A 288358-nucleotide genomic window follows, 5' to 3' on the forward strand; every position below is an offset into this window, starting at 1 on the left:
GAAGCTATAAAAGACAAGAAGTCTTCCTTAAAGCAGAAGTGTTATCCAACAGAGAATAAAAAGGAGCACAAACTCTGGAAAAGCAAGTTAAAGCCAATGATAAAATAAGTGAAAAAGAAGAATTTGAGGAGCAGGGGTGTACTGCTAAAAACATCAAGATCTGCAAAGATCTTTAATATATAACCATATTGTAAGTATATGGACAGTAAAATATCCTGGAAATAATGCAATGGTCACCTGGCAGCCCAGAAGCCCCCTCTCACCCCATCTTACTTTTCTGTGGCCCTCACATACAAGGAAGCTGGCCCTCTGGGATATAAGACTAAGCGCATATTGCCTTTCGTCCATCAAGTGCTGCTCTTGCGCTACCCTCCCAATGCCAAGGCTCAACTCCCAGTATCCCTGGGCAGAGCAAAGGGAGTTGGCTCAGGCTCCCACCCTGATACAATGAGGAGAAGCTGCAGAAGTCTCTGAAGCATCCTTCTATTTCACCCAGGGGGATATATCACAAGCCACAACACATGCAGCTAAGCACTCAAAGGCAATGTTTTTCACCTCACAAGGAAGAGATCGGGAGCCTCACATGATGCTCTATAGCCTGAGAGGAGCAGCTTCTCACTCTCCAGCCAGTTGCATTTGAAATATTCAAAAGTGTTCCCTGTGGCAGCCTCTCATTGTGTTGGGAAGGGGGTGGTAGGAGGGGAAATCCAAAGGAAATGGCAGAAGGAGGGTGCTAGGAAGGAAGGATGAGAGTGGTGCTGGCTAGTTATAAGAAATGCCACTCTTTCGCTTATCTCCCAGTTAGCTAGCACCACTCAGAGCTCTGAAGGGGTAGCCCAAGCGGCTTCAGTGATATATCCAAAACCCCTGGGCCAGTGCGGTGTGGTGGTTAGACCCTTGGAGATGAGATTTCAAATTCCACACTCAGCCACGAAGTTCACTGGTCACCATCTCTTAGCCTAACCTACCTCACAGGGCTGTTGTGAGAATAAAATAGGGAGGAGGAGAACCATGTATGCCATCTTGAGCCTCTTGATGAGAAGGTGGGATATAAATTTAGTATTTTTTTTAAAAAAATCCATTTAGTGTTGGCAAAGTTTATTATTTATTTATTAATTATTTTATTTATACCCCTCCCTTCCTTCCAGCAGGAGCCCAGGGCAGCAAACAGAAACATTAAAAACACTTTAAAACATCATAAAAAGACTTTAAAATACATTAAAACAAAACAACGTTAAAAACATTTTTAAAAACTTTAAAAACATTAAAAAAAATGGTTAAAGACATTAAAAGTTCTTCAGCTGTGGGGGACAGACTTTCGTAGTTACTGGAAGAGCAGTTATGTCAAAGCTGGGCAGTGTTCTGTTGCCAAGCAGTTTGACTGAGGAGATCTACCGTCTCCCTCACTGGCTCCTGTTCAGATGTCTCACCTACAGTGACTGGCCACACACTATTACAAAGCAACATCCCATTCCCAGTAGTGAACCTCCCCACCTCCCAATCACTGTAGAACTTTTTACTGACTTTGGATCCATTATGAAGTCAGTTTCCCCTGAACAAGAGAACTCACATTTTCAGTTATTAGATTGGGAGGGGAGGAGGAGGGATAGTTGCCAAAGGGATAACAATCTAAAATTCCCAGTCAATAAAATTCCTAGTTTATAAAAATGTTAAAAATGCCCAGACCATTTTAGTAAAAACTATTTTAGTTAAATATTTGCGAAGAAGTTTTATATAGAGCCTAATGGGTAATACACTGAAAGTCAGATAACACCATCTGGTGGATGAAAGGAGAACAGGAATATATATGCTTTAACATGGGACAGAGAGCCAGTGTGGTGTAGTGGTTAGAGTGTTGGACTATGACCTGGGAGACCAGGGTTTGAATCCCCACATAGCCATGAAGCTCACTGGGTGACCTTGGGCCAGTCACTGCCTCTCAGCCTCAGAGGGAGGCAAAGGTAAACCACCTCGGAATACCGCTTACCAACCCTATTCATAGGGTCACCGTAAGCCTGGATCGACTTGAAGGCAGTCCATTTCAACATGGGACACCTCTTTTTAAATTTCTTTCTAGATAGTAGTGTAGTGGCAAATTCAGAAGTGCGGGGTCCCTTCATGATTGTCACAGCCACATCCTGCTGCTCCCTTTTTTTTTGCTGCTGGGTTGAGAATGAGATCCTTGTTAATGCTTTCTCCCACAACAACAGGCGTTAAAAAGCACGAAAGCGTTTCAATGTTAGCTACTGAAAAAAGTCTTCTCAGTGGCTGACTCACCTCCTTTCACTTTGATTGGTTCCAATCAGCAGGGAAGGATAGGGAAGAATGTTAGAATACCCTTCTCATGGCTAACCCACTCCCTTTCATGCTGATTGGCTCATAGGATGCTGGAAACACAGGGACCCTGCTCCAAAAAAGTAAGGGGTCTAAGACCCGCTGAGACCCTGGACTACTACACCCGTTTAAAGAACTAGATCTACTCTCACAAATATAGTTGCAGCATGGAACGAGACCCTGGCCAATTACCTGCTCTATCTCTTTTTTCTTTCTCTCCCCCCCCCTTGCCCTCTTGAATTGCTTTCCTCCTCGGGACTCCGTCTCCAAATACTGCAGCCAATACTGCAGTCTTATTCTCAATAACGGCGAAGAAAGCCCTATTGAGCTCACTGGGCCTTGCTGTCAAGTGTACATATCACGGCAGCATTCTTCAAGCATACCCCACGTGAACCACCTATTGCATATGCATGAACAAAGTAAATAAAATTTAGTTTTTGATGTCCATTGGATTACAGCCTTAAAACGAACCAGCAATTTTCTACATAATAACCCTTATTCTGTCTGAAGATTACCCGCAAATTAAAAGATAAGGACTAGGTAAATACATGTTTGCGGCGCACGTGGGCTAAACGAACGCGCCTCAGGAGAGTAATTTGTATGGCCTTGATATTGTTCGTATGTGCAGGTCCTGAAGGAAAAGCTACCACCTTCGTAGCTGCGGACTCATTCAGCCCTGTTTCAGAACGTCTGCAAAGAGCTTTAGCTTGCCTTCCAAAATTAGCAAATTCAACATGGCTCCATGAAGCCAGGGCTTTCACTTCCGCCCTTAGTATATACCCTATTTCCGGTTCTGTTTTAGCGAACGTGTTGCCTGAGTAACTAAGAAGCGGAGAGTGTCCACGGCCGTCTGTTTACAGCGGTCTTTGCTTGCTGTGTCCCTTGTGGTGCTCTGCAGATATCCTGCTGGGGGTGAGTTAATGAAGGGCTAAGTTTATGAATTATAACCATTTTTTTACTTTGCGGGGAGAAAACACATTTCTAGCTAACTGGAAATTAGGTATAACGGTTGTTACCATTGAGTATATATTCAAGTCGTACGGGCAGCTCAGCAGGGTGAAAGCGGTATAAAATATTATACTCAAGTAACCCGATGCTGTGCATGTTTACTCAGAAGTAAGTCCCTGCTCTCAGGCTTACCATCTAAAATACATGCCGCCCTGGGCTCCTGCTGGGAGGAAGGGCGGGATATAAATCAAATAATAAGTAAATAAATAAAAGTAAGAAGGGAGGGAGGGAGGGGGAGGGGGATCTTTACAGTGTCCTTGCTCTTAGTGAGTTTTGTTGTTTTTTTTGGGTTCTCTTTGGTTTATTCCTCTAACCCTCATCTTATGTAATTAATAACAGCTAGGTTTTTTCCCGGAGGGAGGCAAGCAGGTGAGAGAAACAATGCCTTAAAAATAAGATGCCAGAAATGTTGAATCCTCAGTATAAATAGAACATATTCCTACAAATTCACTATTACACATATGAACCCATTCTTGATAATACTGGGAACATTCAGTTTCACTTTTAAACCTTTCTAGTCCTCAAAGATTGTGTGCAAGAGGGAGAAGATTTCCAAATTCTGCTCAATTTTAAAGGATGGAGGAGCTGGCTTTAAGGCAGAACTGACTAACCTTTGAGGGCTGTATGTCACAGTGGCTGTGGCCAAAGTATAAAAGTTGGTGTGACAGAAGCATCAACATTGGTGTAGTGAAGCCTGCTATCTAAAAGGGGACCCTTGGGAGTGGTCAATAGTTTTTATTTTTAATTTAAGAAATAGACAGGTTTTTTTGGGGGGAAGGTGTGACAATCTGGCCATCATGGCATCACATCAGTGGACCCCCAGGAGTGGTCAGTATATTTAACATGTTTTATTTTTTGCTAAAAATGACAAATTTAGGGGATGTCTTGGGTGGCCACAAATAGCCTTTGGGGGGCATATATGGCCTTCAGCCCACATGTTAGCTGCTCCAGTCTTAGGGAGATGTGAATGGCGGTTGGGACAGTGCTTTTTTGTTTGAAGGCATAAAGCATAAGTAGAATATTGGGATTGAATGCTGCAGACAGAGGTCAGGAAGACCTTTCCCTCCAAATGGTTTCATGAGAATTACTCAGTGTAAATAGGCTGGAGAAGGAGGATGGCATTATATTGAGGATGCATCCTCCTAACCCGCTTAGCACTAGCAGATATTTCTGTTGCAACAATAGTGTTTGTGGAGGCTTCCAGCGTGATTTTTGTGAGGCCACCTCTATTGTCTATTGTACATTATTTGGTTTGTTAAATTGTTTTATTGGATTTTAATATTGTGTGATTATGGTGGTAATCCACCCTGGGACCATGTAGTGAAAGATGAGTAAGAAGTCTCTTAAATAAATAGGGATGTCCATTGTAATGTCAGAATACAGCTATACACTTTTGAACCTACTGTTCTCAATAAGCCAGTGATGAGGAACCTTTTTCAGCCCCGAGGGATGCATTCCATTCTGGGCAACCTTCTGGGGGCCACATGAAAGTTGTGGGCTGGGCCAGAGGCAAAAGTGGACAAAGCAATGAATGTAAATACTACCTTTGTACAGTGGGCTGGCTTCTATTCCTCCATCCTCTATTCAGGCAAGCAAGAGGCATTATCACAGTTCAAGAACACATTATAGTCAAGCAAAAAAAATATTAAAGGAGAATGAAAAGCAGGGCCTGGAGATGGAGTGTGGCTGGGGAGAGTCCCAACGGCCAGATAGAGAGACACGGAGGGCCCCATTTGGCCCTGGGCCTAAAGCTCCCCAGTCCTTCTATAAGCCCTGCCTTTCTTTTTCTGCACTTTGCCGATTTTCACGACTGCTAGGGAGGGAGCATTACTTTCAAGGTCTTTTAAAAAAAATCAGGTAGCTCAGTACCACTGCTGCCTTCCCATCTCTACATTGTTTATATGGTAATTTTTAGCCCAAAGGGCCGCCAAAACAGTAAACAGCATATTAAAATACAGTAATAAAGTGCTCTTTGTGCAGTGTTCCTATGGTGCATAAAGTGTGTGCTAAGAGATGGTGCAGCAGACAGAACTGGTGGTCAGCTGAGAATCTGGGTTGAGAAGACCAGGATTATGCTATGGGCTGAAGTGGTCATATTATTGCTTTGCTATGAGCACTACTTACAGCTCAGTCTGCCTTTACCGTTCACAAATCTGAAACTGGGTTGAGTAACGAAATATAAAGAGGCTGAGTTATGAGTTTTATAAGGCAAGCACATAATTACTTTCTCCAGAACACAGCTTAAACCAGATTTGTTGAGTCTGCATCCTCACTGTGCTAATTTGTCTATGGGAACAGGCTGTTAACTAACATCCCATTGCTTCCATAAGGTTGTGTAAACTCTAGCCCTCCATTAGGGAAGTGGAATCAAGCACACTAGCTCTGCCTCATGGTTTTCATCGCCCTCTTTGCGTGTAAGGGGGAACTTGTAAAGTTGGGAGCCTCCTGCCCTGTGCTTTTTAGAACCCTTATTTACCAGAGATTTAAAATGTGCAGGGAGCCTCCAAGAGTGTAAAGTTCACTTCACAGGTTGATTCTGTAGGTCATGGAGCATGTTCATCCTTGCTGCCCTTCCTCTTATATTTACTTAAGTCGTATGAAGAACACCTGAAGTGGGCTGCTGCCTCCATGAAAATTATATTGTTGGGCAAATGCTGAAGACAAGAACAGATTGATGAATGCAGGTGATGAATATAGAATTGGATTAATATATGCCATATAATTGTGCTTATATCTGCTTATTTAAGTTTATAATGGATATTACAAGGGGAAGCCTGGATGACATTTCAAGGCCAGCATCTAGCTCAAGAATTAATCATGGGAACAAAGTTTTAAGCACATCCTTAGAGATTTTAACACCAGAGCCAGACCTGCCTAAGGTAACTCTTATGTCCGCTGTATTCTTTGCTGTATTTACTACGATGCCTTCAAGCTTTTGTGAGAGATGCTGTTAATGTTTATAATTATATTGGCATTAATGAGGCACAACCCTTGGAAAAAACTATTTGATGCTTATGTTTTTGTACTAAAGCATATTTTGGGTTGGATCCATCCATACATGAAGGTCTACTTCTGTTTGTGGAAGAGACCCTGAACCATTGGAGGCTGCTATTGGAGGAATGGGCGGGTGATTCTCGACAGTTCCTCTCCCCCTTGCCCTGTCCCTAGTGCAACATTCCACTCTGTTACAGAGGGTCCCCCAACCATCTGGAGTAGCTTTTCAGGGGAAAGAAGGAATCGACATGTCACCTTCTCTGCCTGTGGGAGTATTCCACATTAACATCAAAACAGACATCTGCACAAGTGATTAGGCTCACTCTGTGTTTTGAGAAAATCTCTTTGTTAAGGGAATCTTATATATATAAATTGTACTTTGTGGGGGGAGGGAAAGACTTGAGGTTTGCTTTTCTTCTAATTTTTCACTCTTGTTCACTGCCCATCCTCCCTCTTTCTCTCTTTTTCTTGCTGTGTAAAACAGCCTGGGAAATAAGGTCACAAGCATTTTACTAGATTGTTTGCCCATAGATACCTCTTGTTATTTGTGACATAAAATAAAATGAGACAGCCTTTGTAAAACTTCAAAATGTGTTTTTGTTTGGTCACCTGGAGATGATTCTTATCACAGATAAGTGCAATAAAATACAGTAGATCATAAAGTGTTGGATTGGATCCTTGGATTTTATCTGAAATTATGCTAAAATATAGATTATATGAATGGTTCCATCCAGATTATAATAAACAGCAATTTTGACCAATGTGCTTGTTGAAAATTCCTGTTTGTGCAATCATTTCTAGGTTGACTTTTATAATAATCACACAGAAGACAATTCGAAAGAAAATTATGGTGAAAACAGAGCAGAATATGGAACCAAAAAAATGAGAACCTCAGAAGAAATATCTGAAGAAAAAACTAATAGTAGTTTCCAGCTGGTGATACAGAGCACAAATCAGATTGAAGGTATGAAATTTACTATGTGTACAGTGCTTGTTTACACAGATGTTAAGTCCCACTGTGTTCAGTGGGACCAAGGGTGGTCCTAGATGAGGTGCCTCCAACTGGTGCCCTAGGTGAACCGTGCAGTTGGTGCCCCCAAACGCCAAGGGCAGATCTAGGCTGAGATTTTTTTGTGAACCCAGAGATATTTTGCCCCTATATTCTGTTTAATGTTCTTTAAGTGTATTTATTTATTTAAACAGAGGCATAATTGTTCGGTTTGTCCATCCATGTATCTGTCCAACCAATGTTTCTGAGATCAAGTAAAACAGAGACATGAAATTTTCAGAACAGATTTGTACACAACAGCTAGATGATATTTCAGTCCGATTACAAACAAAAATGCATTAAAATATTAATTATAATTTTTATTATTGCAAATCCAAAATCATCCATTATGCTATCCTACTGTAACTGCCATTACCACCACACTCAATATAGAAAGAACTAAGAAAACTCTTCAATGTACTTTAACCTGTAATTTACAAAATACTCAGAATAAAAAATGATCTGTGCTCTTACAACATGGCTTTTCTTGCTTTATGTTTTGAAAATTCAGTCACTAGTTCTTTTAGATCCAGTTTTCCAGCTATTTCATGTTCTATTGACATTGTGGCAAATCCAACTAGCCTCTCTTGCACTGTTGTTGAACAAGATATGTTTTTATCGATTTTAACTTTGAGAAGCTATGTTCCCCACTAGCTATGGAAACTGGCAATATTAAAGAATGCATAGATCTATAAAAATGTTTGGAAATATTTTCACAAACAAACTTCATTACTTGTTCAGTATAAACCAACCATATATCTTAAAGGTACACATTTACCGAGGGAGTGACTTACTCACAACGTGGGTGGGTCGTTGAATTTTATATATGTTTTTAAAACAGTAAAAGCAATAATTAAGTCAATAACTATGTATGGGGTCTCAATCTTTTTGGGCCCATGGGAACATTTGGAATTTTGAGGAAGTGCCACAGACCCTGCCACAAAAGAGCTGCCACTGGCAGGGCAGGACCAGTCACAAAATGGCTGCCATGCGGGTGTAAACAATCTCAGTATTTACTATTGCACACAAAACATTAATTTCACAGAAGGCCTAAAGACAGGTAACCTCCCCAAGAACCTTAGTAAAAGGCTGACATAGGGCATATGAGCCCCAAAACATAAAGCTATTCCTTTGTACCCACAGTCTTCTGCTCCAACATCATGACATCCATTTCACAGAAGGCAAGTTATTTTCCCAAATCCTCTCTAAATAAAATACACCACCACCCATATACACACCCTCTCCTTCCCACCCTCTCCTTCCCCTGGACCCACGTTTTTTCTTCTTCTCCCAACCCCTCGCCTAGACCCTCCGTGTTTTTCTTTTCCCACAGTAATCTTTCACTGAGACACAGGTACAGAGGCTCCCTAGCTATCTTCACTCCTCTCTTCTCGGAATCCATGTGCTCTCATGCTGCTGAGAGTGTCCAGTTCAAACTATTCTCTCTATTCTCTCTATTGGTTCTGTCCCATTAGAATTGTTCTCACAGTTCTAATTAGTGTTCTCGTTGGAGAAGAAAGGGAACAGTTTTAACTGATTCTGTGGCCAATCACAATGGTAGAAGGTCTAAGAAAACAGTCAGTGAGAGTTAAGAAAAGCTGGTGTCTATTATAATTTATAATTGTGCAATGAAGGGAGCAGAGACCCTGGAAGATACACTGGTAGGTCTCTGTGAGCACACTGGTGCCTTTAGGCTCTGTACTGAGGACCTTGGTCCCCTAGTGTATGTGAGATCAGTGTGGTGTAGCAGAATGTTGGACTGAGGAAATCCGGGTTTGAGTCCCTACTCGACCATGAAGCTCACTGGGTGACTTTGGGCCAATTACTGACTCTTAACTAACCTACCTCCCAGGTTGTTGTGAGGATTGTGTAAGCTGCCTTGGGTTCCTTGGAGGAAAAAAGGTGAGATATAAATATAACAATTTTTAAAAGGTCTGACTTAGGTTGCAACTATTAGTTCTGCCTGTAGCTGCAACCATCTTGCTCATGCTGTCACAGCAAAAGGACACTACCACCAGTAGAGTTTGTTTTGTGATTTTTTAAATGAGGTTTATGGTGCTCAAGTTAGTGGGATTCTGAATGAAAAGAGTTGGCAATAATGCAGCAGTGCCAACGTTCATGTGGCCCCCTCCATGTGTGAGGCCCCCCTCATATGCGAGACTCAGGGCAGTTGCCCTCTGTGCCCTGCCTTTAAAAAGCCCTGGTTAACGCCGTTACTTTTCTTTTATGAACTATCTTATTTATTGTTATAATTCATAATTCTAATATGTAATTCCGTATGCGCACGGGAATTGAAATAATGACCAATTCAACTAACTGTCCCACTTGCAGGAGTCATTGCAAGGATTCCCACTAGTGGAACATGGCTCCCCCCCCCCCGAATTGGCCCCACAGGGGAAGGAAAGGAAAGATTGCTCCATCAGGCAAAGAAATTATAGTTCTTTGCAACATCATTTTTAACAGCGATATCTGTATTAAAACTCAACTACTCAGATTTAGTAAAATTGATTTGTTACCCTTATACTTTTGTCATATAAGGTTTGTCACGGTGACAAGTTTTCACAGATTCATGCAATATAATTTCAACATTGTCCGCATATAAATTAATCTTAAAATGTCCACTACCTGCTTGAATGCCTTTTATTAAATTATTTGACCTTATAGCTTCAGCTTATGGTTCAATTGACAGGGCAAATAACAGAGGAGAAAGTGGGCATCCTTCCCTAGTGCCCCTTTTTAAATTTAGCACATCTGATTCTATAGCTATTTGAGCATTAGGGGTGTGTAAATCATTTTAATCCACTGCAAGAATTGGTTACCAAGTCCCATTTTCTCTAAAATTTGAACTAGAATATCCCACTCTAAACTATCAAAAGCTTTTTCAACATCTAGGAATATAAGGGCATATGGGAGTTTAGACTTGTTAATATTATGTATTATATTCAAAAGCTTCCTTATATTCATAGATAGTTGATGATTCTTAATAAAGCCTGTTTGGTCCTCTGCTATGTAGTTTGGTATTATTGTGTTTAGTCTATTAGCCAGAATAGGTGTCCATATCGTAAAGTCTTGATTTAATAAGGCTGTAGGTCTATAAGATTCTACTTTGGTTAAATCTTAGCCCTTTTTTGGAATGACAACTATTCTGGCCTCTTCCCTGGTCTTAGGGAAGGTATAAGATTGCATAATTTCATTAAATAATGCTAATAATGATTGTTCAATTTGATTTGAAAATGTCTTGTAATATTCTGCAGTAAAGCTATCTGGACCTAGTATTTTACTATTCTTTAATGTCTTGATTGTGTTATGCAATTCTATTAGTGTAACTGGAACTTGCAAGAAGTCAGAATCCAAAGTACTCATAAGAGGAAGGTTATCTTCCTAAAATAATCTTGTATCTGCTGCTTAACTGGTTGGTCAGACGTATACAGTTTTTATTAAAAATCTTTAAATTGATTAACTATATCTTTTGATCTGCTATATACTTTGTCAGCTTTATTAATTTGCATAATATTCTTACATTGTTTCTTTGCCAACATGAGACAATTTGTCAGTTTTATTACCTTTCTCAATTTTTTTAAAGAAATCTTAATTTCCTTTCTGTTTGGTCACAAATTAACAGATCTAATTGTTTCCTTGCACTTTCTAAATTTTTATATATATCCCTAGAACCAGTTTCTTTGTGTGTTTTTTCCAGTTGTATTTTTAACCTAAGTTCATTTTCATGTTGTCCTTTTTGTTTTCTTACATAAATTGATTTCTTTATCAGTTCCCCTCTATGGCCTTTGAAGCCTCCCATATAATAGTATTACTTAAATCAGAGAAATTATTTATTTGAAAATACTCCTGGTTTATTAATTATATCTTGTCTAATGTCCTAATTTGATAAAAGCAGATTATCAAGTCACCATTTCTTTCTCTTCTTAAGTACTGTTTTGTAAGTCAATCCCATTGACACAGGGGTGTCATCTTCAAAGATCTGTGATTTCATCTTGGTTTTCATTGTTTTGTTAATTGAGGAGAAGTGAGAAAAAAGTTGATCCTTGAGTATGAATTGTGTGGGATGGAAAAGAAAGTATAATCTTTTTCTTGGGGGTGCATATGCCCCGATACATCTATAAGTTGCTGTGAATGAATAAATTTTAAGAAGGACTTGGGCAGCTGTCCAGTACCTCCTGTTATACTTGATCTGTCAGTCTCAGCATTAATTGCCCAATTAAAATCTCCCCCATTTAATATTTCCTTATATAAATTAGAAAATTATATTTCTTGGATTTTTTTAAACAAGGTGTTTTGATTAGTATTGGAAGCATAGATAGAGCTGATTAAAAAATATTTGCTCCATATTTAAGTTGTACCAAACAAATATCTACCTTCTGCATCAACAATCCAATAAGTAAATTGTATCTTGTGTTTATCTGTAGTTACTATAGCCACCCCTCTCTTCTCCTAGTTTCATGTCTTTCAAAAAGCTGTTCATCCCCCTTTTAATATGAATCTCTTGAAGCAATGTAAGCTCAGGTCTTTCTTTTTCTTTTAACATATGTGCATATTTTTTCCTGTTAAAAAGAGGTCAATTGTTTTACATTCAATGAAGTGATGCTTAATTTTTTGCCATTATATAAATGATTTAGATCCTATAAGAAAATGAAAGAAACGGAAAAACAAAAAAGAAAACAATACAAAACTAACAAATCACTCAGCTTAGTTAAAACAAACACAAAACAACAAAAAGACAGAAAAAAAAGAAAGAAGAAATCATAGTAAGAAAAAGAGCAAGAAAAAACAAGGGAAAACGGAACAAATAATAGTAATAAAAATAGAAAGAGATTAATAATAATAAAAAGGTATCTGCAGTCTCTGCTCTAACCCTAAATCTATCCCTACACCTCTGCTAAGCTATCCCTTACTCTGGCCCTATCCACTGCCCCTTAACTCTCCCTAGCTCTTTCCCTAATCTTACTCTAGCTGTTGCCTTAAACTATCCCTAAATTAACTTACCCTATAAATAATAAGAAAAAGAAAAAAGGGGAGGAAAAGGAGAACTAAAAGTAAGAGGAAAAGAATTTAGAAAAAAAGAAGGAAAGAGAAGAAAAGGAAAAGAGAGAAGGAAAAAGTTGGAAAGCACTTTTACAAAAGAAAGTAGAAAAATATGTCTCAAAAAAAGATAAAGTTAATACTAATGATGGTTACAGATGGGGCTGAGTTTTCTGATCTTATTGGATTTACAGCTGTTGATATTCAATTCCTAATTAACTCTAAAAGTTGTTTTGCTCCTTCCACAGATTTAACAACTACCCATTCTCTTCCCATCCAGACATTTAACTTAAAAGGTATTCCCCAACAATATTTAATTCCTTTTTCTTGTAAATAAACTGTCAGAAATTTAAGGTCTTTTTTTCCTTAAAATATCTGGGTGCAAATCAGACAGAAGTTGGATCTCAATTTTAATCTCTTAAGAGCAATACCCATACAGATTTTTTTTGGTATTGCCACTTTAACCCTGAGGCTGATGAACTCATGGCAGCTTTTTACGTATGGCATATGTAGTTAATCCTGTAAACAGTTTCTATTCCCACAGAGCAGTCTTGTTCTAATTCCAAAAAGTTTCTCAAATGTTCCTCCAGAAAGCCCACTAGATCTTTCCCCTCAATTCCTTGTTTAAGCCCTCTTAATTTAGTATTGAATTCATTGTCTGATTGTTCTGTCGTTGCTTTTATTTTCAATACCTCATTCTTCTTGTTGTGTTGTTCAACCATACTTTTTTGTAATAACCCCTTTTGTTCAGAGGCCTGCACCTTTCAGGCTATCAATGTTTATTCTGGGTTTTATTGGTTTTTTCCCCACCTCATCAAAATGTTGTTCATGATTTTCAGCAGAGCTAGGCATATCATTAATCTTTGATAATAATTCTTGGTTTCTTTCCTTAATTAACCCAGTGAATATTTCTCCCCTTCCTTTTGTTAATCATCTGTTCTCTTGAGTAAAGTCTGCTCTGTTTCCTTAGCTTTATCCAACTATGTTCCTCAAATTCCTTAAATTGTTGAGAAATAAATGTTTTAATTTCATCCAATAAGCAACTGGAGGTGGATGCATCCTCATCCGCTCTGTCTTTCTGTGTCTTTTTCCCATTGTAAAATAATGAGTGATTTTTCCTCAAGTGGGAAGCATTTCCCATCAAATACAAGGGTATAAACAAGTTGTTTTGTCACCTTGTTTGCCCACCTGCAGGGGGGCAGAATGGCCTTATTAACCAAAATAAGCACTTCAATCAATGAATTATAAAATTAAATTATATATCACATTCTTATGTATAATCAGTTGAGTTCTTAATCAAATTAAATTTCAATTCCAAAAAAAGTGCAACCCCTCCCAAAAAAACTTCAGAATGAAGGTATTTTCTCAATTGATCAAGTTCAATGAATCAGTTATAAACAAGCAAACTGTTAAGTCATTGATCAAGTTGAATTTCAGTTCATTAAGTAGGTTATGTGTAATAAGTTGAGTTTGAATAAGTTATTAAGGGAGAGACAGGTGATGTACTTAGGTAGCAATAATAAAACTAGTATTAAAGAGTCACAATACTCTGGCTATAAGAGGAGTATCGCTGTTTGTTCCCGTTTGGCATGGAGTGCAATGCAGAGTGCGCACTCAGCAATACACTCCGCCATCGCTGAGGCGCTTGCAGAGGCACTGGCCTTAGCTGCTACTGCTACTTTTGAGGAGAACACCCAAGAGGCTAATTCTCCTCAACTGTATTTGCTGCTGCCGCCATCTCTCCAGATGTTATTGGCCCCTTCCTACTCCCAGAAGAGTCTAGGGGATGCCGAACCCTCGGGTGGTGATGGTCGAGGGGTCAGGTGATCTCCTTCTCACACTCACTCTTTCCTTCTCCCTCCTTGCAGATCTCTACGCTCCTCAGCCTAAAGTTCCTGTTAATTTCATGCATGTCTTCTGTTTTTCAGAATATACTTTAAGCTCAGCAGATTCTGAAGATGACTGTATTGAAAATATACCGTCTCATTGCAGCAGTGCTCCTCAGAATGAACTAGCTAAACTAGAAAAAGGTATTTCTAACATTTCCCCCCACAATTGGGCTGGGGTAAGACATGCTTGTCTATAGTGTTGTAATTGTTTATTCACGCCAGTGGTGGAAAAAGAGAACTTGGGGCAATTTTATTTCCATATCTAGCAAATACTCTATAGTAACAGTCGGGAGCCTGTGAGTGGACTACAGCTCCCACCATCCCTGTTTATTGGTCATGTTGGCTGGGGCTGATGGGCGTTGGGACTCCCACAACAACTGGAAGGTCAAAGGTTCTCCACCTCTGCCCTATAATAATAATTTATTTGTTGTAGAACAACATCAAGATTAATGTTGCCAACTTCAGTGGTTATACTTCTGTAAACCTGACACACAGGTATTTACAAGCTGAAGCTTTCTGAGATGGAGATATAGTGGTGGGGAAAGGTGTTAAATTTCATGTCAAACTGCTGTGAGAGGCAAAGGAGCAAAGCTAGTAAGAGTTTGCAACCCAACTCAGGAATAAAGTCTAGATTTTATCCCTATTCAGGTGTTTGTCTTGGTTAAACATGCAGGGGGTGGGGGGAGACAGTGGGCACAAGCGCATTGGCTGCACTCCACCTTCCCATTGCCTTCTGTTATATCAAGGGTGACTTTTTGTGGCAAGGGATCCTCTTGTATTCATGGACGCTTCCATACACAAAGTAGAACCCTGGAAAATCAGTTTAGTGAGATTGCCTCCCAGATATTATAGCCATATCTTTTGCAAAAGTTATTTTTTAACATAATTTGTATGCCACTTAATTGTAAAAACCTCTAAGTAATTTACATAAAATATAAACTATACATAAGAAGCACAGTTACTGTGTTTTTGCTCTGTTCTTAATAGGGATGGAAGAGGATTTCGTTTGCTCTATAATTTGGAAAGAACCTCCCTGGTCCACATCCAACAGACCATATTCTGATCAGAATATAGACATGTGTATTAGATCGATTTCATGTCTCTAAACCTTTCCAAGTGTGGCTTGTTCTTCTCACTTACGTGTTGTGGTGCATTCAGCCTCACTTTCTTGCCTTTAAATAGTTTTAGCTGCTTGAAGCAGCTAGAAAATGTGGTGCTTGCTGCACTTCATCAAAACGTGGTAGTACATTATGAAATACAACTGCATCCTGGGTAATTGTATGGTGAAAAAGTCCTGCTACCAGGGACACTGTGTGGGGAAAAAAGATGGCTACACCCATACATACATGGGGCAGCCATCTTTTTCTCTGTAAAATTGTCCTGCTAGCTTGTCTAGCAAGCAGCTAGAAATGGTTAAGAAATAAATGAAAAAAGATCTTCCTCAGTTTAAATGTCTGGAAAGTGTGCAGATTTTTAAGGATTTTTCCTGATGGAATTGGGACAGGATGGCCTTGTTGGTCTGCTCATCTGCAAGAGACGCGGACCAGATCAGACTGTTTTGTCTGTGCCTAGTTCTATATAGGACTGCAGCCCCAATCAAGACATTTTAAAATGCATTAATCATAAATTTTTGTGAGTTTTTAAATTTGCAAGTGGGTAATAGTTTTTCTGAAGCAAGAAACATTGTTTTTAGACAATGCATGCATGTGTTAGTGTGTCATAGCAGCTGCCATAAGAGGTATTATCTCAGAAAAGCCATTCATCTTGTGTATGAGCGAAGGAAATGGTGCTTGCCATCTGCAGCTTTCATTAAGTACACTAGGGCCCCGCTTCTTGGTGGCCTGCTTTTCAGCGTTCCGCTAATATGGCGGCTTTAAATTAGAGTAAGGCCCCACTCATACGACGCTTGTTCTGCTTTTATGGTGTTTTTCAGGCACCGGGCGCCATTCTATTGAATGAGTTCCACTTTTCAGCGGGTTTCACTTTTAGGCGGGGGTCTGGAACATAACCTGCTGTATGAGTGGGGCCCTACTGTACTTGTATTAAAATCCTCTGCATGATTAATCAGGGGCATGTTTTTAGTTTAATTGATTAAACATTGCGGCCCAGCCTTTGACACCTTGGTGGCCTCCAGATGTTTTGGACTACACTTGCTACAAACCCCAACTAGCTGTGCTTGCTGAGGCAGATGAGAGTTCTAGTCTAAAAAATCTGAAGGCCACTAGGCTGGGGAAGGCTGCTCCAAACAGTCTATATATTCATTTGTTTATTTACAGTATTGTACTTGCATACCGCCCCATAGCCGAAGCTCTCTGGGCGGTTTACAGTAACTAAAAACATTAAAACAAATATACAAATTTTAAAACACAGTTTAAAAATTTAAAACAATTTAAAACACATGCTAAAATGCCTGGGAGAAGAGGAAAGTCTTGACCTGGTGCCGAAAAGGTAACAGTGTTGGCGCCAGGCACACCTCATCACCTATTGCCAAACAGCCTTCCATTTCTCACTGGATGTCTGACGTAGCGAGACTTTAGCAACTTTATATAATTCAGTTTGAAGTGCTCTCTGAAATTCAATTTATAAGATTTTTTGACTGAATTTTTTTTTGTTTTTAATATGTTTTATTTTTAAGTGACAGTCAGCCCTCAGGAGAAAGATGTGGATCCTCTGATCCTGAAAGCTATAAAGAAGATGAAAAGGTTGGACCAGATATTGGCAAACAAACAATCTCAAGAAAGGGCAATTAAAAAACAAGGCAGAGAAATGAGAACTAAACTGTGGGAAGAGTTTCAGGTTAGAAATATAAGATTTAATTTCCAAATAGTTCTGTGAGAAAACATTTGTGTAAATTAACATGAACTAGAACTATGCTTTTCACTCAAATTTAAATTGCCCGTTGGCTGAAGAAAATCAGATCCTGACCTTATTTGGGAAAGCCATAGACATGGCCAGGTAAAACTCCAAATAGTTCTTGTAAATTATATACTGCTGCACTCTGCAAGTGAGGGCCTCCTGAAGATACCATCTTATCAGGAGGTCTGCTCTGCCCAACATAGGAAGCAGACCTTTCGTTTTGTGGCACTGACACTTTGGATTTCTTTCCTTTAAAATATTAGACAGGCGCCATCTCTGTTATCTTTTTGGCAACTACTGAAGACCTTCCTTTTTCAACAATCCTTTTAGGTAGAGGCCCTATTCTAGTCTGTGTCTGTGCTGAAATTGCTTTTTAAGAGTTGTATTTTAAATACGTTTTATTTTAATGTGTTTTGAAGTCTTTTGTTTTTAAGATGTTTTAAAGTGCTTTTAGTGTTTTTGTTTGCCACCCTGGGCTCCTTTTGAGAAGAAGGTTGGGATGTAAATTTAATAAATAAATAAATAAAATAATACAATTATGAATCTTACACCATAGATCTCTGTGGATACTGAATTTCAAATGTCCATGAGGAATTCAACATGCATTTGTGCTAAATCTATGTAAAGAACTCAAGTTTTTATAGGTCTTCTTACAAGCACTACATTGATGCAGTATTTATGAATGCATATGCTGCTCAGTACTCAGACATACCTTTAACACACTATTACTAACATACACATGGGAGATCTGTAGTGGTCGATGTGATGAGGTGGAGTGGTGGAGCCACCCTCCTAATACCAGTGTCACTGCAGCTTACCTGGATGGGACTGGGACAGGCTAGGTAAAAGGTTGGGGCTGTGCAGACAGTTTGTAAGGAGTGCTTAATTGGCTCAGCTGGTGTCAACCCATCCTCGCCCTTGTCCTGCCCCTGCCCCATCCAGGTAATCTTCAGGGATGTGGGTGTTTGGAGGGTGGCTCTGCCCCACTATACTGCCTGCCACTGTCAGAGGTAAGAGGCTCTGTTGTGTGTATTTACACTAGGCTTTCCTAGACAAGTCAAATAAAATTTGCTATAATATGAACTGAATTCTGTGCAAAAAAAAGGTGTCATACAGACATCTACTCTACTGTGTAAGAGGCTGAGAAATTCATGTGGAATTGCATGAGTCAGTCTTTTACAATTTTGCACACACCTCTGATCTTCTGCATAGACTTTTTTCTTATGTGTGCTATATAAATATATATATATATATATATGTATTTTTGTCCATGTACAGTCTATGACATCTCAATGTTCTTCAGTGATGACTGATGAGGCAGAAAACACGAGTAGATTTTTAGCTTTGACCTCGCCATTACCTGAAATGCCTGGTAAGTATCAAATCAGGGAATTATAAATATTTTTCTGCACTAAATATCATTATTGTTGGTGAGAAAACTGAATGTATGGTCTAATACTAGGCATGTTTAATCAGCCTCACTGTATTCTTCCAGGTTAGTGTTCATGTAGGATTGCAGCCTAAGCTTTTTTGTGGCTTTACAAAGTAAAGAGAATTATAGCGGGTTTGTGCCAATGCAAAAGTCAAAACAGCTAAGAAAGGAGAGTAAAATCTCTATTACGGCTAGCTATTATAAGGAAAGAATATAATCAAAATTGGCAGTAGCCCCGCCAGGCAAGGAGGTGGAGTAATGCACAAACATTACTTGAGTGTTTGGGGAGATCCAGATGATGATATCCTAGCGAATACACCTGGTACCTGGGATATGAGAGGGTCCAGATAGTATGAGCACACAACATGGGTCTTTTCTCACATACCCTGGCTTCTGGTTCATTTCTGCATCCAATTCAAAGTGCTGGTTTTGATCTACAAATCCTTATGCTATTTGGGATCCCACAACTTAAAGGGATTCCTTTCCCCAAATACACCTGTCTGTGTCCTGAGGTCATTGATAGAGGGTCTTCTCCATATACCTTCTCAAAATGAAATATAGAGCCTATCTATGAGAAAGGAGACAGCCTTTCCTGTAGCAGTCTCTCTGTGGCATGCTCTCAGATACTTGTGCTTTGTAATGACTTTAGACCTTTTATCTTTTTAACATCTTTTTTAACATGTTTTTTAACATCATTGCAATTTTATTTTCATCTCTGCAGAATCATGACAGTTTGGCTGGCTTTTTGCTTTTGTAGCTGGGCTGAGTATCCTTGGATTGATTTCTGTGGTTTTCAGTTGTCTGTCTATATTGGATTTTATGGCTAGATTTTATCTTTTCCTGGATGTATGGTTTTACGGAGTTGCATGGCTTGTTTTAATTTTGTCTATTTTACTGTGCATATATTAGATTAGGTGATTCGTAAATTGAATAAAATAATTAAATGGTTTTTTTAAATTTCCCATTAGACAACCATAAGGCTGAGTTACAAGCAAAATGCATATCTCCTTTCCAAGTGTAACTACCTTATGTGAATACCATGTGAAATGTGGTGGATGTGCTAGAGTAGGAGGCACCTATTGCTGTACCAGTGACATTACTTTGGAAGGCTTTTGAAGGGCTTCTGTTGTGTAGCTTTCTTAAGAAGGTTTGCTCCACCACCTTATGTACTTTTTTGTTTTTAATTTTTTATATATTTTTAATCTTTTACTTTATTTTTATTTTAATTTGTTATTAACTGCAAGTCGCTTTGAGTGTGTGTGTGTATAAAAAAAGCGACAAACAAATTTAATAAATAAATAAATTACTGTGAGGAGCACCACATGTCGTTGCCTGTCCATGTCATTTTGAAATCCTTGTTTAATTTTTATCTCTGTTTTCTTTTAGAGCAGGATTGGCTGACTTTTTAGGGGCCTAGGGCTCTTCTGGCTTCCTAACACCATGGGTCAGTGCCACAAACTGAGAGGGGGAGGGGCAAGATGTGGGGAGTTTGGTGCAGCACATGGCAGCACCAGTCCAGCGAACTCTTGCCACCATGAGTTGCGCTGCACCTAATTCCCTGTGCCTCAACCCTCCCCTTGTTGTTGTTGTTGATACATTTATATACTCCTTGCATGCCAAGATGGCTTCTAAGAGGTTTACAACATAAAATCTTGGTCAGTGGCAGCAACCAGGGCTGTGGAGTTGGTATGTCAAACCTTCAACTCCGACTCCTCTATGTTTCTACTGTCCGACTCCAACTCCTTCATAAATGACAAATTAATATTAATATTAAAATATGAATTTTGTTTTGAAGTCGGAGTCGGTACATTTCTTCCAACTCCACCTAAAATTGCTTCCGAATCCACAGCCCTGGCAGCAACCTGTGGTGTGAAGAAGCCAGGACAGCAAGTGTCATCTGAACCTGGACTTGTGGTTAAGCTGTCTCTTTGCTAACCACAAGCTGTAGCCAAGAACAAACCTTGGCTACACCTTGTGGTTAGTAGTATTATCTATAAGGCACCTAAAAATTGTTTAGGCAGTGTACATAGATAAAAATAAGACAGGTTCTTTCTGAAGGTTTCCAGTTTAACCAATCCACTTGCACTTAAAATAAAATTAACTTTTTGAATTACATTTAAGACTGAATGTCTGGTACTTTAAATTGGTGCAAAGCTAGTAAGTCACCATTAGATGTCAGTATTTGATAATGAAACATGTTTGTAGAATTAAAAAAGAGAGAGAGATGGTTTTGCCCAGGTGTTAAAACTAAAGAGCTCCACCCACACTACTTTTTACTTTACAAAGGTATATTTTGCTGTACAGATCATGTGCCTCATTGGTACTGGCCAACAGAACTATGCATAGTTAAAATAGTTTAAGGATCCTTGCCTGAGGCATTTATACTGCATACCGATAGTCAGACCTATACTGTCTGATTTTTAACAGGATAGCTTTACTTGAAATTGAAGGTTAGAATGTAGTTGACTAATTAGCTCCTGAAGAGGTTAGTATTTAATCTGTCTTGGTGCTGTGACAAGTGATCTTCTGGAACTGATTTTGCAGTGACAGTGTACTAACTGTCTACTGCATATTCATTAGCCATTAAACCTAATAAATTTCAGCAAAAACAACAAATTGTGCAGTCCTATGGTCCCTGGGAGAGCATTCAAGGTGCCATAGGAAGCATCAGTTCTCTGTCTCTGAGCTTCAACCTCGGAGAGGGAGATCCAATGTCAGATGCATCATCCCTGCCATTGTGGAAACTTCCATGGCTCTTCCTGTTGGAGCTGCAGTGCTGGTGGTACTGAAAGTGGGACACACTGGGGGTGACTAGGGGAATGCTAGAACTAGGGGAAGGCCAGTGCTTTCCCAGTTCCCCAAGCCATGGAGGAAACTTCACCAGCTTAAATTGGCATAGTTTATTTCCTTCCCATTGTTTCTGTTGGGAGAGAATTTGTTTAAGAAAAACAATAATGGCCTGGAAAAGGACTGAGTAGAGCTGTTGTTACTTCTGTCCCGGAGAGAGCCCAGCAGCGTATTGGATAAGGTGGATCATCATCCTTCAGTTCTCCCCCCCCAACTTTAATATTGTAGCCAAAGAGACTTGTTGCACCTTAAAGACTTAACACATTTATTAAGGGGAGAAGTTTTAGTTGACTATAGTCCACTTAATGAGATGCCGGAAGAGTTATAGATATATACACATGATATGGTGGGGGAGGCAATTATGAACAGTGAAGTCAGAAGGAAAGGAAATGGAGAAAATACAAAGACAGTGATAATTGTTGTTGTTGTTATTGTTATATGCCTTCAAGTCGATCTCGACTTATGGTGACCCTATGAATCGGCTACCTCCAACAGCATCTGTTATAAACCACCCTGTTCAGATCTTGTAAGTTCAGGTCTGTGACTTCTTTTATAGAATCAAGCCATCTCTTGTTTGGCCTTCCTCTTTTTTTACTCCCTTCTGTTTTTCCCAACATTATTGTCTTTTCTAGTGAATCATGTCTTCTCATGATGTGTCCAAAGTATGATAACGTCAGTTTCATCATTTTAGCTTCTAGTGACAGTTCTGGCTTAATTTGTTCTAACACCTAATTATTTGTCTTTTTCACAGTCCATGGTATGCACAAAGCTCTCCTCCAACACCACATTTTAAATGAGTTGATTTTCTTTTATCCGCTTTTTTCACTGTCCAACTTTCACACCCATACATAGAGATCGGGAATACCGTGGTCTGAATGATCCTGACTTTAGTGTTCAGTGATACATCTTTGCATTTGAGGACCTTTTCTAGTTGTCTCACAGCTGCCCTTCCCAGTCCTAGCCTTCTTCTGATTTCTTGACTATTGTCTCCATTTTGGTTAATGACTGTGCCGAGGTATTGATAATCCTTGACAAGTTCAATGTCCTCATTGTCAACTGTAAAGTTACATAAATCTTCTGTTGTCATTACTTTAGTCTTTTTGACGTTCAGCTGTAGTCCTGGTTTTGTGCTTTCCTCTTTAACTTTCATCAGCATTCGTTTCAAATCCTTACTGGTTTCTGCTAGTAGTATGGAATCATCTGCATATCTTAAGTTATTGATATTTCTCCCTCCAGTGTTCACACCTCCTTCATCTTGGTCCAATTCTGCTTTTCGTACGATATGTTCTGCGTATAGATTTAACAAGTAGGGTGATAAAATACACCCCTGTCTCACACCCTTTCTGATTGGGAACCAATCAGTTTCTCCATATTCTGTTCTTACAGTAGCCTCTTGTCCAGAGTATAGGTTGCGCATCAGGACAATCAGATGCTGTGGCACCCCCATTCTTTCACAGTTTTTCATGATCTGCACAGTCAAAGACTTTGCTGTAATCTATAAAGCACAGGGTGATTTTCTTCTGAAATTCCTTGGTCCGTTCCATTATCCAACATATGTTTGCAATATGATCTCTGGTGCCTCTTCCCTTTCTAAATCCAGCTTGGACATCTGGCATATCTTGCTCCATATATGGTAAGAGCTTTTGTTGTAGAATCTTGAGCATTACTTTACTTGCATGGGATATTAAGGCAATAGTTCGATAATTACTGCATTCCCTGGGATCCCCTTTCTTTGGAATTGGGATATATATCGAATGCTTCCAGTCTGTGGGCCATTGTTTATTTTTCCATATTTGTTGACAAATTTTTGTCAAACTTAGGACAGATTCACTCTCAGTAGCTTTTAGCAACTCTATTGGTATGCCATCTATTCTTGGTGATTTGTTTCTTCCAAGTATTTTAAGAGCAGCTTTCACCTCGCATTCTAAAATTTCTGGTTCTTCATCATACGGTTCCTCCATGAATGAATCTGTCATCCTGTCATCGCGCGCCATTCTATTCAATGAGTTCCACTTTACAGCTGTTTTTGCTTTACAGCGGGGGTCCAGAACGTAACTCGTCATATGAGTGGGGCCCTACTGTACTCTGTTCATAGGGTTTTCGTGGTAAGAGGTATTCAGAGGTGGTTTACCATTGCCTTCCTCTGAGTTCAGATGCATCTTAGTCTGGTGTCTCAGCTTTGACCATTCTGCCTTGGGTGCCCCTGCTAGGAGTTTAGCCTCTTGGTATAGACTCCTGATGGCATTGCTCTTAGCTTCTTCAACACTCTCAGTGACACTTAACAGTGGTAATTCACAAGACAATAATCTTTAAGGTACCACAAGCCTTTTTGTGTTTTTTTTACTGCGAGAGACTGACATGGAAATTAATATATTTCAGAAATGTCATGTGTATCTGTCGTGCTGAATTCCAATAGGAGTCTAGTTTATGCAGTCTAATGATTACATGTTATTATACTTGCTCAAGGAGGCTTGTATTATTTATGTCACTGTCTTGTGGTTCTTATTTGGCATATTCTATAGCTATGTCAGTGAAAGACTTTTTTCAGTACTTTTACATTATAGTTTCTGGCTGATTCTTGACTGAAGCATGAGACGTTTATGAGCGCTAGCTAGGTTTGGGCACTGAAAACATTTTTCTTTGCAGAACTATACTGAAAGACTTTCCTCTTTCAACAAGCCTTTTAAGTTGAGACCTATCCCAGTCTGCATCTGTCTCAGAATTGTTTAATATGTTTTTTCATAATGTTTTTAACCCTTTTTTAAGGTTTTTTAAAATGTTTTTAATGATGTTTTGTTTTAATGTATTTTAAGATGTGTTTTTATGAAGTTTTAAAGTGTTTCAGTGCTTTGTTTGCCACCCTGGGCTCCTGCTGGGAGGAAGGGCGGGATACAAATTAAATAAATAAATAATAGTATTTGTGGGTGAACAACCAAACCGGCTCTGTGCAAAGTATATCTTATAGTGAAATGGTCATGTTATTGTTGTTCCACCTGTTCAGCTAGTCCCTTTAATACACATTTATTATTCTACTGCTCTGCCTGTTTCTAGTACAATAAATGTAGGTCAGTTTATCCAGTGCATCATATGCCAGTTTGTGCATGGATCCATTCTTGACACACCAGCAGAGTTGTGCAGCTTCACCCTTTGCCTGTAATCCTCTGCCAACAGGATAGGTTTAAATAAAGGTGCTGGTGTCTGTGTCTCTTTATATTTGCAATTGATTTATTTTTTTTATCTGAATTTCTGCTGTCTTGTGACTTCCAACTGTAAACTAAAAATTTTCTTGCTGTGTCTCATTAATTGTTGCTCAGTTTTGTGAAAGATGGAATTTTATATTCCACAGGAATGGTTCCTTCCCACACTTCCACATTAGCACTGCAATATTTCAAAACTAGAGCAGGCATATAGCACTGGTATAGCCCTATGTGTCTGGACTGTTGAAATTGGAAGTGCAAAATTAAAGCCATCTGGATAATGTGGCCATTGTTTGACTATGCTGTTACTGTAAACATCTATAATCTGTATTACTCCCTTCTCTCCAGTGAGCAGATGTGATATTAGGACATTTCCAGCTATCCTAAACAACTACATCAAAGCATAGCTGAAGGAGTAGAATCTTCATAGTTGCAGAAAACAATGCAATATAATTTAAAAACGATCGGCAGATCTTGAAGTGTTTGGCTTGCCTCTGAGAATGAGGAGTACGGAAGAAGCCGTTTAATTATATTCCCAGGTTGTTCTGGGATTATCATTTTAGGCAGGGGGAGGGTGGCACAACGGCATTGCTTTCCACCAAAACTAATAGGTAATTTTTTCTTTTGGGAGAAAGAAATGCCCACTCTTAATATTGGTGCCTTCTTGTTCCCATACCAAATTGTCTGTGGTCTTGGTAACTGAAGCTGATTACAGTGCAAGTCATCTGTGAAACTCTATAGGTCTCCATTCTGACAAATAGGAAGCGTATACTTTTCACAGGTACTGATGAATGCATGACTGTTAATCTTATTTTAAAATGTAAATATTTAGCAGTTATTTAATACTACATTTCATTAACAGACTCTCCTGTTTCTGAAGATGATGAAATGTTTGTTAGTGTATTTCACACACAGCTTCATCCGGAAAATTATGAATCTAGTAGAAGACAAACCAAGCAAGGTACAAGTTGTATACCTTTGTTCCCTAGATCCAGTTTTAGAAGGATAATTCTAAAAAGCTAATCTCTATGTCAGAAAAAGATCCCCCCCTTTTTTTATATCAGTGGCTATGACATGGTCTCTTCTGCTATAGGTATACAGATTTGGACCTACCCATATATTCCAGTATCCCACTCTTTTTCCAAACAGGAAATTCAAGCAGTTTTCAGGCATGCTCATATGCTAACTAACTTGAACTATTTACAGATTACTGTGAATGATAAAAGTAGCCAGCTTTTTTGTAGCAGCTATTGATTGTCGAAAAGTAATGATTAAACAATTCTCCTTTTAATTTTAATATTTTAATTTTGTTGTTTTAATATGCAGTAAGAGGGTATCTCACAAGAGTGGTTATGTTTAATACTTCTTTTAAGTATTGTTATGCATTTGCGTATTTGTATATGTTCAGTTTGGTCTATGACCGTAAATAAAAATCAGTCAATCAATACTGTGAACATGCCTGGCACACACTAGAGATTACAACTTTGCTATTTGTTTATATTTTTGGTGAATAATTAGGTTTGTCAGAGGACCACTTTAGAAAGGCGTTGAAATCACACATCAAGCCCTTCTTCCCCTCTTCTTTTTTTCCTGTAGAAATATGGAGAAGAGAGGAAGAAACATAGATATGTTTGTTGGTTAGCAGAACTTCTGGATAAGCTGGAAGCAAGCAGCATGCAATTGGGGGAGTTGGGATTGGATCCCAAGATATATTCACTTGAGTTAATGGAAGGAAATTTTTTCATCCCTGCTTCCTCCGGCAGCCATCTGTCACTCCTGAAATGCCCATGTGGAAGGCCCTTCTGAACAATGTGTGATGGGGTGTTGAGAGTTGCTGGGTGAGAGAAGAAGACTGGAAGCTTTCCTTCCATGAACTTTCTCAAGTTCTTATTAGCCTGGATCCTAAGTTAACTTAAAAAGTGCTGAAAATGAAGCAACTTTTGTTTCAGACATAATGGGAAACCATGTTTTCCTCGCACCTTCATAGGTGTGAGGAGATCAGAAGTGTCACTTTTGCTTTTGAACAGAAGGCAGTTCCCTTTTATGATCAACTCTGGGATTTTGTTCTAACTGTGGTTGGCAAACAAATGTGGTAGCATATCATCCTAGCTGCAGGATTGTGTGGCAAAGCGGTCTACCCAGATGTGTAGATAAAAATCATTTTTTTATCACCTAAATTTTGAGGAAATTACTACATCATATTTGTAGTTCCTTTCGCTATTTTGTTACGAGAATGATAGCACAGTGTTAACAGGCTTAGTGCTTTGTTAGAAAGGCAATATGTAAAGAAGTAACTATAAGTTTATAGCACATTCAGAAGTAGCTTAGTTCAATTTTGCTGGGTTGAATGACTCAAGGGAACTATTGTCACTTAATGGCTGCAGAGCACCTTCTTGCTCAGGGAAGTATACAAAGGCAGTCATTGTAATATTTATTTATTTATTCTTTATTACATTTATACCCTGCCTTTCTTTTCAAGATAGAAACCCAAGGCTTATGGTTCCCAGGCGGTCTTCCATCCAGGCACTGACCAGACCTGACCCTGCTTAGCTTCAGCAGGGTGCTGGCCTCATGTGCCTTCAGACCATAGCCTGGGACTATAGTCCTAAGCGTATTATTTACATTAAAGAAAGGCCTATTCAGATCAATGACAGTTACTTCAGGCATAGTTAGGATTGGGCTGTCGGTCCCATTAGTTCCTTGTAAATTTTGTGCATGATTCTAACCAATGAGTTTGCACTGAAGTTAATTTAACCTTTTCAGACATTTTATTTAAAGGCTGCTGAAATCAATACAGTCCAAAATGAATAATGCTGAATTACTCTGTATATTCTAAATAGTGAAATGATAGGGTAAATTAAAACTGCTTTTATCTATTAATTTGCCCAATTCTACATTTAATTTTTTCCTGAATTGTATGTTGTTTAGGTGAAGATAGAATGAGAAGCTCAATAAAGAAAATGGAAAAAATGGTTAAAAGTGAAACGAGCTGCAAGAAACCTCCTGATTTTGTTAAAAAGAACATAGAGGTATGTAATGGTCTACATTTTCCATAGGAGGTGGGCCATCACTGCGGGTATTAGCTCCACCTATCGTGCGAAGGCAAGAATGTTTTTGAAGTCAAGACTAGGGGCGTCAGGCCCCTCCCACTCTCCAGTTCATTCTTGCCTTTGTACGAACAAGATTGATATTCTTTAGTGTAGCTTTAGCTAAGTCTCTGTGTCTAGTTTGTGTGTATTTGTACGACAGGGTGTGGAGGATTTGTTACTTGTGCGTTTACCAAGTTTTTTCCCCTTCTCTCTGTCTTGTTTCTAACGTTGTTGTTATTCCTGGGGAACTCCCTTGGGGGGGGATTCTTCCTGACCCGGGTCGCTAATTTTCCTGTTTTTTGTTTAACGGCCATCAGAGAGACCGCGGCTGCGGTTCTCTCTATTCCCAGCGGGAGCTTGCGGCTGCAGCTCCCGCCGTTACCCGCCGTTTGCCCAAGTTCTCCCCGGGAGCCTTTTGTGGCTTCTCCCTCCTGTATCTGGCCGTTTAGAGTCAATTCGTCTCAGACTCTGCCGAGGCTTCCCTCCTCACGGCAGTAACTTCTTGAGCCTCGCTGCGTTGCTTTCCTCGCCGCGACGATCTCTCTGGACGGCGGCTGCGACTGCTTCCACTCCCGCTGCAGCTTTTTTCTCTGTCCCAGCCGTTCCTTACACGGCGGCTGCGACTGTTTCCCATTGCTCCCGCTGCAGCTTTTTTCTCTGTCCCAGTCGTTCCCTTAGTGATTTCTACCCCGCGGCCTCTCTAATTGGCCCCGCGACTGCATCCCGAGCCGTTTTTTACCTCAGTCCCCCATTGCACCTTTGCCATTTTTGATTGCATTTCCCGCGCTGGCTCCGGGCGCCATTTTGTTTGACACTTTTCCCTCTCCTGTACTAACGAATAGAGGGCTGCAGGGCTACCTGTACGTGTAGGGCAGTTAGGACCCTGTGTATATACAAGGGTTTTTTTCCACGAGCCCATTGTCGCTGCTCTCGACTGTGCCTGGTCAGCGCTGGCTATACTCTGCTCCTGTGACTGTATTTTCAGACTGGGACTGTGATCTAACTGCCTGAACTATATACTGCTGTGGCTGTGTGCTGAGACCATTGAGACTGTGCATTACCAAGCCTGAATTATAGACTGTACATCCTGCCCCCTCTGTGGCCGTGTACCAAGCTTGAATTATAGACTGTACATTCTGCTCCCTCTGTGGCTGTGTACCAAGCCTGAAATCCTGCCTACAATACTAATGCTAATACCATAGTGCATCCTGCCCCCTCTGTGGCCGTGTACTCAACCATCTGCCAGTGTATCCTACACCCTCTGTGGTCGTACACTGTATCCAGCCTACTATTCTAACGCTGATACCATAGTGCATCCTGCCCCCTCTGTGGCCGTGCACTTAGCCATCTGCCAGTGTATCCTACCCCCTCTGTGGTCGTACACTGTGTCAATCCGGGTCTCTACATCCTGCCCCCTCTGTGGCCGTGTACTGCACCCAAGTGAATATAAGATGGCAGAACAGCCAGGCATGTCTCAAACAGTCAAGCCACAGCCTTCCAAGGCAACTACGAAGCATACTAAAGCACTGGCTAAGACCAAACATCTTTCCAGCCATAGCAAACCAAAGCGTCCACGCTATGCTTCGCTGCCAACCCACACCACAGCAGCTCAGGAACACCTAAGAGATATATTTCACTCACCTGCTGCTTCCTCTGACGAGGAAAATTTTGCTGGCTTCCCTACTCAGCCTTCGATTAACCAGCCTCCGGCTCAACCCACGGAGCCAGCTACTCAGGCACAAACAGCTGACCCAGCAGATACTCAGGCACAAACATCTGCTCCAATGGGGCTGCAACTGTCCCATGATTTCCTCTCTCAACTTCAGGGCATGCTGTCATTTTTCACTCAAATGCAGTCACCACAAGTCCCCGCCATACCTCAATGCGCTATGGACCAACGTGCGTGTCATGAAGCACACCCTTCCTGTTCCCCAAATCCCTTTGATGTTGCCAGAGGCAGATGTATTGATGAAGCTTCGTATGGGGAGGAGTCAACCTTCACTGACCACGCTGAAGGAGATGACTGGAGCGACTGTTCAGATCATGAGGAGGATACATCGTATCGTCTCTTTAACCCTTCAGACTATTGGCCCCTGGCGCACAGGGTAGTTAACGCCCTTGGTCTCCAAGCTGCGCCATCAACATCTACCACTCCAACTCTCAAAGGGGCCAAGGTCCTCAAATCCCCTGCACCTACTGAACACTACATTCCGGTGCCGGACCCAATCGCCAAACTGACTTCTGAAGAATGGTCTCATCCATTCCAAACTCGCCGTTTCAATAACATGGCTGACAAGCTTTACGCACTGGCTCCAGACTTTGCCACCAAGCTAGCCGTCCCTGGCATAGACGATCCGATCGTTAGCCTAGTTTCTTGATCTCTTTTGCCCAGGGAAGGAGAATCCCAACTAAAAGACGCCACCGAGCGACGACTAGACTTCGCCCTCCGCAAAAATCATGAGGCCACCGCCTTCGCCATGCGTGCCTCCGCATCTGCCTCAGTATTCTCCAGAGCAGCTATGATGTGGCTAGATGATCTTCTAGAGGACTCTAATCCGGACCCTGTCTCCCTCAGAAGGTCACTGATAAAGTTGCGTAAGACAGCGGCGTTTGTGGCTGATGCCACTTTGGATGCCACTCAACTGGGGGCACGAGCCATGACGGCTCAGATAGTTGCTCGACGAACCCTCTGGCTTCGCCACTGGCAAGCTGATTCCGCCGCCAGAATCAATCTGTCTAGGGCTCCTTACTCCGGATCCCTACTCTTCGGCAAGGAAGCGCTAAAGGCGGTACTGGTGGATCCCAAAGACGCCCACAAACCAGTTTTGGCCACTGTCAAGAATATCGACCACAGGCCCTTCAGGCGATTCCCTCCGTTCCGTAATAACCAGCCCTTTCGAGGACGAGGCCGCGACTTCAGATCATATGACCCCAATTCTTCCAGGGGATCCTGGAACTGGCGTTTCCAGGGCAGAGGTCAGTACCAAGGGCGCAGGGGTACCTCATCGTCCTCATATAGGGGAGGGCCTCGCCAACGCAAACACTATTAACGCACTTCCCGTTGGTGGCAGATTACTTCATTTCGGAGACCAGTGGTTGCGCCTCACTACGGTCTCCTGGATCAGGGAGCTTTTCACTTATGGCTATACCATAGAGTTCTGGGTGACTCCACCAGACAGATTTCATCCATCACCTTGTCCAAGGGCGCCGGCCAGACACAGCATCATGCAGACAGCTATACACCACCTCTTGGATATAGCGGCAATAGAGCCAGTTCCCACAACTGAGAGGTCGGAAGGGGTGTACTCCCTCCTATTTGCTGTGCCTAAACGAGATTTGTCATGGAGGGCGGTATTGGACCTCAAGTTCGTCAACCGGTTTGTAACATATCGCAGGTTCAAAATGGAATCTCTCCACTCCATTACTGAGAGCCTGCATGAAGAAGACTTCCTGACTTCTATTGACCTTAAGGAAGCATATCTCCATGTACCCATTTGCATAGCCCACAGAAAGTTTCTCCGGTTTGCTTTTGGCCACCAGCACTTTCAGTATAGAGCGATGCCATTCGGCCTTTCCTCCGCCCCAAGAGTATTTACCAAAGTGCTACTCATTCTAGTGGCTTATCTCCGGATTCAAGGGGTTCATATCTACCCATATCTGGATGATCTGTTAATACGGGCAAATTCTGAAGAGCTGGCTCATCATCATTTAATGATCACCCTCAATGTCTTGCAGGCCTACGGCTGGCTTGTCAACTTCGACAAAAGCCATCTTCAACCAACACAATGCCTACTACATCTAGGGGCGATGTTGGACACCCAGCAGGCAATGGTATTTCTGGCTCCAGATTGCATCACTGCCATCACAAGCATTGCAAGATCCCTGATGCAACAAACATCCGCAGACATCATGCTTCTAGCCAGGGCGCTCGGAATGCTCATCTCCACCATCCACATTGTGCCATGGGCTCGAGCCCACACTCGTCACCTTCAGTAGACTTTGTTGCCTTTTCAACAGGACATTGCCAGCTCTAACCATCGCAAAGTTCATTTGAGCCCCGCACTGCGCCTCTCCTTCCGCTGGTGGACCAAGGTTCAACACCTCTCCAAGGGCACGCCGTTCAGAGAACCCCGCAGAACCGTTGTAACCACAGATGCCAGTCTCATCGGTTGGGGAGCCCACTGCAACTCCCAGTACGTTGAGGGGGTTTGGTCCAACGCAGAGCAAACTCAAAGCATCAACTGGCTGGACCTAAAGGCTGTCCACTTAGCTCTACGTCATCTTCAGTCTCTGTTCCCTTTGGACCATGTCCTCATTCGAACAGAAAACACGTGTGTAAAATCACATTTGAACAGACAGGGGGGCACCAGGTCTCGTCCTCTGCAGGACTTAGCCTCCCTCATCTTTGTCTGGGCAGAACAACATCTACAATCCCTGAAAGCAGAACATCTCAGAGGGATTTGGAATGTGACAGCAGACTGGCTCAGCAGACAACAAGTCTTTCCGGGAGAATGGAAACTTCATCCAGACATTTTCCATCGTCTCCAGTGTCGCTTCGGCGCCTTCTCAGTCGACCTGTTTGCTTCCAGTCGCAATTGCCAGCTTCCCAGGTACTTTGTCCGATACCTGGACTCAGCAGCAGAAGCAGTGGATGCTCTGACAACACCGTGGCCAGACGGTCTCTTGTACGCCTTTCCTCCCATACCATTGTTAGCCAAAACCTTGAGGAAGGCGCGAACCGAGAGGGCACAGCTGGTTCTGATAGCACCATTTTGGCCACGCTGACCGTGGTTCTCAGATCTCCTGGCAATGTCAATGATGGATCCTTGGACACTTCCAGTCAGGCCAGACCTCCTATCCCAGGGTCCAGTACTGCACCAGGACCCTACTTGGCTCAATCTAACAGTGTGGCGTTTGAACGGGGACATTTGAGGTCAGCTGGACTGTCTGACGCTGTGATTGATATTATTTTGGCCTCGAGAAGACCATCTACCACTCGTATTTACCAACATACTTGGGTGGCTTTCTCCAAGTGGTGCCAGTCCCACCACCACGATCCATCCCAGGCCACCATGCAACAGGTGCTGCAATATCTACATAGCGGCTTCATGATGGGACTTAGACCCAACACCTTACGGTGACATGCTTCGACTTTGTCATCTATTCTCTCAGTGTCCTCTTCTGGTGCGACTATTGCCTCACATCCATTCATCAAACATTTTTTGAGGGGAGTCGCCCTACGCTCTCCGGCTGTTGTCCATCGGTTTCCCTCATGGAGTTTGCCGAAAGTTCTGCAGGCTTTGCAACGCCCTCCGTTTGAACCCATCAGGACTGTGCCCCTACGTATGCTGTCCTTCAAGGTCTTGTTCCTGATCGCAATCACATCTGCCAGACGCGTTTCGGAGTTGGGCGCATTGTCTTCTGCTCGACACCTCTGCGTCTTCCATAAGAACTCTGTTGTGCTGAAGACTGATCCTTCCTTTCGTCCCAAGGTCGATTCAGTTTTTCATTGCAACCAGGACATTGTTTTGCCTTCCTTTTGCCCAAATCCTACCCATCCTCTTGAGAAGGCTTGGCATTTGTTAGATGTCCAGAGGGCTCTCAAGACCTACCTGTCTAGGACCCAGGACATACGAAGAACTGAGGCTCTGTTTGTATCCTTTCATCCAAGGTCTTTGGGGCATAAAGTATCCAATTCTACCTTATCCCGTTGGTTAAGGGCATGTATTACTTTAGCATACGAGTCCCTGAGGCTGTCAGTTCCAGCTAGTATAACGGCTCATTCTACCAGGTCAGCTGCCACTTCGGCTGCTTTTGCCACTAATGCTCCTGTTGCCGATATTTGTAGGGCTGCAGTCTGGTCTACCCCTCACTCGTTTATAAGGCATTATAAAATTGATTGTTATGCCTCTGCCGATGCCTCCTTTGGCAGACGAGTGTTGCAACAGGTTCTTAATGAGGATTAACATGTGGGTGGTCCCTCCCTGTATGGGCTGCTTTGGTACATCCCGCAGTGATGGCCCACCTCCTATGGAAAATGTACCATTGGTCTCACCGGAAAGGTGATTTTCATAGGAGTGGGCCATCACGACCCTCCCAGTTGGAGGATGACTAGATATTTTCTAATGTGTTTTATATTACTGCTACGCTATTATATTTAAATTTAAGAGTGAAGTCAAGACTTCTAGTTCTGTTATATCGTTATGTTAGAGTCATGTTATTATGCATGTGACTATTGTGTTATTTTCCTGCTGGCAGGCCTGTTGGCCTTGTTCTTGTATTTTTAGATATTTCTTTTTAGACTCGCTACGAATGAACTGGAGAGTGGGAGGGGCCTGACGCCCCTAGTCTTGACTTCAAAAACATTCTTGCCTTCGCACGATAGGTGGAGCTAGTACCCGCAGTGATGGCCCACTCCTATGAAAATCACCTTTCAGGTGAGACCAATGGTACATTCAAAGCATAGGATTGGAACTCTTTGTCAAGTCTCATCACGTTAACCGTTCAGAAATTAATAGGGTGATTAACTTTGCCGCAAAGGGTATCCTGTTTTATAGCTTGTCTGAAGTTTATAGGAAAAGAATACTAGATTTCTGATAATCTCAGATAATAATGTTGGCAAAAAATATCAGAATTTATTGAATAAGCATTTATGGAGCAGATACAAAATATCCTCTCTGAATTCCATGCTCTTACTATTTTATACTATCAGGTTCCTTTAATGCTGTGCCAGTGGCTTTGTTCTGCTGTTAAGAAATAGAAAGAAGACTTATGATGATCCTTGTTCCTAAAGGTTGTGGCTAATGTAGTGGAAGACAACCCTACCACAAGACTTGTATGGAATTTGTGCAGATCCTGGCACATCAGTTACACATAAGTTACATTGTGGGCAGTATGCATGGTTTAGTTATGTCTTAAAAAGAATCTGCTGGAACAGACCAAAAGCCTGTCTAGTCTAGCTTCCTATTTCCCACAATGGCCAGCCATAGCAACGAGTAACCAAAAGAGATGCTATCCTGGTGGTATCATATGGCCACCATAACTAGAAGCTATTGATTGCCTTATCTTCCATGAATTTATCTAATATGATTTTTAAGGCCATCTAAGTTTAAGGCCATCGAAGAGGTTCTTCATCTTGTGCAAATAAACTATGGAATTCAACTACGAAGATGTACTTCTTTTTGTCTGTCTTAATCCTCCACCCTTCAGTTTCATTGGGTGACCTCAGCTTCTCATGTATTATGAGAGAGGGAGAAAACTTCTCTCTACACTTTCTCCATGCCATGTTATAGATCTGTGGTGCTATTAATTGCATGATGTGGTAGTAATTAACATATACCTGGAAGCTCCCACACCCATCCCTTTCCCCTCCCAATGTGTCCTAGGAGATCATTGTTCCTCATCTGCATTCCAGTACCAGAAACTATCCCAGAACAAAAGCAGCTCTGTGCACATGTTCAGGGGAGGGGATCAACAGCTGGGAATTGGTTTCAGTACTCTTCTACCAACATGTCCTTCTGTATGCCACTGCTCTGCTATAGTAATGTGTACTTTGGCTCTTAGCTGTTGCTTTGTGCTGTGAATGGCACATGTTGTTTGAGCATTGGGGTTAGTCATTATTTGTGCAAAGTTCTTCACCTTCTGATAAAACTCTTTGAAATTCTCTGTGGTGGATTTGTGGATCTAAATCCTAAATGCATCAAAACAGGGAAGATTTTTTTTAAAAAATTCTTAAACCAACACATTTGTTAATCATGTGTTACATCTCTTTTGTGTGCGGCTTGAATTCTTTAAAAAACAAAACCAAGCCCTGTATTAATTTCCATAAGAGTAATAATAAAAATGGAAATATAAAAAACTATAAGCATGAAATATTATAATATCATAATGGAGATTTAATGCTCATTATTCCATTATCAGTCTTCCAAGCCTTCCAGATTCCAAATTGCTTTCTTTATTCAGCTGGCCAAGGATCCAGTGAACCAAGTGGTTATGCCAGAGGAAGATAAGAAGAGGCTGTCAGAATTGCTGAAAGACACTGAAGATGAGAGCAGAGAACTTCAAATCACTGAGGTACAAAGGTACTCATCTAGGTTCATCCAAAATGGTAGTTGTCAATCTGTGCGTGTTCTCCGGCCTAGAGGTTTCGGTGCAGTTGTAAATTTCTCCTTAGCTTCCAGTGGTTGAATAAAAATTTATAGTGGTACATGGAGTGGAACCTTGGGTCTGTGTGGGTGCTTGTGTGTAATATGAGAGCAATACCTTCTTGCCCTTTTACACACTGACATTTTCTGAGTATTGGTAGTTAAAAGGTAAAAAGGGATTTCTTTATTTTTTTTACTGAAAAAAGGCCTCAATTAAAAAGTCATTTTCTTTATTTAAATTGTACATAACATCTTGGGATTTGTCTCCTCACTGCTATTTTGTATTGATAATTTAATATTTTAAAGTTTTGTATAGACCTTTGGTTTTGAACTTATAAGGAATTAAGGAATTTAAAATCCCTGTAAACTGTCCCTAAAAACTGACTATTTTTCCCCATCCTTAATTTTTTGTGGGGATTATATTGGAGAGACAATGTTTATATAGTAGAGGCTGTTTCACTGTAGTCTTAGCTATTGTTCTAAATAAAAATGACTACATTATTTATTTATTAAATTTATATCCTGCCCTTCCGAGGTAGCCCAGGGCGGTAAACACACGAATAATAAAACAAAATCTTTAAAAATCTAAAACTAATTCCAGTACAGATACAGTCAGGGAAAGATCTCTACTTAAAGCTTGTTAGAAGAGGAAGGCCTTCAGTAGGTGCCAAAAAGTCAACAGAGATGGTGCTTGTCTAATATTTGCCACCCTGGGCTCCTTCTGGGAGGAAGGGCGGGATATAAATATAATAAATAATGTTTAATGGGAAGGCATTCTAAAGGGTAGGTGCCACAACACTAAAAGCCCAATTCCTATACAGTATTGTGTGTAATTATATGAATTTATATTCTGCCCTTCCTCCTGAAGGAGTCCAGGGCAGTAAACACATCAACAAAACAATTTAACAACTAAACCAACAAATTTTAAAAACAGTTTTAAAAAGTCTAAAAGTAGTTTAAAGTTAAAAACGTTATTTCATTCAATGATCTCTGGGTTGCCAGGAACAGTCTCCTTTAGCCATCAAGTGCCTTGGTAAACAGGAATGTTTTTAAATTCTTCCTAAAAGACAGTAATGATGGAGACAGATGCACCTCACTGTGGAGGACATTGGAATGGATCTACTGATAAGATGAAACCTGCAGGAGGCCATTCTCTTGTATAGCTCAGTGATCTATTTGCAACTTCTTGGATCGATTTCAGTTGATGCAGCCTAATGATGGGGACAAGGTGCTTGTGACGATGCGGCCAGCAACGTGTTCTCTCGACCCTTGTCCTTCTTGGCTCATTAAAGCTTGCAGAGAGGGTTTGACCGAGTGGATCCAGGGTGTGGTCAATGGACATATATGTGTTACCAGCCAAAGTTGGTAAAAGGCACTCCTAATCACTGAGGTCACCTGGGCCTCTAGCGACAGATGGATCCAGGACCATTCCCAGACTACTAATCTGCTCTGTCAGGGCACTACGGCCCCATCCAAATCAGGCAATTGACTAGTTATCTGGACTTAGGAAATGCCCAGCCACTACACATCTGTCTTGTAAGATTCTGCGATTTATTGGCCCTTATCTAACCTACTATCAAATCCAGAGCTTGCACGGCCTTTTCTGATTGATGCTACAGAGCAATAGACCCTGGGTATCACCAGCTTACTGATAACACCTCACCCCAAATCTCCTAATGACTGCTCCTGATGGCTACATATAGATGTTGAACAACATTAGGGACAAGATGGTACCCTGTGGCACCCCACAACACAGCTGCAAGGAGGCCAAAAAACAAGCTAAAACAACACAGCTGCAAGGGGGCCAATGCTATTCTCTGAAACCAACTGTAAAGATAGAATTGAAACCACTGTGAAACAGTGCCTCCAGTACCCATCTCAATAACCTGACTCAGTGGTATCAAAAACTGCTGAGTATTAAGAAAGAATAACAGGGTCACACTTCCCCTGTCCTTCTCCTGATAATCCATCAGGGAGACCAAGATTGATACAGTTCCATAACTAGGCCTGAACCCCAGTTGAAACAGGTCAAGGTAACTGGTTTCCTCCAAGAGTGCTTGGAATTGTTGTGCCACAGCCCTCTTGATCATGTTCCCTAAAAAGGGGGCATTTGCAACCAGGCAATAGTTGCCACAACCAGCGGCTGGGATCACTCCCTCCGCACAAGGATGCATTGACACACCCTGGATCCACTTGGTCATACCCATTCGGCAAGCTTTAATAAACCAAGAGGGTCAAGGAGACATGTTGCTGGCCACATCATTGCAAGCACCTTGTCCATGTTATCAGGCTGCATCGACTGAAACTGGTCCCAAGATGTTGCAGCGGACGTTGCTCTGGACACCTCGCTGAAGATTGCAGTGGATGTGGCATCAAGATTGCTATGGAGGCAAGCAACTTTACCTTCAAAGTGCCTTGCAGACAATTCACAGTGGACTTCTGGGGGATTTAAAACTCTATTCCTTGGAGGAGATGTTAACAGACGATGGACAATACAAAAAAGCTCCACTGGATGGCTACTTGAGGATGCAAGGGAAGCCTTGAAGTTGGTGTCCTTTGCCACCCTTACTGCCACATAGTAGGCATGGTCATGTTTCCCTTGTGCTCAGTCAGCTTCACAGCACATCTTTCACCACTTATGCTATAGCTGTCTGGCCTGTTTCATTGCCCTTAGTTAACTGGTATAGCAGGTGCGGAACGGGTTTCACAATGATGGAGAGGGTGCTTGGGGCAATTGTGTCAAGAACCTGACACATCTCACTGTTCCATAGCATGACAAGGGCTTCAACAGGGTTGCTGCTCTGTCTCTTAGAAACCACGCCAGGGCGTTTAGGAATCCATTGGACTCCATTACTCTCCATTTACTTTATCAGAATTAGACTCTATTGTTTTATACGAAATTTTATCTTTGCAATTGCTTATAATCTAGTCCAGTAACACAAGTGTGTGTACATCTCTCCAGTGTGAATAAGGCCTTCCCCATTCACTTTTGTGCAGGAATCTCCTATTTTGAAATATATGGGGGACTGTCTGTTGAGGGCCAAGTTAAAAAAGACAAAACTGCTTTGTGGTGCTTACTTACCTGGTTCCAAAAATAAAATGCTTCACAGGTGCTTTCACAAATTTAATAGTAAGTATTTAGTATGCTGGTGGAAAAATAAATTCTGATTTACGAATTTGTGTAATGAAGCTAGGCTTTCAGTTTCTTGCTCCAGAAAATAAATTTCTACATTTCTCCCTTAGCGTTTATGTGAGTTGTGTGTAATCATTACTTTTATGAAAAGTTATTTGAAATGCAGCTTGCTAATTTTTTAAATACACATAGTTTTGGATTAGATTCTGTATTGATATGTCCCAAGAAGAATCTTTTTCTCTTAAAAATAACACATAATGACAGTTTTTGTCTTAGTTCTATCATTTGGACATATAAACTAATTCATTATCCCTTTTTATAGGAAGATGCAGTTGGATTGTTAGTACCAGGTGAAGGTTACGCACCTGAACCAATGGAATATCACCACCTCACAGAAATCAATGCTAAACTCAAAATAGTAATCTCTGATGCAAATCTCTCTGCAGTTCAGAACTCCTGTTCAAAGGACTCCAAACAGATTTATCAGGTACAGTACAACTTGTAGTATTTGCTTTTAGGAGCTACCATTTTATTTTTAACTTTTTTCACTCAAAAGTATAGAAGTTCATTGATAAATTTAGCTAGATGACTACATCTGTTCTACAAGGAAGGGAATTCCCTGTGAGGAAAGAGAGTGCCCATATGAAGGAAAGGTGGACAAAGACTAGGAAATCTGGGAGGTTTTTTAAATTACCTCTTCAGCTTGAACCCTCAGCTGGTGCTTATAAATACTGCAAGCCACTGAGTGAAAGGGAGGAGATTAAAATACAAGCGAAAGTAGTATTCAGGAGGTTGAAATGCTTAGTTCACCGTAGGGATGGGCAAGTATTTTGCTGAAACCGAACTTGGCACTGGACTTCCTGATAATCTGCATGTTTGCTATCTTTGCATACCAGTTCCTGGCATTTCCTGACACTGGATTTTTGTTTTTTTAAGAAAACAACATCAAACTTTGCCTTGCTAATGTGAAACTGACCAAACTCTGTCTGCATGGCTAAGGTGAAACTGACTAGGCAATTTCTTACTTTCTCAGATGATAACTGTCCAGGCGATCTCTTGGTTTCTCCCAGTGCTGGCAGGGGTGGTGGTGGAGGGTGGGAAGGATCCAATACAATATGAAAGGAGGTGAGGGGGGTCTGGGTGAATGGGCACAGGGCAGAGGGAAAGCCCCTTTCTTTTCCAAAAGGAAAACATTGTTAACAACATTGTTATTTTTTGGGAGGAAAATAATCAGAACAATAAAAAAGGAGAGCAGAAAAAATTAGCTAACATGAAGTGGATCCACCTGCCAGTTAGACAGAATGCAATCGAATGGGCACCAACAAGCGGATCCCATCCCTGCTTCACCATTGCTGAGGTTTGTGTTTTGATCCCAGTAATTATGAAGCTTGGTAATATTTCTCCTCAGTTGCTTATATCAAACCTAGAAGAAATAGTAGAGTGAGCACAACAGAACATTTAAGTGTAGGTAGGGAAAAAAGGTTTAAAGGTACAGTAAACAAAATAAGTTCATTAATTAAGAATTTGGAACGATTTGGCACTGAAATACGAAAGACAAGGATGCATTTGAGAAATCTAGCCAAAAAGCTAAGTTTCTTCATCCCAAGATAAATGGAAGTGACAAGGCACATACTGGCCTTCTTTTTGGATTCTAGAAGTTAAAAATCCATTCTCTAAGCTGCATCAAGACAAAAGAGGCACAGATTACATTGACCGCCTATGATCTAAGAACAAACTAGGAATAATAATTATTGCCCCATAGCTGCAGGCTTCCAATTTAGCAGTTGTAGTTCATTCTCGTTCACTTAAAGGTTTGCGTGAGGTTTGCTCGGGTTCGCTCTAGCTTGTGTATGTAGTAATACATCATGATTTAGTGTTTTGTGTGAACCAGACCTATGGTAGTACACCAGGGAATATTCAGAAACTAGTTCTCTATGCTTACCTCCCATGCCAATATCTCTCTCTGCATGATGCATGCTGTTTGAACTCTGGAGCATCCATGTAATACTTACGCTCTTTTTGTAATACATGAAAAACTGTTTGGTGGAACCAGGAAGGTCAGTAAGACTACTAAAGGTATAAAATTAACAAAAGGTTAACACAAACTTTTAGGCTGCTGGACTTTCACACACTATCATCATTTGGCAGAAAAACAGCGGAACACTAATCAAAGGAAGTTTCCTCATATTATTCTAATGTCTTGGAATATGCATGAAAGCAAGAGCCTAATTCTGCTGTCGACCTCAAAGCTGTCACTGGCCCAGGACTGATTATTATCCTTCCTGGGCGTACAGCCAGTTCAGTTTTATGGGGAAATGCTTTATTTTTGGAGAAAATAGAAGATATTCGTTTAGAAGTCTAATTAAAAGAAAGCAGTTCAGAGTAGGCTTGGAATGTCAGAATAAGATGTGGAGGTATTTGCAATAATGTGTGTGGGATTGTCAGAACTGTAGCTGTTCATAGCACATGGGTAGATAAATATATTCATATAATTATGTACAATCAAAATATATTTTAAAACATTGTCAGGATTGCACAATAAAATACAATGTGTCATTAGATAAATCAATGAAAGCTTTCTGTAAAACATGTAGACTGCATAGTAGTAGTAGTAGTAATAATAATAATAATAATAAAAATTTATTTTTAGGCCGCCTATCTGGCCGAATGAATGGCCACTCTAGGCGGTGTACATAGATTAAAATAAACACAACATATAAATACAATTATAACATCAGTCTTCAGATAACCAGCCCACCCACTTCTGTACGTTAAAAACTAAAATTATCTAGGAATCCTGTATGCCCGCTGAAAGCTGCTGCCAGTCAGTTTTGACAATACTGAGAAAGATGGACCAATAGTCTGACTCCATATAAGGCAGCTTCCTCGGTTCCTACACTATAAAACTGCTGAATTACAATTCATCAAGAAGTTTCTGTACTATGTCATCTGGGTCTGAAAAGAGACAATGGTTTCCTGTCCCACTACAGATGTTAATTAACTCTTCATTGCTAAGTTACCACCATTCACTGCTGTTGTGAAGGGCCACTGTGCGTACTGAATTGTCACTGTCTGTAGTTTTTGCATTCCATTTTCCTCTCTGCTTTACAATTCTACCCTCACCCCTCATATACACCTGCAGCTGAGGATGACACTTTGTACACCTGATAGAATGGTCTCTAGCCCACAAAAGCATATGCCATAACAAATTTGTTTAGTCTTTAAGGTGCCACAAGACTCGTAGTCTGTGTTGCAGCAAAAGCAACAAATATGGCTACATCTCAGAAACTCTAAAGGCCATTTCACACAAAACTTATTTTGCCATTGTGTGTGCGTACACAGGGCCTTCCCTCAATCCCACCGACAAAAACAGCTAGATTGGCGGGAACTAGAGAGAGGGCATTCTCAGTGACGGCCCCCACCCTCTGGAACTCCCTCCCACAAGATCTACGGCACGCCTCTTCCCTAAATGTATTTCGTAAAGCCTTAAAGACCTGGCTCTTTCAACAGGCCTTTGGGATTTCCGGGGAGGGTTAACTTCTATGACTGAAATGCCTCTTACCCTGCACTAGTATTGTTGTTGCTGCTGTATTGTTTATATATTGTATTAATGTATTTTATCCCATTGTGTTTTAACTGTTTACATGTACGTCGCCTAGAGTGGCCATCGGCCAGATAGGCGACACATAAATTAAATGTTATTATTATTATTATTATTTTAATCCTTGGCAAAAACCTACCAGGGAGGGGGCATGGCGAAGGTCATATGGGAGAGAGTTCCAGAGGGTGGGAGCCACAATCGAGAATGCCCTCTCTCTGGTCCGCACCAGCCTGGTTGTTTTCACTGGTGGGACCGAGAGAAGGTCTTGTGAGGCCGATCTCGTCAGGCGGCATATTTGGTGATGCAGGAGGCGCTCCTTTAGATAAACTGGACATTCACTGACATATCTGCTAACCACTTTTTGTAGCATAAACAACTGCAGATTGTGCCTGTTGTACACTTTCGCTGTTCAGAAGTAGAGATTGGAAATGAGTTCGCTATATGAGCACAAACATGTCTATTGTCAGAGGTCAAACCATGTTGGCTGGATACAGCCACACTTTTCTTTCAGCTGGTTTCACCGTTTATATTTTCTCTCTTTATTCCCATGTGTATGGGTATACCTGCCAACTGAGGATGGTATTTCATGCATAGATTGAAGTGGACTCAGAAGCTTAAGCTTATGCTGTAATAAATTTGTTGGTCTTTTAAGGTGCTACAAGACTATTTGTCTGTTTTTACTACAACAGAATTTACATAGCTTTGGAAGCTATGTAAATTGGAATGTGCCTCCAGAGGTTGGTGGTGCTATGTCAAAATCTCCATATCATAAACAGATGTAAAAGAGGATAGGGTCCCAGTCTTTTAAAAATAGTATAGAAAAGAGAATTTCAGCAGGTGTAGCTTACCATGAAAGGGTGGAGGGCCCCCCCACCCACAAAACATAATACCCACCCTTAATAGGAACTCCTGCTAGCAGGAATTATTCCACCCACCCCCATTATACACATAATTTTCTTCATTTCTGTAGAACTTGTAGAAATTCACTCCTAAATAAATTCATGGAGGATAAGGCTGTCAAGGGCTATTAGCCGTAATGACTATGCTCTGCCTCCATAGTCAGAGGTAGAGTACTTCTGAATGCCAGTTACTGGAAACTCTAAGTATAGGACTCCACAACCATGGAGAGAGGAACAGGAAGAAGATGAAAATGAAAAGTAGGCAGCCCAATCTTGAAATGTCGAGGTTCTACAGAACTGCTTTTACTGGACAACTTGTGAAATGGTGTGTTACTCCAGCTCTTTGCTTCCTGGCAAACATTTATCAAGCAACTGACAGAAATACTATCTTATGACTAAGAGCCAGTGCATACATTCCAAAGAAATGGAATGTAGAGCCACTTTGGACATTGTTTAAACAGGAAAGCGGCTAAGAAATATGTAAAAGAAATGGAGAAAGAATTGGTGGAAGTGACTTGCATGCCTTTCCTTGTTTCTTTGTAACATTAATCCAGATCTATGGTATCCTACTAGAGACAAGTTCTTGTGTATGTGCGTGGGAAACATGGCTCCTCCTTGAACAAACAGGGCTTTTATCACACCTTCTTACTTTTCTCATATATTGCTCTTGATTATTGTTATTTACTTTAAACTATTTCACTGGCTTGAAGAAATTCAAGGCAAGTTTAGACTACTAAATGCATTTTGGACCAATACCTTCATATACTATAGCACTACAAGTATCTATTCTTTCCTTTCCATCCCCTTGACTAACACTCTGGTCATGTCCTACCTTGTCTACTGAAACCACTTCTGTCTAGCCAGCCTATGTCATGTTTAAGTCCTCTAATTTCTGCAGCCCATATCACTTATCTCTCTTGTTACCTGTGTTCTCTGATGCACCATCGTAGATCCTACATTGTCTTCCTTTGCATCTGGCACAGACTAGTTGTGTTTACCTTCAAAGTTCTCCAGAGCCTTGCCCCAGCGTATCTTTCTTTTTTTGTTTCCCTTAACTACACTACCTTGCCCAATTTCCCTTGCCGTCCTTTATGGTCTGACACTCCCTCCCGAAACACCTAAATGATGCCACTTCTCACTCTTTCTTCAGACTCTCCCTCAAAACCAACCTTTACTCTGAAACCTATTCATCTGTAACTGCAATAAAACTTAAGTATGTGCTGAATTTGCTCACTTTCATTGTTTGTTACCTTTACCTCTCTTTAGCCTTCTAAACGAATCTCTCCTACTCTTTTCCATTGTCTTGCTTTCTGTCAACATTTAGACAATAAGCTCCTTGGCGGAAACTTGTCTGTTTGTGTGTCTCTGTAAAGCATTGTATCTAGTGATAGTGCTAAAAATAACAATTAAATGTAATTAATTTTTGTTTAATATATATGTGGTAATAATAGCGTGGAACAAGTAGAACTCACTACAAATATTACAATGTATCCTCATCCTCACTCCTGATAGAAGTGCTCCTATTCAGAATACTAGCCAGCCAGCCATACGTTCCTCTGTGATAACATAAACTTCTATTATTTATTTATAAAAGTATTAATATACCACCCTCTCACAAAACATTAGGATACTGTACAGCAACATAAAAACAATGCAAAATAATCAGTCAAGAAATCAGAAGAAGGCTAGGACTGGGGAGGGCAGCTGTGAGAGAACTAGAAAAGGTCCTCAAATGTAAAGATGTATCACTGAACACTAAAGTCAGGATCATTCAGATCATGGTATTCCCGATCTCTATGTATGGATGTGAAAGTTGGACAGTGAAAAAAGCGGACAGTGAAAAGAGAAAAATAAACATATTTGAAATGTGGTGTTGGAGGAGAGCTTTGTGGATACCATGGACTGCGAAAAAGACAAATAATTGGGTGTTAGAACAAATTAAACCAGAACTACCATTAGAAGCCAAAATGATGAAACTGAGATTATCATACTTCAGACACATAATGAGAAGCCATGATTCACTAGAAAAGACCATAATGCTGGGAAAAACAGAAGGGAGTAGAAAAAGAGGAAGGCCAAACAAGAGATGGATTGATTCCAAAGGATGCCACAGACCTGAACTTACAAGAACTGAACAGAGTGGTTCACAACAGATGCTGTTGGAGATCGCAGATTCATAGGGTTGCCATAAGTCGTAATTGACTTGAAGGCACATAACAACAATTATCACTGGCTATTCAAAAAACCTTTTAAACAGTGCATAGGCCTGCTGGCACAAAATAGTCTTCAAGAGGTGCCTGAAAGTCAAAAGTGAGGATGCCTGCTGAATCTGCTGGAAGAGTGTTCCACAGCATGGGACCAGAAACACAGGATTCAGCTTCTGGTTTGAGGCCAGGTGGGCAAACAGACCAATTCACTTCCACCCTGTGTTTTAGTTTTTTTCTTGAACTGACACTCAACATTTCATGACTCCTGGTGTTCTCACTGAGCATGCTCAGTCCTCATTGGACTGTGTTTTTTTGTGGGGGGGGGGAGATTTTGTTGAATGTGTGAAACCTTTTTTAACCTCTCACAACCTAACCCGCTGATCGCACCAGAGGAGGAGAAGATCAGATCTTATTTATTATTTATTGAATTTCTTAGTCGCCCATCTGGCTGGCTATCTAGCCACTCTGGGCGACGTACAAAATAGGCATACAAATATAATAGACATTAAAAATCCAAAAACAATAACGATAAAATCTTCCCCTCAGGTGCGATTGGCTTGAGAGGGAGTCTGATTGCACCAGAAGAGGAGAAGATCAGCTATAGCATGCTACTATGAAATATGATCCTCGAAGAAGTAGCAATGCCACCAATTTGGATGGCTTTAAAAGAGGATTAACACATTCATGGAGAAAAGGCTATCAATAGCTATTTAGCCATGATGTCCATGTACAGTAGGGCTCCATTTCTCGGTGCGATCAGCGATCAGCTGGAGTGCGACCGCCCCTGAGAAGGAGAAAATTAGCTGTAGCACACTACAGCTGATCTTCCCTTCCTCCGGCACGATCAGCTGGAGTGCAGGGAGCTCCTGTTCCCCCTCCAGCTGATCCCCTCCTCTGGCACCGTATTAGCGGGACGCTGAGCCCTACTGTACATGTTTAAGTATGTACTGTGTGAAGAAGAACTGAATTTTGCATCATTCAGTTTTGTTGAATGCCCATGAATTCTAGTGTTATGAGACGGAGAAAAACCTTTCTCTGGCCACTTTCTCCACACCATGCATAATATTATACACCTCTATCATGTCTTGTCCTTTCTCTGAAATAAAAAGGCCCAAATGTTAGAATGTCTTCTCATAGGGAAGTTGCTCCATCCCTTTGATAATTTTGAGTGCCCTTTTCTGAACCTTTTCCAGGTCCACTATCGTTTTTGAGTTGAGGTGAACAGAATTGTACATAATATTCCAAGTGAGGTCTCAACATAGATATGTATAATGGCATTTTGATATTGGCAGTTTTATTTTCCTAATGATCCCGAGCATGGACTTCATACTGCATATGAAATCTGTATCTATCTGCCAAGTAATATCAGTGCATGTTAAGATTGTACCTAGCATGTCTGAGATTGAGATGCAACACTTCTAAATGTATTATTGGGCCAGTGGCTGTCCCTCCTAGAAGGTGAGTAATCTGAAATAGGTGTAGACTTTACCATCTATTTTTATTTCCACTTGGCCAGAATGAACTTCAGTTACTTATTCTCATGTAGTATGCTCTAAATACTCAGTTTTGTTTGCCAAGGGCTATGTTTAATGATAATTTCAATGCAAATTCCCCAATAAAGTTTTATCATGTTGAAAAATGTAATTATCAACAGCTTCGATATTTGGTTCCTAAGAATATAGGAATTCTATATTTGTGTGTCTCTAATCCTTAACAAATGGTTTTAATAAGTGTATATGGAAGAACTTCATCTTGGCTGTTACAGGAAAGTTGGATCCAGAACTCTTTCCCATTATTATTTTTAATTTCAGAAATTGGTCTAATGAAAATATTTTTTCTCATGATAATTTTAATTAAGTCGTTATAGTTATGCCTGTCTCTTAATTGGTTTAATTATTTTATTTGGATTGTGCTCTAAACTATTAGCTCAACTGAGTACATTAATAAAAGGGGGGAGGCAAAAAGATTATGCACAACAGAATTGCAGATTCACGATTCTTGTTTCTATGCTAAGGAGTGGCTTATACTGAACTGTTGGCAGTGCAGGATGACATGAAGGGCTGGCACTACTGTAGAAAGTTGGATAATCTGTTGTGCAGAATCCGCTTTCATGAAGGGGGGTTCCATTCTTAACAGCAGGAGATGTTCAGGGCAGGTCCAGGGCAGAAGTTAATATAGCTCATTTCTTTAGTAACTTCCCTTGACTTTGATGCATGTACAATCTGTTCTGTGGCAGATTTCTCTCCCCCAAGGCCCTAAACAGGCTTCTCATTGCTATAGCAACAGAAGAAGCACAGCAGACAGGTCCTCCCATGATTGCCACATACAGTATATGCCATATCAACCGCTAAAGCAGTTACTGAGAAGCTTGGTTAAATTGAAAATCTGCACATGCCTGAAAATTGTGTGTTCATTTTGGTTTTCCTTTGAGCATGGTGCTATTACAAGGAATCGGAGAAAGCTATAGTAGGTCAAGCTACGTATGAGGTGTCCAGTGCAACGTCTGGTGCAACTTCTTGGGAATGGTTTCAGTTGATGCGGCCTGATGACGTGGACAAGGTGCTTGCAATGATGTGGCCAGGAACGTGTCCTCTCGATCCTTGCCCTTATTGGCTTATGAAAGCTTGACAAGGGGGTCTGACCGAGTGTATCCAGGGTGTGGTCAACTCATCATTGTGAGAGGGAGTGGTTTCAGCTCCCTTGAAAGAGGCGGTGATTAGACCACTCCTGAAAAAGCCCACCCTGGACCCATTGGTTTGTGACAACTACCGACTGGTTGCAAATACCCTCTTCAGGGAAGGTGATTGAGAGGGTTGTGGCGCAGCAACTGCAAGTACTCTTGGATGAAACAGATTATCTTGACCCATCCCAGTCTGGGTTCAGGCCTGGTTATGGGACTGAATCAGCCTTGGTCGCCCTGATAGATGACCTTTATCGGGAGAAGGACAGGGAGAGTGCGACCCTCAGTGGCTTTTGATACCATTGACCATGGTATCCTTCTGGGCTGACTTGGTGAGTTGGGTATTGGAGGCACTGTTTTACAGTGGTTCCAATCCTATCTCCAAGGTCGTTCTCAGAGAATAGCATTGGGTGACTGTCTTTCGGCCCCCTGGCAGCTGTGGAGTGCCGCAGGGTACCATCTTGTCCCCCATGCTGTTTAACATCTATATGAAGCCCTTGGGAGCAGTCATCAGGAGCTTTGGGGCAAGGTGTCAGCAGTATGCTGATGATACCCAGCTCTATTTCTCCGTAACATCTGAATCGGGAGAGGCCGTGCAAGCCCTGGACCGCTGCCTGGACTCGGTGGTGGGCTGGATGAGAGCCAATAAACTGACTCTGAATCCTAGCAAGACGGAGGCGCTGTGGGTTGGTTCCCGAGTTCAGATAATTGGTCAGTTGCCTGCTTTGGATGGGGTTGTACTCCCTCTGAAAGAGCAGGTTCGTAGCCTGGGGTACTCCTGGATCCATCTTTGTCGCTAGAAGCCCAGGTGACCTCAGTGGCCAGGAGTGCCTTTTACCAGCTTTTGCTGGTGAGACAGCTGTGGCCGTTTCTGGACCGGGATAGCCTGACCACTGTTGTCCATGTACTGGTAACCTCCAGGCTGGATTACTGTAATGCACTCTATGTGGGGCTGCCCTTGAGGTTGGTCCAGAAGCTGCAACTGGTGCAAAATGCGGCGGTGAGACTGCTCACTGGAACAGGGTATCACCAACAATTCACCCCACTGCTGAAAGAACTGCACTGGCTGCCCATTTGCTACCAGGCCAAGTTGAAGGTTCTAGTTTTGGCGTACAAAGCCCTATACAGCTTTGGACCAGGATACCTGAAAGACCGTCTTACCCCTTATATACCCAGCCAATCACTGAGCTCTGCAGATGAGGGTCTCCTGCAGATACTATCTTATCAGGAGGTTCATTCTGCACGATATAGGAAACGGACCATTAGTGTGGCGGCACCTACCCTGTGGAATTCCCTCCCTTTGAATATTAGGCAGGTGCCATCTCTGCTATCTTTTCACCGCCTTTTGAAGACTTTTTTCTTTCAACAAGCCTTTTAAGTTGAGTCCTATCCCAGTCTGCATCTGTGTCAGAATTGTTTAATATGGTTTTTAATAATGTTTTTAACCCTTTTTTATGGTTTTTTAAAATGTTTTTAACGTTTTAATGTATTTTAAGATCTGTTTTATTATGTTTTAGAGTGTTTTATTGCTTTGTCTGCAGCTCTGGGCTCCTGGGAGGAAGGGCGGGTTACAAATTAATTAATAAATTAATATATATATATATCATGGGACACTCTGTGAAAAGCTTTGCTGAAGTCAAAATTATTATGTCCACAGCATTCCCACAGTCTACCAGGGAGATTGCCCAATAAAAAATGAAATACAATTAGTGTGACAGGATTTGTTCTTGACAAATCCATGTTGGCTTCTAGTAATCCCTGCATTGTTTTCAAGGAGCTTATAAATCGACCACTTTATAATCTGCTCCAGAATTTTCCCAGGGATATCTCTGAGATTGTTGTGTCGCCATCAACTAATATCTTGATCTCCAAAATTTGTTGTTCCCCAAACTTTGAAATTATTGTGATTAATGTCTATGTTCCACCAGCGAGCGCTAAGTCTGGGTGCCCTGCGATCTGGTCAGAATTAGACCAGGTATTGACCTATATATATCAAACATTTAAGGATCCTGCAATTTTGTTGACCGGGGACTTCAATGCAAGATTAGGACCCAACAACTTTGTTTTGGGAAGCAAGTTAGGGCTAACTATGGAGGACCTGTCTGCTTTTTCCTGTAGGACATTGAAGGACGCAGTTATAAATTCTGCAGGTTGTTCGTTCTTTAATCTTTTTACAAATATCAGCTCTTTTTGTGTAATGGCTCTTCTTTATTCCCAGATTCAGATGCTTATACCAATTTTGGTCCGTGTGGCAGGAGTGTAATTGACTTTATGGTCCTCTCTCAACCCCTTATTTCCCAAATGAAATTTTTTGGGGTGATGTCTAGACCTGAGAGCGACCATATGCCTATATATTTACTCCTTACCACTCCTTTATGCCCCCCCTCTAATGTTTTTGTACCATCTATGAACTTAGTTTCTCAAGGTGGTAAAAGAATTCTTTGGAATGGTAAAACTGAGGCGGTTATAAACTCCTTCCTAAATCTCCCTACTTTATTAGATTTACGTGAATCTCTTCTGTCTTCATCCAATCCATCCACCCTTTATAACTCCATTGCCGAGATGTTAAAGCCTTTCTTGATCAATACACGTCCCTCTACCTTCAAGAACACGGGCTGGTTTGATCACCATTGTGTAAAAGCGAAACGTGATCTATCGCAGGCCATTAGGAGCCTCCGTCAGGATGACTCCTTCGAAAATTTCCATACTTTTTTGTCCCACCGCCGCTCCTATAAAAAACTTTTAAGCCAAAAAAAAGCTAATTATATTCAGAAACAGTGGAGGGAGCTGGGTCTTGCTTCTGCAGAGAAAAACACGTCTAAATTTTGGAAACTTGCCTCAAAAGGACTGAAGGGTTACTGTGCAATCATCGAGAATCAAATAACTTCAGACCAGAGCTTGGAAAAGTTACTTTTTTGAACTACAACTCCCATCAGCCCAATCCAGTGGCCATGCTCAAAAAAAGTTCAAAAAAGTAACTTTTCCAAGCTCTGCTTCAGACCAATGGTGTTTGCACTTTACTACACTTTATAGTAATGGTACTTTAAGCTCTCAGCCAGATCTTAATAAAATAATTCAGTCTTTATAATGTCCTGAGTGGGAACCGGTTTTACCCGAGGAAGTTATCCCACTGATTAACTCTCTGTCTAATAATAAGGCCCCAGGTGAGGACATGCTCCCCCCTGAAATATTTAAGTCTAATCCGGTATGGTGGGCACCGGTGCTAGCAAAACTATTCACCTCCATTAACAGTCATGGAGTTATTCCCAAAGGTTGGGGTATCAGTACTGTGGTGCCTCTCCATAAGGGTGGATCTAAGTCCAATCCTGACAATTTTAGGCCGATTAGCCTCCTGGATATTGCATCCAAGATTTATGCCAAGTACCTTTTAAACAAGTTGGAAAATTGGGCCAAAGCGAATGCTATTATTGCACAGGAGCAAGCAGGGTTTGTTAAAGGCAAGTCCACGTCAGATCAGTGTTACATTTTATCTCGCCTAATTCAGAAATATGCCTTCTATAATAGAAAAGAATTATTAGTCGCTTTTGTAGACTTTTCGTCTGCTTTTGACCGGATAGATAGAAGGCGTCTATGGCTAAAATTAGCTAATACAAATATAGATAGACGCCTTCTCTCCTTACTGCAGATCCTGCACTCAGATACCTCCCTTAGGGTGAGATTGGGGGCAAATGGGCTTCTCTCAGAGGAAATCCTTACTAAAAGAGGGGTCCGTCAGGCTGCCTCCTGGCCCCTTTTCTCTTTAATTTTTACATAAATAATATTGTCCAGGATCTTTCAGGTGCGCAGTATTTCCCGCCCTCAATTTTAACAGACAAACTATCCATGTTATTATACGCTGACGATTTGGCCTTGATTTCTACTAACCAAATTGGAATGAGAAGACTGCTTGCCAGTTTGGGCTCATTTTGCGCCAGGGAACATCTCAAGATTAATTATGCTAAGACCAAGGTGGTGGTGTTTGGAAGGAAAAGGGCTAGGCATGTGTGGAGATTAAATGGTAAGCCCATTCAACAGCAATGTAGTTACCGCTACCTGGGCCTTCACTTCAATTCCAATCTCTCTTGGAATTTACACCTGGAAACCGCCCGGCTAAAGGCCTCTCACGCCTCTCACCAGCTTTGTCGCTTTTTCAACGCCAAAGGTGGAAGCCTGGTCACCCCAGCGGTAGAAATCTTCCGTAGGAAGATAATCCCACAACTTCTATATGGGGCAGAGGTTTAGGGTTATGTCAACATCTCTCCCCTCAAGAAAGTCCAAAATCACTTTCTTAGATTTATCCTGGCCGCCCCCGCGGCACTCCTGTTTCTTTATTAAGGTTGGAGACCGGCTCACATTCGGTTGAATCACTGGCTCATGTTGTGCTGGCCTCTTATTTGCTGAGGTTGGCTGCCATGGATGATTCTTGCCTTCCAAAAAAATGCCTTCTTGAGCAGTTACGGTCACCCCTCTTTACTACGTGGCTAAGTCGGATAAAACCTATAATGGCAGTCTACGGGATCTCCATTGACCTTTTACCAACTCAATTATCATCTAGGGCCAAGAAATTGTTAAGGGATAGGATACTCTTATATACCCAAATATGGACTCTCCACTCAGCCAACCAATCTCCTTTTTCACCGGGGTACTCATGGTATAAAACATCATTTAACCTACATAGAGCCCTGTTTTGCCCTCTTAACAGTACCCTCTCTGAGAAGAGCATTCACCGCCTTACGACTCCAGATTATGCCTACAGCCCTGTTAGAAGGGTGCTATGCTAATACTCCCCTTCATCTCTGAGTTTGTATATGCCATTCGGGGGATGTGGAGGATATTATCCACTACCTCTTGAGATGCTCCCTCTATAAAGACCCTAGGCACAAATTCTTATACCCTATAATCCACTCTATGTCTGGAAGGCCGACCATGGAGCAAATAGCTATCCTATTAGTGGGCAACGACACCTATGTAACACAACAAGTGGCAAATTTCGCTCTGGCAGCTGGGAAAATTAGGGCTAAGTATGTTAAACACTTGGCAGCTCAGGATCAGCTTTTAAATATTTAATATTATATTCTTAACTATATATTTTGGGCATATATGTACACATACTTATCTACTCCTTTTTATTTTGTAATACTTGTAATATTTGTATATTCCTGTTTCTGCTCTTGTATTTTATAGTATTTTATTGTATTTTTTTGTGATGACAAATAGCTCTGAGCAATTAAAGTTCTCCTTCCCAGGGATTGATGTTAGGCTGATTTGTCTGTAGTTCTTAGGTTCCTCCTTTTTGGCCCTTTTGAAGATCAGGGCAACATTAGCCCTTCTCCAGTCATCCAGCAGTTCATCCATCCTCCATGATTTTGTAAAGATAATAGACAATGGTTCTGAGAGTTCTTCAGCCAGTTCCTTCAATATTCTAGGATGCAGTTCATCAGGCCTTGGAGATTTGAACTCGTTCAAAGTGATTAGTTATTCCTTGACCATTTGTCTATCAATCTTAGGCTGCAGGCCTGCCCCTTTAACTTATACTTCACTTTTGCCAGGGGGGTCATAGATCCTTTTTTGGAAGAAGACAGACCACATTTTCCAGTGCAAAACATTGTGCACCCAGTGCTTAGAAAATATGGCATCTTTGCAACAGAACAGCAATCTTAAAAATATTTGGATGAATCAATATATCATTTTTTCTTTAGACCTATTTTTTATTAGGCAGATATATACATATTTAATTGATAACTGGACAAATTACTAAAACATACAGTTGATCAACTGTTTTCTTTAATTGGGTGACACGTCATCTTTTTTTGCTTGTGGCATCCTCTGTCCAGTAACAAGCTGTTCAGCCCTGTGCATATTTTCATAGGAGTAAGCTCAACTGAATCCACTCAGACCTTTTACTTACTTAGACCTATTACTTACTTAGACCTGCATAGGATCAATGTGAGCTAAGTGTACTTTTGAAGACAGCTGCAGAATTTGGCTTGGATCTAAATATAACTAGGGTGAACAGAAAACACTTCTGCTCACTGAAGGGGGCCTGCCAGCCCCCTCCATCTGCATCCCCCATCCCATATTCTACAACATTTCAATGGATTCACTTTTGGGGGCATAGAGATGCTGTAGTGGTGCTAAATGGGAAGGCAACAAGAAAGCCCCATTCCATAATCTAAACACCACTTGAAGTTTGTAGTATGTAACACATTATATACATTTATTTTTAGCATGAGACATTCACAGGATTAACTGATTAATTAGATAAGCAAGTATTTGTTTTGAGGAAGGAATGGTGACTCCTTAGAGGTTTATTAAAAGCGGTGACTTCACTGGCATACCTGTTATAAATCCAGATTGCAGATTAAGGGTCAAACGTCAGTACCAAAGTCCAGGACTCCAGACCAAGTCAAGTAATTAAATCTTATTCGTTATTATTTGTTTATTTTTAAATTTTATATCTTGCTTTTTACCATCAGGGTCTTTGCTTATGCCACAAAAAAGAAAAGTCTACCAACGGTTTCTATTCTGTTCATTCAACCTAGAAACTTTTAATTCCAATTTATGTTTTGGCTTAAAATGCACAGTATTTGGGGGAAGAAATATGCTTTGTCATAAATATGAGGCTTTAATTAAAATCTGGTTGATTTTACGGTATTCGGGCAAATTTTGAGATGACATCCAGTTTCTTATTATGTGTAGCCAGATGTAACCTTTTGATCATTCGCATTTGCCAGAGATTAGCTTAGTTGCTTTAGGCTCAATATGTAAGTAATGTCATAGCAACAAGTGAGAAGGGTGGAAAAATAGAAGATGGACTTTGCTGAAACTTTCTTTCCAATTGTGAATAATACTACAGGAATACCCCGCTATAGGGACCTTCACTTTATGGACACTCGCGAGTATGGACATATTTACAGTAGCACCATTCCCCTGTTTACGTACGCTCGCTTCGCAAGAATGAACACTTAACGGCATGACGCCACCGCCCGATCAGTTTCCAACTACAAACTTGCATACAGTACGTACTGTTTTCGCTGCCGTCAGTTTGACTTCAAGCATTGCAGTGCAGTACATGCATCGATAAGTGAAAAAAGGTAGTGCTTCACTTTAAGTACATTTTCGGTTTACGTACTCGCTCTGGACCCATTGCGTACATTAATGCGGGGTATTCCTGTATTCTTTCTCTCTTGATCCTTTTTCTATTCCTGATCATCTAACAGATAAAAATAAGTTAATTTTCTCATGCAGTATATTAAATTTAAAAGATTTAAATTGAATGGGGAGTTTGTATGCGGAATGTGGTGCAGATGCTGTTAAATCCAGGAAGGTTAATAGAAGTTCAAAGGCTGTTGTTAAAAGTACACCTTTGTCTAGTGTATTGAACGCTATTTTACAAAAAATAACTAGAAGTTTATTAATATTTTCATTAGTAATTTTCTTATGATTCATCCAGATAACCATGCTGTGACATGTCTATAGACAGCTTTACTTGTCACAAAATTGCAATATGGAAGAAAATTCTATGTTGGAACTCAAGCTGTTAAACATATATAAATTGTAACATGCATTAATGCTGCGTCCATCTATATCATTATGTGGACTGATGCTGTAGAGAGCTTTGGTTACAGAACAATTCCCCCACTGAAATGTTTGTTAGAATAAGCAAACTTGCATGTTCCTTTATAAAAAGGGAGATGTTCCCTTTAAGGGATATTTTGGGAAATATCCCATGTACCTGTTTACTTCCTAAAGGGTGGGGTTGCCTGGCTTCTCTTCCTCCTCCTTTGTCTGGTAGTTTTTGCATATCCTCCATTAAGCCTGAGGAGAATGAAGCATGCACATGCTCCTCTCCAAGATGACCATTACCATGGACTGAGACTTCTACTTTTCTTTCACCTAAGTTAGAGCCTATGTTTCCTGAACATATGAAAGGTCGTGAGTAAACATTCTTTATCTTTTACTTAAGAAGATTGTGTCTGTAATTATTTGTGTCTGAGGGAAAGGGTGGACTGGTTGATTCTCATCCTGTTGCTTGCATTTATATCTCTGCTAAGAAATAGGACCACGAAACTATTCCTATTTCATACATATTTTTAAAATACCAAACAATGTTTTCAGTCAACGCATTTTATAACATGCGAAGTAGTTTTTACAGAGTGAAGTAGTGTGAAAAGATTGCTTTTGCTCTGGAAGAAATTCAGTTTCTGCATTTATATTCTGTAAGAGTAATTATGCTTTTCAGTATGTGACGCCTATGAACAGCCTAGTTGTAAGCACTCAAATAATATTTGTGGCATACATAGAAGCATAGAAAAAAACACAGAATGTACTGCTGAGATCAGAATTTATTTTTTCTGAGAGTTTTAGCATATTTTTTTAAAAATGCTTCTAATCCTTTGGTAATGAAAATAAGCTCAAAGGTATATGGACAGCAATTTATATTATTATATGCCGAGTGTTAGAGAACTGAACATACTGTTATTATAAGAGAATAGGAAAACAAAATTCATGATTTTGCTATGTCTGCTAAACTGAATATATAAGGTAAAGGAAAACAACTTTGTAAATCTTTGTTTGGAAAATTGAAACACTTTATTGTGTGTTGTTACGTGCCTTCAAGTCGGTTACGACTTACAGTGACGCTATGAATCAGCGACCTCCAGTAGCATCTGTTATAAACCACCCTGTTCAGATCTTGTAAGTTCAGGTCTGTGGCTTCCTTTATGGAATCAAGCCATCTCTTGTTTGGCCTTCCTCTTTTTCTACTCCCTTCTGTTTTTCCCACCATTATTGTCTTTTCCAGTGAATCATGTCTTCTCATGATGTGTCCAAAGTATGATAACCTCAGTTTCATCATTTTAGTTTCTAGTGATAGCTCTAGTTTAATTTGTTCTAACACCCAATTGTTATTTTTTTTGCAGTCCATGGTATGCGCAAAGGTCTCCAACACCACATTTCAAATGAGTTTATTTTTCTCTTACCTGCTTTTTTCACTGTCCAACTTTCACGTCCATACACAGAGATTGGGAATACCATGGTCTGAATGATCCTGACTTTAGTGTTCAGTGATACATCTTTGCATTTGAGGACCTTTTCTAGTTGTCTCACAGCTGCCCTCCCCATTCCTAGCCTTCTTCTGATTTCTTGACTATTGTCTCCATTTTGGTTAATGACTGTGTCAAGGTATTGATAAGTTCAATGTCCTCATTGTCAACTGTAAAGTTACATAAATCTTCTGTTGTCATTCCTTTAGTCTTCTTGATGTTCAGCTGTAGTTGAGCTTTCGTGCTTTAACTTTCGTGCTTTAACTTTCAACAGCATTCGTTTCAAATCTTTACTGGTTTCTGCTAGTAGTGTGGTATCGTCTGCATATCTTAAATTATTGATATTTCTCCCCTCAATTTTCACACCTCCTTCATCTTGGTCCAATCCCGCTTTCTGTACGACATGTTCTGCATATAGATTAAACAAATAGGGTGATAAAATACACCCCTGTCTCACACCCTTTCTGATTGGGAACCAATTGGTTTTTCCATATTCGGTCCTTAGAGTAGCCTCTTGTCCAGAGTATAGGTTGCGCATCAGGACAATCGGATGCTGTGGCACCCCCATTTCTTTTAAAGTATTCCATAGTTTTTCACAATCAAAGGCTTTGCTGTAATCTATAAAGCACGGGATTTCCTTCTGAAATTCCTTGGGCCGTTTTATTATCCAATGTACGTTTGCGATATGATTTCTGGTACCTCTTACTTTTCTAAATCCAGCTTGGACATCTGGCATTTCTCACTCCATATATGGTAAGAGCCTTTGTTGTGGAATCTTAAGCATTACTTTACTTGCATGGGATGTTAAAGCATGATTCTCTGGGCCTGTGACAACAGTCATGCTGACTTCAACCTGTGCTTCCAAGTGCTTATTAGCTTTGATGTAGCACTTAGCAGCATTCAAAAGGTTTCATGTACATTATAGTTCTGTCTTCCATATGACAAGCCTGCAAGTTAATTCAGTATTATAATATCTATATTGCAGATGGGGGTCTGCAGCCAAAAAGAGAGGCTCCTTAAGGTTACCCAGTGAATTGATGGCAGAGCAAGATTTGAACTGTAAATTTGCTATTTGTAGTTCAGTCACTGTACTTCACAGGTTGTTGTGAACTTATTCAGAATCTCTTCCTAAACTTGGCACTAATTTGCAACCAGGTGTAAAAAGCAACAATTTGAAAAAACAGCTCACAGTTGGTTTTCCAGAATGTATTTATGCTGTGTTCAGCATGTGGTATTGTCATATATACAACCAACTTAACCCAAGACCCTCTTTGGTACATGTTAACTGCATATGTCACAGCGCTGGATTAAGGGACCATGTGAATAGGTTCTCAGTTAGGAAAGAAGATTGTGTGGTCTGCCTCTATGCTTGCCAGATATAGCTGTCTACAAAGCAGATGGAATTTGTTGTTAGACACTATAACATGATAAACAGGCCAAGCAGCCCATTTTATGATTCACTAAGTTGATGGTGCAGACCATCAGCCATGTATGGCAACTTACCATGGATAAAATGAATTCCCTGTTTTTGCCACATGCCAGTTGGTTGCCACAAACGGGTTGGTGGTTCAAGCACCTGTTAGACCATAGTACATAGTATTGTTCTTGGTGGGTCACAAGTTGACAGATGTGAATAAATATGTGCAACAGAATTGAATAACATCTCATCTCCTGTAATATTACATCTGCTGTAATTCTGTTGTACCCATACTAAGAACTTCGGCCAGCCTTGCTGTATATAAAAACATTGTTCAAAAGAAGCAGAAAGGAAAGAATTTTTAGCAAGATATGTTTTTAATATTTTTTAATCCATACTCTTAAAATGCAACAAATGCTGACATACAAGCTGTTCCTCATGATCCACAGAAAATAAATTCTTGACCTTTCATGGGAAAGTAAATTAATTTGTTCATTTTACAAAAAACAACCTACAAAATTAATATGGAATAATAGTGTAGGAAGTTCAGTGGGAATTAAAATTTTGCACAGTATTTAGAAATTTGGCAGGGCCACTAACTATATGTTTTTGTGCATATGTCAGTTATGTTTCAAGTGGCAATGATAGCTATAACCTGTACTGGATAGATACCCATAGAACTAGGATTACTTCTTTAATTATATATCAACTGTTATCTTTTACCTGGCATTTAAGTATTATTTGAAATCAACTGAACCTATTCCAAATAAAACCATTTAGGGTCAAAGTAAGTATTCTGCTTCTCTGCCTTGATGATATGTGACTTGTATGGCACCCAGTTGGTTCCTTCAGTTAGTCACATGTTAGAAATAACTATTTTGTCCCATGTAGCAAAGATCCATAGGAACAAAAGTGCAGTGTACAGGTTCTGCATGTTACCCAGACAGAAGAAATATAATTCTGGATGTATCACTTCAGGCTGCAGATGCAGGGGTCATACTTTAAAGAAACTAACTCCTTGTGCATGTAGTAAACAAGTAGTTTTCAATCTTTTCAGACCTGGCAACCACATTTAGCCCAAACATGCATTTTGGAGCCCACTTCTTAATTTTTTTACCATATATGTTTATGGTGGTAGTACTCTTTGTGCAATCCACTTTAGGTCAGGCTGCTCCCTGGTAGTAGGTCCTGACCCACATGTTGAAGACCAGATCAAAGACAGGGCAACTAATCCCCCTCCTGATGTGCTAGTTTATTACATGGAAGGAGCCTTTCATTTGGGAGTCAGGGCTGTACCAAGACATTTTGCAACCAGAGGTGAAGGACAGATGGTGCCTCTCCCTATTCCATGTACAGAAGCTAACCAGACTGGCACTTGAATCTTACTTTGACCCTGGCAATGGCATGATTTCCTTCGTTGCACATGACAGCAGCAGCCTAGCTTGGGCAGTGTATGAGAGGTCATGTGGCAAACACAGCTCTCTCCACTCCCTGCTCCTCAGCATTTGTTGCCTGAGGCAGCTGCCTCATTCTGCCTCATGGTAGAACTAGTCCTGTTGGGAGAGCATTCACAATGTTAGTTTCCCACACCTGCCATCTAAAGTATTATAGTTCAGAATTCTGTCACTGAAGTCTGTCACTGTATTTTGTGTAATATGTACAACTAGCTCTAATGGGAAATTGATATAGTTACATTGTAGTAAGTGTGTCTGGAACTGCACCCTAAGGCTACAATCCTGGACACAGTTGGGAGTTAGAATTTTTTTTAAAAAATTGATATATATACTGCCAGTGTGGTGTAGTGGTTAAGGTGTTGGACTGCGACCTGGGAGACCAGGGTTCAAATCTCCACATAGCCATGAAGCTCACTGAGTGACCTTGGGCCAGTCACTGCCTCTCAGCCTCATGAAAACCCTATTCATAGGGTTGCCAGAAGTCAGAATCTACTTGAAGGCAGTACATCTACATTTATACACTGCTATTCAACAGGTTCCCAGAGTAGCGTATATAAAGAAAATTACGTTATTTAGATGCGTTTCTCTTTCCTAGTAACACATGGCACAATTTATTTGCTTGAATCTACTTTGTAATCATAATTCTTATCCCAATAAAAATAAGCCCATATTTCTTATCCCAATAGCCCAAATATGATTTTGAGGGGAGAGGGAATATAAGCATCTGCATTTTTGTGTGTGTTTTAGAAAATAACATCTGATGTATAAATATGGGAACTTTAATTGGTAGCTCAGGTTTAATTAAGAACTAGAGAAATTTTTTTTGCATTTTTATTTACAGTGCCTCATTCCAATTTATGCAATCTTTCTATATCAAATCACTTTGGTGATTTTCCCAAAGCTCCAGAATTAAATCTAAGCACCAGAGAGGTTGTAGAAGTGTTTTAGAGAAACTACATAATAGGGCTCTTCTAAAAATAAAAATGATAACTTCAGGTACATCCGTTTAGGAAAGGTATTGCTTGATAAATTTTAATTCCCTGTCGATGGTCCATTGGTGTATGGTAGAGCGTCCACTCCATCCCCTTCTTCAGATTTGTTAAATCCTCTTCATGAGAATCAGAACTACAGAAGGAATATCAGGTGAGGTATTATTCTCTGAGAGGATAGAGATGGGGTTCACATTCAACTATCTTTCTAAGGTCTTCTTGATTTGGAGTTTCTCTTTTCCAGAAATACATAGAACAACTAATTTGTTTGAACCCAGCTGGTGATGTTTTATTGAGCATATTTTTTACTCAGCAGTCACTAGTGCTATTTACTATTGATGGTATCCCATAATCTGTATGATACAGACTAATCTGTAAGGGACATTTGGTGTACTGGGGCCTGTGTTTCAGTAGATTAGTCTAGATGGTCTCCCTTTCTTTTTCTTCTCTACAGTTCAGTGATTCCATTTTCATTTGCTTTTGTTAGGATTCTTTGGCTTATGCAAATAGAAAGCTGGAAACAATTCCAGGTGAAAAGGTTTTAAGAGATAATAAAGAAGAACGAAATCAGCAAAATCGGCTTAGAGAGATTGACCAACAGCTGAAAAATCTGGAAAGGACTGTAAGTCTTCTAAAGTTCACTATTTTTGCTTAAGTCAATAATTGTATATACCAAGAATAAGAAATGTCTGCATACGCTAATGATAGTTGAAAAGGTTTGTTTTGTTTTGTATAATTACAGACATGAGAGTGGCTGTATACTATAGCCAGCATGGATTTTTCGCATTCTGCAGTGTTAAATTGAAAATACTACCCATGCCATTCTGCTGCTTCCCATAAGCTCATTTCAAAACAAAACCTTACAAAACCTGGAGTCCTGAACTCAGAAACACTTGCTTAACAACCCTGTACATTTTCATGGCAATATACAAAACGCTCAGAGAGAATCTAGAGTTCAAAGTGTAAAGCAAGAGGGGGGGGAATCCAGACCCCTGTTGGACTTTTTTCTGTCAGAGTTCTCATAATTTGTTGAAAATTAATTAAAAATCAGTCAGAGTGCATGTAATCCTGTTACTGACCTTGCTCCATACTCTGACCTTCATCTTCTGCAGTTTAAAAGTTAAAAAAATGCCTAACTGATTTTTAATTAATTTAAGAAATTTAACAGTGAAGTCAATGATAAACACAGGCATGCTCAGTAAGCACCAACTGTCAGTGTTCTAAAAGCCAAACTCACAGCTGCTGGGCTTGGCTGATCAGGTGGCCACACACATGCCAGACCTTTATTTCACTTTAGACAGTCATGGCTTCCCCCAGAGACTCCTGGGAAGTGTAGTTTGTGAAGGGTACTGAGAGTTGTTAGGAGACCCCTATTCCCCTTACAGAGCTCCAGTGGCCAGAGTGGTCTAACAGTCACCTGCTCTGGTTGAAGCTCTGTGAGGGGAACAGGGCATCTCAGCACCCTTCACTAACTACATTTCCCAGGATTCTTTGGGAGAAGCAATGTCTGTCTAAAGTGAAATAAAGGTCTAGTGTGGATGTGGCCAGGGGCAGCTTTGGTTTAAATTTGGATGGGAGACTACATGCATCTGCTGTAGAACAAAAAGGTGGGGAAAACGCTGAAAAGCAATTATACTGTTTTGGGGCTTTCCCTCTGCCCCAGTGCCCACCCACCCATTCTCTTCCTGCCCCTCCTTCTCCCCTACCCTTTCTCCTTACCCTTGTCCCTCCTCCCCTTCTCTCCTCCTTCGCTCTCCCTGCCCCTCCCCCAGGTCAGTTTCACTTTTCCTAAGCGTGATTGCACAGGAGTAAATCCCACTGAACTCGATAAGCATGCAAATGATCCAACCTACCCTTCCCTCCTCCCTCCTATCCCCTCTCTCCTGCCCCTCCCCTTCCCCTTCCTTGCCCCCCTCATCCCTCCCCTTCCAATCCCCTCCCCCTCCCTCCTCCTTCCCTATGGTCGGTTTTTAATTAAAAAGTCCCAAATACTGCAACCTTTCCCCATAGGGGAGTTGCTCCATTCTCTTGATCATTTTGGTTGCCCTTTTCTGAACATTTCCCAACTCTACAATATCCTCTTTGAGATGGGGCGACCAGAACTGTGTACTGTATTCCAAGTGTGAGCCTTTTAGGTTGAGACCTATCCCAGTCTGTGTCTGTGTTAGAATTGCTTAATATGTTTTTGAATAATGTTTTTAACCCTTTTTAAAAGTTTTTTTAAAAATGTTTTTAGCACTGTTTTGTTTTAATGTATTTTAAGATCTGTTTTAAAGTGTTTTTAGCGCTTTGTTTGCCGCCCTGGGCTTCTGCTGGGAGGAAGGGCGGAATACAAATTAAATAATTAATAAATAAATAAATCACACGTGGGTTGTATGCGGGATGGGGAAAATGGAGATAATGTTAGAGAGAGAGGCTGTGAGAAAGGAGGCAAGCCAGAGGACCACCAACCCTCCCCCCCCCCTGGAAATGCTCTCTCACTCCCGATCATCAGCTATTGGCCCTTTAAAAGTAGAGGAAAAAGAAACATTTCCCTTAGGGGAAATGGTATATGAAGTTTATAGCCTTAGAACTACATGAGGCAGATTGAGGTGGTAGCATTCTGGGACTTTGCCAATTCACAGGCAGACGGAGGAGGGTGTTTGTTTTTCCAGTTGCTCCCTCTACCCAGGGCAAAAATAACAAAAACAACCCATCTATCACAGTGTAGTAAGCTAGCACAGCAGAAAAAAAGGGTTGCCGTGCAGTTCTATATACATCAATTTAGAAGTAAGGCCCACTGAATTCAAAGGGATTTATTTCCAGATAGGGATGAACAGGAGTGCAGCCTTAGACTTCAAGCGCCTCTCTGCCTCCCTCCTCCATTGTGGGAGAAGCCAGAGGGTAGAAACACCTTTCTCTGCCCACAAAACAACACTTATTTATTTATTTTATTTATTTATTTTATTAAATTTCTATACCGCCCCATAGCCGAAGCTCTCTGGGCGGTTCACAACAGTAAAACATCAATATACAATATACAATAAGCCACAAAGAAAACAATTTAAACACACCAAACTACAAAAACACTAACATACTAAAATACTGAAGTGTGAAAATATTAAATGTTAAAAAGTTAAAGTATTAGCTGTTAAAATGTTAAAAATGTTAAAATGCCTGGGAGAAGAGGAAGGTTTTAACCTGGCGCTGAAAGGATAGTAATGTTGGCGCCAGGCATACCTCAACTTTGTTGCAAGACATCGCTAGTATGTTTTAAATCACTGTAATGTTATTTTCTTTCTCATCACAGTGCAGTGAACTGAGGCACTGAAAGAGGAGTTGTTCAAATGTATTCCAATCTCTGTTCCATAGTTTAACAATGGTGTAGCATATTTTCCATAGGAAGTGGGCCATCACTGTGGGTAACAGTTCCACCTATCGTGCGAAGGCAAGAATGTTTTTGAAGTCAAGACTAGGGACGTCATGCCCCTCCCACTCTCCAGTTCATTCTTGCCTTCGTACGAACAAGATTGGAATTTCACGTAGCATTTAGCTAAGTCTATCTCTCTTTAAAACCTTTTTTCCTTTTTTCCGTTTTTTGTGTCTAGCCTACTGAGGATCCCCTCAGAGACCGCGGCTGCGGCTCTCTTCCCCCTTTCCTCAAGGCTATTTAATTTCTTTTATTTCCTTGACTGGGGGCTCCCTCTGAGACCGCGGCTGCGGCTCTCTTTGTTTTGGCAGTTTCAAGCCCCCTCCCCCCCCCGGCTCTGTCGTATCCGTAGCCAGGGGGCTCCCTCAGTGACCGCGGCTGCGGTTCTCTTTTTGATCGCTTTTGATCGCTTGTGAGGGAAGGGGAATCCCCCTCCCTCCCCCCCCCGATCGTTACCACGGCTGCGGCTGATCCGATCTCTTGATCGCTTGTGAGGGAAGGGGAATCCACCCTCCTTCCCCCCCCCGATCGTTGCCGCGGCTGCGGCTGATCCGATCTCAGCGGGAGCTTGCAGCTGCGGCTCCCGCTCTTACTCCTTACCGCAGATCACCCTCGCTACGTGGCTTAAATCCCACTGCGAAGGGCTTTACAGACCGCTATTGCGGCTCTCTCTGCGGCGGCTGCCGTTTTTTGCCTCTACCTGCCCTTCCAGAGTTTTTCCAGAGCCGCTACTGCGGCTTTCGGCGAGTCCGTGCTGGGCAGCCCTTCTCCCAGTTCGCTTCCGACGGCCGCCATTGCTCCTTCTTCCTCAGCCCCCTTTTGATCGTTTTTTTCCCGCCCGTTTTTCTGGGCGCCATTTTTTGAAATTCAAAATTCCCGCCTTTTTCGTTACCATTTTTTAAGCATCGGATACCTCCCCTGCAGGCTATCTATCTGTATGTTTGTGTATATGTGCTACTGACAAATTTACACAAGGCTGATTTACACACATTTTTACTGTGGCTGTAATCATAGTGGCTGAATTGTATTATTAAGGCTGGAGCTCCAATCCTAGTGGGCTGGATTGTATTATCAAGGCTGGAGCTTTAATCCTAGTGGCTGGATTACATTATCAAGGCTGGAGTTTTAATCCTAGTGGCTGGATTACATTATCAAGGCTGGAGCTTTAATCCTAGTGGCTGGATTACATTATCAAGGCTGGAGCTTTAATATCAGTGGCTGACTTGTACTAAATCTGATTTACATTACATATCCTGCCCCCTATGGGGCCGTGAACAAGCCAAAAACCCAGCCTACAGCACTAATCTGAGTGTGCCAACTCTAAAACAGCCTATATTATATTAACGTTGATACCTCTGTGCATTCTGCCCCCTCTGTGGCAGTGCATTCGCCATCTGCCAGTGTATCCTACCCCCTCCGTGGTAGTACGCTGTGCCAGTTCGGGTCTTTACATCCTGCCCCCTCCGTGGCAGTGTACTGCACCCAGGTTCATATAAGATGGCAGAACAGCCAGGCATGTCACCATCAACACACATGGTGCCAGATCAGCCAGACATGCCACAATCAGCCAAGCCACAACATACTAACACGTCTAAGACCAGACATGCCAAAGCACTGGCTAAGACAAAACATCTTTCCAGCCATAGTAAACCAAAGCGCCCTCGTTATGTCTCTGTGCCAACAACCACCACAGCACAGACACACATAAGTGATATTTTCCATTCTCCTGCTCCTGCCTCTGACGAGGAAGAGTTTGTTGGCTTTCCCCCTCACGGTTCGCCTAACGAACCTACCTCTGGCTTACCGCCTCAGACATCTGTTCCAATAGCCCACCAGGCACATACATCTCACACATCTGGTCTGCAGCTGTCTCCTGATTTCCTCTCCCAACTCCAAGCCATGCTGGCTTATTTCACACAAATGCAGTCACTACCACAGGTTCCTGCCAGACCCCCACTCAACATGGACCAACGTGCGTTCCATGCTGCTCATCCTTCCTGCTCGCCAGATCCCTTCGATTTAGCCAGAGGCAGATGTACGGACGAAGCCTCGTATGCGGAGGAGTTAACGTTCACTGACCATGTTGAAGGAGACGACTGGAGCGACTATTCAGATCATGAGGAGGATACATCGTATCGCTTGTTCAATACCTCAGATTACCAACCGCTCGCACGTAGGGTACTTCATACCCTTGGTCTCCAGACTGCGCCCTCAACTTCGTCCGCTCCAACTCTCAAAGGGGCCAAGGTCCTCAAATCCCCTGCACCTACTGAACACTACATCCTGGTGCCGGACCCAATTGCCAAATTAGCTTCCGAAGAATGGGCCCACCCGCTCAAAGCTCGACGCTTCAAGAACATGGCTGACAGACTTTACGCCCTAGCCCCAGACTTCGCCACCAAGTTAGATGTCCCTGGCATAGATGAACCGATCGCTCGCCTCGTTTCACGATCTATCTTGCCCAGGGAAGGGGAATCCCACCTAAAAGATACTACTGAACGTCGAATAGACTTCGCCCTCCGCAAGAACCACGAGGCCACTGCCCTAGCCATGCGTGCCTCTGCCTCAGCCTCCATCTTCTCCAGAGCATCTATGATGTGGCTGGATGACCTTCTAGAGGACGATAACCCTGATCCTGTCGCCTTCAAAAGAGCACTATTGAAGTTACGTAAGACAGCAGCCTTTGTGGCCGATGCCACTTTGGATGCCACCCAATTAGGGGCACGAGCCATGACGACTCAAATAGTCGCTCGTCGCACCCTCTGGCTTCGCCACTGGCAAGCTGATTCAGCGGCTAGATTGAACCTGTCCAAGGCTCCTTACTCCGGATCTCTACTCTTCGGTGAGGAAGCTCTAAAGGCAGTTCTGGTTGATCCAAAAGACGCCCACAAACCGGTTCTAGCCACAATCAAGAACATCGACCACAGGCCCCTCAGGCGATTTCCCTCCTTTCGTTCTAACCAGCCCTTTCGAGGAACGCGACCAGGAGGACGAGGCCGCGATTTCAGACCCTATGATTCCAACGCATTCAGGGGCTCCTGGAACCGACGCCCCCAGGGCAGAGGTCAGTACCAAGGGCGCAGGGGCAACTCATCGTCCTCATATAGGGGAGGTCCTCGCCTACACAAGTAGTATTAACGCCATCCCCATAGGTGGCAGATTACTTAATTTTGGAGATCGATGGCTGCGCCTTACTACGGTCCCCTGGATCAGGGACCTCTTCACTTATGGCTATACCATAGAGTTCTGGGCAACCCCGTCAGACAGATTCCACCCGTCTCCTTGCCCAAGGGCACCAGCCAGGCACAACATCATGCAGACAGCTATACATCACCTCTTGCACATAGCGGCAATAGAGCCAGTTCCCACAACTGAGAGATCGGAAGGGGTGTACTCCCTCCTATTTGCTGTGCCAAAACGAGATTTATCTTGGAGGGCAGTATTGGACCTCAAGTTTGTCAACCGTTTTGTAACATACCGCAGGTTCAAAATGGAATCTCTCCATTCCATTACCGAGAGTCTGCATGAAGGAGACTTCCTGGCTTCCATCGACCTTAAGGAAGCGTATCTCCATGTACCCATTTGCATAGCCCACAGAAAGTTTCTTCGGTTTGCCTTTGGCCACCAACATTTTCAATACAGAGCGATGCCATTTGGCCTCTCCTCTGCTCCAAGAGTATTTTCCAAGGTGCTACTCATCCTAGTGGCTTACCTTCGGACCCAAGGGGTTCATATCTACCCATATTTGGACGATCTGCTTATACGGGCCAAATCTGAAGAGCTGGCTCATCATCATTTAATGATCACCCTCAATGTTTTGCAGACCTACGGCTGGCTGGTCAACTTCGACAAAAGCCATCTCCAACCAACCCAACGCCTACTACATCTTGGGGCAATGTTGGACACCCTGCAGGCAATGGTCTTCCTGTCTCCAGATCGCATCACTGCCATCACAAGCATCGCAAGGTCCCTGATGCAACAAACATCCGCAGACGTCATGCTTCTCGCCAGAGCGCTCGGGATGTTTATCTCCACAATCCACATTGTACCCTGGGCTCGAGCTCACACTCGGCCCCTTCAGTGGACTCTGTTGCCTTTTCAAAAAGACATTGCCAGCTCCAACCATCGCAAAGTTCGTTTGAGCCCCGCTCTGCGCCTCTCCTTCCGCTGGTGGACCAAGGTTCAACACCTCTCCAAGGTCACGTCGTTCAGAGAACCCCGCAGAACCGTCGTGACCACAGACGCCAGCCTCATAGGTTGGGGAGCCCACTGCAACTCCCAGTATGTTCAGGGGGTTTGGCCCAACGCAGAGCGAGCTCGAAGCATCAACTGGCTGGAACTAAAGGCTGTCCACTTGGCTCTATGTCATTTTCAGTCTCTGTTCCCTTTGCATCATGTGCTCATTCGAACAGACAACACGTGTGTAAAATCACATTTGAACAGACAAGGGGGCACCAGGTCTTGTCCTCTGCAGGACTTAGCCTCCCTCATCTTTGTCTGGGCAGGACAACATCTACAATCCCTGAAAGCAGAGCACCTCAAAGGGATTTTGAATGTGACAGCAGACTGGCTCAGCAGACAACAGGTCTTCCCGGGAGAATGGAAACTTCATCCAGCCATTTTCCATCGTCTCCAGTGTCGGTTCGGCGCCCTCTCAGTCGACCTGTTTGCTTCCAGTCACAATTGCCAGCTTCCCAGGTACTTTGCCCGATACCTGGACTCAGCAGCAGAAGCAGTGGATGCTCTGACAACACCGTGGCCAGACGGTCTCTTGTACGCCTTTCCTCCCATACCATTGTTAGCCAAAACCTTGAGGAAGGCGCGAACCGAGAGGGCACAGCTGGTTCTGATAGCACCATTTTGGCCACGCCGTCCGTGGTTCTCAGATCTTCTGGCAATGTCAATGATGGACCCTTGGACACTTCCAGTAACGCCAGACCTCTTATCCCAGGGTCCAGTACTGCACCAGGACCCTACTTGGCTCAATCTAACAGCGTGGCGTTTGAACGGAGACACTTGAGGTCAGCTGGACTGTCTGACGCTGTGATTGATATTATTTTGGCCTCGAGAAGACCATCTACCACTCGCATTTATCAACATACCTGGGTGGCTTTCTCCAAGTGGTGTCAGTCCCACCACCACGATCCATCCCAGGCCAATGTGCACCAGGTGCTCCAATTTCTCCATAGTGGCTTTATGATGGGACTTCGACCCAACACTCTACGTCGACATGCGTCTACTCTGTCATCCATTCTCTCAGTGTCCTCTCCTGGAGATCATATTTCCTCACATCCGTTCATCAAACGTTTTTTGAGGGGAGTCGCCCTACGCTCTCCGGCTGTTGTCCATCGGTTCCCCTCATGGAGTTTGCCGAAAGTTCTGCAGGCTTTGCAACGCCCTCCGTTTGAACCCATCAGATCTGTGCCCCTACGTATTCTGTCCTTCAAGGTCCTGTTTCTGATTGCAATCACATCTGCCAGACGCGTTTCGGAGTTGGGCGCATTGTCTTCCGCTAGACACCTCTGCGTCTTCCATAAGGACTCTGTTGTGCTGAAGACTGACCCTTCCTTTCGTCCCAAGGTCGATTCAGTTTTTCATTGCAACCAGGACATTGTTTTGCCTTCCTTTTGCCCGAATCCTACCCATCCTCTCGAGAAGGCTTGGCATTCGTTGGATGTCCGGAGGGCTCTCAAGACCTACCTGTCTAGGACCCAAGAGATTCGACGAACGGAGTCTCTGTTTGTATCCTTTCATCCAGGGTCTATGGGGCATAAAGTATCCAATCCTACCTTATCCCGTTGGTTAAGGGCATGCATTACCTTAGCATATGAGTCCCTGAAGCTGCCAGTTCCTGCTAGTATAACAGCTCATTCTACTAGGTCAGCTGCCACTTCGGCTGCTTTTGCTACTAATGCTCCTGTTGCCGATATTTGTAGGGCCGCTGTCTGGTCTTCCCCACACTCGTTTATAAGACATTATAAAATTGATCGTTATGCCTCTGCTGATGCTTCTTTTGGCAGACGAGTGTTGCAACAGGTTCTTAATGAGGATTAACATGTGGGTGGTCCCTCCCTATATGGGTTGCTTTGGTACATCCCACAGTGATGGCCCACTTCCTATGGAAAATGTACCATTGGTCTCACCTGAAAGGTGATTTTCATAGGAAGGGGCCATCACGACCCTCCCAGTTGGAGGATGACTAGTGATTTTATCAATGGGTTATATGTTATTGTTTCCATATTATATTTAAATGTAAGAGTGAAGTCAAGACTTTTAGTTCTGTTATGTTATGTAGTTAGGTTAGAGTCATGTTGTTATGCATGTGACTATTATGTTATTTTCCTGGCGGGCCTGTTGGCCTTGTTCTTGTATTTTTAGATATATCTTTTAGACTCGCTACGAATGAACTGGAGAGTGGGAGGGGCATGACGTCCCTAGTCTTGACTTCAAAAACATTCTTGCCTTCGCACGATAGGTGGAACTGTTACCCACAGTGATGGCCCCTTCCTATGAAAATCACCTTTCAGGTGAGACCAATGGTACAACCTCTGCATTACATGCTTCAATTAAACATTTCTTGAAGCACTAAAACAGAAAAATGAACCTTTTCCTACATATAGTGAATTAACAGCTTTTGTTTCCAAGCTTTGGTTTCTTTAGTACTTCCTTAACTAGTTTTAATTTAGATTCCTTCAAATGATTTCTGACAAATTTCCTTTAATGTTCATAGTAAGTAGTTCACATGTTAAGATTCATATTAACTTGGTTCGTCTTTTGATACAGTATTTTCTTCCATGGCCATGCTTTTGCCTAGAACAATTCTTGAGAAGGCATAGATGCAGAAAATGTCAGAACTGAAAATCTGTGTGGATTTTATTCAAAGAATCTATGATCTAACTTGCAGAATTACTTAAGAGCCAATCTGTAAACATCTTTCCAATGCTTGTTTTTTGGTAGTTCCTTCATGCAACAGATGAAATAGGCTTCAACCTACAAAAGCTTATGTTTTTGAAAAAGTTAGTATCATAACATGCCACAAGACTTTCACTTGCAAGACCAACATGGTCTATTTCATTATGCCAAAGTGACTGTTCTTGTCAGTACAGTGACAGATAAAAATAACGTATGCCAGTCTTATAGCTTCCGTTTAACAAGTTAGTAGGCAAGAAAATAAACCCAGGTTATGTCATCTCTTTCTGCCATTGACCTTTGTCCCCTTTCTTCCTCTTGGTCACTGACCCTTGCTATTTATGGGAATACAAGACTGGGCAGGGATTTGCAGTTTGGTAGCTGAGTCTATATGAAGTGATGACTGGACTTTGGAATGCACTGGGCTACTGATTCATTAAAATACAATGAATGTTAACAGGTCAGTTCCAAGGTCTGATTAGTCCAAAACAGTTTCTTGGAATTTGCTGTGGCATACAACCCGGCCTCCCTCCCTCTGCATACCAGACATTTTTCCTGTCTTGAGAGGATGCCCACAAGGCCTTATAGGGATAGAAACTATTCTTCACTTATTAAATGATAAATTAATAAGCCACCTGTACCAATGCATAATCCATATTTTTTTTATTGTGAGAATAGGGGAAGAATTGCAGTATCAGCCTGGTAGAAAAATAGTCATTACCTATAGGGCTAATCTGGTGCATATTTTCCAATATTACACAGATCAAAATAGAGGCATGCTTGTAAAACTCAAGTCTCATATGAAAGATTGCAGCCTTATTTCCACTCCCCCTTTACCAGTCCTATACATATTACTGAAGGTTTTACTCAACCCACTGTATTCCGTATTACTTTATTCAGTAACAGCTTTCATGTTCTTTTTGCACAACTAAAATAGTTGATCTTTATATTAAATATATTTTACAAAAACATACTTTTTCTATAACAAATTATCAGCAATTTAGAATTAATTGCTAGATGCACAAAATGTGTTTTAATATTATAATAATGCAACCTACTTCATAGCATTAAACCAGCAACTTTTGGTTTGGCTTTTTTGTTATTTATTATTATTTCTATTTATTAGTCAATTTTTAAAAAATGAACTCAAAGCAACTTACTAACATTAAAAACTGATATAAAAACAAGAATAAAAACAAACTAAAATGCTCAGCATGCATAAAAGGCAAAATCCAACTCACCCCCAATATGGGTAAAAAATATGAAGGAAAATTAAGCTCCAAAGGCCTGGGTGAATAAAAATGTTTTTACTTGGTGCCTAAAATCAGATAGTGATGGCACCAGACATGCCTCCCTGGGGAGAGGATTCCACAAATGGGGAGCCATCACTGAGAAGGCCTATTCTCATATCGCCACTTTCTGTACCACCCTCGGAGGGGGGCACACAGAGGAGAGCCTCAGATAGCAAATGCAGGGTCTGGGTTGGCTCATTGTCCTATTTCTTTATATTGTGTGTGACTCTTTTTTTCCTGATTTTTTTCAAAATTTCTCTTCCCAGTATGTGAATATGTCAGGGTGTGCACTACATAACACCTTAATATTCATGCACATGGATTTACATGGCTAGAGACAAGATGCATCCAGTATCTACTTAGATGCATACTTTCTATAGAGCATGGAGAGGAGGTTTTACCCTGAAGAATGATAGCCCTAGCAGTTCATACTAACAACATTTTAACAAAGGCAAAATAGGGGTAGTGATCCCCTCCCATTTCAGCATGTGGGGATGGGGATGCATTGATTCCTTTACTCTACCCCTGCTCCCCAGCTAACTGGCACTGGAAACAGCTGAGAAGCACAATGATTGGTGAATTCCACAAATTTTCCTAGCACCAATAATCTATCTGTGAGGAGGGACCTTGTGGGACACACAGAAGGTGGCCAAAAGCTGCCCATACATGACCTAAATAGAGGGTGAGTAGGATCATCAATGGGAGTCTGAATATCTGAAGGTGTGTTTTGAACAATCCTCCACTTGTTTCAGCATAGTGTCTTTGACTTGCAGTACAATCCTAGTCATGTTTATTCAGATGTAAATCCCCCAGTGTTCAGTGGGGTTTACTCCACAGTAACTCTATGGGATTTCAGCCTTAATTCACTAGGCTTGAGTAAGCTACCTGAGGACTTTAGCAAGACTCTTATGATCCTGCTTAAGCCTGAAAGACTGTGTCTTAATTTCAGTCCTTCATTCAAATTTTATGTAAGGAAGAAAATGAGTTCAAAGTGGTATACAACAAAAATAACAGCAATAGTAGAAAAGCAATATATAACAAAGCATAGAATACATTCTTACCCACAATAATTCCTAGAAAAAGCAAAAACAAAATTACCCCATGCATATTGCAATATTACAATACTATAAACATAACAATATTTTATAAATAATACTTTACTATCTCTTCAATAAATACAATATCAAAATGTTGATACTTATTATCAATAAGCACAGCATCCATAATTAAGCACAACAAAAATTATTAGTAATCTGGTTACACTGTAAAATCAATTACGTTAACCTGATTTATATATACATTTCCTGAAATTATTGCCCTCGGAAGGAGTTCACACCCATTTAAGCACAATGGGTAGCATTCAGTGTAGCACTAAGTAGTTCCATCAGCACAAGGATTTCTGCTTGCATGATGGAACTCTTCCTCCCTCTCTTCCCCCTGCATGCCCTCTAATTCTGTTCTGGGGTTCCTCCAACCCTCTGGAGCATGGGGTATGTGCAGAGGAAAACAGGGGGGAAATGCCATTGCGCTAGTGGTAATTCTTACACTGACAGGATAGGTTAGTAGAAAACTGTCCAATATTTCATACTGAGCAGTTTAAAACTAGTCCACTATTTCTGAACAGCAGCCAAAAAATGACACACTTCGTGCTTTAATAATTTTATTGCCACAGCCAATATATCAGTGATGACACAAACACAGAGGACATGTCTAAAGGCCATGTGGAACAAGCAAAAATGAAAAACAGGCTAGAAAATTAGCCAGACTCAGAACTTCTAAGGGAGACTTGCTCTCTCAGTACAAGGTGGGCAAGAGGCTAAAAATGGGCCTAGCCCTCACACTAAGAGGGTATCAGTGGAATATGTAATCTTGTTAATTTGCTTTGAAACTTTTTTTGTTAAAAATGACTAACAAATGTGACAAGTAATAATATTTCTCAAGAGCCCTCCACTCAAACCTGCTATCTCAGCCACTTCTATAAGGGCCAGTGCTTTGTGGGGTCTTCCCCTTTAGAGGTGACCTGCCAACTGAGCAGTTCTGAGGGAAATATTTGGGCCCTGGAAGCAGCTTCCAAAGCAGCACACGGCTATGACCCCCTACAAACACTGAGGGATAGTAAGGCTGGATCCAGGAATTATGCTCAGAAGATACTACTCTGCCAGAAATGAATCCCATAAGCCAGTCTTACCTCTACCCCCAAGGCTTGAGGATGTCACTCTGCCATCCTGTTCACTACCCTTGATGGAATCAAAGACTTCCTAGCTCTGCCAAAGCTAGCAATTGAAGAATAGGTTGTGGCCCATTTGAGCATGAACAGCATTGTTAGAGGGGGCAGGGCCAGGAGGAACAACTGACAACAGGGCTATTTAAACTCTCAGTTGACTCCAGACCTCTGCTGGAACAACATCCCCATTTATTGCTCTTGCAAGTCTGTATCCAGCCTGAATGTGGCCCAGCTCAAAGCTGTCCATGGTTCTACTTCCTTCCCTGAATTATTGTGTTGCTCTCCTAGTTCCTCACACAGACTCTGTTTGGTACAGCACACCCACTGTTGCAGTCCTTGAAGGGTTGGGTAACAAAATCAAGCTGGTGTTAGGTTTGGAATTCTGCTGCTGTCATCCCAAGTCACCTTAAGGTACAAGGATGTGTGTTCTAGATGACATCTGCCTCTCCTAAGGCCAATCTGAGCTTGTACAATGTTAAAAGGTGTTGTATAAACCAGAACTGTCCAATATACTGGAGTAATTATTGGAAATGTTTGTTTAATATGATACAATGAAGTATTATTGTAGATTTTCTGGGAGCAAAGTGCAACATGCTTGTGAGTGCATCTTGTAGAGGCAGGGTTTTTTTGCAGCAACAGCGACAGCTTTCCCTAGAGTGCTGTTCGGTAGCTGTACCCTGTAGCGGTTGTAGGTTAGGTGCATAAACATAATGGAGAGGAAGGGAAGCCTTATTTTATTGGGAAGAGCCCTGTTCGTGGGGGGTGGGAGCCGGTCTGCCAGTATTTTAATTAAAAATAGAAGTGCCTAGGGCTGGAGATCCCTTGAACAACAACTACCACTTCAGAGAAAAGAAAGAACCTGATTTAAGACAGAGCAGGTCTCCTCCTATACATCTTGGTAAGCAGCAGCACAAGTGACCAGAGGTCAGGTATGTGGCAGTGTCCTACCACACTGTCCACTATTGGTAGTTTGTCTTTTCTGTTGTATTGCATAATTTTTATTTATGTTTATTGTTTCAATAATTTATGTAAACTAGTTTGTGCAGTCTTTCTGAAAAGTGGAATATAAATATCTTTAAACAAGTTAATTAATGTTGGGTATTTTTTATTTATGGACAAAAAAAGCTGAAAAGAAATTGAAGGGTGATGCCAGTTTTGCTGATGCAAGTGACAGGCTTCTTAAAATGTTTCTCAATAAAGTAATGCTTCTGTTCTCAGTTGGAGCATTTTGTAATTTAACTGAATTAATAGGTGATTCAGTCAAAAATCAAATTAATGGTTGGTGAGTGTTTAATTGTAAAAATATGGTCATACAATTCCATACATCTGTCTGATTATCTGTGAATGCATACCCTTTGTATCAAATAGGATTAGCTAAGGGTTTGTAATCTGGCTTGAAAGATAAAGAAAAATATTCCTATGCCTGAAAATGTATATTTAAATATATCTAATCTGTATCTGAAAATGGAGGAACACCAGGCCAATGAGATGACTTACCCAAGGCTATCAGAGCATCCAGAGACTTCTTAAGCCCAAACCATGCCCCAAGCCGGCCATCATATTAATGGGAGCACATTCTCTAAGCACAACAACATAGACTACTACTCTGCAGAATCAGAAGGCAAGAAATACTCAAGTAAATGCCATACAGATAATTCAAAGAAAACCTAGTCACAGACTACACAGGCTAAGCTATACGCATATGTGGGTACACATACAAGACTGCCATGACGTCTCACACAGATAGGACACATAACACACAGCATAACAGTACACAAGTACAGGACATGTAATCCACTTCATAGTGGATTAGAACACCTGTACATACGCAGCTTACATACAACTACACTTAGCAGTAGATGTGATATGGTAAACACATAATCTAAGCAACAAACACTCTCAAACCCTTTTTATCCCTAATCTGCTATAACCTACCAACACCTCTGTTGTGGCCAACTTTTGGCACCAAGTAGCCACTTCTGCAGCAGCTCTACACTGGGGATGGAATCCGTTGGCTGGTGCCGGTTCAAAAGCATTTAGTCGACTTAACAGGCTAGTATCGATTCGAGTTCATTCTGTATCTGTTAGCCGCTGCTTTTACTGATAAGTGTTTTTTTTCATTCGGAAAAAGTATCAAGATTAATATTGATATTTTGAAGGAAAATCAATATCTTAAAAGGCAGTATCAATAAATTATCATTCTTGCAATTGATGTTTTAGTGATGGATTTTTTTAAAAAAGTCCATTTTAAAAAATACCTGTGGAAATTTGCTACATTAAAGTTTGATCCTCAGCAATTGAGAATAATTGAATTAATTGAAAATTCAGTACCGAATCTGAATTGGGCTGAATTCCAGCACATCCTGGCTCTCCACAGCAGTGTGAAGCCTGAAAGTGATGACATTGTTGCCCGTTGGCTACAGTTGACCCAGGCCAGGCTTGAGCAGGTGCCTCTCCTGCTGTCTACCCACTATAGCAGCTTCAGACCTGGGCCAGGTTCCAAAGCTCTGCTGTCACCATCAGCACTAGCCAGTTGCAACTGCCCTGAGCACAGCCTGACAACTGTGCTGCCATTGCTATCAACTCAGTTTGAGGTTGAAGCTGGGAGAGAAGGCGTAGCTGGACCCACTGAAATTATAGCACTCTTGTGAAGCTGATGCTTCCTTGCCAAGCATGCCACACCTCACAGCCAAGGCAGTTTCCTACCACTCAGTTGATATGCACTGAACATTCCAGACATCATTGTGGTTTTATATGGTGCTTTCATTTGGAGAGTTAATAGTGTAATTGTATCTTTGATGTTGCATGATAATTAGAAGGCTATCTATCAGCTAGTGAACCTCTTTATTATGTCATTAGGAATAACAACACTGAATTTATATTTCTTCAGTTTTAATTCTGCCCCTTTTCAGCTAGCCTAATATACTAATGCATCTCTTTTGCCTCATGTGTTATTGGCTAATGCTGGCTATAGCATAATGCCTGAATTGTGGTCATTGTTCCCCAACAGAAGTATGCTCAGGCCTTTCCCTCCTTGGTTGATTCTTGGCAGTGACAGTTCTATGGCATGGCCATGGTATCACTACCTACTCTGTACATTTAATCCCTAACTTTATTTCTTAGTTCTGAGAGCTATCTCTATCACTTCTGTTTCTTTTAATTTTAAAGACAAATGTATTCAATTATTTATGTGACACAATGAAGACATTATAGTACAGAACCTCCACAGGAGTTTTTATGATGCATATGAAGATGCCAGAGCTGGGAGGATGTGTGAATCATTTCCTATGTTTTTAGTAAGAAAGTGGTGATAAACAAGAATTGCTTGTGCAAGTCTGCCCTGTGTTTTCTTTTCATGTGGAACCCAGAACCATGCGAGAATAAAATTGGTGGCACATTCCTTCTGGAAGTAATTATGAAAACCAAACATTCCACACACAACTTTGTGCCACAAACAACATGCATGAGGGGGGGAAGTTATCTCCTGGGCAATTATTTTATTCAGATCCATTGAAGCTATTTATAGTCACATTCTATACAGTGGCCTGATCCATACACAACAAAAATATGGTTTGTTATGTGCATGGACCAGTGCAAGTTTTACATTTGCATGCTAACCTCTCACCTTTGCACATGAAGGCAGGACATTTAACGACTCCTGTCTTGATTAGCAAAGTACTGTGGTTTGTTGTTTTGTCTGAACTTGGCAAATAGTTTGTTTATTTACAACCCAGAATATCAAACCAGGAGATATCCTGACTTAACAAGCTTGTATGAACAAACCACCAGTTGTCAAGTTCAGGTGCAACAAATTATGGTTTGTTCCTAACCAGGAATTGAAGTTTTGAATCTTTTCTTCTCATGTGTAAAGAGGAGAGGAAAGCATGCGAGTCTAAGGCTTTTGCAAGCTCATGCACATAAGAACAAGCCATGATTTGTTGTGTTTTTAAAAAAAACTTTTATGATTTTCCAGATGTGTGTGTTGCATACCTCACATTTCAGAGTTTACATCCATTACATTTTTAACAAGAACCCATTAACCCTTCCCTGGGCCACTGACCTTTTCTTTCAGTATCATTGGTGAGGGTGTGCAATAGATGTTCAATAAGGTACAGTTGTTCATATAAAGCCCTCTACCCCCTGAGTGAAATTGGGTTTCAGACTAAATCATTTAAGGATATTCTTTTTATTTTTATCTTTGGCCTTGTTCAAAGACTTTACAGGCTGCAACAGTCTTAGAATCATAGAATAGTAGAGTTGCAACGGTCCTATAAGGCCATCAAGTCCAACCCGTTACTCAGTGCCGGAATTCATGAATTGATGATACTGTTTCCAGGCACCAATTAAGCTGAGTTCAAAAAGCCAATTCTGTTACGTGCAGAGGTCTACCTTTACAATGGATCCTATACAATACTATGCTTATCATATATTTCTATGCATTTTAAGCCACCATGTGTGGCACTGTGACAGTTCAACTAACTCCTTGCCATCTTCCAACTGATTCCTCTACAGGAGGGAAAATAGCTTTTATCTCTTTCCACTTCTGCTGCTTCAGGGGCTGTGGCCAGCATGGCAAGGGTGTAGTCACTGACCATATCCACTATGGGGAGGCTGTTTTCCACTGTGCACCTAAAGTCATGTATGAGGCATATGCTCCATATGAGGCCCCCTGTGATTCTTCTCTCCCCTGCCCCCCACCTGCTCGGTGGGGGAGAGAGAGAATGGAAATCAGATTTTCATTATGTGGTAGAGGATTACATACCCTGTAAGGATCTGGACAAAACATTTAGGTTGCACTGCCTAAAAATAGGTTCTTGAGACATGGAAGGCCAATTAAATTGGTTGGATTTCTAGCACTATTGGACACTTTATTAATTGGGCTCTGATCCTGAAGTTGATGATAACAGACTCCCCAAATACTTTTGTGGGCTGAACAGCTTCACTGTACCCTCATCCTGGCTTATGCTAAGCTTGGGAAATTATATTCATTTATACATGCCACCTTGGGCGTTCCAGGTTTTAATTTCTAGTCTCTTTTAAAACAAGTAACAAGCTCTTATTAGGCTTAAATAGAGCTTTTCCTTAATGCTACAAAATTCACAATTTCTTATTCAAACTTCAGTATACCTTGTAAACCCAAGCCCTCAAATCAACTCGTCTCTCATTAGGGGATTTTTGTGCTTCCTGTGCCAAGTCTCCTCAGGCTGTCCTTTCTGGCACATATATCATAATGATGTCCATCAGGTTGCTAATGGTGACTACTTAAGTATTTATAACAGTGATAGGGTACATGGTTTGCATGTGTTGTTGTTGTTTTTGTTGTTGTTATTATTATTATCTGCTCTGCCCTTCACCAGCAGTTCATATGGTGGGTTACAACGATTTAAAATTCAGTATTAAAAACAGTTAAAACAAATTACAATCACAGGAGTTGGGTGGGTCCTGAAAACATATATCACAATTGTCAAAGGCCAGGGTGTACTGATCTCAGGGCTCCTGCAAGAATAATTCGATTGGAGGTGCTTTAAAAGCTACTCTAAAAATTCATAAATTAATGTATTTTGATTAGTGACTTGCCACAGGTGCACAGAGGATAAAGTCACTGAGCAAGTTCTTTTCATTAGCCCATAAATATTCACCATGCCCTATTAATCAACTAAATTGAATGCAAATACCAAATCGTTTCTAGTGATTTTTTTTCTACTCCTTTTGTGGTGTGGGTACTCCAGTATTCTGAAGGTCAGATGGAGCTACCAGACCATAAAATCCAGCCAGCGAGAGAGTTGGAACTAAGGGGAGCTCAAAGATTTATTAAGTGATGTGAACCTCTGTTGTTTTATGCATGTGTTATATAATTGCAGTCTATGCAAGGTTGTTAAAATATCCTGCTAGTAACAACACGGACACTTATTTTATAGCTATAGGAGGAGATAAAAGAAGTTTCTTAGTCAGCACTTCAACAGCACATGTGATAGTTTTATTATTGTGGGGCTTTCAGTTTTGGCAGATGCACTCCATTCTGGGTGTAGTGTGGTAATTACCATATAAATTAAGCAGTTAAATAAGCTTGGTATAGCCTTATCCTTTCAGCCAGTAACCAAATTGCCAATACTGCACTGTGAAACAGGCATAATTCAGGCTAATTATGTTTAAAAGGCCACAATTTGAAATGCTGGCCCTTTCTTTTCATTCAGAGTGGTCAAAAGTAAATTGAAGCTGTTTAGTTGCAGTGCAAACAGAAGAATCATTATTTCTGCAGAACACACTCTCCATAATAGCATTCCAAGAATGAGTTTAATCCATCCAGGTTTAATTTATAGCTGCTAATTATATTTCAGATAATTCTTATGTTTTAAACTGTCTTTAGTGAATTGTAACTAGTTCTTAAATTGGAAAGACTTTCTTCTTTTTTTTGTTAAAAGGCTTTGCAATATTTGACGGGATTAATTTTTTTGTTGTAGTTCAAGACACAATTGATGATGGACATACTTGTTTTGCCTTTGCTGGCAAAGTTTGATTAGAGTATTCTGAGCAAAATCAGTTTCAATTTAAACACATTTTGGAATTTAGGTTGCTTTTTTGGAGGATTATGCTAGACTATACTTGTCTGTGTAAAAGTAAATTAGACTGCATTGTATTTAAAACCATAAAGTGTGGAAAAGTTCAGCAAAAAATAAAATAGTTGTATGTCCCCCTATTGGCTTGTATCAACATAACACCTTTCACTAACACACTCTTGAAGCATTTTACAGAAGTAGTTGCTTTTTAATGGCAAGATGGTAAAGTCCTTCTAAAGGAAGGCTAGTGGGTGTTGTAATTACCAGTTTTTGCACTCTGGGCAAATCCCAGCTTTAATGCCCAAGAAATTTCTCACCAATTGATTTATTTTTTATTTGTGAATTGTGATAGGCAGCGTGTCCCTTCTGTCTTATCTGTGCCGTCATATTTAAAAAACTAAACTAGGGTTGGTGTTTTTAGCATCCTAGTCCATTTGTTTGAAGTCAGATTACATCTGACCACTGGTAGAGCAAAAAATGTAAATATGGAAGAAGGAAAAAGGGGGTTTTCCTTTAATTTTGTGGGTAGAATTTTTAAGTCCCTGTTGCAGGGATAGCCAATATGACGCCCACCAGATGTTATTGGACTACAAGTCTCATCATGCTTGCCTACTGGCCACACTGGCTAGGGCTGCTGGGGAGAAGTAGTTTAACAATATCCAGAGGGTACCATGTTGGCTCTATTGCAACAATTATCTTCTTGGTACAGTAGGCTCAAGAATTGAACTGGAGCCCATTGTTTGGAATGAGTGTGAATTTAGCATCAAGAGTGTGTGAGATGGTGGGTTGCTGGGATTTAAACATTTCTATTGAAGTTTTATATGCAAAAAAAATCTTAATCTCACAGTTACAGTGCTCATTATACCATCTAACTTGAAACTTGGCTTTTAGCCAAGTACAGAGTGTTTTAGTGAAATCATGGCTGTACTTTCATGGTTGACCTCTCATTGGAATGGGGGGACATTATGAGAACACAAGTCTTATTGCGATGGGGAATATCAGTTGTCAACTTAATGTTGATTAGATGAAGACCTCACAATGAAAATGTATTTCATAGCTGGGATAATCACACATTGCCACCTTTTAATCTTACACTTTTAGAAGTGTATTGAAACTATTTCTACAGAGATAATTATTATCCTTTGGGCCATACTGGATGTGACAATAACCCATATCTGCTCCAGTCAAGTAGATTCAAGAAATTGTAGTAAGGGGTGAGTGGGGTCCACTCTTAAGGGATCTGTGGGCAGGGGATGCTAAACTCTCCCTACAATCTGCTCTTCCAGACACTTTTTGTATGCTGAGATTTTCTGTAAAAGGAATTTGACTGGAGTTGTTTCCAGTCACCTAATTATTGAACATTCATTCTGATTTGTTTGAGGAGGTTAGATGACATGTGAACCAAATATTATCCCACACTCTCCAGTGCATTTTCCCATCATTTTCCATATCACACAAAGTCTGATTTGGGGGAAGCAGGCTTGTTCTGCAAGAGCTCCAGATCCGTTTTAACTTATCCTGCCTGAAAATAGTGATAATGTGGAAGCTCCTTTAGATAAAAATGCTTTTGGAGAAGGGAGGTAATTCTGTATTCCTCACCTATGCACCTTTTTTGCTCTTAAAATTGTGCCCCCCACCCCTTCCTCCTAGACTGTGACATACCTAGATGTAAACACAGAGATCTATTATCACTGTGGTCTTTTCAAAATGCAGTTTGTGCTAGTATTGCTAACAGCTGGAGCTGCCAGATCATTATGTCTGAGCGTGTGACACTGCTAGTGTGGCATGAAAGTAATAGATTGTATTTTCATACGGGAGGCATAACGCAAAGTACTTCATGTGCAAAGTATACTCTTTCTCTTCTATAAAGGAAAATGGCCATTCTTCAGGCTTGCAGTTGGTAGCTATAATTTGCATAGATTGTATCAGGCATAAGTGTAAACAGGCCCAAGCCTCCCCAGATTGCCCCAGGGACTTGGTACCCCCTCTAGGCAGCCAGTGCCAGGCAGTATTGACATGCTCACATGATGGACTCAATTACAAACGCAACAGACTGCCCCATCTCTCTGTTGTGTCATACTACAATTTCCATGATTCTTTGGGACTTTGTTCCTGTTTCCCAGTATTTGTTTGTTTCTCTGCTGGTTTATTAAGAATGTTTATACCTTGCCTTAAAGGGTCTATGGCTTAGTCCTTAACAAGGTGACTTAGTCCTTAACCCAGGTTCCACCCACTTTCCTTGAAGCAACATACTGCAGGGCCTTAGTTGGGCCCAGCAGACTGCACAGTTATAAAGAAAACTGAACCAGATAAGTCAAGAGCTTCCATCAGGGCTGGCACCAGACTGCAGTGGGCCCTTGGAGGTGATGCAGCCCTGATGTGGCACTGCTGCTGCAGGGGCCTTAAATAGACTCTCCTGTGTCAGCACATTAGCATGGTGTGTGTGGATGCCACCATCTTGGGTGATGGTTGTTAATGTATGTAAGAATATGTTGTTTTACAAGGAACTGTGATTGAAGGGTTAATAGCAACAGACGCCAAGACAAGCCGACAGGTGTGAGTAATTAAGGGTGGGACAGGCTAAATCATCCTGTCTGTTTGGGTAATAAAAGAGAGAGAGAGACCCAGAGCTAGTTGAGTTGCTGATGCTCTCCATATCTCCAACGCTCAAGGACTGCTGCTGTCTTGCTTGGCATGCTGATGTTCTAATCACGGACGGGTTTTGCTGTTGGGAAAGCGAAAGGACTACAAGAGCACACTGAACCTCTGGCTGTGCTGCTGTAAGCAACCTGTAAATAGACTGTTGACTGTATATATCAAACAAATGCTGTTTATCTTCTGTTTGTGCAACGTCTGAAGTAAAAAGACTGCATTTAGCACTATAACGTGTATCCTGACTCTGTGGGGAAAGGGTGGGGACTGCACAAAAATCCTTTCAATGGTGACATGCATGCACAGTGTATATACACCACACCAACATAGGAAGTGGCATCACGGGAAGTGTCACAGCCAGCCAGCGGGAGGTGTTGCCTGGGAGGGTGGCTCCTGCTCCATGATCTGTGCTAGCATTGGAGTGTGGGGCACATGATCTGTGACCTGATGCCAGCGTGGACCAGGACCTACACCCACCAAGCCCCAGCAACAGGGGCCCTTCTCAACCACAGGGCTCTCAGCGAGTGCCCAACCTGGCCACCTGCTGGTGCCAGGACTGGCCTCCATAATATTAAATATAAATAAAATCTTCAGCATATTTTACAGGGGCAATAACCATTTTGTCACAGCTGGGTGTCTCACAATTGCAATGAAAAACAACAGAATCTGTGAACTTTAACAACTGTTTTTATTATGGCATAAGCTTTTGTAGGCCAAAGCCTACTGCCCTTTTTTATATATGTTATTTTTATTGAGTTTTAAATAATAGATTTTACAATAAAAAAGAAATAAATAATAATAAAAAATCATTGTTCTTTTTAGTCTTAAGTGGAGTCATGTGCCATCTTAAGATTGTTTTGAAGTTAAGCTCTTCTGTTCCTGAGTTTAATGGCTTGAAGATCTGCAATTGACTGGCCAGGAAGTTGACTATTGTTACAGGGTTGTGAGGTTGATCTGGATTATGTCTTTGGGTCCCCTTCTCAGTCTCTGATTTTGAATATGTGTAGCTGGAGTTAGTAGAGAAACCTGCTGAGCTAGTCAAACCAGTTCCTTTCATAAGGTAATGATGGTCAGCCAGGTCCGTCAAGTGCTCTATTAACATGTGTAAGGATTTGGCCAAGAAAAGATGTGTTGCCCCCCTGACTTAGCTAGGGCAGGATGTGATCTCTCTGTGTTAGTCTGAGTTGGAGCTGAAAGTTGGAAAGACAGAGAGAGGCTTGCTCCTTTGCTGAATCCAAGCTGTGGCTTGGGGGACTCCTCTAGAAACCTAATGGGGAAGCAAGATCTGTTGGAGTGTTAATGGTGTGAGCCCCTCCATCTTATGCTCAGGTTGCATATATGAATGAATAAACCATATACCACAAAGAGACCACAGTCTCTGCTGACCTTCATTCCAAGGAAACCAAAGCCTGGGTAAGCACAGGAACCCCTGGAAGTCTTTCACCACTCACATTGGGCTGTGCACAACACTGTCTCCCCCTGCATGATACTTCACTCATGCATCTGAGAAAGTAGGCATTGGCCTAAGAAAATCTATGCCTTTTAAAAAACAAATAGAGAGAGCCTTAACCCTAGTCTGAAACTGGCAGATTTATTGATCAATGAATATGCTGGAGTCTAGAGTAGAGTCCTGATATTTTCCTTTGAATTGTCTTCAGTCCTCCATTCTCCATGGATAGATTCGTTATTAAAAGCAGAAAACCCATTCTGAGGTTGATGCTTCCACTTGTTAAAGTACACATACAACATCCTGCAGTGGATGCAGTGGAGACCTGAATGCAGGACCAGGAGGACTCTTCACTATTTCTTCCTTGGCAGGAAACTTAGCTAAGGAGGAGGGAGAGTCTTCAAAGATGAGAGCTCCTAATGTAAAGGGAAAGCCAGGATGACAGTACCAAGATACTTCGAAAAGAACCTATGAGTGGTTCTCTTATGATTTGGTAATAGACAAAGCATATTGTGGCATCTGTTGCTCAGCAGCAAATGAATGTTAAAGCCAAATGTGTTTTACAAGTTAAACCTATACTGAGTTTGATGGCGCTTACTTCCAGGTAACTTTGCACAGGATTGCAGTAATGCCCCATGAACTTAATTATGAGATTTTACTAGTCGTTTGTTTTGAATGTCTGTGTTTTTAAAGTTTTTAAGCGGTGTGTTAGAAAAGCAAGATAAATAAAAACCTGGTGGAGTGACTGGATTTTCCTTGGGGGTATGACTATGGGGGTGGTCATGAGGCACTTCACAGTTGTTAGGAATTGCCTCCAAATGTGCTTGCACTCACTTACAGGATACTTGGTTAAGAGTCTGAAGTGAGAAGAAGATTGCCATTACTTTGAACTCTGTACATTGCTCAGAAATTGACTTCGTGCACAGCAGCTGTTTTGCACTTTGCACTGGCTCAGAGACTACAATCATTCATTTACAAATAAAGGCACCCATCCTGCTGTAATTTAGTCAATTTCATATTGTTAAGAAACCCTTGTGCATGAGGGAGAAGCAAGACTCCTGAAATTGAATGGTTAGGCTTTTCTGTGTTACCTTTCTTAATGTCAAATTTGTGTCCATTTAGTCTCTTGCATGGAGACTGTCTATTTTGTCATATGTACATTTGCAGATCTTAAAGCAACCATCCTAAAAGCGAATTTCAAAGACAGGACACAGCGGGAGACCACTGAGATACCACTACAACTACTGGCCCACACCCATCTTTTCTTAGGTTCCCCCTGCCCCGAAATGGCAAAGTCTACACCCCAGTATCAGGCTAGCTGATGAATATACTGCGGCTGAATCAAGCCTTTATTTTACCAAGGGGTGGTTGGGAATCAAAATAGTAATGGGGAGTAAACATATTTGGAAATACTAAATGTAATTATATAATTACATCAAAAATGTGCAAACTATATATAAAACAAGAGGTATAAAGAACATCCCTTAAAACTTAAAAATCTCAACTCACAGAATTGCCTGCTTGAAGACAGGTTTCAACTGCCTTAAAAAACAGACAATGTCAGTTTTGATGGGTCTCTCAAGGGAAGGCATTCATTGTTCATGTGCCAACACTGAGAGAATTGCAGCCCATTGAAAGGATGTGAGGTGACTCGAGAAATTAAATTCAGTTTCCATTTGAAGCCGAATCTATCAAATTTCACTTTCTGAAACAACATGAGAACCAAAACATAGCCATCCTTCAAAATTTGCACTTATTCAAATTTTGCAGTGCAGTTTGCTAGCCCAATAACATTTACAAAAATGCATATGTTAGGGAAAAGCATGCATGAAAATGAATATATGAGTGAAAATAACATACAAAAATGCATTATATGAGAAGACATTGCTTGCAAAAATGTGTACACTAGTTAAAACTGCTTACCAAAAATGGGTTTATTAGGAGAAATTCGCACTGAAATGCTGGAGAATTTTCCTGAGGATTTTTTTTACACATCACAAATTGCTGCAGAAGTGTGGCAAACTGAATGTAATATTGCAAAAATGAGAAACTGAGAGAATTGAAATGGACAGACCATCCCATCCCTATAAGTGACTGAGCTCTTTTTTTCTCATAGTTAAAGTTTAAATATGAAAATGTTTTCTCTCAGAACTAAGAGATTTTTAATTGAATCGCATGTTACTCCAGATGTACCCATTTTAACCTCTGTTATTAACCCACACTTGCCTGAATCTCTAGAGAGGCAGTTTCTAATGCCTAATACTCAAAATTGTTAGTCACCAACAATAAAGGATGGGGCTTACATCTAGTGTACACTTCTAATGATTTCATGTGCTAGTGTAGATTTATAATGATTTGAACAACTGCATGCTATTGCTGATATAAAATCCCATTTGTGGTGTTTTTAAAAACAATTGCCAAGTTTCAAATAGCTATCATAATCTTTGGCTTTTGTTTCATGTATATACATGTAGTATACTCCAACCTCCAGTGTGTGCAACTCAACTGAGATCTTTTCTCTCCTTTCCCTCTTCTCTGCCAGACAGACATGAATGCAAAGTTCTACAATCATCTGTTGTGAGAGGCTTGTACCCAGACAAGCTCTGCACATGGGAAGATCTTGCCCTATGATTTTATGTAAACTTTGAATGCATTTATTTTGTTTCAGTTTATTTTAAGGCACAACATCAGGAAAGTTATACTTTTCAACTGTGTTCTGTGTTGTCTGCCACAAAATGGTATTGAACTATTTAGGGTTAGTTCCAGACTGAGGCTGCAGTCTTGTATACATCTCACACATGGTGCACAAATCTTGTTGCCTCTGCAAAGTTATCCCCCCAGTTGAAGTCAATATGGAAGCCCTTGCAAACTGTGGAATTCTATGCATGTTCATTGGTGACTGCAAAACGGTAGAGAAATCATTGGATCAAGGTTTTTGTTAATAGTGTCTCAGCTATTCCTGTTTCATAGTTTTTGAACACTGCTGGCAAGTGATGGGTTGCATCTCACAAGGACTGGGAAGAATGTGTTTGGCCACAGCATGGAGAAGTTCTTCAGGAGGGCTTTAAACTGAATCCTAAGGGGGAGTGGGACGTAAACTTGGTGGTAGCAACTGATGAAGGCTTGTGCACAGTAAAGGGAACAGAGAGATCAGTTCTAATAGAGCCTAGTAACAGTCCTCAGAAAAAAGTAGCAAGGAAGCCAAGCCATAAATCACACGGTCTTCGATGTTTGTATACTAATGCGCAGAGCATGGGAAACAAGCAGAACAAACTTGAACTCTTAATACAGGAGGGCAATTACGACTTGATAGGTATAACTGAAACTTGGTGGGATGACTCCCATGACAGGAATACAGCAATTGAAGGATATAACGTGTTCAAAAAAAACAGAAGGAATAAAAAGGGAGGTGGAGTTGCGCTATATGTTAAAAATATATATCCCTGCACAGAAATTCAGGAAGATGAGCTTGGTTACTCCACCGAGAGTATCTGGATTAAAATTAATGGGGCAAGTAAGAAAAGGAATGTGGTGCTCGGAGTCTACTACCGACCACCCAATCAAGGAGAAGACGAGAATGTAACTTTTGAAAACCAAATTGCCAGTGTTTCAAGGAGGCATGATATAGTAGTAATGGGGGACATCAGTTATCCCGATATCTGTTGGGAGACAAATTCTGCCAAACACGGCCCCTCCAAGAAATTTCTGACTTGTGTTGGAGATAACTTTCTCCTACAGAAAGTGGAGGAAGCAACCAGAGGATCAGCTATCTTGGACTTGATTCTAACCAATAGAGATGATTTGGTGGATGAAGTAGCAGTTACGAGAACTCTGGGGGAAAGTGACCACACCATACTTGAATTCTTGATTTTAACAGAAGCAAAAGCTGAGAGTAGCCATATGTGCACCCTGGACTTCAGGAAAGCTGATTTCAATAAACTCAGAACAATTGTAAGTATGGTTCCATGGCAAGTGACCCTAATGAGAAAAGGAGTCCAAGATGGGTGGGAGTTTCTAAAAAAGGAAATTCTAAAAGCGCAATGGCAAGCAATTCCAACAAGGAAGAAAGGGGGGAAAACAGCAGAAGAAGCCAATGTGGCTTCACAAAAAGCTTAGAGTTTACCTGAAAACAAAAAAAGACACATACAGAAAGTGGAAAGAAGGCCAGGCCACAAAGGAAGAGTACAGGCAGGTATCACGGAATTGCCGGGATGGTGTCAGGAAGGCTAAAGCTGAGAATGAGCTGAGGCTAGCGAGGGATGCTAAAAGCAACAAAAAAGCTTTCTTCAGGTATGTCCATAGTAAAATACAAGGAAAAGAAATGGTAGCACAGTTACTCAATGAGGAAGGCAAAATGATAACAGATAAAGAAAAGTCAGAAGTGCTCAATTCCTACTTTGGCTCAGTCTTCTCCCAAAAAAGGGTCTAGGACCCTCCTGAGAAACATGAAGGTAGAAGGGGCAGGATTGGAGCTTGAGCTTGACAGACAAACGTTCAAGGAATACCTAATCACTTTGAATGAGTTCGAATCAGCAGGGCCTGATAAACTGCATCCTAGAGTATTGAAGGAACTGGCTGAAGAACTCTCAGAACCGCTCTGTATTATCTTTGTGAAATCATGGAGGACTGGTGAAGTGCCGGATGACTGGAGGAGAGCTAATGTTGTCCCTATCTTCAAAAAGGGCAAGAAGGAGGAACCGGGGAACTACAGACCAGTCAGCCTAACATCAATCCCTGGAAAAACTCTGGAGCAGATTATAAAGCAGTCAGTCTGTAAGCACCTTGAAAACAATGCAGTGATTACTAGGAGCCAACACGGATTTATGAAGAACAAATCCTGCCATACTAATCTTATCTCACTTTTTGACCGGGTAACCTCCCTTGTAGACTGTGGGAATGCTGTGGACATAATATATCTCGACTTCAGCAAAGCTTTTGACAAAGTGCCCCATGATATTCTGTTTAGCAAGCTGTCCAGCTGGAATGCAGGGGTGACCGAGGCGGTGGACCGGTTGGCCCCGAAACACCCCCTCCCTTTAGATAGATGCAGGACAGCACCTTGGTACACCCTACGGTTGCGTGGCTTACAGTGGGAGGTAAGATGGCTTGAACGCCATTGGCGAAAGACACGTGCAGAGGCGGATAGAACTCAGAGTAGAGTAGCAGCAGCCGCCTACTGGACGGCGATGAAGAGAGCAAAAAGGGAGTTTTTTGCGGCCTCCATAGCTGCTGCGGAAAGCTGCCCAAGGAGACTATTTCAGGTGGTCCAGAGCTTGGTGAGGCCAGCTGTGCCAGACCCGACAGAACATGCCTTGGCCTCATGTAATGACTTCGCAAAACATTTTGCGGACAAAATCAATTACATCAAGAGTTCTATTCCCCCTGCCACAGCCTCAGTAATGGAACCAGAAATGACCATCGAACCCTCAGGGTCTTGGGATAGTTTCCAGCTTCTTTCCTCTGAGGAAATCACCAGGGCCCTATCCTCGCTTAAACCAACTTCTTGTATACTTGACCCTTGCCCAGCGTGGCTTATTATGAGTCTGTAAAGACAAACTTGGCAAGTGGATTAAGGCAATGGTGAATTTTGATGAAGGCTATCTGCCATCTGCCTTTAAAGAGGCAGTAATAACCCCAATTTTGAAAAAGGCCTCCTCAGACCCCTTGGATTTAAACAACTTCCGCCCAGTTTCAAGTCTGCCATTCCTGGGTAAATTGGTCGAACGGGTAATCCAATTACAGTTGTAGTTAGATGAAGTGAACTACCTTGACCCATTTCAATCGGGATTCCGACCCAGACATGGGACAGAAACAGCCCTGGTAGCCCTGGTTGATGACATAAGAAGGGCACTAGATAGAGGGGAGCATACCCTCCTTGTTCTCCTGGACCTTTCAGCGGCCTTCGACACTGTCAACCACGATATCTTGTTAGATCGCCTTGAGACTCTGGGGATTGGAGGCACCGTTTTACTGTGGTTCCGCTCCTTCCTCTCTGGGAGATACCAGAGTGTGATACTGAGAGAGGAGGTTTCGGAGCCTTGGTCTCTTACATGTGGGGTACCACAGGGCTCTATCCTCTCCCTGACGTTATTTAATGTCTATGTAAGGCCACTGGGAGATATCATCAGGAGATTTGGACTGCAATTCCATCAATACGCAGACGATACCCAGATTTTCCTCTCATTTAAGTCCCCCCCACCGGTGGCGATAGAAAGGCTGTCAAATTAGACTGAATCCCAATAAAACTGAGGTTCTGTTGGTGGGTGATAAAGAGCAGCTGGGGATTATGGATTACAGGATACAACTGCCCCTAAGAGACCACGTCCGGAGTTTGGGGGTCATTCTTGACTCCCAGCTATCCACGGAGGCACAGGTAGCAGCTGTTAGTCGGGCGGTGCTTTACCAACTTCACTTCATTCGTAGGATGCGCCCTTACCTCCCGAGCCACCTGCTCCCTAATGTGGTACATGCTCTGGTTCTGTCCCGGCTGGACTATTGTAATGCGTTATATGTGGGTCTTCCCTGGAGAGCGGTCCGTAAGCTGCAACTAGTGCAGAATGCGGCAGCTCGCCTGAGTAAGGGCTGCCGCTGTTGTGATCATATTACCCCAGTACTTAAGGAACTTCACTGGCTACCGGTGGTTGCTAGGGCCAAATTTAAGATCCTGGCTTTAACTTTCAAGGCACTCCACGAGGCTGGCCCACTTTACCTAAAGAGTCGCCTCCAGTCGCACCAGGGGTGCCGGTTTACGAGATCATCCTTGAATGGTTTGCTTCTTATTCCCCCAACAAAAGCAGTGAGATTGGGGAGGACACTTTTTTTCAGTAGTGGCTGCCTCACTTTGGAATTCTTTGCCAACTGACCTCCGTCAGGCCCCTTCCTTGTTATGCTTTCGTCGGGCCTTGAAAACGTGGCTCTTTTACCAGGCTTGGGAAGGGGGTTAGGGTGGCAGAGGGTAGTTCCGTGAGGGTTTATTCAGTTTTAAATTTTATATTGTTTGCTTTTTGAATTGTTTTTACATGGATTGTATTGTAGTTTGTTGTACGTCGCCCAGAGTGGCAGATTAATCTCTGCCAGATGGGCGTCTAACAAATCTAATAAATAATAATAATAATAGCTAAGTGTGGGCTGGATGGAACAACTATCAGGTGGATCTACAGTTGGCTCCAGAATCATACTCAAAGAATGCTTATCAATGGTTCCTTCTCAAACTGGGTGGAAGTAACAAGTGGGGTACCACAGGGCTCGGTCCTGGGCCCAGTGCTCTTCAACATTTTTATTAATGACTTTGATGAGGAGGTACAGAGCATGCAGATGATACAAAATTGGGGGGCATAGCTAATACTGTATTCAAAGGGACCTTGATAGGCTGGAGCACTGGGCTGAAAACAACAGAATGAAATTCAACAGGGATAAATGCAAAGTTCTACACTTAGGAAAAAGAAACTAAATGCACAGTTATAAGATGGGGGATACTTGGCTCAGCCATACAACATGTGAGAAGGATCTTGGAATTGTTGTTGATCACAATTTTTTTATTTTATTTATTAGATTTTTATACCGCCCCACTAGCATAGCTCTCTGGGCGGTGTACAACAAAGAATACAAATATATACAATAAAATTCCATAATATGATACAACAAAAACATATAAAGAATAAGAAATCTAAAATCAGTTACAACAGACTTAAAAACAAATGTAAAGTTAGATTAAAATGCCATAGAAAAGAGGAAGGTTTTAACTTGGCGCCGAAAAGAAAGCAATGTCGGCGCCAAGCGCACCTCATCGGGAAGACTATTCCAGAGTTCGGGGGCCACCACTGAGAAGGCCCTAGTTCTTGTCACCACCCTCCGAGCCTCTCTGTGAGTCGGAACTTGGAGGAGGGCCTTCGATGTAGAACGCAGTGTACGGGCAGATTCGTATTGGGAGAGGCGATCCAGCAGGTATTGTGGTCCCGCACCGTATAAGGCTTTATAGGTTAAAACCAACACTTTGAATCTGGCCCGGAAGCGTATTGGTAGCCAGTGCAAGCGAGCCAGAACAGGTGTTATGTGTTCGGACCGCTTGGTCCTTGTTATCAGTCTGGCCGCCGTATTTTGCACTAGCTGTAGCTTCCGAACTGTCTTCAAAGGCAGCCCTACATAGAGCACATTGCAGTAATCCAAACGCGAGGTTACCAGAGCATGTACAACTGATGTGATGTCCTCCCTGATCAGATAGGGGCATAGCTGGGCTACCAACCGGAGTTGGTAGAACGCATTCCGTGCCACCGAGGCTACTTGAGCCTCGAGTGACAGGGAAGGATCTAAAAGAACTCCCAGACTGCGAACCCGCTCCTTTAGGGGGAGTGTAACCCCGTCCAGGACAGGGTGTATATCCACCATCTGATCAGAGAAACCACCCACCAACAGCATCTCAGTCTTGTCTGGATTGAGCCTCAGCTTGTTAGCTCTCATCCAGTCCATTATCGCAGCCAGGCAACGGTTCAGCACATTGACAGCCTCACCTGAAGAAGATGAAAAGGAGAAGTAGAGCTGCGTGTCATCAGCGTACTGATGACAACGCACTCCAAAACTCCTGATGACCGCACCCAATGGCTTCATGTAGATGTTGAAAAGCATGGGGGACAGAACTGACCCCTGTGGGACTCCACATTGAAGAACCCACGGTGTCGAGCAATGTTCCCCAAGCACTACCCTCTGGAGATGACCCGCCAAGTAGGAGCGGAACCACTGCCAAGCAGTACCTTCAACTCCCAACTCCATGAGCCTCTCCAGAAGGATACCATAGTCGATGGTATCAAAAGCCGCTGAGAGATCAAGGAGAATCAACAGAGTTACACTCCCTCCGTCCCTCTCCTGACATAGGTCATCATACAGGGCGACCAAGGCTGTCTCGGTGCCGAAACCGGGCCTGAAACCCGATTGAAATGGATCTAGATAATCAGTTTCATCCAATAGCGCCTGGAGCTGGCCCGCAACCACTCGTTCCAAGATCTTGCCCAGGAATGGAACATTCGCTACTGGTCTGTAGCTGTTGAAATTTTCTGGGTCCAAGGAAGGTTTTTTCAGAAGTGGTCTCACTGCCGCCTCTTTCAGGCAGCCAGGGACCACTCCCTCCTGTAAAGAGGCATTTATCACTTCCCTGGCCCAACTAGCTGTTCCATCCCTGCTAGTTTTTATTAGCCAAGAGGGGCAAGGATCGAGTACCAAAGTGGTTGCACGTACCTGTCCGAGCACCTTGTCCACGTCCTCGAGCTGCACCAGCTGAAACTCATCCAATAAAACATGACAAGACTGTGCTCCACACACCTCACTAGGATCCACTGCTGTAAACTGGGAGTCTAAGTTCCGGCGGATGCATAAGATCTTATTCTGGAAGTGTCCAGCAAACTCATTACAGCGGGCCACTGATGTCTCTACCATGTCCTGAGGGCCAGAGTGAAGTAGCCCTCGGACGAGTCTAAAAAGCTCCGCTGAGCGGGAAAGAGATGACTGAATAGTGGCAGCAAAATGTTGTTTTTTCGCCGCCCTCACCGCTCCTTACAAGCTGAATAGGAGTCAACAGTGTGATGTGGCTGCAAAAAAGGCAAACGCTATATTAGGCTGCATTAACAGAAGTATCGTTTCCAAATCGTGTGACGTATTAGTTCCCCTCTATTCAGCACTGGTTAGGCCTCATCTTGAATACTGCGTCCAGTTCTGGTCTCCGCACTTCAAGAAGGATGCAGACAAACTGGAACGGGTTCAGAGGAGGGCAACAAAGATGATCAGGGGGTTAGAAACCAAGCCCTATGAGGAGAGACTGAAAGAACTGGGCATGTTTAGCTTGGAGAAGAGAAGACTTGAGGGGAGATATGATAACACTCTTCAAGTACATGAAAGGTTGTCACACAGAGGAGGGCCGGGATCTCTTCTCAATCATCCCAGAGTGCAGGACACAGAATAATGGGCTCAAGTTGGAGGAAGCCAGATTTTGACTGGACATCAGGAAAAACCTCCTGTTAGAGCCATACGACAATGCAATCAATTACCTAGAGAGGCAGTGGGCTGTCCGACACTGGAGGCATTCAAAAGGCAGCTGGACAGCCATCTGTCGGGAATGCTTTGATTTGGATTCCTGCATTGAGCAGGGGGTTGGACTTGATGGCCTTATAGGCCCCTTCCAACTCTACTATTCTATGATTATAAACCGGTAGTGTTAAAACTAAACATACAGTTTTGCTTTTGATTTTTCACTTACCCTAATCCAGTGTTTCCCAACTAGTGGGCTACCAGATGTTGTTGGACCACAATTCCCATCTTTCCTGACCATTGGCAGTGTTGGCTGAGGCTGATGGGAGTTGTGGTCCAACAACATCTGGTTGCCCACTAGTTGGGAAAGGTTGCCCTAATCTTAATTGATTTCACTATTCCAGAACAGAATCTGCACAAAGCATTCTCTAACTTCACTGATTTCAGTGTGAACCTTCCAAATGGTATTGTGTTTTTAGTAATAACTCCATGACACTATGGAATCATAGAACACTGTTTTGATTTTCAAACTATATTATAACCCAACCTCCAGTGTGTGCAACTCAACTGAGGTCTTTTCTCTCCTTCCCTCCCATTCTATGGTAAATTGTTGTTTTAAGGAAGCATTGATGAGTAAACACTCTGAAAACAAAAGGAGTTTTAAGAAAATGCAGTATTGGGAGGGGCAGCTGCACACTATTTCATTATGACCAAGGAAGTCTAACAATCATATGAACCATATATCTTATGTTGTAGACAGACAAACCCCGCTGCAAAGGAGAATGAAAACATCTAATGTTGTCTGATGATGTTCGAAAGACCTTCCCCAAGGATTTGAAGACTGAACCTTTAAAAATTATATTGGGGAAAAATAAATATAAATGAATGTAACAACAGAGTGGTTATATTTATTATTTCTATTTCTATCTAGCCATTCATTAGTTCATGGTCCCAGAGCAGATTACAATGTAAAACATGACAACAGTAAAATCCAACACCTAAGACACCCACTTCCCGTTCGGGAGCCATTAGCCCAGCTGAGCGCCAGCTCCATCAGGAGCTGCTTGGGAGTAAGTGCTCCCCATAGACACCCATTATAATTTTGTTTACTATGCTAACCTTTTCGCTGGTGGAGTTTCCAGGCGGATTGGGACCCAGGGGAAGGCTCTGAACTCGAGGAACTTGCATATGTCCCCCTGTGGCTGTGTCCCTACCATGCCCCCGGAATACTGCATTTTCGGAGCTACCACCAGCCCTGCTTCTGCCGGGCTGGCCATCCCCAGTGGTTCAGGGAATGTGCCAGTGCAGCTAGAGCACTATGGCAACCACCTCCCCCCAGCCCAGTGGAAAGGTAACTTGGATTGTGCCCTAAGTCATTTAAGGATTTATGTGCCTCCCTGGGCTTCTACTGGGAGGAAGGCTGGGATATAAATTTAATAAATAAATAAGAAATAAATAACACACTGAATTGGGTTTGGTAGACTAATGCAGATTCCTACTGGCTGTGTTGGTCAAAATTCTGGCTGCCATATTCTGCACTAGTTCCAGTTTCTAAATTGTCTTCAAAGTAGCCTCATATTTTTTTATATATATTTATATTTATAAAACTTCTTAAAAATGTTTTTAACGTTTTGTTTTAATGTATTTTAAGGTCTGTTTTTATGATGTTTCAAAGTGTTTTTAGTGTTTCTGTTTGCCGCCCTGGGCTCCTGCTGGGAGGAAGGGCGGGGTATAAATCAAATAATAAATATATTTTATTATTTATTAAACAAAGTTTATATACTGCTTGATTGTAACAATATCTCTAAGCAGTTTACAAGAAATATAAAAAATATCAATGAAACAGTTGAACACTTAATAACTTAAACACTTAAAAGACAATAAACTAAAAAGAGATCAAAACACATCAACATCTACGTGTGTGGATAGCCTTGCCTAAAATGAAAACGTGTTAAGCTTGCGCTGAAAATCATACAGCAAAGGTGCCTATCTGATGCCAGTAGGCAGGGAGTTCCAAAGTGTTGGTGCTGCCACACTGAAAGCACTGTACAGTAATCCAAATGGAAGGTTACCAGAGCATGGACTACATATAAAGGCCTGAATCCAAAGAACCACAAGAATAATTTGATATGAGCAATAGTACTTCAAGTGTTGCTCTTGATTAGCCTAGCCCTCACATGTGTGTATGAACACAGATGCAAACTGCATGACAAGCCATGTTTGTGATGCGGCACCAAATGCGCCTTTGGATCCTAGTCTAGTATGTTAGTAGCTATTTTTTTTCCTCATCAGCTTTTTAGTTTTCTCACTAATAATAATAATAATAAAAAGAATCCTGCACGCAAGTTTGAAGAACCTGTTGCACGACCCATTGGATCATGTCCTTTCTGTGAACAATTTCTCTAAGGAAGTTTGCCCCTCTCTTTTCTTGCTGACTGTTAGGCATTAGATTAAAGTGAGCCACTTCAGAGGGCTTTGGGATGCTCTGTGATGGGAAAATATACTGCTGCTGCTGAGTGGAATTTCCATTGTGATCTTTTATTAAGTTTAACTTGTTTTTATATGATAAGTTTAATGTATTGTTTTTCATACACTTTGTATGGTTCCTCGGAGATTTTTAAATCGAAAGGTGGGTTATGAATATTTTAATTAATACAATTTTTTTAAAGAATGGTTTATGCAAACCTTGCTTTTAAACTTGCCTTAAGACAATCCTTCAATGAAAACTAAGAAGAAGCAGTGAGTGTAGACTACAAAACCATCCCTTCCCCAATCCATTTTTGTAGCTAGGTAAAATTGTTCAATTTAAAAAGTTAATTATTGTAACAAGGTGAACTAGCTAGAAATAGCCTACAGCTGCTACCACATCTTTAAATACAATGCAATTAATCATTAACACAAACTTAATAAATGAATGTCTCCTGCAATGAGTTAATTTAGGCTACAAAGGCTGCAACCTGTCATGTAAACATTTCAGGTGAACCCTTAACAACTGGGGTAGTGTTTGATTATTCCCCCCCCTCTGAAATCAATTATGTGATCTTTACCAATAGTTTTGCATATTTCCACCTAAAATCTTTATGACAAATGCAGTCTGCAAATCATTAAACCTAGATGAAAACTGATTGTTTTCAACACCTGCATTGAATTAAATGTGCCTGAAAATGTTGCTTTATAGCAGAAAAGGGGGGAGGAATGTGTATGTGGGAGAAGCGAAATGAACCAAAGCATTGTAGAATTGGGGAATTCTAATGGGGGAAATTGGGGACAGGGAATTGGGGGAATATGGAAAACATAAAAGAAGGGGGAAATGATTGCAATCCTAATAATAGCAAGTTATGAGATTGAAAATAATGTCAGGATGAAAAGGGAAACGAGAAAAATGTGGGCCCAGTCTTACACAAACTGGGTCCCATTCCTCAGCCTGAAACTAGGAGATACGTGGATAGAAAGTGTCTGAAAGAGAAACAATAGTTTTGGTAGAAGAGACATTTTCAAGGCAGCTATCTACCCAACCACATTAAGTTTGTCTTTTTCTGTCACTTTTACCTTGTATAATTTGCTTTGTTGCAGGGCCAATCCACAGGGCTGCTCGTACCATTAAGCAGTGAGGTGGCTGCCTCAGGTAGCTGATTTTGGGTGTAATGAAAAAGCAGCAAATTGTTAATGATTTGATTTATTATTTTTGTACTTGAACAGCATCTGATTTGGGTCCCTGATACAATTTAAAATGAATTTTTTAAACCATTAATAAATCATTCTTTTAGATAAGGGGTGGGGAACCTTGGGCCCAGAAATGAATGTGGACCTTCAAGCCTCCCTATGTGGTTGTTGGGATTCGTACCACATCCCCAGGTCACACTCCCCACCTGCCCTGGTGCACACCCCCAAGTCCTTTATCTGAGGGAATGTAGCCCTTGGGGATTGTCCAATCCGGTTTTAGATATATAGTAGGGTTGTCAGGTCAGAAGCATCCCAAACCCTGAGATTTCAGGGGCAGGCCCTAGTGATGTCATGGGGGTGGGCCCTAGTGATGTCATTAAGCATGATACATTAAGCATCAACCACAGGTGCTCGGAGTATACAATTCAAACAAAAACATTTCTCTGATTGAAAATTAAGATAGAAATCTTAGTAAAAAGATAGAGCCTGGGTAGGGAACATTTAATCTAGCCAACTCGCTTCTGGCAAGAAGGGTTTAAGTGCCTTCAGGCCACGCTGGTCACCAGAAGGCCATTATAGGAAGAGAGCCTACTGTTGTGGAGATGTTAGATGGGAGCACTCAGGAGTAAAGATGGATGTCCCTGAAGGCTGTAATTCTAAACACGCTTACTAAGGGGCTAAGACCCATAAAACTCAACAGGACTTACTTCTGGGTAGTCCCTCGGTCAAGGAGAGGAAAATCCCGGTTCTTCTGTACGCTGATGACTTAGTTCTTCTGTCCCTAAACAGGATAGGCTTGAAGCGTATGTTACACTCCCTCCTCGAATTTAGTGATGCACATTTGTTACAAATTAATTACTCTAAGTCCAAAATAATGGTGTGTGGGAAAAATAGTAGAACTAAGCATACTTGGCACCTGAATGGTCATCACTTAGAGCAGGTAAACACCTTTAAATACCTGGGTATCCATATCAATAACAACTTGTCATGGTCCCATCACTTGGTTTACATTAAGCTGCTTGCAATTAAGACTCTAGGTCAACTGAAAAAATTCTTTTACTCCAGAGGTGGCCAATTGGTAAGACCATTTTTCAATCTATACGTAGTAAAATTCCTCCCAATGATTCTATATGGTTCCGAAATCTGGGGTCCCGTTTTACGTCCTGCCCTAGAGAAAATTCAAAATAATATATTTAAGCAAATTTTGGCCTTACCTAAATGCACACCTGCAACTCACATTAGGGCTGAACTCAACCTACCCACTTTAAAGGCCAGAATAGACCTGTCATACCTACGTGTCAGGCCCAGGATGTGACTCAGGAACCAGACCAACGATTGTAGTTAATTCATGTTTTATTAGGGTAATGTCCAAACAAAGACTGCGTTTTCTCATGAAGCAATACAGGGATACAGGTCCTGCGGCATTGGGAGAAAGTTGACAGAGCAAGGGACTTCTTCCCACCTGTTCTTTAAGAAGGGGCCAAACGGGCTCGCATCTTTCGCTCCTTCTTAACTGCCCCTCAGGTACTGCCCGCCTTCCCTCCCTTCTCTCCTGTCTTTTCAGCTGTCTGCGTGTGCGCGGTGAGGGGGGAAGCATCACCCCCTCCTCTTCTGAAGTTTCCAATTCCAGGATGGGGGATAGGGGAGGGGCTGATGGTAAACTGCCTCCCTGCTTTTCGGCTGTGAGCAGCCCTCCCTCTTCCCCCTCTTGCTCTGAGCCTGAAAGAGGGGGAGGCGTGAGAATGTCCAGGGAGGGCTCAGGCTCCCCGTTGCTAAGCGACCTTATCACTGGCAGTTCCTCTGTTTCGTCTTCGCTCCAGAGGGGGGAAGTTCCTCCCCCTTCCCTCTGCCATCCATCCGAATACTCTTCTCCCAACTCTCCGGGATCCAGCTCCCCGGGATTGGGACCCCAGCTCTGCCTTCCGACACTACGTTATTGGCAGAAATTAACCACAAATAAGTCACGATCTTTGGCCAAACTTTGCTGGGAGGAACAGTTGCAAAATGGAGGATGGGCAACTCATTTTACCACCATAGCTACTAGTTACGATTTAACAGATAATTTTCTTAACAATCTTAATCCTAGGGCACTCCGTAATCAGATCTTTGAGTTTGAGGCCCAACAAGACAATACTGCTATTTCTTCAGCACGCTTTTCTTCCTGGTTCCCACTTTTTAAAACCAATCATGAGTGGGCTCCTTACCTCGACATTCTGACAAAGGCCGCACTTCGCAGAGCCTACACGGAGTTAAGATTCCAGGTTATGCCCTCTGCGTACCTACAGGGCAGATACCTTGGAATCCCATACGCCAACCGCCTATGTGTTTCAGGCTGTAAGGTCCCTGAGGATTTAATCCACTACATGCTAATTTGTCCTTTATTTAGAGCCCCAAGAAACAAATTCTTAGTCCCAATGCTTACAGACTTAACTGAGTCCCAGTCTGTAGTTTTTCTGTTATCCTCAGACCAACCGCACATAATAATCGCTACTGCAAACTTTGCTCTGGCAGCAAAGAAACTCAGAGCCAGCTATGTTAAAAATTTATGATTATTACAAGTTTTAAAAGTTTTAATTTGAGTTAATGTTATACCGCTTGTATGTACTATATTATATATTGTTTATGCATTTTTATGTTGTGATTCTTCTGTAACAGCCTATGGCTATATACAGTTTCAATAAACTTCAAACTACTTCTGGGTAGATATTTTTAGGATTGTGCTGTTGGTAAGACTTGACTAGAGATCCTCTGCAAAGATATTGATATCATAGCAGGGTAGGCAACCCCCTGCCTAGAATGCCCTGCCTCCCTTTTAGTGTGGCTGCTCCTAACTTCTTTACACACTTGACTCTTCACTGCAGGGAGAGATTTGAGAAATGAGTATGAGTTAAGTTTCTCTACCCTTTTCTGCCTACCCTATGGACTGCTATAAACTCACTTTGACAGCCAACCCAATTCCAGTTAGTAATAAATGACAGAGGGGAAAAAAAAGGTTTGGTCTGCCTTCACAGGCAGCAGCTTGGGAACAACAATTGCAGCCACACTTCCGAGTATGTGAATTGTCTTTTACCACTATTGGGTAAGAAACAAACTGTCATGCAACCCACAAGGGTTTAATTAAGGGGGTTGAGCTGAGCTCATGGAACCACTGTTGTTGCTTTTATGAATGTAAGGGAGTGAAATGCAAACAGAACAAGAAAAACAAAAGAGAGTGATGATTTCCTAAATACAATATCACACCAACCACAACAAGATTTCTGTAAGTAAGGCAGAAAACTCCACACCCCACAACCAGTCAAGATTCTTAACGAAAACTAAAAAAAATCCTGGCAGTGGGTCAGCCAAGGTTACAGAAATCCTCATGCAGCACAACCTGACCCGAGGGCTGCAGTTGGTACAGAATGCTGTGGCACGATTGCTGACATGAGTGAGACCCTGTCAGCATATAATACCTCTACTCTGAAATCTGCCCTTATTGGCTATTTGCTACCAGGCCAAGTTCAAGGTGTGCTTTCCATGTTACGGGTGCTACATAGTACTTGTTCTGCTCTTGTAAGAAATTGGTCCTTTAGTGTGGCAGTACCTATGCTTTGGAACACCCTGCCTATTGACATTAGGCAGATGCCTCCATTCTACTCTTTTCAGCACCTGCTCAAAACATTTTTGTTTAGGCAAGCCTACCCAGGCATGTAGAAGCTATTGTGGTTTTTATCTGTTTTTAACTCATTGTTGGTTTTATTATTTTTCATGTTTTTAAATATGTAACTGTTTTTGCCAGTAATTTTATTGTTTTAATTCCTTCTGTAAACTGCTTTGAGATTTATTACGGTAAAGTGGTATATAAATATTGTAAAAAAAAATACATAAATAAAGTTTGGGGTCATTGTTGTCCTTGGGTCCCTTTCCACTTTTAGGAACAAAGGAATCTGCCTTATACCAACTCAGGCCATTTGCTTCCATCTACCTCAGTACTGATGACATGGGTTAGCATTGGCTGTCCAGGATTCCAGACAATAGTCTTTTCCAGAAGTTGAATTTTAGACCTTTGCATGTGAAGCATATGCCCTACCACTGAGCCACCACCCTTCCCCTGTTTAAAAAAGTATCTTAAAATTGTTCTTTTCAATTCACTAACGAATGAATGCACATCATACCTAGGACAGATCCACACCATTCATTTGAAGCACATTCAACACACATTTGTATCACATGAATCACACCATAGAATTATGGGAACTATAGTTTGTTAAGGGCGGTGAGAACTATAACTGAGGGGGAAACTACACTTCCCAGGACTCTTCAGGGGACGTCATGTGCTTTAAATATGAGCTGGATGCGCTTTAAAAATACTGTGTGGATCTACTTAATAAACTTTGCCTGCATGTAAACCATTTTAATTCATTTTTCAAAATGGAAATGAGCTATAAAGTTTACTGAGTGACCATGGGCTACTCACCATCTCTCAGCCTAAATCTGCTCCTCAGGATGAAAAAAAAAACAGAGGGGAACCATGACCACACCACGAAAGAAGGGCACACTTAAAATATAGATGAAATAATCATGTACAACCATAGTGTAAAACAAGATACTTATCTGGACATAGTATGAAGAAATATTTATGTAAACATGACAGTCAAAGATGTTTACATAAATATTTACACAACCTGTAAAGATATTTATAGTGCAATCCTATGTTTGTTTACTCAGAAACAAGTCCCAGTGTATTCAATGCGGCTTACTCAAACAGGGAAGCATGCACAGAACTGCAACCTCAAGTGATAAGGAGCTTCACTCACCCAACCCAAAATTCAGAATCATATCACCTTGAGCTGTTTTGCAACTGTTTATACTTGTTTTTATGGTAACTGGATTTAAAAGGGATTTGTTTCTTACTGTGAGCTGCCTTGATTTCCAGTCAGTAACCCTACCTCACAGGGTTGTTGGAAAGACTTCGCACACATGCACACGAGGAGATGTAAAAATTCATACACCCCATATAATAGTTTATTGTCAAAACCAGTTGGTTATTGCAGAACATTTTTTAAAAAAAATTAAATCACTATTAGTTTCCTACATAATAAAAGCAATGATACGTAAGTAAGTCCTGCCTAGTTGCTTTAAAAAATAGAATTGGAGGGGAAGAGATTTACAGCACAAACACAATCCTTTCCTATGTTCATTCAAAAGTCCCATTAATTTATAGCACAATCCTAACCATGTCTACTCAAAAGTAAGTCCTATTGAATTCAATGGGGTTTACTCCAGATATGTGGGTTTAGTATTGCAGCTTTATTCCCAGAAAAGCGAGGGTTGGATTAAAGCTTCATATTGAGAAGGTTTTCAAAACACTGTCCTCTTCGACAGCCCAAGAAAATTTAAATTTGTGTGCCCCTGCACACAAGAAAGAAAAAGACTGAAAGCTGTATACTTACTCAATTTATGAGATTTTCAGATAAGCAGGAAAAAACCAACAGTTTTCTGGCCTTGCAGTGGGATCTAGGTACTGCCCGAAGGTCAAGAAATCCCTTGTCAATCACAACCTTGACTTCACTTATTGGCTACAAACCTGAAAGGGTGGCTTAGAGCACTGAGCTACAGCATATTTAACAGAAGTTGTGTGTGTGTGTGACATTTTAGTGTATATCTCTTGAACCAGACAACCTAGAAACTTAATTTTGTTATAAATGAAAGTTGAGAGTCCAGAGAATAAGGTGACTCACCCGGAGATCCGGAGAGGACCCAAAATCTGGAGTCTCTGGGCGAGAACTAGAGACCTGGCAACCCTAATATATAGACATAATTTCTTGAATTTTGCAGTTATAATATGCTATGTACATTTTCTGAACATGAAAAGCCTTTTTCATGTAAGTGTAAATGTAACATTTCACTTTCTCAATAATAAATGACTTTTGTTTGCTTTATGCTCTCACCAGCAGCCTCATACCTAGCATTGCCCTCCTGGGCTGGCCCCGGCTCCTTGTTCAGAGAGGGAGGAACAGGCAGTGATCCCAGAGGAGGAGATGGGAAAGAACTGGTTGATGTGTCTCTTCCCTGTTAGCGAGTACGGCATGAGCAGACGGGAGTCACTCACCCACCCGTATGACAGAGTGCCCGCTTACTGGCCCATTCCCGATCTGAAAGGCAGTTTCTGTGCAAGTAGTAAGCCTGCCCGGCTCCTATTTAATTGGCCCTATGGGACTTAGCTGGTATATCACAGTGTGGAGGAGAGCCTGGCTGGGAGTCCAGAGTCTGTGAGTTCAAATCCCCGCTCATGTCTTCTGGATGTAAAAGGCCAGCTAAAGATCACCCCCCCCACAGTGAGTGGCTCAGGGGTTACAGCCGTGCAAAGTCCCAAGGAGTCCAGTTGCCCCCCAGCTGGCAGTTGCGGACAAGGAAGAGGCTGGCTTGTGCAGCTGTGGCAAGCTGAGCAGGCCCTAGCCAGCTGGGGAGGACTAGCCTCAGAGGGAGGCAGTGGTAAACCCCCTCTGAATACCGCTTACCATGAAATCCCTATTCGTAGGGTAGCCATAAGTGGGCATCGACTTGAAGGCAGTCCATTTCCATTTTCCAGGGGGCATGTCAGGTTGCTGCGACAATGGTTTCGCTTGAGTAGCCATGCCTAGTAATCTCCTGTAATGTTGGAGAGGCCCATGTTACCTGTAAGCTGATCTATGTAATGCTTTGGTGTTAAGTTTCGTATTAAACACAATGTGAAAAAAGCACAGTCTGCCTCTGAGTCTGAATCCAACAGAGTAGGTCAGGACACAGATTCATAGAGAACAGAGTGACAACTTTCCAAAATACGTTTGTGGTCTTCTAAAGCATTTTTGTTCAAGAAACCTTGAGTTATAGTTAATGAAGCCAAAGTGTAAATCAGGTGGCACAAATCAATAGACAATATCTGTGATCAATGCTGTGCTGAATTGCACTTCATAATACATATCCTGATGAAATTCTTTTCTTCACAGAGACACAGCATTTAAATAGCTCATGCTGGATCTCGGAATATTTTCCTGAGAGACATTTTTAAAAGCCAGAGTTAGGGTTTTGTTGGTTATATTTTCTTATGCTTGTAAATTAATTCATTACTGTGTCCTACATTATTCCTTGCAATGCACCACATTCATTTTCCTAATCAGCACGTCTAAATGGAGGCATTTTTATTATTTGCAATTTCACTTTGTAAAGGAAAAGTGCAGTTGTTTAAGTGGTTTTGAATATATTTATTAAAAAATGTATTAAAAATATTTATAAGCCGCTCTATTTTCACAGAAACTCAGAGCGACGAACAACATAATAAAACATGTAGATAAAAGCACAAATACAGCAATAAAATTACAATCTCTATATTTAGAGGTCACAGTAAGCCCAATCCAATACTTAAAAACTCTAATTATTCATTTAAATTAAATGCAATCTGGAATAAAAACGTTTTAACCAGGCGGCGAAATGACAAAAGCGAAGAGGCAGAACGTATGTCCGCAGGTACCGAGTTCCAGAGTCTAGGAGCAACAGCTGAGAATGCTCTATCTCTAGTCCCTGAAAGACGAACTAGTGAAACTGGCGGAATTGTAAGAAGAAACTCATTAGCGGATCTCAAGGGACGGGGGTTTCGTAAACAGACAATCGATCGGACAGATAGACAGGGCCCAAGCCGTGAAGGGCTTTAAAGGACATCACCAGCACCTTGAATTGGGTCCGGAAGCAAATCGGCAACCAGTGAAGTTGCTGTAACGGGAGTCGTGTGAACACGAAAACTAGCCCCGGTCAGCAACCTAGCTGTAGCACGTTGAACCAATTTTAGCTTCCGAACAGTCTTCAAGGGCAGCCCAACGTAGAGTGCGTTGCAGTAGTCCATCCGGGATGTAACCAGGGCGTGTGTAGTCAATTCAGGCGTCTCCAGAAACTATATGTACTACTATATGTTGTAGTACTTCCAGGGCAATGCTATACATCGGCAAGAATTTGGATTTGGAAGTTGAATCTGACATCCATCGTCATGAAAAACATAAATTCTGCTATAATATCTGTATGCAGAGAGTCCAAACTACCTTGAGTATAACCTCAGTTACTGATACTGTTGTTGTTGAACACCCATCAGCTCCAGCCAGCATGGTCAGGAATGATGGGAACAAACTCTGGCAAAAGAAATGCAAGAAGACAATAAGGGATGCTAAAAAAGAATTTGAGGAGCACATTGCTAAGAACATAAAAACCAACAACAAAAAATTCTATCAATACATTCAAAGCAGGAGACCATCTAGGGAGGCGATTGGACCCTTGGATGATAAGGGAGTCAAAGGTGTACTAAAGAACGATAAGGAGATTGCAGAGAAGCTAAATGAATTCTTTGCATCTGTCTTCACAGTGGAAGATATAGGGCAGATCCCTGAACCTGAACTAACATTTGCAGGAAGGGATTCTGAGGAACTGAGACAAATAGTGGTAACGAGAGAGGAAGTTCTAGGCTTAATGGACAATATAAAAACTGACAAATCACCGGGCCCGGATGGCATCCACCCGAGAGTTCTCAAAGAACTCAAATGTGAAATTGCTGATCTGCTAACTAAAATATGTAACTTGTCCCTCGGGTCCTCCTCCGTGCCTGAGGACTGGAAAGTGGCAAACGTAACGCCAATCTTCAAAAAGGGATCCAGAGGGGATCCCGGAAATTACAGGCCAGTTAGCTTAACTTCTGTCCCTGGAAAACTGGTAGAAAGTATGATTAAAGCTAGAGTAACTAAGCACATAGAAGAACAAGCCTTGCTGAAGCAGAGCCAGCATGGCTTCTGCAAGGGAAAGTCCTGTCTCAGTAACCTATTAGAATTCTTTGAGAGTGTCAACAAGCATATAGATAGAGGTGATCCAGTGGACATAGTGTACTTAGACTTTCAAAAAGCGTTTGACAAGGTACCTCACCAAAGGCTTCTGAGGAAGCTTAGCAGTCATGGAATAAGAGGAGAGGTCCTCTTGTGGATAAGGAATTGGTTAAGAAGCAGAAAGCAGAGAGTAGGAATCAACGGACAGTTCTCCCAATGGAGGGCTGTAGAAAGTGGAGTCCCTCAAGGATCAGTATTGGAACCTGTACTTTTCAACTTGTTCATTAATGACCTAGAATTAGGAGTGAGCAGTGAAGTGGCCAAGTTTGTTGACGACACTAAATTGTTCAGGGTTGTTAAAACAAAAAGGGATTGCGAAGAGCTCCAAAAAGACCTCTCCAAACTGAGTGAATGGCGGAAAAATGGCAAATGCAATTCAATATAAACAAGTGTAAAATTATGCATATTGGAGCAAAAAATCTGAATTTCACATATACGCTCATGGGGTCTGAACTGGCGGTGACCGACCAGGAGAGAGACCTCGGGGTTGTAGTGGACAGCACGATGAAAATGTCGACCCAGTGTGCGGCAGCTGTGAAAAAGGCAAATTCCATGCTAGCGATAATTAGCAAAGGTATTGAAAATAAAACAGCTGATATCATCATGCCGTTGTAGAAATCTATGGTGCGGCTGCATTTGGAATACTGTGTACAGTTCTGGTCGCCTCATCTCAAAAAGGATATTATAGAGTTGGAAAAGGTTCAGAAGAGGGCAACCAGAATGATCAAGGGGATGGAGCGACTCCCTTACGAGGAAAGGTTGCAGCATTTGGGGCTTTTTAGTTTAGAGAAAAGGCGGGTCACAGGAGACATGACAGAAGTGTATAAAATTATGCATGGCATTGAGAAAGTGGATAGAGAAAAGTTCTTTTCCCTCTCCCATAATACTAGAACTCGTGGACATTCAAAGAAGCTGAATGTTGGAAGATTCAGGACAGACAAAAGGAAGTACTTCTTTACTCAGCGCATAGTTAAACTATGGAATTTGCTCCCACAAGATGCAGTAATGGCCACCAGCTTGGATGGCTTTAAAAGAAGATTAGACAAATTCATGGAGGACAGGGCTATCAATGGCTACTAGCCGTGATGGCTGTGCTCTGCCACCCTAGTCAGAGGCAGCATGCTTCTGAAAACCAGTTGCCGGAAGCCTCAGGAGGGGAGAGTGTTCTTGCACTCGGGTCCTGCTTGCGGGCTTCCCCCAGGCACCTGGTTGGCCACTGTGAGAACAGGATGCTGGACTAGATGGGCCACTGGCCTGATCCAGCAGGCTCTTCTTATGTTCTTAGGCTCTTCTTAACTCCAATAACAACTAGAAGGCACCAGTTGGTCTAAAGGTTCTTGGTTTAGCTTTAAAAAATACTGAATATTGAAACAGCCCACATCGTTTGACCACTAATGGCTGTTTTCTGGTTGGTTGCCCCTTGCCCCCAGATCCTACTGTAGTGAGTTTGGGAGTGGTTTCAGACTTGTGCCCATTCTCTTGTTTTGGGTGCAGTTTGCTGGTTGAACAGCTAAAACCGTGCATTTCACAGAATACACAATTGCACACTATGGGTGTAAGGGGAGCTTGGGAGAAGTGCATATTTCCAGTGTATGCTCCTGATCACGCTGCAGGTAGAATCCAGGAGGAGAGAATGAGAATAGCATGTGAAGAGGTCTAACTGCCTGGATTTCCACCATTCTTGCTTGGTTTTCAGTCCATAATGGTAGCATTGCATAGGCATTAACAATTCCAGACAGATACTGATCTCATTTACCTTTAAAAACTTATAGTCTCCTTGGGCACCTTGTGGCATTGTGTACCTTTTGGTATTACTTCATAGGTGCTTAAATAATTCTTATGCTCCCATTATGGCTCCTGCAGACTGTCTATGTATCAAGCATTTATCTTGATTTGCTGCCATAAAGCTTACAAGGAAGTTAAATTATATCTGGTCTTTTTAAAGCATTCATTCTGATTAGGTTGTGGGGAGTTTAATTAGACAATGAGCATTCATCTTGTATTCACCCTGATTGCTTGTGGGGAGTTTATATGTTTTCCTATTAATCATTCCTTCCTTCCACACTCTTCAATAGATTTCCCTGTAACTGCAGTTAGTCATTTTCTGTTTTAAAGTGGATTTGTTGTGCTAGGTTGACTTTAATTGAGCAAACCTAAATTTCCTGGTATGCTCTTGAATCCCTACCACAAAATACTGACACACTGGAGGCTCCCTTAACGGTCTGAATTAACAAGTGTATCCCCTCTTTATGGCAGTATATTTGATATCACTTTTCCTTTAACTTAAAAGTTCACAAGGTTAAAACTCTGATTTGCATAAGTTAATATGTGTCTTCAAACATGACGAAATAAAAATGCTTCTGTGATCCCACCCTACAAACTCCCAGGGACTGTAAATCCCTGCATGAAAGCTGGGTAAAATTGTACCCTGAAGGTGCTGTCTAAGAGTTCCTCATAATGATGAGCAGGTGACAACCTGACCTGGTGGTTTGGAGAGTGAGACGTAAAACTTTACAGTAACATTTTCAGATTCAGCTCTATCAAACACACACATACAAACAACCCAGCAAAACTTGTCAGAACTGGTTTTATGAATTTTGCAGAAATTAGCAGTGAAGCTTTTCACTGCATAGAGATAAGTATTGTTCCCTGCTGTTACTGGAGGAACATTTACAGGTGGCAACTGAACATTTGGGAACCCTATGTTCTATAACTGATGAAGGCTAAAGACAGATTACTTGGATCCATTCCACTTTAGCTTCAGGCCTGGCCGTGGCACTGAAACTGCCTTGATTGCCCTGGTTGATGACATCTGTCAGGAGAGAGAAGGGGGAATGTGACCCTGCTGGTTCTCCTTGATCTCTAAGGACTTTCAATACTGTCAACCATCGTATCCTTCTGAAGTGTATCAGGGAGGTGGGGGTTTGGGGTACTGTGCTTCAGTGGTTCCGCTCATACCTCCAGAGCCGCTGTCATGGCCCCGTCAGAGGAATCCTCAGATGAGGATGACTCGGGAGTAACAGCAGCAGACCCAGGAGCAGCAGGAGACACGGAGGAGCCTCCTGAGAATCCAGCTCCTTCTGCCCCTCAGCTGCAGAGCACCCCAGGGACAGCAGAGGCCCTGCAGCCAGACACAGACAGTGAACAGGATACTCCCCCCTCACCTGCAGAACGTAGACAGCAGAAGGTCAGGCAGAAGAGAGGCAGGCCTGTCTCCTTAAGGCCCAAATGCTGAGGGCTCACACCTGCTGTCCATCCTGCTCTTTATAAGGCACACCTTGACTGCAGCTTGTTGCTAACTGCAACGTCAGGCGTGGCTTTGTGTAGACCTAGTTTCCCTGCAGCATCTCTTTGACTGACCTCCTTGGCAATTGATCCCGGACCTCCATTGACCTCGCTTCTGGAGTTCTGACTCGGCAAGTATGCTTCGGATAGGCCTGGCAGATTTATTTATTTATTTATTTATTTATTTATTATTTCAATTTCCTTCCCTGCCAAAGACCCAGGAATTTCCAGCCCCCCCTGACACTGCTGATGTAGTGTAGAGCTGACAGCCGCTTCCAAAAAGCAGTTATGGGAGGCCATTTGTCAGCATCATGGGAACTGTCCTGTGGTATTCAGCAGGGATCCATCTTGTCCCCCATGCTATTTAACATCTATATGAAGCCACTGGGAGCTGTCATCAGGAGATTTGGAATGAGGTGCCATCAATATGCAGATGACACCCAGCTCTACCTCTATTCCATCTGAATAAGGAGAGGCAGTTGAGGTGTTGCACCAAAATGCAGTGGCCAGATTACTGGCTGGAGTTCCCTTTAAAATATTTATAACCCCAGCTGCATTGGTTGCCAGTTTGTTTCCAGACCCACTTCAAGGTGCTCATGTTAGTGTTTAAAGCCCTAAGCTATTTAGGTCCTAAATGTCTGAAAAACTGCCTCCAACCTTACAGACCCTCTCAGGTGTTGAAATCAGCAGAGGGGGCCGTTTGGTAGTTCTGCCACCCTCAGAGTTCAGGGGGTGGTTGCCCGGGAGAGGGCATTTTCTGTGGCAGCCTCTAAATTGTGGAACACCCTCCCTCCCTCCCTGGCATCTTCACTGTACAATTTTTGAGAGAATGCGGAAGATGTGCCTTGTTACCCTGGCCTTTGACACCTGAGGTGTATATTTTTAGGACCCACCCTTATTTTTTTGTGATGTTGTGATTTTAGGTTGTTTTTAACTTTTTTTAATAATGTATTTTAAAACTGTTGTAACCTGCCCTGGGACCTTTGCATGAAGGGCAGATAATAAAGTGGCTAATAAATGTAAATATAATAATGATAGTAGTTCAGTGAGACTGAGCAGTACTGTGGCAGATTGCTGATGCTGTAGAGCAGAGGTGGCTAAGGCTTTTGGGGCCCAAGGGCCATATTGACTCATGCTTAATCCTCCAGGGTCTGCTTGCCAAAGTGGGCATGGCCAAAGTGTAAATAGGCCTTTTTTTAAAAGGACACTTTGGGGGGGGGTTCACAGATCTTTTTGGCATCACAGTATCACTGTGGGCAACTGACAGTTTTTTAAAACAAATATTTTTTAAAAAGACAAATTTCATATGGCGTTGGAGTCCCCACAAAAAACCTATTGTGGGGCCATGGTTTAGCCATCCCTGCTGTAGTGCAAGGCCTACGTGACTGCTCTTGTATATGTTGAAACAAACACTGACGCTGAGACATTGAAGCCTCTATGGAGCAAGTCTGTGATTGTGTCTCTATAATTCAGTACAGCTTTACCAATTCTCTTGTAGGCCATTAGACAAAATATGTTGGTAATACATGTCAGTTCTGGGGAGGAGTTCAAATTTATTTTCCTTATCTTGGAAGTATATCTGGAAGGCACAGGGTATACGGCAACTGGATCTGGTAAGTATCTGGAAGGGAGACCACCTGGGGCATCCCATATAATATGCTGCCTTGAGTTCCACAGAAGAAAAGCAGGATATAAATGTAATAAATAGAAAAATGTAGCAGCAGGATCAACTATCATCATGCTTTGAAAGAAAAATTGTATAATAATTGGTTTGTTTTTTGTAACACGCATAGGGTCACATTCAATGTAGCACTAAGGAGAATGTTCAATCAGTGCAAGGATTTCTCTTCTGGGGTTCCTCCAACCCTCCAGAGAAGATTTGCGGTGCCTCCCTCTCTGCTTTCCTGCCCCATATAAATCTTAGCAAACTGTAAACTATATATATATATTGATTTTTGCATTAGATGGAATGCATCTAGAGTAACTCTCTCTTCTTTCCTTTCAAGAGCCAAGCAATTCATTCTTACATTTCACTGTGCGTGTGTGTTATGTCTGTGGACACTGTGCTTTATCAGGCTGATTAAAAACAGACAAGTCCACCAAACTCAAAAGTATTCCCATATGCCTTGATAAACGTGAAGTAAGAGCAGGACTCTCAGGCATTTGCACATGGGCAACATACTTCATCACATCGTATTTTTATAAATGACATAATGTGAGCTCCTGATAAATACAATCTGTGACTTTTGCCACATTTAGGTAAGGTCAGGCTAAGGGGCAGATCAGAAAACTGTGTGGAAACTAGTCTAGACACAAATATCTCTATGTATGACCTAATTCTATTCAAGTGTATGATATATGTGATTTTCAGATGCCTTAAAAAAGAAAAAATGGGGGTCTCTACCATGTTTTTCCTCCTACTGGAAGCTAAGCAGACTTTCTACTTTCTTCCTGGTATATGTTAAATAAGGCATAGAGGTCAAGTCTCTCTGGTAGCAAAGGGCAGAATCCCTGTAGTCACATTACCTTTCATGGCAAGTGTGTGATGTCTGCTTTAGATGGGTAATCCTGTCTAAAGTCATTGGATAGTATATCATTCTTGAATGACAATAGAGACTTGAAGTCAAAACCCAACATTTTCTGCTGGCTAAGTAATGACTGCAAGTAAATATCTGGCAAAGTGTGTATATTTTGCCTCTTTTCACTAGTTGATGCAAATACAAGTTGGTTTTGTTGTTATTGCTGGTATTTATTGCTTTAACTGAAGCTGTACAAACTTAAGCTCTAACAGCATAGTTAGCTTAGAAGCCCCAATGTTTTGTATAGGTCCATGCGTGCTATATATTGTTGCCTACCAGGTGCCCCATTTGGGTTTTTTAATAGATTTATAGGAGACGACTTGTGAGACAGTTTGCTGGGAGCCCTGTTGCAAGGCAGGAGTGAAGGGTTGGGGGCTGCTATTTCAGCCCTATGCAGGTGTGGGACTGCTGAGTGGCTAGCAGTGCCCAGGAAAGAGAACTAAGAATCATATGGTCATATGGTCAGCTCTTTGTTCACAGAAAACTAAAAGTTTAAAGAGGGCTTAGCCTAGCCTCCTTCTATGGGTATGAAATTTATTATGTGGATGATGATTCAAAATTCAACACCTTCCCTATGTACAGCTTACTCCCAGGAAAATGATAGAAGCCTGAAGCCTAAACGTATGCAAAATGACTCCTCCAAGTTCACAGCTAACAGATAATTGGTGATACACAATGTTTTATTACCAATTACTGCTTCTTGGAGATTAGTTTTTTCAGAAATGTTGCATAATAAATAATACTTTTATTACTATTTTATCATTTTATATGAATGGTTCTATTTGTTAGGCGATGTGTGACACCATTTTACAAGGACCCGTCTAATAGTTATCAAAATGTATTCTCATTTGTATAACAGGGTTAATACAGTAACACTGTTAAGGATTAGAAAGCTTGAAGAGCAAATATAAACAGTAATCAGTGCTGCTATTTTAAACTTGGCAAAAGCACATAAATTTACAAAGAATGTCCATGAACTACATAAACGGGGGTGGGTTTCATAAGGTTCATCATAAGGTTTTCCAAGCACACAGATCTTCCCATAATTTCTTCTAGTATACTTCTGATATTTTTCAGCTTCAAGCAGACTGTATTCTCAGTTGCCATAACTTTATTTTTCTACTGCACATCACAGTGCCACAAGCTTGCACAACTTGTGATCAACTAAACTGAATGCAGCTCACCACCCATGTATGGCAGCTCACAAAGACTCAGTAAAAATCTGGTTTTGCTTTGTGTCTTGAACAGCAAAACAGGAGGACTCATAAGCACTTGACAAGCCACAATATCTGGTGTGTCGTATGAATTTGCTTTAGTGGATCATTAAGTTGTATAGGCTTACTGTAGCACTTTTCAGTGTGTAAAAGGCTTTATATTTCTGCTTCTTTTTTACTTTACAACCCTGTGAGAGTGAAGAGAGTGAAAGATAAACACTGAGCAAATGCCACTCCATAATTTCATGGCTGAGAAGGATTTAATCAACCTTTGTGACCCCACCTTCCATCCACTGTATCACACTGGCAATAGGATATCATGAACTCCAGGCCTATAAATGTCTCATATGTCACCCTATTCATTTTGAGTAGAAGAAGTTTGAAAGTCTTTCCTTAACCACTTCAATAGTCCCATTAAATTCATTAGTGCTCTTGGCAGAATGAATTATAACAGTTAAATTAGTTTCATCCACCCCTATGCTACTATAATAATTCTTTAGAAATATTACCAATCATTTTCCTTAAGAATGCTCTGTTATGAAACAAAGCAGCCTTTTGGTCAGTCCTTGGAAGATCTAGCCCAAATATTTGACAGTTACATTGCCTGTTGATTTAGTAACCATGATAATAAAAATTGCTCTTAAATTTGAGGGAAGTGCAGTTCCTTGCATGACTATATAAAATTAATTGAAATCCAGCTGTGTATGTTAAGATTCTTATCCCTATATGTAGAAAAAAATCAAATGAGTACTGATGCATTTGACAGTCCTTTAGAAAACGTTTTTTTCTTTTTAAACCATTGACCTTCTAATTTGATTTCCCGAGCTATGGCTTCAGTAAATTGCATCAGATCTCATATTTAGTGGCTGTATATGCAGCACCATCCTATTTATTTATTAATTAAATGTTTATCTTGCATTTCCATGTAAAATCTCAAAGGCAGTTAACAATAAAATACATACTTAGTCCAATGAACATAACCAGTGACATAGTAAAAACAATACAACAATCAAATAGGAGCATATAAAAAGACAGACAGTGGCAGCCAGTTAAAAACATATTAAGATTTACAGATGAAAATACAGAGCAGCAGAGCAAGACTAGACAAATAGACTTAGTCGCCAAATATCTATTTAAGTAAAAAGCTTTTATCTGCTGGCAAAACAACTCTCAGTAGGGTGTTCCAAAGTCTGGATGCAACCACTAAAGTATCCCTCAGGTTCCTGCCAAATGCATATCAGATGTGGGCAGGACAGAGAAGATCTCAATACCCAGGCATACTTGTACAAGAGAAATAATCCTTCAGAGCCTGGTCCCAAGCCTTTTAAAGTTCGGTTGGTAGCCCAGCTACGTCCCTATTTGAGTAAAGAGGACCTTACATCAGTGGTACATGCTCTGGTAACCTCACGTTTGGATTACTGTAATGCGCTTTACGTAGGGCTACCTTTGAAGACAGTTCGGAAGCTACAACTAGTGCAAAATGCGGCGGCCAGATTGCTGACAAGGACCAAGTGGTCCGAGCATATAACACCTGTTCTGGCCAGCTTGCACTGGTTGCCAATATGTTTCCGGGCTAGATTCAAAGTGTTGGTATTAACCTATAAAGCCTTATACGGTGCGGAACCACGATACCTTGCGGAACGCCTCTTCCGATATGAACCGGCCCGTGCACTACGTTCTGCTACGAAGGCCCTCCTCCGGGTTCCAACTCACAGGGAGGCCCGGAGGGTGATGACAAGATCTAGGGCCTTCTCAGTAGTGGCCCCCGAACTATGGAACAGTCTCCCCGAGGAAGTACGCCTGGCGCCGACTCTGCTCTCCTTCCGGCGCCAGGTCAAAACCTTCCTATTCTCTGAAGCATTTTAAGTTACACTGATTTACTTTTAAAAATGTTTATTGTATTGGATTGTTGATTGTATTTTAGTATTATTTTGTTATTCATTGTATTTGTATGCTATTTTATGTTCACCGCCCAGAGAGCTATTGCTAGTCGGGCGGTATATAAATTTAATAAATAATAATAATAATAATAATAATTTAAAGCTCTGTTGGTCATAATAAGCACTTTGAACCATGCCTAGAAACAGAGCAGCAGCCAGTGTAGGTGCTGTAACCTGAAAGGCCCATATTCTCTATAACTGGCCCCAGTCAACAGCATAGCAGCAGCATTCTGAAGCATCTTGTCATTGCCCTAGACCAGGAATTTTCAGATGCAGAGTCCTCCTACAATAGCAGCCTTAAGGAGAAGCTAAATCCACTCCCTGGTCTTTCTCATGTGAATTCCACTGGCACCCCCTCTCATCCTTGAACCCCAAGGAGACACTTCTGCCACTAGATGCCCAGTGACTGGACCACAGCCTCCTCAGAGGTTCTGGAGTTCCCTGAGGAGCTTTGTCCAAAACAATCCCATAGCTTCAAACCTCACGGCCTAGAAAAAGCCAACCACTGTAGAAAATGCCAGATGCAGTATTCAGAGGCAGAGTTTCCATCTTCACGACCTGCACAGACTATAAAGGTCTGCCCAGTCATTCCAAGGACACTGCTGACAACCTGAATTTCCTGCCTCAGTTGCAGAACTACTAACTGTGATCCTGAACTAGCACCTTGGTCCTTATCCAGTGACCTGTCCTTGCCTTGTCTTTCCATCTATTTCTTTTCTGTCTGTTCCTGGGTTTACTGATCTCCACCTTGCTTGGGCCACCATCTTCCCTTGGTTGTGAACTTCACCATGGATCAGGGCACAGCTGAAGTTTCCGAATAGTCTTCATAGGCCTCTCCACAGGCAGCGTGTTGCAGTAATCTAAACAAGATACACCTTAAGCATGTGCCACCAGATCTGCCAAATCTAGTAACGGGCGTAGTTGGTGCATCAGCCCTCGCTGCACAAAAGCAGTCCTGGGCACTGCCAAAACCTGGATATCAAGGTCTAGAAATGGATTCAGGAATACACCCAACATCTTGAATATTCAAGGAGAGTGCACCTCTTTCTAAAATAAACTGAATTCAGTTCCCTTACCTGCCTCTCTCCTGATCAAGAGCACCTGTGTCTTGTCTGGATTAAGCTTCAACCTGTTCATCTCATCCACTTCAGAGTGAGAGCAGACATCAATTCAGAACATCAACATGTTCCTTGGATTGTGATGGAAAAGAAGGATAGAGAAGGGTGTCATAAGAGTGCTTTGACACCGAAGTCCAAAACCCCCGACAACCTCCACCAAAGGTTTTGTCATTATGTAGATCAGGGCTAGCAAATGTGGTGCCCTTCAGTTGTTGTTGGTGCCCTCCCATAATCCCTTAGCATTGGCTATGCTGGCTGAGGCTAATGGGAATCGTAGTCCCAACAGCATCTAGAGGGCACCATGTTGGCTACCCCTGATGTAAATGTTAAATAGCATGGATATTAAAAGAACTCTGGGGGACACCATAGGTTAATGAGCTTCCCAGTACCACCTTATGGGATGACCTCTCTAGGAAGGCCTGGGATCACTGCAAACCAGCATCACCCAGACTCATTCCAGCCAGGTAGCCCATACGAATATCAAGGCTGGTGGCATTGAAAGCCACTAAGAGGTCTGGCAAAAGCAACAGAGACACACTTCTCCAGTCTAGTTCCTGACATCCAAAGCTGTATAAGTCCCATAAACAGGCATGAAGCCACAATGAAATGGATCGGGATGATATAGATTATTTAGAACTAAGGCATGTTTACTTAGAAGTAAGTCCCACTGAAAGAACACACTGCTTAGTATATGTCATAAGATTACAGCCTTAGTGTCAACTGCATGGTCACTTTTGCTCTGTTTAACCAGCAGTCCTGTATGGTTTTACCTGGAAATAAGTCCCATTGAACTCTTACAACCCACTGCACGTTTAATTTATAGTGCTTAGTTCTGTGCTGGCTTGTGTATGTGCTTCAAAAAAGATTACTATGTGACTATCAGTGCTTTTGTGCATTTTCCTTCATAGAAGTGATTTCTGTGCTGAAAAATAATTATGTCAGAAACTGCCTTAATTGCAAATACAAATTATTTTACAATGGTATGCTTGCGCTTGCTTTAGGTTTGTTTCCAGTCAATAGAAATACACCAGTTCAAGGCCACTATAAATGGTTTGCAGATAACTGTCACTATAAGAATTTTAAAAAATTGTTTTTCCATTGTTTCTCCAGATGGCCGTTGTTCTGGGACTTGAAGAACAGAATATCAGTAATAAAAATAAAGGCCAAAGAATTATAAGAAAACTAAAGTAACATCAGTGGTATGAAACAACAGGGAGTCTCAATTTGGCAAGTTAAATAAAACATTGTCGAATGTATCAGAGTGTCATTTGTAATATAAAACTGCAAATTTTGAATGCCATAGGATTTATCTTCCAGTAAAACAAAAGTGTACCTGTAAAAAAGAGTCCCTCACTGCTGCAGCAAAGCCTGGGGGGTGGGGGAAGACTGCTGGGGCTCAGGTGGGAGGCTGCACTTTCTGTCTGACATCAGGTAATACTTTGGGCTGTGTTTGCCTAGGGTCTTGCAAGGCTTTGAGCAAGAGGTGGGAATGAGGCTCATAAAAGCCCGTTTCCCACCTGGACAACCAGCTGGAAGGAGTAGGGAAACTGGATATTCCACTCACTGGCCCCTCTTGGGCTGAGGAATACATTGGCCTCTGGGGATCAAGAAGTGTTTTTTTTCCTGCTAGCCCATGTTAGTTTTTTTTGGCTGGGCTATCCCTTTTCATGGCAGTTTTGTTGGTTTGCATTAATTTATATAATTTTACTATGATTATTTTATTTTTCTTTTCATCACAACTTTGTCAGAAGAACCAGTGTGGACATGGGAAGTGACCAATTTTGTGAGAATGGGGTGATGTCTAGCAAGTAAATCATGGCGGAGATGGGAGATAGTAGGGCACAGGGTCAGTGCCAGACTTCAGGGGAACCTTGATGTTCTAACAATGCCCTCCAACACCCCCACCCAAGAGGATGGGTCCCTTGCAGGCCATCTAGTCCTATCCCTACTCGTGCAGTGATCTGTAATGCAGGATGCTACTGTAGCAACCTTGACAGACTGTCATCCAGCCTCAGCTTAAATACCTCCAGAGAAGGAGAGCCCACTGCTCCCAAGAAAGCCTGTTCCATTGTCCAACGGCTCTTTCCACCCGTTGGTTCTAATCCTGCCCCCTGGAGCAACAGAAAAGAAAGGAGAGGGTGCACTAGTGTACCCTAGCACTTAATTTGGAAATTGCTGCATTATCCAGTTCAGCTGAAATATAAGTCAGCATGAGCAGAATATGAGCAAAATATAAGTCAGCATGAGCAGAAATGACCAGGCATTTTAGCATGTGTTTGTAATTTTTTTTAAATGTTTTTAAATTTGTATATTTGTATATTTGTTTTTAATGTTTTTAATTGTTGTAAACCGCCCAGAGAGCTTCGTCTATGGGGCAGTATACAAATGTAGTAGTAGTAGTAGTAATTATCATTATAACAACAACAACAACAATAATAATAAAAGGCCCCTTTGATCCCTTTGAAATGCGCAGAACTTGAGCAACTGATTTATCCACCTTCAGGAACTGGCAGAATTATCTGAACAGAAGTCTCACAATATTGCTGAATTTTGTGAAAACAAAGGTTAATGAGCAGAGAAGCAGGAGGAACCAGAAGGAATAAATGAAACCTAATGGAAATAGAATGGAACTAAATTCCACTCCTCTTGCACTTGTTATTTTCACTATTACCCAAAAAGAAGATTGACAAACAGCCCACATTCACTGGTGGCATAATAGTTAAAAGTTTGGTGTTTATACTAAAAATAAATACAGAAAAGTGCATATTTTTAAAAATTGAGGACTGGATTTTATTTGCCAATCATTAAAATCATCTAGTCCTGAAATTTGCAAGATGATGCTGTTTCATAGCCTGCAACTGAAAGAATTATTTTGTGGAAGGCTGTTATGTGGTCATAGTTCCCTCAAGGTTTTGTAGACGTGGATGGGTGTGTAGTTGGCAGAACTGAAGAGCTTGGTTTAGGGGAGGTCAAGGACAGAGTTAACAACGAATGTGAATTCCTTCACAAGCTCTGTGAGAATGTTTCCTCCAGGGCTTGAGTGAAGGTAAGCTACTGTGGGGAATGTCAGATTGCAGCTGTGCTCAGCAAGGTGTGTATAATGTTTCAGAATTCCAGTGGAAAGAAAGAGAATAGAAATCCCCAGCTATTTATCTTAATATTTAACCTTTAACTTGAGAGTTTTACAGCCATCTCTTACATCGCCACAAAAAACAAAAACAACAGAGAGAGATACTAAGTGATGTGTACTGATCAAAACTTTGAAAATAAAGTTGGGGAACAATTGTGAAAGCTTGTATTTAGCCAAAATGCTAGATTGTGCCTTATTAGAATTTGTGCTAGCTAGTTCCCATTACTTTTGTTATTACTGCTGGACAGAAGTGTGTGTTCCTTTTCTTTTTCTGTCAGTTATGCATTCTTTTATAGTTATTTTTCTCAAAGCATTCTCTGCTTTCTCATTTTTGCCCAGGATCAGTATCAGAGAACAGCATCACTGGCCACTTTCAGAGGCCTATGCCCCAGCAGCAGGCCCACTACCAACCCTTAGAGCCCCTTGACCTTGCTACTCCTGCTCTTTCCTGTCACTACCTCTTCACCTGCTCTCTGCAAGTGTGTGAGCAGCGACAAGGATAAGCAACAGCCTCTATTTGCTTTGCCCTCTTGGTCTAGGGAGTGGTGCAGATTGAACCCAAAGCGACAGGCCAGGTAAATGGGCAGCAGCAATAGTGATGGATGGGTGAGGACTTGAGGATATCTTACTCAGCAGCCCCCCGCCCATCTGATGCCAACAGTGCTTTTATCATCTCTTATTAACCAAGTCATATGGGATATAGAGCACACAAATGTACTTACCTGTACAGAGTTCCATATGGTCAGCAGCTCATTTAAACCATGTGCTGGTTCCTTCATATGCAGTGGTTGAATACCAGTGATCTGTCGCTTAGAGAAAAGCCAAGCTGCTGTGTGTATGGACGCTGCATATGAAGAAGTCAGCACATGAGTTAGTATTCTTTAAACTCTGGGCCATGTGGAATTCAGCATGGGCTGTTCGCACAGCCTGCATCTAATCTAAACTAGCCCTAAGGATTTTGAGCAGGGACCATTTCATGTCTGTATGCTTTGCAGTGCTTAACAAAGGATTGTTTCAGACATTACGTTGTTGTTGTTGCTGCTGCTGCTGCTGCATTTGTGTACCCCCCCCATAGCCGAAGCTCTCTGGGCAGTTTACAACAATTAAAAACATTAAAAACAAACATACAAATTTAAAAACACTTAAAAAAAAACTAATTTAAAAACACATGCTAAAATGCCTGGGAGAAGAGGAAAGTCTTGACCTGGTGCCGAAAAGATAACAGTGTTGGCGCCAGGTGCACCTCGTCAGGGAGATCATTCCATAATTTGGGGGCCACCACTGATAATGCCCTCTTGCTTGTTACCAGATTCCCAGCTTCCCTCTGAGGAGGCACCCAGAGGAGGGCCTTTGATGTGGAGCATAGTGTACGGGTGGGTTCGTGTCGGGAGAGGCGTTCCATCAGGTATTGTGGTCCCAAGCCGTGTAAGGGTTTATAGGTTAAAACCAGCACTTTGAATCGAGCTCGGAAACATGCAGGCAGCCAATGCAAGCGGGCCAGAATCGGTTTTATATGTTCAAACCGTCTGGTCCCTGTTACCAATCTGGCCGCTGCATTTTGCACAAGCTGCAGTTTCCGAACCATCTTCAAAGGCAGCCCCGTGTAGAATGCATTGCAGTAATCTAATTTGGAGGTTACCAGAGCATGGACAACTGAAGCCAGGTTATCCCTGTCCAGATAGGGGCGTAGCTGGGCCACTGACCGAAGTTGGTAGAAGGCACTCCGTGCCACCGAGGCTACCTGAGCCTCAAGTGACAGAGATGGTTCTAGGAGAACCCCCAAGCTACAAACCTGCTCCTTCAGGGGGAGTGCAACCCCATCCAGAACAGGTTGGACATCCACCATCTGGTCAGAAGAACCACCCACTAGCAGCATCTCAGTCTTGTTTGGATTGAGCCTCAGTTTATTAGCCCTCATCCAGTCCATTGTCGCAGCCAGACACTGGTTCAGCACATTGACAGCCTCACCTGAAGAAGATAAAAAGGAGAAATAGAGCTGCGTGTCATCAGCATACTGATGGCAGCGCACTCCAAAGCTCCGGATGACCGCACCCAACGGTTTCATGTAGATGTTGAACAGCATGGGGGACAGAACTGACCCCTGTGGAACCCCATACTGGAGTGTCCAGGGTGCCAAGCAATGCTCTCCAAGCACCACCTTCTGGAGCCGACTCGCCAAGTAGGAGTGGAACCACTGCCATGCAGTACCTCCCACTCCCAACTCAGCCAGTCTTCCTAGAAGGATACCATGGTCGATGTTATCGAAAGCCGCTGAGAGATCAAGGAGAATCAACAGAGTCACACTCCCTCTGTCTCTCTCCCGACAGAGGTCATCGTACAGGGCGACCAAGGCTGTTTCTGTGCCAAACCCAGGCCTGAAACCCGACTGAAATGGATCCAGATAATTGGTCTCATCCAAGAGTGTCTGGAGCTGGCTTGCCACCACTTGTTCAAGGACCTTGCCCAGGAATGGATGTAACAATAATCAAATTCAGGTGAAGCTGTGGAGGTATGGCAGCCATGCCCTCTCCTGGACAGGGTTTGGCTACAGTCATTCATGCTCTTTAACATCCAACTGCAATGTGTTATCTGTGGGTTGCTCTTGGTGGTTCAGAAACTATTTGTACAAGATATGGCAGCTAAATTACTGATTGAGGTATGGAACTCATCTTAACAGTTTAAAGACAACTTCATCGGCTCCCAGTTCATTTCTGAGCCCAGTTCAAAGTGCTGGTTTTATTAACAGCTTGGGACCACGCTACATTAAAGGTTATCTCCTTCAACATAAGCTTGTCTGGCTATTATGTTTTGGAGGCCTTTCTTTGAGTCTTTCTCTTCAGGGGTTAGAGAGGGACTTTTCAACTGTGGTGCCCCAACTTCAGACTTCTTTCCCCAGGCACTGTATATCTTTCCAACATCTGACTAATTTTTTGTTCATTTGCCATTTAGCTGTGTTTTTATGTGTTGTTTTAAAGTTGGCCCATTTTCTGATCTGGTTTTATCCTGGTAATTTTTTCTGTAAATTGCTGTTTTTAAGTTACATGCAAGCTGAGAGGTTTTTGCTTAATAGAATGGGATAAACATCTTTTACATAATGAATGCAAACCTTTTTTTTTTTGCCATGAGGTATATGAAATGGCTCCAACCTTTGACTCTAAGTAAATTTTAAGAAAATAATGGTAATAATAATCTTCTTTTGGCAGATTATTATCTCATCATTTCAGAAATAAACTGTCCATATGTTCTACTAATGATTAAATGAAAATGCAACAATTGATTCTTACTTGTTGACTCTTGGCATTTCACAGAGCAAGTGTGTTAAGTTAATTGAGTTCACATCCTCCCCCCCCGTTTTTTAGATGTTCTCATTCCTTTAATAGTTATACAACAGGCAGAAAATCAACAGGCTAAAGTCAAAGGTCCCCCATCATTGCAATGTCAGACTGGGTGAAACTGCACATTGTATATTTCCCCTGGAGCCTCTTTAAGCCCTTCCTCCCTTAAAAAAAAAGCAATGCCATCTATGTACTCAAGGTTTTATACATATAAGTTTAGGATGCTTGTGCTCGTTGTAAATTAAAAAGAGGAAAAAAGGTGCAGCCTTTCCAGGGAAATTTTTCTCTATCTGACATGGGGTATGAAAAAATGTGACCCACCTAATCTTATAACAAAGAAATATCTTATATGGAAAATTGTATTTATATTCACCTTTAACTCCCTTATGAGTTTACTCATCCATTTCTCTCTAGGAACCCACTTAATGCCAAATGTCTAACAGTGCAGTCCTGTGAATATCTACTCAAAAGTAAACCGTGCTGAGATTAATGGGGTTTATTCCCAAGTAAGTGTATATAGGGTTGCAGCTGCACTCTGTGGGGTTTGCTTCTGAAATAGATACTCATCGGATTGTACTACAAATGAATAAAGTGGAGATTCAGCCTCCCTGGGAGCCTTACCTTAAGTAATCCCAGGTGTCTCATTGTGGCTTTCATTGCTGAGCTGCTCTGAAAACCAGGGAGGACAAGATGCCTTCTTCAGAAAAAAGCTATGAGCCAACCAAAGCATTCTATAGTAAGATTCCTTCCACTATAGTTCTGACCTGAACATTCCTTTGTAACGTTTAATATATTCAGATAGGTTATTTCAATGCTGTGCTACAGAAGCTGCATTCCTGTGTGCCTTTACGGAACAGAGCTGTACAAGACAAGAATGCTTTCATGGTTTGTCAGACTGGCACTTTGTGTCTGTGGGAACTGTAGTCGGAACGTTTGGGATTATGCTGAGCAAAAGATGCTATAATCAGCTGCACAGTAAACTGGCTAAGAGACAGGCAAATTGGGTCAGCAAGAAGGATATTGGGATCTAGAGCTGTGCACTTGTCCTCTCCGACCCTCATAGCAGGGGTCAGAGTAGGTAAGAAAGGACACATCATTCTTCACCTCTCCACTGCTGCTCATAGCTCAAAAGCTGGGTTCAGCCTCACTACCCTTTATTAGTTGGACTCAATCTTAACATCATCAATTGGTTCCTGAATTACTTACTAAGTAGTGAAGAGCTTAGGTTACAACCTGCAGCCCTCAGTATTATGTCCTTGCTGTCTGCATTGTTTATGGATTGTAGTTGCAGCATCCCCTTAAATATCATGGATTCCTCTGGGGCAGGTCCACTAGTTTAGTTTCTTACTTTGCACTAGCACCAAGCCGTGCACTCATGGCATGACAGTAGCCCTCAGAAATATTATTATTAGGTCATGCTGTAACCAGAAGGCCACATTTTTAGCTGATCCTGCAGTCGTATTGAAATCATTGGGACTTACTTCTGAATAGACATGTTAAGGATTGTGCTGTGAATCCCAAGATTATGTGGGATGCTTAATAGCCATGCCCCCCACCCCATCCTCTCTTTTGTCTGTGCCCTTCCCCCATCTCCTATAGAAGGAGTGGGGAATATGCGGTCTTCCAGATGTCGCTGTGCTACAGTCTCCACCATCCCTGACCATTGGCCATGCTAGATCGGGCTGCTGGAAAAAGCAGACCAATGACAGCTGAAGAGCTGCAGGTTACCCAGCACTCTCCTACAGCAAAGACTTCAGGGATGTTACACACAGCAGGTGGAAGGAGAACCAAGGGTTGAAATGACTGAGAAGAACACGGGGGGAAAGCTGTGGCTTCTGTGTCTCCTGTTTCATCTAGGGACTTAAAAGAATGTCATCGATTTCTGGTTGCAACCTAACAAACATATACCCATGGTGAGGTTAATGTACTTTGCACAAGCTCAGAGGTACTCTCTTCTTAATTCTTCCAAAATCCCAAGGTTAAATCCTAGCATTGAAAAAAATACTGTGCAGTGTGTTAGTTAACCTTATCTCAGATTAAAGGCTGGCTGTAAATCCATACAAAAGCTCACACTAGTGCCATGTAATGAACCCTTCTCTTTAGGTGTATGGCATAGAAATGGGGAGCCAATCTTCTAAGTTGGCAAGATGGCACTAAACTGTTCACATTGAGGGATTGTATACATTATGCGTCTGTGCACTTGAGGAGATTTGAAATAGCTGACACTTTGAATTTAATTATTTGGTTGATGATAGAGGTGCTGACAGTGATTATTTGTACATCTGGCATAAATTTAAGAAAGGGAAAAACAATGATACCAGTGTTCAGTCTCATTTTTCTTTGTCTCCAACATATACGTGAATATTCAAGCAATTGCTGTTTTCTACAAAATTGTTTCTAAGGCTGCAACCCTATGTGAGCTTATCTGGGAGTAAGCCCCATCGAACACAGTGGGATTTACTTCTAAGTAAACATTAATAGGATTGTACTATAGAGATACATCTTTTATGCAGCATTTTTTCTTGTTTGCTTAGTTCATTCATTGCACTTTGAACATAGGAAGCTGCTTTAGTCCATCTATCTCATGGTTGCCTACACCAACTGGCAACAACTCTCCAGGGTTTCTTCAGAACATTCTAAAAAGCACCATGTAAATAGTAAGGACAGTCTGGGGTGACAAGAGGGAAGAGAGGACCCTACTCCTGTAGTGTTTGTGCAAATAATTTGGTATTAGAATATTCCTCCCCTGTAAAGAAAAGTCCATGCTGCTGTTCCCTCACCAGTTTCTCCATGTATGTCCAGTACAGGAATGCAACAAACCTGAGGATCTAATGTGCATTTGTTAAACTTAAGTTCCAGTTTGTGTGAGCATGGTGTAGACATTATTAGCACTATTCAAAATGCCTTGCTGAGCAAGGCATCAATTAACACTTTTTAAAAGCTACAAAAAGTATTAATTTTAATCCTGGATTTTCTTAACATCTTTAAGTTGATTATGCCAGAATGTAAACACTGAGATAGTGGACACTGACGCCACTTTATACCTTAACTCTGAGGAAATAAAAAGCAAGCATGTGCAGACTAGATAAGCGTATTGGCTTTTTGTAATTAAAAACTGCCAAAACTGCATCTAAGCCTTCTTGGCTTACTGTGTTGATTTAACTGAAATTCAGAATCACAGCAGCATACAGTGAAGCCAAATTCATATTTTACTCTAATAAAATATGTGGTGTAGTGGTTAAGGTGTTGGACTACGACCTGGGAGACCAGGATTCGAATCCCCACACAGCCATGAAGTGCACTGGGTGACCTTGGTCCAGTCACTGCCTCTCAGCCTCATGAAAACCCTATTCATAGGGTCGCCATAAGTCGGAATCGACTTGAAGGCAGTACACTTACATTTTAAAAATATGTTGACATATATTTAAAGACAGGAGATGTATTTGTAGCAGACATACCCAAAGGCTATTATTTACCTCCCTTCTGAAGGAGTCCAGAGGATTAGGGCTAAGAGGCTAGCTCCTCACTCTTCACTACCTTCTCAGATTTGCCCTTTCTTGAAATGTAGTTCTAAATTTATAGATTTATTATTATTATTGTTGTGCAGCACACAAAAACACTAAAAGCACTTTAAAACATTAAAATAAAACATCTTTAAAATCATATTAAAACAAAACATCTTAAAAACATCATTAAAAAAAACTTTAAAAATGTCTTAAAAGCAATTCCAGCACAGATGCAGACTGGGATAAGGTCTCTACTTAAAAGGCTTGTTGAAAAAGGAAGGTCTTCAGTAGGCACCGAAAAGATAACAAGAGATGGCTCCTGTCTAACATTTAAGAGGAGGGAATTCCATTGGTGCCACAACACTAAAGGTCTGCTTCCTATGATGTGTGGAACGGACTTCCTGATAAAATGGTATCTGCAGGAGGCCCTCACTTGCAGAGCACAGCGATCAACTGGATAGGTATATAAGGGGTAAGATGATCTTAAGGCAGCCTTTCCCAACCAGTGTGCCTCCAGATGTTGGACCACAATTCCCATCTTTCCTGGTCATTGGCAATGCTGGCTGAGGCTGATGGGAGTTGTGGTCCAACAACATCTGGAGGCACATTGGTTGGGAAAGGCTGTCTTAAGGTATCCTGGTCCCAAGCTGCATAGGGCTTTGTACAACAAAACCAGAAGGCCCGGTAGCTAATGGGCAGCCAGTGCAATTAGGATGTATTAGTACTGGTTCTCTTGGCTTTTACTAATGTTTTGAAATACTGTTTAGATACTTGGTGTTTTTTGGTTTGAAATAGTGTTTTATTGTATATTTGATATAACGCTTGTGAATTGCTTTGAGAAGAATTTTTTCTTGAAAATGTATACAAATTTGGTAAATAAATCTAGATTCTGACGAGGGCACTGTTGCATCTGGTAGATTGGGCTGTAGCCCATGGCATATTCTGTCACAATTAAAGATGGGGGAGAAATTAGATTCAGTGCTCATTAAAGCCAAATTATCCAATTTGCACTTTCCAAAACAATATGAACTGAAACACAGCCATCCTTCAAAATTCACACTTACCTCAATTTTGTGATGCAGATCTCTAACCAATGTTTATCAAATTAATGCATATATAAGGGGGAAGTATGCATAGAAATGAATAGCTTTAGTGAAAATAACATAAAATGCATTATATTAGGAAGCATTGCTTTCAAAAATGTGAACGTTAGTCAAAATTGCATGAAAATATGTGTGTTTGTTGTTCTTATGTGCCTTTTAAGTTGATTACAACTTATGGCGACCCTATGAATCAGCGACCTCCAAGAACATCTGTCATGAACCACCCTGTTCAGAGCTTGTAAGTTCTGGTCTGTGGCTTCCTTTATGGAATCAATCCATCTCTTGTTTGGTCTTCCTCTTTTTTTTATTCCCTTCTGTTTTTAATTTTAGCTTCTGAATTTAAGATTGGAAAAATGAGAACCTGGAAGAACTGAAATGTGACTAGGGATGGAAGGATTTGTCAAATACACGTGAACTCTTTCAGATGTTACAGGACTAAGGCTGCAATCCAGTACATGTCTACTGGGAAGTAACCTCCATTAGGTTCAATGGGACTTACTCCCAGGTAAGTGTGTATTGGATTGCAGCCTGTGTCTCAGACAATGTAGTTCCACAGAGATCCCACCACATCCTTGGTGACTACAAAAAACAAAGCTAGCCATCTGAAACCATCCTCACTGTTTTCAGGATCCAGGCATCAGTATCCTGAAGTATTCTGGATAGTTTTTGGTATCCATTGTTATATGATATTTCTGTTTGCTCTTGTAAGTTTAATGAAGCCACTTTTCATAATGAACAGAATTACAGAATCGTAGAGTTGGAATTAAAGCATACCTGACAGGTGGTTGTCCAGCTGCCTCTTGAATGCCTCCAATGTTGGAGAGCCCACCACCTCCCTGGGTAACTGGTTCCGTGGTCGTACTGCTCTATCAGTGAGGAAGTTTTTCCTGATGTTCAGTCGAAATCTGGCTTCCTGAACTCTGGGACAATCGAGAAGAATCCCGCCCTTCCTCCATGTGGCAGCCTTTCAAATACTGGAAAAGTGCTATCATATCTGTCCTCAGTCTTCTCTTCTCAAGGCTAAACGTGCCCAGAATAGTGCTGTTGTAACTGAGGAAGAGGGAATAGGTGGAAATTGGAGAGCCAGGAACACTATGAATCTTAGCCAGTGACTGAAAGATGAACAGAGCAAATTGGGCTGATGCTAATATAATGGTGTGGGTCCAAGATTGCTCTGCCAGCAATATTGCAACACTTTGTGTGTGTGTGTGTGTGCAGGCTCTTGCATGTGCACACACACCATTAACTTTTCTGTCAATAATATATAAACATCCAGATGCTGCCAATTCTGATATGTAGGAAACCATATGTTGTTTCAAGAGATTACTGAATGCTAACAATAGATTTCTTTCAGCAAGGAAGGAGCGACTTACTGAAGAGGAGATTAAAAGCCACATTTGCAACATAACACTGCATGTTTAATACATCTCAGTAGCTTAAGGATGTGAAGAACTGGAATAAAGAATGAGTAGTTACGAGTTAATTATTATTTCTTTGAGCCAAAGTTGTGAAATGTAAAAGCAGCGAGCCTCCCATCCATTTTTCTTGCATGAAGAATATATCTCATTATTGTAGATTACCGATCAATACGGCTTTGATAAGACATCACTCGAATGACACAGCATTTGGAGGGCTGGATTTTTAACTGGATCTGTTTTTAGAACATTTCTAACTCTGCCATATTAATGTTCTAAGCCAGTGTTTCCCAAAGTGTGGTACGCGTACCCCTGGTGGTATGCGAAAGGGTTTCAAGGGGTACGTGGCTGAATGTGTTTTTTTGTACTTTATCATTGGGTTTTAGCGGCAAAAAACGTGTGTGTGTTCTTTTAAGAGAAAATACAGTTCTTGTGATTTCTCCAGTTTCTCACACAATCATGTGAGGGAAGATCAGTATAATAACAGTGGTTTATCCCGATGTTATTCAACGCGTAGTCTCTTTCGACTTTGGCCACCAAAAAACGCTTCTACAAACAGACAGATGGCGCCACAAAGATATTTATGTGTATGCTCGACTACAAAAATGTTCACGCGGGGAAGTGGGTTTTTTTCTCTTTCTTCAGCCCTGCAGCGGCCATCTCGCCAGCCACTTCCCTCTTGGGGAATCTCCCGCTCTTCGGCTGCAGAGCGGTTTTTCCCCCCATCCTGCCTGGCCTGCCTGCTCATCAGCTGTGAATTTTAGGCAGGAGGTTTGAATCCCCTGCCTGCTCTTGGGCTGTGTGCCTGAGTGGCTTCCCAGGCAGGATGGGGGAAAAACCGCTCTGCAGCCAAAGAGCGGGAGATTCAAACCTCCAACCCAGGCAAGCACTGCCTCTGTAAACCCGCTACATGCTGCATGATTTTTGGCTGGAGTTTCTGGTTTTGGGGGGTCCCCTCCGGGTCTTTATTTCCAGAATGTTTTTTTTGTTTGAATAATAGTTATTTTAATTATTAGTATATGAATTATTTCTATATTTTTGATTATATATTTTTGTTATATAAATAGTTCTATTATTAAAATGTTTATTACTTTGTATTTATTTTTTTACAAACATTTCATATAAAATTATAGGAATTAGGAATGTGTTATAATACCTTACCCTCTCCCAATTATTTTTGTGAAAGTTGGGTACGCCGGTAAAATCAATGTCTCAAAAGGGGTACGCGCATGTTGAAAGTTTGGGAAACACTGTTCTAAGCCATGAAAAAGTAACGTATGTTAACTTTTGCTGATTGCCTATCTTTGTTACAGTACTGACACTGAAAACAATTCCTAAACCTTGAGCTTGAAAGCTTGGAGTCACAACAGGGTTTGTGCATAAAATAGCTACAAACGTGCATTCTCATCACATGCAGCAAGATTTATCTTATAGACTCATGTAGCTGAGGAATTCAGCTAAGCTTCAAAGTCCCTCCGGTAGAAAAAGGCATCTGGGGTCAGGAATATACCATGCTAGTTGGCTGCCTCAAACCTACATAAAGATAACCCTGCAGGAAAGATCATTAGCAGGCACCTGCCATGGCTGCTGATGAATTACTTTTTTCACCCTCAGCATTAAAACATGTGGCACACATAGGGACAGTATCTTATCAAAAATTAGCAAGAATAATGAGCACATAATCTATTATAAACGGACCCAGACTGTGGAGCACTTTTTTCTCCAGCCGTGATGTTTATGGCACATATGTTTGTCTTACTAAAAAGCCTCTCTATATACTGTAGTATTTCGTTACGTATTTATTTATTTATGCTTCCTCCCAAATCTGGGTACAAATACACAATAAAAATACCATCAATCATGTAAAAACATGATAAAATATAAATTCATTAAAACAATTGGAGCAACTAAAGAGCAGGCGGTCTGTTACCATTTAGCGTTAAACTCTTAAAAAAGCATGGGTGAACAGATGGGTCTTTACTTGGTGCTGAAACAACATAAGTGTCAGTGGCATGTGTACTTCTAAGGAGAAGGTATTCTATAATTGGGACACCACTCCAGGTTAATAGTGTGCAAGTCATGAGAAGGACCATAGAAATAATAGTTCCTATACTGTTCAGAGGGCTTACAGTTTTCAATAAATGGACAAGACAGGAATGGCAGGGGGAAATTGTGGAATGACATTGAGTAGCTGAATCAGCCAACTGATTTTCCTGATGGAGGCTCTCTGCTTTTGACAACTGTATGACAAGCAAAAAATCAGCAGGTATAGCCTTACCCAGGCAGGCCTGCTGAGAGTTGGCCCTGGGCCTGGGGCAAGATGGATGATTCCCCTCCCCCCAATCTTTCTACAAACCAAATGCTACTACTTTCTTTAAACAAGTCTTTAAATGACTTAGGTTTAACTTAGGGTGAGAAAGATTGAAACCAAATGAAAACAAAATAAATGAAAACGTGTTTTTAATTTTTTTAAGTGTTTTTTAATTTGTATATTTCTTTTTAATGTTTTTAATTGTTGTAAACTGCCCAGAGAGCTTCGGCTATGGGGCGGTATACACATGTAATAAATAATATTAATTTATCAGAATGGGATAGTTAATATGTTAATAAGAAAACACTGTTCAAAATAACCCTTAAAATGCATAATTTTAAAATATATTCAATATTATTTTGAGACATGTACTTTATATCAGTTCAGGCTACTTTTCATGCTGTATCCAATGGTGTAAATAGTTTTACATTTTTTTACTTAGTACAGGACCTACAAAGGAGGTCCAGAAAATTCATGGTGGTCCTAAATTTCCTGCAAGTACTGGAAACTATTATTAATTTGAAGTTTGAAGAACAAGTGTTTCAAGTATTTGGTTTTACAAAAATGAAAGACAAGATAAAAATATGCAAATTTCTTCTGGCAAATTAATTCATAATTAAGTATTCAATAATGAGATATGAGACCAATCTATCCTTACTGTGAGTAGTGCTAGTGAATCTCTGTACTTCTACTTCAGCAGAATCCTCATTAGCGTTTTCTTCTTCTTATAATGCTTGAGCATCCAAAAACTGCCTTTCAATATTTCCCTCATCACCTCATGATGATTTTGAAATAAAGCCCAGGCTGAATGAACTTGTCTGAACTTTTGTTGCTTTTTCATATTTTTCTCACTTTTCTCTTCTGTGCTGTAGACTATTAGTTGTACTCCATAATGTTAATTTCACTTTAAAAGAATGCCAAAACACATGTAGATAGGGTTTTTCCCATAGACTCCAATTTTGGGGGGTCCTCTCCAGGTTTCTGGGTTTTGTTTTTATTATGTGCCTTCAAGTTGATTACTACTGCTTTAATTTTTAAAAATACATTTAAGTTTCGAGGTGGTCTGGTTCAAGAGATATACACCAAAATGTCAGCTCCTCCCCTGCAACTTCTGTTAGTAGCCAGCTGCTCTAACCCCCACCCTTCCAGGTTTTTAGCCAATAAGTGAAGTCAGGGTTGTGATTGACAACGGATTTGTGGATCTCCAGGCAATAGCTAAACCCCATTGCAGGATCTAAAAACAGTTTCCTTTTCCTGCTTATCTGCACATCAGGAATTCAGTAAATTTATAGCTTTCAGCAGCATCAAGAGTACTTTCTCTGTGCAGATCTGAATACATTGGGACTTGCTTCTGAGTAAGCATGCATAGGATTGCAAAAGAGCTTATGGTGGCCTGATTCTGAACTTTGGGTTGAGTAAGTGAAGTTCCTTATCACTGAATTGCAGTCCTGTGCACTCTTCCCTATTTAAGCAAGCTCCACTGAATACATTGGGACTTCTGAGTAAACATGTATAGAATTGCATAATAAATATCTTTACATGTTGTGTAAATAACATCTTTGACATTCTTGCTTATTTAAATATTTCTTCATACTATGTCTCAATATATATCTGATTTCATACTATGGTTGTATGTTATTATTTCGGCTACATTTTAAGTGTGCCCTTCTTCGCTGGGGTGGTCATGGTCCCCCTCTGTTGTTTTCACACTGAGGAGCAGATTAGGCTGAGAGATGGTGAGTAGCCCATGATCACAAAGTAAACATTGTAGCTGATTTCCATTTTAAATTAATTAAATTTATATGCAGGCAAATTCTATGAAGTAATGCAGATCCACATAATACATTTAAAGCATATCCAACTCATATTTAAAGCACGTAACATCCCCCACAGAATCCTGGGAAGTGTAGTTTCCCCCTCACAGTTATAGTTCCCATCACCCTTAACAAACTACAGTCCCCATGATGCTGTGGTGGGATTCTTGTGCTTCAAATGTATGTTGAATGTGCTTTAAAGAACAATTTAAAAAGATCAGAGCTTGGAAAAGTTACTTTTTTGAACTACAACTCCCATCAGCCCAATCCAGTGGCCATGCTGGCTGGGACTGATGGGAGTTGTAGTTCAAAAAAGTAACATTTCCAAGCTCTGAAAAAGGTATATTTTTTAAACGGGAAGGGCTGTAGCTCAGTGGTAGGGCATATGCTTTGCTTGCAAAGATCCAAAATTCAATCTCTGAAAAAGACTATTGCCTGGAATCCCAGACAGCCAATGCTAGTCCATGTTATCAGTACTGAGCTAGATAGTACCAAATGGCATGAGTTGGTATAAGGCAGATTCCTTTGTTCCCAAGAGCCATAGTGACTCTGAAATTTATTTGTGTATTTTACTTTCAGCATTTATATACTGCTTTATTGTAAAAAACCTCAATAAAGAGTTTACAGAAGGAATTAAAACAAAAATTATTGGCAAAAACAATTAAAAACAGGAACTGAAAAACATTCAAAATAATAAAACCAACAGAGTTAAAAACAGATAAAAAGTGTCTTTTTCTCTAATAGCTTCTACATGCCTGCGTAGGCTTGCCTGACCAAAACATGTTTTTAGCAGGTGCCAAAAAGAGTACAGTGAATGCACCTGCCTAATGACAGTAGGCAGAGAGTTCCAAAGTGTAGGTGCTGCCACATTAAAGGATCAATTTCTTACAAGAGCAGAACAAGTACTATATGGCGCCCCTAACATGGAAAGCACACCTTGAACTTGGCCTGGTGGCAAATCGACAACTAGTGCCGATTCCAGAGCAGAGGTATTATGTACTGATAGGGTCTCACCCATGTCAGCAATCTGTGCAGTCCCTGGTCAGGTTGTGCTGCATGGGGATTTCTGTGACCTTGGCTTACTCACTGCCAGGTTTTTTTAGTTTTGGTTTTTAGCTAGGCTAGGAACCCTAACTGGTTGTGGGATGCTGAGTTTTCTGCCTTACTCATAGGGATCTTATTGTGGTTGGCATGGTATTGCATTTAGGACATCATCACTGTCTTTTGTTTTTCTATTTGCATTTCATTTACCTCTGACCTCACTCCCTTACATCCATAGAAGCAACAACGGTGGTTCCATGCACTCTGCTCAACCCCCTTAAACCCACTGATGATGCACCTTGTTGTTTCCATGATGGTTTGTTTCTCGCTCAATAGGGTTACCAGGTGTCCGGGTTTCAGCCAGATACTCTGGCTTTTGTGGGTCCTCTCCAGGTGACACCTTAATCTCCGGACTCTCAGCTTCAATTTAAAAAAGTTTCTAGATGGTCTGATTCCCGAGATATACACCAAAACATCAGCTCCCCCCCGTGACTGTTAAATCTGTTTAACAGAACTGTTATAGCAGCTCGTAATTCTAACCCCACCCTGTCAGGATTGTAGCCAATAAGTGAAGCCAGGGCTGTGGTTTGTTGACCTCTGTGCAATGTCTAGACCTCATTGCAATGCCAGAAAACATGAATTTAGAGGAATTTCTCTCTAATTTTTAGACGTTTCTAAGTCTAGAATTTTTCTGAGCAGTAAAATGCTTACCCCTTCCCTAAGCATATTGAATAAACAACATTTCTGGTTCTTTCAAAAGCTATGATTTTTATTTTCAATTACAAACAACAAAAACTGTGTTCTAAAAAAAAAGTTCAAATGTCATAAAAGCATTGTAAACTGTTTAGAAACAACTTTAATTTGTTACAACAGAAAACTAATGTGGATGGTATTGTGGGGTATTTTCTGACCCCATTAATAAACCTTCAAGAAAATTGTTTTATGTCCCCAAATACTATATAGTTTGTACCAACCCATTGACTCCCTCAACAATATATTTCCACTCTTCATCAGACTGTCTCCAATCTGCTTGGTTAGGCCAGTTAGATTGAAACAAAGGGGAAGAAACCCCCACTTTAAATGCAGCCAGCCAGCTTGCTTCCAACGTGCCTGGTTTTGTCAGCTAAACTGGCATAAAAACAGGGAAGGGGCTACTTTCCCCAGAACATTGGGTGGAGGGAGGAGCTTGGGCAAAGAAAGGGGTTTATAATTCCTACCAATTGTAAAATAAAATTTACTTTGCTTGTAGAAGCCATATTTTGTTCTTCCAGGAGCCAAAGGTGTCTCCTATAACAATAGGACCTTGGAGATGTGATTGCAAGTTTGTTTACTGTTTGTCATGTGACTGCAAGTTTGTTTGCCCTTGCAAAGGTGGAAGGGGTACTTTGATTTCAGTGCATTTTGGTTACCTATCCCTGACCTTTCTTTCTATGAAAAAATGATGGGGTCTTTTTTGTCCCCAATCTGCTAACAATGGCTGGGGTCAAAATAGACCCCAATGGCAAAATTCAATGCAATTCTGGGGTGTATTTTGACCACAGGTGTTTTGTTATTTCCAGAAGGAAAAAGGTAAGTGGTAACTGGCTGAAATTTGGAGTTGTTGTAAGACTGACAGTTTGTGACAATGTCCTAGAAAGACTACCCTGTAGATATACTTATATGAAAAGTGCACCTTGGGGAGGTATTGACCTCAAGAGTCAGGATTTAAAGGAAGTACCTAAAACTTAAAACACACCCAGGCACAAGAGGCCGAGCCTCCCATCCCATCCACAATTTTCCCCTTGCCACCTATAAAATCATTGAAACTGATTGTTATTGATGTCATTGATTCTTAAATCAGGCCAAGAAGAGCATGATCCTGCCAAAGTCAAGCCCTTTTGGTTTCAACAGGAGAGATTTAAGCACTTGCTGAACCCTTCAATTAAAATCAATGTGATTTGATTTCACTGGTTCCCTTGCACTCCCTAGCTCAGCTTCCTCCAACATGGTGCCCTCCAGATGTTTTGTACTGTAGCCCCCATCACTAGGGTTACCAGACCTCCAGCTTTCAGGGGTGCTCTTCAGCTCTCCGGCCAAATCACCCCCTTCTCCCTGAATCTCCGTTTTTTTGTCATAGGTTCTGGTCTTCCAGCCACATTGGCAGTGGAGGCACAATGTGGAGGGAGGGAGGGGAGGGCTGGCAAGAAAAAGAAGGAGGAAGCACTGCTGTTTCTGTTTCTTCTTCAGCTTTTCCTTCCTTTGTTCCTCCACTGCTGCCGCTACCCAAATTCCTCGCCACGTTACCAGCGGCCAGCCCGACATTATAAATAATTTCAGGGGCATCCTCCTCCTCAGAGCACAAGCCATGGCCACTGCGCAGGTGCACGCTTCGGAGCTGTGGCCACTGCAGAGGTGGAACAAAGTCCCTCCCTCTTCCAGAGCAGGGTGACTCCGTCTGCCACTTAGGGTTGTTGCTGGGAGAGGCTTCTGTACATGTGCCAAATGCTGACACTTCCCCTCCCATTTTTTTCCATCGTAAGCACCCAACAAGGGGCACCGACAAAAGAAGGTGGCGAGTTGTGGGGGTAGGAAGGAAAGTGCCTGGGGAGTGAGTGAGTGTGTAAGTGAAAAGTGAGTGGGTTGGGTAGGAAGATGCCAGGGGAGTGACCTTACCGGGGCCCACCCCATGATGTCACTAGGGCCTGCCCCTGAATTCTCAGGGTTTGGGATGCTTGTGACCATGCCAACCACAACAAGATTCCTATGAGTAAGGCAGAAAACTCCACATCCCACAACCAGTCAAGATTCCTAACCAAAAAAGAAAACTAAAAAAATCCTGGCAGCGGGTCAGCCAACGTCACAGAAATCCTCATGCAGCACGACCTGACCTGGGGGCTGCAGTTAGCGCAGAATGCTGTGGCATGATTGCTGACATGAGTGAGATCCTATCAGGACATAAAACCTCTACTCTGAAATCTGCATTGGTTGCCTGTTTGCTACCAGGCCAAGTTCAAGGTGTGCTTTCCATGTTACTTGTTCTGCACTTGTAAGAAATCAGTCCTGTAATGTGGCAGCACCTACACTTTGGAACTCCTTGACTATTGACGTTAGGCAGACACCTGTTTTCAGGACCGGCTAAAATCATTTTTTGTTTAGGCAAGCCTATCCAGGCACGTAAAAGCTATTGTGTTTTTCAATCTGTTTTTAACTCATTGTTGGTTTTATTAATTTGAATGTTTTTAAATACCTGTCTTTTAATTGTTTTTGCCAATAATTTTATTGTTTTAATTCTTTCTGTGAACTGCTTTGAGATTTTTTTTTACAATAAAGCAGTATATAAATGTTGTAAATAAAATACATAAATAAATTGTGGAGTCACTATGGCCCTTGAGTCTCTTCCCACTTTTAGGAACAAAGGAATCTGCCTTACACTGACTCAGACCATTTGGTACCATGTAGCTCAGTAGTGATGACATGGACCAGGCAATAGTATATTCCAAAAATTGAATTCTGGACCTTTGCATGCAAAGCATATGCCCTACCAATGAGCTACAACCCTTCCCATTTAAAAAAATATCTTTTAAAATTGTTCTTTTCAATTCACTCTTGAATGCACATCATACCTAGGGCAGATCCACACGATTCATTTAAAGCATATTCAACATCCATTTGAAGCACATGAATCCCACCACAAAATCCTGGGAACTATAGTTTGTTAAGGGTGGTGAGAACTATAACTGTGAGGGGGAAACTACACTTCCCAGGGTTCTTTAGGGGAAATCATGCACTTTAAATGTGAGTTGGATGTGCTTTAAATGTATTGTGTGGATCTACTTAATAAATTTTGCCTGCATGTAAATTGTTTTAATTAATTTTTCAAAATGGAAATGAGATATAAAGTGTAGTGAGTGACCAAGGGCTACTCACCATCTCTCAACCTATCTGCCCCTCAAGATGAAAAAAACAGAGGGGAACCATGACCACTCAAAGGAAGAAGGGCACACTTAAAATATAGTCGAAAAAATAATCTACAACCATAATGTGAAATCAAATTCTTATTGGGACACAGTATGAAGAAATATTTATACAAGCATGACTATTGAATATGTTTATTATTTACACAACCTGTAAAGATATTTATAGTGCAATCCCATGTTTGTTTACTCAGAAGCAAGTTCCAGTGTATTCAACGGGGCTTACTCAAACAGGGAAATATTCAGAGAACTGCAACCTCAAGTGATAAAGAACTTTTAACAATCCTTTTGAGACCTTATCCCAGTCTGTGTCAGAATTGCTTTTTACTAGGTTAAACCTTATCTTTTTTAAAAAAAAGTTGTTTTTAAAAGCTTTTTAAAAATATTTTTAAAGATGCTTTGTTTTAATATATTTTAAAGTCTGTTTTTATGATGTTTTAAAGTGTTTTTAGTGCTTTTGTTTGCCACCCTGGGCTCCTTCTGGAAGGGCGGGATATAAATCAAATAATAAATAAACTTCATTCACCCAACCCAAACTTCAGAATCATGCCACTTTAACCTGTTTTGCAACTGTTTATACTTGTTCTTTGGTTATTGGATTTTAAAAGGATTTATTTCTTATTGTGAGCTGCCTTGGTTTCCAATCACCAACCCTACCTCACAGGGTTGTTGGAAAGATTCCATACACATACACAAACACACACACTGCTTATGTAAAAATACACCCCATATGATAGTTTATTGTCAAACCAGTTGGTCATTGCAGCACATTTTTTAAAAAAACAGTATTAGTTTCCTACATAATAAAAACTGCAATACCTAAGTAAGCCCTGCCTAATTGCGTTTAAAAAATAGGATTGGAGAGGGAGAGAAAGATATACAACACAAACACAATTCTTTGCTATGCTCACTCAAAAGTCCCATTAATTTATAGCACAAGCCTAATGTCTACTCAAAAGTAAGTCCTATTGAATTCAATGGAGTTTACTTCAGGTACGTGTGATTAGCATTGCTTTATTCCCAGAAAAGCAAGTATTGTATTAAAACTTTCATATTGGGAAGATTTTCAAAGTACTGCCCTCTTCAACAGCCCAGGGTTTGACTCTTGCGCACAAGAGAAAAAACAACAACTGAAAACTATATACTTACCCAGTTTATGAGGTTTTCAGATAAATGGGGAAAACCACCATTTTCTGGCTCTGGGTGGCTGGGTATTGTCAAGCACACTTGTGCTGACACCCCCCAAAACATTGTTTCTGGGAGTAAAAAATAACCCCACCTTACCATTGGAAATCTCATTGGGGTCAAAATGTATCCCAAAAACCATTTTCCCCCAGATCATTATGAACCCTTGAACTTAACATTAGAATAGCTACAATATATTTCTGCTAGTAAGTTTTTAAAATGAAAAAAATATTCCTCACAAATGTAACCCAATCTTTTAATTATTTGTCTGAATGTCAGCTTGTGTGTTGATTGCCTCAGCTGATTTACTTCTTGACAAGAAGAACTGTTTGTATAAGGACGCCAGCAAGAAATATGAGAAGAAAATAAACCCCTTGGGGAGGGCTTGATTAGTTCTTTTATGGCTAAATCTACTGAATAGGCAATTGTGGCTGTACTCAGGGAAAAACATACTATAGTTTTGAGAATTACATACAAATCCTAAAAGCCATTTATCTGGAGTAAGGCTGGATTTGCTAACTTGTATTGATGATGGACTACTCTTGTTTTAATTTTAGTGCATACACAGGCACACACACACATTTTGTTGGCTGTTTGGGTGATTCCTCTGGATGGGGAAAACAGGATATAAATTTCTGTAAGTATGAATAAATGAATAAAGTTTTGCACAGAAAGATTGATCTACCAAAGAGCAACTTCTACATTCACCTGAAGAGACTCAAATTTGATTGACTCCATGACTACTGTACTGTCTTGTGAAACTGAGTTTTTTTGCAAAAGCCAACAATGGTGGGAAGAACTAGTCGCTTAATGCCATCCAACTTTGGGCTATCAGCTTTCCCCACCTTTACAGAGGCTCTGCTGCCTTTAACAACTGAATGTCAAGAAGAAATTAACAAGGTGAAGTACCTGGCATTGCAGTATTTTCATGACAGGGAAATATGAGCTGTTACATTTTAGCCCATCAAACAGTTGTGAAAGATAGAAAGGCCTTCACACAAAACCACGATAGCTCTAGATATATACTAATTTATCTTATTTTTGTAATAAAACTTAGGATCCATGTTTTTATTGGTATTTCAATAAATTAAGTACTTCTATATATTAAGGAATACTTCTATATATTAAGGAATATTTAAAACTTTTTTTTGTGACCACAAAACCTTTCTTTTTTTAAGAACAGTCATAATTTCTATCACTATATCCTTGTCAGGAGGGTGTGTTTTCTATCAAGCTATGAACTCATTTATCAAATATACTAAAATGCATTCATCACTTAATGACAGCATGATCCAACTCAAAGGGTAAGACTTTTGAGCTCAAATGTGATGGCTAAATATGTGCTTAAATGTCTTCCATGAAAACCAATGAGGATTCAAACTCGGCTGAATTGTGACCTTTTTGGCATGCTGTAAGAATCAGTTACACACCCAAAAAATTTAGACTGCTGTTTCTTAGCACTGGCAAGAGGAATATATGATTGGCATATAAACCATGTGCTGTCTTAGGGCACAATCCAACTTGCATTTACGCCAGGCTGAGGGGCGTTGGATATGGCGGATTTCCAGCTGAGCTGGCTGGGTTCTGGCTTACGCCAGTGTAAGTTCCTTAGCCTGGCTAGCTGGCTCAGGCAGGACCCAGCTGGCTCAGCCGAGACCAGTGCAAGTGAAGCCAGTGTAAGGTCTGAAAAGGGGGCATGTTGGGTGTGTGTCATGGGAGGGGCTCAAATCCCCACTCTGCCATGAAGCTTGCTGGGGGACCCTGGGCCAGTCATAGTCTCTCAGCCTAATCTACTGCACAGGGTTGTTGTGGGAATAAAATAGAGAGGGAGGGAACCATGTATGTCACCTTGAGTTCCTTGGAGGAAAGGTGGGGTTTAAATATAATAAATTAACAAATAAGACAGTCATGCATAAGAAACAAGACCTTTTCAAAGTGATGCCTGAATTGTGGAATGTCCTGAATGGGGAGCGTGCCAAGCTCCATCGCTTCTGATGTTTAAACGCATCTGTGTTTCCTTCTCATTATTTTTTAAATCTTTTAACATCTTATATCTGATAACAATTTCAAGTTGTAGTTTGAAACAAATCTGATTCCAAAACAATAAGTTAGCCATCTGTTTCATACATCCTCACTGTTTTAATTGGTGCTACATCGGATCATTTAATTGGCTTATTGATGCCACTTTTAAATTTGTTAGTATGTGGTATACAAGTTGCTACTTGTGAGATTCACTGATTTTTTGAAAGCATGAGTTTTTGATTTTTTTAAAAAACTAAGTTGTTAGCCACTTTGAATGTAAATAACAGAAAGGTAGGTCAGACTATATCTAAATAAAGGCACAGTCAAAAGACCTACCACAGCTTTAATCTTTCCTTCAGTAGACTGTCTGGAAGGCTGACAGAAGCTTTTAAGTTTCCAGCTGCTTTCTGTCTGATGAAGTTACATTCTTGTCCGAGACCACTACATTTGCCATTCTCACATACAGACTTCTCTGCATGGGTCCTAAAGTGTTTGTCTATCATTCATTAGGATCTTTGCACAAGCATGCAATCTTTCACAACCAAGTGGGCAGTCATAGCCTTTTGTTCCCTTTTTTATGCTGCAATTATGAGAAATGGCTGCAGTGGTCCCCGTGTAAGTGACAGCATCACACTGATGTTCCTTCATATGGTTGTGTATCCAAGTGTGAATAGCAGTTTATGTTTATACTGCTCTTACTGGGCCTCTACAGCCCATAAAAATGGCACCTAAGGACCATTGTGGGTGCCACAGTGAGGAACAGGTAAGGTTGTTTCAGCGCTATCACAATGGGGCCACTTGTGTCCTCGTGGTATAAACAGGACATTTTGTCCTGTTCCATGAAGAGTTGCCTCTCAACAGCTCTTCAGATCAGGCTGGTAGCAAGTTCACACATGTAGTTTTACAAAAATACACAGATGAAAGATGTATTTCCAGTTAAAGATCATATTAAAATGTGTTTGGTTCATTGTCTGGCAGTTTCATTTTGGAGCCTGGTATATGTCCTTTGGCATCAAAGATCAATGCTTCCATTATTTCTTTGTGTTTTTCAAGCTGCTTTATGAAGGCATTATTTATAGTTGTATTTTGACAGGGAAATCTTTTATCTTGTTTTTCCAGCCAGGTGTACTGCCTTGTCTCTCAGAAGAACAGCTTAATGCCCTTCTGGAAGAATGTGTACAAACCCCAAGAGTAAACAACCTTGCTTTGCAAAGATCTCAGGGATCCTTTCTTGAGCGAGCAAGTCCCTGTTGCGACACAGCTGTGGACACCATTACTGTAGAAGATGCCCAAAGTGTGAAAATATTGGCAAACCAAGAAATAGTTGAAGCTGAATATAAAGATATGTCTGCAAAGGAAATGATGGAAACTTCTGCCTGTAGTCTGAACGAGGCATTGGTTGAATCGCACCCGTCAGAGAAAAAAGAAAATTATAATCAAGACGACGAAGAGGAGATGGCACATATTACTAACTCTGACAACTACTTCATGTCAATAGCCCTCAGCACAGAGAGGCCAAAAAAGCCTTCTTTTCTTGATGAACCTTTTTATTGTATCAGCTTGAACAATGAGCCATCCACAGATGTCGACATTCCTGGCATAACATTGAAAACCAGAGGAGGTGAGGTTCTTAGAATAAGCTTTTGATTGCGATTTTTAAACAACCCATGCAGGTTCCCACTGAAGGTATGCACTAATGCATTATGATTACACCGGTAGGGCAAATAAGCTCTTTCATAAGGCACAAAATGATGCCAGAAATAACACAAAATTTCAAAATGTTTTCTGGCATTCTTGAACAGACATAAATGGCTGTGAGATTAGTTCTCTTAGGAAAAGCACTAAAAATAATGATTGATTATGTCAGCTGGCAATAAAGTTGAATATACATGAATTATCTCTTTACTAACAGGCAAACCTGTTTCTTTTGTTCTTTGTGTCAATAAAATGAACAAAAGGTAGCAGAAAAGGTCAGCTGATTGCATTTGTGTAAACTAAAAGAAACTGGTAGCATTGTCCAGAAATAGCACAGAGATGACCGGTGTATTTCTAGTTTCAGATCATATTAAAGACTTTCTCGGTTCACTGTCTGGCAGTTTTCCCTTGCTATCCAATAATGATTATGATAACAGATGCATTGTCACTCTGCTCTGAGCATACTGCTATAATGCACAGAAATCCTTAGAAGTCAATTCATGTGTATAAGTCGGCTGTGATCCCCTTTAGGTGTGGAAAGCATTCTGAGCACTCAGCAGGGCTTCAAACTTTTCTAACAGAAGCTTCTCCTGCTTAATGACACTTCTGAAGCACAAAATTAAGGTGGATCGATAAGCAGTATTTGGAGCTACTGTTGGGGGAGGAAAATGGCAGGAGCTCATGCAAGTATGAAGCTTAATGCAAGTTCCTGTGAATTGTGCTGCTGCTTTTTATTCTTTGTAGCAGAGAATAATTTAGTGATTGCAGGGATTTTTAAAAAATCAATTTGTAGATATAAAAGCTTATTTTTCCAACCCAGTGCTGTCCAGCAGAGCTTTTTAAAGTGATCTAGTTAAGTGGAAGGTGATTTAGAACCCTTATAGGCCTGCTATGACCAATTTGCAAAACACATTACAGGTGAAATTGCTCACATCTATTCTCATATAGATGCAACAGTTGTAACAGACTCCTTTCCGATAGTCATTAGGGCTTCATTTGATCAGTTTCTTATTGATACTTTTCCGTTTGTGCCATTTGAGGAACTAGACCTTGTCAATATCCTTGGAATTATGACGCCTGCTGTGTGTGTTCTGAACTCATGCCCATCATGGCATGCCCAAATCTGTCAGTAAATGAATAAAGCATTGGGTCAATGAGTTGATAAATGCCTCACTAAGAAAGGTATAGTTTCGATACCTATTAAAGAGACTGTAGTGAGATCCCTTCTAAACAAATAATCATTTGGCCCTTCCAGTTTGAACAAATATCACCCCACCTCAAATTTCCCTTTTCTGGACAAGGTCAGTCAGCAGGTCCAGGTTTTATATATTTAGTTCCATTCCTATTATGTCCTACTTCTGTCCCATTTCAGTCCCATGATCCCCTGGTGGCTGACTTGTGCTGGAGATAGATGGTGGAAATGTAACTCTTGATTTTCCTGAATTTCTTGGTGCTGGGGTCTCCAATTTGGCATCCATATGCTCCATGGTGTCCTCAGACACACCCTGTTGGTGCCTGCCATGACATCCTGTCCCTCCCAATTTTTTAAACTGAGATTTTCTTTGCATTTTTTTTAAACAGGTGGTCCTGGGCTGTCTAAAAAATGGAATGCAGGCAATCAGACACCCCATCCTCTTACATCCATTTCCTCAGAACACCTCTGGGCCCCATGTTATGTCCTGTTTTTTGTTTGGTTGGTTGCATCTCTGGTATGTTTTGCTTGCTTTTTCTTTCGTGGAAGTTCTAAACTGGTCCTTGACAGCACTTTCAAACTGGATTTTGGTGAACAAACTGAAACTTAATCCTAACAAGATGGAAGCATTGTTTCCTGATGTCAGTGAAGGTTCTAGAGGAGTTGTTCATCCTCCTCCTGATAGGGTTGCACTCCTCTTGAAGCAGAAGAAGCTTAGCTGCAATTTTTCCTGGAGATATCAGATCTAGCCTCAACCATTCACATCCAAGTCAGTGCCAGGTTGTATTGCTGTAATGCACTTTACTTCAAGCTGCCCTTGAAGACAGTCTGAAATTTTCAGTTGGTTTAAAAAGCTTTGTCTGGGGTAAGCATGACAGACCATATTATGCCAATTTTATATCGGCTTCATTGTTTCCAGGCCCAATTGAAAGTCATGGCTTTGGCCTTTAAGTGCTAAATGGCCTGGGATCAGCATGCCTCAGAAATTGCCTCTTCCCATATGAACCTGCTCAAAATAATCATATGAGGCCCTTCTCATTGAAACCCACCAATAGAGTTGTGGCTGATGGCAATGAGAGATAAGGCCTTTTAGCATATACCTAAATTGTTGATAGCCACCCAAGAGGTTCATCTGACCCCTTCTTTGTCTGTTTTAAAACGGATGTATTCCTGCAGATGATACATTTGATTGCTGCTAGTTGTTGGTATATTTTGTGGTTGCTGTTTAATTGGTGCTGTTGATTGTTGTTTTAAGACTGTATTTTAGCTTATTTTGTTGAATCTTTTTAACTTTATGCACCACCTTGAACATACCTAGGTAAAGAAAGGTGGGATATAAATATTTAAATCTGCTATCAGTAACCAGTGATACAGGAAATACACACTACTGTCATATCATGACATAAGATAAATTCTATTAGATGTATGGATTGGCAATGGAAGGAAGAAATGCATTCATAGGAGCCATTTTCAGCTGCAGATTTACGTTTACTGTAATGTTTACTTGGCCTTTAGGTGCACCTATGCTGCTGAGATTTAAGTTAACGTAACTATGCATAGGCTCATAGCCCTTAAGTATGTCTGCATTTTGCCCATCCTTTATAACAGTGATTTCTAAATTGTTTAGTTTTAGATGTAATAATAGCAACGTATTGCTATTATTAACATTGTTATATTTTTAATAAGCATATGATGATGATTGTAGCACCATCACTGCACCTAGCACTTTTCAGAGTTGCATATGCAGAAGTAGGCCTTTGTTCTCAAGGAGCTTACAATCAAAAATAGAAGGGAAAGTGAGACAAGCAGAGGGAGAGATGAATGTGGGCAAATACTGTTACACATACTTAAAACTTGGATACAATTATGAATGAAGATTAAAAAGTTAAGCTATATTGATTACCATTTTAACTTTTTAGATGGGAAGGTGAAGCTGAAAATTTTCACTTGTTACTGTGAAAGCAAGCCATATGTGAATGTGCTCTTGGAAGGTTGTTCTCTCTCTCTTTCCCTCCCCCCACCTCTCTCTCTCTCTGTGATGAGGGAGAGAGCCTACATCCACAGATGGGATAATGCATGAAGAACCAGATATGGAAATCCATACATTTGTAAAGAATTTTTTTTCTGGTAGCTAAAAGCACAATAACTGACACACAGAAATCTGCTGCGCTTTGGTCATCCATATAGCAGCAGTGGACTTTCCCAAGTGAGAATATAGCTGAGCAAGGATTTCTTGTATCAAAAGTGCAATATTGTGTCCAATGAAACACTTCCATGGAAGGCAACAATATTGCTTAGCTAAACATGTCATATTTTCATAGTGTAGTGTCTTTGTGCCCATCTAGTGGTCATCATGATTAACTGGCTGAGAATTGTAATTTTTAATAGACTATAAGAGATTCTGTGACAGAGACCCAAACATACAGGCTATAAAGCAGATGGATTTTGCATCCAAGTAGTTATATCCTGTTGGTTTCAGTGGAAGAAACTTACACACGTGCTTGACTCTCCCATTAAAATCAATGGGACTTAAACGTGCTTAACAAGAGCTGGATTACGCCCATGGTATTTTTTGAACTCTCACCAGGGGGTAATCTCCCAAGGACCAGCACCAACCCTGTAAGGTAGGTAGACCACCACCATGCCTTCAACCTGGTCACCCATTGTGGGCCAAGCGGAAGCCTAAAGTGCCAGAAATTGACCTGCCAAGGATTCCAAAAGACAAGAGCGAAAGATGCACACCTTGTCTTGGAGCCTTAAGGCAAAATACCCAATTATACGGTAGTCTATAGCTAAATGGCCAACGTGTTGGATTCAGAGCCAAATTCCCTCTGAAATGTATTTAAAATATTTCTATCACACCCTTCTACCCTATAACAGGGCACTCAGGGTGGCTTACACTAAAATCAAATGCATACATAATAAAATTGTACACAATAAAGATCACAAAAACATTAAAATAAATGAAAATACATAAAATACAATTAAAATACAGAAAATATAATATACAATATACATACACACATATATGTGTCAGTCTAACATCTTTCAGGTACATGTGGGTGTAAGCAGTCCCTCAGGTACATTGGTCCAAAGCCATTTAGGGCTTTAAAGGTCAGAACCAGTACTTTGAATTGGGCCCGGAACCAAATTGGGAGCCAGTGGAGTCAATAAAACACAGGGGTGATATGCTTCAGTTAACATTCTGGCTGCATTTTGAACCAACTGTAATTTCCGAACTGTTTTCAAAGGCAGCTCCACATAGAGTGTGTTACAGTAATCAAGCCTCAATGTAACCAATGCATGTGTCACTGTGGACAAGTCAACTCCCTCCAGGAATGGGCGGAGTTGGTAGACCAGTTTGAGTTGGCCAAAAGCACTCCTGGCCACCATAGCCACCTGATGTTCAAGCAGCAGGGCAGGATCCAGGAGGACTCCCAAACTGTGGATCTGCTCCTTCAAGGGGAGTGCAACTCCATCCAGAATAGATTGCAACCCTATCCCTGGCGCAGCTTTCCCCTTGACCAGCAACACTTCTGCCTTGTCTGGATTAAGTTTCAGTTTGTTAGCCCACATCCAGCCCTTCACAGTCTCCAGGCACTGGTTTAGAATGAGCACTCCCTCCCTGCAATCAGGTGGTAGGGAGAGATAGAGTTGACTCATCAGCATATTGATGACCTTATACTCCAAGCCTCCAGATGACCTCTCCCAGCAGTTTCATATAAACGTTAAAGAGCATGAGAGACAGAATGGAACCCTGCAGTACCCTATAGGCCAACAGCCAGGGGGTTGAGCAGTAGTCTCCCAACACCACATTCTGGGTCCTGTCTGTCAGGTAGGGCCAGAGCAACCTTAAAACAGTGCCTCCCAATCCCATCCCAGTTAGACGGCCCAGAAGGATACCATGGTTGATGGTATCAAAGGCCACAGAGAGGTCCAGCAGTACCAACAGGGATGCACTTCCCCTGTCTGATGCCCGGCATAGGTCATCAGCAGGGCAACCAAGCTAGTCTCTGTCACATGACCATGCCTGAAGCCTATTTTAAAAGGCTCTAGATAGTCCAATTCATCCAGGAAACTTGGAGCTGAGCAGCCACTACCTTCTCAGTCATTTTGCCCAGAAAGGGGAGATTAGAGACTGGATGGAAGTTGTTAAGATCCACACGGTCTAACGAAGGCTTATTTAACAAAGGTCTTATCACAGCCTCCTTCAACAATGTTGGCATAGAACCTTTCCTTAGGGAGGTGTTAATTAAATATGCCAACCAGTCAGCCACTCCCCCTCTGGCAGATTTGATTAACGAGGATGGGCAAGGGACATCTAAGATGGCGACTGAGGCAGATGCTCATTCTAGAGCTCTGCATTTAGCCTGTTAATTTAGCCTTTTATTACCAACTTACCCGCTACCCCAGGACACAGAATAGATTTGGGTACATCCGAACAACCACTGTTTCTTTCTACTCTGACGGAGGATCACGGGGCGAGTGTGGCGGAGTGCGGGTCGGTTTATCATCTTTACGGCCTTCGTCTCCGGGACGCCGCGGTTTCGAGTTGCCTTGATCCTGCTGCTGCCGTTGTGTTGTGGTCCGGGCTGTTCTGCTGCGCTCCGGCGGTTGTGCGCTGCTGTCGTCGCCGCTTGCTGCTTGTGTGCTGCTTGCTGCCGCTGCAGGAGTGCTTCCGCCGTTGTTGTCGCTGCTCTTTCTTCGGGCCTTGACTTTTGGTTGCGGTGGCGTCGCTGCCCTTGGTCCGCTGACGTCGTGGGTGCCGTTGTTGCTGCCTGCGGTTTGCTCTGCTGCCGTTCGTCCTGCTCTTCGCTCTGCTGTGCTGCGCTGTTGATCGTTGCTGTTATTTGTTGGTTGCTCGGACGTTGCTTTTGCCATCGCTGTCTTCGCCATTCTGTTCATCATCGTCATCGGAGGTTGTTGTCCTGGGGGCGTGAACGACGCATTTGCTGCTTTGGGGTGCTGTCGCGGCTTCTGTTTTCTGTGTTTCATCGTCGTCCTGCCATCACTTTGTTGTTGCTGTCTCTTTAAATGCGGCTACTGTTACCAACTTAGCTGCGGTCTTTGAGCTTGCAACATTTTAACTCACTGTTGCCACCTGGATGTAATTAATATGGTTGAATGTGTATGGTGTTTGTATGAATGATAGTTGGTTGTTTTCATTTGGAAGTTGTGTAGTTATTTAATTAATTGATTGGTTGTATTGTGTGAATTTTTATTGTTTGAATGAGGACGTGTGTGTGTGTCTGTGTGTGAACTCTTGTATGTATTGGTGTTAATGCGTACTGTTTGGTGTGAATGTAATCAGGTGTATGTGCATTTGTGAGTTTTAGTTATTTAATATGTGCCTGGGGGAGAGTATTATATATCGTTCGGGGAGACTTTCGGGGGCCCCAATTAGCGTAGTGACGGGTAATGGGAGGTATGGTGTTGTGAGGAGAACGGGCCAGGTAAGGGGAACTCGTCCCAGACAAATAGTGCCTGTGACTTGTTCCGGTTCTCCTCACATCCCCAGCACTGCTGGTTGTTTTGTCAGTCAGCCTTCGGATCTCCATATGCTGTTATTAAACGCCAGGTCGGTACATCATAAGATCTCCCTTGTTCATGATTTGATTGTGGAGGAGGCTGCCGACCTGGTGTGTATAACCGAGACCTGGGTGGGTGATCAGGGAGGAGGTGCTCTTTCCCAGATCTGCCCACCTGGGTATATGGTTCAGCATTGCGGTAGAACCAAAGGACGGGGAGGCGGGGTTGCTGTGGTCTATAGGAGTTGTTTCTCACTCACCAAGCACCCTGTCCAGGTGACGACTGGCTTGGAATGTCTCCACCTTGTGCTGGGCCAGAGAGACAGACTGGGAATTTTGTTGGTGTACCGCCCGCCCTGCTGCTCAACAAATTCCCTAACAGAGCTGACAGAGGTAGTCTCGGAGGTATTGTTGCGGTCCCCTAGACAATTGGTACTGGGGGACTTCAACGTCCATGCCGAGACTGCTTTATCTGGGGTGGCTCAGGACTTCATGGTTTCCATGACAACCATGGGGCTGTCTCAATTTGTTTCTGGCCCGACGCATGTGTCGGGACATACCCTTGATTTGATCTTCGTCACTGGACATGGAGATGGTGATCTGGAGGTTGGGGATTTATCATCTATTCCTTTGTCATGGACTGATCACCGCTTGCTGAAGTTTAGGCTCACAGCAGCCCTTTCACTCTGCAAGGGCGGGGGACCTATTAAATTGGTCCGCCCCCGGAGACTAATGGATCCTGAGGGTTTCCAAAGGGCTCTGGGGGGTTTTCCGACTGAGAAGACTGGCGCTCCTGTCGAAGCCCTGGTTGAACTGTGGAATACAGAAATGACCCGGGCGGTTGACACGATCGCTCCCATGCGCCCCCTCCTATGCAGAGCTCATACAGCTCCATGGTATACCTTGGAGCTGAGAGCGATGAAGCAAGAGAGGAGGAGGCTTGAGTGCAGATGGAGGTGAACTCCCGATGAATGCAATTACACCTTGGTAAGTGCTTGTTCTAAGCAGTATATAGTAGCGGTGAGGGCAGCAAAAAAGAGATATTTTGCTGATACTATTAAGTCATCACTCTCCCGCCCAGCGGAGCTCTTTAAAATTGTGCGAGGGCTTTTACATTCTGGCCCTCGGGATATTATAGATTCATCTGTAGCCCGCTGTGATGAGTTCGCCGAGCACTTCCAAGATAAGATCGCATGCATTCGCCGGGACTTAGACTCCAATATTATAGCAGTTGGACCTAATGAAATATCCAGATCACGGTCTTGTCCTCATTTATTGGATGAGTTTCAGTCTGTGCAGCTTGAGGATGTTGACAGGATCCTTGGACTGGTGCGGGCGACCACGTCTGTACTGGATCCTTGCCCCTCTTGGCTGGTGAAAGCTGGCAGGACCGGAACCGCCGGCTGGGCGAAGGAGGTAATAAATGCCTCTTTAAGAGAGGGAGTGGTCCCTGACTGCCTAAAAGAGGCGGTGGTGAGACCACTCCTGAAGAAACCCTCCTTGGACCCAGACAACTTGAACAACTATAGACCTGTGGCGAATGTTCCGTTCCTGGGCAAGATCCTGGAGCGGGTGGTTGCCGGCCAGCTCCAGGGGCTCTTGGATGACACTGATTATCTTGATCCATTTCAATCCGGTTTTAGGCCCGGTTTTGGCACTGAAACAGCCTTGGTCGCCCTGTATGATGACCTTTGTCGGGAGAGGGACAGGGGGAGTGTGACTCTGTTGATTCTCCTTGATCTCTCAGCTGCTTTTGATACCATCGACCATGGTATCCTTCTGGGAAGACTCACGGAGTTGGGGGTACTGCTTGGCAGTGGCTCCGCTCCTACTTGGTGGGTCGTCACCAGAAGGTAGTGCTTGGGGAACATTGCTCGACACCCTGGACTCTCCATTGTGGAGTCCCACAGGGATCGGTACCGTCCCCCATGCTTTTTAACATCTACATGCAGCCGCTGGGTGCGGTCATCAGGAGTTTTGGGGTGCATTGTCATCAGTATGCTGATGACACGCAACTCTATTTCTCCTTTTCATCCTCTTCAGGTGAGGCTGTTAACGTGCTAAACCGTTGCCGGGCCGCGATAATGGACTGGATGGGGGCTAACAAACTGAAGCTCAATCCAGACAAGACCGAGATGCTGTTGGTGAGTGCCTTCTCTGCCCAGATGGAGGATGTTCATCCTGTTCTTGATGGGGTTACACTCCCCTTGAAGGAACAGGTTCGTAGCTTGGGAGTTCTTTTCGATCCTTCCTTGTCTCTCGAGACCCAGGTGGCCTCGGTGGCACGAAATGCTTTCTACCATCTTCGACTGGTAGCCCAGCTACGTCCCTATCTGGACAGTGACGACCTCGCCTCAGTTGTTCATGCTCTGGTAACTTCTAGGCTGGACGACTGCAATGCGCTCTACGTTGGGCTGCCCTTGAAGATAGTTCGGAAACTACAGCTAGTCCAGAATGCAGCGGCCAGATTGTTGACGCGGACCAGAAGGTCTGCTCATATAACACCTGTTCTGGCTCGTCTGCACTGGCTTCCTATTTGTTTCCGGGCTAAATTCAAAGTGCTGGTTTTGACCTATAAAGCCCTACACGGCATGGGACCGCAATACCTGGTGGAACGCCTCTCCCAATATGAACCTACCCGTACACTGCGCTCAACATCTAAGGCCCTCCTCCGGGTGCCATCCCATCAAGAAGCCCGGAGGGTTGTGACTAGAACTAGGGCCTTTTCGGTAGTGGCCCCCGAACTGTGGAAAAGTCTCCCCGATGAGGTGCGCCTGGCGCCGACGCTGCTATCCTTTCGGCACCAGGTGAAAACCTTTTTATACTCCCAGGCATTTTAAAGTGTATTTTAAATTGTATTTTATAGTGTATTTTATCAGTATTTTCATTATTGTTGTATTTTGATGTTGTTGGTTCTTTGTTATTGTTTGTTTTGATCTTTGATTTTGTTATACTTATTGTATTTATATATTGTGCTTGTTTTATCTCTTATGTACACCGCCCAGAGAGCCTTTTTGGCTTAGGGCGGTATATAAATTAAATTAAATAAATAAATAAAAAGGGTCAAGAGAACAAGTAGTGGCCCTCATTTCTCCCAGAGCCCTGTCCACATCCTCAGGCTTTACAGGCTGAAAAGAAAAATGACCGGAGGAAGCCTCGGGGACATCTGGCACAACTGTAGTTAATGAGGAGTCCAAGTCAGTCTGCATGCAGGCAATTTTATCTGCAAAGTGCCTCACAAACATGTCACAACAAGCAACTGAAGGCTCAGAGTCTAATGTAGGGCCAGAGCCCAAAAGACCCCAGACCACCCAGAAAAGCATCGCCAGATAACAATGAGTAGACACAATGGTGGCAGAGAAGTGAACTTCCTTCGCTGCCATCATCGCCACATGATAGGCTGGAAAATGAGCTCTAGCCTGTGTTCGTTCGGAAGCAGGTTGAGTTTTTCTCCATCATCCCTGCAGTTTCATCAGGCCCAAGATTTGACTAAACCAAGGTATATTACGGGTCTTCCCTGGTGGGAGAGGGCACTTTGGAGCAAATGTGTCCACTGCCCAGGTCACCTCCGTATTCCAGAGATTGACCAGGGCTTCAGCAGTATCGCCAACCATGCTGGGAACATCCCCCAGACCATTCATGTAACCATCCAGATCCATGAGTCTCCATGGTCAGACCATCTTAATTGGCCCTTCACCCCTGCAAAGGTTACCAGGAGCACAAAGTCTAAACCTTGTCAGGTGGTGATCTGTCCATGACAACGGAGTCACTAAGAACTCCTCCACCCTCAGATCACCCTTTTCCTGTCTCAAACAAAACACAAGATTAAGTGTGTGTCCTGCCACATGCATTGGTCCAGATGGTATTAGAGACAGCCCCATGGTTGTCATGGCAGCCATGAAGTCCTGAGCTCAACCTCAGCATGTATGTTGAAGTCACCCAGAACAACCAGCCTGGGGAACTCCAATGAAATGGCTGGTAAATAAGAGCTAGCTTTATTAAAATAAAATATAAGTGCAATAATATAGAAACAAAATAATTCCTTAAACCAAACACTCCAAGGATTAAGTAAAATACAAAACACAGAGAATTCAGGTCACAAGAAAAAACACACAAATCCATCCAGCCTATTCTATACTTACACTCTAGCAAAATAGGCAGAATAACTTCATGGTTCCACATCTCCCCAGAGATATATAGCCTGGATAACAATAGGAAGATGAACCCCAACATCAGGTAGCACCAAGGAACATTGGGGAACAAAGACCCAGAATCTTAGCTCTACTTTTATTGGGAAAAAGCCCAGCAACAGCCAGAAATTAATTACCAATCAGAGGATTTTCTGATGATGAAATCTTCCAGAGCTTTTACACCTAAAGGTTGCATACTTCTCCAACCTTCCCAGGCCTGTGGCTTTGAGGTACCAGTCTCAGGCTGATAAGCAGCTGTTCTTACTCCCTGGCTAATTAATTGGATTCAGCTATGGGAACTGACAGTCTCATAGACTTCTAGAGGCCCTAATTCAGGCAAGATGTTTCCTCCGGAATTCCTTGCCACAGAACCATCTTTATTAACATACCTTAGCAAACCAGGCGTTCTTGACAATAGCAGTGATAAATGAAATTGTTTGGGTTAATATTCTGTTTGATGCATAAGGAAGCTTGTGGGAGAGGTCCTAAGAAACAGGAAGCAGAGAGCAGGAATAAATGGGCAGTTCTTTCATTGAAGGGATGTAGAAATTGTATTGTAGAATCGCTGATGTAGAAATAAGTTAGAGACATTTGATTTTTACCATGTTCATAAATGATCTAGGTATAGGGGTGAGCAGTAAGGTGGCCCAGTTTGCTGATAACACCAAATTGTTCAGGGTGGTTAAAACAAAAAGAGATTGTGACTTCAAAAGGATCTCTCTAAACTGGATAAATGGGCAGTAAAATAGCAAATGCAATTCAGTGTAAGCAGGCATAAAGTGATGCTTATTGGGGCAAAAAATCCTGATTTCACATATAGATCTAAACTGGTAGTGACTCACCAGGAATGAGATCTTGGGGTCATAGCAGATATCCTGAAGAAGATGTTAACCCAGTGTGCGGCAACTGTGAAAAAGGTTAACTCTATGTTAGGGATCATTAGGAAAGGAATTTAAAACAAAACTTCCAATATTATAATGCTGTTATACAAATCTATGGTGAGACCCCACTTTTCTGGTTATCCCACCTCAAAAAGGATATTGCAGAGTTGGAAAAGATTCAGAAAAGGGCAATTAAAATAATCAAGGGATTGAACCAGCTTCCCTATAAGGAAAGATTATTGGCTTGTTAATTTAGAAAAAGGTGAGTAAGGAGTGGGACAAGAAAGAGGTATATAAGATTATGAGGTGCGCCTGGTGCCGACGCTACTATCTTTTTGGCGCCAGGTGAAAACCTTTTTATACTCCCAGGCATTTTAAAGTGTGTTTTAATAGCATTTTCATCATTATTTGTATTTTGGATGTTGTTTGGTTCTTTTATTGTTTGTTTGTTTTGTTTTCTTGATTTATTGTATTTATTGTATTTATACATTGCTTGTTTTTTTATCTTTTTGTACACCGCCCAGAGAGCCTTCGGGCTTAGGGCGGTATATAAATTAAATAAAATAAAATAAATTAAATTAAATAAATAAATTATGCACAGTGTGGAAAAAGTGGGCTGAAAATTCTCCCCCCTTCTTTCATTAAACTAGAACTTGGGGCCATCCAGTGAAGCTGAATGTTGGAATATTTAGGACAGACAAAAGGAAGTACTTCTCATAGCATATTAATTTTACCACAATATAATGTGATCTCTTACAGACATAACAGTGGTGGCTTATAGGATTACTTTCAAAAAGTGAATCTAAGAGCACATGGTTGTAAAAATCAAGTTGAAATTGCTTGTAGACATTTGGGGGGGGGATGATAGTGTGCAGGTCTCTAGATTTCTATTAAATCCTGTACATAATTTTGTCCCAGAAGGGGGAAAAAACATAATTCCAGCCTAACCCTTAAAAAAGGATTCCTTGACTGTCTAATTTTAGTTTGGAAAGGGCTTTGTAAATGGTAAAAAAAAGGGCTTTGTGAATGGTGGGGAAAAAAGGAAAACATTTTGGTGAGAATAGACAAGGTGTGTTGTTAGCACCTGTGGGATATAGTGATACTAACACATAAAGGTTAAACATTAAGGCGATCACATCACCAGTGGTGGTGGGGGAAACTATGGGAGCTAAGGTGATGGGCATGAGCTTACCATTGTAGGACTCCAGCTCACATCAGCCCCAGTCATAATGGTCAGTGTTCAGGGAAACGTTGGGGACATTTATTGTTGTTGTTAAATTAGTAGTAGTGGTAGTATTTGAATTTATATCCTTCCATTCCTCCTGAAGGAGCCCAAGGTATTGACTACCCCTGGCCTAGGCTGTGGCCAGCAATGCCCAGAGTGGGCTCATAGCAGCAAAAAGAATAAGCAGCTTTTTAAAATTTATACTTTTGAACACAGTAGATTTTTCAGTAATCTAATAATGGTTTTATTTCTGTGCAGAGAAACTGAAAGATGAAGATGTGAATGAAGAATAATATGCTGCTAACTTAAACCACATTGGTAAAGTCTGTTTCAATGGTTTTGATTTACATAAAGATTATTTCAGAAATCATCATCCATATCTGAGCTATAAATCTTATTCAATAAAAAACATTTGTCTCATAGTCAATACTTTTTATCTTATTTTCTTGTGGCAATTGAACCTCTCAATAAAGCATACTCTGTTTAATTGATTTCTGAGAACAGCTTGAATAACTTGCATGCATGCTAATGTTTTAAAAAATCCCAAAGATAGGGTTTTAGGCTCTTCTACCTGATTTCTAGTTATGAAATCTTGAAGGGTCTTAGGATATAAATGTTATGTGCATGCAGTATAATAGCAGCTTTATGTACCTGAGACCAAAGTCCACATTCCTTACAATGAGCAGAGACACATATATAAATATGAACAGAAGAAGTCTTGCAAATTCATCTAAACAGGAGGTATGCAGAACACGGGATGCTCAAAACTCTAGCTGTTTTCTGTTTGAACCTTAATTTCCTGCTACTTAAAGGAATCACGACATGTTTGTTCTTGTTCGTTATGTGAGGATGATTTATTTTTTTAAAAATCTGAGGGGAAAAGATTTGCACAATGCTACCAGTGGTTTTATATTTGTCTTCATGGCTTATTTACCTATTATTTCTAGAACATCTACAGTTAATGGATACTGTGCAAAAAATAATAATAATAAAAAATAAAGACATAGACTTTTTATTGGTTTTGGGTAGAACAGAATACAAAACAAATCTACAACAATGAGAGAAAATAGTGCAGTTGACAATAGGAATTATTGTACCTATAATGCCCTAGGGAGATAAGCATATATTTAAATGGTTATTGTCCTGTATTGTTTTCCAGAACTGCCTTTTCATTGTTTAGTAGAAATAAAGATATGGACTTCTTTAGCATTTATTAATCATTACTAATAATCTGTACTGCATTTTATAACAATAATTAAAACCTTAGCCCCCTGCTTGTTGGTTTACAATTTAAAAATGACAGACAAACAAGAGAGTAAAAGGGAGCAATATTATTTATTTATTTATTATTTAATTTGTATCCCGCATTTCCTCCCGGCAGGAGCCCAGGGTGGCAAACAAAGCGCTAAAAACACTTTAAAACATCATAAAAACAGATACATAAAAACAAAACAGCGTTAAAAACATTTTAAAAAAAACAACTTTAAAAAAGGGTTAAAAACATTATTAAAAAACATATTAAGCAATTCTAACACAGACGCAGAATATGAGAGAGGGGTGTCCAATAACGACAGGATTATAATAGATCATGTCTCTTCCTCAAAGGTAATTGTGTGAGTTGAGTACTGTGGCTAAAGTATGAAGGGTATTTCCACTGAAATGATTGACCTCACTAATATGTGTCTCTGCCTGCTACGGACTGGGCACTATCCTGGAATGAAGCATCCGGTGACAGGAAGCCGCAGTTGAAAAAGGAGCAGTGCCATGATGCAGATACTAGTACCATGGCTGCATCCATCTGCTCTGGAGATCAGAAAGGCCTTCTGTGCATCTAATGTGAAACCAAACTCACTCCTTTGGCATTCCTTTCTCAACCATGGCCCTTGTTGTGGACTTTCCCACTTAAGTTGCAGCATTTGATCCCCACAGATTAGTAATGCTTTTAAGGTTTAATTTTAAGAACAAGGATTTGGAGGGTTGTGTGTTTTAGTCTCTGCTTAACAAGCCAGGTTGGCACAAGAAACACAACCAAAGAGGAGAGGCCAGGTGAAGGAGCTGATATAACACGCATCAGGCACAAATGTAAGGAGCGGGTTTAAACCTGTTGGTACAAGATGTCCGAAGAGCTAGGAGAGGTTTTGGCAGATCAATGGAAGGGTACGTGGCAGTCTGGCTGTGTAAAGGGGCAAGAAGCAAACATATCTTTGTCTTGTTTGAATCACAGAAACAGAAGCTCAGCAGAAATCGCTGTGTAGAACTGATGTCTGTTTACATAACAGCAACTGTAGGTCCCAAAGTGGCCAGACAGGATTGAGTCAGATGGTAGTGTGGACAGATTCTGCTCAGATTCCAGTGGATGGTACAATTCAGTTACATTTAGTACAATGTCTTATCAAACAGTTTACAGTAACTGTGTGCCTCTCAGTCCTTGTTGCAACCTGGTCAATATGGGGCAGAGTCTAGACACTCGCTAGTCATTTCTGTGGCAGTTGTTTGATGAATATGGCACTTAAGTTGTTAAGTTGTTCATGTAGTGGTGGGCACCATTGTAGCTGTCTAATCCTGCCCAACTTCCTCTTTCTCTGGTAGTCTTTTATATCCTTTTTAGCTGAAATAGGTTTATGTGCAGCCTCTCCTTTCATTATACCATCTTTGAACATGTGCAAAGTTGCTAAGCAAGCTGAAATAAACATATTGCTTAAATCACAAATCACTACATGCCAATATTAATTGACTTTAAGATTTCACCTAGTTAGACAAGACGACTTTACTGTGGTTAAATAGCTTTACTGTTGGTACTGGCAAGACTACCCCCTTGCCAGTGTATTCATAGGGTAGAGGTTCTTGCTTTCTCCCTTCCCCCATGTCTACACAGAGGCCTTGTATGTTGAGTGTTAGGTCACCTAAGCGCACAGATTGTCAACAGCAGCCGTCTAGGCAGAGAATGGAATAGAGGAGACCCCACTCAAGAATTCTTGAGTCTTGAGAGGTACCGGAAATTTTCTATTGGGGAGTCAGGCTTCAGACAGCAGATATATATGCAATGCACAAAATAAATTGCTGGACATCCATTTAACATCTAAATATAAAACTCGGAAGGCACATCTTAATTAAAACAAGTTACAATAGTTGAAGGACTGAGTTAAACTCTAAGTCATATCACAGAGCAAAGTACAAAGAAAATAAGAATACATGTCATGATACATCACCCATCAGATGTTATGGATGGAATAGATGGATGGTTCTCCTGCTTTCTTCGACCGTCCCTTCACTCTAGCAGAGCTGAGGGGCCCCGTGGGCCATGAAACCTGGCTTTTTATACATTCTCTTTTCTATAGAAAGTCTTTTTTTCTCATGAATTCATTCCCACAGATTTGTCATAAACATTCTCTTTTTTTTTCAATTAATTTTTATTAAATTTCCAAAACCAAAACTATACAAAAAGGAAAAACACAAATCAACAACTAACACAATAAAAAAAGAAAAAAATATAAAAATATTGACTTCCGATTTGTCGTAGTTCAGCTATAAATCTATAATGTATAACAAGCCTGACTCTAAATAGATTATAAAATCACCTTCCTCCAGCGGTTATCTTAATTGGTTTCAAATCTCATTAACATCATATCATTTTATTCTTCCACAAAAAGTCAAAGAGAAGTTTCCAATCCTTGAGATATATGTCCATCAATTTTTTTTCTAGATAAACATGTCAATTAATCCAACTCATCAAGTCTACTAAGTCCAGTAATTTCAGATCGCTCTTCTTCCATTGTCCGTATTTAGTTCCATCTTCCATCTTCCAACTTTACGCACCCAATAATCTTGCTGTCATAGTCATATAATAAGAGTCTGATAGGAATTTCCTTTATCATAGATATTTTCTTGCCATCAATTCCGAACGTATCACTGAAGTATTGTTGCAAAGCCACATCTCTGTTCCTCTTTTTTACATGATACATTAGCACATCTCTTGAAGATTTTTCCATTGACACAGAACAGGGATTAATTCTGTTAACTTTCTCCATTCAAGTTCCATCAAATCCTTCCAGTCCAGGAATTTTTTTGAACCGATAATATCTTTATCTCCAATCTCTTCAATTCCTTCAGAGACAGCGCTGAGTTCCAAACCATAATATTTGTCTCCAGGATCCATCACAGCCAGGGAATCCAAATCTTTTTCCATGTCCATATTTAATCCAATCTCCATAGTTTGAACCTTGCCTTTAATTTCTCTTTCATCCTTTTTTGATTTTCCAGATCTATCTTTATTCTCCTTTTTCATAGAATCCTGAATTTCTTTCAGCTCCTGTCTCATTTCTTCAAATTCAATTCTCAACGCTTGTCTATTATTTCTCAGTTCTTGTTTTATTGACTTAATCCCATTCATTATTTTCTGAAACATGTCTAAAGATAAAGTTCCTTCTTGTACATCCATGATCTTCTTAATTGACATTCTTAAAACCAAAGGAACAAAACTCCTTCAATTTTCAATGTCCCAAGCAAAAAGCAGTTTATTTCTTTATCCAGTTACAAAGGAGTTAATCTTTCAAACCAACTTACGTCACACTCTGGACAGCTCTTATCTCTTATATGCCCAGAAGTGCAAAAACAGCTTTAGTTCACAGCGTACAAATAACTAGTAACAGAAAGAATGAGCAGATTCGTCAAAAAAAAAAAAACCAAGTAGATCAAAAAGTAGTCCCAGACATATATCACACAAAAGTCTTATAAATCAAAAATCTCTTCCAATCAGAAACCCCTCATCCGTTGAAATCTTTATAAAGCTTTTTTCCATGTCAGCTTTTTGCAATAACAAAAAGATAGGCTATTTTTATTTTCCTCCCCCTTAATTCCGTGAGTAAAAAAGAAGGAAAGTTTTGGCTCACCCAGGTTATCTTAATTGCTGAGTCTTTGACAAATCTCTTTAGCTGTATAGATAAGAAAATGATAAGCATAGACAGGAGAATTCTTGCCTGTTAATCCGTTGTTTTTTTAAGGAAAAAAATGAGTCACTTTTTCAGCTGAGCTGGCTATAAATCCTTGCTCTGTCCGAGCAGCTGGAAGACATTCTTTCACAGACAATTCTGACGAATTCCAGTCTCCAACAATCACAACAAAGCTGTGTGGGAAATCTCACGTTTCTTCCTTATCCGGAAGAAATTATCCCCAGTCAAAAAAAAAACTTTCTGACTGGATTTATTACTGAAAAAGTTTCATCCAAGACGGAGGTCCGTCTCAGAGCTGCACAGGCGGAGGGATCCTCCTGGGAAGTCATAAACATTCTCATGGGACAGTCTTAAAACACCTTTCCATTCTCATAGGTTTCTCTTTTAACATAGATGTTCTCAGAGATTAATATTGTTATGGGTTTGGGGTTAAGATGGATGATTTCTATGAGTCCCCTTCCAGCCTCTGATTTGGAGCCCTGTGCCTGGGGGTGAGAAACCCACTCTGCTGGTCAGATGAGTTTCTTTTGTTAATCTAATAGAGTGGCCAGGTGGATTAATGGGTCTATCAAGTGCCCATTAACTGGTGAATGGGGCAGGGAGATACTTTTGTCATTGAAACTCTTCAGGAGAGCCTCCCCCCCCCTCCTGCGCCTAGGAGAGGTTTGTGTTTGGAGTTGTGACTGGGAAAGGCTGGGAACTGGAGGCAGGCAGAGAGACTGGCTCTCTGCACCATGGCTTTGGGGCGCATCCAGTAACCCTGATGGAAAAGCTGGATATTGGACTGCTGATGCCTTGAACCCCTCCATCCTAAGCTCAGGTTGCAATGTGTATAAATAAACCATATTTCATAAAGACACCACAGACTCCGCTGACCTTCTTTCCAAGGAAACCCAACCCTGGGCAAGCTAATGGACCCCTGGAAATCTCTCACTGCTTGGAGACTGGGCTGGCGTGTAACAACTTCATAGGTGATTTGGCCAGGTTATTGCCAGCCATTCAGAAAATCTTACACAGGTATTTCCTGTTCTCTTCATTGTTTACGTTCTAACACAAACTTGTTTATTTGGAATCTACTATCTTGGCTGTATGCCCAGACTTCCTGGAGGGGGGAAATGGGAAAAACGCTTGTCTTTTTAAAATGCTTTTTCTCCAACTCTGAAGGGGAGCAATTTCAAACTACTCCTATTTTACTGTTGGCTCTTTTACCTATAGAAAACTTTATACACTAGTTCAATATGTTTTAAACATCTTCTAAGCAAATCTAAGTATGTGTGAATGATTTCAGCACATTATATACATATTTTAAGCCGTTATCTGGATCTTCCCATTACACAGTATGAAGACATTACCCACAAATGCTAGATGTTGCAACAAGGCAACATCTTCCTGTTGACCCAGCTCACTACTTCAGGTTTTTGATTTCTCAATGTTAGGGTCAGAACTAGGCTGCTGAACCAAATGAAACGTTTCATTATATAACCCTTTACTGCATTTGCCCCTTCCTCTGCCCATACCTGTTAGCCTAATACTTTATCAACTATCGACCTAACATCCAGCATCTAGGTCCTTGGGGCAGGATGGGGAGGTACATTGACAATGATACTAGTAACCCTTTTCTGACCTATAGAACTTTCCTTTGATCTAGTGGAACAGGGCAATTTGTAAGGACAAGTACAGCAATTTGGAAACTGGATTATATTGCCACAATGGGATATGTCATGTGGTACAAGAGACTTGACCCAGTGGAGCTAAAACCCCAGAAGCTGCCCCATTGAGTCTGACCCTTTGTAGTCCAGTGTGTTTCAATGTTCCCAGTTCTATGACTCAGCCATCCAAAGTCCATGATTCAAGAAAAGAAGTGTAGAAAGCAAATAAGGTTGAGCATATTGCACAGCATCATGCTTCTTTGCTTAGATTTTGTGACCTTCTATAAAGCAAGCGTGTAACATATTTATATAGACCCTTCTTACCATCCTGCCTGTTCGTCAACATCCTCCCTTGTAATAGGGGCATCAACCCAAAATAAGGCATTTAATACATTGCCACTCACCTGTGGCCCTCCTATAAGTATCATAGGAAGTACCAGGGCCTAACAGTGGTTCTCCTGTTGGCCATATTGCTTTTGTAGCCAAGCTTAACTTTGAAAGCTCAATTCTAGCATGCTATGTTTTAAAAACCCAGATGATAATTATTTTTCTTTTATACTACAAGCACACTGTCTGTGGTGGTAAACTTATAAATAGCACAGTCTTTTGGACATCCACCTCAAATCAAGCTCCATTGTGTCTATTGAACCCAATTCCCAGCAAGTGTGCCCAGGACTACAGTTTATTTCCCATTTTCCCTGCAAGGACATAAGGAAGGTAGTGTTAGGTCCAAACCCAACCACGAGCTGTCACAACCTACTCACCTCTTCTTCACCCCGGGAGAGTGCGGAGTACTCTCTCTCTCTCTCTCTCTCTCTCTCTCTCTCTCTCTGTCTCCCCCCCCATTTTCTTAAGTCTGCCATTTCTCCCACCTGCTCTTTATACTAATTCAGAGGCATACATTTCCCATCTTACAGCGACCATTCTAGAGGGAGGTAGAAAACCAAACATGCTTTACTGTCAACTCTCCTGCACTTTCTTTTTCTTCTTTTCTCTCCGAGTTCTTGGTTCAGCTGACACATCCCATGGGGGGGTCATCAAGTCCTCCAGAAATAAATTGGCAAATATGATTACTCCCTGCCCAATGAATCTGCACATTTTTAATGATGACCAGAAGGGAGGGGGTTCTTTTTTTTCTGAGGAACATCTTTTCACACTTTCCTAATGGAAACCACAAGTTTTGAGCAAAATCCCCACCCCGCTGTGGCTTATTCTGAGCTCTTGCACTCTGCACCTGCACTTCCCTTCGGCATCTCACATATTTCTTCTTCTGAGCTCTCAGCTGATGTAGTTGCATCTTTAGTCACTTTATCACTCACTTTGACTTTTCAGTGCTCTCTAGTTTGTGTTGCTGAAATTCTTTTCTGTTTCTTTGTCTTTTCTGCTGATTGAAGCATAGCGATCGTCTCCACTGGGCAGCACTTAATCTTTAACTTAACTTTCTCAGCTTTGTAACATTACAGTAAATTTCAAGCACTGTACAGAGGATTGCCTCTAACAGTCCTGTCATGGAACAATTTCCTTCTGTGTTTTTGCTTCTGCTTCCCATATACAAACATCTCCTGCAGCCCATATCGGGTCCCAGTTCTGATTTTGACTGAGTTACCAGGCCTAAGGAATATCAACAGAGCAGCTACCTTTGAAGCTATGGTTCAATAGGTCACAATCCCATGCTACCCTGGCCACTATTCTCTGTACTATCTCACTATAGTCTGCCTGACAATATCTTTATTCCACTGTCCCTGTGACAGACATCAAGATGTAGATGTAGTGCCCAAATAGCATTGGGTCAGATAGTGAAATGGATTGGCTCTGCTTGGACTACAATAATAGACCGCTTACTACACAAGGCACAGTAACCATGTACCTTGCAGTCTTGATCCCAGGGAGCTCAACAGAAAGGCAGGGCATTGAAAGTTGCCAGTCACTTCCAGGGTGCTGTGTCATGGGTGCAATATTTGCATTGCACCTAGAAGTGTGGGGAGGGGGCACTTTCATAGCTGCCCATTCCTGCCATATTTTTCTTTTTGGTTGTGGTTTTTTATACCTTTTGTAGTAATTGTAGCATAGCCTTTTCTGAGTATGTGCAAAGTCGTTAAGCATGAAGAAATAAACATGCTGCTTACATCACCAGTTTGCACTTAATTACCCAAGAGAACTTTCCCATGGTAGCACTTTTTGAGCGCAAGATGTTACTCATAAATGCCAGATGCTTTGTCTAACCACAGGAGCCTGCCACAAGGCGACATCTTCCCACTCATCCAGGTCACTATCTCAGGTTCCTGTTTTGTCAATGTTGGGGTCAGAACTAGGCTGCTGGAGGGAGCCGTTTAGCAAGTGAAGCACATTTCATTATGTGCCCTTCATCACTTTTGCCTTCTCCTCTGCCCATATTTCCTGATAAGCACATTAAACCATCTTCATGCCATCCTTAGTCCTACACAGCAGTGCCCCCAACTCCCAACTCCGCGAGCCTCCCCAGAAGGATACCATGGTCGATGGTATCAAACGCCGCTGAGAGATCAAGGAGAATCAACAGAGTCACACTCCCCCTGTCCCTCTCCCGACAAAGGTCATCATACAGGGCGACCAAGGCTGTTTCGGTGCCAAAACCAGGCCTAAAACTGGATTGAAACGGATCCAGATAATCGGTTTCATCCAAAAGCGCCTGGAGCTGGCCAGCGACCACCCGTTCCAAGACCTTGCCCAAAAAAGGGACATTCGCCACCGGCCTGTAGTTGTTCAAAACATCTGGGTCCAAAGAAGGTTTCTTCAAAAGAGGTCTCACTACTGCCTCCTTGAGACTACCAGGGACTACTCCCTCTCTCAAGGAGGCATTTATCACCTCTTTGGCCCAGCCGGTGGTTACAGCCCTGCCGGCCTTCACCAGCCAAGATGGGCAAGGATCCAGGGCGGACGTGGTCGCCCGCACCATTCCAAGCACCTTGTCCACTTCCTCAAGCTGCACCAACTGAAATTCATCCAACAATGGAGGACAAGACCGCGCTCTGGACACTCCAATGGAATCATCTGTAATAACATCAGAGTCTAAGTCCCGACGGATGCAAGCAATCCTGTCTTGGAAGTGTTCCGCAAATTCGTTGCAGCGGGCTTCTGATGTTTCTTTAGTGTCATGAGGGGCAGAATGTAAGAGCCCTTGTACCACCCTAAAAAGCTCCGCTGGGCGGCAAAGAGATGATCTAATGGTGGCAGCAAAGTAAGACTTTTTTGCCGCCCTAACCGCTTTTACATACGCCTTAGTGGAGGCACTCACCAAAGAATGACTGCATCCATCAGGAGTTCGCCTCCACCTGCACTCTAGCCTCCTTCTCTCTTGCTTCATCACTCTCAGCTCCGGGGTATACCACGGTGCTGTTTGAGTTCTGCACCGAAGGGGGCGCGCGGGGGCAATCATGTCAATGGCCCGGGTCATCTCCGTATTCCACAGGTCGACCATGGCCTCGACAGGAGCGCCAGTACTATCGGCCGGAAAAACTCCCAGAGCACTCTGGAAAGCAACAGGATCCATAAGCCTCCGGGAGCGGACCAACTTAATAGGTCCCCCACCTCTGCAGAGGGAAAGGGCTGTCGTGAGTCTAAAGCTCAGCAAGCGGTGATCTGTCCATGACAATGGGGTGGATGAAAAATACCCCACCCTCAGATCACCATCTCCATGACCGGTGGCGAAGATCAAATCAAGAGTATGTCCTGATACATGCGTAGGGCCAGTAACAACTTGAGACAGCCCCATGGTTGTCATGGAGGCCATGAAGTCCTGAGCCGCCCCGAACAAGACAGCCTCGGCATGAATGTTGATATCTCCCAGTACCACCAGTCTGGGGGACCTCAACAATACCTCCGAGACTATCTCCGTCAGCTCAGCTAGGGAAGCCGTTGGGCAGCAAGGTGGGCGGTACACCAATAGTATTCCCAATCTGTCTCCATGGCCCAGCACAAGATGAAGACACTCCAAACCAGTCGCCGACTGGACAGGGTGCTTGGTGAGAGAGAAAAAACTCCGATAGACCACAGCAACCCCGCCTCCCCGGCCCTCAGATCTACCACAGTGCTGCACCGAATACCCAGGTGGGCAAAGCTGGGAAAGAGCAACTCCTCCCTCCTCACCCACCCAGGTCTTGGTAATGCACGCAAGGTCAGCGCCCTTTTCCACAATCAAATCGTGGATAAGGGGTTTTTTATTAACGGCCGTCCTAGCATTTAAAAGCAGCACCTGGAGATCCGAGAGCTGGCTGACAGTACAACCAACAATCCTGTGGGTATGAGGAGAACCGGAACAAGGCACAGACACGACTTGTCTGGGACGAGTTCCCCTTACCTGGCACGTTCTCCTCCCAACACCGTACCTCCCATTACCCGTCACAACGTTAATTGGGGCACCCGAAAAACTCCTTGCTAAACCCGAGGTATGTTCTCCCAGGCACATCTTAGAATAAAACTAACACAACAAAACACTTAAACAACATAAACACAAAGACACACACACATCCACACAATCTCATTCACACAACAACAGACAACAGACAACAAACAAACAAACAAATTAAAATACAGCCAAACAACAACAATAACAACCAGCATTAAAAACCCTCCTCCGTAGCAAGTCTTCTCTAGAGTATCCTCCGCAGCGTTTCCCTGCCGCCGCCGTCGCTGCCAGCTGGCCCACGACGACAGCCTAGCCTCCTCCTGCGGTGCTCTCACCACCGACAAGCTGCTACATGGCCCCTGGGCGTTCACCCGGGCTTCCGCATTGTTCTTGCCAACCCGGCAGTCTCGTTCCTCCAGCGTCGCTCCACACAGCGTCCTCTGTACTCAGCCGAAGTGGGATTACTTGCTACACACAGATAGTTCAGAAGGAGTCTAAATGGGCAAGAGGCATTCAATCTATGTTAAACCCAGCCCTCTGAAAGTGCACAGAAGTAATTGTGCAATAGTGCTGAAATTTAAATAACATGCTGAGACTGATGGGAATTGTATCCAAAATAATGAAGAGCCCTGCTAGATGAGGCCGAAGGCCCTTCTAGCACAGCATCCCTGTTTGCACAGCGGTCAACCAGATGCCTATTGTAAGCCCAATAAGCAGGACCTGAGCGCAACATCACTCTCCCTACTTTTGATTCCCAGCAACTGGTATTCAGAGGCACACTGCTTCCAACATGAATTGATGTGTAGAAATATTCAGCTTGGGCAATGCCTGCAAGACCTCTGCCTCCTGATAGTAGAAGAGAAGGTGTAAAGTGTGTTGTGTCTTTGAAAGGAGGATCTCCCTATTCAAGAACCCAGGTAAATAATAGAAGTAATTGGAGTTGTGCATGCATACTCATGTAAAATTAGCTAGAATTATACTGATCAACTGTTTGGCTGAAAGTAAAAGCCCAGAGAGGAAAACTTGAACGTAGTCCTTTCTGTTTTCTAAACCGATGATCACTGCAGTTTCAGTTTCTGAAACAAAAAATGCAGAGGGATTTGGTTGGTTGGTTGGTTGGTTGGTTGGTTTAAAAAATAAATAAATTCCAACAACATACTGAAAAAGCACAGAACAGTTTACTGTATAACCCATCAACTGTTGTGAGAATCTGGGATGTTTTTTGAATTCTCGACTTTGGTATCACGCTTACAAAGCAATTATTTTCTTAGGTGGGGAGAAGACAGAGTAACCATATAAGCATACCCATGTATCCCTGAACACTGGTTCAAACATATACAAGAATGACAGAACTACTCTCAAAATTTTATTTTGTGACTGTATATTTGTGCTACAGTAGGATTCTAGCTGTAGATCCTGCCCATACACAGAGCACCTGAATTGTACAATGCATAATGGTGCTTCTTAGCAACTCTGTAATTTGAATTTGGCAGAAAAACTGTCAGAGATTGATGTGCGATACAATCCTATGCAGAATTATTCACTGGAAAGTGTGTTTATGACTGCAGCCTTAGAAAAAGCTACCATTTTTAATGGACCAAGTGTGTGTCACTGAAGGATTCAACTGCCTGTCTTTTTCATGTCAAACTTTTTTTTCAGGTAAAAAAAAATATAGAAGACTGGAAGATTTCCTGTTAATTTTTTGGGTAGATGATGTTGAGCTTTTATATAAGGATTATGGCTGAGTACTTCTTAACACTGAGAAATGTGAAGGGATGTACTTCGAACAAAGGAGAATTGTGTGGCTAATTTCTAATAAGAATGCCTAAACCCTGCCTAATAAACTCTGGATATTGCAAGCCTGTGTTTGCATATCCATGTCAGCAGATCAACGTACAGGTTATGCTTATGCATGGTCTGTTATTTGTTCATACTGAAGCTTCAGACTTCCTTTTGGCAAGCTCAGGCTGGAAAATTTGTTCTTTATATTTATATATTGAATTTATTGTTTGCACATAGTATAAGTCACAGTACTTAAAACATGTAGGAATGTGGCCACAGTGTCCAATTTGTGAACCATTTAGGAATGAAATAACCCACAGATTTGGACATCTTCCATACACGTATTTCTCTGGACAAAAGGATTACTTTAAGCAAATTTCTCTGAGCTCTGCAAATCTATTCAAAACTTATTCTTAAAGGTTTTCTTTAAATTGAAACTGTAAATCTGTGTTCTAATTCATGTTGTGTACTTTTTTTAAAAAGTAGTTCTTATTGTTATGGGGCTCCAAAGTATTTTCCTTCTCCCTTGTTTTCTCATGGAAGTGTAATAATCATGTTGGGATGACATTTCTGTTTTTGAACATTTCAGATTTCTCATATTTGTGTATAATAATATTAGAGTTCTGAAGATATAACATTAGTGGGCACATTACTGTTGTTATTTCATTCAATTTAATGTGAGTGAGACAGTTATGGAGAGAAATTGTATATTTTAAAAACAACCCATGTTGATATCTTTGTTATTATGTGCCTTGAAGTCGATTATGACTTATGATGACCCTATGAATCAGTGACCTCCAAGAGCATCTGTTATAAACCACCCTGTTCAGATCTTGCAAGTTCAGGTCTGTGGCTTCCTTTGTGGAATCAATCCATCTCTTGTTTGGCCTTCCTCTTTTTCTTCTCCCTTCTTTTTCCTAACATTATTGTCTTTTCTAGTGAATCATGTCTTCTCATGATGTGTCCAAAGTATGATAACCTCAGTTTCATCATTTTAGATTCTAGTGGTTTAATTTGTTCTAACACCCAATTATTTGTCTTTCTTGCATATGCGGAAAGCTCTCCTCCAACACCACATTTCAAATGAGTTGATTTTTCTCTTGTCCGCTTTCTTCACTGTCCAATTTTCACATCCATACATAGAGATCGGGAATATCATGGTCTAAATGATCTTGACTGTGATACATCTTTGCATTTGAGGACCTTTTCTAGTTCTCTCATAGCTGCCCTCCCCAGTCCTAGCCTTCTTCTGATTTCTTGACCATTGTCTCCATTTTGATTAATGACTGTGCCAAGGTATTGATAACCCTTGACAAGGTCAATGTCCTCATGTCAACTTTAAAGTTACATAAATCTTCTGTTGTCATTATTTTAGTCTTCTTGACGTTCAGCTGTGCTTTCCTCTTTAACTTTCATCAGCATTTGTTTCAAATCATTACTGGTTTCTGCTAAGAGTATGGTATGCATATCTTAAATTATTGATATTTCTCCCTCCAATTTTCACACCTCCTTCATCTTGGTCCAATCCCGCTTTCCTTATGATATGCTCTGCATATAGATTAAACAAATATGGTGAAAAATACACCCCTGTCTCGCACCCTTTCCTATTGGGAACCAATCGGTTTCTCCATATTCTGTCCTTACAGTAGCCTCTTGTCCAGCATATAGGTTGCGCATCAGGACAATCAAATGCTGTGGCACCCCCATTTCTTTTAAAGCATTCCATAGTTGTTCATGATCTACACAATCAAAGGCTTTGCTGTAATGATAAAGCACATGGTGATTTTCTTCTGAAATTTCTTGGTCTGTTCCATTATCCAACATATGTTTGCTATATGATCTCTGTTACCTCTTCCCTTTCTAAATCCAGTTTGGACGTCTGGCATTTCTTGTTCCATATATAAGAGGCTTTGTTGTAGAATCTTGAACATTACTTTACTTGCATGGGATATTAAGGCAATAATGTTAATAGCTAGATAGTCACTTTTCCTAGCCTACCTTTCAGACATTTTGGTAAACATTAATATTTAGTGTGAGTCAAGATTTTTTTTAATTAAGAGTGTTTGATTAATTAATCTGACTGCTTTGTTACACAAACTCACAAGACAGTAGCTGCTTTAGTTTTAATATTTTTAAATTTGTGTTCTGTGTGTTAAAAATATTTTTATGTTATTTTTGTGAGCCGGCTTGAGAAATACTTTTCTGTCCTAAAAGGCAGCATAAAAATATCAAAATAGTAGATAAATACATGCTTATTACTGTTGTTTTTTTCTCTTGGAGTTCTGTACCTCAGTTCTGCGAAGGAGTTATGCATGCAAAAGCAGCTTCCACATGTGGGTGTCCTTGGCAGAATGGCAACTATGGGGGCACTTCTGAATTGTGATGGACATTGGACATCCAGTTCTTGCTACATTTCTATCCACAAGACTATGCAGATGAGAATGGACACCCCTAATCACTTACAGAGGCTATGCCTGCACTGTTGGATGGTGTTTTATCTGGTTAGGGCTTGGTTCTTCGTCATGTAAGAAACTGGGGTTTCATTATTTGCTTAATATTTTTTTTGACCAGAAGCAGCAGAACACAGAACTTGTGCCTTTTTTCCACAAACAAGACAAAAACCTCTGGTTATATTCATTGCATAGATTCTGTCCCCAAATCACCCCTTTACTAAATAAAATCCAAGCACCTCAGAGTGGGAGGTAGACCTGGGTTTACAACATCCATGGCCCTCACTGTTGACACAGTTTTGCTACCCAGAGATCACAACTGAAGTACTGTTGAAGCGACAACCTAAATCCTCTGCTGTCAGAAACTTGGCATGAGAGTGTGTTTTAACTCATGTAAGGGAGGAAAACTGAAAGGCATGTGTTGAGTTTTCTAAAACAACTGCTAGCAATGGAAAAGTGGGGATAGAATGCCAAGGATTGCTATGCTTTCCATAACAACCTCCAGCCATGGTCTTAGTGAATCCAGAGGAAAAATCTAGCACACCCTGTAAAAAGTGCAACACAAGAAGATAATAAAAGCATAGCTGGGAAGATACGATAAGAAAATGGTGTACATGGGCTTCATATGCCACAGGAGTACAATAGAGGAATATATTATTATAACTTGGTGGAAACCTCCATCTCCTATATTATTTATTGTTGTTGTTGAAACTTCTGTCTTGTCCTTCCTCCCAGCAAACAAGGGACAGGACTCTAAAAACATCTTAAAAACAAAACATTTTAAAAATAAAACATCTGAAAAACAGATTTTTTAAAAAATTAAAAATAGCTTAAAAAGTAGTTCTGACACAGACTAGGGTAAGGTCTCCACTTAAAAGTCTTGTTGAAAGAGGAAGGCACTGAAAAGAGATGGTGCCTTTTCGGTGTCTGTCTAATATTTAAGGGGAGTTAATTCCAAAAGGTGTGTGCCACAACACTAAAGGTCCGCTACCTATGTTGTGCAGAACAGACCTCCTAATAAGATGGTATCTGCAGGAGGTCTTCACCTGTAGGGCGCAGTGATTGACTAGGTATATAAGGGGTAAGACAATCTTTCAAGTATTGTGGTTCCAAGCTGTATAGGAATTTGTACACCAAAACCCGCACCTTGAACTTGGCCCATTAGCTAATGGGCAGCCAATGCAATTCTTTGAGTAGTGGGGTAACATGTTGCCCCAGTGAGCAGTCACGCCACCACATTTTGCACCAGCTATAGCTTCCAGACCAACCTCAAGGGCAGCCCCACAAAGAATACATTACAGTAATCCAGCCTGGGTGTGTGTGTGTTACCAATGCATGGAGAACAATGGTCAGTCCAGAAATGGCTGCCGCTGTCTTTCCAGCCAAAGCTAGTAAAAGATGCTCGTAGCCATTGAGGTCACCTGAGCCTCTAGCAACAAAGATGGATCCAGGAGCACCCCTAGTCTTTGAACCTGCTCTTTGAGAGGGAGTACAACCCCATCCAAAGCAGACAATTGACCAATAGTCTGGACTCAGGGAACCACCTACCCATAGCACTTCCATCTTGCTAATATTCAGTCTCAGTTTATTGGCCCTCTTCCAGCCCACCACCAAGTCCACGCACTGGTCCAGGGCTTGCATAGCCTTTCCCGATTCAGATGTTACAGAGGAACAGAGCTGGGTATGATCAGCGTACTGCTGATACCTCACCCAAATCTTCTTCATATAGAAATTAAACAGCATTGAGGACAAGATGGTACCCTGCGGCGCCCCACAGCATAACTACCAGGGAGCCAAAAGCCAATAAACCAGTGCTATTCTCTGAAACTGACCCTGGAGATAGGACCAGAACCACTGTAAAACAGTGCCTCTGATACGCATCTCACCAAGTTGGCTCAGAAGGATACTGTGGTCAATGGTATTAAAAGCTGCCGAGAGATCAAGTAAGAGTAACAGAGTCATGCTCCCCTGTCCTTCTCCTGATAAAGGTGATCAGGGTAACCAAGGCCGATTCAGTCCAGGCCTGAACCCAGATTGGAATGGGTCAAGATAATCTGTGTCATCCAAGAGCACTTGCAATTGCTGTGCCATAACCCTCTTGATCATCTTCCCTAAAATGGAAGAATTTGCAACCAGCTGGTAGTTTGTTTATTTATTATTTGATTTGTATCCCGCCCTTCCAGTACGAGCCCAGGGCGGCAGGGTTAAGCCCAGGGTTAGTTCACAAACCAGTGGGTCCAGGGTAGGCTTGTTCAGGAGCGGTGAGATCACAGCCTCTTTCAGGGTGGCTGGGATGACTCCCTTCTACAAAGAAGCATTGACCACACCCAGATCCACTCGGTCATACCTCCTTGGCAAGCTTTAATAATAATAATAATATTTCAACCTAATTTAGCTAAATACCTATATAAAGCTGTTTATTTCCAGCTGAAATGTATTCTGTGCTTCTTCATAGATATTTAGGTACCTGTATTCTTATACTTGCTCACAGAACAGTGTGGCGTTAGAGTGTATTGGACTTGGCAAAAAGAGACCTGGGTTCCGTTCCCCACTTCAGCTGTCATACTCACTGAGTGATCTTTGGCCAGTCACCATCTCTCCACCTAAACCACTTCACAGGGTTGTAGTGAGGTTAAATGTATACCACTGTGAACTCATTGAAGGAACAGTGGTGTGCTGATTCATTCATCTATGACAGACAGATCATAGGAAAGACAAAATTGGAATGTGTAATATTATGGTAACAAACTAAGGTTAGGTTAAGCAACCTTATTTTCCCCCTTCCCAGAACTCAAAGTTCTGCTGATGAAATAGCAAAGAAAAGCATTCAAAGTACTCCGTAAGAACTTTAGAAGACTTCTGTTTCATCTGTTTAACTCATATTTCTTGTCATGGGGATAATACATCAACTTAAAGATGATGTTGTGGTGGTTTGTAGAAAGATAACTTATATACCGATTAATTTTCATAGAATAAGCATTGTTCATCAGCCCTCCAGCACCTTATAAGAAACAATTTGGCATAAGATCTATCTGTATTCTAAGTAGGAAATGAACAATCCAACCCATCATTGTCACTGAAAACTCTAAGTTGCATATATTATATGGAGTATTATTTTTTCTGTGCTGGCAACTGTTCAGATGTGATACTGAATGTGAGTGATGGGCCATTGTCAATTTGCATAACTGGCTGTTTTATAATGATAAACAGGACAATGGCATTGTACAAAGAAGAAAACAGTAAGTTGCAGCTAGATCTTTTATAGAAATGGCATATGGGCATGCTGAGGGCGATTGACACTAGTGGCCTTACACATGCATAACTCTGGGTTGGATTGTGATCTAGGTGCTCAAATAAAGAAGCTTAAATTATTAGAGGTGAACTTATATTATTTTATGGCAGCAGAATATTGTAAGTTGTTTTTAGTGTATGCATAATAGTGTTACTACCATACATTCGGGTGTATCACAGCTCAAGGAATATTTTATTTATTTATTTATTGTTTGATTTACCCTTCCTCCCAGCAGGAGCCCAGGAATATTTCCCCTCCCTATGAACTGTTGCTTATTGCAAGAACTATGTCCACCTTGAGCTTGGGTCTTGAACTCACATAACTGTCGTTTCCTCCTGAACCTATAGCACCTGGCCACCTTCAGGTGCTGTAGGCCAAGCATGCTCAACACCACCTTTAAAACAGCCTCAGCTTACTGAAGGATTACTTTCGAACACATTGCTTATACAGAGTTTGTAAGTTCTGGTCTGAACAACCAGAAGTCTACTGCTGTGTTGCTGTTCATGCTGGTTTCAAAATCGCTAATATTCTCCCATTCTCCCTAGCTGCCGTGTAGAACTTTGAGGCCTATCAGGGCTCTTGTGTGGTGTCAGGATCCCATTCCTTTCATACTTTCTTGTCTGGACCAACCTGTCACTTATTTTGGATAAAACCTACAGTGCACCATTGAGCTCTGTGCCCCCTTGAACATGAGTATGGCCTTCAACTGATGCTCTAATTAGATTAGCTCTCACAACCTGACCATTTTAACCATATCCATAGCACAGAATAATGACACAAGGGAAACTTATTGTGCTGTGTAGCCTAATTTGTTACACATGAAACATCGGGCCTTTGGCAATTGTGTTAATCATGGCTTATGCAAGAGTGGCAGGAGTCCTAGATCAGAGAAAGCTTATTGCATAAGAACATTCCCTATACTGCTGCAGCAGCAGTCATCTGAACAGCGGGGTGAGTACATAGCTGATGCATGCACATCTGTTCCACGTAAGAAGCTTTTTCGGAGTGCAGAGAGAGCAGGGCCAGGGATGGAGCAGGAACTGTGAGAGATTCTAAGAGAGGTGTAACATTATGCTGGCAAAGCACGGCATCAAGGAGGTTATATATCTTTTAAAAGCCAAGTGGCTGGTGTCTGTGCCCTCGAGCGGAAAGGGGGGAAAAAAAGTAGAAATCTGTCAAAAGTTTCAGATTTTTAGTTTCAAACTCTTGAATCTGGGTAGATGAGGAAAAATTCTGCTATGGGCTTTGAGAGATGATTTAGAAGACATTAAATCTTAAACCAGATTGATAAAATCATGAGATTAAATATCAGCTTCTCAAAATTCAGTACGATTATACCTTTCCCCTGTCCCTGCAAATCCCCTAAATCCAACGGAATCTATTACTGGGAACACTGAAAGCAAAACTTCAGACTGGGCGATTCTAACCCTGGGACAGGAGAATTCACTTGAGAATGTCTTTTTGCTGCTCCTGGATATCCCCGTCACTTAGCTTAAAGCGCAGCCGTTGCACTGCTCCACAATTGAAATTTTATTTAGAAATTTGTATTCCAATTAGGATGGTAGCTAATGAGATTCTCAGGCAGCTTGAGTTTATGGTGCCCTTAAAACAGTTGTTTAAGGAGAGCCTTAAACAACTATTTTAAGGGCACCATAAACTCAAGCTGCCTGAGAATCTCATTAGCTACCATCCTAATTGGAATACAAATTTCTAAATAAAATTTCAATCTGATCTGGCTTATGCAGGGTTTGCCAACCTTTTTGTACGAGGGGGCACATTTTGAGTTTCGAGAGAGTGCTGAGGGTGCCAGTTACAAAATGGCTGCTATAGGGGCACAGCAGCATAATGCCAATTGGCTGCCATAAGGGACATGCCATAACACAAATAGCTGCCAATGGGGGTGTATGGCATAACACAAAAGACTACTATAATTGCTGCTTCTTTCCCTACCCCAGACAACCTCATGTTTATCATGGAAAGTCAGCTGTGTTCTGCTGGTCTTAATCGTGGCGATACAGATGTTACAGGCACAAGAACCCTGTTTCTCCCAATCCTAAACCAAAGCCTAGGCTGCCGTCCTGTACCCACTTACCTAAGAGTCAGCCCCATTAAACACAAAGAAACTTCGTTCTGAAGCAGACATGTATACTGTTGTCCTCTAAGTTAAGTATACAGTGCATCCTTAATGAGTGCTTGGACATCAGTCCCTGCACAGTAGGAGACATGCCTAAGCCTCTTTGCAATTTTTTTTCCACATTTTGCATTTGACATTTGGGAAGAGGATCATTTAACATCAACCTGCAATTATTGTGTAGCGGTATTTGCAGAAAATAACTTCTAGGGAGTACCTAATCCCAGATGAAACCGCCACATCCTGGTTGCTAGGTAAAAAAGAAAGGCAAACTATGGGGATTCCAAGGACTACTAGAAAATAAGGCAGAAGCAGGAAAAGTGCACTAAAGGGGAAGGGACAACAGCAGCTGTTTAGGACCCCAGGTTTCCTACCGCCTGGTGTCCAAACAACTTACTTATCGGCTGGCTCATTTCACAGAAATTGCTTAGGGTGCCTGCACTTTTTAAAAAAAATTGTTTATTTATTGTACTTATATACCGTCCCATAGCCAAAGCTCTCTGGGTGGTTTACAGTAACTAAATTTTGCTTCATACCTTTCTTTTTAGGAGTGCTAATGACTTTTAAAAAAAATGTAAGCTCAGAGTCTGAGAGCTCTTCCTGAGGGTGCCATTGAAGGTTTTTGCAGACACTGGGTTAGCAGCCGTGCTCTTATGCAATCTATTTACATGTAGCCTGTGTCGAATAGGACTCAAAGGTAAAGATTGTTCAAATAAATAAATAAATGATGACACTGATGCCAACAAGAAGCAGAAATAAATGCTCTTGAAACAGTTTCTTTTCAATGACTTCTTCTTGTATTCTATTTCTGTCTGATTTATATGTTTGGAAAAGTGCTCCCTTTTTGACAAGGATAGATCACTTAAAGCTCTAAGCTACAGTTATCCATTACACCAGAGTATTGGATGCCATCCAGGTGAAGCTGGCTAAATGCCGAACTGAATCAAATGAGGCTGCATGACGCAGTTTACAGTTTACAACTGATTCCACTGTGTATCTGGCAGCTGTTCTGCAGTAATATATTAGGCATATAAAATGCTTTATCTTGTGTACTGTTTATTAGCAAGTGTGTGTGTGTTATTATTTGATTGAGATCCCACCCTTCCTCCCAGCAGGAGGAATAAAAGACTTTGGCAGGCATTGGGGATTTTTCATATCTGGAATGGATTGTTATCATGTGTCACCATTTTGATTTCTCATTCAGAAAGGAATGTTCTCATCCCTAGGAGTGCACAGGGCTATGAACACTGAATGAAAGAGCACAATGTGATGGAGCTGCAGCACTTAATGAAAACCAGATGTTGTGGTAGAAGAATTCCCCACTTGGTTGGTGTATATGGCACCATCTCCATGGTAATCTCAATGTGTAGACTGGCTTTAAGTGGCAACCTGTCTCAGCTGTCTATCTCTGCATTAGTAGATGCTTTAGAATCATCATAGACTGATGTAAAGTGTAATACAGAAGTCTGGTCTCAAAGTTACAAACGCAATAATGATGGTTAAAGGGAGTGTATCTGAGAGAAAAAGTTGTAGTCTTCTTGTTAAGAGTTTGCAGAAAGCAACATGGGCACCCAGGCTGAGAACCGAATCCAATAGAACATCAAAGTCAGAGAAGAGGTTGATCAGCAATAGAAGTTCATTTCGCCTCTTCCACTCAAAGGGCCTGCTAATGCTGAGGAACTCTACAGAAAGTATGTACTGCCTTCAAGTAGATTCCGACTTAGGGTTTTCATGAGGCTGAGAGGCAGTGACTGGCCCAAGGTCACCCAGTGAGCTTCATGGCTATATGGGGATTCGAACCCTGGTCTCCCAGGTCGTAATCCAACACCTTTTTAGCAACTCATACTTTACCCTTTTCAGAAGCATGCAAGCTGATTAGATGACTTTATCTGTTCCCAAATCTGACTAAAGCCTTGCAAGCCATCTGAGGATAGGTCCACTCCTAACATAGATGGCCCACTCCAATGTACTTCGCTGGATCGTCACCTTTTAGTGGTAAGTGGGCTTTTACAGCTCTCTTGATACATTTTGAAGGTATTAATGAGTACTTGGGCATGACCAATTTATTAAGGCAAAGGTCTTCAGCTGATGGGTCATGATATAGCAATGCCACTGCAACCATTTTTTAAAAAATGTCATTACTTTCAGTCTCAAGTCAAGGCTGCACAAGGGCATTGTGAACAGAGGATGAGGCAATGATGAGAATTAGAGGGGGCAGATTTAAGTGAAGCCCATGTTGGAGGTTGTGAGGGGAGGATTACAGATGGTCGGGATCAAACACTGCATTAATGAAACTATGTGAAGAGTAGGGGCTGGAATGGTTACTACTCTGTGGAGTCCTTTCAATATTATAAGGTAAACGTATGCTTTCTTAATGAGAATGAGAGATACACACACACACATCATTCTTACAAATAATAGCAGATGGAGATGGAGCACAGAGGAAGAGGCTTTATAGAATCCAACCAAAACCCAAAGCTTATAATTATAGATTTCTGTATTTGTTTTATTGTTTCTTGTATGTAAGAAACATTATTGTACAATCTACACAGCTTTTAAGTTGCAAAATGGTTAAAAAGTGTACAAAATATGCTCATTTTTAGAAAAAAGTATATACTAATAGCAACAACACTGGGGGTAGAAAAACAATTCTTCAATTCAATGTGCAAATGTTTTATAAAGATAGAAACACTAGTTCTACAGGTAGCATTTCCTGATAAATTATTTAAATAGCATATCTACACAAACAGGAGATTAACTATTCCAACAGTAATGAAAAAATAATTTATACAAATACAAGGAAAGGTATGTAAGATGACGGGGGTGGGGGAACCATCTAACACAATATCATAAATGGTTCTCAGCATTGCTGAAATGCTATTTTCTTATTGGAATTATGTGTATTTGCAAAAACAAATTTGACTATATACAGCTTGCAATCTTTGTTTCTCCTTAATACTACAGTAGCTTTAAATTTTGTTAGATTTTGTCCAAAGGTTTTTTTCCTTTTCTCAGTCACACAACGAGGTAATATTTGTACGTAAAAGTTTCATCCTTGACATTCTTTTTTCCTAGGAAGAGGCTCATAGATACAGTTATGCTGCCCCTTATACCAAGAAGAGTCTTTTTTTTTTAATGCTCCTGAAATCCCACCTGTGAGACACTTCTGCTTCTGCAACCACAAATTGGTGTCTGAGGGGTGTCATCTGCAAAAGCCAAACATGGCATTTCCTCCTTTAGTCTGTAGCCTCCTCAGAACAGGGATTTTCTTCTTTGTCTGGCACATTATCCAACAGGAATGCACCATGAACATATAGCAGTATAACAAAGGCGATAAAGGTAATCCACTGAAAACATCTCCCATGCAAAACCCTTTAAAATGAACAAGAGTGTGTGAACTGACAGTGGATTATGGCCAATGTTAATAAAAAGCTATCCTTTCTCCTGACAGGAGAGATCTGGGCGATCAACATTTAAACATTTTCGTGGTTAGGCAATGCAACAGTAAGGTAGTTTACTAGGCTACTTTGCCAGCTGTCTTGTACAGAGGAAGAAAGAAGCACATACTGAAAACAAAACCAAAATCCAGTCCCCACTCTGCTGCTTTTGTTTGTGCCCCACATTGTTTCTGGGAAAATTGCTCTTTACAGCTAAAATATCTTCGCACACTACTATCTAGGTTCACTATAGAACAATAAATAACCTGTATTTACAATCCTACAGTCATGGAGACATAGCAAAATTACGTGGATAGTCTTGACGCATTGCTTTCTGTTTTAGAGTCCTTTGTTATAACAGACAGGATAACAAAAAAATAAATATTTTACATTTTCTTTATCTACAGTTCCTCCTACAAAACCAATGCTTTAGAACATTTTTAAAAAGAACTCCACTGAATTTTGTAGAAAAGGATTTTGTATTTAATTGTATTTGTCATTTTTTGTCTTTTTAACCAAAATGTAAGAGAAAAACAAACAGTTCCTGGCCAATACAAGTGCTAAGTCAAGATGAAGGTGCTCTTCAGCACCTCAGTGTTCTTGCTACATCTGCATTACTTACCTCTCTGGTATTAACCCTGTACATGTCTGTTATCATGCAATGACACGTGTAACTTTGGTTTTCCCCTATGTTGCTCTAAATCCCCTCTCTCACTAAGCTGGCACAATACAGTGTGCCGTTACTGTTACTTCTCTTACCCCACAACTGAATTTTAAAATATGTTCAATGCTGCACTGGTCTAATCAGCTAGTTTCCTATGTAATCATAGTAATTCCTTATTAACTGAAACAGATTTAGGCTGTAATCCTATGCATTCTTATGTGGGAGCAAGTATCATTGGGACTTGCATCTGAACAAACATGCATAGGACCAGAGTATTAGACAGGTACGTAACAGTCCCTCCAATTTAGATGTAAACTAAAAAGGGAGCCTAATCCTCTTTCAGATAGTGAGGCAGCTGCCTCTACCTTCTGCTAGTCTCTCTTTTGACCTTCCCTTACAAGCTGAAGTATGTATTTCATTTTTAAGTAGTCCACAACACATCATATATTCTTATTACAAAAGTGCTACTCAATTGGACCTCCAGTTCAAGACAGGCAGTGACAATGCCCAGCTACACAAATGTCTTTCTTACAGAACAGGCTATTTGCTCCTGAGGCAAGGAATGTTCTTATTCACAAAATACATTTGTTTTCTTCTGTACCAACAGAGGTCATTTTCTTTCTCTCAAAAGCATTCTCTTGAGGCAGATCATGTATTTTGAGTCTCTATTTTACGAAGGCAGAAGAAAGTAAAGAGCAACAAAAATGGTCCCAGGTTTTGTAGAAATTAAACTTTTCAGAAGGTGCAATACAGCATTTTGAAATAATATCTGTATCATGGATCTGCAAGAAAAAGGAAAATTAGCGAATTGTCACATTGATATATTAGTAATTAAGCAGCTACAATTAAAGGTCAGCTTCTAAATGATGTTCTTCATGTCTTCACTAGTAATTGCACATTTCTCTTTCAAAATGTCAGATGTGTAGCTCATTCAGGATTTCAGATGTGCAGCTGATTTCTTCCAAACTCTTTTATAAAGTGACATGCCCACTGTTATCTAGTTCAGATACAGTGATGTAATTTGTGCATGTCAGGACAGAAGTTGTTGAATATAGATTCAAATTCAATAATTCTATTTAAAATGGCAAACTATACATGACATAAATATCTTTACCTCCCTCTTGAAATTAAATACAAAACTCTATCCTTTCCAAGCTGCTGTTTGCTATTATACGTTTTATGTGCAGCTCCCCATAGGTATCAAGGGTTGTAGCTAGAGCTACAGATTTCATTAAAAAAACCTTTTGAATTTGTAAAGCAAAAGTGATAATAATCTGATGCATTATTTTCAATAAGAGAAAACTGCCACAAGCAAGTGCATTTCAGGAAAACTAAGCTAAGGAAATATGGATTCTTACCTCTGCACTCATATTTAAGATCTGAGAAGAACACCATTTCTTGAGAGAAGACAAATAATCCTAAACGACCGCCAGCATAGGTTTTATCATAGATTGAGCCAGAATCAGCCATTATCTTCTTTCCTTCATACATTACAACTCTGCAATGAACAGCAACAGTCATTAATCTAAACCATGCAATAGTGTGTTTATTCTGCAACTATAAAATTAGCCATTACCAAATTATATTTATCCTTCTAAAGTTGTTTTAGTAACTTTTTGTGATGCTTACCTAATGTAACCAGTCTTTGGTCTGTGACTCAGACGCCATCTGTAGGCAGTGAAATCTTTCCAGCCTATGTGACGAGGGTCATGCCACAGATTCCGTACCTGAAAAGTAAATACATGATTGAATTATATATGAGATTAGGCTGGTACAAGGCTTTGAAATCAACTATTCTTGGGGTGCAGTTTCAAACATGGCAAAAGGGGGTGAACAATATTGCTCAATGGGCATGGGCTTCATTCTCTTTATGCTTCCACATGTTGTGTAGTGCCTAGTGGGAATATATGCAGGCCTTCCACTATGTGGACTGGTTGTGTATTTTCTCCTCTGGAGGAGGTGCTCAAAACTAATTTTGTGCAAAACAGAAAGACACAGGAAACCCAAACACTGTTCTTCTTGTTCCATCCACTTACTACATTTGAACAGCCATAAGTGAATGTATTTATTTGAGAATGCTGTTAATTGAATTGTTCAAAGAAAATCCATATGGTACAAATAGAATTTTGAGAGCTGATTAATATAATATATGTTTTTGTTCAAGTGAACATTCTCATGTGGAAAAATGTAACATGAAAATCAGCAATGATAGATGCAAAAACTAAGGATGTTTCCACCCTCAAGACATATCCTTCCTACAACAGAGTAATATCCTAGGGATCTCAGAAAGACAGGATGGGTGGAATTCAACATAGAGCTAAGCCTCTCATTCCGTCAGTGCAGAGATTTCTCCTTGCACAATGAAATGTTCTCTCCATCTCCTCCTCCATGTGCCTCTTAAATCTGTTTCAGGGGTTTCCCCAACCCTCTGCAGCCGATTTAGGAAGGGTGCATAGCACACACAAGAGGAGGGGGGAAGCCCCATTGTGCAAGCAGAAATCCTTGCACTTATGGGATGTAGTGGTTGAATGTCACCTGATAAATTTATTAACAGAAATTATCTCTTACCTGTCCAGCAGTATTTCCAGTGTGCCACAGTGCGTTACGTAGGTGTTCTCCAGGACCTGTGGTAGAGTTCACAACTTTGATAGAGAGACCTGAATATCCCTGAGCTTTGGTTGGGTTTGGGTCCCAATAAGTCTGGGTGATTTGCTTCCACATTACTACATAAAAACGGCTACTAGACTGATATCCAAACACAAAGCCAGCATAGTCGTCATCTCTTTCGGTATTAATGAAGAATGTGCCACTAAAATCAACAGCATTAAATTCATCGAAGCCTGAATGAAGAAAACAAAATGTAATTTTTAGCATTCTTATTTCCTTAAACTGCTTCTAAAGATGCATAGCCTTTCATGTATAAATTAATTATTTAACTGATTTAACAGTGGCCCTTTTAATTAACAGCTTTATGCCTCAATCTAATTAATTAGAACATAAATACTTTTCCTTTAAGTCTGCAGTTATTCTATCTTAAAAATGGTCATAAATATATATAATCTGAATAATCAGGGTTGGTCTCCCTCCCTCCCTCAATTTATTTAGGCCTCTTGCAAAGGTTCACTGGTGTGAAGAACTGTATTTGTATTCTACCATAAGACTTCTTTGCTTTGTTGTCCTTTGGCCACAGATTTTCAAATGAATCTTTGCTGGAGGGAAGGATGTGCTTGAAAGTCACAGCAAATATAGGGCGTGATACTCCTCCCACACACAAATACACTAGCTGCTGTTGCCTTGGTTGGTCTGCTGCCACAGAGGCAGGCTGGCTTAGGGCCATACCACTGAGGAGGGATGGAGACCTTAGAATTTGCACAAGTATTGTGTGGGCTTTCAACTGAGCATTTTAGTGCATAGTTATCACCTAGAGACAGATAACACTTCCTATAGTAAACACAGAAAGAAAGTTCCCAAATTGCCTGCTCACCAACTGCAAGTCCAGGATCACAGTTGACAGTCTGAACCAGCTCTTTGCCTTGGTGACGAACAACCCAATTGGGATCATTTTGGGATATGCCCTTAGGGTCCAGGGGTATCATCTGAAATCGACGGAAGTCTGTCTCACTGATGTCAACATTCTCAGGGCAGATGTCATCTATGTCTAGCACATTATCTTTGTCAAAGTCATCTTTGCATGCATCTCCACGCCCATCACCTGACCCAAAAAGAAAGAGGGGGAAGAAATGGCAGAGGGGTGGGAGAGAATTTTTTTAAAGTGAGAGTCTGAGAAGGAAATGTGTGTTTAAGATTGGCAGTAGCATGTTATCTTGACATATCTAATGTATTTCTTCCAAGAATTTAGTCGTGGTACTAAAACCACCATTACTTGACATCAATAACTGTTACACAAGTTACATTAACAATCTAAGGTGCAAATTTGGTAATTTTCTTACATCATTATTTTTCTCTGCCTATACTCCTTTTCAAATATAACTCAAGGTCCAAAGGGTCTCCAGTCTGCACATGAAGCCCCCTTTCCCAACACTTCAATAAAATGGGTAGGTCCATTCACACGCAACTCTCCCTTCTGAACTAGCAGCACACATTTTCTTACTACTAAGGTTTTTTCCTCCTTAAAATGATGGTTTAACACTACACCATGTATTTAGTTTAATGCTAGACTATCTAGTACAGTTAGAAAACTTTACAATGGATTTGACAGTAAATTATTTATCTTACCATCAGAGTCAAGCTGGTCTGGGTTGGCAACCAACCTACAATTATCTTTGTCATCAGGGATGCCATCATTATCATCATCATGATCACAGGCATCGCCTTTTCCATCCTTGTCATGGTCAGCTTGGTTGGCATTGGGCACATATGGACAGTTATCAAGATTATTTTGATGGCCATCTTCATCAATGTCCTGGTTGCTATCACATTTGTCTCCTATCCGGTCAGAGTCCGAATCCATCTAGAAGGAAAATGGATGAACGTGTTAGAGCCCAGCTTTTTTTTTTTTTTAAAGACACTGACTAGAACCATCTTGAAAGATTTCTATTAGTTTAGGCATAGTCATGGTCCAATCCAGTGACCTCTTGCTAGTGAGGTTCTAATATTCAGGATTCCATCCCATTCTAGTAGAGGGAACAATTCTGAATGGGCAATCTTTGCTTGCATGAAGCTTTTTTGAAATGAAATGACAGGTTGACAAGCACAGGAGCTCTCTTTGCATTCTGGTAGGACAGAAATTATGCACCCATAATAGGTTGTGACTATCCATACACACACACACACAAAATCACCTGTCCCTACTTCTTTTGGGTTGTCTTGGGAGACATCTGATTTCCTAAGCCTCACAAGTATATTCATCAGAACTATTGGGGCCTGAGAGAACAGTGTGGCTTCTGCCTTTTGTTGGCATGAATTTCTATGTAATCAGTGTGCCAGAATGTGTTAATCTCCGTCTACTTTTTCATATGAGATAAAAGTGCTACCTTATACTTCATTGTGCACTTTGTACCTTTTAGGCACAAATGCTGTATAACTGGATGAATATTTTCTGTTTACCTCACTGCTGTGTAACTGTTACATCTTGAAAGCCTCTGTTATGGCTTCTGTTCCTTGTAATGATTCAGTGTTAAGATAGCACACGCTATAATGATTTTATCGCATACTGATTCAGCACAACATACTGATTCTTTTAGAAGTGCCATAATGTATTATTTGCAGTTTATATCTACTTTTATATCAGGTTTATTTCTGAAGTATGACCCTAGGATGCATAGACACAGACTACAACATTAACCAGACTGCCCTAAGTTATCTGGTTTTGTGTTACTGCCATTTAGTTGATAAACCGAGATCTGTTAATTGAGAAAGACAGTCACACAAAAACCAACTGATCATGTTGAACTACTAGCTGAAGAGCAGTAACTGTTGCAACTTAGAATGGGTTTTCTCACACTCTCTCAACACCACAAGAATATTTACAGCCCATTAGCACTGTAATTTGTTAAACACTACTCTGGGAAGAACCCTTTCATTTTAAAAAAAAGTCTAGCAGAAGTACAGGGACATGAGTTTTTATACTGTCAGCATCCTTTTAGCCAATCCTACCCACAAAGTAACATAAAGAACAGATCTAGATTCCACCAATTTACTACAATTTTGCAGAGACCACTCAAGCATTCAAGTTATGCCCCTGAAGCTATTAATCCTATTGCCTTGTACATGACAAGACTGCACAAGCTTAATCTACTGCTGCCTTAGAACTAAAAAATTAAATAGAAGGGGCTGGGCTTTCCCCTTCTTTCTAAGCCCTGAAACAGGCAAAGTTTAATTATGTTTTATATTATATATAATGGTGAAATATGCCTTTGAGCTTTTCTAATAGACAGGAAAGCATCTTTGTGACGTAAGTGTTCTGTATAGTTTTAGTGTTTGTCCTTAACAAATCATTTTGTGTGTGCATTTATGTGAAACTAAATTCACTGCACTCTTAGCCTTAGGACATCTTATGTCATGGATATACCTTTCTTGCAAACACACCCTACATGTTCTGCATATGTTCTGCTTTAATGCTAAATATCCAAAACATGAGAGTATTGAGTTGAAGTGTGTTGCAGGTTCCTTTATCTTAACCAACTTGCATTTAATAAAATATTAACCTCTGTGCTTACATCAGAGATCTTTATTCCCAGCTATAGGTATATTGCTAGCTTATATGGCTCCAATACAGAATGTAACGTTGTGGTTTTATCTATAGCAATCCTAAATCGTTATGTTACACCACAGTACAGAAAACAGTTGATAGTTATCCATGTGGTTTTTCTATTAACAGAATGTACTGCATCTAACGTGATATATAGAAATGTTTTATGTACTCAGATGCCTCGTGTATTTTTACAAAAACTCAGATGTTCCATACATGAAAAAATGAAATGGACTGCCTTCAAGTTGATCCCGACTTATGGCGACCCTATGAATAGGGTTTTCATGGTAAGCAGTATTCAGAGGGGGTTTACCTCTGAGGCTAAGAGGCAGTGACTGCCCAAGGTCACCCAGTGAGCTTCATGGCTGTATGGGGATTTGATCCCTGGTCTCCCAGGTCATAGTCCAACACCTTAACCATACATATCCCAGTCAAAAACAGTTGTGTACTTCTGATTAGGCTGTCAGCTGACATATGCTGCAATGATGTGTGTGACAAATAGTAGATATCAAAAACCTGAATGCCCATGTACAGTATTTATAGACCAAATAATAAAGCCAACCTGATTTGGATTATGTTCCAAAGGACAGTTGTCGCATTGATCTCCAACACCATCCAAATCTGTGTCCTTCTGATCCACATTATATACATACTGGCAGTTGTCTCCCTCATTAAGAATGCCTGAAAATACAAATAGTTTAGATATTTTAATGACTTGAGTAACATCCATGTCTAAATAATATGCACTTATACTACAACTATATAAAGTTATTAACTAAAAGGAAATAACTAAAGGAAGCCAAGTTAAAAATGCATCTGTCTGGTATGATATAGTAACACTATTAGAACTGATGCTATAGTTAACAATCCTATGGCAGCCCATTTTTTCATTGATCAGCTACATCTCCACAATCCAGGTAGGACTAGTGCTGAAACGTATTAATATACAGGATTGGCTCTAGACTTCCCCTTCCATGAACAAAAAGGGGTTGAGGTCCAGCAGAGGCTTCCATTAGAAGAATGGGGGAGGCAATGTTCATCAGTTTCCTCTCCAGATCCCAGTGCCACATCCCATGATATTCCAGAGGATCCCTTAACCCCCCCAGAGTAGCTTTTTTGGGACACAGCAGTGTAAAGGGCAGAGGAGAGAATCAGCAGAAATCACCTTCCTCTAGTGGAGCATCCCATGGGTGGAGTTCCATCTGGACCCACCCCACAGATTCTTCCCACACACACTAAAGAATAACTAAAGTAAAAGCATCCCTTTCATCCTGCAAAGTGGCTACCTTAGATGGGAGACATGGGGCACAATCTACTGGGAAATTCTCCTGCAAAAGTTCCTATTAAATGAAAAGTATGTCTTATTTTTAATTTAGTACAACTTGTTATCCTATTAATTTGAAACACTATGTCAAAACAATTAGCTTGTGCAGCTCCCATTCATTTCTCTGGGAACAACTTCCAGAATAACCTGCCACTTTCAGAATACAACATATTCGATCCCTACAATAAGCTGACCTTCATACCAGCAGTTGGTTTATGGTGATTTGTAGATTACCAAGAAAGTGTGTGATGATGGGGGGGGGGGTGGATAGAAGAAGAATGAAGAAGAAGAAAACTGTACCATCTCCATCAATATCCACAGCACATGCATCTCCTTCTCCATTGTTATCAGTGTCTATCTGATCAGGATTGTGATTGTAGGGGCAATTATCACAGCGATCACCAACATCATCCCTGTCATAATCATATTGTTGTGGATTGTAAATGAATGGGCAGTTGTCCTGTAGAAGAAAGCAAATTAAAAAGCCATATTAAAAACATACACCCTCCTTTGATGCCTGGACTTTTAGTTTTATAAACAGTTCATTTTTACTAGAATAATGACAGCAGCAAAGGTATGATACGGGGACATCCATATTGACAGTGCATCAGAGGAAGATGAGGCAGAAGTTATGGCCAGTCACCTGCACTCTGGAATTTTACCATCTACTTGTTGAAGCAGAATACTATAGTCTTAAGTACAAAGTCAATCTTAGTCCTTTAAAGCATAGAATCCCTAGAACTACTAGAAACACAAAGTTTTGATTATAAATCACTGTGCTTCTCTTTAAATAGTTTCCAAGGTATCAGTGCCTCCAAGGTAACAGTGCCTGCAATTTCCTACAGTTATAGCACAATGGGGAGGACAGCCTGGCTGCGAGTCCAGAGTCTGTGAGTTCAAATCCCCGCTCATGTCTCCTAGGTGTCAAGGGCCAGCTAAAGATCACTCCCACAGTGAGTGGCTTAGGGGTTACGTGCCCTGCTGCATAGTCCCAAGGAGCCCAGTTGCCCCCAGCTGGCAGTTGTGGACAAGAAAGGGGCTGGCTTGTGCAGCTGTGGCAAGCTGAGCAGGCCCTAGCCAGCTGGGGAGGACTAGTCTCAGAGGGAGGCAATGGTAACCCCCCTCTGAATACCACTTACCATGAAAACCCTATTCATAGGGTAGCCATAAGTCGGAATCGACTTGAAGGCAGTCCATTTCCATTTTAAGTTCTGCAAATAGCCCCTAGCTATCGGGCGCCGGTTAGCATAATCTAAACTACAGAAAAAACCTGATTCTTTCTGTTAGACTTACTCTGTCATCTGAAATGTTGTCATCATCATCATCATTGTCACAAGCATCACCAATTCCATCCCTATCATAATCTTCTTGTCCAGAATTGGGAAGGTTGGGGCAGTTATCCTGCAGAAAAAAAATGCACAATTATTTCCTATCTAGGTTAACATATCACAAAGTCCCCACAAAGGGGTTTTCAGATTATAAAGGCAGAGGCTGATTTAGATTTTATTTTTTGTTGTATTAATCCATAGTGCAATTCACATTTACTCAAAATAATGTACTTTAAATTCATCCTGAAAATTTAAGAGGGAATAGAAATTCCCCCAAGACAGATTGTCCCAAATAGGCAGCTCTAAAAACTATATGCATGAGCCATAATCCAACAGTCAGGCATGATTGCAGTGGATTTAAGCACACACATATCAAACTCTACTTTCGATCATGTTCCTGATACCTACATCGTAAACTGACAAATGCAGAATGTTACAGTCATGACTCAGGAGTGCCAACGGTAGTTGTGTGGACAGTTTTCTATTTCTATTTTGGTAGATAGCCAGTGTGGTGTAGTGGTTAAGGTGTTCGACTACGACCTGGGAGACCAGAGTTCAAATCCCCACACAGCCATGAAGCTCACTGGGTGACCTTGGGCCAGTCACTGCCTCTCAGCCTCAGAGAGGGCAATAGTAACCTCTGAATACCGCTTACCATGAAAACCCTATTCAAAGGGACTCCATAAGTCGGAATTGACTTGAAGGCAGTCCATCATCAAAAAAAGGATATTATTGCCCAATGTTTGTAGTGCTTACATTTGTTTAAGGTTCTAAAGTGCAGAATGGCATGCAAGAGAGAATGCAGAAATATGCTTACTTTACGGCAATGGTAAGTAGCATTGGCAACACAGAGAAGGTTCTCATTTGGCCATCCATCTAAGTCGGTGTCTTCTCCACAAATAATGCCGTTACCAGCATAGCCTGGTTTACATTCACAGCGATACATGGGATCACTGAAGTGGCCAAGGTAAATGCACTTGGCACTCCTGTTGCAGTCATGAGTTCCATCAGCACATGGGTTACGAGGTTTGCAGACCTAAGAGACCACATGGACACAGGAAAATTATCAGTTCTTCAAAGTGGTTTATGTATGACCTCAAGAATAAATGCTAATATGAAGTAGGTTGTACAGACTGGGAGCCATTTCTTCTATTGTTGTGGCTGCTGGGAAAGCACAGCTGTGATCATGGAAATAGTTGTTTGAACCAAGCTCCAAGAACCAAGCTGTTTGGCCGACCAGCTCCAGGGGCTCTTGGATGACACTGATTATCTTGATCCGTTTCAATCCGGTTTTAGGCCTGGGTTTGGTACCGAAACAGCCTTGGTCGCCCTGTATGATGACCTTTGTCGGGAGAGGGACAGGGGGAGTGTGACCCTGTTGATTCTCCTTGATCTCTCAGCTGCTTTTGATACCATCGACCATGGTATCCTTCTGGGAAGGCTCACAGAGTTGGGAGTTGGGGGTAATGCTTGGCAGTGGCTCCGCTCCTACTTGGTGGGTCGTCAACAGAAGGTAGTGCTTGGGGAACACTGCTCGATACCCTGGACTCTCCATTGTGGAGTCCCACAGGGATCGGTACTGTCCCCCATGCTTTTCAACATCTATATGAAGCCGCTGGGTGCAGTCATCAGGAGTTTTGGAGTGCGTTGTCACCAGTACGCTGATGACACGCAACTCTATTTCTCCTTTTCATCTTCCTCAGGTGAGGCTGTTAACGTACTAAACCGTTGCCTGGCCGCGATAATGGATTGGATGGGAGCTAACAGACTGAAGCTTAATCCAGACAAGACCGAGACGCTGTTAGTGAGTGCCTTCTCTGCCCAGATGGTGGATGTTCACCCTGTTCTGGACGGGGTTACACTCCCCTTGAAAGAACAGGTTCGTAGCTTGGGAGTTCTTATTGACTCTTCCTTGTCTCTTGAGGCTCAGGTAGCCTCAGTGGCAGGGAATGCTTTCTACCATCTCCGATTGGTAGCCCAGCTACGTCCCTATCTGGACAGTGACGACCTCGCCTCAGTCGTTCATGCTCTGGTAACTTCTAGATTGGACTACTGCAATGCGCTCTACGTTGGGCTGCCCTTGAAGACAGTTCGGAAACTCCAGTTAGTCCAGAATGCAGCGGCCAGATTGTTGACGCGGACAAGAAGGTCCGCTCATATTACACCCGTTCTGGCTCGTCTGCACTGGCTTCCTATTTGTTTCCGGGCTAAATTCAAAGTGCTGGTTTTGACCTATAAAGCCTTACACGGCATGGGACCGCAATACCTGGTGGAGCGCCTCTCCCAATATGAACCTACCCGTACACTGCGCTCAACATCTAAGGCCCTCCTCCGAGTACCATCCCATCGAGAAGCTCGGAGGGTGGTGACTAGAAATAGGGCCTTTTTGGTTGTGGCTCCCGAACTATGGAATGGTCTCTCCGATGAGGTGCGCCTGGCGCCGACGCTGCTATCTTTTCGGCGCCAGGTGAAAACCTTTTTATATTCCCAGGCATTTTAATGCGTAGTATTATATGTATTGTTGTATTTTGCTACTGTTTGATTATTTTTGTTTACCTTTGTTGGTTTGATTCTATTGTTTTATTGTATTTATATATTCCTGATTGCTTTATTTTATGTACACCGCCCAGAGAGCCCTTGGGCTTAGGACGGTATATAAACTAAATAAAATAAAATAAATAAATAAATAAATAATATATACACAGGGAACAAAGTAGTCATTCTCCATGCAGTTGTGTACTTGTGAACAAATTGCATGGAGGAATATGATAGTGTGAATTTCCCCTAAATTTTCATTTGCTAAATACATACATATTCCCCTTTCAGAGCAACTTCTTTCAGAGTAATTTCTAGAATAGTGTACAGAACTTGTTCTTTTTCCTTCTGGTCATATCAGGATGTCATAAGTTGAGAAAGGGACTGAGGTGTTATGATATTTTGGCAATACCTGCTTGTTTGCTATTGCATCCTCCACACCTCGACCAAAGGGCTGTGTTCCAGTAAAACGTGGAGGGCAAGGCTGGCAATGGTATCCAGGTTCAGTATTCTCACACCTGTGCACTCCACCAAAGAGAAAGCAGGCATCTAGGACCTCTTGACACTGAAGTATGAAAGATTGTGATAGAGGGAAAGCTTAGCTGTAGGTTTACTTGCACATGCTTGGAACATTTCAGTCAGTCCTAAATTTGATGAAATAAACAATTCAAGTCTTCTTACCTCATCAATATCTTTGCATTTAACTCCATTTCCATGATAGCCGGCAGGACAGGCACCACATTTCCAGGAACCATCAGGAAAACTACTACATGTAGTTCCCGCAAAGCAAGGGTTAGATAGGCACCCATCTGGGAGAAGATAAAAGGTGAGATTCCAGAATGTTATTGGCCTTTTGCAGGACAACAGTGGCAAGCAAGGTAAATTAATTTAACAAATACTCTTGAAAATTCTATGTTTAAAAAAATCACATCAGATTTAACTTTCAATGTACTAGTAGTTCTCATGATTTTCTACCCTAAATTACATGAGTTGGAAATAAGAACAACATTGTGCCAAATGCGGCCAAGATGTGGCTATATTTCAGTTTTTTTCAATAAGAAAATTTAGATAAAGAATTACATCCTTGGTTTTGCCATAGTGTTCTGAAGATGGCACAGGACAACTACCAAATGCTGTTTTATAGTTCACAATCTGCCATTACTCACCAATTGGGCAATCCTGCTTGTTGCAGATCTGTGTGTCCACAGCATCACCAATGCAATCCTTCCCTCCAAACTGAGGCTCAGGACTGTTGCAGAGGCGACCACGCTTCTGAATGCCTCCTCCGCATGTGACTGCACAGGTGTCCCATGGTGACCATGGTCCCCAGTTCCCATTTACTAAAGAAAAAATGAACATTTTTCAAAACATTAGCATCCAGGGAATAGCACAAGTGTCCCTGGCACTTTCATGCGCCTAGTCACAAACAAATCCAGATACGTATGCTAAAACAGTCTGCTTGACACATTCCTTTAAAAAGAATGTTAGCCATATCAGCTGATTTAACACAAGAAGAGCCCATGGATCTGGCCAAAGGCTAATCTAGTCCATCATCCTGTTCCCACAGTGGCCAACCAGATGCCCATGGGAAACTTGCAAGCAGAATCAACAATGCTCTCCACACTTCTTGTTCCCAGCAGCTGGTATTCAGAAGCAAACTGCCTCCGACAGTGGAGGTAGTACATAATCATGGCTGGTAGTCATTGGCAGCCTTATACTCTACGAATTTGTGTAATCCTCTTTAAAAGCCATCCAATTTGGTGGGTATCACTACATCTTGTGGGAGCCAATAGTATAGCCATTCACTATTAACAGGCAATGGAGTATTACAAAAGTTTCACCTTAATTATTGCATAAAACACTCATTTTAAACACTAAACTTACTTGGGCAAGGGTCTTGCTGGCAAGATTTGTTTTCTCTTGCCTCTCCTTCACACTCTTTGCCACCCATCTGAGGAAGTGGAGAGTTGCACAGACGGATTCTAGTGATCACTCCGGTTCCACAAGTAACAGAGCAAGAAGACCAAGGGGACCAGTGGCTCCAGGCACCATCCTGTTTGACTATAAACAAATTAATTTGTTACCAACAATGAGGATTCAAGCTCTTTTAAGTGATTAGTAGCTTTCTTTTGACACAAGAATACTTTTATACTTATAAAAAGACATTTGCCAGGGAGTGAAGGAACTTGGCAATGGACAGTGGTTATGAACTGTTCAAAATCTACCCTGACTCAGCCCCTCTTATCAATGCAGCCGCCTCCCGACATAAACCAGCACCAGAAGCAGAAGCCCGGGGAGTAGCAGCTGAGCGAGCCCAAGGACATGGAGAGAAAGACAACATTGAAACAGCAAACAGCTTCGCTGTAACAAATGCCTGTTGCCCTTCTGCCTCTCAGGAGCTGCCGCCCCCGCTAACACCACCTCCTCTTTCTTGGCGGTGCCAATAATGATAATGTTATTTGTTATTTAAATTATTTTTTGTAAATTGTATTGCTTTTATTGTATTTTTATACCTGTGTTTATTTTTCTTGTAAGCCGCCTTGAGGGCCTTCGGCCGAAAGGTGGGGTATAAATAAAATTTAATAATAATAATAAAAAGAAGCCATATAGAATTGCTGATATTCAAGTAAAAAACTAACATATCACAATAACAGAGATATGGCAATGTTGCATACTTAGTACTGAGAGCCATTACATTTGATTTTATGCATCTCAACAGAAGCAATAATTTATACACTATTACTTTAATTGTGTTAGTCAACTATTTTCTCAACTCCTATAACCAGAAATGAATGTTTAGATTGGTAATTTGCAAGCAACTAAACTATGCTAGTCAGTAGTATGAAGCTCAGGACAAAAACAGGTTGCATTATTTCCTGAGTGAAGAAATGCTTACATCTCTTATCACATTCCCGCATATTGCAGATTCGTGTTTGTACAGAAAAGCCTTCACAGTGACGGCTGATGCTATCACAAGAGCGACCTCTCTGCTGAATCCCATTGCCACAGGTTGCAGAGCAGGTAGTCCATTCAGACCAAGGAGACCAATTATCCTCTGCGTAGTCACTGGCTGTAAAAATAAGCATTTTCCTATTTAAGTCCTTACGACAAAGTTTCTGTCACATATTCTGTACTGAAACATTATTTTAATCAAGTCTACTTCTATTTCTTGTTCCCTAAAACTTTGTGAAAACAGTGGTCTGATCTGCACATAACACTAAAACATGATTTATTTATTTAATTAATTAATTTGTATCCTGCCCTTCCTCCCAGCAGGAGCCCAGGGCGGCAAACAAAGCACTAAAACACTTTAAAACATCATAAAAACAGATCTTAAAATACATTAACAAAACAGCATTAAAAACATTTTAAAAGATTTAGTAAACTATGTTTTATTAAGCCATGCTTAATAAAACATAGCTTAGTGTTATGTGCAAACCCTGTCCAGTAGCTTAATTATGGTACATTTACTGCCGTCTGAAGCCATGGTTTGATTTTGGCTCACAAACTTTGGCTTGTTTTAACTGTGGTTTAGCATTATGTGCAAACCCAGCACCCTTCTTTAAGCATGTTTGTTGGTCACCCCATCCCAGATGCTCATCAGATTACCAAGGCATGGGGAAAGAATAGCTGGAAATGAAAACAAACTTTGGAAAAACAAGCCATGGTTGATTTGATCTTCTGTGGTACAACTAATGGTTAACTCATGGTTTGTTAAACAAACCATGGCTTAGTGTTATGAGTGAATCCATTTCCATGACAGCCAGCAGGAAATTGAGTTTCCTCTTAATATTTTTGCACTTATCTCTTTTCCAAGTAATTTAGTTTCATATTACTTCCACAGTTGGGTGAATTCCTGCCTTTAGCCTTGATACAGTTATTAATATGCTCCACGCCTTCCTTTTACAAAACAGTGAGCATATATTTCAAAGGTCATAGATTTTAAAGAGTTGTTTCAGTGGGAAAGAAAGAAGGCCAGTATTACAAATTAACATATTTAGGGATAGTCTTCATTGCCCTGCTTTATATAATGGAACAGGACAGGGTAAAAAGCAAGCTTTCATCCATTCTCTTCCACCTTCTGCAAGTACGCACATAGAAATAGTAGGTACACATATAGCCATGTTCTGCCTGCTCCTAAAATTTGATGCAGCATATCAACCCTACCTGTGGATATTTTGTTTAGATTTCCTTAATTGGGAAATGGCTGCTGCGTTTTTAAGTCGCAAAGCATATGCCACAGCATTAAGCTATTGTGTTCAACAAGCCCCAGTCTTCTTCCATACCCCTGAGTTTGTATGTTCTAGTGAAAAAAATATATAATCGCACTTTTCAACAAGAGACAAAAGTTTCAAATTACACTCAAGAAACAACTTTACTTAGATTTAGCATAGATACTAGAATATCCAAAGAAATCAATTTAGGTTTTTATATAAGGCAATGTTCACTGGCATTCCTCATCTCAAATAAAATATTATTGTATTTTATTTGTTTATTTTAAGCCACCCTGAGACAAAGCAATAAGGTGGAATATGCATTTTAAAACCAATTAATTATTTGCATGTGTGCAGTGGCATGCATGAAAGCACTCCATATTTCCAATGCAATTTTTTATATCTCATTTTAAAGATAATGCCTATTTAGAAAGTTTCAATATGCTTATTGGAGAATCTCAGGCTTGAGACTGCACGCACTCAGACCCTTTCCAAGACTAATGACAAGAGAATGCTATACCCACATTATGGCATTTAGAGTACACTTTAGAACACAGTTTCTGGTTATGCAGTGGAACTGAATAGTTGAAAATGTTAAGGAACTTTAACTACTTACGGAAGCATCGTGGGCAGCATTCTCCCTCAGTAACAGTGGCATTGGAACATGGCATTAGAGGGCAAGACACTTTATGGCAGATAACGACAGAATTCTAAACAGAGAAAGACAATATTAACAAACACATGTAAAAATATACATTTTTTAAACCTCAGAATGACTTAATTCTACAATCCTATCAGAGATGTCTCTCAAGAAGATTTGGGGATGATCTATTTGCTACACCCAATTCTGTGAAACAGACTTCCAACCTTTTTTTCCCCTAACACTTAAAAGCAGCCTTGGGACACTGTGATCAGGAGCCAAAGAGCAAGAAATGTGGGAGGCAATTGTATCTTGTCATTCACAAGGAAAAGATGGAAGTGGCTTGTGGAGGCGATTTTGAGTGGGAAAATAGTGGATGCAGAAAGCTGAGTGCATCTATTATTTCAGTCCCAAATGCACCCCCAAACCTGTTTTTTCCTTTCAAAACCCGACTAGTAGCCCAATCCTATAAATGTTTAATGGGAAGTAAGTTCCAAGTACATAGGCACAGGATTGTTGCCTGGACTTCATGTAATGTCTAGTTTGGCCCTTCCTAATTTCTATTGAGACTTGCTGAAGTAAAGGAATAATAATACTAATTGTTTTAGTCATTCATATTCCTGATTTCTTAGAGTTACTCATTTGTTAATAGTAATCAGTGGCTATTGTTAAATGTGCCAATAAAATCTTGCTGAATAGCTTTCCAGATCTAGTCTCAGACGGCAGTTGGAAGGCTGAAGTTCAGTTGATTACATGGATAAAGATCAAGAGGATATATAGTACAGTTGGCTGAAAAGGCAACAATCCATGTTATAGCTGGATGTGACTTTCATCTTATGCCAGAGAGCAGCTCAACACAAGAATGAATTGTTACTAAAACAGTTTACAGTTTTCCTAGTTCTCTTCCTTAAAGGATAAAAGATAATATGTTTTTGTAATTTTAGAGACCAAAAATATTCTAAGATCATATCAGATACCAGCAATAAATAGAGAACCATAATAACATTTATGAAAAAATAAGTAATTCCTATAGTTACTTTAGCACTTAGCATTCTGCATTTCCAAAAGGGAAGGAGCTGACCAGGAAAAAACAACACATTTGGTAGTTTCTGAGAGCACTAAGCACCTTGGTCTGATGCAGAGTTTTGTGGCACCTTAAAGACTCACACATATATTGTTAGTAAATAATTTGTTATTCTTTAGGATAACAAAGGGTATGGTTGTCTTCTGAAGATTTAGGCCAAACTATGTTCCATGGGAGATACATGCAACTGTCTCCCAGCTGTTTGTTTTTTCATAGAAAGCAACTGTGAGAGACTGACAGTTTGACTAGTGGAAAAACAGGGGGAGGGACTGATTAAGGCTTTCCTCTCTGGCTATTTTTATGCTAAAGGTGCACCTCTGGCTGTTTTTTCACTTACAGAGAAAAATTTGAAGGTTTGAAGGTGGAAAACGAGCTGCAGTGGGTGGTACAATTTTGGGAAGAAGGAAGGTAAACATGCCCTCCCCCTCACAGGGACTATACACATTCTCAGCCTTGCCACCTGAAATTCTTTTAACTGAACATGTCAGAATACAATAGACTGAAGTTTCCAGGTGTGCTCAGGTATTTGCCTGAACACCTGTGTGTACAGCTCAAAGTATGTACAGATGCAGCCTAGAGAGGCACACATGCAAGCCCTGCCCCCAGTGTCCTTGCACACACCACATACATACTCAGTGAGTCTCCGGCCTTCCCTACAGCAAATCAAATATTCACATATCATGTTAACAGTAAGGAATCTTTACCTGGCAAGTACATGTAGTGCAGCTATCTGTTGTCCACTCATCTTTGTTTGCACGCACAACTTTATTATGGAGGCATGCTCCAGGACTTATATCAAATGGACCGCCAACCAATTCCATAAAGCCATTCTGAAAATAAAGTTTTAAATCAGGTTTAGATCAACTGGAATTTGGCAGATAAAGAGTAAAGAATTTACTTTAATAAATTTATCATGGAAGCATCTTCCGTTAATTTCAGTGAATTATGCTTCCAAGTAAGGGCACTTAGGCAGCAAACCGTAAACACATGAACTTGAATACCATGGGACCTGCTTCAAACAAACATGCATAATATTGTGCTGCATAGATCACAGCCACAGAACCAGTTCACATATGCAAGTTGTTTTTCCATTAAATCCCTCCCACATATGGGATCATATGGAAAAACTTAAGGGTAGAATAGAGTATGCACAGATGCAGCTTGCAGCTGCCAGTTTTGTAACTGGGGTCACTGAAGAAACTGCCACCACCATACTAGAAATGGGTGCTGGATAGGGTTGCCAGGTTCTTGGCCTGAGCCTGTGTCTTTAGAAGAAGAGAAAGTCAGCCAAGTGCAGGTGTTCTTGCAACACTGCAATGGGAAAAACCACAAGATGGAATTCTCCCTCCCCCCTGCACAACTTTTAAAGATACAGAAGACCTCTGGGAGGCCGGGCCTGGCAACCAAGAGGTCTTCTGTATCTTTAAAAGCTGTGCAGGGGGAAGGGAGAATTTCACCTTGTGGTTTTTCCCATTACAGTGTTGACAGAACACCTGCACTTGGCTGACTTTCTCTTCTTCTAAAGATACAGCATCAGTCTCAGGCCCTGAACCTGGCAACACTAGTGCTGGATGATGCAGGCAGTATCTACATACAGATCAGTTCACACTGAAGTTTCTTAGCTCACATATGTCTATATTAGTCAGTCTATGACATACAAACAGCTTGGGGGCTGTATCAACTTTCTTCTTGTATACAAAAGCCTCCCTACCTGGTCCCCTGGTGATTTTAAGAGCTTGGAAAAGAGAGACCCATTGTCCTTCTGTTTCATTACTGTGTGTTTAACAGCCACTTACCACTTTGTGGACTGAATCTTGAAGTGTTGTAACCAGGGCACGCAGACTTTGCAGTTCTATAAACACATTGGCTAGTTCATCACAGGAGAATCCGCAGATTGCCTGGATATCCTTTGTTTTATGGCCAATGTAGTTAGTGCGGATGGCTGGACGGGAGCCATTCATGGGACTGTCCAATTTAATAACTGTCCTGGTGGCTAAAACAGGGGAAAAGGTATGCCTATTATAGAGACATATAATGTCACACACGCCGTAAAACAGAATCAGAGGATTGACTAAAATATACATAGCACTTTGTAACTTTCTTAGTTTACAGCGATTTGCATTTTACTATATGCCCCAAATTCTCTGTGTTCTTCTCAAATGCATAGGAGTCATATCTTTAATAGATCAGTGAATTTCTAGGCATATTGCAGACTTACAGCTTTCACAGCCTTTGTTTCTCAGGATGGCTTCCAGTGTGGTTCCAAACACAAACCGCACATTCTGCAGCATTCCCTACAGACAAAAGAATTGCAACTATTGTCAGCTTCTGATGAAAAAATGGAAGGACAGCATTGCAAAAAGAAAAGAAAATGAAAGGTGCATTTCTAAAATATGCCTGTTTACTATTAATACATATTTTCCCATTTAAGTTCAGTAAGACTTGAATCATTTCAAGATTTGCTCCATGTGCTGAAAATAAGGGATTTTCACACATGTAGCTGAAAGAAGTTCCTGCTTCAACAGGGTTTGTAATCCAAGTGTAAAAAACTATATAACTATAACTTTAAAATGCCTCTTCTTCACTTTCTTTTTCATGGACAGGGATCAGAAGTTGATGTAAATAGAAGGCTCACAGATGATCTAAACTGCACATCTGAAAACAACCTTAGATATTTGCACCTGAAGCATAAAAATCAAAATTGTCTCTCTCTCCCTCTGACCCCATTGTCAGTAGCTTGTTTTTAATGGCATAGAAAAATCAGGAGCAGGAAAATATTGCCCTCTTTCCAACTTGTTGCTTCACTTTGCTTCCTAGTAAAATAAGCCCAGGTTACTTCATTGCAACAAAGTTGTGAACCTGCTTATCGTAATAAAGTAATCTCACCTGGAAGTTGTCATTGACTCCCCCTTTGGCAATGCGAAGTCTGGCACTGCTGGCCAAGTCCCTGGTGAAGATGTTTTGAATAGGAATTTCCAGCTCAGCATTCACCATTTTCTCACACCCCACATAGAGCTGAGCCTGATCCTCCTGGACAAAGAGGGTGATGTTGTTCCACTGTGCGTTGGGCAACTCAACATCCTCCACTGACACCAGACTCTGGTTGCCTTCCTTAGGTAAGATACTCAGGTCCAAGGTTTTCGCCCTGCCATTCAACACCAGCTTAAAAACATATCCAGAGTTGTCTTTGCGCTCTACAGCCAACAAAGTGCCAGGGCTCTTCTTTACTGGGCGAAGGTTTGCTAACAGGATAAAGCCCTTCTCAGCTTGGATGGTATAAAGAATGTCTTGGAATTTGTGGTCAGGAACAGCAGGGATACGGTTGGCATCCTCAATCCGGTAGGCAGGGCTGGAGATCTCAGGTCCCTTTACTGGATGCACCCCTGGTGGCTTGCGTGCTCCCTTGCGACCAAAGCCAATTAACTCAAAGAGATCGAAAACACCGTTATCATCACCAGATTCTGTCAAGAGGGTGAGAGAGAAAACCAGAAACACTTATTACCAAATTCTGTCAAGAGGGTGAGAGAGAAAAAGAAAGGGAGTGCACACTGAATTATCATGGGCTGGGAAAAGGACTGGCACAGATGTGACTCAGAGGAATACATCAAGGCCAAAGTTCTTGAGAAAATTATTGGACACCTAGGAAACAAACAGTTCCAATTTGCCCTCAATATCTCATTGGACTCTGCAGTGGTGGGGAGGCTGCAGGAGTTCCTGGCTGGTTTTCCAGACAATTTCTCACACAGGAACCTCTCCCAGTTTCACCAGGTTGGCTGAACTTATGATCCACAGGAGGAAAGATTCATGGCCAGTACCCAGGAAAGCCAGGAATTCACCAGTAAGGAAGGTTCCAGGAATCCTCCTTGCCTTCCCTGCCCTCTCAAGGGGCTCTGGCTGAAGCAACCTAGAAAGAGATGCTTTGAAACAAACTGAGAAGACTCTGCTGAGAGAAGGCAAAGCCATTCGCCCACTTCTAACACTCCGGGTGACAGGAAGAACCAGGGGAATGAGCTCTGGGCAATTGGGAGGTGAGAAGGCATATGTGCTCCGAGGTAAAGAGAGCCAAATTGGTGCGGCTCACAGAAACTACAGAGCGGCTTTGGGAGAGGGGTCGGACATGCCCTCAGGCATTTGAACATTGCAGGGCTCAGCCTAGGATCTAGGTTCAGTGCCAGGGCTGAGCTCTGGAATAGGTGAAGAAATAATAATTTAAAAATCGTGTGTACTTTGCCTTAACCTATGCATGCGGGGCTGTGAGACAGGCCTTCCCGTGAGTCAAAGGGGCAGGCAGGGTTTGACTCCTGGCGCCTCTTTTCTTCTAAAGTAATTAACCCCGCTCTGCTATATGCGGCTCCCTACCCGCCCCCCGAACCCCCACGCTTGTTTGTTTGGTCTGGAGCGTCCCTGGCGGAGCGCCCAGAAGCCAACAAGGGCTTGTGTGAGCCGCCTACGGTCCGCTGGCGAAAGCGAGCGCTGAGGCAAAGCGCTTCCCTTCAGGCGCCAAAGCACACGCTGGTGGAGGCAGAGAGCTGGCCCGCCAAGGCCGGAAGCCCTGAGAGAAGAACCGGCTGGAGGGGAGGGATCAGAGGGCATCCAAGGGCTCTCGCCAGTCACGTCCCCTCAGAAAGGCGCGCTCCGGTATTGGCCGCAGAAAGCCTTGCCTCCTCACCAGTCTGCAGCTCTCGACGCCCAGGTGCCACAAGGGGAGTTTCGTTCTTCGAATTCGTTCATTTTGGCGCACTACTGGAAAAGGTGGGCAGCTCACGCTGGGCTCATTGGGAATCTCTTCCTCAGAGCTCAAGCTAGCCTTGTTTAATCACGTCACTGAACAGAACCTAGGAACCTGCCAGAAAACCCTTGGTCCACCTAGCTCAACATTGTCTACACTGATTGGCAGCGGCTCTCCACTCCTTTTCTGAAAAAGGTCGCCCCCAACCCTGACAGTGGCTGAACCGGGGACCTTTTGTATGCAGGGCAAGTACATTTCTAATGCCTGAAGAAGAGGTCTGGTGGATCCTAAAGCTTGCCGCTCTCCCGACACAGTGCTCCAGTGATAATAATCGAGACGCTGTGAACCCACCCAATAGGAGGGAAGGGATCGCCGTCTAGTCACCAATCCGAAGGCTCGCTCTGTTACAAAGTTGCGTGCTTGAGGGTTCCGGAGCAGGCGGTCTTATTTCTATTCCTCGAAAACCAACACCAAGCTACAACGGGAAAATCCTCCCAGCCCGAGCTTACAATCTACCAGAGACCTCTCCCCGACAAATCTAGGCTGAGTGCCTGCCACTCGTCCCAGACCCCCCACCGCCCCCAATTCTGTTTACCTGGAATTCGGTTTGTTGCGCAGACCCCAAGCATCAGAAGAAGAAAGAGGCCGCCCGATAACTCCATGGCAGAGATCTCGACCCAAAGTAGCAACCTTGAAACAAGAAACGGAAACCGCAGCCTGGTCACTCAAAAGGTTTCAGACTGCACCAGAGCTAGCTGGCGACAGAAAGAAATCGGGCTGGAAGGAAAGTTGTGTAAAAGATAGAAGGGACACGGAAACGACACAGAAAGCAGGAGAGAAGGCAGAAATACAGAACGAGGGAGGGAGAGGCGAGGCCAGGCAATGAAGAGTGTGAGAAGAGAGCGGGAAAGGTGCCTGAAAAAGAGCACTCTATTTAATATTCGTCTTCATTGGCGTTTGCACACTCGCAATACTATTGCAAAGTTATAGGAGGAAATGTGTTTTCAGCTCTTACCTTTAAAGAAGGAAGCGATGAATCCCAAGAAATAACTAGCAGGGAGAGCAAATACGTCCTGCAGCAACCCAACAGAGAGAGATCGATATCCCTGTGAAACGCTTGGATTTTCCGATATTACCCTTCGTTGTTTAGTTAGTGCCCCCGGCTGTGTCGAGCCCAAGCGAGCCAAATGCCCCTCAGGTCTCTCTCTCTCCGGTTCTGGAGCAGTCCGAGAGCGAGCGAGAGAGCCTTTCCACTGGGGGATTGAAACGGGTGAACAGTTGCCTATCCCGCAGGCTCCCCTTGACTTCCAACCCTGGCAGCTTGCACTAGAGAGGCTGCAGGACCTTCGCTCGCCTTTAAGGGATCGCTTGAATTCCTGAAATTTTTCCTCGAGCCAATCGGCAACAGTCGGGCAGGAAGCGGGCTGGTGTTTACCAGTTACCTCACAACAAGACAGAAACACGCACAGAGACTCCCCCCCCCAAAAGAAAAGCACAGGGAAGGAGGGGAGTTTAGCCATTGGCATTAATGGGATGTTGACTGCGTTCCTAGAGCAGGGTTTCCCACTGCAGCACTTTTGCAAGATAGCAAGCGCAGGCACACTTAGAGACCTGCAGAGAGGTGCTAATCCCCCCTGCAGGCTCTTGTACAATCCTTCCAACCTCTCGCCTACCCGCCGTACATTTAAAGTACATTCCCCCTCACCTCCCAAGAATCCTGGGAGCTGTAGTTCACCCATCACAGAGCTACAATTTCCAATACTCTTAACAAACGACGCTTCCCAAGATTCTTGGGGGAGGGGGCTTTAAATGTATGGTGTGTACTGTGTTGTGTGTGGATGCAGGATCTGTTCCAGATTATGAGCAACCAGCAGGGGTGTAGTCGTCTGGGGCTCGGGGGTCTTAGACCCTTTACTTTTTTAGGAGCAGGGTCCCTATATCTCCAGCATACTATGAGCCAATCAGCATGAAAGGCGAGTGTGTTAGCCACTAGAAGAGTCTTCTAACATGTTTCCTTATTTTTTCCTGTTGATTGGAGCGAATCAGAGTAAAGGGAGGGGAGTCAACCACTGAGAAGACTCTTCTCAGTAGCTAACATCCTCCTCTTTCCTGCTTATTGCCTCCTAGGACTGCCTGTTGTGGGAAAAGGCATTCACAAAAATCTCGTTCTCAGCCCCACAGAAAAAAAGGGGGGAGGGGGCGTGGCTGTGACTAACATGAAGGGACCCTGCACTTCTGAATTCACCACAACACTACTGGCAACGAGAGAGGGGGCAGATTGTGCTCTCTCTCTCTGGAGTGGGGGAAGGTCTTGGTCTGGTGATACTAGCCAAACAGAGAAAGCACCAGCGGCCACCTCTACCCATTTACTTACTGTCTGTCTCCGAACAGTGCAACAGGGAGATTTTGGCCCATGCTGGCTCCACCCCTACTTCTCACAAGGTGCCTAGAGAATCCAGGCAAGCAAGAGGGTAGAGGCAGCTGCGCAGCCCCGGTTGGGTGGAATCCTCCTTAGAGCCAGTCTGCAAAAAAGAGGGCAGCTGAGCAGGTAGAGCCTCCCAGAGAGCGAGGGATTGCAAGCAGCGCCTGCTTGTTAACCATAGCCTCCCAAATGCTCCCTGCCACACGTCCCAGAGATAGAGGGCAAACAAGGGTAGAGGGTAAAGGCTGCTCACATTTACTCTCCTGTTGGGCAGCACTCGGCATACATGGGAAGGGGTCTACTACAGAGTCCTCAGAGTGTTGCAGGGTTTCAGGCAGGGAACATTCCCAGCCCTACCTGGAGATACCAGGGATTGAACGAGGAGCTTTCCGCATGTGAAGCAGATACTCTACCACTGGGCTATGATGTGGCTGCTCCCCAGTGTGCCCAACTGTCCGCTTCACGATGGCCAGAGGGACACCACAGGCGACCCAGAGAAGGCAACAGGGATGTCTCAAATGTTGGCATTCCATAACATATATTGGCTGTATTGCTTACGTTCTCTTTCTTATCAGGGTGCTCTTCCCTTTGGTGGCTTTCGCCGGGTGGCACTCCCTATAACCGCTTGGGGGCACCATACGAATTCATATCACCCGGGCCAAGCTAGGAAATCTCTTTCAAGTTCGGCATTCCTCAGTTAGGGTGCGAGGGAGGTTGCCTTTTTCCTTTTATAGAAGATCGTGAAGTCGAACGTCAAACGACTCCAAACTAGAACGTCTTTTTCGCAATGCTTGCTCCTGTTTGGACATTACCTCAAAGAAATATCCAAAGCTGCGCGTCTCTCCAGAAGCTAACTCGGCATGAAGGAGAGTTGGCACTGCTCTCCCCGCCAGCCCTCATTGTAACATCTTCCGGCCTGAGATACCTCAGCGATGTGGGGCGTTGTAAAGTCATTCCCTGATCTTGCATATGCGCAGAGCAGATTGGCAGAACCAACCTGTGCCTTGTTGCCAGCGTGACTACGGCTGTCTGGAATCTCATTCATACCCTCAGCCTCTGACGTGGAACTAGAGGCAGCCCGGGTGGGTGGCTTACGACGTCTGAGCGAAGCGTCCCTCCGCGCTTCGTTGCTTTGGTATTGCTGCTGCTAAGCAGACAACAGGCAATCCTCCTCCTCCTCCTCCTCCTCCTCCACGCAAGGGCGAAACGAAGAATGCTTTCCTTCCACCCTCGATCCCGCCGCCCCAGGCTCAAAAACGCATCCATCCATCTGAGCATTGTAGCCGGGCGTGCCAGCCAGCGAGACAGTCTGAAAGCACAACCGATTAATTAGAATGATTAATTGATTGATGGCATGCGAGCGAATCAACGGCTCACATGTGGAGTTTTAATCGGACAGTTCTCTCCTGTAAAAAGGTTTCAGAGCCAACGACAAATTATTTTTCTGTAAATAACCTCTGAATGTCTGCCCCATTCTCACTACATTCAAAAGCTTTCCCATAAGGTACACAATTTGTCTATGTAAGTCAGCGGGAACAAAAGTCCAGCTAGCTTTATTACAGCTCCTCTCTGTGTTACTCTTGTTAGCTTTAATTAGATACTGGAGGGATTACAACCAAACAAATATTTAATAGCCCATTACCGTAATTGGAATGTAAACAAAGGTCACTTTGGGAGGCTTACAGGGATAAGTGAATGCAAGTCAGGGGAAGGACAGAATTTTTCAAAAATGGGAATAATTTTTTTAAAAATAGATTTTCACCAAAGTTTGTATTTGGGACTGAATACAAATATGCAAGATTTTCAGTTATATATTTGCCCCTCAACAATGTCAAGCACCAGACCAAAGAATGCAAGCAATGTTCTATAAACTTTCTGAGGATCTCATTAGACATGGGGGGGATGTGTGTTGTAAGTCACCCATGTATGTCTCTGATCCCTCCTAGTGCAACCAGCATTTTCCTGCTGCTTGCACTGTAAGTGGCAGCTATGAGCTGGAGCAGGAGATGGGAACATGAATATGGTGATGTTACTGGGGAAGCCTCAATGAGGGGCATATCTCATTTGCTAGACCCTCACATAAGGAACTGCTAGCAGCAATGTAGATAAAGTCGCATAGTGCTGCAAGAGAAACATAAAATGTGGTAGTAATGGGTGACTTCAACTACCTGGACATAGACTGGCCGCATAAGTGTTCCAGTCATGACAAAGAAGCAAAATTTCTAAATGACTATGCCCTAGACCAGTTGGTCATGGAACCGACCAGAGGGACGGCAACCCTGGACAATTCTCAGTGGGGACCAGGACCTGGTGCGAGATGTAAGTGTTGGCAAATCCATTGGGAGCAGGGACCATAGTGCTATTAAATTAAACATACATGTAAATGGCCAATTGCCAAGAAAATCCAACACGGGATTTGACTTCAAAAGAGGAAACTTCACAAAAATGAGGGGATTGGTAAAAAGAAAGCTGAAAAACAAACTCCAGAGGGTCACATCACTCAAAAATGCTGGGAAGTTGTTTAAAAACACTATATTAGAAGCACAACTGGAGTGCATACTGCAGATCAGAAAAGGTACCGCCAGGGCCAAGAAGATGCCAGCATGGTTAACGAGCAAAGTCAAGGAAGCTCTTAGAGGCAAAAAGTCTTCCTTCAGAAAATGGAAGTCTTGTACAAATGATGAAAATAAAAAGGAACACAAACTCTGGCAAAATAAATGCAAGAAGACAATAAGGGATGCCAAAAAAGAATTTGAGGAACACATGCAACAACAAAAAAATTCTATAAATACATTCAAAGCAGGAGACCATCTAGGGAGGCGACTGGACCCTTGGATGGTAAGGGAGTCAAAGGTGTACTAAAGAACGATAAGGAGATTGTAGAGAAGCTAAATGAATTCTTTGCATCTCTCTTCACAGTGGAAGATATAGGGCAGATCCCTGAACCTGAACTAACATTTGCAGGAGGGGATTCTGAGGAACTGAGACAAATAGTGGTAATGAGAGAGGAAGTTCTAGGCTTAATCGACAATATAAAAACTGACAAATCACTGGGCCTGGATGTCATCCACCCGAGAGTTCTCAAAGAACTCAAATGTGAAATTGCTGATCTGCTAACTAAAATATGTAACTTGTCCCTCAGGTCCTCCTCCGTGCCTGAGGACTGGGAAGTGGCAAATGTAATGCCAATCTTTAAAAAGGGATCCAGGGGGGAATCCCGGAAATTACAGGCCAGTTAGCTTAACTTCTGTCCCTGGAAAACTGGTAGAAAGTATTATTAAAGCTAGATTAACTAAGCACATAGAAGAACAAGCCTTGTTCTGTCTCAGTAACCTATTAGAATTCTTTGAGAGTGTCAACAAGCATATAGATAGAGGTGATCCAGTGGACATAGTGTACTTAGACTTTCAAAAAGCGTTTGACAAGGTACCTCACCAAAGACTTCTGAGGAAGCTTAGCGGTCATGGAATAAGAGGAGAGGTCCTCTTGTGGATAAGGAATTGGTTAAGAAGCAGAAAGCAGAGGGTAGGAATAAATGGACAATTCTCACAATGGAGGGCTATAGAAAGTGGAGTTCCTCAAGGATCGGTATTGGGACCTGTACTTTTCAACTTGTTCATTAATGACCTAGAATTAGAAGTGAGCAGTGAAGTGGCCAAGTTTGCTGATGACACTAAATTGTTCAGGGTTGTTAAAACAAAAAGGGATTGCGAAGAGCTCCAAAAAGACCTCTCCAAACTGAGTGAATGAGTGGAAAAATGGCAAATGCAATTCAATATAAACAAGTGTAAAATTATGCATATTGGAGCAAAAAATCTTAATTTCACATATACGCTCATGGGGTCTGAACTGGCGGTGACAGACCAGGAGAGAGACCTCAGGGTTGTAGTGGACAGCACGATGAAAATGTCGACCCAGTGTGCGGCAGCTGTGAAAAAGGCAAATTCCATGCTAGGGATAATTAGGAAAGGTATTGAAAATAAAACAGCCAATATCATAATGCCATTGTATAAATCTATGGTGCGGCCGCATTTGGAATACTGTGTACAGTTCTGGTCGCCTCATCTCAAAAAGGATATTATAGAGTTGGAAAAGCTTCAGAAGAAGGCAACCAGAATGATCAAGGGGATGGAGCGACTCCCTTACGAGGAAAGGTTGCAGCATTTGGGGCTTTTTAGTTTAGAGAAAAGGCGGGTCAGAGGAGACATGATAGAAGTGTATAAAATTATGCATGGCATTGAGAAAGTGGATAGAGAAAAGTTCTTCTCCCTCTCTCATAATACTAGAACTCGTGGACATTCAAAGAAGCTGAAGGTTGGAAGATTCAGGACAGACAAAAGGAAGTACTTCTTTACTCAGCACATAGTTAAACTATGGAATTTGCTCCCACAAGATGCAGTAATGGCCACCAGCTTGGATGGCTTTAAAAGAAGATTAGACAAATTCATGGAGGACAGGGCTATCAATGGCTACTAGCCATGATGGCTGTGCTCTGCCACCCTAGTCAGAGGTAGTATGCTTCTGAAAACCAGTTGCTGGAAGCCTCAGGAGGGGAGAGTGTTCTTGCACTCGGGTCCTGCTTGCGGGCTTGCCCCAGGCACCTGGTTGGCCACTGTGAGAAGAGGATGCTGGACTAGATGGGCCACTGGCCTGATCCAGAAGGCTCTTCTTATGTTCTTATGTAATACACATGAAATTGCTAGTGAATTAGTATATCTGATAAGTTAATGTAATGTATAGAGTACACATGTACTGTTGTGTAAAGAAAGGAGTAGTCATTAACAAACAATCCAGTAACAAGCAATTTCAGGCAAGAAAATGGTACTACACAAACACCACTGTAGATCATGTATTTCAATAATTAAATAGTAAAATACATCTGCTATTCCTCTTGGGGAGATTGCTTATTTTTTGCTGCAAAATTTATGTTTTTCATATAACTAACTGAAGCATTGTAACAATTTTAAAAATAATGGGTGACTGTGATACCCCTGTAAATGTTTTACAGTAATTATGGGAAGTGTTGGTTTGGTAAGGTAATTGTGGTAAGTTGAGTGAGTGAGAGGGGGGAGTACATGGGTTGGAATGTTGAAGAATGCTGAGTTGTGATTGGCTGAGTGTCTGGGTTGGTTGAAGTTATAAATGTGAGAATGATGGTTGATTGGGTTTTGGAGGGGTAGATTTGTGTTTCGGCGGGTAGTGAGGCAGGTTTTAGGACTAAGAGATATAAAGAGCAAACTATTATATGTAACCACACACATGTTGACTTAACTTAAAGTAATCTTTGTTTATTCTTTGTGTTATTAAATAAATAGCTTTAGTTTGGTTTTCGATCCTTGGCTGGGATATTACAGACCAGAAGGATGGGCAGAACAAATACCAAAGCTGGGAACAGTATCAGTGATGGCAGCGGTGAAGGGATAGCGTAACAGCAGCAGTTATCTAAAGCAACCCAGGGCTGTAATCTTTAAAGGCAGAAACATATAGGGGAGTTGTGGCCTGTAAGTGCACCCAGACACTACACAGCAATCAGTGGAGGAGACTAAAGCACAGTCTCAGGACAGTATTACAGAGTGTCAGGTGATGGCACTAGTAGTGGGATCATGAGAGACCTGTGCTGGGCCAGTGTGAGAGATCCCCTACGAGACCAGACCCAGAGTAGGGGTCTGACAGTGACACCCAATAATGTCCGCATGCTTGTACAACAGAACTCACTTGTAAAACAGGGTTTCTCTTCTTCCCATTCCAACCCCATGCATGTCCTCAAAATATGCTCCGGAGGGGCTCCAGCTCCCTGGAACAGATTTTGGTGTGTGCGCAGGGGGCTGCAGTGGGGAGGAGAGGAAAGAAGCTTTGTTGCACAAGATAACACTTTTGCTACATTGGATCTCACCCTATATCTTTAAAAAAAATCTTGGTGCCTAGTGCTGCAGGTTGCAACACACACACGAACAAGGCTGTTCCTGCAAACCACAGCCCATTTTATTATTTATGTATTTATTCATTTGATTTATATCCTGCCTTTTCTCCCAGTAGGAGCCCAGGGCGGCAAACAAAAGCACTAAAAACACTTAAAAAACAATAAAACAGTCCCTAAAATACATTACTAAATGTATAGACCATAAAATGTTACTTCAGTGTGGTCTTATGAAAGATAGTAGGACAACCCATTGCTTCAGGTAAGTGGGCTGTGACCATCTTAAAACAAGAGCAAAAATAGAATAATTTTTAGAGACAAAGATGTAATGCAGCTTATACCACCTTGGCTTCAGCTGCCAAAACTTATCCCACCTGATTCTGAGATCTTTTGTTGTTGGTTGTTATTGTTTTTAAAGCTTTGTAATAATTTGTTTCAGTCTCATGTTTGTTGTGCATTTTTGGGATGGAAAGTTTTAACAGAATTCATTCCCTCTTTCTGTTATTCAACATTTAACATATTCCTTCTGTTCGCTATATAGTTTGTCATTATTTCAAGCCCCTTTGAGTATATCCAGTGCAAAGAGTAAGCAGAGCACCAGAAGAACCGCAGAATATGCATTAATAATTTCGACCTCTTCTCTGTCATATGACGCCTCCTATGCATCATGGCACATCCTGTTTAAAGTGAAGGCAACATTCAAAGATAATTTGTGGTATTCCATGGGGGCGTGCTATTAAAAGAAGAAAAGGCCAAATTCTATTTTCAATGTCTGGCTCTTTGAATCCTTGCCATATATCGTAAATAGAGTGCCCTAGGTTCTGATTTGTTTTACAAAAACAACTTCAGAAAATAAAATCGCTTTTAACAGAAAAAAGTTACAGGATTCATTCTTATAATATCTTACTCTGGTTTAATTACTCAACTGCACAAGATCACAGAAATTTAGAACTGGAGTTTAGAACTTATGGGTCATGTAATCTAGGAAGGAAATCTTGTAACTAAAGCAAGCAGTGAAAGATACGTAAAATCTTTTTTTTTCTCTTCACATATCATGCTGGACTAGATAGGTCTTTGGTCTGATCCCAGAGGGTTCCTCATATTCTTAAACCATATGCCCGGGCCGAGTCGCTCGACCGCAGCTGCTGGAGAAGGAGATCTACAGCAGCAGCAGCAGCTGCAGGAAGAAAGCACGCCGGGGAAGCCAGCAAGCCGCCTCCTTTCCCCCCCCCCCGACAGTGCAGCTAGCTAGCAACAGGGCGACTCTGAGGGGGAGGCAAGAGGACTGTGGGCCACCGCCGCCTATCATCACCACCGTCATCCAGAGGCCCTGTGGCTTTTCAATGGAGGAGCAGCCCGGCCCACAGCAGCAGCATTTGCTGTCACCGCAGCACCACCACCGCTACTATTACAACCAACACCAACACCACCAGCAGTACTTGGCCGAGGGCAGCGGGCCCGGTAAGGCCCAGCCGCAGCGGAAGGAGCCCCTGCAAGTGTTCAAGCCTCCAGCCTCTGCAGCACGAAGCGTCCCGCAACTGTAGTGTCAGTTAGCTGGAGGGAAGATGATGGTCCCAAGGTCATCTAGGGAGTTGAGCGGGGACTTGAACTTGGGGCTCCCCAGTACTTATAACTAATAACTTCTTCAGATTGGAACCCTGGGCTCTCCCTGCCTTTAATTAACAATATTATGATAATGTTATTTGTTATTTAATTTACTTTTTGTAAATTATATTGTTTTTATTGTATTTTTATTGTATTTTATACCTGTGTTAATTTTTCTTTGTAAGCCACGTTGAGGGCCACTGGCCGAAAGGCAGGGTATAAATAAAATTTAATAATAATGTTGCTGCTGCTGCTGCTGCTGATCGTTCTTCTGGATTTGGTCTACATGTACAAAAAATGTCTTACATGAGGACCCCACCACCTTTCTCACATATCCCACACTAAGGAATGTACATATAGGTTTTATGTACGGTGTGTATACTGTTATGCAGGTGGATGGCACTGTCAACTCTGATAGCATCACCAACCATTTATTTTGGAAGGCTAGGGACCAGCCCCCTTCCTACAAACTCTACAACAGGTTATTAGTGCAGTGATTCAGGCTTTTCCAACCTGGTGATGCCCTCCATATGTTTTTCTTTCCAACTGCTATCATTCCTGACCATTGACCAATGACTCAAAACCTTGATCTCTCAGCCACTGTGGTACAGTTTGCACAAGTCAAAGATCAAAAAGCCACATTCTGAGCAGTGGCAGTGAAGTACAGTATGTAACACAGCAGAACTATAACAAATTTTACTTTTAATATTTTTTGTTTTGTAGCAGCTGCTATCTTTTCATAAGCATTCTTTATTTTAGAATATCCCTTATTTTTATCTTTATAACTGGAAAGAAAAGTTATAAATAAGCAAGGCATCCAGCTGATCTCTTAAAGCTTATGGCTTATTGTCCTCATTTCATTTTACTTAGATTGTACAACTTTTTGGACAGGGACTTGTTTTTATTGTTTTATTTTATATACAGTGCCATGTGCATCTGATGGCACTATATAATAAATTATAATTATATATATATAATGTCTATAGTATTTAAAGTGCATAGTGCGTGGTAACGTTGTGTGAAAGTAAAGCCGTATTCCACTTATTTTTACCTAGTGCAAATAATATCAAAATGGAAACTGGAAAAAAATACTTTAAAATTAATTGAAGGAAGATCTTTAACAACACAAGAAGAGCCTGCTGGATCAGACCAGTGGCCCATCATCTAGTCCAGCATCCTATTCTTACAGTGCTCAACCAGATGCCCATGGGAAGCCCACAGCAGGACCTAGGAGCACTCTCCAATCCTGTGACTACCGGCAACTGGTTTTCAGAAGCATACTGCATCTGACTATGCAGTATGAAACAGAGCACAGCCATCATGGCTAGTAGCCATTGATAGCCCTTTTTGTAGTTAGTACCCAAATACCCTGTAGAACCTTGAAAAAAAGGTTATAAACACTTGATTTTTGGCATCCTAGCTTGCTGCAGACAGTACATTAAAAAACACAGCCGCTGGGCTCAGCTTGGTTCCCGTCTCAGGTTAGCTTGGTGTTCCCTTCAGCTTATTGCCCTAGGTGACCGCCCAGTTCGCCCACCCATAAGGCTTGCCCTGAATCCAATTGTAATACAATAAAAATATACGAGAAATAAATAAAGCAATTTTTAAAATAATATTGTAATACAACAAAAATCCATAAGAAAGAAAAGCAATTAAATACAATTAAAAATCATCCAGCATCCAGCGCAGTGTATTACAATTGCTACAATAGGTAGAAAAATCATTAAGAGGTCCACCAAGACTCTAAGCAATCTTCAAGTGGTCCATGGGGGGGGGGAAGTCTGGGAACCACTGCCCTATATAATCTTTTAGAATCAGCTCCAAGCGTTTTCCCTCCTATTGTCTTTCCTTGTAACATATTATATATGCTGACATCGCAGAAGAGATTTTTTTTGGCAATATTTAGAGCAAAATATTTTTTCCCCTGTCATATGACAGAGCATATAACAGTGTTAGAACTGCTAAAGTGGATACAGACAAATATCCATAAAAGAGTATTTGTGTCACAGATGACATTTTCCTGTCCTCTCAAATGGCAGCAGAACCCAAACTAGGCTGGCACAGCGATTTCCCCCCAAAATGCCCCTTGGGACTGACACCACATCACTACATAGAGTTGTTCCCAAACACATTGGGGGAAGGAAGAAATATAGTGGCCTTATTTTTTTCCCACTAGTGCTTCTGGGAACAACTATGTTGTGATGTAGCATCATTATAATATGAGAATATTCAGACAACTGTAGTCAGTGCCGGATTTAGACTTGGTGAGGCCCGAAGCTATATAAAGCTTGGAGGCCCTTTGTTAAAAAATTATACCATATATATATATATATATATTCAGTACACATAAAATTTTAAAACCCCCCCCAAAAAAATTCTGAAATTTTTGGAGGCCCCTGTGGATTGTGAGGCCCTAAGCTGTAGCTTGTTTAGCTTATGCCTAAATCCGGCACTGACTGTAGTGATCTTTTATTAAACTGTCAGACCTGTTTCAGTACACAGTTTTGTAATGTTGTGTTGTCGATGTCTTGTATTGTTGATAATTTTGTAATTTTTATTGTGGTAAGACACCTTGGATGGGCATTGCTTAGAAAGGTAGCAAAGAAGTATTTTAAATAAAAAGAAAAATATTTAATATATTTTATATGAACAAGAGTTGCTGCAAAAATGGTAGTATAAGTATCCATCTTTTTAGTTACATTCAAATTACATTCATATGTGTGTTCCAATAGCCAAAAAGTATTTAAGGCTTTATATTGGCATATTTTCAGGTGCAACCATAGACTGAAATATTATTCTGCTTTGTAAGTGTTATCTTTTCTTGCTTTAACTTAGCTCAGCTTTCTTGGGCAATTTACTCTGTTAATAACAATGGGTAATAAACCACAGTGAAGTCAAAACAGGCCAGGACAAAAGCAACACTGGGGGATCACTTTTCAAAGTAGATGGGTGGGTGGATAGCTTTACAATAGAGTGCATCCAGCCAAATAAGGATAGTTGGCAGGTTTGTATAACATAGGAATCATGTAAGCGTTGCAGGCAATGTAGGATTTGCACCAAAAATAGCAATAGTTCTGTGATACTTTCCTTAGCCTAATGCACACCATGAATCAACATTAAAATGTGATCTGCTTTTTAATCACCTGGAACATGAGCCATCATGAGTTTGTCCTTAACCGTTTGCTTTGCTGTCGAAACTTGTAATGACGGTATCTAAAGATGGATAATGAAAGGAATGTTGCAGTGAACGTCATACCTTCTCACCTCAGGCAGGCAGTTCTAACCCATTTATTAGGGTTATGCCTACAAGTGGTTGCTCTTTGTATGTAAGGCAGGATCTTTCTCAACCCTGTTTTTTTTTTTTTTTTACAAACTAATGTTCTTCTAAATCAGATTCTAAAGATTGTATTATCATCATCATAATCTTACAGAGATCTGGACTTGCCCAAATGTAAGTACAATATCAGAATTTCCAGTTCCCAAACACTTGCATTTATGAGTTCCACTGATGCTAATTAGCCATTGTAGGATTGCTGCCTTAGTGTCCCCCTAACCCTGGTAGAGGTTTGGTGCCTTTTAACAGCTGCCTAACAGGTAGGTATGCAATAAGCGGTAGAGATATCAGGGACAAAAAAGCTCTGAAAAATCTTCACAAGTACAGTAAAACATGTATCTCCTTTCTCCATAAAGAAATAGGGCAGCCAGATATCTTGCTTTATAGAGCGCAGTCCTCTGTTTGAAGAGGTCTAGTCCAAGTCTGGAGAGCAGGGCTTTGAAGTTGCCCATCAACACTTGGCACCTGTGCAGCAAACTGAGCAGGCAAACAGGTCACCTGATTACAATCACTTACCACCCCCATAATAAGATGTATAGAATTTCGGTTTAAATTATGGCAAGAGAGCTTCGGCTATGGGGTGGTATATAAATGTAACAAACAAATAAATAAATAATATTTCAAAATATGCAGCTATACTTATAAATTGGCATATGCAGATTTTATGCAAATATCTATCCTTTTGGTGGGGGATACATGTACTCTTTCTGATGATGCATAAATGCCCACCCTATAGAGGTCCACAACATTTTGGGCCTGGGGGCACATTTGGAAATCAGAGGAACTCCCATGGGCACCACCATAAAATGGCTGCCAAGGGGCCTGGTTGGACATAAAGGACAAATAGCGTCCCAAGAAATTGAGTTCAAGATTGAGGTTGGCTTTGAACCTCATATTTGCCCCCACAAAGAACAATAAAACAACCCATTTCATAGAAGGAAAACTGGTGGAAACACATACACCACCACCACCCCAAAGCCACAAAAAAACTTGACAAAAGCCACAAGACAGGCATCCATTCCCCCAAGTCACACACACATGGCAAAATCCTGGGAACTATGGTTTCCCGCTCACAGAGCTGCAAATCCCCAGCACCCTTAACAGACTACAGTTCCCATGATTCTTTGGGGGAAGTCATATGCTTTAAATGTGCATTTGATGAGCTTTAAATGTATAGTGTGGATCTAACTCCTTTATGTAGTAGCTTGGCCAGGAAGGAGCAACTGGCAACCCACAGACACCATTCTGGCACATGATAAAAATTTGTCTAGCTCCTGAAGCCCTAGTTAATTATAGGCCAATGTGCACATTCCCTGCGCAATGATATCAAGGCTAGGTAGGGGACAGAGATGACCTGGGATTCCTCTAATGATAATGTAGTTCTCTTATGCTCACTCTCCATGCATCAAGTCAGTCTACCCTTTGAGTCTTCCTTATGTCCTGCCATGTTCTCTCTCTTTTGCTTTCTGGCTTGTCTCTTCGCCCATGGTGGGAGGCCTGCTACAGAAAAGTCTCTTCCCTGAACTTAGGTACCTGGTCTCTGGATGGCTCTTAACGGGGAATGACACCAGTCCTCCTGGTGCAACTAGTACAGTATTCCCCTACAGAGTGTGCATTTACCGTGAATCTTTGCTTATGAAGAGAAATCATCTTCAGAATGGCAACACTGTTGAAAACCCATGGCCTTGGTTAAATTGCTGGATAAGAACCAAGAGATTTCAGGCTATCCAGTGATAGACTGAAGCCAGAGAGCTAATAAAATTTTCCCAAACAAACAAATAAATGTTTGAATCATTGATTTGATTTGCTTACATCCTGATAGTCAGTTATATGAATTGCTGCTTTCAGCAACACCATCCCTTTATTTTATATCACCTAATTAATAGGCATAACATGGAGAATAATGGATACAATGAACCATTTCTTCTTTTGCTTGAATCATAGTTAAGTACCAGCGGAAATGTAACTTTGGACCAAAAATGTTTTCATGCATACAGAGATCTCTTTGTCCAGCTCCTGAGTGTTAAACATAAGCATATTTTAATTTCTTTCTAAGGTGTCCAGGTACTGCCACCTGATTTTTAAGCTCCAAAGGTAGTTGCACTTATGTCTGAAAATTATCCCACATATATACTCTAACCATTTGCTGTTCACTATGTCAAAATACTCCTTCTTCCTGACAAGCTGATTCTCCAAGTAGTATAGTGGCTTAAATTGCATTGTAATTAATGTGTTTCTTCTGGTAGGCCGAGGAACACAGCCTGTTTCAGTTAAAGGTAACTGTAACTAGACAGAAGGGGAATTGTGCCTCTGTTCTGATGTTGCCATTTAAGCAGAAATGGGACAGCGATGCAATCCCTTTCATTAACTCAAATGCTATTAAATTAATTGTTCACAGAAAATGTCACAGCACTATAGAGGGTTTTTTGGATTGCAGTGCCAATGATCTTGTGGTGAGGCCTTTGGAGAGAATTTAAAAGTGCATTCATGTAGGCATCTGCCAACATCTTCTATAAATATGTTTGGATGTTTTATTCGGCTCATTCTTTGATATTTAGCATTTGGCAATTGACCCATTATGGTAATATTGGAGCCTTTACAAGAACTTTTTCACCTATGAAAACAAATTCTGGATTTTTCCAGAGGGACACTATAACTAAACATTTTGTTGGAACAAACTGTTCAGTCCTGTGGGTCCTGTTGTAGCCACCATTAAGAACTATTCACATGACACAAAGCAAATAAATGGAAAACTTTTAAAAAGAATGAAAAAGAAAGGAAAGTCTGTCAAGGCATAGTGTGAATTTCTATCAGATCACTAGCCCAGACTCCTGGTCTCCTTCCTAGCTTCATCTGTCTTCTATGCTACATTCCTTTTATACTATTTTCTACTCTGATAAACTGGTGCACTGTCTCTCCAGCTCTGCTCTTAAAGCCTGCTCAGCTAACCTACACAGTGCAATCTAAAGCATATTTACTCAGAAGTAAGTCATATTTAATTCAATGGGATGTACTTCTTAATAAGTGTGTTTAGCATTGCAGCCTTTGACCTTTTCACTTCCCAAGCTCCATCTCATTATTCTCTCTCATCACATCTTAAAATCTCTCTGCTTCCTCTGTGTCCTAACTTTCTACTTCGAGCCATGTACACAGCTTTTAATAATTATCCACCCATCTTGATTATACAACCAAGATGGTCAAAATGTGGGAAATGGATGGACTCTGCTCATATGAAGGGCTCCTCCAGATGACCTGATTATTGAACATTCATCCTGATTTGCTCGCACAAACTTATGCAGAGCTTAGATGATGCCTCATCTTTATTGACCAGTCATTCTGATTTATTTGCAGGGAGGTTATATAACAATTAGCATGCATCCTGATCAGGTGTGTTTTTGTAGTTGGATGCAGTGGGACATTGTCCCATTAGTTTTTCTACAGGTGGCTCCTTTTGGCCCCCTTTGATCTGCCATCACCACCACCACCATGGAGGAGGAGACAGGAAAGGAGTCCCGCCCCCCGGACTGAATGATACAGCAGAGGCCTTTGCAATAGCCTCCTGAAGCACGGCCAGACCACAGAGGAGGAACAGGAAGAGGAGGTGCCACACCATGGGACAAGAGACAGGCTGCAGACTGGGGCAGGTGAAAAATCTGCTTCATTCCTACTGCAGAGGGTCAGAATTAAGCAGATATTCGCCCACCCCAGCCTATCGCCTATAGCCTGGTTTTGCTCTGTTTGTGATGCCTCCTCTTCCTCCTCTGCAGTCTGGTGCTGCTGGGAATGTTGTTGCTGTGGATTCCACTCTGTCATTTGACCTGGGGGGGGGCTTCTCTCTTGCCTCCTTCTCCATGGTAGCAGGGGTGGCAGATCGGCACTGCTGTTGAATACATGGGTGTGTGTGTGTGTGTGCAGGGGGGGGCTGCAAGGGACGTAGCTGCCTGGGGGGCATGGCATGAAGCAATTCTGCAGTTCTAAATTTGCTACTATATCACTTAATTTTGCTACTACATCACTGGGCTCCTGCTGGGAGTAAGGGCGGGATATAAAACAAATAAATAAATTTGCTTATGTGGTGATTATACGTTGTTATATGTTTTTCCATTAATCAAGCATTTACCCAAAATACTGACAGTTTGGAGGCAACTGAATTGTCTCACACTTACTGTTTATTGTAAGGTTCCAAAAATGGTCTCATTTTTTTTACCATACGGAACAATACAATCTCCTAAAATGAGGAGAGCATGCACTTCTCTATTAGGGAAATTTGTACCCTTTTTATTTTATTATTTTATTTATTATTTGATTTATATCCCACCCTTACTCCCAGCAGGAGCCTAGGGCGACAAACAGAAATGCTAAAAACACTTTAAAACATCATAAAAACAGACCTTAAAATACATTAAAACAAAACAATGTTAATTTTTTTTAAAAAAAAGCTTTAAAAACATCTTTTAAAAAAGGGTTAAAAACTTTATTTAAAAAACCACATATTAACAAGCAATTCTAACACAGATGCGGTCTGGGATAGGTCTCAACTTAAAAGGCTTGTTGAAAGAGGAAAGTCTTCAAAAGGTGCCAAAAAGATAGCACAGATGGCGCCTGCCTAATATTCAAGGGGAGGGAATTCCACAGGGTAGGTGCCACCACACTAAAGGTCCGTTTGTTGTTATGCAAAAGCTCAGTCAAGATTAGTTGCAGTTCCATTTCCCTCTGCTTGTTGATGTTTGAAGCAACTCATATGCAAACGGCTTATGTGTGGAATAGGCTGAAAATGTGATGTATATGTGCACACTGAGTGTAACCACATCCATTTACCTACAACCTTTTAAATTCACTTCATACATCTAAAAACATTTTTCAGCTAGCTCCCGCTTCAACAAACCAGCTCATCTCGAAAGCCCCTCAGCATTTTAGACTTATGTTAAATTCAGTCTATAGGTGCTATGAGACTTTCCTGACAATGATCTGCTCATCAAGATGGCCAGACTGTTGCGTCTACTTTCCTCTGAAGTTGCTGAAATAGGCCATGAATTTTATTAAAACTTGTTCAGATTGTTTTTAATAGTCTTATGCCATTTAGCATTAAAGGAAAAGCTGTGAAGCAATCACATTTTCAGGATAACTTAAACCCAAACTATGTGAACAATGAACAAAATACCAGTGGAACAAAGACAATAAAAGAAAAAATTGAATAAATAGAACATTGTGTAAAATGTACATAAATAAGCGAAAAAACATTCCAGTGTTACCAAATTTTCCTAAATTTCTGCCTTATTAGCTGTTGTGTTTAGAGGCTTGTGACCTCTCAAAGGAATCATAGTATAACCAGAGTCTGTGGCAGAGGTAGTCATATACTATAATAGATATGATATGGCCTAATTGTGTTACGTAATAATTGTGTAATATAACTGTGTTATGCAGTATTGAAGCAGGTGCATTTGTCTGTATTTACAGTGCCACTCTTTAAGATCTGGTGATGAGAACTTTTTGGTGTTCCTGCTGTCAGTTAGGCTAGTGGCCGTTGCCGAGGTATCCTAGTGCCTAAATATTAGAACCTGCTCCACATTATGTGGCCGAATCATTCAGAAGCTTGCCTCTTTTAAAAAGGCACTTAAGACCTTCCCTTTCTGGAGAGGCTTTTTTTGCTCAGTTGTTACTGTTGTAATGCTGGCTCTTACTTTTATTCTATTTCCTGCAGCAGTTATGTTGTATTTTTATTGTTTGATTTCTATTGTTAATTTTTAGATTGTATCCTGCATTGAGAATATATTTGATATTAAAAAAGGCTATGAATTGCCTGAGTAAATAAAATTAGTTTTTATTTCTGTGTGCAAAAATGATTCCATTGAAAGAAGAATAGTGTATTAGTTACAATATGAAACACAAAGAACAAGCCCTTGTTGGCTTCTTGTTAATCTAAATCTTCCCAACTGCTAAAGGTGCTTGCTCCTCATGGAGATGATCTTTTTGATCTATTTGTTGTCCTATCAGTCTCTTTCAAAGTTTTACATATTTCCATTCCTTAATATTTCCCCAAGGTTCTACTCATTGTCCCTATCATACAATATGGTTCTTCAAAGGCTCCCCTCTTAATCCGATCCTTGCATCAAGGGAACCCTGGATAAATTGTTTCTATGCACTCTCTGATATATTCATTTTTTTGATACTATCACTTCCTAGTTAAAAAGAGAGAAAGATAGAAATACGGTCAGGACCCTAAATGCAATAATACAGTGATTAGTACATAGGAACAAAGAGAATGATTACAATAGTTACTGTATAGAAATAGAAGAGGACAACAAAAAGGGAAGAACAAGAGCCCTATTCCAAAAGAGGGAAATTTAAACCAAGAGTAGGGATGTTGAATAATCAACAGGGGAACACAATGACTGACTGAGATGAAATAAAAGGAAGATGGGAGCAATACACTGAAGAACTCTATAAAACAGATGCCAGGATGACAGACTCATTCATGGAGGAAGCGTATGATGAAGAACCAGAAATTCTAGAATGTGAGGTGAAAGCTGCTCTTAAAATACTTGGAAGAACAAAGCACTAGGAACAGATGGCATACCAATAGAGTTGCTAAGAGATACTGAGACTGAATCTGTCCAAATTTTGACAAACATCTGTCAAGAAATATGGAAAACTAAACAATGGCCCACAGACTGGAAGCGTCCCATATACATCCCACTTCCAAAGAAAGGGGATACCAGGGAATGCAGTAATTATCGAACTATTGCCTTAATATCGCATGCAAGTAAAGAAATGCTCAAGATTCTACAACAAAGGCTCTTACCATATATGGAGAGAGAAATGCCGGACGTCCAAGCTGGATTTAGAAAAGGAAGAGGTACCAGAGATCATATCGTAAACATACATTGGATAATGGAACGGAACAAGGAATTTCAGAAGAAAATCACCCTGTGCTTTATAGATTACAGCAAAACCTTCGACTGTGTAGATCATGAAAAACTATGGAATACTTTAAAAGAAATGGGGGTGCCACAGCATGTGATTGTCTTGATGCGCAATCTGTACTCTGGACAAGAGGCTACTGTAAGGACAGAATATGGAGAGACCGATTGGTTCCCCATCAGAAAGGGTGTGAGACGGGTGTATTTTATCACCCTATTTATCACCCGATACGCAGAATATATCATATGGAAAGCAGGATTGGACCAACATGAAGAAGGTGTGAAAACTGGAGGGAAAAATATCAATAATTTAAGATATGCAGACGATACCATACTACTAGCAGAAACCAGTAACGATTTGAAATGAATGCTGTTGAAAGTTAAAGAGGAAAGCGCAAAAGCAGGACTACAGCCGAACGTCAAGAAGACTAAAGAAGACTAAAGTAATGACAACAGAAGATTTATGTAACTTTACAGTTGACAATGAGGACATTGAACTTGTCAAGGATTATCAATACCTCGGCACAGTGCTTAACCAAAATGGAGACAATAGTCAAGAAATCAGAAGAAGGCTAGGACTGGGGAGGGCAGCTGTGAGACATCTAGAAAAGGTCCTCAAATGTACAGATGTATCACTGAACGCTAAAGTCAGGATCATTCAGACCATGGTATTTCCGATCTCTATGTATGGATGTGAAAGTTGGACAGTAAAAAAAGCGGATAAGAGAAAAATCAACTCATTTGAAATGTGGTGTTGGAGAAGAGCTTTGTGGATACCATGGACTGCAAAAAAGACAAATAACTGGGTGTTGGAACAAACTAAACCAGAACTATCACTAGAAGCTAAAATGATGAAACTGAGGTTATCCTACTTTGGACACATAATGAGAAGACATGATTTATTAGAAAAGATAATGCTTGGAAAAACAGAAGGGAGTAGAAAAAGAGGAAGGCCAAACAAGAGATGGATTGATTCCATAAAGGAAGCCACAGACCTGAACTTACAAGATCTGAACAGGGTGGTTCATGACAGATGCTCTTGGGGGTCACTGATTCATAGGGTCGCCATAAGTCGTAGTCGACTTGGAGGCACATAACAACAACAACATTACTTCCTAGAGAATAACTGTCAGTTTCTTAAACTTCATGATTGCACATCTACTTGCACATCTACAGGCTGGTTCCAACAAAGAAGTGGTATTTTATTTCTCTCTCCTTGTCTCCACAGGATTTGTACTTGACTACAGGTAGACTTACAGTTCTGCCATTTCCAATGCGTCTCCACTTCTCTGTTCTGAAAATGGGGACACATGATGCTAGTCAAACCCCACCCCTTTTTACTGTAAAACATGGTGGAATCAGCTCAAGTGTGCTTTTTAAAAATTCAGCTTTAAACAGATTTTGCAACTGATAGACAGAACAACCAGTTGCTCCTCTGGGTGTGGCCAATGGAAACACTTTGTTGTAGGCGACTAGTGTGCTCACAGCCTATGTCTCTGCATGGCAAAATGTTAATGAGAGATCTGCTTACCCTGGGATGGCTTAAGGCTAGAGCAGCAACTTTTAACATATCTCTTACTGGAAGGAAGGGTGGGATATAAATTTAATAAATGAATGAATGAATAAATAAATAAATCTTTTAGGTACATTGCCAGTTACAAACCTGACAGGTATACTTTTCACCTAAGGCAGAGAGTAATACAATCAATTAGCTGCTTAATAAAACATGACTAGTACTATGATGCTGATGATGCTTCATTATTCACTGACTACACAAGCTGCGTTAGAAACATTATTATCATAGACTTCATCAGGTTTGTCAACAGTATTTTCCATGTACTCGCATTCCACACCATGTTCTCCATTTAAGCTGGGTTATGACTAGGGATGGATGAATCTGTCAGTTTTGTTTTGTTCCACTTTCTAATTTTCCTAATCTTAAATTCAGTCCTCTACAATTCCACATCAGTTTGCATTTTAAAAAAAGTCCTCGTGAAGATTCATCAGTATTTTAGTGCACATTTCTTTTAACATAAAAACTTTTGCAAAGCAATTTCCCCTAATATAATGCATTTTGTATATTATTTTCATTATATGCATTTATATATACACTCATCCTAGTATATGCAATGTCTTACACATAACTGGGCTGAAACTACATCTTGAGAAGTGCAAATTACAAAGGATGGCTGTGTTTAAGTTCAATACTGTTCAGTTCCATTGTTTTGGAAAGTGCAAATTAAGTAAATTCATCTTTAAATGTGAATTAGAATGAAACTTCTCCCCCTTCTCTAGTTATGACACAAGCAAGCTTGTGACCACATAGATGCTATATTTAGATAATTGATAACAGATAATTGTTCACATTTATGTATTTAATTTATATTCTTCCTTTTCTCCTGAAGGAGCCCAGGGCGGCAAACACATCAACAAAAAAATGTAACAAGAAGAAATAACATCAGATAACATTAAATATATCAACAGGAGCAATAGATGCCTTTTCAGACATCTTTTTGGGTCTAGAATGTGCAACTCAAGAATATGTCACAAAACAACTTCAGAGTATACCCTTGAATTGTGCTTTTTCTGTTGGTGGAAATGTTTGCAGCTGAGGGTTTCCTGTGTCTTATCCTCATATAATGCAGTAACACAATGTACTCAATGAGTTATTTTCATTTCATTTCTGTTGTACAACTTTACAAATAATCTGAGTAAAGCTTCATCCTGAACTGATGCACTGTTATTGATCTTCTCACTTAATAATCTGGCTTCTTGTAATGAGGATAACCGGCTTCTTGCTGTTTTGCAATGATTTCATGCAATCTTACGAGTGTGCTTGTTTACTGATGCTTGACTTGTTTTTTCTGCTTCTCTGTATCCCTGCCTCCTATTTATTGGAGAACAAGTTTAAAGCCTAGAGTGAGAGAAGCCATGCTGGGAGATTGTACATCTGGCAAGCCGCAAAATAATGGAACACAGCCAATGTGTGTATGCAAGACGAAGGCAAGAAAAGTTACAAATACTATAGGGTTACACTGTCGGGTTTTCAGTTCTTTTCTGAGCAACTGTTACAGAATATGGAATTTTGAAGCCATGAGTTTTAGCATTAATCCCTTTGGGGGTGGGGGGGAGGTTTACTGAAGAGAATAACAAAAAGATCCTGTCTTTTTCTGCCCTTTTGTGACCTCATATGTAAGTAGCTTGATTCATGTCTTGGCCATTTGGTGCTGAAAATGACGATCTCTGCCACTGGATTAGTATTATTTTTTATGCATGGTGATTAATCTGTTATATCTTATTTCAATAAATCTATTAAACATTTTTTGTTCCTGGCAGGAATGTGGGGGTGGGGGATGTGGCTGGTTTTTAAAAAATGGGCAGTTTTACTGGAGTTGGGGATTTCTGTGCAGAAGGGCACTGAGCTAGTAAAATAAGTGAAGAAAGGTTGCTAAGCTGCATTGCATCCTAACCAATTTATGGACACCAGTGAAAACTGCAGGAAGGAGCAGGCTCCAAAATGGTGCCCATTGGTAATGGAAAGAGACAACACCTGTCGAACTTGCTTTAGTGCAGGGGGGGATAACACATGCAGCCTGCCTGGTTTCTCTTTTCTGGGCATTAGAACTCTCCATAGGCCACACTCCCTCACTGCCCCTGCCCCACACCATTCTTCTGTTCTTTTGCCTGACTGGAATGTGTCAGACTGTAAGAATGCCTCTTGCTTGCCTGTTTGGAGAGGTGTACATATAGAAACTAGGGTTGCTAGGTCAGAAGCATCCCGAACCCTGAGATTTCAAGGGTAGATCCTAGTGATGCCATAGGGGGAAGGTCCTGGTGATGTCATAGGGGGCGTACCCTAGCAATGTCATAGGGGCAGGCCCTAGTGATGTCATTAAGCATGATATATTAAGCATCAACCACACTTGCTTGGAGCATACCACTCAAACAAAAAAAACCTCGTATTGGAAATTGAGATAGAAATCTTAGCTAAATGAGGGTGTTTCCAGGTCCAGCTGAAGTGACAGGATAATTCCTTTTTACCTGCTTATAGAGATCCTGGGTAAGGAACATTTAATCTAGCCTATTTGCTTCTTGCAAGAAGGCTTTAAGTGCCCTCAGGCCAGTCCGGTCACCAGAAGGCCATTGTAGGAAGAAAGCCTAGTGTTGTGGAGATGTTAGATGGGTGCACTCAGGAATAAATGTTAGGAAATATTTTATTTCCTAGGCCCCAAGAGTTGTCAAGAGTTGTCAAGAAGCGCTACATTATTGCCAGAGCTAGTGCCGCAATGAATCATGGAACATAGAGAGGGTGGGGGACATAAGACTCTAACTTTTGCTTCTTCTCTTGTGAGAGAAGAACACCCAGAGGTGCCTGTAAGGCTGTAACATCTTGGAAAAAGAGATAAAGTGTATCCCCTCTGATTTGTTGCTATTTCTCTCTGTCTTGCTTCACTATACACATCCTGCACATTGTAGCTAATTCAGCACAAAGCGAGAAGTATTCTCAAAATAACTTATTAGAAATTGTATCTATAAGATTTACGTCACACTGCTGAGTGGGTAACTTTCACAGGAATACTAGCAACATCTTTATCTCTTTTGGTGTCAATCTAATTCTTTTCTCGCCTTTCCTTAGTTCTTATCTCGAAATAAGTTTTCTTAGAATGACAAGAGTATGAATTCTTTATCAATCTCTTGCTTTTTTAGAAGTATAAGACATGTAACAAGGATAAACAGATGCGCTTGCTTATCTCTGTAATACTGTATTCCCTTTGTTATGATTTTAATAATATTACACTTTGTTTTGCTTATTAAACCTATATAAATGATGCTTCAATTAATAAATGGCACTCTCTTCCCTGTCAGACTGCTGTCTGTGCAGTTTAGAGACCCCTTCTTGATCAAGCAGTTTGTGTGTTGTTTTATGTTTGATGTCTAGCTGGACCACTGACAGGTAAATTGAATTGTCAAACTCACCCTCCTATTCAGGGCTGAGGGGTGTGTTAGCTCACCCTTTCTGGAAGGGGAGGGAGCTTAGATTTGGACCCAACAATTTGGCGCCCAACATGGAACCCCACAAAGACTCCGTGCCAGGTTTTGCAAAACACCCACAGGCACCCAGAGAGTCTTTCTCTCCAACGGTGTTTTGAAAGACTGGATAACGGAACTGCTGGGGTAAAAAGATTGAAGTAAAAGTGGTGCCTGCCAGATATCATGGGGCAAGGGAATAGTAAAGCTTGTGTTTGTCCTGTTGATGCTGTAACCCCATTAAGTTTGATGTGTAGGACGCCTTCCTGTCCAGGTAGGTATGCAAAAGAAAACCATGGTAAGATTATGTGTTCGAGAATGGACAAAAATAACTGCAGTTGGGGCACCGGAAAAGAGGTGGCCTCGGACTGGGTCCTTTGACGCAGCTTGTTTACATGAGGTGAAGAAGCGGCTAGACAAGGACAGTCCAGCGCAGCTGGCTTTCTGGTCCCTATGGGAAGTAGGGGCATGAAACTGGGCTGCTGCTAGAATGATGATGGGTAGGAACATAACTGACAACCATCCCCCTCCTGGCTATTTTGCTGATGACCCACCCAGACGGCAGCCTATTGGCTGCACCACAATCACCTTTGCCCCGCCACCTTTAAGCCCTCTGGATGGTGGGACCTCATCTGGGTTATTGTCCGACTCAGACTTACGAGTCGGCGGTGCGTCATCTGGAAGGGAACCCAAGGTAGAAACTGGTTCTACCAGCCCTAGCGGGGGCCAAAGCCCGACGCAGGGACCGGGTTGGGATACGGATGTAGAGGGCCAGTTACAGCACATACACACAAGCACACCACGTAGCTACACTTTGGATGCACAATCACAACATCCAATATTATGCCGGCTTCTCACTCAACAATCATCAAGACAACAAAACATTACTGAAGGTGTGAGCTCTACATCCCAACATCGATTTTTACCAGCTTCCACTTTTTTTACACCACATCCCGCTACCTCTGTGCATGATGCTTGTCCCCAATGTGCCCCTTTCATCCCTTTCTCTCAATCCTCTCCTGACACCCCCTTTCCCTCATTGCGTCTTGCTCTTTTCCATACACCCCAAACACCCCCGCAAGTTTTTACCCACCAAACAGGCTCGTCTCTCCAATCCTCTACAAGCCAGGAGGCACAACAGGCAACGCTGACTTCCCCGTCACCGTCAGTCAAAAGAATGCTTCCCTTAATGATTAACCAGCAGCCATACATAGACGCCAGTGGAGCCATGAAGCACGCGGTGCTTCCAGAATATAAGGCATGGCTGGAATGGGATCTTAAGGAATGGAGTAAGATGGAAGGATCCTTCGAAGAATCCCCTACTAAGATCCAGAATTTGCTGAGGAGACTGTTCAATAGCCATAATCCCACTTATGGAGACGTCAATTACCTCTTAGACCGGATGTTAACTGGAGAGGAGCGAAGTCGCCTGTGGGCGCTGGAATCTGCCTGGGCTGCCGAGGATTCAACCGCCAGGCGATCCTGGGAAAGGAGGGCAGAAGCAGCCGCTTCCTGGACAGGTAATGAATGGACTCCTGACAGACGCACGCAGCTCAGAGCAGACAGGGACCGGCTTCTCACCCACCTAAAACAAATGGCCCAAAAACCAGCCAATCAGACCAAATTCCTGGCCATTAGGCAGGAATCCACCGAGGCTCCACGTAAATTCTGGACTTGGTTGCTAGAAGATGCGCGCAATTATACCAATTTGAACCCAGGAAAGAAGGAGGATCAACCCACGTTGGTTGCCTCATTTGTGCATCAAGCAATTCCGTCCATCCGGGATTACTTCCAGCACTTTAGGCCAGGGTGGGGTGCTGAGTCGGTGGCTGCTATTCTGGAGGTAGCAGACGTTGTTTGGGAAAATGAGAAGGAAAAATCTCGGAAGCGCGAGAAGAAGGAACAGTATCAAATGCTTGCATCCGCTCTCCGTGGCTCTTTGGGAATCAGGTACCCCCGGGGAGGGAGAGGCAGAGGTTCCCGAGGTCGTGGATGAGGACAGCCATGGGGGGGCACCGTGAGCAATCAGGGGTGCTACCGGTGCGGGGATCCATCTCATTTCCAGAGAGACTGCCCACTGGCAGAAGGGGCTAGCGTTCCGGACGGGTACGGTAATCCTTTTACTTTTGCAGATACTAGTGCACTCCCTCCTCCGATGCCTTCAAGTGCGCCACCGCCTCAGCAGCAGCAAATCCCAACTGCATGGAACCAGATTGGAGTAATGCCCCAACAACAGACACAACAATGACTAACCAGACCTGCTAATCAGACAGCTCATTCCTGGAAGGAGCTAGGAATGGTTGCACTCCTGTCCTTGGCTGGCGCATTCCTCCTCCTTCCCCCTGCGACGGCCGAGCCCGTTATTTCAATGTGTGTAGAAGGATCTGAGTTTTCTTTTTTGGTTGATACAGGTGCAACTTATTCTCTTTTGAATAAGGCGCCCAATGCATGGCTTATTGAAGACTCAAAACTTGCAATGGGAATGGGGGGGGGGTTCCACAGGCGCTCACCATTACAAAACCTCTGCAGGTTGAGCATGAGGGATGAATGTTTAACCATGTGTTCTTGTTTTCTAGAGATTGCCCCATGTCTCTGATGGGGCGGGATATGCTTTGTAAGCTTGAGGCCACTTTAACCTGCACTCCTGGAGGGGTGGGATTGTTGCTCAGCATATTCGGGGTAAGGGATGATGCACACACGTTAGGAGACATTACATTACACGAAGACCTGAGGGAACTACCTGCTTCGTTGTGGGGAACAAAGGATACTGACGTGGGACTTTTGAAATCAGTACAGCCAATTAAAATACAGGTAAAACACCCCCCCTCCTTGCATCCCGCAGTACCCCTTGTCTTTAGAAGCACGGGAAGGGATCCGTCCCATCATTGAGGGATTTATCAGAGAAGGAATTATACATCCCCAACGTACTCCATGTAACTCTCCCATTTTGCCCATCAAGAAACCTCCGAAAAGACCAGGGGATCCTGTCAAATGGAGATTTTGTCAAGACCTTCGCGCTGTCAATAAATATGTTGTCCCCTTCCACACTGCAGTACCAGATCTGGCCACAATCATCAGCCAAATTCCTTGGGATGCTCAATGGTTCACAGTAATAGACTTAAAAAAACACTTTTTTTAGCATCCCTTTGCACCCAGAATCTAAATTTTTGTTCGGCTTTGAATGGAACCATTGCAGTATGGTCTGGGATCGAATCCCACAGGGATTCAGAAATTCACCCCAAATTTTTAGCCAATGTTTAAGAGAGGATCTGGTAGACTTCACCTCTCCTGGAGGCTCTACTATTATTCTTTATGTAGATGATGTCCTGCTGGCCAATGTGAATGATGGCGGATTGCGGGAGGATGGTAAGGCATTTCTAAGCTATCTCCATTCCAGAGGACATAAAGTAGACCCAAAGAAATTACAATGGGTCTCCCAGAAAGTTAAGTACTTGGGATTCATACTGACACCAGATGGAAGACAGATGGACCCAGAAAGGATATCTGCAATACAGCAATGCCTGCTGTCCCACTCCAAGAAGCAGCTGAGGGGATTTTTAGGCATCATCGGATTCTGTAGACAGTGGCTTCCTTCCTGTGGAGAACTATGTAAACCTCTTCATGCTCTCACAACTAAAAAGGCTGCAGAACCCCTTATGTGGGGCCCCGAGTTGATATTAGCGTTCCAGCAGCTGAAGGACGGTGTGGCTATCTCAATGTCCCTCAAGCCGCCCAACTATGGTAAGCCCTTTCACTTGTTTGTGCACGAGAGGGAGGGAGTGGCAAGTGGAGTATTAACCCAGAAATGGGGTCCTAGCCACTTCCCAGTGGCATTTTATTCACAGCAAATAGACAATGTGGCAAAGGGCACCCCCTCATGCACACGCGCCCTAATGGCGGCAGCGCTCTTAGTGCGGAAGAGCAAAGGTTTAACTCTGGGGCACAACACTATCATATGGACTTCTCATGCCTTATCAGCTCTACTCCGCAGGGGTACTACCCAGGTTTTTTCAGCTCAAAGACAACAGCAACTTGAGGCAGAACTACTGGAGGATCCGAACTTGACCTTCGAGAGATGCGGTCCGTTGAATCCAGCTACCCTGATGCCTGATCTCCCTGCACCACTGGACAGTCACGATTGCGTGGAAGTGATTAACTCCACCCTCCAAGTAAGACAAAATTTGTCCGACAAGCCATTGTCCAATCCAGATCTTATTCTCTTCACGGATGGGAGTTCCTTCTACATTGAGGGAACACGGTATACAGGATACGCTGTTGTTAATCAATGGGAACCCGTGGAAGCAGCCGCCCTGCCCGGACGGTGGGGCGCGCAAGCCGCTGAACTATATGCATTGGCCAGAGCCTGCCAAATAGCAGAGGGTAAGACTGTATCTATTTACACGGACAGGAGATATGCCTTTGGGGTAATTCATTGCCACATACACCTGTGGAAGTATCAAGGGTTTTTGACTGCGGGAGGGAAGCCTATTCAACACCTGTCTTTAGTACAGAAATTGCTGGAAGCAGTTCAGAAACCAGCGGAAATAGCAGTCGTCCATTGTAAGGCGCACACCAAAGAACGCGATCCTATAGCAATGGGAAATGCCCTCGCAGACAGGACAGCCAAGAGCGCAGCAAGGCTACCTCTTTCTTTCCCCACACTGGCATTGATTACTGATGACTTCCAACCCACTACTTTAACGTCTGTACCCCCAAAGGAGACTCGAGCCTGGGAAGCGCTGGGAGCCAGCTACAGGAATAATTTGTGGGTTATGCCAGATGGAAGAGCCTGTCTACCCCGCTCTATGTATTTTGCAGCAGTTGCTTGGCATCACAGTAAGGGAGGGCATTACGGGACTCATGCTTTGGTAGACACAATCACCAGGTACTGGTACGCCCCTGGCATTCAATCTGTATGCGCATCAACTGTAAAAGCCTGTAATCTATGCCAGGCTAATGGACCTGCTTTGCCAAACAGAGCACTGAAAGGGGGGCGGCCAGCAGCCGCTGCACCCTTCCAACATTTGCAGATGGACTTTGTTGATTTACCACCAGCAATGGGTAAAAAGCATTTACTTGTTATTGTATGTACCCTCACGTCTTGGGTGGAAGCTTACCCCACTACAAATGACACAGCCCTCACTGTAGCAAAGTTCTTGCAGAAGGAAATCATTCCGCGGTTTGGGGTCCCAGAAACCATAGACTCTGACCGGGGCGCACATTTTATGGGACAAGTATTGAAACACGTAGAAGAGGGCTTGGGTATCTCTCATTTCTTTCACACTCCATATAGACCACAATCCACTGGGAAAACTGAGAGACAGAACAGGGAATTGAAATCATTTTTGGCAAAATATTGTCAGGAGACTAGATTAAAATGGCCTCAGGCATTGCCTATCGTCCTGTTCCACATGTGCAACAGGCCCACACGGGCTTTGGGTCTCTCTTCCTACGAGTTGCTGTATAGTCATTCACCCTCCAAGGCTGGGGGCCTGCCGAAGCCCAATGTGTCCCTGTTGGGGGGGAGCATGTGACCTGTTCTCAGTTTCTTTCTTTACACAACAGATTACAAGCCTTGTGGCGCGTGGCTCGGTATGCACAGACGGTGCTGTTGGAGGAGCAGGTCCACCCTTTTCAGTCAGGCGACTTCGTTTGGGCGAAAAAGGTTGTCCGTCGCAGCCCGCTCCATCCGAGATTCACTGGTCCTCACCAGGTTTTATTATCTACCCAGACCGCAGTCTTCCTGGAAGGAAGAAAATCTTGGATTCATCACGCACACGTCAAGCCCGCGGTTGTAGACTTCAGTCCCACGGACGCACTGGACGCACCTTCCCGAGACGAACAAGGACTTGTGGACTCAGAGGACAGAATTGTGCCAGCTTTACGCTTACATAGAGATCCAGTAACTGATTTGTGGGCACCACAGACTGTCCCTTTCCGCACAGCTGAACTATCATGAACTATTATAATCCTCAGGACTGTGGGGTTCTCTATTGTATTCTTTGTGTACTTGTGCAAGTCAGCCTTGTTTTTCCTTTGTGTTGTCCTGATGGAATAAAAATATGCATGGGGAACGACTACAAACCCCCTCTTGCTGGGATCCGGAATGGGTTGCCAGACCCGAAAGTGCTGGGTGAGTGCCCTGATCCTTACCTATATCATGTTCTTTTAAATCATAATCAACCCTTCACTGTAGATATTGCAGGATGGAAGACTAGGTGTCAAAAAGCCGCTGTGGTATTTCAACACAGCCTCAACGGCGTTTTCACTACTCAGTGTGTACGGGCGGAAATAGCATGGGCTGTTTACCTGGCCGTAAACTGTACACCAGCCCCAGGCCTATCCAGAGATTCAGCATGCCCTACATCCCTAGACCCTAGCTCCGTCATTAAGGAATATTCTGTCTTTACTTATCGTAACTTGGGAACTATAGCACCTAAGTTTTGCATTGGGATAGGGGAATATAATTGTTATACTGCTCTACGAAAGAGCCAGCTCAGCCGGTTTGCTCCCCCGTGTACATCTGACTTAACATCCAAGCCCTCTTTAAGCCCTCTCACACCCCCACCCTTCACGCTTCGAGGGGACAGCTGGAAGGCGAACACTTTTCTCTCTCTCTTGGAAGCCTCAGCCCCCAAAAACGGATCCTGTTATGTATGTGCCCACACTCCTCCACACGGAAATGCAGGAGTAACCCTCATAGGTGCGCCCCTCCCTTTATTTTTTTTATCATTAATTTTTATTCAAATTTTCAAAGACAAGAAACAAAACAAAACAAAAACAATTAAACAATAAAATAAAATGTTGACTTCCGATTTGTCGCAGATCAGTTATAGGTCTACAATATATAACAATCCTATCTCTAAAATTATATTATAAAATCACTTTCCTCCAGTAGTTATCTTAATTAATCATCAAATCTCATAAACATTATTTTATTCTTTCCACAAAAAGTCCAAGAGAGGTTTCAATTCCTTGAGAGATATATCTTTCAATTTTTCTCCAAATAAACATATCGCTTAATCCATCTAATTCAAATCTGTTAGGCCCAATAATTTCAATAGCCATTCTTCCATTATCTATATTAATTCCATCTTCCATCTTCAATAATCCTGTTAAGTCCAGTAATTTCAGTAGCCATTCTTCCGTTATCAGTATCCCATAATAATCTTGTTGTCATAGCCATAGTCCAAGCAAACATATCAATTAATCCATCTCGTCAAATCTGCCAAGTCCAATAATTTCCACAACCATTCTTCCATTATCAATATTAATTCCATCTTCCATCTTCAATAGTCCTGTTAAATCCAGTGGTTTCAGTATCCATTCATCCATTATCAGTATCCCATGATGATCTTGCTGTCATAGCCATAGTCATATAACAAGAGTCTGATGGGAATTTCCCCCATCACAAATATGTCCTTGCCATCAATATGTTGTTGAAATATTGTTGTAAAGTCACATCTCTGCTCTGGGTGCATCTCTGCTCTGTCACATATTTGTAGTTAATTCCATAACTTTTTTCTATGTCAAGCCCCATCACATCATTCCAGTCAAGAATTCTGAGTATGTTGCTGAAATATTGCTGCAAAGTCATATCTCTGTTCTTCTTTTTTACAAAATACACTGGCTCATTTCTTAAGAGTTTCTCCACTGTCACATATCTGTAGCCAACTCCATAGATTTTTTCTATGTCAAGCTCCATCATATCATTCCAGTCCAGAAAATTATCCAAGACATTGATAACTTTACCACCAAAATCTTCATTAATTTCTTCAGAGACAACGTTGAATTCCAAACAGTAAACTTTATTTCTAACATCCATAAACTCCAAATCTTTTTCCAATTTCACATTTGTTCCAATCTCCAGGGCTTGTAGCTTCCCTATCCCATCAAACTCCTCTCTCACAGAATCCATTGTTTCTTTAAGCTCCTGCGTCATTTTGTTAAATTCAATTTTCATCTCCTGTCTACCCTGTCTCAGGGTTTGTTTCGTTATCTCAATCTCAGCCATTATTTTCTGAAACATAATTTCTTCCATGGTCTCAATCACTTTCCTGGTTGTCTTTCTTAAAACCACAGAAACAAAAATTATTTCAGCCACAATTGGGTTAATGTTCCAGGCTTGCTTATATCAGTGTAGACATTACAGCCTGCCTTATCTCTATGTATTCAGGAATACAAAAACAAACTTAGTTCCCAACATCAAAACAATTAGTGGCGTCGTGAACAAGCAGATTCGTCAAAATGAAATAGACCAAAAAAAAGTTTTTGTTCCCCCCTCCTCGAAATAGAAATCCCTCTTCCGTTGGTATCTTTAGAATGCACCTCCAGGACAGCTTTTTGCGATAAAAACAAAGATAAGCTTTTTCGATTTCTTTCCTCCTTAATTTCGTTAGTGAAAGAGAAAAGCCATAAACTCACCTAGAAGTTCTTCACAGCTGATTCATTGACAAATCTCTTTTTTGCTACACCAATTTAAACCAAGTAAAAAAAGAAAATAGAAAGAAGGATGCTTATCTGCCTGTTGAAGTCCGTTTTTCTTTAAAGAAAAGATAAATGTGTCGCTGTAATCAGCAAGAGCTTGATGAAAGTCCGTCCGGCATTGCAGTTTGAACCTTCTCTCATAAATAAATGAAATCCAGTCGTCCCCACAAAAACAGGCTTTGTGGTTAATCTCTACGTTTCTCCCTGACCGGGAGAAAATCTTTACCAGTCAAAAAGAGTGTTGTGACTGATTTTAAAGCTGAAAAAGCTTCTTCTGAGACAAGAGCTCGTCTCAGAGGCAGCACAGGCAAAGCAACCCTTCCCGGAAGTCAGGTGCGCCCCTCCCTTTAGAAGAGATTTCAAGTTTTAAGAATCGGCAGCAGGCCAAAGAACTAGACGGCCCTTTGGATACAAGTGGCCCGCTCCAGGGGGAGGTGTGTGTAAGCAGCAGCCCATGCGCCTACATGGGTCTCTCCTGTAAATTCATTCTTAGTCGTTGAAAGGGGAACTCATGGGGGTTTTCAATAGTACTCATTTACTTAATGCAGCAACTGCCAACAATGATACATGGTCACAGGCTTGGGGTGCCCTCATTCCCCAAGATGCTCGGAGCCCTGATTTATCCTCTTTTATTCTTTCATTATACACCAAGCCCACTCCCAGGGGATTATGGTGGTTATGCGGCCATAGGGCCCAGCGGAAGCTGCCATCCCTAGTAAGATGGACTTGCACTTTAGGAAGAGTTATGCCTGGGATTAGAACTACTACTTCCCTTCCAACAGCCAGACACCGAAATCGAAAAGATACTGGGGAGGCAGTCCTACGAGGGTTTTTTCCACATTATGGGGCAGGACAAAACTACCAAGATTTAATTAAGTTGTCTCAAGATTTTGGGGTTTCCTAGATGACACCACTGCCTCACTACGAGATTTGACTAATGAGCAAGGACAGATTCGAACCATAACTTTACAAAATAGGTTAGGAATTGATTATTTATTGGCCAGCTCAGGGGGGATATGTTCTTTGATTGGTAGCGAATGTTGTACCTCCATAACTGACACAAAGGCGGATGTTGTACAACATTTAAATCACCTCAACACAGTATATAACGACGTGGACAGCGTTAAGACCTTTTCTTCTTTCCCAAGTCTAACCGAATGGTTTAATCAATGGCCAAGCTGGCACAAGCTTTTTCTTTACATTTTTGTGGGAATTTCCGGTATTATTTTCTTATGTTGCTGTATACAATGCCTACCCAATTTATTCTCCCTCTTTTCCACTCTTGGAACTCAGTGTCTGAGAAGGTCCCCTTTCCCAAGCAAATTTATCCTCCAAAGCCGATCTTTCAATTCTCTGAGTAACTCCAAATGGTTAGAACACAATGATGCAGCTATAATTTAAACAGCCTTGTTTAAATTCGCTGCAAAGGGGGGATTTGTTAGGAAATATTTTATTTCCTAGGCCCCAAGAGTTGTCAAGAAATGCTACATTATTGCCAGAGCTAGTGCCGCAATGAATCATGGAATGTAGAGAGGGTGGGGGACATAAGACTCTAACTTTCGCTTCTTCTCTCGTGAGAGAAGAACACCCAGAGGCGCCTGTAAGGCTGTAACATCTTGGAAAAAGAGATAAAGTGTATCCCCTCTGATTTGTTGCTATTTCTCTCTGTCTTGCTTCACTATACACATCCTGCACATTGTAGCTAATTCAGCACAAAGCAAGAAGTATTCTCAAAATAACTTATTAGAAGTTGTATCTATAAGATTTACGTCACACTGCTGAGTGGGTAACTTTCACAGGAATACTAGCAACATCTTTATCTCTTTTGGTGTCAATCTAATTCTTTTCTCACCTTTCCTTAGTTCTTATCTCGAAATAAGTTTTCTTAGATTGACAAGAGTATGAATTCTTTATCAATCTCTTGCTTTTTTAGAAGTATAAGAAATGTAACAAGGATAAACAGATGCGCTTGCTTATCTCTGTAATACTGTATTCCCTTTGTTATGATTTTAATAATATTACACTTTGTTTTGCTTATGAAACCTATATAAATGATGCTTCAATTAATAAACGGTGCTCTCTACCCTGTCAGACTGCTGTCTGTGCAGTTTAGAGACCCCTTCTTGATCAAGCAGTTTGTGTGTTGTTTTATGTTTGATGTCTAGCTGGACCACTGACAGGTAAATTGAATTGTCAAACTCACCCTCCTATTCAATACCATACCAACCACAACAAGATTCCTATGAGTAAGGTAGAAAACTCAACATCCCACAACCAGTCAGGGTTCCTAACCAGAACTAAAAAAATCCTCGCATCTAACCAAAACTAAAAAAATCCTGGCAGCCAATCAGCCAAGGTCACAGAAATTTCCATGCAGGGCAACCTGACCCAGGGACTGCAGTTAGTGCAGAATGCTGCATCACGATTGCTGACATGAGTGAGACCCTATCAGCATATAATATCTCTGCTCTGAAATCTGCACTGGTTGCTGATTTGCTACCAGGCCAAGTTCAAGGTGTGCTTTCCATGTTACAGGTTCCATATAGTACTTGTTCTGCTCTTTTAAGAAATCGATCCTTTAGTGAGGCTGTACGTACACTTTGGAACTCCCTGCCTATTTCCATTAGGTAGGCGCCTTTATTGTACTCATTTTGGCACCTGCTGAAACATTTTTGTTTAGACAAGCCTACCCAGGCATCTAGAAGCTATATTTTTTTCTGTTAATAACTCATTGTTGGTTTTATTATTTTGCATGTTTTTAAATACCTGCCAACTGTTTTTACCAATAATTTCATTGTTTTAATTCCTTCTATAAACTGTTTCGAGGCTTTTTACAATATTGTTGTTGTTATGTGCCTCCAAGTCGACTACGACTTATGGCGACCCTATGAATCAATGACCTCCAAGAGCATCTGTCATGAACCACTCTGTTCAGATCTTGTAAGTTCAGGTCTGTGGCTTCCTTTATGGAATCAATCCATCTTTTGTTTGGCCTTCCTCTTTTTCTACTTCCTTCTGTTTTTCCAAGCATTATTATCTTTTCTAATGAATCATGTTTTAATCATATTTATGATAGTTTTTATGCTGGGAGGAAGGGCGGGATATAAACAAACAAACAAATAAAAGCTCTTGCGGTCAATTCCCCGAAGCCTGTCAGAACAGAACAGAAAAGTTTTCACCTGCCAGCAGAAAGACAGCGAGGGAGCAAATCTAACCTCCCTAAGAAGAGAGTTCCAAAGCCTTGGGGCAGCCACTGAGAAGGCCCTCTTCCATGCTTCCACCAGACATACCTGCAAGGGTGGCAAGACCGAGAGAAGGGCCTCCTCCAAAGAACATGAACAGGCTCATATGGGTAGATATGGTCCTTCAGATGGTCCTGGACCCAAGCCATATAGGGTTTTATAGGTCATAACTGCATTTTGAATTGTGCTCGGAAACCAACCGGTAGCCAGCCGAGTTGTAACAAGGGAGTCATGTGCTCCCTGTAATCAGCCCCAGTTAACAATCTGGCCACAACTCTTCTAATCAGCTGAAGTTTCTGAACATTCTTCAAAGGCAGCCTCATGTAGAGGTAACTTTGAGATTGAATTACTGTAATGCGCTCTACATAGGGCTGCCCTTGAAGACAGTTCGGAAGCTTCAGCTAGTGCAGAATGCGGCAGCTAGACTATTGATGAGGACCAGTCGGTCTTCGCACATAACTCCTGTTCTGGCTTGCCTGCACTGGCTACCTATTTGCTTCCGGGCAAGATTCAAGGTGCTGGTTATGACCTATAAAGCCTTACATGGCGTGGGACCGCAATACCTGGTGGAACGCCTCTCCTGCTATGAACCTACCCGCTCACTTCGTTCAGCATCTAAGGCCCTCCTCCGGGTACCAACCCATCGTGAAGCCCGGAGGGTGGTTACTAGATCTAGGGCCTTTTCTGTGGTGGCCCCCGAGTTGTGGAATAGCCTCCCCGAAGAGGTACGCCTGGCGCCTACATTATTATCTTTCCGGCGCCAGGTAAAGACCTTCTTATGCTCCCAGGCATTTTAATCATTTTAATCTTTTTATCTTTTTAATCTTGTAATACTAATCCTTTTATCATCTTATATTTTGTTTAATTGTATTTTGTTTTCATTGTGTCTTATATGTTTTGTGATTTTATTATTATGATGTATGTATTTTATCCTATTCTGTTTACCGCCCTGAGAGCTACTTGCTATGGGCGGTATATAAATGCAACAAAATAAATAAATAGAGGGCATTGAAGTAATTCATGTGTCACTGTGGCCAGATCAGGCATATTCAGGAATTGGTGCAGTTGGTGCACTAGTCACACCTGGCCACCGCTGAAACTTGAGCATCCAGGCTCAGGACTGAGTCCTGGAGTACACCCAAACTGCAAGCGTATGTCTTTGGGGTGGGGGTGTAACCCCATCCAGCACAGGTTGAATCCCCATCCAGCCTTTTGACTGGCCAGGAGCACCTCTTCTTGTCTGGAATAAGCTTCAGTTTGCTTGCCCTCATCCAATCCATTACTGACAACCACGGTATCGGGGTCTTAGACCCTTTACTTTTTGGGGAGCAGGGTCCCAGCAGGGTCCCTATGTCTATGAGCCAATCAGCATGAAAGGAAAGTGAGGTAGCCACTGAGAAGAGTCTTTTAAAATACTTCCTTGCCCTTTCCTGCTGATTGGAGCCACCCAGAGTGAAAGGAAGTGAGTCAGCCAGTGAGAAGACTCACACTTTCCCTTTTCATGCTGATTGGCTCCTAAGGATGTCTGTTGTTGTGAGAGAAGGCATTAACAAGGACAGAGAAGCTGAAAGCAGTATTCAAACTTGGCCAGGTTATTCTGTAATATTAGGTGGAATTATCTGAAAACTGCACAGATTTTAACCCACGTGTTTTCTGGGCTGAAGACTTTGAAATCCAGTAAAGAAAGCTGGATGCTCCAATACGTATCCTTCTTTTCTTTAAATGGGCTTCAAATGTATCAGTAGATACGATGGCAAGGTTAGTTTTTGGAAAAAGACAATCTAACAGCAGATGTTTCTGAAGATTCCTCTCACATGTCATCTTTTAGAAACAGTTTCCAAGTGCTATGATCAAATTGTTTTGAACTGAGTGCAGAGTTACTGCAATTGGCAAGATGTGTACTTTTAGAGATCTTTGTTTTGAACTAAATAAGGCTATTTTGTTTTTGTTTCTCTTGATGAACAGAAAAAAATCTGAGAAAAGGAGTGTGATTTACCTGTTTAACATTCTTTCATTTGTGAAGAGTTACCGACACTGTTGACAGTCATTTTTTTTATACTAGTACAAGACACCAGTGGCTGCTGGTGAATCCATGTCAGTGCGGCAGTGGAATCCGCTCCGGGCTTTAGTCTGAACTTCCAAGGCACTGTCCAAGGTGCTGAAAGCTCCTTGAAAGTTCTGACTAAAACCTAGAGCAGATTCCATGGCTCCATGTAGCCACCACTACAGGACAGTGCTCTAAAGTGCCACTTACTACCTTGCAACTGGAAAGGTCTAACTAGGAACTGTACAATTAGAGGACAAAGGGAAAAAAAGGTATTAATATTATTTGAAAGCATGTGAAAATGCAAAACCCTTTTCTTTCCAAGGTCTTATCAATTTATGAAACAAGTAGTTAGAAAGAAACAAAAGGTAGAAGAGAGTATGAATGGGAAGGATACTCTAGTCGTTGTAACCTGCAAGGTCTGTGCCATGTTTGTTTTCTTGCCTGAGAACAACATGGCAGACATGTGCAACAAGTGTAAGCTTGTGGCGCTGTTGGAAGAAAAGTGAGAGGCCTGGAACAGCTGGTGGTCACAATGAGGACTATAAGAGAAGATGAAGAGTTCTTAGACAGAACTCTGGAGCAACAGCAGCAAAGACAAGCGGAGGTGGAAGAACAACAGGATGTGGTAGCAGAAGAGGAGACTGCTTTGGAGAGGAACAATGAAGTGGAGGAAACTCAGTGGAAAAGGGTGACAGTTAGGAGCAGAAGAGCTAGAAGACACCCTTCACCAGTGGAACTATGGAACCACTTTCAACCACTTGAGGATGAGACTGGAGGACAGCCTGTGGTGGAAGAATTACAGGAGACCCCATGCAACAACGAGCAAGAGGCTGAAGCTCAATCAAGCAGGGGCAATGAAACCACGCCCCACAGCAAGAAGAGAAGAATACTAGTAGTGGGAGACTCCCTACTGCATGGGATTGAAACTGAAGTATGCCGAGAAGATCCATGGACTCGCCAGGTATGCTGTCTACTAGGAGCATGGATTATAGATGTGACGGAAGCTCTAGGAAGGAAACTCAAGGACTTTGGGGCCCAGATAGTTTTTTTATCCATCCTTCCAGTACTGAGAAGAGGAGTAGAAAGGGAAAGAAAAATATTCCGTGTGAAGGAATGGCTATGAAGATGGTGCCAACATGACAGATTTGGATTCTGGGACCATGGGCTATGGTTCCTGGAAGATGGAGTGCTGGCAAGTGATGGGTTGCATCTCACAAGGACTGGGAAGATTGTGTTAACTTGGCCACAGCATGGAGAAGTTCATCAGGAGGGCTTTAAACTGAATCCTAAGGGGGAGGGAGACATAAACTTGGTGGTAACGACTGATGAAGGCTTGTGCACAGTAACGGGAACAGAGAGATCAGCTCTAATAGGGCCCAGTAACAGTCTTCAGAAAAATGTAGTAAGGAAGCCAAGCCATAAATCACATGGTCTTCAATGTCTGTATACTAATGCACAGACCATGGGAAACAAGCAGGATGAACTTGAACTCTTAATACAGGAGGGTAATTATGACTTGATAGGTATAACTGACTAAGACTAAGATGCATCCAAACTCAGAGGAAGACAATGGTAAACCACCTCTGAATACCTCTTACCTCAAAAACCCTATGAACAGAGTAACCAAAATGCAACACGAGATAGGGCTGGAAGATGAGGCCCCCAGGTCAGAAGGCAGTCACCGAGCTACTGGGGAAGAACAAATGACAAGTATGAGTAGTGCTGTGACTAATGATGCAGCTGGGTCAAAGCACAAAGGAAGCCCAGAGGCTGATGCGCACAAATGCGAAAGGTGAGTCTGGAGTTGCATGGTGCACACAATAGGAACATGGAATGTGAGAAGCATGAACCAGAGAAAGATAGAAATTGTCAAGCAAGAAATGGAAAGTATCAACATTACAATACTTGGTGTGAGTGAATTAAAATGGACAGGAATGGGACATTTTCAATCAGGCAACTACAAAATATTTTATGCAGGAAATGAGAAATCAAGAAGAAATGGGGTTGCTTTAATAGTGAGAAGTGATGTAGCAAAAGCAATTAGGAGCTACAATGCAAGGTCTGAGCGAGTGATATCAATGAGATTAAACAGGAAACCTATTAACATAACCATCATCCAAGTCTACGCTCAAGACCCTCCGTGGCGCAGAGTGGTAAGCAGCGGTAACGCAGCTGAAGCTCTGCTCATGGCCGGAGTTCGATTCCAATGGAAGGAGGAAGTTGAATCTCCGGTAAAAGGGGTCGAGGTCCACTCAGGCTTCCATCCGTCCGTGGTCGGTAAAATGAGTACCCGGCATATGCTGGGGGGTAAAGAAAGGCCGGGGAAGGAACTGGCAATCCCACCCCATATATACGGTCTGCCTAGTAAACGTCACAAGACGTCACCCTAAGAGTCAGAAACGACTCACACTATAAGTCTTCAGTTGTTTCAGGAAACTACAAATAGTGGGTTCCTGTTTTACCCCAACAGAGATGCTGTTCCACTCAACAGGGGCAGCCACACAGAATAATGGGTTCAAGTTACAGGAAACCAGATTTCAACTGAACAAAAATTCCTAATGGTTAGAGCAGTACAGCAATGGAACCAATTACCTAGGAGGGTGGTGGGCAGTCCAACACTGGGGGCAGCTAGACAGCCACCTGTTCGGTATACATTAAGTTGGATTCCTGCATTGGGCAGGGAGTTGGCCTCGATGACCTGATAGCCCCTTTCCAACTCTACTATTCTATGATTCTATGAAAGTCCTGCTCCAATTTGAAAGTTCTGGTCCAGGTTGCTGTGGAGCAGGCTTTTGATATTTGATATTTTAGGAATTCAAGGAGACACTCTCCTGCAGAATGCAGGGTAGGTAAGGGGTAAGGCGGTCTCTCATGTAATCTAGTCCTGAGCAGTAAAGGACCCTTAGATCTCATAGGCCTCTGGTTGGCCACCAAGAGAAACAGAACATTGGACTACATAGGCCTTTGGTGTGATCAAGCAGGGATCTTCTTATATATTTTCAAACAATATAGCTTGTAGCTAAGAATATTGTTATGGTGTCATCTACAAATCTTCTGAGGTCTTACACATGGAACTGACATGTTTAAATATACTTGGTAGTTCTTACACTGCAAATTCACTGCAAGTTTATGAAAATTCATAAAAGTTTCCTTTGAAAGGTAGATCTAATATCACACAAAAATGGGACAGTAGTAATTTCTCACTATTCTAAGAACTGTTCTGTGTGCTCTGCTTACCACAGCCCATTGGGAGGTGATGTAAGTTTGAGTTGCTTCGGTTTATTGCAAATATATTTGTATAATCTACCGGGGCCACTGTGTGTAGTTGATTTTGTTGGCCAGAATACATTCCTTTTCTCTTCCAGGTTTGCAGAAGTCCTAAAAAGCAAAATAATAAAGCAACATCATCCAACAGTGAATGGAGGTGAGAGAAGGTCAATGGCCATGGTGACTCAACACGTTGTTTGCTCAGTTGTTACTGATGTAAATCTGGAAAGACAGACTGCAGGTCAGAAATACAAAGATCATGAGAGGGGAGGGGAAGGGGGAAATGCCATTGGAAACAGAAAGGAGAATAAACTGAATATGAAAGAAAAACTGAGAAGACAGAAAAGTTGGGTTTTGAGGGATACCAGCAGCTATGGTTCTCTTCATGCATACAGCCTGCTGTTCTGTTTGATTTGCATTTTTAATTTAATTCAATTGTGTGTTTAGCTGGCTGCCCTGTTTTTATTGTTAATATGCTTTAATTTGATTTGATTTTTTTATTCTTTATTTTATTGTTTGCATAGGTTATTTTTTATTTGGGATTTTATTGTTGCTAGCTATCTTTGAGACAAAAAAGAGAGGCAAGCTCTGGGGCCGAGTAAAATTTATTGTAGTGCTCTACACGTTTCGGAAATACTGTTATGAGCGGGGGGGGGGGCTGGAATGGATGATTTCTGTGGGTCACCTTTCCAGCCTCTGATTTGGAATCCTATGCCTGGGAGGCTGGCTCTGCTAGCCAGGTGAATCTCCTTTGTTAATCAAATAGAGTGGCTAGGTAGTTAATGGTCCTATTTAGTTGCCCCGGCAACTGGTGAAAGGGGCTAGGAAGATCCTTTTTGTCATTTTAAACTCTACTGGAGGAGAGTCTCCCCCCCACTCCTGGGCGGGGAGAAGTGTGTTTGGAACTGGAAGTGGGTGTACTGGAGAACTAGGGCGGCAGGCATGCGCAGAGGCTGGCTCCCTGCATCGTGGCGATAGGATGCCCCTGGACCCGGATGGAAAAGCTGGATATTAGACTGCTGATGCCTTGAACCCCTCCATCCTAAGCTCAGGTTGGAATGTGTGTACATAAATAAACCATATTTCATAAAGACACCGCAGTCTCCGCTGACCTTCTTCCCAAAGGAAACCAAACCCTGGATGGGCGCAGGGACCCCCTGAAATCTCACCGCTCGGAGATTGGGGGAGGCGCGCAACAATACTTTCCTTCCTCAAGAGCTGTGGGACTATGGGCCTGTTTACATGCCCCCAAAATGTGCATCAGCTGCTTTTTTGCAGATCCTTTTAATTTGGACCGTTTACTTTATATTTTACCCTACGCGTGTGCATACTACTGCTTTTGCCTTTAACTCCGGATTAAATGGATGTGATAAAAACCAGCATTTGCTTTTAAAATCCACACCTGCTTCTACTGTGTATTACCTTTTAAGAGCCTTTTCTGGCTGCGCAGTTTCTTTGCCATTAGATCCTCTCTTTTCTCCGCTCCTTTCACTGTCTTGGGGCGTCATTTTGTTTCCTGTGGTTGATGAAGCAACTTCCAGCTGCTCTTGCCTTCCTTTCTCCTGTTTACTCCTGCTTCCCCCCAATACATTTCTTCGCCAGCTCCTTTAAACAAAATCACATTCCCCACCCCTTCATCGAGGGTAGCAGGGCTGGAGCTCGTAAAATTCCTTCCTCAGAGCTGTGGTTTTGGCGCTGTTGTTTACGTCTAGCGTGTGTGTGTGCGAGAGAGAGAGTGTGAGGAAGTGTATGTGTGGAGGACCTCTTCTGCCTCGTAGCATCCCTCCGCTCCTCCCCAAAGCTGGATCGCTCCCCCCCTCGGGCTGATGCATGCGCCCTATTTGCAGCCACAGCGAGAGGAGGCTGGCGAAGGCGCCGCTGGGGTAAGGGGAAAGGGGAGCTGCCTTGGCGTCTCATACCAGCATCTGCTCCACTCACAGAGAGCTATAATATTAAACGGTCAATGCTTCCTTTAGTAGCTGCTTTTAATGTCTCTCTAAAGATAATTGTTTGGGTTTTTTTATGTTTCCCAGAATGCATGCTGAGGCTTGTCCCGGGTGCCAAAGGCACACCAATCTCGTGCAGGGACAGCCTAACAGCCACGGGTGGGAGCGATTCCCTTTCTTTCAAGCACCTATTCCTCCCTTCGTTTAGGGAAACACCACCCCTTCCCCACTTCTGCAGTTCATGCTAATGTGCGGGCACGGCAACAAGGAAACGCTGATAGCAATAAACACACATGCGTGTGAATGCTACAAAGAAAAACAGCCAATTTATTTGTAGCGAGGACGGAAGTATGTGAACTGTCAAAATCAATTGCGATGGAAAAAGCAGCATTTTAAAAGTGGATCTGGGGTCCTATGTAAACAGGCCCTATATTACCTTGGCTCTGTCAAAGGAATGCAAATTCTTTATCCCATTTGCATTGCTTTGCATTACTTTGACAGAGCCAAGGAAATATAGTTCCACAGCTCCTGAGGAAGGAAAGTATTTCCGAAACGCGTAGAGCACTACAATAAATTTTACTCGGCAAAAGAGAGCTTGCCTCTCTTTTTTGTCTCCAGTTTGGTGCTTGTTCCCTTTTGTTCCTGTTAGCTATCTTTGGACATTTTCTATGGAAAGGTGAGGTATATAACACATGCATACATACACACACATCTCCCAAATGTTTCAAAAAATATTCAGCTATTTCTGTGGTGGCAATTATTTTATTTATTTATTTATTACATTGATATCCTGTCTTTCCTCCAAGGAGCTCAATTTGGCGTACAAACATGGTCCTTCCCATCCCAATTTTATTCTCACAACAGCTCTGTGAGGTAGGTTAAGTTGAGAGACAGTGACTGGCACAAGGTCACCCAATGAGGCACTCCTAGTTCAGATAATTGGTCAGTTGCCTGCTTTGGATGGGGTTGTACTCCTTCTGAAAGAGCAGGTTCATAATCTGGGGGTGCTCCTGGATCCATCTTTGTTGCTAGAGGTCCAGGTGACCTCAGCGGCTGGGAGTGCCTTTTACCAGCTTCATCTGGTAAGACAGCTGTGGGAATTTCTGGGCCAGGATAGCCTGACCACTGTTTTCCATGCACTGGTAACCTCCCAGCTCGATTACTGTTATGTGCTCTATGTGGAGCTGCCCTTAAGGTTGGTTTGGAAGCTGCAGCTTGCAAAATGAAGCAGCACAACTGCTCACAGGGGTAGGATATCACCAACATGTCACCCCATTGCTGAAAGAATTGCACAGGCTGCCCACAAGCTACTGGACCAAGTTCAGGGTTCTGGTTGTGGTGTACAAAGCCCTCTGCAGCTTGGGATCAGGATACCTGAAAGATCGTCTTAGCCCTTATATACCCAGTCGATCACTATGCCCTGCAGGTACCATCTTATCAGGAGGTCCATTCCGCACAACATAGGAAGCAGACCTTTAGTGCAGTGGCACCTACCCTTTAGAATTCCCTCCCCTTAAATATTAGACAAGCACCATATCTTTTCAGTGGCTACGAAGATCTTCCTCTTTCAACAAGCCTTTAAGCAGAGACCTTATCCCAGTCTGCATCTCTGTTGAAATAACTTTTTAATATGTTTTTAAAGCTTTTTTAAAACAGATGTTTTTAAAGATGTTTTGTTTTAACATGTTTTTTAAGATGTCTTGTCTTAATATATTTTAAAGTCTGTTTTTATTATGTTTTAGAATGTTTTTAGGTGTTTTTGTTTGCCACCCTAGGTTCCTACTGGGAGGAAGGGCAGGATATAAATTTAATTAATAATAAATAATATTATAAGGTCTTATTTAATAACCTGATTGGTACTACAATCTTACTCAGAAGTAACTCCTATTGAATTCATTGGGGCTTTCTCCCCGCTAAGATGGTATAGGATTGCAGCCTCAATATTTTTTGCTTTAGAAACAACAGATAACCTATCATTGTTTTTGTTTCACAAGCTGTTTTTATAACATCCTTGCAAACAAGGCCAAGAGAGCAATTACTGAAGCAGCTCTGAATTCTCAGGAGAGTTGCATGTGCCCTTGTCAGCACACTGGAGCAATGCATAGAGAAAGATGGCGTGACATCACAACCCCCTCTGTGACACCACAATCTAAGAAGAATGAATACTATTAGTCACTTAGCAACACCTGCAAAGGATAATCTATCAAAGTTCTAGAGCCATGAGGGGAAGGGATATTGAAAGGTTTTTCTCTGTCAGTGGCCTGGGAGGCTGTCAGCTGTTGTTTCTTCTACATCCATTGTATTCAACTCTTTTATTAGCTTGGTTTCTAAATATCGTCTGCATGAAATATTGAAACTAATCCCCTCTCTCTATTAGGTAGTAATAATGTGGATCTAATGTATCTTCATGCTTTTAAATATGCTTTTAAAATAGGTTTATTATTATTATTATTATTATTATTATTATTAATAATAATAATAATAATAATAATATCCTGTCCGAGTAGGAGCCCAGGGTGGCAAAGAAAAGCACTAAAAACACTCTAAAAACATCACAAAAACAGACTTTAATATATATATAATCTCTAAAGTAGTGGTGGCTCCATTTCAATGGAGCATTGGAATCCACTCTGGGGTTTAGTTTGACCTTTCATGCAGCTGCCCAAGGTGCTTCAGTACTTTAACACCTTTAAAGGTCCGACTAAAACCTGGAGTGGATTCCACTGCCCCACTGACATGGAGCTATCAGCTGCCACTTGTTTAAAATAAAGCATGTCCAAATTAACATTAACACACACACACAAACATACAGACACACAGAATTTCTTAGTTTTCTCTTGCTGATGGACATTCATACTATGTGCAGTAATATCCCGTGTCATCTTACATAGCAACATTTTCTGATGCCACTAATCCTGTTGTCACAACAGTAGGCCTGGTGGCTTCCCAAATTACCCCAGGTTCAAAACATAATGAGGACACTGGAATCAATCTGTAGGTCTATAACAATTACATACACATATGTACATGTATACATTTAACATGTGCGAAAAACAGAGATAAAGCACACCATGAACACTTTCTTATCACCCCACATCATAATAAGCAGTAATGAATAGGGATGGAAGGATCTGTCAGTTTTGGTTCTCTCTCATTTTTCCAATATTCAGTTCTCCATGTTTCTGTAGCAATTTGGGTTGGTTTTTTTTTTTTAAATCAGCATGAAAATTCTTCAGCATTTTAGTATGAATCAAATTTCTCCCCGTTTCTAATTATGAGTCTAATTATGAGTGTCAAATAATCAAAGAGGTGTTCTCATTATGCTGCCACGCGTTTGCCAAACATATCAGGGGGAATGGATTGACCCACCAGCCGCACTCTCTGTATGCCAACCCATGCCCTGGTGGTTGCATGTTCAGTGTCATTGTGAAAGAATCCTATATGTGTACAGAAAGATGCAGGGGCATAGGCACCCACCCTGCAAGCTCTAGAGTTCCTGCTAAAATGGAGGAGCTCCTACACATGTGCTCATATACTGATGCTGAATGTGTGGTTGCATGGGGGAGATGGCTAACTGGGCACATGGCATTCTTGGTGGAACCAGAAGGCACATTAGTGCCACCACTCACTTCATGAATGCAATACACAGAGGAAACTCAAAAGAAACCCCCCCTCAAGTGACGGGAAATCATATAGCTGTGTCTGTGAACAAGATCTAAGGTACATGTTGAGTTGCACTGAACCATGTACCTTTTCTTTCTTTGAGGTTAATTGCCTCTTGAACACAACTCAAATTCTAAATTCCCTTTAGGCTATCTTCAGTGGTGAATTTTATGCTTAGGGCTAAAAATTCACTAACTGGATAAGAAGGAATAGCAGATGAGGTCTTGTGAAACAAAAATCCTGCTCTTTATGCCAGTACTTCAGTTGTAATCCCACAGTGAAGATATATCTAGCAAGTATTCAAAGGATAGTTCTTCCACACAATTTTTTCCCATATACTTATACTATGGTCCACAGGCTTTCCAATTTGGATCAACTGGAGAAGCTTCATTTAGGAGATAACACAAGAAGTAATCACCAGGATCTAATTATTACTCTGTTGCCAGTCAGGCCAGATAGTTATCTGACAATAATAATATTGCAGTATAGGCCTCTGGCCAAATTTCAGTCTGTCTACGCTTTTTTGCTTTAAAATCACTGCTTAGAGAAATTTGTCAGAACCCCATGAAGTTGTACCCAAAAAGTTATTCTCTTCTTGCAGAACCAGGAAGCAACTCTTGCTTCACACATCCATTCATGGACTTCATTGGCCTCCTCTACTGAGTGCTCTCCATGGAGAGGTATATGTGTGAAGTAGGACCATCTTCCGAAGAAAGGGAATTTTCACCCAAAGCCATTAGTTATCAGGGAGGGCCCTCCCTGCAAAATTTTCAGCTCCATTTTTGTGCAGCAGCCAGTTTTCTTCCTCTAATGCCTCTCAGAATGGAAAATTCTAAGAATTATAAAATGGTGTCCACCAGCCCAAAGGAGTTTTGAAGAACAATGGTTAAAAAATGGGGGGGGGAATCACCCCCCAGCTTCAAAAAATACTAAAGGGTGGAGGTGTTTTCACATCCATTTTTGTTGGTGCCCCCTCCATTAGGAAAAGCTACTGGCCTTTTGAAATCATAGCCAACATATTTATAGCAAACAGTGACTGTGAGTCAGATAGGCTTCAACAATAAACAGGACTTTCTTTGTGGCTGCCCCAAAGTTGTGGAACACTCTCATAGGAAGTGCTTCAGAGCACAACTCTACTAATCTTTAGCATATGTCCTTTTCAAATGGAGGGATTCTGGAAGCACAGAGGGTCTTGATGACAGCTGACAGCTTCTTTTTTCTTCTTTATGGTTTTTTAAATTGTTCTGGTTTATTAGTTTAAATACGGTTAGCCCCCTCAAGCATGGGAGAAATAGAATAGAAACATCTGTAAACAAGAAAGCAAACAAATGTAGCTCAGTGGTTGACTTTGCAAGCAGAAGTCTTGGGCTCAGTCCTTGGCATTCCGAGGCTGGGGACAGTAGCATCCAGCAGTGTGCTGTGGGTGGGACTGCATTGCTGACCAGCTTCTCAATGCTGCACATCATTGCTGGTTACCAAGAGGGAAGGGGAGAGGCAAGGCAGCAGGGAGCTCAGCACAGTGTGGGCGCAGCAGTGGATCCAATCCAATGGTCCTGACACTGTGGTCACACTGCACTGGCCTTGCCTCTTCCCCTTCCACTCCGCAATCGGCAGCAGCATGCCCCATTGGGAAGCCAGGTCAGCAGCACAGATTGGCCCACAGTGCTCCACCAGCTACTACTGGCTGGAAATGTCCCCTGTCTGAAACTCTGAAGAACCTCTGCCAGTCATTGTAGCAGGCTGACTCAGTATAAGAGCTCCCTGTGTTTCTAAACAAGTAAGGAAAAAATTCACTGATAGGCAAAAAGAAAAGGCCCTTGCGGTTTAACAATGTACCTATAGCCAATAGATATTTCTATCAAACATTAAAAAGCAGGGAAATTGGGCAGCTGTAGTGAATGCACCAGGGGAGCAGGAGACCTGAGCTCCTCTCTGAGATATTGTACTGCACTACAAATTGGTCAAAATACAAGCACAATTTGGGTTGGAGAGGAGGAGAGAGGAGAGGGAGGGAGGGAAGGAGGGAGGGAGGGGAGCAGAAGGAGGAGGGGGGAGGAGAGGAGGAGGGGCAAAGAAAGTGGAGGGAAGGGGCAAAAGGGAGGTGATGGGAGGGAGGAGGAGGGGAGGGCAGGTTTGATCATTTGCATGCTTATTGAGTTCAGTGGAATTTACTCCGGTGCAATCATGCATGAGATAAGTAAAACTGAACATGGCGGAGAAGGGGGGAGGGGAGAGAGGAAGGGAAGGAGAAGGAGGGTGAAGGAGGGGATGGGTGATGGGGAGGGAGGGGCAAAGGAAGGAGGAGGGCAGGGGCAAGAGGGAGGGGATAGGAGGAGGGCAGGGCAGGTTTGATCATTTGCATGCTTTTTGAGTTCAGTGGGGTTTATTCCTGTGCGATTATGCTTAGGATAGCTGAAACTGACATGGGGGAGGGGAGGGAGGAAAGGGAAGGGGAGGAGATTGGGTAGGTGTGCACTGGGTAGAGGGGAAGCCCCTTTCCTTTCCAAAAGGAAAACATTGTGAACAGTTTCATTCTTTTTCAGGGTTTCCTCCGCCTTTTTATTCTATAGCAGCCACATGTAGCCTCCCCCACCCAAATTTAAACCAAAGCTGTCCCTGGCCACATCCACACCAGACCTTTATTTCACTTTAGACAGTCATGGCTTCTCCCAAAGAATCTTGGGAGGTGTAGTTAATGAAGGGTGCTGAGAGTTGCTAAGAGATGCCCTGTTCCTCTCACAGAGCTTCAATCAGAGTGGCTGACTGTTAAACCACTCTGGCCACTGGAGCTCTGTCTGGGCAAAAGGAGTCTCCTCTCAGCACCCTTCAGAAACTACACTTCCCATGATTCTGTGGGAAAAGCCATGACTGTCTAAAGTGAAATAAAGGTCTGGTGTGGGTGTGGCCACCTGATTAGGCAAGTCAAGCAGCTGTGAGTCTGACACTGACAGTTGGTTCTTACTGAGCATGCCTGGGCTTATCATTGAGTCCAATGCTAAATTTCTTAAATTAATTAAAAACCGGCCAGGCATTTTTTAAACTTTTAAACTGCAGAAGATGAAGGTCAGAGTATGGGGCAAGGTCAGTAATAGGATTACAGGTACTCTGTGAACATGGCTGATTTTTAATTAATTTCAGCAAATTATGAGAACTCTGATAGAAAAAAGTCCAACAGGGGTCTGTTTTTCTCTCTCTGGTTTTACACTTTGAACTCTTGATTCTCTCTGACTGTTTTGTGTATCGCCATGAAAATATTTGAAATGACCTTATGGGAAGCATCAGAATGGCATGGGGGGTATTTTCAATTTAACATTGTGGAATGTGAAAAATCCATGCTGGTCACAATATAGACTTGTGGCTGTATAATAACTTTTGGATTCTTCTGTAGATTTTTTTCTTCCCCTCCACCCCCCATTGGGGAAAGACTTTTCCTTTCAAATCCTGTCCTCAGTAGATCATATATGGCACATTCTACAGCTGGATTGACTCTACCACACTTAGTATCCAGCTGCACAAAGATGTTTTTGTTCTCATAGTTATTGAGTTGTATAGTCAGCCAGAAACTGTCAGTTTTTTGGGGAAGAGACAAACTTTACCCACAGGCCTACTGAAACAAAAATCCTGCTGTACAGCAGCTAAATGATGTGTCTGTTCTTCCTTCTTTGAGTTGTATGCTGCAGCAGGTACTCTGAAAAGCCTAGAACTGTGGTTTACAAACGAAACTTTAGATGTGGTCTGAGGCATGGCTGCTGAAAATAAATGGTGGCCATCAAGAATTAGAAAGCCAATTCTTTGGACATACAAATAAACTGAGTGAATAATAAGAACATAACATAAGAACATAAGAACATAAGAAGAGCCTGCTGGATCAGGCCAGTGGCCCATCTAGTCCAGCATCCTGTTCTCACAGTGGCCAACCAGGTGCCTGGGGGAAGCCCACAAGCAGGACCCGAGTGCAAGAACACTCTCCCCTCCTGAGGCTTCCAGCAACTGGTTTTCAGAAGCATGCTGCCTCTGACTAGGGTGGCAGAGCACAGCCATCACAGCTAGTAGCCATTGATAGCCCTGTCCTCCATGAATTTGTCTAATCTTCTTTTAAAGCCATCCAAGCTGGTGGCCATTACTGCATCTTGTGGGAGCAAATTCCATAGTTTAACTATGCGCTGAGTAAAGAAGTACTTCCTTTTGTCTGTCCTGAATCTTCCAACCTTCAGCTTCTTTGAATGTCCACGAGTTCTAGTATTATGAGAGAGGGAGAAGAACTTTTCTCTATCCACTTTCTCAATGCCATGCATAATTTTATACACTTCTATCATGTCTCCTCTGACCCGCCTTTTCTGTAAACTAAAAAGCCCCAAATGCTGCAACCTTTCCTCGTAAGGGAGTCGCTCCATCCCCTTGATCATTCTGGTTGCCCTCTTCTGAACCTTTTCCAACTCTATCATATCCTTTTTGAGATGAGGCGACCAGAACTGTACACAGTATTCCAAATTCGGCCGCACCATAGATTTATACAACGGCATGATGATATCGGCTGTTTTATTTTCAATACCTTTCCTAATTATCCCTAACATGGAATTTGCCTTTTTCACAGCTGCCGCACACTGGGTCGACATTTTCATCGTGCTGTCCACTACAACCCTGAGGTCTCTCTCCTGGTCGGTCACCGCCAGTTCAGACCCCATGAGCGTATATGTGAAATTCAGATTTTTTGCTCCAATATGCTTAATTTTACACTTGTTTATATTGAATTGCATTTGCCATTTTTCTGCCCATTCACTCAGTTTAGAGAGGTCTTTTTGGAGCTCTTCGCAATCCCTTTTTGTTTTAACAACCCTGAACAATTTAGTGTCATCAGCAAACTTGGCCACTTCACTGCTCACTCCTAATTCTAGGTCATTAATGAACAAGTTGAAAAGTACAGGTCCCAATACCGATCCTTGAGGGACTCCACTTTCTACAGCCCTCCATTGGGAGAACTGTCCATTTATTCCTACTCTCTGCTTTCTGCTTCTTAACCAATTCCTTATCCACAAGAGGACCTCTCCTCTTATTCCATGACTGCTAAGCTTCCTCAGAAGCCTTTGGTGAGGTACCTTGTCAAACGCTTTTTGAAAGTCTAAGTACACTATGTCCACTGGATCACCTCTATCTATATGCTTGTTGACACTCTCAAAGAATTCTAATAGGTTACTGAGACAGGACTTTCCCTTGCAGAAGCCATGCTGGCTCTGCTTCAGCAAGGCTTGTTCTTCTATGTGCTTAGTTAATCTAGCTTTAATCATACTTTCTACCAGTTTTCCAGGGACAGAAGTTAAGCTAACTGGCCTGTAATTTCCGGGATCCCCTCTGGATCCCTTTTTGAAGATTGGCGTTACGTTTGCCACTTTCCAGTCCTCAGGCACGGAGGAGGACCCGAGGGACAAGTTACATATTTTAGTTAGCAGATCAGCAATTTCACCTTTGAGTTCTTTGAGAACTCTCGGGTGGATGCCATCCGGGCCCGGTGATTTGTCAGTTTTTATATTGTCCATTAAACTTAGAACTTCCTCTCTCGTTACCACTATTTGTCTCAGTTCCTCAGAATCCCTTCCTGCAAATGTTAGTTCAGGTTCAGGGATCTGCCCTATATCTTCCACTGTGAAGACAGATGCAAAGAATTCATTTAGCTTCTCTGCAATCTCCTTATCGTTCTTTAGTACACCTTTGACTCCCTTATCATCCAAGGGTCCAATCGTCTCCCTAGATGGTCTCCTGCTTTGAATGTATTTATAGAATTTTTTGTTGTTGGTTTTTATGTTCTTAGCAATGTGCTCCTCAAATTCTTTTTTAGCATCCCTTATTGTCTTCTTGCATTTCTTTTGCCAGAGTTTGTGTTCTTTTTTATTTTCTTCATTCGGACAAGACTTCCATTTTTTGAAGGAAGACTTTTTGCCTCTAAGAGCTTCCTTGACTTTGCTCTACCTCTCTAATCATTTATACCTCTCTAATCATTTATATGGAAAAGGTAAAGAGTCTGCAGTTGTGGAAACCAATGAATAGGATTCCACTCTTGCCTTCCCTGCCTTAGATTCAGAACTTGAACAGGGAGTCACGTACATCCCCCATCAATAAGAGAGAGTGGAAAGGATACCAAGACCACCTCAGAGACTGCACCAGCTACACTGTCCCTTCCTATCCACAAGGCCATCTACACAGGACCATTGAAGAAGGCCCATGCCACAGTGGAAGAGCAACTGCTTTGCATGCAAAGGTCCTAGGCTCAATTCCTACCATCTCATAAGAACATAAGAACAGTCTGCTGTTCAGGCCAAAGGCCCATCTAGTCCAGCATCCTAATTTTACAGTAGCCAACCAGATGCCCATGGGAAGCCCACTACCAGGACCTGAGCGCAACAGCACTCACCCCACTTGTGATTCCCAACAATTGGCATTCAGAGGCATACTATCACCAAAAGTGGAAGTAGGTAGGGCTGGGAAAGGCCCTGGCCTGAAATGCTGGAGAGCTGCTGCCAGTCAGTGTAGACAATACTGAGCTAGATGGACCAATGGTCTGGCTCAGTGTATGGAAGCTTCCTATGTTCTGACAACTGCCACATGGGAAGGAACAGTTTGAGCTGAGTTCCTTGCACCTCACACCTCCCCCTCTTCATCTCAATAAGCAGTAGTGATGCTTGGTGTTGGGAAGTCAGGCACACAATGCCACTCTGCCTATGCTGCCCTGCTGACAGCTGCTAGTGCTTGCTTTTCTTCCATGTCGCAACCTATCTCTGAGGTAAATTTCTTACAACAAACAGTAGGGCAACCTCCAAATACTATAGATCTCAGATCTTTTGCAAGGTTGAGGTGGTTTTTCTATAACTTTTAAAATAGCATATAACCTTGTAGATCACTTATGTTTTATGTTCTGGTCCTCTTAGTTCTAAAACCTATGCTTTAATTCTGTTTTGAGCATTTAAGAGTTTTTATTGTTTTATGCTGTATTTTAATTTTTGCATTTGTTTTGTGAGCTACCCAGAAAATGTAAGTAATGGGGTAGCTATATAGATTTAGTTATTGATAAATATCATGGGACGTGGCATACAAGAATCAGCTCAGTTAGTAAGGTGGAAGGACAGTGTTACCACCATCGGCCAGTCATCTTTAGCTGCAGGTCTCAGCTTCCAAAACAGGAATGTAGGAAGTTGCCTTAGACCCACTAATCCATCTAGCTCCAGGTTTCCAGCTGTCTCTGTCAGCTGTATCTGGGGATGCCAGAGAATGAACCTGGGAGATTCTGCGTGCAAAACAGATGCTCTATCACTGTCCAGTTATGCCAGTTGTTCCCCAAGCACATTTGCTTTCCTTGTCCTCCCTGTAATTTTGAAGTGTGCTTCATCTTTTCAATACAGGTGCATCTAACAAGGTGTCAAACCCAACTGTGTAAATATTCTCTTTTCAAGCAGGAACGGATGGATACACACATACACACACACACTGGTATTCTTCAGGTAAATCTTATTAAGTAGCTAGGAAAGGACAAAATGCAACCAGACTTCTGAATCTTTCCTGGGCAATCAAGAAAGATACACCTGCTTCCATTTTTCTGTTCGATGAGCACATGGAGACACATTGTGAAACATTCTTTATTATGTCAGAACTGTGATAGGAAAGCCCGCACACAAAAGGGTGTCAGGATTTGGCTTTTGTAAAAGATACAGTGGCATTTATTGCCATCTGGATTTTCTAATGTATTTCTCCATTATTGCTTATCTGGGGTAGCCACATGAGACAAACAGCTGGGTTAAATTCCATCCTGCTGTGTCACTGTGGCTCATTTATATTCTTTATCTTTAAAAAGAGTTGTTATAAATAACCTCTGACTTCTGACATTTCTACAGACTCTAACTGTTCTTGATAAAGGGTGCTTCCTTTGCCTTGCTTCTTGGCTTTCCAAACACAGGTTGAAAATCCCCTGGTGCTACGAACCTATTGACAGCCGATATGATACATCTGCAGAAGGAACATAGGGGTATTCTGCTAGTTTCCAAGTGTATGTTTCATAGCTTCTTGCATGCCTGGCTGCGTATGATTTGTTTAATGTCTAAACGTCAGGGATTCCTAGCTGGTGAAAAGTGGGGAGGAGAACGCAGTTCTCATGGTTTTCTGCACTGGGATATGTACATATTGACGGCATATTCAGCATTTTCAAAAAGTGCTTTTGAAGACTGGCTTTCCTCTCAGTTATTAAGCACACCAGTAACTGCATCAAGGTCAGGATAAAGCAGATATAATTGGAAACACTTGTTGTAAGATTTTGCAATGTAAATGGAAAAAACAATATTACAGAGTGAGCTAAATAAACCCCTTCCATCCTGTACACAGAGAGATTCACCTTGGGCTGTCTGAAGTAGAGATAGGGGCAGGGAGGAATTCATTAACTAGCTAATTCACACTTCCTGAACTCAGAAGTGGTCCCCAAAACAGCTATCCGTTGAAATCTGTTCTACTCTAGATTTTCTGATGCAGTTCTTCAACCAAAAAATGTGGTCAAAATGCATATATTAGTGACGATAAGGTACAAAACTACATTTGTATTACAGGAAACCAGTGGTAAAAATAATATAAGGCAACATAGTGTTCAAAATGCATATATTATGAGAACTGTGCATGAAAATGTATACGGATTTTTGTGGTGACTTTGTTAAAGGGAAAAAATCAATTGATGCAGAAATGGGATAAACTGAAGCTAAGGACAGAAAAATGAGAAACTGAGAGAAACTTAAATTGACAGGTTTATTCATTCTTACCCTGAAGCAACAGGTACAATGTAGCCTCAGTTGTCCTTTGAAAGAAAGGATGACGGGAAATTCTTTTTTCCCTGTCTCAAAGTTTATGCCCTTTTAAGAAAGGACATAACCTAAAGTTCTGTTAATGGGAGTCCCCAGATGAATAGCATAATCTCATTTAGGATCATAGCAAAAACATATCAGGTATGAGAACCTTCCCCATTTGGGCACACTGCCTGCACATGGAGGGATCCCCAAGCATTGCCAGAGTTCCTTTTCTCCCTCTCAGCATGCACAGATACACGCACATGCAGCATGGTAGGCCATTACAGGTTAAGGACAGAAATGGTAAAACCAAGTAGTTATGTTACAATGAGAAATAAGCAATAGCAAGAAGACAAATTCATGGGCAACTGAGTAATGTTTATTCAGTACTGGCAGTATACTCAATGTTGTAATAACGTACCCTTTTCTTTGTTCTCTTTATTGTAAAGAACATTGATGATTACTTATTTTAAGCTACATTTTTCTTGAATACACAAAATAATAAGCAATTTATTGAATACACAATATAATAAGCAATTTAATAATAATTATGCCTCTTGTCAGACAAATGCTGACAATTAAAAAGTTCTCTTCTTCTGAATTCAGTAGTGTCTATGTCCAACCATGATCCCTTACTTTTCATCAAATTTTAGCACTGCTAGCGCTTGAAGTAAACAGTGAGCTTTGAGGCATCGCCACCTGAATCCAGGTGTGGAGCCCGAGGCTGGAAATGGGGCCAGCCTTAGGGGTGGGCAAGCTGAGGGGGGCGCCAAGCTGAGCTCAGTGGCTGTGCCTTTTTCAATGTACTTTCTCCAGTGAGCGAGGGGGGCAAAAGCAAGTGCCTGTAACCCTTTTCTTTCAAGGTTCCACAGGTTGTTTGGTACTAACTACAAATGATCTTCCTTCAATTCGCTTCAAAGTATCAATTTCCACTTTGATGTCATTTGCAGCAGGAAAAAATTAGTGGAGCGAGCGAGCGAGTAAACACCACTTAAGATTTCCAGGCAAGGTGCCACTGGAGAGTAATTTTCTGTGGCACTTACCACAGGGAAAGGCATAGGAGTGGTGGGGGGGCAGGTATTAAGGGAGGAATCCTTCCTGAGGGATAGTGGAGAAGGCTAGCAGGAGGGCACAACCAGAAGACCTGTGAGACAGAGCCCCAGGAAGCAGAAAGAAACTCTGCCAGAAAGAGTTTGGTATTTGGAAGAGCTACTCAGGAGAAGCACAAACCTGAGCCCTATTCCCTTATCCCCATGTAAGAAAAAATGAAGCAAACCTACCATTCTGCTTGATCCCAGGGCAAGGAATATCGGCAGGCGAGAAGTCTCACATGTAGTCCCGTGCATGCAATTACTCTTGCATGTGGCCTCCAAATTTGTACACACATACATGGATCCTTGTAGGGGGAAGCAGCAAGGCTCCCAACATCACATTTGCACCAGGCCCCATAAACCCTCCAGGTGGCCCTGCAAAGCTGACCATGTGTATGTGGGGGTGCCAATGGCACCTCTTACCCAGGGCACTATTTATTCTAGGGCAGGTCCTGGCTGGAACCCAACCATTTTTGACAGGTCTCAGGGTGCAGCCCAGTGGTCTTGGCAGGACCAGGGACAAAGCCCAGTGTAGAATCTGTCCATTTACCTAAGCTGGCCAATCTACCCCCGCTGCCTGCTGGTTGGTAATTTTATATCAGCTTCTGCCAGTGGAGAATTATTTTATATTGTCAATCTGATACAACTTTTTCTCTGGAAGAAAGATGGATAAATGGGACCAGATAAAAAGAAACATAATTTTAAAATGCTGAAACTAAATTCCCAGTGTTCCTTTCCTTTTATTTCTGCAGTTCACTCTAAAGGAGTCTGGAATTAATACAGAAAATCTGATCTTGTGGTATTGTAGCTTAGCCAGGAAAAGAAACTAGAATTCAGTAAGGTAGTTTTATTTTGCAAATACACAACTTTACTAACAACCTATTATGATCACATTTCATTGATTGATTGATTGATTGATTGATTGATTGATATCCTGCCCTTCTTCTCAGTAGGAGCCCTGGGCAGCAACCCACAACCCCTGGCTTAGGAAGCCAGAGCCGTATTCATTAGCTAAGAATAGCCTAACAATGACAATGATCTCAGGGCTGAGGTCCAGGGCCCCACACCTGAGAGCAGCAGAAGATGGAGGCAGTGGTATATCGACCCCACATTGGCACCCGGGCTACTATGGCTATGGAGCTGAAGTGGGTTGCTGCAGCAGCATTTCTTCTTATTTGTGAAACAGTATGATAAGTCATGGGGCAGCCGGCTGGGCATGTACAGATCTTCAATTTTTTTCTTTAAGAAATATATTAAAATATATTATGCTTATTCTCAAGCAAATGTGCATCATGGCAGCAGAAGCAACCTTTTTATTCCTATAGTCATGGTGGCACTATGATATCAGTGAGTTTAAAATGTGAAACTGCACGTGCTCAGAGTATTTCTTTTTTTAAAATCAGGGTTGGCAAATTTCTTTTGGTTGTTGCTATAACATATCAGGAAAGTAGAAGCAGTTGCATGGAATGGTGGCAGGGGCATGGAGGGATATGTTAACTGTGTGCTTCACAATTAAAGTAATACATGCGGCCATCTCCTCTCCTCTCCCCAGACCATTAAGCCTAGAGTCAAAAATTACCTAGCAGCACCAGTGATAATAGTGTGTGTGTGTGTATTTTAATCCCAGGTACAATAAGATCAGATAGATAAGCTAGAACAACTTTTGTGTTAGAGGTGTAACAACCATTGCATACAAATGTGAAGCACTGTGGACATAATTAGAGAGCTGAATTTAGAAATGGTTACTCAGGACTCTTACACAACTTTTATGAAGTTTTATAAGATCAGCCAATTGCATGATTTCTTTTTTTTATCATTAATTTTTATTCAAAGTTTCAAAAAACAAAACAAAACAAAACAAATTAATAACTAATACAATAAAATAAAATGTTGACTTCCGATTTGTCGCAGATCAGTTATAGATCTATAATATATAACAAACCTGTCTCTTAATATATTACAAAATCACTTTCCTCCAGTAGTTATCTTAATTAATCATCAAATCTCATTAACATCACTTTATTCTTTCCGCAAAAAGTCAAAGAGAGGTTTCCACTCCTTGAGAAATATATCCATCGATTTTTTTCCAAACAAACATGTCGATTAATCCATCTCATCAAGTCTGCTAGGTCCAGTAATTTCAATAGCCATTCTTCCATTATCAGTGTTAATTCCATCTTCCATCTTCCATCCTTGCATCCATAATAATCTTGCTGTCATAGTCATAATCATATAATAAGAGTCTGATGGGAATTTCCTTCCTCACAAATATTTCCTTGCCATCAATTCTGAATGTGTTACTGAAATGTTGTTGTAAAGTCATATCTCTGTTCCTCTTTTTTACGAAATGCACTAGCACATCTCTTGAGAGTTTTTCCATTGTCACATATCTGTAATTAATTCTATAAATTTTCTCTATTTCAAGCTCCATCACATCATTCCAGTCCAGAAATTTTTTCGAAACATTGATAGCTTTATCTCTGATATCTTCATCAATTTCTTCAGGGACAACGCTGAATTCCAAACAGTAATCTTTATCTCTAAGGTCCATAAACTCCAAATCTTTTTCCAGTTCCACATTTGATATATCTGTTCCAATCTCCAGGACTTGCATCTTCCCTTTAATTTTTCTTTCTTCTTCTATTGCTTGTCTAGTTATAAAATCATAAAATCCCCTATTTCTTTCAGCTCCTGCTTCATTTTGCCAAATTCAATTTTCATCTCTTGATTTCCATGTCTCAGTTCTTGTTTCGTTATCTCAATCTCATCCATTATTTTCTGAAACATATTTACATCCAGGGTCTCAGCCACTTTCTTAATTGTCATTTTTAAAACCAAGAAGAAAAAAAACCCTTCAATTTCCAATATAGCACTATTCCCAAGCAAAGAGCAATTTATTTCTTTTTCCAGCAACAAAGGAGTTAATATTCCAAACCTGATGACATCATAATGTAGACAGCACAAACTGCCTTATCTCTTATGTGTCCAAGAATGCAAAACAAATTTAGTTCACAGCATCCAAATAGTTAGTGGCATAAAGAACAAGCAGATTCGTCAAAATGAAGTAGACCAGAAAACATAGTCCCAGACATATAATACTCAAAAGTTCATATAAATCAAAATTTTTCTCCTCAGATTAGATGCCTCTCATCCGTTTGTATCTTTATAATGCTCAATTCCAGGCCAGCTTTTTGCAATAAAAACAAAGATAAGCTATTTCGATTTCCTTCCGCCTTAATTCCATGTATAAAAGAGAAAAGTTATAACTCACCCAGGGATTCTTTACTGCTGATTCTTTTAACAAATCTCTTTTACTGCAACAATTTAAGCCAAATGATAAGGATAGACAGAAGAATGCTTGCCTGTTAAAATCTGTTTTTCTTTGAAGAAAAGAAAAACGTCTCGCTTAATCAGTTTGAGCTTGCTTGAAATTCCCTGGCTCCGTCCGACGATGCTAGCTGGTCCTTCATTCATAGGCGATCCTAATGAATTCAAGTCCCCCAACAAACACAACAAAGCTTGTGGATGATCTCTTTGTTTCTCCCTTGCCTGGGAGAAAGTTTTTACCAGTCAAAAAAAACCTTTTGACTGGTTTTAAAACTGAAAAAGCTTCCTCTGAGACGAGAGCTCATCTCAGAGGCAGGCACAAGCGAAGCAATCCTTCCCGGAAGTCGCCAATTGCATGATTTCTAATGGTTTACCAGTAAAAGAGCTCAGTAATGTTTTTGGTATGTTCTCTTATTATGCTTTGATAATCTGGACAAAAGCAGCCAACCTAACAGCTGAGAAGGTTTCTGTAAAAATGTTCATGTGGTTGCCACCTAGTGGCCAAAAAAGGTAAAGTGTTCTTTTTAGAAAGGTTGGATCTGAGCATGCCTGAGGCCTGCGCTTTCAGGGGGTGGTTCCAAGATGGATTCCAAACTGAGAACTGTGAAAAGAACCTAAGAAATAAACCCAGTTATTGTTTGCATCTTACTGGTGTAGCCTACGTATATTATACTGGCGACGAAGGTAACTGGATGCATCAGTCTCCTTGGATTTCTTCACACATTGTGAGTAGCAGTGTGATAGGAAAATGGCTGTTTATGGACTTATGAAGGAGTTTGATGCTGATCAGGAGGACTGGGTGCAGTATACAGAGAGACTGTCCCAGTACTTCATTGCTAATGATATAAATGATGATAGCAAGAAGCTGGCTATTTTGCTGTTTGTGGAGCAAAGACATATGGACTGATTAGGAGTTTGGTAGTTCCTGGAAAGCACAGTGCCAAATCCTTTGAGGACTTGATTGGGATTGTCTCAGATCACCACAACCCCAAGCCATCTGAAATTGTGCTGTGATATAAGTTCAACAGTTTTTCACGCTCTCCTGAGATGTCTGTGGCAGTTTATGTAGCAGAACTGCATCACCTATAAGAGCATTATGGGTTTGGAGACACCTTGAATGCCATGCTGATTGAATGCTGTGCTGACAGGCTGGTCTGTGGCATCAATGATGAGAGGATTCAGAGGCACTTACTGGCAGAATCCAGTTTAGATTTTAAAAAAGCCCTGGAAATTGCACAAAGCGTGGAGATTGCAGCTCAGCATACTTTAGATTTGCAGGGGATCTCTCAACGTCCAAGTGTTACCAAGGAACTTACTGTCACCATGAATAAATTATCCAGTACCACATTGGCTTAAAAGGACTGTTCAGGTGAAGAGAAAAACCACTTACATGGTGCAACTCCCTGTTTTTGCTGTGGAGGGAAACATGATGGCCACCCATGCCCCCACAGGAGTAGTGAGTGTTGGTTTTGCTTGAAACAAGGCCATCTAGCCAAAATGTGCCATAGAAAAAGGGCACAGACAATGGGGAAGGAAGGTAGCAAGAAGCAGATACACCAGATGGCAAGTACAGGGGAGCATAAGGGCACAGATGAAGTGTACACTATGTACAACATTGTTAGAAAAGACTATAAAGAAAAACCACTGCAAGTGGATGTTATTGTTAATGGGAAAAGGATAACCATGGAAGTGGACACAGGAGCTTCTGTGTCTATAATTAGTGAAGCCACTTGTAACTGTTTGTGGCCAAAGAATAAAGGGTCACAGTTGAGAACACTGAAAATGATATGCCATATACTAGTCAAGAAGGCCCAATGAGAGGCAGTATTAATGTAGAAGTAAAATATGCAGAAGAGACATTTCAATTGCCCTTAGTTGTGATAAAAGGAAGAGGCCCTAGTCTTACGGGCCGGGACTGGATAAGACACCTGAACCTCAACTGGGCACAGATCAACAAAATTACCTCACTTGGGACAGAAGCAATTATTTCAAAACATAAAGAGCTCTTGAGACATGGGTTGGGTACTCTAAATGGCGTAAATGGTAGGATTTTTTTGGATCCAGATGCTAAACCACTTTTTTTTAAAGCCCCACCCAGTACCATACGCTATGCATCACAAAGTGGAGCAAGAATTAGATCGACTACAGGCAAAAGATATTATTGATCCTGTTCAGTTCTCTGAGTGAGCTGTTCCAGTTGTCCCTGTATTGAAGCCAGATGGTACTGTAAGGATTTGTGGAGACTATAAAGTCACTGTAAACCATGTAGCACAGCTGGACACATACCCCATTCCTAGAATTGAAGATCTATATGCCACTCTGGCTGGAGGAAAAACTTTCACAAAAATTGACATAAGTGATGCGTACCTTCAGATTCCTCTTGAAGAAAGTTCAAAACAGTATATAACAATAAATACTCATAAAGGACTGTTTTGTTACAGTCGGCTCCCTTTGGCGTTTCTGTTGCCTCTGGAATCTTTCAAAGGACTATGGACAATTTTTTCCAGGGTATGCTGCATGTCTGTGTGTATCTTGATGATATTCTGATTACAGGAACAACAGGCAGCACATTTGCAGAACCTAGATCAAGTACTATCAAAGCTGTCATTTGCAGGTATGCGTCTCAAGAAAGAAAAGTGCATTTTTCAGGCCCCAGAAGTTGTGTATCTGGGACACAAAATTAATGCAGCTGTCATACACCCTGTAGAAGAGAAGGTACTTGCCATTACTGAGGCACCTGCACCAAAGTCAGTTTCAGAACTGAAGTCCTTTTTGGGGTTGATAAACTATTATGGCAAATTCTTACCCAATTTGGCAACAGTATTGACACCATTACATAGACTTTTACGAAAAGGGATAAGATTCCATTGGGGTCAAGAGCAGGCAAGGGCTTTTGCAGCAGCAAAGAACGTTGAAGTTATCCACACTCCTTATTCATTATGACAGTTGTAAAGAACTTCTCTTGTCTTGTGACACTTCTCCATATGGAGTGAGAGCAGTGTTAGCCCATCGAATGCCTGATGGATCAGAGCATCCCATTAGTTATGCATCAAGATCCCTAGCCCCAGCAGAAAAAAACGACTCACAGCTAGAACGTGAAGGGTTAGCAGTGGTTTTTGCAGTAAAGAAATTCCATTCATATCTATATGGCAGATGTTTTGTCATACAATCAGATCATAAGCCCCTTCAGGGTCTGCTGGGAGAGAACAAGCCAGTATCCCAATGGCATATGCTAGAATCTAGAGATGGGCCTTGACGTTGTCTGCGTTTAACTAAATTTGAATATAAACCAGGTCAATCCCTGAGTAATGCTGATGCCTTTAGCAGACTTCCACTAACAGATTGCCCAAAGTCAGTACCTCAGCCTACTGAAACCATTCTTCTTATTGAATTGATGACCACATCCTTGATAGATGCAGCAAAGATTAAACGAGAGACAGACCAAGATCCTCTGTTATCTAGAGTGCGAAGAATGGTCACAAATGGATGGATTGAGAGGGATTTACAGCCCTACTATAAGCATACAGAGTCTTTGAGTATCCAGGATGGATGTTTGTTATTGGAGTCTCGGATATTAGTACCACCAGGGAGACGGTCTGCTGTGCTAAAATTGTTGCATGAAGCACATCCTGGCATTGTGCGGATGAAGGGATTAGCACATAGTTATGTGTGGTAGCCTGGAATAGACCAGCAGATTGAGACAGTGGTGTGACAGTGTGGGACTTGTCAATCTAACCGCCATGCCCCTCCAAAAGCACCCTTACATCCATGGGAATGGCCACAACGACCCTGGGCAAGACTTCACATCGATTATGCTAGTCCATTCATGGGAAAAATGTTCTTAATAATAACAGATGTACATTCGAAATGGTTTGACGTTCACATCATGTCATCCATTACTGCTGAAGCAACTGTGGATAAACTCCACCTGTCTTTTTCTACTTTTGGATTGCCGGAAGTAGTGGTAAGTGATAATAGGCCACTTAGCTCTATCTCTCCCTACCACCTGATTGCAGGGAGGGATTGCTCATCCTAAACCGGTGCCTGGAGGCTGTGAAGGGCTGGATGTGGGCTAAAAAACTAAAACTAATCCAGACAAGATGGAAGTACTGCTGGTCAAGGGAAAAACGGCATCAGGAATGGGGTTGCAACCTGTTCTGGATGGGGTTGCACTCCCCTTGAAGGAGCAGGTCTGCAGTTTGGGAGTCCTCCTGGATCCTGCCCTGCTGCTGGAATATTAGGTGGCTGCAGTAGCCAGGAGTGCTTTTGGCCAACTCAAACTGGTCTACCAGCTGTGTCCGTTCCTGGAGGCAGTTGACTTGGCCACAGTGACACATGCATTGGTGACATTGAGGCTTGATTACTGTAAAGCACTCTATGTGGAGCTGCCTTTGAAAACGGACCAGAAATTGCAGTTGGTTCAAAATGCAACAGCCAGAATGTTAACTGGAGCACAGCGCAGGGAGCATATTACTCCTGTGCTTTATCGACTCCACTGGCTCCCAATTTGTTTCCGGGCCCAATTCAAAGTGCTGGTTCTGACCTTTAAAGCCCTAAATGGCCTTGGACCAATGTACCTGAGGGACTGCTTACACCCATATGTACCTGCCCGGGATTTAAGATCATCTACCTCTGGTCTCCTCTGCGTGCCTGGAGTGAAAGATGTTAGATTGACAGGTACGCGGGAGAGAGCTTTTTCAGCTGTTGACCCCAAGCTTTGAAATACTCTACCCCAAGAAGTTTGCTCTGCTCCCTCCCTGTTGGTTTTCCAGAGACTTCTGAAAACGATCTTGTTCCGGAGAGCCTTCAGGAGGGATTGAACGGGGAGCCTGACATTGATTTTATGCCTTCTGCATTAAGTTTTACCTTTGTAGTCCCTTTAGTGTATATATGTATATATATATGTATAAATTTACAGGTGTAATTTCCCAAGAAGTTTTGGAGAAAAACCACATCAATCATGTAAGAATTGTTCCACATCACCCATCTTCCAATGGCCTAGCAGAAAGTACTGTGTAGACCTAGAAAGACAGACTAAAAAAAATGACATGTGGTAGCTTAGAGACTAAATTAGCCAGATTCCTTTACCAGTATCATGCTACACCACATTCCACCACAGGAAAATCATCAGCAGAACTACTAATGGGTAGGAAATTGCCTACGTATATTATAGAAATTGCCTACGTATATTATAGTTTCTATTTATCCATTTAGAAAAGGAGCCATTTTTGAACACATGCTTACATTAGCAGAGGCATGGAGAGTAACTGCAACATCCACTTGTCCCAGTATATAGTCATTTCCTGTATACAAATGTTACTTGAATGGCATTGGATGAATTCATGGGGAAACCCTAACCACACCACTTCATAAATATAAGAATGAGTTAATAGAAGAGACGCAACATGTGCAGTGCAGTCCCATGCATGTAAATCCCTCTGTATTCAATGGATCTTACTCCTAGGTAAGTGTGCATAGGATCGCAGTGTTAATCAATTAATTTATTAGATTAACACATTAAAAACGTTTTGACTGAGCTGATTTTATTTTTAAATCTATATTATTTTTCATACATGTGTTTATACAAACTACAGATGGCAACCACCTTTTAAATGAAGTTCTCAGGGCAGTGTACAAGAATTAAGATGAAATGCAACATTTAAAAAAATCAAAATTAAAACAATAAAATTATCAAAATCATAAATCCTTTACACAAACTACAGATGGCAACCACCTTTCAACTGAAGTTATCAGGGCAGTGTACAACAATTAAGATAAAATGCAACATTTAAAAAAATCAAAATTAAAATAATAACATTATCAAAATCACAAATCCTCCACAGAACACCAGCAGGACATGATTCACAGTGAACAGACAGATCAGGACAAAACCAACCATCCGTTTTGTATTTATTTTGCAAAGAAGATGGTTTCTTAAGCACTGTCATGTTTTTCAGTTACATAAAAGAGAGATTGATCATGGATTTTCTAAACTTTTAATGGTGTAAAAGAAGAAATAAACATGTGACAATTAGGTGCCACCCTGTGTGCTGGCTAACTCTTTAGCTGCAAAGTAGTGACTAAGCAAAGAACAGCTGCTAAAAGGCATCCTTAGGCATCCTAGCTCCTGGGGGAGTTGGTTGCCAAGGGAACTTGGCCACTATGAAGAGGGCATGCATTCCTTTATCCCACTAGGCCCCAAGAACCACTCATCCCTTCTGCAGTAATCTGTGACTGGCAGTTCATCACCACTTGGGAGTTGTGTGAGAAAAAAACACAACACCCTCTGGACTGAAAAGCATACGACTAATGTCAAATCTCTGCCCTCAGCATTGTCTCTCCATTTTTCCACTTCCCTTTACAAAACAGAAACCTTCTTTTTCCACTCAGAAATAGTCTTGGGTTATACCCACTGAACTGGCTCATGGTTGTTTGGCCTGTGTTTTAGTTTTGTCTAGAGAACTCTCTTTCATATGGTTGGGTGTAAAAGACACAATGGATTGCTATGTGAGGTATTTTTCTATTTTCCCGGCCGCTGCCTTTGTTACGACTGGGATCCCCACTGCACCCCAGCAATTCCCTTGCATTTCACTTTCAAATATGCATGCATGGCATCTAGATGTACAGAAATGTAATCTTTCTCTGCACAGTTCTGTTTCCATTGTTGACTGTGAAGTGTTATATAGTTAGCACTGTGCAGGGTCTCTCTGCTCTGAGTGACTGGAAGCGAAGTATATGCAATTGGACTGGAGGGGGCTGAGTGCACAAGTGATGGGCAGTGGCTCCTGTATCTAGCTCCAGCCCTAGAAAATGAGACAAGGCAAGCTGAACAATGTTGGTAAAGGCAGCGCTGGCTCTAGGAGCAGTTGTAGTGACAGCAGGTACTGCAGAAAGGGGCTCAGTCCCAGGGCTACCAAAAACTGAAACCAGGATGGACATATATCGTACTTTACACAGGGCTGTAAGAAGGGCTGGCAGTGGACAGCTGACTGAGCCGGCACATAGACCACCTGGTCACTATGGGGAAGCATAGTTCAAGTAGTAATTATTTCTATATTTGCAGCTATACATATAAATTAGCATATGCTGATCTGAGGCAAATATTGACCTCTTTGTTTGGTGAGACATTTGCTCTTTTCTGATGACATGTAAGTGGCCACCCTTGCTGGAACATCACGTGTTACCTGTAATTAGGCTGCTGAAGTGGGATGGGAGGGAAGTGCTCATAGGAACGAAAGAAGCTGCCTTGAACTGAGTGAGACTCCATGGTGCATGTAACTGCGTATTGTCCAAATTGACTGGCAGCAGCTCTCCAGTGTTTCAGACAGGGGGTGACTCCCAGCCCTACCTGGAGATGCCGGGGATTGAACCTGGGACCTTCTGCATGCAAGGTTGATGCTCTACAGCCCTTCTGAGCTACAGCCCTTCGTTTATCCCTGCACCTATGACAAGCTGTATTTTTTTAATAATGATATTTGTTCTTTAATTTTTGTAAATTGTATTGCCTTCATTGATGTATTTTTATGCTTGTGCCTATCTTTTTGTAAGCTGACTTAAGGGCCTTTGGCCAAAAAGCGGGGTAGAAATAAGCTTAATAATAATAATATTTCAGTGGACTTAAGCATGGCTCCTGATGTGAGAAATACTTGCCATTTTGGAGATTGTTTGAGCACCTGGAAGCAATTACCTGACCAGGGCTGTGTCTTGTGAGGCCCCAAAGGTGGCCAGAACTAACACAGAAAAGAGGCAGATAAGGCCTTCATGCTTATGTCTGTGTGTGTGTGTGCGTATGTGTACAAGCACATGCTTCAAGTAATATTCCTATTACTGATTTTATGTATGGAAAGCTATTTTTCTGTGGAGAAAATAAATAGTTTTGCTTGTCACAATGTATTAGCGTTTCCAGCTTTCAGAACTGTGGATATGTCCAGAAGCAACATGCCTCTGAGAATACCAATTGCTGGAGATCATTAGTGGGGAGACCATTGTTGCACTCATGTCATACATGTGGCCTTCCCATAAGCATCTGGTTGGCCAATATGAGAACAGGATACTGGGCTAGATGGGCCTTTGGTCTGATCCTGCAGTTCTTGTGTCCGAACTTTGGAAGGCTGTGATGTGCTTCTACCTCAAAATTAGCAGCCAAATTTTGGGCACATTCACACCATACATTTATTCCACTATTATTCCTCTTTAAACAGCCATGGCTTCCCCCCAAGAATCCTAGGAAGGGTAATTTGTGAAGGGTGCTGAGAGTTGTCATGAGACTCATATTATCCTCACAGCTACAACTGCCACAATAATTTAATAGTCCCTCTTCCCAGAAAACTCTGGGAATTGTAGCTCTTAAGGGAATGAGGGTCTCCTAACTATTCTCAGCACCCTTAACAAAACTACAGTTCCCGGGGTTCTTTGGAGGAAGACATTACTGTTTAAAGTGGAATAATAGTGGAATAAATGTATGGTGTGAATGTGACCAAAGCCTAAACATGTGAGCCAAATAAATTGCTGGCTTGTGGTGTGTGTGCAAACTATCCCTATATCAGAGGTCCTTTTTTGACACTGGAAGAAGTAGTACTATTCCAAAGCAGCATATACCAAGGTAAAATTCAGGCAGATCAAATAAAGCATCAATTGCATTTCCCCCTTTCGACCATTGTCTAGAAGCAAAGAAAAATAAACTATTTCTGCTAGTACATGTAATGTTGGAGTCTTGTGTTTGGAACTCCCAGGAGAAATGTTGTTCTTCAAAAAGCATCTGTTTTGGGTAGGTGGGGGAGGATTTGGCTCAGGGCTATGGTGTGAGGAGATGAGGTTGACCCCTTGCCCCTGCATTCATTCTGCATCTTAAACCACCCCTCTCATAGCTGCTACTAGCCGTGGAGAGGCACAGAGGGGTAATTTGTATCAGTGATGTTGTGTAGAGGTGAAGGGTTGGATTTCCCTCCCCCCTTTGAAGATGCCTGCCTGAAGAGCCAGGTCTTCATGGCCCGGCGGAAACTCATTGTAGAGGGAGCCTGATGGAGATCATTTGGAAGGGAGTTCCATAGGGTGGGGGCCACAATTGAAAATTGACTAGCTGTTTTGACTGGTGGGATAGAGAGAAGGTCTTTTGAGGCCGATCTTGTTAGGCGGCATAGCTGATGATGCTGGAGACTGGGCTGAAACCATGTAGGGATTTAAAGGTCAAAACCAACACCTTGAAGTGGGCCCGGCAAGCAAATGGTAGCCAGTGCAACTCTTTGAGCACTGGAGTTATGTGATCTCGCTGGCGGCTGCCTTTAATCAGGCACACCACCACATTCTGTACCAGTTGCAGCTTCCGGACCATTTTCAAGGGTAGCCCTACATAGAGCGCATTACAGTAGTCAAGGTGAGAGGACACCAGGGCATGTACCACAGATGGGAGCAGATGGTTGGGAAGGTAGGGGCGTAGCCTCTGTATCAGATGGAGTTGATACAGTGCTGCCTGGCTCACAGTCGAAACCTGAGCTTCCATGGACAGTTGGGAGTCAAGAATGACCCCAAGGCTGCGGACCTGGTCTTTTAGGGGCAGTTGTACCCCATTGAGCACCAGGTCCAAGTCCCCTAACCTTCCTTTGTCTTCCACGAACAGTAACTCGGTTTTGTCAGGGTTCAGTTTCAGTTTATTCCTTCCCATCCAGGCACTCACGGACTCCAGGCACTCGGACAGGGTTTCTATAGCCAACCTCGGTGAAGATTTAAATGAGAGATTGAGCTGTGTGTCATCCGCATATTGGTGACACTGCAGCCCAAATCTCCTGATGATAGCCCCCAGCGGCTTTATATAGATGTTAAATAGCATTTGGGAGAGGATGGAGCCCTGCAGCACCCCACAGGTGAGAGGCCAAGGGTCTGAAACCTCATCTCCCAGTGCTACGCTTTGGTACCTATCAGAAAGGAAGGAACGGAACCACTGCAAAACAGTGCCCCCTATGCCTAACCCCTCTAATCGGTCCAAAAGGATACCGTGGTTAACGGTATCAAAGGCCGCTGAGAGATCCAGAAGGATGAGGAAGGTGCATTCACCCCTATGCAACGCTCTGCTCATATCATCCACCAAGGCGACCAAGGCTGTTTCAGTTCCATGTCCAGGCCTGAAGCCCAACTGAAATGGATCCAGATAATCTGCTTCCTCCAAGTGCGCTTGCAACTGCTTCTCCACCACCCACTCGACCGCCTTGCCCAAGAATGGTAAGTTTGAGATTGGGTGAAAGTTGTTCAGATCTTGGGGATCCAAGGAGGGCTTCTTTAAGATTGGTTTTATTACTGCCTCCTTGAGAGCTGATGGCATCACACCCTCTTCCAAGGACGCATTTACCACCGCCTTGATCCCCTCGCCCAGTCTGTTCTTGCAGCTCATAATGAGCCATGATGGGCAAGGATCAAGTAAGCAGGTGGTTGGCCTTAAGGCTGAAAGCACCTTGTCCACTTCATCAGAAGGAACAAGCTGGAACTGATCCCACATCACCGGAAAACCACTGGCCAACTCTGGCTCACTCACTGTATCCACAGCGTGTGGAATCGTACTCTTTAGATGGTCGATTTTATCCGCAAAGTGCTTTGCAAACTCATCACAGGAGGTCTTAGAATGTCCCATCGGTTCTGAAGCAACTGGACCGACCAGGCTTCGGACCACTTGGAACAGCCTCCTGGGACAGCACTCTGCGGACGCAATAGAGGCAGCAAAAAAAATCCTTTTTTGCTGCCCTTATTGCCACATGGTAGGCCACTGCAGCCACTCTAACCCGTGTCCGATCGTCCTCAGAGTGAGATTTCCGCCACAGGCATTCTAGCCATCTCACCTCCCGCCTCAGAGTATGCAACCGTGGAGTATACCATGGTGCTGTCTGAGTCCTTTTCAGGGGGAGAGGGCATTTCGGAGCCACCCAGTCCAATGCCCTGGTGATCACCTCATTCCACTCCTTCACCAGGGATTTGGCCGAGTGCCCGTCTGCAGGCTCCATAAAATCCCCAAGCACATTCAGGAATCCATCTGGATCCATCAAACGCCTGGGGCGGACGATCCAAATGGGTCCTTTGCCCCCACGGAGGGTGTGTGGCATCAAAAGGTCTACTCTCACCAGATAGTGATCTGACCTTGACAAGGGGGTAAGAGATGTAGCCCCCATTTTCAGATCACTTCCCTCCTCTCCCGAGGCAAATACAAGGTCAAGTGCATGACCAGCTACATGGGTGGGCCCCATGGAAACAAGGCGCAGCTCCCAGTAACCCATGGTTTCCATGAAATCCCGAGGTGCCCCCGTGAGGGCGGTCCCAGCATGTATATTGAAATGCCCCAGCACCGGCAAATTCGAGGATTGCACCCGCACATCTGAGACCACCTCCAGCACCTCGGCCAGGGAGTCCATCGTGCAGCGGGATGGATGGTACACGAGCAGAATCCCTAAGCTGCCCTTTGGGCCCAACCTCCAGTACATGCAATCTACAACCTTGGTCTCATGGAGAGGAGGTCTGGTGAGAACCAGGGACCCTCGATAGATGACCGCCACTCCCACTCCCCGTCTCCCAACCCTCGGTTGCTGTGCATATAGGAACCCAGCTGGACACATGGCCTCAAGGATGGGAGCTGCAGCCTCATCCAGCCATGTTTCCGTAATACATGTCAGATCCGCACCCTCATCCAATATCATATCATGGATGAGAGATGTTTTTTGGGCGATGGATCTGGCATTGCACAGCAACAGCTGAAGGTCAGAGCATGGAGTCCCGCATCCCCCGGCTATCTTCCGGTATTGGGCAGGCCCGGAACAAGGGACAGATATTACGTATCTCTCCCTAGTTCCTCTTATCTGACATGGCCTGCCACTAGCACCCCACCAGCATCTGCCATCCAGCCTCATTATATCTTGGCCTCCCCCCTCCCTCCATCACTCCCCCTGATATACACATGCCCCAACACTGGAGCCCGCGACTCAGGCAGGCCACCCACCCTTAAAACCACCCCAAATCTGCCCTTAAAACCACCCAAAATACTCTAAAAACGAATCAAGGATTGAGCTCTCCAGTTTTCAGTGTCTCTCTGACCCTTGTTCCTAGAGGCAGCAGCCAACCGCCTTCATCGGAGTCCAAAGGCCCTCCACCAGTTCTCCGGTTGTTACAGCTGAGGATGACAGCACTTGCTAATAGGAGCTAGGATTGGACAAAGGTTGAATTCTTAACAGAAGTTTCATGAGAGTCTCATAAGAAGATAATGTAGTTGTTTAACAACGACTCTTCTGTAGTGATGTTCCTGGAGGAGAAATCCTCTCCATGACTGATGTATTAGGATAACCTAATCCTTGCCTAACTCCTAATCCTTGTCCAACTCCTGGATCTTTCTGACCTAGCTCCCCGCTAGGATTATTACTGTTCTTGGAAATGTTCTTACAGCTGGCAAAACACTGCTCATGAGGAAGTGAGCCAGAATCGGTTTTATATGTTCGAACCGTCTGGACCCTGTTACCAATCTGGCTGCTGCATTTTGCACAAGCTGCAGTTTCTGAACCGTCTTCAAAGGCAGCTCCACGCAGAGTGCATTGCAGTAATCTAACTTGGAGGTTACCAGAGCATGGACAACTGAAGCCAGGTTATCCCTGTCCAGATGGGGGCGTAGCCAGGCTATCCCTGTCCAGATAGGGGCGTAGCTGGGCCACCAACCGAAGTTGGTAGAAGGGACTCCGTGCCACTGAGGCCTGCTACTTCAGGGGGAGTGCAACCACATGTAGGACAGGTTGGACATCCACCATCTGGTCAGAAGAACCACCCACTAGCAGCATCTCAGTCTTGTCTGGTACAGGCACTGGTTCAGCACATTGACAGCCTCACCTGAAGAAGATGAAAAGGAAAAATAGAGCTTCATGTCATCTGATGGCAATGCACTCCAAAGCTCCAGATGACCATACCCAACAGTTTCATATAGATGTTGAACAGCATGGGGGACAGAACTGACCCCTGCGGAACCCCATACTAGAGAGTTCAGGGTGCTGAGCACTGTTCCCCAAGCACCACCTTCTAGAGCTGACCCGCCAAGTAGGAGCGGAACCACCGCCATGCAGTCCCTCCCACTCCCAACTCAGCCAGTCTTCCCAGAAGGATACCATGGTCGATGGTTTCGAAAGCTGCTGAGAGATTAAGGAGAATCAACAGAATCACATTCCCCCTGTCTCTCTCCTGACATAGGTCATCGTACAGGGCGACCAAGGCTGTTTCCATGCCAAAACCAGGCCTGAAACCCGACTGAAATGGATCCAGATAACCAGTCTCATCCAAGAGCGTCTGGAGCTGGCCTGCCACCACTCGTTCAAGGACCTTGCCCAGGAATGGAACATTTGCCACCGGCCTATAATTATTAAGATTTTCTGGGTCCAGGGAGGGCCTTTTCAGGAGTGGTCTCACTACTGCCTCTTTCAGGCAGCCAGGGACCACCCCCTCTCGCAGAGAGGCATTAATCACTTCCCTGGCCCATCCAGCTGTTCCATCCCTGCTAGCTTTTATTAGCCAAGAAGGGCAAGGATCCAGCACAGAAGTGGTTGCACAAACCTGTCCAAGCACCTTGTCAACATCCTCAGGCTGCACCAACTGAAACTCATCCAAGAAATCGGGACAAGGCTGTGCTCTGGATACCTCGCTTGATTCACCTGCTATAACACTGGAGTCTAAGTCCTGGCGGATGCTAAAGATTTTATCCTGGAAGTGCCTAGCAAATTCATTACAGTGGGCTTCAGATGGTTCTACCATGTCCTTGGGGCCAGAGTGTAATAGCCCCCGGACAATTCAAAGAGCTCTGCTGGGCGGCAGATGGATGATTTGATAGTGGCAGCAAAATATCATTTTTTTGCTGCCCTCACTGCCCCTAAATACAGCTTCAGTGTATGGCAAAATGATCATGAGACTGCTTACTGCACACACAGATATTCATACAACATGCCTTGATAGAGTTTTCAAATACAGAATTAGCACGGGTGTGTTAGACTAATTTGGAGAAGGGCCATAGCACCAAGAGCACCTGCTTTGCATGCAGAAAGTTCCAGGTTCAGCTCCTGGCCGGGGTCAGTTTTGTGCATCTCTAGCTTGAACTACAATGCTGTTCTACAGCTCTTTTGCAAATGACAAGCAATTTAAGTTGCTAGCCTTAGAAACAATACAAGGTTGATGAAGGAGCTGGGAATAATAAAAGCTGCAAATAGTTTATTTGGTTGTGTGGAGATCAGGTATAAATTAAGACAGCCCTTATGCAATCATGTATGCTTGCTGTAATTGCTATTCTTTTAAATCATCACCTCAGGAGAAAATGTGTTTTGAATCATTAAGAATATAAGAGACTTAAAAAAATAAATACAGGAAGTGTTTAAATTTTGAAAGGTGATGTTGAATTATGAATACTATGGACCCTAATTGCTGGTACATTCTGTATGTCCATGCGCCAGAATAAAGCATTGCTTTGTAATGCTATAATCCTGTCTGTCTGGAGTCTGGACCCAGTCCCACATTCTAAAGGAATTCCAAAGAAAGTGATCCCACAGTGGAATGTAACATCGGGTTGCTATTCAGACTCTGGGAGGCTTCTGTACCTTTCAAGGGTGGACATATAGGCACAATTAGGAATGGGGAAGAAATTCTATTCAGTTTGCATTTCAAGCTGAATTTATCAAATTTGACTTTCTGAAACTGTATGAGAACCAAAACACAGCCATTCTTCAAAATTTACACTTATCCAACAAGTGCAAATTAGTCAATCCTGCATACAAAATGTGTTTATTAGAAGAAATTTGCACTGAAATGCTGAAGTATTTTTATGAGGATTATTTTTTTAAAAAAATCACAAATTGCTGCAGAAATGTGGAGAATTGAATTTAAGATTGGAAAAATGAGAAACTGAGAGAACTGAAATTGACAGATCTATCCATCCCTAGGCACAGTATGGGGGGGGGGGACAGCAGTAAACACAAGTAACAGGGAACCTAAATGCTATTAAAAGCATGGTGAAACAGCTGCATTTCTCCTGGTGTCTAAAACATAACAAGGCAGCAGGTGAACATGTTTAGAGACACAGTTCCATAGTTGGATACCACTATAAAAAGCCAAACTATGTAATGCACCTAACATCACAAGGCAAGAGAAGGGCCTCTGAAAATTATCTCAATTTATAGACATTTTTGTATCACAGAACACAGGATTTTAGATCCTTCACTCTCAGGTTGTGCCAGAAATGTACTTTCTCACTGGTTTTTGCCCCTGAGTTTCAGTTTGCTTCTGGCGAATAAAATAATTCACCTTTATTTGTGGCAAAGGGCTGTAGTGGTAGAGAATTTTCTTCGCATGCAGAAGGTCTCAGCTTAAATCGCTGGCATTTCCAGGAAGAGCAGGGAGAAATCTCATGGAGAGCTGCTGTCAGTCAGTGTAGATGATATACGGCTAGATGGATCAATGGTTTGACTCAGTATATGGTAGCTGCCTGTGTTTCGCTTTATTATCACATGGATGACGCTTTGTCATCAACCTAAGGAAATTCTAAAATGAGCCTGTGCAACTTGTGACCCACCAAGTCGATCACAGCTCTACCAACCTGTATGGGAGCCCACTAAAACAACCTGTTTGTGTTGTGCTGGCCAGAGAGGGACTGCAATAATGGGAAGTGGGAGGGATAATCATAATCTGTCAGGCACCAGTATATGGCTGCTGGGTGTCATTTGACTTGGTGGGACACAAGTTGTGCAGGCTTACTGTAAAGGAATTTCAGGTGGATAACTTTTTGCACTTTGGTATCATAACTACAGATGAATACCTGAGAAACAATGAAGGGTAGAACAGGCATGCAAATTTCTCTTTACATAAAAATAGGTAGACCTAGCTTCTGGTGCCTAATTAGCAGGCATGTCCAGAGCCATGCAAAGTACAATGAGGACTAAAATCAGGCCACATACACACAATCATAGTGATTATAATATCCATAATTCTCTGCAAAGCAACAACAACAACAAAATCAGAGGAGATCAGAAAAATAAAAAGATATCGAAGGAAAAAGGAATTGGATCGTTAATGACCACTAGGGGGCCACATTTAAAAATGAAAGATAAAAAAGGAGAGGATTCCATCCCTACTGTATAGTAACATAACCCTTGATGAGTTAAATATTAGAACTTTGCATTATGGCCTAGAGTTAGATTCCACCCCTTGGACTTTCCTTTGCTCCACTTTTCAGTTGTATTCTCTACCTAGGCAGTAATAAAGAAGGATGTTTGTTTGTCTGCAGTTAAGTAAGAGTTTGTTTATTCTGCAAATTATGAGTAGAACAGGATTGGGTGCTTATTGCTAAAGAGTGAAATAAAGAGATAACAAAGTGATCTGAAAAAATAGCTACCCTTTATTCACTATACTCACAATCATAATGGCTATTTTTCTTCTTTTTCTTGAGTACTTGATAGCAAAGGATGAAAACAGCCCTAGAGGAGTAGAAATATTGCTGTGTATGCTACAGTTAGCTAGCTAGCTGGCTGGCTGGCCACCTAGGCTGTAACTCAGGCCTAATTTCTGATTTTTCCAATATGTGCAGCTCAGCATAAGGGCTTTTCAATGTTTGTGGACAGAAAAATCAATCACAAAGTTAGCAGCCAAGTTTCTTAATTCAATCCAAAATATACGTAAGATGGTCCTCCTCTTAAATACCAATGCTTCATTTTAAGGTTATATTGTTATTTATATTTTATTTTGTATGTTTTATAGAATGCCCATCTAATCGATTTGTATATTGGGTCTGTGACTGCATAATAAATTTGATTTGATCTGAAAAATCAACCCAGCAACCACTAAAAAAATAAATTTCAAATTGTTTTCCACAATTAATTTCCCATTGCTTAGTTTGTCCTTAAAAAGCTTTCCCTTGATTGTCCAACAGGAAGGAACAAGACTACAAGGAGAGACTCTCAAGAAGGATTTAACAAACATCATCTAAAGTATTCATTTTCTCTTTGCCCTTCCCTAAGTAGTATGGACAAATTTGTTTTTCTGGTGGAATCTAAAACTGAGATATCTAATGCAGCATCCAAGCGAAACTGAGTAGCTCACTGTCATTATCAAAGTAGTTCAGTTAATGAAGAATCAGAACACAGGGACAGAACAGAGGTGAAAGAGGACTGTAGCTATAGGCAAAGTAAAACTTCTGAGTCTGGTATTCCTGGGGATTTCTCAAAAAAGGCAAAGACAGTTCACCCAATTAAGAACATAAGAAGAGCTTGCTGGATCAGGCCAGTGACCCATCTAGTCCAGGATCCTGTTCTCTCAGTGGCCAACAAGATGCCCGTGGGAAAACCATAAGCAGGACCTGAGTTCAAGAGCACTCTCCCTTCCTGCACCTTCTGACAGCTGGTTTTCAGAGACATTCTGCCTCTGACTATAGTGGAACAGCACAGCCATCATGGCTAGTAGCCATTGATGGCTTTATCCTCCATGAATTTGTCTAATCCTCTTGAAAGTCACCCAAGTTAAACTTGAATTAAGTAAGATTATGCAAAATACATTAAATTAACACACTATCTGGATGGAAGAGGAGCGAGGGACAAGTTCACTGTCTTTCCCTTCCTCTGGCCCGGCCCTTATGTCTTCTCCACCAGTTGAGGGGGGGAGGGATTGGCTGGTGCTATGTGCCTCTTCCGCCTTAATGCCCCACCTAGAAATGTGGCTCCCTCATCTAATAAGGAAGGCTGGTTCCAGGGCTACTGCTGACTGCAAAAGTGATGCTTTATGATCTAATGGGAGCATGCAGGACACAAAGAGCTCCATAAAACCCTATCAGTACTTTAATTATACACAGCTCCTGGCATTAGAGTTTGTTAGGAAAAAATAAGTTCAAGAGTTCATCATTCTTATTTCCTGATACTTAGCAATAAGCGTAGGACAAAATTACTACAGCAGCACATATTCCCATTGGTGGCTTTTCCTTTACAAAGTGTCTCATATCATTAGTCTTCTAATTATGGGGCTTCCCCAAGAAGCTGTTTTGGTTTTCACCCATATAGTTCCTCCCCCATCAGACACCTGCATCAGTTGAATGCATCAATTCAATCCCTTTGCAGAGTCTCATGACTGTCTCTTGTATTACATGCAATATCACGTTTGTATATGGAACACTAATTCCCTGGTAAACACCACCTCCAAATATTGAGATTCTGATCCCATGGCAACACAACCATGTATAAAACCTCATTTACAAGTGAAGAGGGTTCAGAATACGGGCCTTCATTGAGTAATATGTGGCATATTAGAAAAAAGGTTAAAATACCAGAGACAGCAGAAAATATTCTCTAGAACGTTGTTTATTTATTTTGCACAGGGGGGCAGGGTTAACTAGTCATTTTATGGATTACGCTAATTACGTTCACAATTCATTTAGAATTGTAATCTGGATCCCAAAGACTGTCAAGCTGGTAACAACAATTCCTTATACTGGAATTTTTTTGCAACAGCTCTGAAAGGCAGCTCACTATTCCCCCCTCCTCCATTTTCCAGAGGGAAAACTGAGGTGGTGAAGTAATTACTTTCCAAAGGCCACCCAATGAGGCCATGATAGATTTGAAATCAAGTCTTTCAGCAGTAAGCTCAACACTCCGCCCATTGTACTACCTGGAATCATGTTCCACTTTCAGTTCATTGGCTGAGATTCATAAAAATGATATGTCCATGAGGAAGACACACTCATGCAGCCAGAATTTAATTTGCTGTTCCTCCTGCCAAGTTCCTGATTAGTTTTAAAAAGCACCTTGTCTCCTTTCTGGCATAAGATACTGCTGCAGAAACAGCAAACTAAGCTCTGGCAATGCGAATAGTTTGTCCCTGCATTCACGTACCACTGCTTTGGTTTCAAAGGCTGTGATTCAGAATATTGTAAACACAGTCATACGTGCACACACCCCAATACAGAGAAAGTCATTTGCACTTACATTCTCTTGAAATCCATGGTAACTAAGTTAACAGTGACACGCTGGTCCCCATGGCTGCAGTTATTTCAATGACATCTAAGAAAGACTAACTTTCTGTGAATTGGGGCCACAGAGTTTCTGTTTATAATTTGCACAGATTTTTTGTGTTTGTAGCTGGCAATGGGATAGTCATGGTTGAACTTGGAGCTCCTTCCCACTAGATTGCAATATATCATTCAAAAGGAGCCAGGCATTGCTTAATCAAACGAGCAATGGCATAACCTTTCATCTTTATCTTTATTGATCCTGAGCACCTTGGAAAAACATATATCCTTTGCAAGATTGTAAAATGATCTACACTGAAGAAACTATGCCTTGGGAAAGGACTGGAATCAACATGCCTCCGATGTTTAAAATTTCTCATCCCAATGCCACTTTGGAATTCTTTGCTGGAAGCAGTTTTGAAATGCACCGCCACTGCCAATACCATCTGTGCCCACTGTATGAGCAGAGAAGACACAGTACATGCTAGAATGTATGCCACACATCAGTGGGGTCTTCTTCTAGCAATTTCCCATTTCCCGAAGTTGCTACTCTTGGCCCATCTGGGAAGCTTCTCAAATAGCTTCTTAGTCATGTTTCTGATGATTGTTTTGAAAAGCAGCTGGCATATTGGGGAGATGATATGGTGATTACGTGTACCATCCCAACTGTCTTAGGAACCACAGGATTGCCACCTGGTTTCTCCAAATCAGACTGCTCCCATCACACAGAAAAGCCACTGGCATGTACAAATCACCCCATGTGTCTTGGGGGCCTAAATATGCAGTCTGCACAAATGATTGTTAATTGAGCATTGACACCATTTTAAAGAAAAATAGCTGCAGCATGGGACTTTGGAACAGAGATGGGTTGGGGTATGTGTACTTAATCTTTTCCCTGTACACCACTTCTTTGTTCCAAATCACCCCTCAAACTGCGTTCCCCCCATATCAGGGGTGTAGTTATCCAGGGTGTCAGGGGATCTTAGACCCTTAACTTTTTTTGGAGCAAGGTCTCAGCAGGGTCCCTCTGTCTCCGACATCCTATGAGCCAATCAGCATGAAAAGGAAGTGTGTTAGCCACTGAGAAAAGTCTTCTAACATGCTTCCTTGTCCTTTCCTGCTGATTGGAGCCAATCAGAGTGAAAGCAGGTGACTCAGTCACTGAGAAGATTCTTCTCAGCAGCTAACACACTCCCCTTTCATGCTGATTGGCTCCTAGGGATATCTGTTGTTGTGGGAGAAGGGTTAAAAAGGATCTCATTCTTAACACAGCATCAAGAAATGGGGGGGCATGGCTGTGACTTACATGAAAGGACCCTGCACTTTTGAATTTGTGACTACACTACTGCCCTATATATTGAGTGCGATGGGAGACATGCAGTTGCAGGGGGAGGATTTGAAATACAGAAAGACCAAACAGGAAATGGTCAAGTATCCCTCCCCTGCCTCTCCTGCGCACCACACACCACCTTCCTGAAGTGGCTTTTTTCTCCTTTTTAAAAATGGCATCAGAGTTCTGTTACATGAGTTTTCATGTAAAGTATATGAAATGGATCTTGTGGGGTGTGGGTGTAGAATGGAAAGAATAAATCAATCAACCCATGTATATATCACTGTTTTCAGATTTTCGTAAGGGCTTTCCTGTAGGCATTATAGTAGGGGGAGATATTTGGATAATCATCCTTGCATGGAAGGAAGTTGAGACACTGGGTTTAAATAGTGACAGATGGAGAAGACTCTGACTGGCCTGACTGCACCTATTATACTTCTACACTATACCAGACGCAGCATGATTGTGTTGTCTTGGTGTGAGCACTTCTGGTTGTGATTGTTTTTACCATGGTTTAAGCTTGCAGTGGGTTGTAGTGTGATACCAGATGGGGGGAAATAAAGGACATTCTCATTGTCTCATTCAAAGATACACCAAAGCTGGGCAGGGAGAGATAAAGTTCTGTCCTAGGCGCTGTTTAAAAATGTCCAGTTTCTAAAAAGCAGGATTATTGTACCATATGTCAGTACCATTTACAATACATTAAATGCTTTTGAGAATACAAGCATGAGCTTGTTCCACAGGTATGGCTCTGAATACGTTTAGAAATCCATCTTAGAATAAACTACTCGGTAAATTGCCCACTCCTTCGGTCTGCTACCCCAGTGCCCCCTTTATCCTCCTGACTGAGGAAAATTGCATTTTCTCAAGACTCTAATAACCAGATGAATTCAGAACAGATGGTCACTGTGAACCTGAACTTTCAAAGTTCTCTTTCTACTGTTTTAATTTTCAGAGACCGCATATATCTTCAGTGAAGATTAGTTTTGTACATAGGCTATCAGAAGCCAGGCCAGATTATGGTGGTGATTTTACATAGTGCAGTTGCTGGATATGGAGCTTCATGTAATAGCATAAACCACCACAAACATTTATTTATTAAATTTATATCCCACCCTTCCTCCTAGAAGGAGCCCAGAGCGGCAAACACACTAAAAACACTCTAAAACATCTTAAAAACAAGACTTTAAAACATATTAAATAAAACATCTTTAAAAACATGTTAAAACAAAGCATCTTTAAAAACATATTGAAACAAAACATATTTTTTTTAAAAAAGCGTTAAAAACATCTAAAAAAGTAATTCCAACAGAGACACAGATTGCGACAAGGTCTCTGGTTAAGTCCCTGGCTAAGGAGCTTATAATATAAATTTAGACAGTAGATTTGATAGGGGAAAGAAGGGAGGAAAAAGAAAGGTACAGGCAGCTGTGGAAAGGCAAGGACAGCAGGATTAATATGAGCAAATGTATTAAGATATAATTTCAGTTGAGGATGAGATGTAGTCAAAGGCTTAACAGAAAAGATGAATAATGTTGTGAGTTTGGGGTTGCAATGGATGATCTCTGTGAGTCCCCCTCCAGCCTCTGGTTTGGAATCCTATGCCTTGGGGCTGGCTCTGCTGGCCAGATGAATTTCTTTTGTTAAGCTAATAGTGCGGCCAGATTGCTAATGGGTCTTTCAGGTGACCAGCAACTGGTGAATGAGCCAGGAAGATCCTTTTGTCATTTAAACTCTGCAGGAGAGCCTTCCCCCTCCCTCCTGGCAGCTAGCAGAAGTTTTGTGCTTGGAGTGTGTGTAGAGAATTGTCTGGAGAAAGGCTGGGGACTGGAGGCAGGCAGAGTGGCTATCTCTCTGCACAATGGCTTTAGGATGCCTCCTGTGACACTGATGGAAAAGCTGGATACTGGACTGCTGATGCCTTGAACCCCTCCATCCTAAACTCAGGTTGGAATGTGTGTAAATAAATAAACAATATTTCATAAAGACACCGCAGTCTCCACTGACCTTCTTCCCAAAGGAAACAAAACCCTGGATGAGCGCAGGGACCCCAGAAATCTCACCGCTTGGAGATTGGGGAGGTGTGCAACAATATGTTGAAAGAGTATTAAAGAATCTATTAACAAC

General features: G+C 41.9%; 3 protein-coding genes across 12 annotated transcripts; 2 read left to right on the forward strand and 1 right to left on the reverse strand.

Annotated features, from left to right (window-relative positions):
* Positions 1–2397: 2397 nt before the first annotated feature.
* FSIP1 (fibrous sheath interacting protein 1) lies at positions 2398–158470 on the forward strand. 10 transcript variants are annotated; one of them, XM_061611472.1, is made up of 15 exons: positions 2398–2417; positions 3137–3246; positions 5885–6026; positions 7138–7300; positions 12670–12717; positions 14350–14451; positions 16946–17106; positions 18445–18538; positions 25505–25603; positions 27571–27671; positions 35652–35804; positions 39331–39495; positions 61787–61921; positions 144416–144917; positions 158266–158470. In XM_061611472.1, exons 3-15 carry the CDS (start codon positions 6021–6023, stop codon positions 158298–158300), a joined length of 1764 nt encoding a protein of 587 aa, XP_061467456.1. In that variant the 5' UTR covers positions 2398–2417; positions 3137–3246; positions 5885–6020; the 3' UTR covers positions 158301–158470. The 10 variants fall into 10 exon arrangements, with proteins under 10 accessions (XP_061467456.1, XP_061467455.1, XP_061467452.1 ...); XM_061611471.1 differs by having other exon boundaries at positions 5935–6026; positions 158266–158469; XM_061611468.1 differs by lacking the exon at positions 5885–6026 and adding an exon at positions 6090–6221 and having other exon boundaries at positions 2399–2417; positions 158266–158468.
* Positions 64692–71325, forward strand: LOC133377423 (uncharacterized). The gene is made up of 2 exons (XM_061611467.1): positions 64692–67772; positions 68532–71325. Exons 1-2 carry the CDS (start codon positions 66206–66208, stop codon positions 70760–70762), a joined length of 3798 nt encoding a protein of 1265 aa, XP_061467451.1. The 5' UTR covers positions 64692–66205; the 3' UTR covers positions 70763–71325.
* Positions 158471–181197: 22727 nt separating the features above from the next.
* On the reverse strand, positions 181198–206154 carry THBS1 (thrombospondin 1). The gene is made up of 22 exons (XM_061611478.1): positions 205826–206154; positions 205406–205500; positions 202968–203542; positions 202300–202375; positions 201878–202074; positions 200786–200911; positions 198974–199067; positions 197040–197213; positions 196028–196204; positions 195310–195483; positions 194825–194952; positions 194556–194708; positions 192426–192644; positions 191574–191681; positions 190581–190740; positions 189519–189637; positions 186982–187216; positions 186230–186457; positions 185314–185585; positions 184375–184472; positions 184104–184243; positions 181198–183527 (listed from the first exon to the last, which is right to left on the reverse strand). Exons 2-22 carry the CDS (start codon positions 205470–205472, stop codon positions 183520–183522), a joined length of 3528 nt encoding a protein of 1175 aa, XP_061467462.1. The 5' UTR covers positions 205473–205500; positions 205826–206154; the 3' UTR covers positions 181198–183519.
* Between the last annotated feature and the right edge of the window lie 82204 nt (positions 206155–288358).

Source organism: Rhineura floridana, chromosome 2 (genome assembly GCF_030035675.1).
Source record: "Rhineura floridana isolate rRhiFlo1 chromosome 2, rRhiFlo1.hap2, whole genome shotgun sequence".
Lineage (NCBI taxonomy): Eukaryota > Metazoa > Chordata > Lepidosauria > Squamata > Rhineuridae > Rhineura > Rhineura floridana.

Excerpts from the sequence above, each read along its gene's own strand:
- FSIP1 (XM_061611468.1), top strand. The coding sequence starts at position 6,096 with ATGGATATTACAAGGGGAAGCCTGGATGACATTTCAAGGCCAGCATCT. Across the intron at positions 7,301-12,669 it reads GAGCACAAATCAGATTGAAG|ATTTAACAACTACCCATTCT; the intron begins GTATGAAATTTA and ends CTCCTTCCACAG. Across the intron at positions 17,107-18,444 it reads AACTGTGGGAAGAGTTTCAG|TCTATGACATCTCAATGTTC; the intron begins GTTAGAAATATA and ends GTCCATGTACAG.
- LOC133377423 (XM_061611467.1), top strand. The coding sequence starts at position 66,206 with ATGGCAGAACAGCCAGGCATGTCACCATCAACACACATGGTGCCAGAT. Across the intron at positions 67,773-68,531 it reads CCGACGCCCCCAGGGCAGAG|ACCTACGGCTGGCTGGTCAA; the intron begins GTCAGTACCAAG and ends AATGTTTTGCAG.
- THBS1 (XM_061611478.1), bottom strand. The coding sequence starts at position 205,472 with ATGGAGTTATCGGGCGGCCTCTTTCTTCTTCTGATGCTTGGGGTCTGC. Across the intron at positions 199,068-200,785 it reads GCACTACATGTACTTGCCAG|AATTCTGTCGTTATCTGCCA; the intron begins GTAAAGATTCCT and ends TTCTCTGTTTAG. Across the intron at positions 187,217-189,518 it reads TGGAACATAATCCAAATCAG|ATGGATTCGGACTCTGACCG; the intron begins GTTGGCTTTATT and ends TTTTCCTTCTAG.